This window comes from Scyliorhinus canicula, chromosome 5 (assembly GCF_902713615.1).
Source record: "Scyliorhinus canicula chromosome 5, sScyCan1.1, whole genome shotgun sequence".
NCBI lineage: Eukaryota > Metazoa > Chordata > Chondrichthyes > Carcharhiniformes > Scyliorhinidae > Scyliorhinus > Scyliorhinus canicula.
In genome coordinates, this window is record NC_052150.1 from 215,983,238 (window position 1) to 216,271,595 (window position 288,358).

Below are 288,358 nucleotides of genomic sequence, written 5' to 3' on the forward strand. Positions count from 1 at the left end.
AGAAAATCCCGCTGGCGGGCACCTCCGCCGCTGAAAACACGCAGCCGGTTGCTCAGTAAATCCTGCCCTAAGTGTGGGCTACTTAAAAGTGGATTTTGACCTGAGATGGGTTTTGCTTGAGAGGAGATAAAATATAGCAGTTAGGAGTTAGTATTCCATTGTCATTGTTTTTTTTAAATTTAGATTACCCAATTATTTTTTCCAATTTATGGGGTAATTTAGCATGGCCAATCCACCTACCCTGCACATTTTTGGGTTGTGGGGGCGAAACCCACGCAGACACGGGGAGAATGTGCAAACTCCACACAGACAGTAACCCAGAGCCGGGATCGAACCTGGGATCTCAGCGCCGTGAGGCGGTTGTGCTAACCACTAGGCCACCGTGCTGCCCTCATTGTCATTGTTAAGTACTGTTTATTACTGCCAACGAACAAGAGGAATAGTCGGGTGGCGAAGAATCAGGGGAAAATGGACGGGAATCGGGGGAAGGTAGCCGGGGGGGGGGGGGGGGGGGGGGGGGCTACGGGTTCGTTATGGGGGTTTGTTCTCATGGTTTTATGCTTATTTTTCTCTGTTGTGATAAAATTTGTTGTTGAAAACTTGAATAAAAATTATTGCAAAAAAAAAGTATTGTTTATTATTTATAAATGTAGTGTACCCAATTATTTTTTTCCAATTAAGGGGCAATTTAGCTTGTTCAATCCACCAACCTTGAACATCTTTGGGTTGTGGGAGTGAAACCCATGCAAACATGGGGAGAATGTGCAAATTCCACACGGACAGTGACCCAGAGCCAGGATCGAACCTGGGACCTCGGCACCGTGAGACTGCAGTGCTACCACTGCGCCACCTTGCTGCCCTGTTAAGTATTGTTTAACAGGTAATTGTCAAGCTATTTTCCTATATGATATTAGTTAGTTTAATCCTGTGTCGGTAATAAAGTTTAGTTTAATACATATCCCTATTTGTGTGTGGAATGACTCCTGGAGCGGAGTATCTTTTTCTTACAAATTAAAATATTGGGGTTTCTGTGCAGTATCCTAGCAACTGCTGGGGTCTGGTCTGGGATCACAATAGCAGCCAAAGTAAACACAGCAAGCTCCCACAACAATGAAGCAATGACAATCACCAAATTATGTTTCTGTTTGAGGGATAAATATTGGCCAGCAAACCTGGGATAATTCCCCTGATCATCTTCAAAGTAGAGCCATGGGATCTTTGAGGCAGCGGTTTATTATCTCATCTAAAAGACAACGTCTCTGACTGTGCAGCTCCCACTCAGTCAACCGGGACTTTGAACAAATCTATTTTTCCAAGTCTGCAGGTGGGAACTTTCTAACTTACTGTGTGAGCAACCAACCTGCAGCCACGGCTAAAGGTTAAGGACAAGAAAGCACTGCTGGCACTGCCTTGATGAGGCCAAATCGTTCCCCTTGCACCTGATTCAACTGCCCCGCCCCGCCCCCCTGCGCCTGCATTGGGCTAGTCCGTCCACCCTGCGCCTGCCCTGAGCCGGTCTGCCCCCCCCCCCCCCCCGCGTCTGCATTGGGCCAGTCCGTTCACCCTGCGCCTGATTCAACGGCTCCGCCCCCCTGCGCCTGTATTGGGCCAGTCCGTCCACCCTGCGCGTGCCCTGACCCGGTCTGTCCCCACCCCCGAATTGGGCTAGTCCGTTCCCCCTGAACCTGATTCGACTGCCCCGCCCCGCCCCGCCACCCTTCGCCTGCCCTGAGCCGGTCCGTCCTCCCTGCGCCTGCATTGGGCCAGTCCGTCCTCCCTGCTCCTGCCCTGAGCCGGTCCGTCCTCCCTGCTCCTGCCCTGGGCCAGTTCGTCCTCCCTGCGCCGGTCTGTTCCCCCCCCCCCCCCTGCATTGGGTCAGTCCGTCCTCTCTGCTCCCGCCCTGAGCCGGCTGTCCCTCCCTGCATTGGGCCAGTCCGTCCTACCTGCTCCTGCCCTGAGCCGGTCTGTCCCTCCCTGCATTGGGCCAGTCCGTCCTCCCTGCGCCTGTATTGGGCCAGTCCGTCCTCCCTGCGCCTGCATTGGGCCAGTCCGTCCTCCCTGAGCCGGTCTGGTCCCCCCCCCCTCTGCATTGGGCCAGTCCGTCCTCCCTGCTCCTGCCCTGAGCCGGTCTGTCCCTCCCTGCATTGGGCCAGTCCGTCCTCCCTGCTCCTGCCCTGAGCCGGTCTGTCCCTCCCTGCATTGGGCCAGTCCGTCCTCCCTGCTCCTGCCCTGAGCCGGACTCTCCCTCACCTTGCTGCTGCTGCTGTTGCTGCCACCAGTACAGGGCCAGGGAACAGCCGGTTGAGCCGAGTAGGGAACCGGCCAGGAAGCCCGAGCCGAAGCTGCGGCCGAATCCGCCACTCGCTGAATGCCTCAGACGTCGGAGCATCCACAGGCCTCGTCTCCCGGCCATTCCTGCCCAGCAACGACCGTATCCCAACCACCCAAATCGCTCCTCCCAAGATTGCGCCACCTGGCGGTGGGCGGACCGTACACCCCGCTCACTGCGGCTCTGCCGGAGTCGTCTCCTGGAGCCATGCCACCTAGCGGTGGGCAGACCGCTCCAGCCCTGGAGATTGCATGGGGCTGCCTCCGAGCGAGAGTAACCGCAACGTCCTCACTCCGCCTCCTCTTCCCAGTGCAGCGCCACCCAGTGCTGGGTGGACTGCGCTGCCACCCCACCGCCGCCTTCCAGTGCAGCGCCACCTAGCGATTGGCGGACCGCGCCCTCACCCCGCCGCCTCCCAGTGCAGCGCCACCTAGCCGTCTCCTCCAAGTGCAGCGCCACCCAGCGCTCGGAGGACCGCGCCCTCCCTGCCGCCTCCCAGTGCAGCGCAGACCGCTGGTTCAGGAGAGACGGTCTGTTCAGTGAACTCTTCTCTCCCAACAGGTGCTGAAAATTTTATTTGAGATTTTCAGCAACTGAGCCAGACAGCCCATTCCAAACCCCAGACTCCTGTCTAGATTAGGAAAATGTGGCACAGTGGTTAGCACTGCTGCCTCACAGCTCCATTTCAATTCCCACTCGGATGACGTGGGTTTCCTCCGGGTGCTCTGGTTTCCTCCCAAAGTCCAAAGTGCAGGTTAGGTGGGGTTACGGGAATAGGTCGAGGGAGTTGGCCTGGGTGGGGTGCTCTTTTGGAGTGTCGGTATCGACTCGATGGGCCAAATAGCCTCCTTCTGCACTGTAGGGGGTCTATAAGATACATGGGAATGCCAAGTTCCCCTCGAAGTCACTAACCATCCTGACTTGCAAGTATATCATTGTTCCTTCACTGTCGCTGCGTCAAAATCCTGGAACTCCCTCCCTGCACCACATGGTTCAAGCTGGCAGCTCACCATCACCTAATAATCTTTATTGTGACAAGTAGGCTTACAATAAGTTCATTGCAGTAATAATGTAAGAAGTCTCCAGCCACTACACACCGGCACCCGTTTGCATACACTGAGGAGGATTCAGAATGTCCAAATTACCTAACAGCACGTCTTTCAGGACTTGTGGGAGAAAACCGGAGCACCCGGAGGAAACCCACGCAGACACGGTGGGAACGTGCAGACTCCAGCCAGACAGTGACCCAAGCCGGGAATCGAACCTGCGACCCTTGTGCTATGAAGCCACAGTGCTAACCACTGTGTTATCGTGCTGACCTCGGGCAATTAGGGGTGGGATTTCACTACACAGCAACAACTATTGCATGTATCTATGCTTCACATGATCCTCCTCCTACTCTTCAATTAGCCCCATCACATGTCCTTCTCTTCCTTTCTCCCCAACATGTTCATCTGCTTTCCCTTTAACTGCTGCAATAACATGTGCCCCAACTACTCCATGTAGCAAGCTGCACGTGAACTATTCTCTGCGTGAAGGAGCTTCTGAATTCCCGATTGGATTTCTTACCTTTTATTGAAACCCTAGTTTTGGTCTCAGCTGCAAGTGAAAACATAATTTCACCTCTCTCCCATCAAACCTTTTCACAAGCTTATAAACATCAATCAGGTCACCTCTCAACTTGGAACCGAGCCTTAGCCTGTTTAATGCTTCCTGATGTATAACCCCTCACTTCTGATTTTAGTGTGGCCGATCCTCCTAGCCTGCACATCTTTGGACTGTGGGAGGAAACCGGAGCAAGCCCCCCCCCCCCCCCCCCCAGATACAGGGAGAAAGTGCAAACTCCACACAGACAGTCACCCGAGGCCAGAATTGAACCTGGGTCCTTAGAACTGTGAGGCAGTAGTGCTAACCACTGTGCCATTCCATGAGTAATATACTAAATAATTCTAAGTTTTATTAGTTGCTGTAAGGTTTACCAGCAGTAGTAAAGGTTATTGGGAGTAGCAGTGGTTTATTAATAATTAATTAATTCATAATATTGCTGAAATCCTGTGAATCTTTCCAACACCTTCCTCAGTTTCTCTACTTTTTAATATTGTCATTTGGTAACGCTGAGAGAAGACGTTTTGCCAAAGCTTGGGATCTTGCACTTATCAGAGAAATCGCAAAAATATCAACGTCAGGGGAATGAACAACCTTATGCTGTATTAGAGGGGGGTGCTGATTGGTTGGCAAGTGGACTTTGATCGGTAGAGGAATTGCCATAGAGAATGCACCAGTTGATGACGACTGACAGTTAACTACCGAGCATTGTTTGAAATTTAAACCAGGCGGCCATTGTTTGTTGGTGTTAGAGGGATTGAATGTTTGAGATGCCTACGAGGCATGGTCAGCCTTTAATAGATTTAGAAACACAAGAGAACATTTTATGGAGGGATATGTTGGTTCTTAACGCCCTTGCTTACCAGCATTGGAATTGGGGGGGTACCCGAAAGATGTGCTGTGGGAATCCCTCCCAGAAGTGTCCAGGTAAAGGTTTACGGGGCAATTATCCAGATGCACTAATTTCCCCTGGACAATTTCACTGTACTGGGAACCATCTTACAAAGCGATTTAAATCACTGACAATTTTACCCTCGTAGTTACACCGAAAGATTTAGTAGAAATAGAAGCACTTCTAACTTCAGTGTAAGTATCTTCATCACACTGACAGTGTCCCGCACGGGACATCCACACATCCCTTGATTAAACAACACCAGGGTATTCCCCCACACCCCCACCCACAGGGGACTCTTCACTTCACCTCTCCCACCAACCTGCGGGTCTGACTCTAAGTCCCGCTATGCCATGATTTTACCCACCTCGACTCGGACACCCCCGAACCAACCCCCATCCTAATTTGCCCCTCGATGTGGACCTGACCCCTGCACCGCATGGAGAGGCCCCAGTCCCCCAACAGTTTGTCAATCCATGAAACTGTGAGGAAAGGATACTTCACCCCAGCAGTGATGACCCTGACCAATAGGTATCTTTTATGTTAAATCAAACTGTAATTTATTTAAACACAGAATTAACTGCATTAACATCAAAGAAAACAGCTTTATAATTATCAGATAAAGAGTTAAAACCCAAAGGGTGGAGAGAGGCCATTCGGCCCATCGATTCTGCACCGACCCTCTGAAAGAACACCCTACCCAGGCCCACTCCCCCACCCTATCCCTGTAACCCTGCCTATCTTGCACATCACTGGACACAAAGGGACGATTTTAGTGTGGCCGATCCTCCGAGCCTGCACATCTTTGGACTGTGGGAGGAAACCGGAGCAAACCCGCACTGACACAGGGAGAAAATGCAAACTCCACACAGACAGTCACCCGAGGCTGGAATTGAACCCGGGTCCTTGGAACTGTGAGGCAGCAGTGCTAACCACCGTACCATCCCATGAGCAATATACTAAGTAATTCTAAGGTTTATTAGTTGCTGTAAGGTTTACCAGCAGTAGTAAAGGTTATTGGGAGTAGCAGTGTTTAGTAATAATTAATTAATTAATAATATTGCTGAAAAAATACTATTTGTGTTGAAGCTGTTCATCTTGCGCCTGTTGGAACTTTTGCGAGAATACTATGCAAGGGAACCAACAAAAGGAACACAATTGAATTTCAGTGTCTGTGTGATGCGAGGTATGTAGGCCATATGCCCTAAAGACTGGCAGGTTGGATCAAACAGGATGTCCCTTGACCAGACCCAACCAGCCCATGGTTGCAAAACTCAAACCAGAGTCCAGCATTAGATGTGATTCCATGACTGAACAGCATTCGCTAAATAATCCTCAGTGTGCTAAGAAATATGCTGACAACCATTTTAAGATAGTCAGTCGGGCTCGCAATGTGGCACATTTGCATGTACCAGAAGCTACATACATTAGTAAACAGGACCTTGGTCTTTGCTGGCAGAAAGAACATTTACACACATTGCATCTGTTTCAGTTAAAGAAAGTGACAGCCATCTGTTGGTACATTCCTCAGGGCATTGCCCTGACCAGAGTCAAGCTGCCTGGTTTACATTTGAAACAATGCTTGGCAGTTAACTGTCAGTCACCATCAACCAGTGCACTATTCATGGCAGTGCCTCTACCAATCAGAGACCACTTGCCAACTAATCAGCACATTCTTCCTATACAGTATAAAGTTGCTGCTTTCCCGAACATAGTATTCTTTCAAATGTCGTGATGTGTGTATGATGAAAAGCGTGGGACACAAAATGTATTTTTCAGCAATACTCAAGTTCAGCACAACAAAATGACTAGAACTAATAATAAAGATGCCAAGGCAGGTAATGTGTTTCAACTGCAGAATGTGGGTGGTCCAGGACAAACATGGGGGAAAGCTCATAGAACTTACAGTTCAGAAGGATGCCATTCGGCCCATCGAGTCTGCACCAGCATCTGGAAAGAGCACCCCATTTAAGACCACACCTCCACCCTAACCCCGTAACCCCACCCAACCTTTTCAGACACTAAGGGCAATTTAGCTTAGCCAATCCACCTAATCTGTACATCTTTGGACTGTGGCAGGAAACCGGAGCACCCGGAGGAAACCCACAATGAACTCTGAGAACGTGCAGACGCCGCACAGACAATGACCCAAACCGGGAATTGAACCTGGGACCCTGGAGCTGTGAAGCAACAGTACTAACCACTGTGCTACCGTGCCACCCAAGTCACCTGGACACTTTGCGTCTTAAGGCACACCCCTTAGAATAGAATCTTCTGATTTGGTCAGTCGCTGGAGAGTGTCACTGTGAGTGCGGCAGAATATAGAAATAGAGGAACCTCAGCCTTTGCAACCGTCCAACAGGTTTGAGGTTCTTGCAGGCTGCATAGAGCAAAATGGTGGCTGCAGGTTGGATGAGTAAACTGGCTGTTGTTTTGAGCTAGAAGCGTACTTACAGTGCGAGGGGGGTGGATCCTTTGCATCTGGTCCACCAGTGACATAGGTTGAACTTGGAGAGAGATTCTGCTGAGGGAGTATGATCCGGAGGGGGATTGACAGGGGGGATATGGAGAGGATGTTTCCTCTTGGGAGAACCTAGAACTAGCGATCACCGTCTTAAATGAACAACTCCAATTTATAAACAGAGATGAGAACTTTTTTATCTGAGGGTTGAGAGTCTCAGGAACGCTCTTCCTCAAAAGGCATTGGAAGCAGTTTTTGAATATTTTTAAGGCAGAGCTGGGGAGATTCTTGATTAACAAGGGGGGGGGGGGGGGGTGAAAGATTATCGGGGGCGAGGCAAGAATGTGGGGCTAGAATGTGGGGCTGAAGTTACGATCAGATCAGCCATGACCTTATTGAATGGTGCAGCAGGCTCGAGGGGCCGAGTGACCTCCTCCTGTTCCCAATTCATACATGCAGTTAGTTCCAAATTCAAAAGCAGAGCTTTAAAAGGTAACAATCTCTGGATTACTGCATGTGCCACAAGCACGGTGACAAAGGGTTAATCAGATTAGAGTTAAATGCATGGCTCAAAGATTGGGGTGGGAGAAATTGGTCTGGAGTTGTGGGCACTAGCACCAATACCGCGGTGTGAGAGCTGTAGTGTTGATGTGCTCTTCACCTGAACCGTACTGGGATCAGTGTTGTAGTGAAACGCATTAGCGAGGGTGTTAAACTAAATAATGTGGGCAAGGGATCAAGTTTGAGAAGATGCGATAAATGAAGTTGAAAAGACAAAGCAAAAGAGCAAGGTAGGAATAAGGGAAATGATGATCAGAGCATGGCAGGAAGGGGCAGCACAAATATAAATAAATATGATCTGATAGCCATTGTAGAGACATGACTGTAGGATGACAAGGACTGGGACCTAAACATTCAAGGATACACAACATTTAGGAAGGACAGGAATCTAGGAAAAGATGGAGGGCTAACTGTATTAGATTTAGCTTGACATTGGTATAATAGAGATATGACCTTAGTTCTGAACATTGAGATGTAGAAGCAGTTTGGGTAGAGTTGGGAAATAGTGATGGTAAGAAGTCACTTGTGGGAGTGGTTTATGGGTTCCCCAACCGTAATCACACTGTAGGCTGCAATATGCAGGAAGATGTGAGAACGGTACGGCAATATTCAGGGGTCATTTTAATCAACTTGTAGATTGGACAAATCAGATTGGTAAATGTAGCCTGGATGAGTTCGTAAGTGTTTTCAGGACCATTAAACAAAGGAGCAGCACGTGCTAGCACCAAAGAGAGTGTAGAGGCTATACTTGATCTGGTAATGCGGGTGAGACTAGATTAATTAATGACCCCACAGTGAAGTGTCCCTAGGTAGCAGCGATCATAATATGATTTGAGTTTCAAATTCAGCTCGAGGGAGAGAGGAGTGGGTCAAAGACTAGTGATTTAAACTTGAGTAAGGGCAATTATGAGGGTATGGAGACAAAGCTAGCAAAAGTGAACTGAGAAATTAGGTCAAAGATTAGGTCAGTAGACATGCAGTGGCAGATAATCAGTAAGATATATCAGAATACTCAGAAAAGGTGCATTCCAGTGAGAAAGAGAAGGGAAGGGCACACCATTGACGCCTAACTAAGGAAGCTAAAGATAGAATTGAATTGAAAGATAAGGTGTCTAATTTCACAAATATGAGTGGCAGGTCAGAAGATTGGCCCAGAGGTAGAGTGGAAAATTAATCATGAAAAATAAGGAAGTGGCAAATGAATTGAACAGATATTTTGCATCAGGCTTCACTGAAGAGGATATAAAGAACATCCCAGATTTAATTACTAATCAGAAGATGAAAGGGAGGAACTTAAACCCAATACAATCACCAGGGAAAGGGTACTGAGAGAATTATGACCTAAAGTTGACAAGTTCCCAGGTTGTGATGGATTTCAGCCGAGAATCTTAAAAGTGACTGAGGTAGTAGAAGCAATGGCTTCAGTTTTCTAAAATTCACTATATTCTAGTAAGGTCACATCAGATTGGACAACAGTGAGTGTAACATGTCTGTTGAAGAAAGGAAGGGGGCCGATATTTGTTGGAGGGAAAATGCTGGAATCGTATCATTGAAGAGGTTGGAGTGGGGCACCTAGAAAACTCAATGCAATCAAGCAGAGTCAACATGGCTTTGTGAAAAGGAAATCACGTTTGACTAATTTATTGGAGGTTTCAGAAGAAGTAAAAAGCAAATGGATAAAACGGAAACTGTGGATGTGGTGTATTTAAACTTCCAGGTGGCATTTGGCAAAGTGCTGGACAAAATAAGAGCTCATGGTGTGGGGGTTAATACATTAGCAAGGGGGATTGATTAGGTAAAAGGAAGCAATAAGTAGGGGTAAATGGGTTTCTTTCTGAAGGACAAGATGTGACCAATGGCACAATGATGGAACCTCAACTATTTACAGTTTAAATCAATAACCTGGGAGACGGGAACACATCTGCTGGTGACACAAAGACCGAGTAAGTTGTGAAGAGGACATTCAGAGTCTGCAAAGGGACATCGATAGGTTGAGTAGGCAAAATTCTGGCAGGTGATAATGTGGGGAAATGGAAAATTCTCGACTTTGGCGGAATGAATAGAGAAGCAGTCATAGAGCCAGAGGTCTACAGCAAAGTAAAGGTCCTTTGGCCCATCACATCCGCGCCGGTCAATAACAACCACCAAAGTATTTTTATCCCATTTTCCAGCATAGCCCTGTGTGCCCTGGGATCAAAGTGCACATCTAAATACATCTTAAATGTGATGAGGGTCTCTGCCTCCACCACCCTTTCAGGCAGCAAGTTCCAAACTCCCACCACCCTCGGGTTTTTCCTCACATGCCCTCCATTCGTGCTGCCCATTACCTTAAAATAATGCCCCCTGGTCATTGCTCCATCCAAGAGGAAAACTTTCTTCCTGTCTACTCTATCTATGCCCGTCATAATTTTATACATCGCAATCATGTCCCCCCCCTCAGTCTCCACTGCTCCAAGGGAAAAAAAATCCCAGTCTATCCAATCGCTCTTCATAGCTAACTCTCTCCAGCCCAGGCAACATCCTGGTAAATCCCCTCTGCACCCTTTCCAGTGCTGTCACATCCATTCTATAATGTGGATTCCAGAACTGCGCACAATACTGTGTGGCCTAACCAACATTTTATACAGTTCCAGCATAATCTCCCGGCTCTGAAACTCTATACCTTAGCTAATAAAGGCACGTATATCATATTCCTTAACCATGTATGTACCTGCCCTACTACCTTAAGGAACCAAGGTCCCTCTGATCATCAATGCTTCCCAGGATCCTGCCATTTATCCCCTTGCCTTGTTTGTCCTGCCCCAGTGCATCACCTCAGACTCATACAGATTGAATTCCATTTGCCACTGATCAGCCCATCTGACCAGCCCGTCTATACCTCCTGTAATCTAAGGCTATCCTCCTCACTATTTACCACCCACCAATTTTCGTCTCAGCCACAAACTTATTCATCAACCCACCTACGTTCATGTCTGAATTATTTATATAAACCAGCAAGAGCCCCCAACACCGATTCCTGCAGGACCCCACTGGACACAGGCTTCCAGACAGAAACACACACCTCGACCATCACCCTCTGTTTCCTGCCACTCAGCCAATTCTGGATACAATTTGTCAGATCCCATGGGCTCTTACCTTTGTTATCAGTCTCCCATGTGAGACCTTATCAAAGGCCTCGCTGAAGTCCAAGTCGACTGTGTCAAATGCATTGCCCTCACCTACACAGCTGGTAATCTCTTCGAAAATTCAATCAAGTTGGTCAGACATGACCTCCCCTCAACAAAACCATGCTGACTGTTCTTGGTTAATCCCTGCCTCTCCAAATGCAGATTAATTCAGTCTCTCCGAAGTCCTTCCAATAGTTTCCCCACCGCTGAGTTTAGATAATAATATACTAATCACTTATTGTCACAAGTAGGCTTCAAAAAAGTTACTGTGAAAAGCCCCTAGTCGCCACATTCCGGCACCTGTTCAGGGAGGCCGGTACGGGAATGACCGGTCTGTAGTTTCCTGGTTCATCCCTTCCTCCCTTATGGAGAGAAATTTCAGATATCGAGATACAGAGGGATCAGGGTTCCCCGGTACACGACTCATTAAAAAAAGTGTGCAAGGACAGCAAGTGGTTAGGAAGGGGAGGGGAGTCTCAGTTATTGCAATGGAAACAGGAGTGCAGTAATAGGGCTGTTTTACTACAGTTGTACAGGGCATTGGAGACCACAACTGGCACACTCTGTATCATTCTGGTCTCATTATTAAAGGGTATAAATGGGTTAGGAAGCAGTTCCAAGAAGGTTCATGTGAATGATACCTGGGATGGAGAAGGTGGTGGTGGTGGGGTGGCATGGCGGTTACCTTACGAGGAACAGTTAAGACAGGTTGGGCTTGATCCATTGGAGTTTCGAAGACTCCGAGATGATGTAATTGAAACAGTCAAGATCCTGAAAAGATTCGGCAGGGTGAATGCTAAAAAGATGCGACCTCTTGTGAGAGAAACTGGAACTTGGGGAGGGGGGGGGGGGGTGGAAAGCAGTGCATAGTTTAAAAATAAGGGGTCTCTCATTAAAGATGGAGATAAGAATTTCATTCTCTCGGAGAATTGCGAACCTTTGAAACTCTCTTCCCCAAAAGCGCGGCGGAGGCAGCGTCAGTGAGTGCTTTGAAGACAGAGGTAGATGGATGTTTGACCAACAAGGGAGTCAAAGGTTATAGGGAGTAGGTAGAACGTGGAGTTGAGGCCCTGGTCTGATCAGCCAGGACCTTGATGGATGGTGGTACAGGTCAGACGGGCTGAATGGCCGACTCTGGCTCTTGAGTCGTATGCCTCTCCAAACTATTATTTCGGGCCTGGGGAATAATACCCGTCCCGTGTGTGGGAACGTAGCCCAAGAACCCCACAGCCGTTTCAAAGTAACCGCCAACAACACATATTTCTACCCAGTGAAAAAAAAGGAGTCCACAACTTGTATTTTTTTTAATTGTTTATTTTCATATACAAAAAGATAAAGTTGAAATAATCCTTTCTAGTTTTTCCTACTATTGTGGTGTTGCTGCTTTACACGGAGAGGGCGGGGGGGGGGGGGGGGGGGGGGGGGGGGGGGGGGGAGATGGGGTAGGGATTGGGGTTTGGGGAGGGGGTAATACTACATTCAAATTGGTTTATTCTGGCACCCAGTCCAGAAACTGGAACAGCAACACCCCAACATAGCATCTAGTCAAAAGTTTTGATACTCATTTCTAAAATTACCACAGTAAAAAGAGCAATGATCACTGCAAATTGTATGAAGTATGTTACAATGACAGTTAAGTGTTCTGCCTAAAATGTAGTCCTTTCAGAACTGCAATTCATTGGATGGACAGTTTCAGGGCGTTTAACAGTTTTAAAAAAAAAATCAACATACTTGTCTTTTTCCAATTCAAAGGGGTTACATCAAAAGAGCCTAACTCTCCGTTTTTTTTTTGTCCAGTTTTTCTTTTTTTTTTAAAGTATAATTTCTGTTAAATCAGTAGTACAAGCTATCACTGCCCTACAATTTCAACTACAATAGTCAATTATAACCTACACAATGTTTTTTTTTTACAGCTCGCATCCTGGTAAAAGGAACAGTACTTTTAAGTTTGGCCCAAAGATCAAGAAACCTTTCAAAATCTTTTCCAGCATCAGTTCTCGGATCGTTGCAAGAAATTCCTCCTTTAAAAAAATGGTTCAGATCGCAAGACTATTTCTTAATTCCTTCATCCCAAGTCATTTTCCTTTCCATATACACTTTTTTTTTTTGAAAAGAAAATCCAAGTTCATCGTCGTCTTACCATTTGCTCTGGTAAATAAATAATTACTAAAAACAGACTTAAATATCGTAAATCAAAACAAAAAACAAATTTAAAATGCAAAGTAAAAATAAAAAGCTCCACGGCGTTCTTTTTCCTTGAGAGTTTTGACAATGGCATTGTGTGGAATCATGGCAATAGCATCAAGAGATTCACCAGCTACACGACTAAGTCAGAAATACCAAAAGAGTTTTATGTCACAGCATTTAAAGTCTGATTTGCAAAACAAGGCCAAGAAAAGGTTATTGGCATCAGTCCTGCCCCATTTGGAGCAGCTAATACTATTTGTAACAGTAGAGTTCTTACTTCACAGAACCAATGCAGGCTTTGTCCCAGAACACTGGCTGAACATAATCGTTAATCATTTTACTGTTGACACTTGCTCAAAATACTGAAAGGTTCTCCAGGTAGCAACTTAAGAGACAGCACTAATTAGCTCTTGGCAAAACCACACAGCATTTATAATCCTTCAATCGTGTATGTTTTAAGCATGTGGCAAAGTTGCCTCCAGATTGACCTCTTCTGAAAGGGGTGATGAGTAACAGCAAAGGATAGAGAACGACCCAACGCTGCAGTTAGGTATAGGTTTTTCTTACCGTTTGTCTTTCTTAAGAAAAAAAAGAACGATGGCGATACAGCAATCTTAGAAGTTCCAAGAATTTTAATCCCAATTTTTTTTTTTTTTTAAACTTGTAAATTTAAATTTATTTGCACTGGCAGTGAGGTGACGCAGAGTCATTTGAGAAGCGAGGAAGCCATATATAAAACCAATTAGGCCGACTTGGCTGAGGAAGTGAATCTTGGCTTTTGACTAATAACCCCAGGGTTAGAAATCAGTTGGTTGCTATGGGCCCCATCCAGGCATTACCGTGCCATATAGGCTCCAGGAGAGCCCAGACTGGGGACTAAAAGCGGAGGCTGCTTGAATGTGATATATGCCATGAAAAAGATGAAACTAAAAGGACTGGAAAATTTAAGTTTAATGGTGCTGCAGCCTTGAAATAATTCACCTTTAAAAATAACCAAATAATTTACCACTGCACTCTATCACTATCAAAATATCTTGGTCCGCATTACCTCTACACGCATGCACACATCACGCGCATGCACGCACCATGTGCACACATGCACACACCACAATCATGCACGCACCACATGCACACACACACGCACACCATGCACACTCACACACCACGCATGACACAAGCATGCATGCACCATGACGCACACCATATGCAACACGCACATCACAAGCACACGCGCACATCACGTGCACACGCACCCACACCCCACACACAATCCCACACACCACACCCACAATCAATTTAAAAACATTGTTCCCAAGGCAGAAACATCCGATGCATTAAAGGAGCTTCACTGACTGGAACAAAGCAGGAACATTTCTAAGAAATTTTTCCAATTAATAGTGAGAGGAAGGGGGTTCCTCGAGTACTTGGTCCCAGCAATGCAGGAAGCACCAATCACAATTACAACCCAGAGAGAGTCCATAAGATATTAGACATATGAGTATCACCCGTGAAGACAGTCTGACTGATGGGCGGCTCTCTGGTTTATAGTATCCTTACCTGATGGATATGTTAATTTACCCTGGGGCTTCCTGTTCGGCTGCCCTGCCGAGTTCTAGTCTACGGGCCAATTGTGACTTCAAATCAGGTGCTTTGCAAAACCCGCACAGACACATTTAGTGGCAATAATTGGGCTTCCCAGGACAAAACTGGGCTCTGTCTGCTGTGAATGCACCCCCCCCCCCCCCCCCCCCCAGATCCATCCCGGGTTCCTTCTCCAGTAATCGGAGGGGCAGTTGTTTTGGAAAGAGGGAGAATTCTCTAATCGCAGCTGGACTACCAGTTCTCTGCAGAGGTCTTATTCCGGAGCCGGGCTGACGGATCTCGGCCGGTGTATTTTGCCTATATGAGTGGGCCGGCGCCCTGGTCATCGGTTTCTGGTGCTATGTTGGCACTGGGTGGCCTCCCCTTTGTCTCAGTCCTGGCTGCCAATTCTCTTAGGCTCCCCACTCACATCAGATCCCTGGGGCTGTGGCTGTCAGCGCTGCCAACTCTCCTCCCTCTGCACCTAATCACTTATTCACACAACTTTGGGGGCGGCTGACTTGGCCTTTCGCTTGCAACTCTTGCCGCTTTGTGCCTTTCGTTCTATATTCCATGTCACCGTTTGCTTTTGCACTTCAGGCTGAGGCACCGAATCGCGTTGACCTGTGCTGCGGAGATAAGACTGTTAAAGCACATTTAGGGCCTACAGCTGTGTGGTTCTCCAGTGATCCTCCCAAAAGCAGTTTCCCATTAATAAGACAAGGCTACAACCCCCCTGCCCCCAAAAAAAACATTGGAAACAAATACACAACGAGGAAACACGTTTTGCCATCACTGCCATCAAAATAAACACTTTCAACACAATGCCATTTCAGAGCTTAGCAAAGCTCTTGGTACTTTTTTTTGTTTTGATGCTGGACCTGTGAGAAAAGATTTTTCAATCCCTGGGGAGTGTTTTTTTTTTCCACAAGTGAATATCCAGAGAGGTTCTCGTTTTGTGTACATCTGCGGTATCAAGGATTTCCAGCTAGCAACACTGTTTAATGAGGTTTGAGGTCATTGGTTCCTGAACTACCTGGATCACAAAAAAAACTGCATCCAGACAAAGAAAAACACTAATGGCTGACCAACGAGCAGAAGGGAAGGAACAAAGAATAGAGCTAAAATATTCGGGTTTCAGCTCAAACAGAACCCACGCTAAAACACACACAGCAGTTGCCTGCCACACAAAATAAAGGAAGAAAATAAAGGAAAGGCACAACTTCGGATTACTTTTCACCTTTCCGTCAGTTCTAAGTGTTGGTATGTGGAGAACGCCAACTTAAATTACCGCAGAGCTGAGTGTTTTCTTCCAAGGCTGCAGTCTGAGCAGGGATCGTCCCGAACACTTTGCCTACAGTGCAGTCCCTTTGTGAAAGAGGCCGAGCTACATGATCTGATGGGTAACGATCGGTACAACCCAGCGCTAATCGTGAACAATTAGCATCATCCAAACTTTGCTCTGCCTGGCCTCGCTAGATCAGCTTGGAATACTAATGCTCAGTCTTATTAGCACAGGGGACCAGTTAGATGATGTTGCTTGTGAATGAGCTCTTGCCTGAGGTTGGCACATGTCTATACCTGCAGCTGAAGGCTCTGATCAACAAAAGAAAGTTGTATTGTACAAGACACAAACCAGCCTCATTCCACTGATAGACCATGACCAGTGCGAACATGTACCCTGCCCACTGACCCACTGCAGGTGAAGCAGTGACCGTGGGCAGATCAGCAGAGCCCTGTTCACGGAGCCTGTGCTGGGATAAAATGAAATACCAGCCAAATGCTAACTTAGCTCTGCGACTGTCAAATTCAACCACTGGGTCATCAATGCGCAAGTTATTTTCCAAAAGCAGGTGAAGATACTGGTCATGGCTTGATGGCATGAAACTAGAGGCAATTAAACTGGTTCCAAGAGTGTGAAAACTACAGTCTTTGAAATAAAAATATCTTGGGACCTGTGGCCCAATTGGAGATGGGATGTGTGAGTCCAGTGATGGGAGCAGTGAATGTGGAAGGGAAAGGTACACGATTAGGACACATCTTCCAACTCGCCCTCAACTCTGGAAAAGACAGAAATCACCCGCATCTTCTAACATACATTCACTTAGTGTTAATTATGCGTGTACCTATCAAAACGGAATAAATGAGAGGGCTTTGTGACAACCCAAAGCTACCAGAGGTCTTTGCCACAGCCTCCCCCTAAACCCCAGACAAAATTAGCCACCACCCCCCACTTCGGTCTGTCGGATTGGATTTATGGCTCGAGCAGCAGTTCTGGACAGCGGCCTTCCCGCGTTACGGGCAGAGCGTGAGTGGGTAGTTCCACGGAGGTGGCTGGGCCACCACACCGGAACACGCGTGTGCACACACACACATTGCCCTCCCGCACCGTTAAAGGACAGGTCCTGGCCTTCTACTTAACAAGTAACTTGGTAAAACTGGAAATATGTGATTTGTGGGTTCACATCCAAATCCGCCGTTGCACATTTTTTTTGCGCTGGCGCAATGACATTTAAAACATTGAAATCTATTTGGGGGGGGGGGGGGAAGAAAAGAGACTCAACAGGCAGTAGGCTGCTAAACACCATTTGAAACGTGTTTTTGTAGCTTCCTTTTGTAGCCGAATATGATGTTTCTTCCCCCCCCACGGGTTTAAATGATTAAAAAAAGGAACACAGTCCTTTCCAAAGGAGATCATCAGGAACTGACGGGTTAAAATACAAAAACTCCGACCCCGTTGCTAGTCCTGCTCCAGGTGTCAGCTTCAAATGTTTTTTAAAATCGTTACAAGAGCAGAGTGGCACAAAGTTGATTGACTGAAATGGCTGGCAACATAAATAAAACACATTTCACAGTTCAGGTACCCCCAGGAGTCAATACTATTAATGATGGACAGGGATACTTAAAGGAGTCGAATCCTGCCACATCTCTGTTTTGGCAGTCCAAGCATGGGTGGGAGTTTGAGATGTTGGAACTAACCTGGGTTTGCCTTTAATGCGATAATGTCTTTCTTATGACTTGGGACTTGGGTGCGTTCTCCCTGATTCCCCCCACCCAAGGTTAACCATGGACCACATTCTTCTCAGCTCTCTCTCTCTCGCTGGCCTGGGCCCCAATTCAGGCTTGGGGCCTGGAAAAAAACAAAACAAAACAGGCTTCAGCCGTCACGCAGCTCTCCGAATCTTGTCATGGGCCACTGTTCTTTCTACGTCGAAATACAGCAAAGGCGAGACCGTGAATATTTACAGTACCATACAGTGACCACAGAGAATAGGACAAAAACAAAAGAGCACAAGACTCCTGAAAACACCAGCCAGACAGGTAAAGCTGGTTTCCAATTCCTCCAAAAAGCTGCAAGACATGACTAACAATTTTTGCCAGTTTTCAACATTGTACCGAATCTCCACTTTTGTGGAGAAGTGAAATAGAGATCCTAAATGGAAGAATCAAAAATAGAACCCCGAACCAGCAAGATGCAACTGTTGTACCACCAGATGTCCGAAGAGGTAGACCGCTTTCAATTGAAACAAATAAAACATCATCTTAGTCTTTTGGTGGTGTGAGTTGAGTAACAGGTTGCAATTAAGTCAATCACATTCCAATGCACAGCACGGAGAGGTTTTTAAAAAAAAAATGTTATAAAAACATTGATTTTCAACATGGTTTTTGTGACATTCCTAAATGGCATCGTTTGCAAGTTGTGATTCTTCACGGTAAGTGCCATTTCAATATCACACAAGCTTTGGGCAATTCAGCACCTGTTTCTGAGGGAGCACAGTCGTCACTTGACTCAGCAAAGCTACTGGACAAATCAGGTCTGGTTTTCCTACAAGAGTTAAGTCTGAAGAGCTTGGGCCAATTGTTCCCCCCCCCCCCCCCCCACTTTGAGTCTTATCGCCTGTTCCCGTCTGCCTCCTATTATATTTCATACAATGCTGTCTTGATGCTCAAGCCAATGAGTAACATGTGCCAGAAGTTAGCTGGTGATGCAATGTAGTGCTGGCTGTTTGGCAGAACATTCAGACTCTGGCATCTTCCTGCAATTGGGGTTGCAAATAGACACAACACCAATTTCCACAAGGGAGGTCCTCCACGTTACTTCAAATCCGACTCCAACATTTCTCAATGGGAAAATACTCCCTTATGAGATTGCAGCAGCAGAGCCGGTGAACAATATAGCGCGGAGCACCTATCCGAGAGAAATCCAGGCCTTGTTGTGATCCTCAACTTGCCTTTATTTGTAACGTTCGATCCAAAGATTCTGCGCTCCCACAAAGCCAAGCAGAGGATATACAAGACCAGGATGTCTGCACGATCCACCCAGCAACTGGCTGTTGATGTTCCGCCAAAATCCAACAAAACAAACATCAGAAAACTGAGCAGATACAAGGAAATAAAGTTTGAAACAAAAACCAGCAGAAGTTTGCAAATCTCGATGCGCATGGGGAAGGTGCGAGTCAAGATTTTGCCACTGGAATTTGCAATTTTTGGTGCAACGACATCTGATGCACGTGAGATTTTTTTTCTCCCATTTGGAATCGTCCTACCATGTTCACTGAAACCGATACAGCTTTGTATCCTGCAGCCTACCTCACGTCCTTAAAACAGATTCTCTTTCAGACAACCGTCGCCACATTTAATTGAGAGAAAATCTTAAACGCGCCCAAGCGAATAGTCTCAACATGTGTATGACCAGGCTTTACGCAGAGATTTGAACATCACGTTTCCAATACAAGGCCCAGTGCTGCTGCCAAATGCAGGTGCGATAACGATCATTCAGAATAGATCAAGTTTGCAATCAGGGTCGAGAGGGGAGGCCAAACACATCGGAGCCAACGTCTACGGCCTCAGGAATCCCCGAGCTATCAGAATTGACTGTTCAATGATGTTTACTGATACTCAAAAGGCACCAGAACGCAAAGAAGTCTCCCCGGACAGCCAGCGGGTAATTTTAGCCAACTGCACTGAGCTAACCCAGCTCGTCTACATTTACCCGACTGTGTTATCAGGTGAAGGAGAGCAGCACGGACTAGATCTGTCAAAAGAGGAACAAAGCTCTCTCAAGAAGCCTAGGAATACACCTGGTGGTGTCCAAATTGCCAGGCACAAAAACCACAAGACTTCACAATCTTAAAGCTACACAGTCGTTAGGGTGCATGGTCCAAAAACCAGCACTTAATACTTAGAATGTAGACTTTAACCTTCCCTCTGCCACTAAATGCAATCAATACACCGCCAGAGTAGGGAAGAGGAAACAGATTCAATTTCAAGAGGGAATAGGGCCATCAAGGAGCTAGCTCAAATGTGATGGGCCAAACTGCCTCACCCTGTGCCACAAGGTTCTACACATTAAAAATGTTTGGTGTCTGCTTCAGATTTTAACAGCCGATAAACTAAACCCACTCGTTTTCCTTGTTGGAAAATTACATGACGGGGCTATATTTCAATCTGCATACACCAATTTTAGAATTTGTGTTAAAACGAATTGTGCAAAGAATGGGCTGGAAGTACATGCACGGAATGGGAAATAAAGGCTGCAGTTTTCACCATCATTTCAACAGTGCTCACCTCCCAGCAGATAAACAACTTGTCTTTTCTTTTAATAAAACAGCTTGTGTATTGGCATTTTTGTGAACATCTAGCACACTCTCATCGAACCAATTTTTAAAATAAATCACACACTAGTCTCACGCTGCTAATCGCCCTGTTTGTTGACAATATGGCACCTGGGGCTGGGGGGGGCAGACTTCAAATTAAAAAAGGAGAGAGAGAGAGAGAGAGAGAGAAAAGAAGAGAGAGATAGACTGACTTAGAGAGCTTCTGAAAAGGAAGATTTTTTTCCAAGCTTGTGTTCAGAAGGCAACTGCTGTACGACAAAGTTTAGCTGCGAGTGTTTTGGTTTTTTAAAAAAAGGGAGAAATCAAATCCACCACAGGAGTGAAATATTCACAAGAATTAGCAGAGTTACAAAAAAAAAATAGAAGGCTGGGAAGAAATACAAGGAGATGCTAGCACATAAACTGAGACAGATAATGCCCAAGTACCTTATTATAGCCAATATTTGACAACTGCATACAGTTATTTACAACGGTGCTGTACAAGGTAAATGGTAGCACTTCCTAAGAATTTGGAACTTATTAAACTCCCTTGTCATAAAAGCCACCTTACATTAAAATAGCACTACATCCAACACAACTAACAAATATATAATAAAATCATACAGGTAGAAACAAATCTGAGGTATTTCTGGTTTTTGAGGTGGTCTGTGGTCATGAAATCTTTTTTTTTCTTTCTCTTGTTAAAACCTCGGAAGCCATGTGTTTATGCGTTTGTATTTTTTTTTTACGCTGTCGCGCGCGTTTTCACTTTCTGAGCAATGCAAAAATTAAAAACTCGTGTTGAAAGAGCAGCATTAGGAACATTCACTCACTAAACTGCTTATGGCGTACGCAAATGTGGCCATAAAATATGCACCTCTTTTAAGACAAAATAAAGAATTTTTTTTTTTTGTGTGGTCGTGGATGATGACGTAGCCCCCCCTCGCCTCAAATAAACAACCCCCCACCCTCCCCCCCCCCCCCAATTTACTGGTTACCTGAGAAATACTTACGTCGCTACTTTATCTTTTGTTTTTGTCCAAATGCTGCTAAGTTTGTTAACTCCTTCCTCCCAGTTACTCTCTTCCCATCATAAAACCACCCGGTGAAGAGATCACTCCAGCTTCTCCCTCCGTGTGTGCGTGCGTGCGTGTGTGTGTGTATGTGTATACTGTGACACCCGTTCAATCCGTGAAAGACATGTTTACCATGAAGCACTCACTGTCATAATGTAGTTCCCTTGAGGAAGGTAAATCGCGTGTAACAGTCTAAAAAGTTTCCTCCTATAATTGCAGCATCTTATCCCCCCTCCCACCCCAACCCGCAGCCCCCCCCCCCCCTCCCCCCTCCCCCACTTTTTGTTGGTTTTTTTTTTTGCAGGTGATACAGGTTTCATATCTGTGTGTCTGTTTAAAAAAAAACACGTCACAAACATGCTGTCGAGATGACAGGAAAGCCACAAAATGAGTGGGGAAAGTAACTCACGGCTAAAATGGACTCGAGTTCTGAGGTACCTGCACCTGGTATTTCTTTTCCGCTGCATTCACTAGTCGGCACCTGAATGCTTTTATACTGAGATGTTCATTGATTACAGTAGAGTAATGTGCTGGTAAATTGTTCCGAATCCGAAAGAAGAACAAAACAAAAAGTCAGGTTAAAATAGCAGCTGTGTTGCTTCAGTGGTTCGATTTCCACCCAGTCTGGGAAAAGACACAGATTCTTTTTTTTTCATATATATATTGTTTTTCTCTTCTCTCTTCTGGTTTTCGCCCTCAGATGCTGGACTCTTTGGGTGGCAGGTCCACATTCGTGACTGCTGTCACCATTGTCACCAGGCAGTCAGAGGTAGTGCCATTGATAAGTCTGCGGATCTGCGAGATACGCTCCACGACACAGCCAGCCGAGAGACGGGCCTCGGCATCGTGGTCCCAGCATTCTTCGATCGTCTCACAAAACAGCGCCAAACCCTGAAGGGAAAGTTGTGAAAAAACACAGCGCTCGTTTAGGAATCATACAGAGCGACTGAGCGCCAGAGGTGGTCATTCAGCCCATCCCTGCCAGTGCCAGATCAATTAGCCGCACTCCCCTGGGCCCTGCAACTATTTTCCCTTTTACGAATTACTATTCAACCCACGTCTCCACCCTGTCAGACAATGCGTTCCAATTCTTCCCAACTGACCAAGTGAAAACAATACATTACCTTCATTTCACCCCCGGCTCATTCGCCAATTATCTTACAGGTGGTCAAAAACCGCTGTGGTGTCTTCTGAACCCGTGTTCTCTGAATTACCCGTCTAAGCCTCTCTATTACAAGGAACAGGCTCGAAGGGCCAAATGGCCTCCTCCTGCTCCTATTTTCTATGTAAGTACTGGCCCAGGGCTTTCCAAGTTCTGACAATTACTTGTTTTTTTGATAAACAATTTTAATGAGGTTTTTTTTTGGCATTGTAAACAGTAAACCCCCCCGCCCCGCCGACCACTAATTCTCCGCAAAGAAGTCAATGAATGGTTGCCACCTCCGGGCGAACCCTAACAACGACCCTCTCAAGGCGAACTTGATTTTCTCCAAGCCCAGGAAACTCGCCATGTCTGACAGCCAGGCTTCCGAGTTCGGGGGCTTTGACTCCCTCCAAGCCAGGAGTATCCGTCTCCAGGCTACCAGGGAAGCAAAGGCCAAAACGTCGGCCTCTTTCTCCCCCCTGGACTTCCGGGGCCTCTGAAACCCCAAAAATCGCCACCTCCAGACCCATTGCCACCCTCGTGTTCAATACTCCAAACATGACGTCCTCGAACCCCTGCCAGTATCTCCTAAGTTTTGGACAAGCCCAAAACATGTGGACATGGTCTGCCGGTCCTCTCATACACTTTACACCCCTGTCCTCTACACCGAAGAATCTGCTCATCTGGGACACTGTCATGTGGGCCCGGTGGACGACCTTAAACTGAATCAGGCTGAGCCTGGCACATGTTGCAGTCCCATTCACCCTGCTCAGCGTGTCTGCCCACAGGCCTTCCCAAATCTCCCCTCCCAACTCCTCCTCCCATTTATGCCTCAGTTCCTCAGTCTGCGTCTCCTCCGCCCCAATGAGCTCCTTGTAAATATCCTCAACATGCTCAAAACATTTAGTCAGATTAAATTTGAGTTTTGGTGGATTGGCCGTGCTAAATTGTCCCCGAGTGTCCATAGGTTAAGTGGGGTTACGGGGATAGGGTCGGGAAGTGGGCCTAGGTAGGGTGCTCTTTCAGAGGGTTGGTGCAGACTTGATGGACCGAATGGCCTCCTTCTGCACTGTAAGGGTTCTATGGTGTGATGAGCTATCTGCTGGGCCTTGTGCTTAGGGTTTGGTTTTGCTGGGGCCGCTCTTGACTTTTGAGTGGAGAGGCTGAGCTCGACTCTGGGACCTGTGCACACAAACCCAGGCTGACATATCAGTGTGCTATTAAGCACGGTTAGGGGCGATGCCTTTCCGATGAGACACTGACACCATGTTGTGTCTTACAGATTGGGTGAACGTAAAAGGATCACATGGCCCTTTTATGTACTTTTGGAAGCTTTTGTTATCCTTTTTGATGTTTTGCACTAGCTTTCTTTTGTAATTTACCTTAGCTCTTTTGTTTATGTTTGAATGTTTCCCAATCTTCCAGCTTACCACTGGCCTTTGCAACATAGTATAACTTAATTTTTGTCTTTATATTGTCCTTAACCTCCTTGCTTAGACATGGATGTCTTTTTACCCCATCTTACCATCTTTCTTCCTCTCTGGAATATATTTTAGTTGAGAGGAATTGAGTATCTCCTTAAACAACTGCCACTGCTCATCAGCTGTCCGACCTTTTAGCCTTCCTGTCCAGTCTATATGGGCCAAATCTGTCCTCGTGCCTATGTAATTTTTTTTGTTTAATTCCAGAACACTAGTGTGGGACTCCACTTTCTCACCCCAAACTGCATTTTGAATTCTACCATATTATAGTCACTACTTCCTAGTGGATCCTTAATTATGAGGTCATTAATTAATTCCTCCTCATTACACAATACCAAATCGAGAGTAGCCTCCTCCCTGGTTGGTTCCCCAACATATTGCTCCAAGAAAACATCTCTAACAGATTTAATAAACTCTCCCTCGAGGCTACCCTTGCCAATTTGATTAATCTAGTCGATGTGCATATTAAAATCGCCCCTGATTATTGCTGTACCTTTCTTACAAGCCCCCAGTATTTCCTGGTTTATATTGTGCCCCACTGCGTAACTACAGTTTGGAGACCTACAGGTTACTCCTACCAAGGACTTCTTCCCGTTGCTATTTCTTATTCCTACCCAGACTGATTCTACATCTTGATCTCCAGTACTTATATCGTTTTTCATTATAGCACTAATCCCTTTCTTCTCCAGCAAAGCGACACCTCCTCCTTTTCCTTTCAGCCTATACAAAATATTGCGTACCCTTGGATATTCAATTCCCAGACCTGGTCTCCTTGTAACCATGTCTCAGTAATTGCCACAAAATCATATCCTTGTGTCTCTATTTGCATCTTTAACTCATTAATTTTGTTCTGAATGCTTTGTGCATTTAAATACAATGCTTTTGAATGTTTTCTATTGTCAAGTTACCCTACTCTTTTATAATTCCTTGGTGCAAAAGAACTTTCACCTATTTTTTTTCTGGTAACCATCCACCACATCGCTAACCTGCACTCCTCAGAATTTACAGAATCATAGAATTTACAGTGCAGAAGGAGGCCATTCGGCCAATCGAATCTGCACAGGCCCTTGGAAAGAGCACCCCACTTTATCCCACACCTCCACCCTATCCCCGTAACCTCACCTAACCATTTTGGACACAAACGGCAATTTTTTTTATCATGGTCAATCCACCTAACCTGCACATCTTTGGACTGTGGGAGGAAACCGGAGCACCCGGAGGAAACCCACGCGGACACAGGGAGAATGTGCAGACTCCGCACAGGCAATGATCCAAGCCGGCAATCGAACCCAGGACCCTGGCGCTGTAAAGCAACTGTGCTAACTACTGTCCTACCTCCTTTAATTTGGGTTTTCTAATTTTCCCTGCAACTGATGGGGGCAGAGTTCTTGTGAGCGGGACCCGGTAGGGAGGAGGCTGCTGAGATGAGGGCGGGCGGGACCCTGTGGGCAGGTGCAGGTCGAATGTGGAAAGAGTTGGATTTTTGGCCAAACATCGGGGATTGTCTATTACCTGAGACAGAGTATTAGTTGAGTTTATGCAGTATACTAATCATTATCAGGCAGGCAATCAGGCAATAAAGGGCTGTGGATACGCACCGGATGCTTATACCAGCATTCTTTCAGGACAGGCCGTAACTTTTTGTGGACAACCACATCTTGCAGATCCTCCAGTGTCGGGTGTTGACCAATCTCTTCTTCAAATGGCAAAATGTATTCATCAACAGGTCCTGTACAAACAGAGAGGCAAGAAACATGACTTCACTTTGACCGGTCACTTTTTTCATATTACATTACTGCACTATTCACTTAGAATAGAAAAGCAGAATCTAATTTTTAGAAAGGCGTCCAACTTGTCAACATTCTGTCATGCGAGAGTACCCTTTAAGAAATGGGTGATTAAGAAATGTACCTTTAAGAAATGAGGCTGCTCATGTTACTGGAGTGATGTCAGAGTGTGGGTGGAGCTGAGCCCTACTTCTGCTTTTTCAGTTTCAGTTTGAGAAAGCTTGGGTGTGTCGGTGTTTTTCAGTGAGCTGAATCTGAAGGTAAAAGTGAGCTGCACTACTGTTATCTCTGCCATCCAAAGACTATCTATTGATCATTTGGTGAATTCAGAAGAATTATAAATGTTTTCAGTCTTGAATGTAAACCCTAATGTGCTCCTGTTTGAAGGTCTGTTAAGTCTTTTGGATGTTAAAAGGACAGCATCCAGATTACTTTAGTGTTGTATTCTTTGGGGGGGGGGGGGGGGGGGGGGCGTATTTGAATTAATGGTTGCTAAGATATTCACTGTTTGTTTTAAAAAGGTTAAGTTGAGTTCATAGAATAAACATTGTTTTGTTTTAAAAACCACTGGTCCATTTTCTGCTGTACCATACCTGTAGAGTGAGCCGTGTGCTCCCCATACCACAATCTATTAAAAGTTGTGGGTCAGGTGAACTCCATGATACACTTTGGGTTTCTCTCCAAACCCTGACCCATAACAATTCATATTTAAAGAAACCTGAGCGCACTCGTACAATAAACAGGGGAAAGCGAACATGCAGGTACAGCAAGCAATTAGGCAGGCAAATGGCATGTTGGTATTCACTGCAAGTGATTTGAAACAGGAGAATAAAAGATGTTTTGCTCCAACTGTAGAGGGATTTGATTGGATCACAGCTGGATTAGTGGGTGCAGTTTTGTTCTCCATATTTGAGGAAGGGTAAACTTGCATTGGAGGCTGTGCAGAGAAGGTTCACTAAATTGGACCATGGGGGTGACAGGGTTGTTTGAGAAGAGACTGGGTCAATTAAGTCTATGTACTCTGGAGTTCAGACATGCATTTGTACAGCACAAACCCAGGAGATTCCAAAGAAAGGCACAGCTAATTAAAAGTGTGGTCACTGTTGTAATGTAGGAAATTTGTGCACAGTAAGTTCCTGCAAACAGCAAATGTGATCATGAGCAGATAATCTCTTTTCATGACACTGATTAAAGGGCAAATATTGGCCCTGCTCATTTTCAGAAGAATGCTGCAGCACCTTTTCCGTCTCAGTTGGGATCTCGTTTCAACCTCTCCTCTGTAAGGAGACATCTCCGACAGTACAGCACTCCCTCCATACTGCACTGGGAGTGTCGGCCTGGACGGCGTGCTTAAGTCTCTGAAGTGAGACTTGAACTGCTGACCTCTGCGATTCAGAAGTGGGTGCATCAAATGATTTGTAAGAATTGAATCGAGAACATATGGGCTGGTTTAGCACAATGGGCTAAACAGCTGACTTGTAATGCAGAACAAGGCCAGCAGCGCGGGTTCAATTCCCGTACCGGCCTCCCCGAACAGGCGCCAGAATGTGGCAACTAGGGGCTTTTCACAGTAACTTCATTGAAGCCTACTTGTGACAATAGCGATTATTATTTAAATGAAGTAATGGAGTTAACACTTGCCGTCAGCTGCAGTACACCGCATAATCAGCTCCCACAGCACCAGCCCCATGGCATACATGTCTATCCTGAGGAAGGCATCACGCTGGAAGTTAATTGCCCCCTCCAGGACCTCGGGGGCCATGTATCTTCGTGTCCCGACCTGCGGAGAAACAAAATTCCCCCTTTAACAAAGGTGTGGTATTTGTCAAGGTGTTACAAAGCTCCCTTTCTACAAAGTGACCGATGCTTCTGCTTGATCCACTGTTTCAGTCAGCGCCAATACGTTAACGTCAGAGTTAATGGAGGGCATGGCCAGTGGCTGGGACAGCTCCACCATCCCAACACTGGCCAGTGGCTGGGACAGCTCCACCATCCCGACACTGGTCAGTGGCTGGGACAGCTCCACCATCCCGACACTGGCCAGTGGCTGGGACAGCTCCACCATCCCGACACTGGCCAGTGGCTGGGACAGCTCCACCATCCCGACACTGGTCAGTGGCTGGGACAGCTCCACCATCCCGACACTGGCCAGTGGCTGGGACAGCTCCACCATCCCGACACTGGTCAGTGGCTGGGACAGCTCCACCATCCCGACACTGGCCAGTGGCTGGGACAGCTCCACCATCCCGACACTGGCCAGTGGCTGGGACAGCTCCACCATCCCAACACTGGCCAGTGGCTGGGACAGCTCCACCATCCCGACACTGGCCAGTGGCTGGGACAGCTCCACCATCCCGACACTGGCCAGTGGCTGGGACAGCTCCACCATCCCAACACTGGCCAGTGGCTGGGACAGCTCCACCATCCCAACACTGGCCAGTGGCTGGGACAGCTCCACCATCCCAACACTGGCCAGTGGCTGGGACAGCTCCACCATCCCAACACTGGCCAGTGGCTGGGACAGCTCCACCATCCCAACACTGGCCAGTGGCTGGGACAGCTCCACCATCCCAGGTTGTCATTCATGGTAGAGACAATCTTAGAAACATAGACATTTTACGGCACAGCTGGAGGCCATTGAACCCGTCAACCCTGAGGCAGTTGGAATATAATTATTCAGCCTGATCCCACCTTCCAGCTCCCCGGACGCCTCAAGCGCATCGCCAAAAATTATTATTTTTTTTTTCAAAAAAGGCGATGAGTGTTTCTGCCACTCCCACCCTTTCAGGTAGTGATTTCCAGAATCCTATCACCCTCTGGATGAAAAACATTCCTCTAATCCCTTCTAAGGGAAATAAGTCTTTCTTACCCACCCTATCTAGGCCGCTCATGAACCTCAGTTAAATCTTCCCTCAGCCTCCTCTGTTCCATAGCACACCAACTCCCAACCCATCCAATCCTTCCTGTCCCCTGACTGGCAACATCCTTGTAAATCTCCTCCGTACCCTCTCTGGTGCAGTCATTTCCTTTGCAGTTCCAGCATAACCTCTCACAGACAGTATCACAGCTAATAAAGGAACATACCCCATTTGCCTTCTTAACCACTTTATCCACTTGTGCTGCCACCTTCAGGGATCTGTGGATATGCCACTGTTCCCCATGCACTCAAGTGTCCCACTGGTTATTGAGTATTCTCTTGCATTACCTCACACTTCTCCGGATTGAAATCCCTTTGCCACTTTTGTGCCCAGTCCATTGATATCTTCCCACAGTCTACCTCATCGAGCACACGACCAACTTTCATATCACCTGCAAACCTCTGAATCATGCTCCCTACAGTCAAGTCTAAACACATCCCACAACAAGCAAGGAGGTCAGGAATGAGCCCTGCTGAACCTCACTGGGAATGGCCTTCCAGGCTCACCAGACACCCACTGATCGTGACCCTTTTGCTTCCCGTCACTTTTCAATCCAGCCGGCACTACCCTCAATATCTGTCCTCGTCACCTCCTCGATCAATTCAATAAAGTGAAGACGTAACAAGGGAGGTCCGGACAAGCGTCAGGTCAGTGGTGCCAATATCATCTCCGAGGACAGCAATACCACTTTCGCCCAGGCACCTTCCAACCAGAGAATGATCAGGAAAAGGAATCCTCCATTTTCCTCTACTTTGGCTCAACTGCTCAGGACAGTGTGTCACTCCAGCTGCTCCACTCGGCAAGATCAATTAACTCGGCAAAGTCGACCCCCTGCAAAGTTCAAAACACGCTTATTTTGTTCCCCGGGGACTAACAAAGCACTGAACGAAGGGTTTCACCTCAAACTTACTGGGAGGTAACTCTGGTCAGAATTCTCTGACCATTGGCTGACGGCACCTTTCTCTGGACCCGCCGTGAGTGCGTCTCTGCCCGTGGGTTTCCTGGCTTTGGGAATTCCCATCGACAGCGGTGGAAGCAGAAAATCCCGCCTCCAGTGAACGGCTGGGGAGCCGGAGAATCCCACCCGATGTCTTTCAAACTCCTCAGTCAGCGGTTCGCCCCCCTGCCTCGTGCTAACGCTGCATCTTGCTTTCCACTCACCAAACCCTTTGGCTTGCCACCCAGCTTTCCGTAATCATTGTGTGTTAGGTTCTGCACAACATAATTTTAAACTTGTATTGCGTAGACTCAGCTACACGAGCCGAGATTGAACACCATTGTGACGAGACTCCTTCGTGCCTGAACGCGTAGCTTACGCCAGACGTGCAGAATTTAGATATATTTATAGTCTCCTCCAGTCGCATGTTACCGTAAAAGGTCACGCAAAGCAGCAGTGCCGTGAGCAAAGCACTCGAGCAACAAACGTGGGAGTCTGCCACACACTCTTGAACGGTTAGGAAGAGCCTGCCACACGGCTCAACTCTGCAACTGCAAACAGACATGGACAGGGTGTGGACGTGGTGCAGACACCACCGTTCAGTGCTGCTGAGTGACCAGCGTTTTAAGAAGCTGCAGCCAGTAGATATCAGACAAGGCAGTCCCCGATTGGCTTTGGTACAAAGCATTTCACCCTCCACTGTTTCCACATGGAGGATTTTAGTGGGCTGGCGTGAACTACCTGGCATCTACACCCCGTCTCCTCCAGCATATATCATGGGTTCCTTGACTGGCTGGAATTCCCCACTTCTTTCATAGCACAGTTTGTGTTTTTATTTTCCTGAGGCAGATGGATGAGATCTTGTCGTCAGACCCAAGGGTTTTCATCGCTGCTTCCAGATCACAGACAGGCGCTTTTCTCTTTGCACTACAGGGACACCCGGATTTCCATTATACAGCAGCGAAGGTATTAATCACAATGACACTGCACCTATTCACCAGACTCACAATGGGGGTCTCAAACAATGCGTGTATTCCATCACAAACCATCAACATGATGAATTTAGTGTGAGGGGGTGGAGTTAATATGACCACCATATGGTAGATGGAAAACTATCCTCCCTATTCAGTGAGAGTCAGCAAAGACACAAAGGACGAGGGGGGAAATTATTCAAAATTAAAGATTCTGATGGCAATGGACAATCATCAATCGCCCGCTCAGTGATTCACTGTTGCTACTCTATTTATCTTTGTGACGATTTAATGCCTTGATTTGTTTTGGTCTTTCTGTCCTTACTAACATGGCTTTGCTCCACAAGTAACTAGTAAAAGGTTTGACGTCCAGGGCTGAAGAATAATTTCACTGCTGACCGTCGATCATTTTAACTACTGAATTCATCTCCAACTGGATGACCAGAACAAAGGAACCTTGCTCCAGTTGTGCAGGGTTTTGCTGAGGCCACTCCTGGAATACGGTGTGCAGTTTCGTCTCCACATTTAAGGAAGGATATAGTCACATCGGTGGCGCGGTACAGCAAAGGTTCACTAAATTGGTCCCTGGGTTGAGCGGATTGTTCAATGATGAGTCTGGGAAAACTGGGCTTATATTCTGTGGAGGTTTGAAGAGAGGCGATCTCACTGATATTTACATGATTCCAAAGAGGCTCGGCAGGGTGAACACAGAGATTGTCTTCACTGGTCTGCAATGCGGGGACAGAGTGTCAGGATAAGAGGTCAATCATTCCAGGCAGCACGGTAGCATAGTGGTTAGCACTGTTGCTTCACAGCTCCAGGGTCCCAGGTTCGATTCCTGGCTTGGGTCACTGACTGTGCAGAGTCTGCACGTTCTCCCCGTGTCTGCGTGGGTTTCCTCCGGGTGCTCCGGTTTCCTCCCACAATCCATAGATGTGCAGGTTAGGTGGATTAGCCATGATAAATTGCCCTTAGTGTCCAAAAGGGTTAGGTGGAGTTACTGGGATGGGGTGAAGGTGTAGGCTTACGTAGGGTGCTCTTTACAAGAGCGGGCACAGACTCGATGGGCTGAATGGCCTCCTTCTGCACTGTAGATTCTATGATTTAAGACAGATGAGATGCAATTACTTCAATCAAAGGATTGTGAATCTTTGGAATTCTCCATCCCAGAGGTTTGGGGATGCTCCATCGTTGAACAGATTTAAGGCATAGAGAGGCAGATATTTTGACCTCAGGGGATTAAGAGATATGGGGAGAGGGTGGTTAAAGGTCACATTGAGTGGCGGAGAGGACTCTAACGGGCTGCGTGATCTACTCCTGCTCTTTAGTCCATCTCCCCTCCAGTATTTGCATTACCTGCCCGTGCGTGTCTCCAGGAGGCTTTCCGGGTTCAAATCTGACAGCCAGCCCGAAGTCGGCTATGCACACCGACAGGTCCATCTTCAGCAGCACGTTCTTGCTTTTAAAATCCCTGCCAACAAAAGAGGAAGAGACAGGGTTAAAGGTGATTCTACTCGCTCCTCACAGCACACGCATAATCCCACACAAACGCAGGAACCCACACAAACGCAGGAACCCACACAAACGCAGGATCCCACACAAACGCAGGATCCCACACAAACGCAGGAACCCACACAAACGCAGGAACCCACACAAACGCAGGAACCCACACAAACGCAGGAACCCACACAAACGCAGGAACCCACACAAACGCAGGAACCCACACAAACGCAGGAACCCACACAAACGCAGGAACCCACACAAAGGTCTACGGAAGATGAATCAGACACCAGAACCTGAGGGGGTAGGGGGGAATCAGGAGTAGGCCATGCAATCCCTCAGATCTGCCCCCTACGGTTCAGTAAGATCATTTAAAAAGACAACCTCATTCATTTAGAGCCTTTCATGATCAATGACGTTTTTACAGCCAAAGCGCAGTCACTGTTGGATTGTAGGAAACGCAGCAGTCAATTTGTGCACAGCAAGATCCGACACAAAGCAGCACAATCATGACCAGATAAACTGTTTGGTGATGTTTGAGCGATAAACATTGCCCACGACATTAGGTATAAATGCCCCTGCTATTCTTCCATGGTGTGCGAAAACAGGATTGCATTGCTAATCACCATGAGGGAGTCAATGGACACCGAAGAGGCATCAGGTCAGAAACAAGTCTGCACTATTCCGGATTCAAGTCCAACGAATCAAAAGACAGATGCAGGAGTTCCTTGAATTCAATTGAAAATAATGGAACTGATTGATTAAACGGAAAGATTACCTACTCAAAAACCTAGCTAGCAGCAGTCAATGTGGACTCAGGCCAGGCTCCTTGATTTCTTTGAGGAAGTTACAAAACCAAGGTGTCTTGGCCAGGGTTTACAAGCTATTTTAAAGGAAATTCAGGAAGGCATTTGTTAAAGTTCCACATGAAAGACTGTCAAATTCAAAGCTGTGGGGTTTCAGGGTAAAACTTGGATATGGATACTAAATTTGACAAAAACGTCGAAAGCAACTAACTTGGAGGAGCTAAGGGCAGCACGGTGGCGCAGTGGGTTAGCACTGCGGCCTCACGGCGCTGAGGTCCCAGGTTCGATCCCGGCTCTGGGTCACTGTCTGTGTGGAGTTTGCACATTCTCCCCGTGTCTGCGTGGATTTCGCCCCCACAACCCAAAAATGTGCAAGCTAGGTGGATTGACCACACTAAATTGCCTCTTAATTGGAGAAAAAAACTTAACCGGATGGTTAGGATAATAGTAACTGAAGTCCAAAAGGTTGGAGGGCTCTATTGACTTGCACGCAGAAACTCAGGAGAAATGACCAAATTTACAGATGATTTGAAGCCTGCAGGAAACAACGCAGAAGTGACAAGCTGAGCAGAACAAGGTGGGAGTAGGCAGAATAATAGGAATGGGTGATTCAGCCCCTCAAACCTATTCCACCATTGAAATAGATCGTGACTTAATGCCATCGACCCACTTAGTTTTTGTCCCTTAATACTTGACAAAATCCTATCAAACATTTAGTTTTGAAATTTTCCATTCACCACCACCCACTCGCATCTCATGCTGCCCCCCCCCCCCCCCACCCCCCGCCCCATATAAAACCAATCAGCATAATGCAGGGATGCTGTTCTAACACAAGTGAAGCATGAGTTTGGTAGCTAATTCGCCCAAACTCCCTTCCAGCAATTAAGGGGGCTGCAACATACATACTCGTGGAGGCCTTGGAGTCAGGTTTTGTCTGAAAAATTTCTGAAATGTGCTCAAACACTTCCCACCACCTCGGACTGGTGCAATTACAGTTCAGGCCCTGTGCTAAACTGTACTGGGCTTCTCAATCACAGCGGATTATCAACATGCCATTGATAAAGAGCATGACCTAAAGCATGGCTAAGAAAGCCCCCCCACCCAAATAGATGAGAAGAGCAAGGAATGCCCTCCCATGGTGAGAGCTTTTCATTCTGCTGGCCGTGGCATCAGTTGCAAGGTCTGTTGCAGATAATGGGGCAGATGGACACTTTGACTCCCTTGGACAAAGTCAAGAATTTTCATCTGAATCTACACTGCTTCAAATAAGCTGCTTCTTATCCCCAATACCCTCAACCCCACCTCTCTCTGTCCTATCCTCATTTCTATTACCCTATCGACCAGTCTGAGGCAATTAAAAAGATCTTGGGACACGCTCCTTCAGATGCAGGAAGCTCCCCCCTGCTCCCCGAATATAGATAATAGCAACTTAGTGACACAGACTTGCTGAACCTTTAGTAAGCTCAGAGAAATGGGAACCAGATGCAGTTCGATATTAAAAACCTCCCTCGTTTTTCATCGCCCAGACAGTCTTCCTGCAGGAACTAACGGATGGGGGGAAATACAAAATTCAGCGCTCAGAACTCGCGTGATCAAGAATAATTCAGCGCTCAAAAGCCACCTATCGGAGGGGTGGCACATTGGAACAGGAGTAGGCTATTCACCCCTCAAAAGCTGTCCCACCATTTAATGAGATCGTAGCTGATCTTTGACCTCACTCCATACACTTGCCTTTGGCCCATATCCCTGAATATCTTTGTTTGACAAAAATCTATCTATCTCAGATTTAAAATTAACTGATCTGGCTTCAACTGCTGTTTCCGGGAGTGAGTTCCAAACCTCTACCATCCTTTGAACCAAGCTCTTCCTAACATCTCTCCTCAATGGTCTAGTCCTAATCTTCAGACTATACCCCCATTAGTTTTACAATCTCCAACCAGTGGAAATAGTTTATCTTTATCTGCCCTGTCTTTCCCTGTTAATATCTTGAATACTTTGATCAGATCACCCAACCTTCTAAGTTCTAGCGAAAACAGGTCTAATTTGAGTAATGTCTCCTTTTAACTCAACCCTTGTAATCCAGGTATTATTTTTGTAAACCTACGTTGCAATCCCTCCAAGGCCAAAATATCCTTCCTATGGTGTGGTGCCCAGAACTGCTCACAGTGACTCCGAGTGGGGTTTATCCAGGGTTTTGTAAAGCTGTAGCATAACCCCCGTGTCTTTATACTCCAATCCTCTAATGAAATGAAATGAAAATGAAAATCGCTTGTCACGCGTAGGCTTCAAATTAAGTTACTGTGAAAAGCCCCTAGTCGCCACATTCCGGCACCTGTCCGGGGAGGCTCTAGCTACAACGGCCAGCATTCCATTAGCCTTCTTGATTATTTTCTGCAGTTATTTGGTGGCATTATCTGGGCACCTTAGCCCACAAGTCTCTTTGGGCATCCACTGTACCTAACCTCTTTCCATTTAGAAATTATTCTGCTCTATCCTTTTTGGCCCAAAATGGATAACCTCACACTCGTTTACATTGAATTCCATCTGCCACAATTTTACCCATTCACCTAGCCTGGCAATATCTCCTTGCAATTTTATGCTGTCATCTAGGCTGCCTACAATGCCACCTAACCTTCTATCCTCAGCAAATGTGGATATATGGCTTTCTATACCACCATCCAAGACATTAATGAATAATGTGAATAATTGAGGCCCCAACACAGATCCCTGTGGTACACCACTAGTCACCTTCTGCCAATTAGAGTACTTACCCATTATTCCCATTCTCTGTCGCCTACCAGTCAACCAATATCCTAACCATGTCAATAATTTGCCCTCAACCTAAGGGTTTTCACCTTAGTTAACAGTCTCTTTTGTGGAACTTTATAAAATGCCTTCTGGAAGTCTGTATAAACATCATCCACAAACATTCCCCTGTCCACTACTACCTTAGTCACCTCTTCAAAAAATTGAATAAGATTATGCATGGCCTTCCCTTCACGAATCCATGCTGGCTCTCCCTGATCGACCGACATTTTCCAAGGTATTCAGTTACCCCACCCCTAATTATAGACCCCAGCAACTTCCCCACCACAGGTAGGTATGATCACAGCTTTATACACAACAGGTTTTGTTTGATACCCCGTTTCCTCCACAGTCTCTCATGAACTAAGTGGCAGGACAGCGTTTTGGGACATCCCGAGATTGTGAAAGGTGCTCTTTAAGTACTACGCCTTCATTCCTAAGCTCCATATCATTTTCTATTGGGCTATGTCCCTGTCTTCAGCACATTCTTCAACTACTGCATCCAGCCGTCTCCTGGATAGTTAAATGCAAATCCTTTCTTTGAACACCAGCTGCTTTGCCTCCCCGAGTTGGCATGCCCTAGTTATATGATAAAGGACTGCGAAATGTCACTTTTCAATCCACAATTTTCTAATTTTAAATAAAAAGCCACGCAACCCACCCCCTGGTCCAATGAACCCTCGGCCGCTGTGGACCATTTGGCTCAGCTTTTGGCCCTTTGTAGCTTTACTTACTGCATACCATTAATCATTGTGCAATTCAGAGCACATTTCAACTTTAACTGACTGTTCAGAGTTTACGCACACATAAAGCAGGTGATTTGAGGGGACTTTTGCAATAGGAAGTTTTGTACTTTTATGAAAAATGCAACTCATGATTATCCTGAAAATGCTTCTTTCCTTTGCACTTGGCGATGTTTCATTTCCAAGGCCAGAGACAAAGGGAGACAGCTTGGGCATGGCTATGATACAATCACTTTAACCATCTAACTAACCCCACTCGCTCATAGTCAGGTAGGTCTCCAGTGTTATCACAGTGTGATTAAGAGGGGGGAGAGGTTGGGCTGTAAAGCAATAGAGGACACTAGGGAGGGCGGTGTTAAGATGGAACATCAGAAGTTGCAAGTGTTAGTGTCCAAATTACCCGCCAAGCAACATGCACAAAAACAAAACAAACATAGATAGGTGGGGCAGCACGGTGGCGCAGTGGTTAGCACTGCTGCCTCACAGCGCCGAGGACCAGGTTTGAATTCCAGGCTCTGGGTCACTGTCTGGGTGCAGTTTGCACATTCTCCCCGTGTCTGCGTGGGTCTCAGCCCCACAACCCAAAAATGTGCAGGGTAGGTGAATTGGCCATGTTAAATTGCCCCTTAATTGGAAAAAAAGAATTGGGTACTTTAAATTTAAAATTTTTTAAAAAGATGCATAAAAAATAGGAGTAAGCCATTCGGCCCCTCGAGTCTGCTTCATTATGAAGATGGCTGATCATCAAGTTCAATACCCTGATCCCACCTTCTCCCCATGTCCCTTGATTCCTTTAGCCCCAAGAGCTATATCTAATTCCTTCTTGAAATTACACAACGTTTTGGCCTCAACTGTGGTAGTGAATTCCACTGATTCACCACTCTCTGGGTGAAGAAATTTCTCCTCACCTCAGTCTTAAAAGGTTTACCCCTTATCCTCAAACTATAACCCCTAGTTCTGGACTTCCCCCACCATCGGGAACATTCTTTCTGAATCTACCCCATCTAATCATGTTAGAATTTTGTATGTTTCTACGAGACACACTGTTCTAAACTCTAATGAATATAATCCTAACTAAGTTCGTCTCTCCTCATATGACATCCCAGGAATCAGCCTGGTAAACCTTCGCTGCATTCCCTCCATAGCAGGAACATCCTTCCTCAGATAAGGACACCAAAACTGCACTCAATACTCCAGGTGTGGCCTCACCAATTCAGTAAAACATCTCTATTCCTATACTCAAATCCGCTCGCTATGAAGACCAAAATACCATTTGCCTTCTTTGCTGCCTGCTGTACCTGCGTGCTTACTTTCAGTGACTGATGCATGAGGACACCAAGGTCTCGCTGAGTATCCACCTCTCTCAATTTACACCCCAATAATAATCTGCCTTCCTATTTTTGCGACCAAAGACCTCACATTTATCCACATGATACTGCACTTGCCATACATATGCCCACTCACTCAGCCTATCCAAATCCTGCTGGAACATCTCTGCATCCTCCTCACAGCTCACCCTCCCACCCAACTTTGTATCATCTGCAAATTTGGAAATACTACAATTAGTTCAGTCGTCCAAATCATTCATATATAATGGGAACAGTTGATTGATTGATATTTGTCACATGTAACGAAATACTGTGAAAAGTATTTTTCTGCAGCCGAGGAACGTACACAGTACATAGTAGACAAAAGAATAATCAACGGAGTACATTGACAAATGGTATATCAATAAGTTGGGGTCCTAGTACAGATCTCTTCGGCACCCCATTAGTCACCCCCTGCCAATTGGAAAAAGGCACATTTATTCCAACTTTTTGCTTCCTGTCTGCTAACCAGCTTCCTCTCCATCTCAAGACATTAACTTTACGTATTAATCTGCTATGGGAGACCTTGTCGAAGGTATTCTGAATATCCAAATAAACCACATCGACTGGGTCTCCCTGGTCAACTCTACCAGCGACATCTTCAACAAATTCTAGTAGATTTATCAATCCATGCTGTCGGATTATACCACTGCTTTCCAATATGAAACCCTTGATAATGGACTCCAGCAACTTCCCTACCACCGTCGTTATGTTAACCGGTCTATAGTCCCCTGTTTTCTCTCTACCTCTCTTTTTGAATAGCGGGGTTACATGAACTCCTTGCTCGGACTCTCACAGGGAAAAGGTCATCGTGCTTTCAGAACCAATAAGCAGAATTTCCACTTCCTGCTTTTGCTGGGGATTCTTCACTTTCTTTCATCTTTGAGGTGGAATCTGAAATTAGATATTTCTGCATTGCCCTGCACAAACTTGGCAGGAGGGGGGAAAAAAACAAGTATGTGCCTGCACGGCTAGGGTGCGTAATAATCAGAGAGGTACGAAAGAAAGAGAGAAATACTGCATCATCTCTAAAGACAGTGGAAAACTCTGCAGGCTGGGCCTCAATGTCAGGGGAAACAAAAGACATGGGGAACATTTCTCGTATTACAGTATCTGCTTCAGAACCATGCAAAGAAAGGGTCTGTAGCCCTCGCCAACCATGAGCCCAGAGTTCCCCATCGAAGATGGTTTCTGCTGCGTATTTGTTCTCAATTCAGAAATCCGGGAACGTCAGAAAACTTGGGGGGGGGGGGGGGGGATAGAGAAATGGGGGGTTGGAGACCATCTGGCCCATTGAGCCTCTCCCACACTTTTAGATGACCCTTTCCCACAATGGCACATGCCCTTCTATATCGGAGAGGCAAACCATCCCCCCCCCCCCCAATAAAATCCAAAATAAGGGGTAAACAATCTTTTCCAACCCCCTCAGGCTATTGAAAATCTCAAATCTTCCTGGTTAAAAGTAGATGATGTTAGAAACAGAGAACACATCATTCGAAAGGGAACAAAATAGGTCAGAGATCTGGTCCCAGGAAAGTCCTGCTGAAAGGCCGTGACCAAAACGGTGTTTAACTTTTCTCCGTAGGCAGATGCAGAAAAGCTGAACTCCATTTTGTTTCGATGCTACAAGGATGAGGCGACAAAGATTTAAAGGTTCTGGAAAAAAAAGAGTTACATGGGAGGATGTGAGAAAGAACTTTTTTTTTAAAACAATGCAGCGAGCGGTAGTGACCCGGAACTCGCTGTCTAATGTCACCACCATCCCAGATGACCATGGGCTGCTTTCCCCTTTGGAGGGGGGGGGGGGAATCGAGGATCGATCAGACCGCCGGTGATTTAACCTGAGGGTCACCACACCTCAGGAGAGGGGCGAGGCCGAGGAGGTGGGGCTTTCACCGTCTCCGAAGGTGATAGAAGCGGAGAAGATGAATGAGTGAATGAATTAGGTGGGCACTTAGGGAAATAAACTTGCAGGGCTATGCGGGTAAGAGTGGAGGATGGGACTGACTGGATGCTGAATGGAAAGCAGGCATAGACTCAATGGCCTCCTGCTGTGCCATAATAACTCTTCGGTGGCAATGACTCTCGGTACTAGCAATTTTTTTATATTCCAAATTCCCAGCAATCTTTTCCCCTCTAAAATCCTACTTTTCCTTAACAAAATATACAATTTCTGGAGATCCTGGGTCAGTTCCTCTAGACACATGACATAACATCCTGACCCAAAATGGTGAGAAAGAAGCTCAAAGGAAAGTTTTTTAAAATTCATAGTCCGGGCTTGGGCGTCGGTAGCTCGGCCCGCATTTATTAACCATCCCTAGTTGCCCATAGCAGCTGCCTTCTTGTGAAGGAGTGGCAGTAAACCTCCAAGTCGGGGCGGTGAGTGACTTATTGGAGGGGAACCTCCAGGTGGTGGGCTTCCCAGGTATCTGCTGTCCTTTGTCTTTCTGGATGGGAAGTGGTCATGGGTTTGGAAGGGGCTGTTGAAGGAACCTTGGTGAGGTTCCGCAGAGCATCCGAGGTCGAATGACCCTTTGGAAAAAAAGACACAGCCACTGTTGTAACAGTGCAGGCAAAACGTTCACTGCAGGCACTCAATGGCAAAGTGATAACCTCCAGATCATCAGTTTTATCATGGTGTTCATCGAGGGCTAAATATGGACAGGATACCAAGGAAAATTCTTTTGTCCTCAAATAGTGCCAAGCAATCTTTTATCACCTCCCCATCACCTCCACCCCACCTCCTACCTGCAGCCTCTAAGAAAATAGAACTCATCCACAAAGGGGGGAGGGGGGAAGAGAGAGAGAGAGAGAGATAGAGAGAGAGAGAACCACAGCACACAGGTGGATACGTGGCGTAAATAACCAAGACTGTCCCACCCACGTGTACATCCAAGGGCTTGTGGTTTTAGGGAGAATGCCCTCCTGCCCGAACGGCAAATGCAACTTCGGAACATGGTGCCAGAGACTGGGATCTGCAATTACAATAAAATACCTCCAGGGGGCAGCATTTCACTGTCAAAAAAAAACATTTTCTCTATTGCCCATTTAACTGGTAAAGACGTTTCGCTCAGAGTTTCTGCAGGAATATGGATAAAATTGCAAAATTCGATCTCACAAAATTACCAGCCACAACTACTTCCCCATTTCACAATGATAGAATGTTACTTATTTACAAGTAAGCCTTTGGAATGATCATAGAATTTACAGTGCAGAAGGAGACCGTTCAGCCCTCGAGTCTGCACCGGCCCTTGGAAAGAGCACCCTACTTAAGCCCTTGCTATTCCCATAACCCAGTAACCCCACCTAGCCTTTTGGACACTAGGGGGCAGTTGAGCACAGCCAATCCACCTAACCTGCGCATCTTCGGACTGTGGGAGGAAACCGGAGCAGATACGGGGAGAACGTGCAGACTCCACACAGACAGACAATGCAATGTGATAAACCAGCTCCCCGTGTCATATAAACCTCAAATTGGACTCCCCAAAATACTGAGAACACCAATGACACAAACACAGAATTGCTGATTCCGTCAATCAGTCAGTCATCATGTAACAGTGACCCTGATAACCAGATGTTCAGATTTTTAAGATAAAGATAGATAGTTTTTTGAAGAATAAAGGGATTGAGGGTTATGGTGTTCGGGCCGGAAAGTGGAGCCGAGTCCACAAAAGATCAACCATGATCTCATTGAATGGCGGAGCAGGCTCGAGGGGCCAGATGGCCGACTCCTGCTCCTAGTTCTTATGTTGCTGACAGATATCTTCCCAAATCCATAGTTGGTGGTGGTGGTGGTGGTGGTGGTGGTGGTTTGGGGGGTGGGGGGGGGGGGGGGGGGGGGGTACGCAAGTGGTAAAGCGATGAGGGGAGAAAAGCAAACCCGAAGGTGGCAGAGTCCACTCCTCAGGGATTCAAATACTGAATAGTCGACAGTATTCCTTTTTCGCAATAGTGCAGCCAAAGAATTGTGCGGCTGGATTTTATCAGCCGCCTGGCGGCAAACTGAGCGGCAGGGTAGCACAGTCTGCACGTTTTCCCCGTGTCTGCGTGGGTTTCCTCCGGGTGCTCCGGTTTCTTCCCACAAATCCCAAAAGACATGCTTGTTGGTTGAATTGGACATTCCGAATTCTCCCTCGGTGTACCCGAACAGAGTGTAAGCCTACTTGTGACACGAATAAAGATTATTATTGATTATGATATTTTACCAGTGTCAGGACAGGCCCTTGACATCTTCTCGCCACCACAGGATATTCCCAACTCAATGTTGGGAATCGCTGTGCCGTAACCACCTACCGGCCGGAGACAGGCAGCCACTTAAATCAATTACTTGGACAGTTATCGGTAACCTACCGCCCCCGCCGATATTTTACCAGTGTCAGGACAGGCCCTCGCCTTCTGTGTAGACGGCTGGGTAAAACCTTGGTGGTGGGAGCGGCAGGTAGAATTCCTTAATGGCCACTCCATCACCTCCAGAGGGTGCCCCCTCCCTCCCCTCACGTTGACAACAGCCTCCCGTGGCTTCAATGCTGCCACTAAATGGTTCACCCCTCCGGTTTCTGGGGCTGCCTGCTTGGCCGCCGCACGCTCCGGAAAAACAAACCTGCTCGGTTTCTGACGAGGCCTCAATCTGGTGGCTCCCTGCAGTCTCAGCGATGGCCACCTCCAATGGTGGCGCTGCCGAGCTGCCGGTCACTGATTGGGCCAGCAGCTCTGGCAGACGTGTCCCTGTCCTCAATCGGACGGCATCCCTGGCGGCAACTGCTCTTCGACTGTCTGCTGTTAAAATGCCACTCGGGGTTCTGTTGCCTGCCCGCGCGGACCTTGGGACCCACTTTCGGTTCCGGTATTGGGACGTCCCACCAGTTGGGCAATTCCACCCACAGAGTCATTGCGGCACAGCCATTCAGCCCTTCGAGATTTTATATACGCGAGATTGTGCACATTTCTTGATATCCTCCCCCCACACACAAGCGTCAGAAATCTCAAGACTGTGTGACAGGTTAATATTAGATCACGCCGTCAATTGGCGACAGGTTACCTGATATTTTTACTTGTTGTCAACCTCCTGCCGAGCTGGACCATGAAAGAGAGTCTTGCAAATAATAGACTGACAATAGTAAAACAAATTCCCTTTGAAACCAGAGAGACCCGATCTGTGTCCGTCCGTCCCCCCCCCCCCCCCCCCCCCCACCCGCAGCAGTTCACACACTCAGGGTACTGGGCAAAACGCTCTTCCCAAGTTCCTCTTGTTTAATGTTTCCATGCCACTGATTCTCTCAGAATAGATACAACAAACTGAAAATAGTTTTCATCATCTAATTTTTTCTTTAAGACAAACGGTGCATTGAGAATAAAAACAGACATTACCACAGTCCCAGAGGCTCCTCTTCCCCTTTGAGAGCCGACTGGTGGGTGATTTAACCGGACGGTCACTACACCTCACACGAGGGACAACCCCCGCGCTGTTGGTGTCGCTCTGCATCACAAACCAGCCGTCCAGCCAACTGACCCCATGTTAGTAATATCTAGTTCATGGTTCATATGTTTTAGAAAATAACCTTCTTAAAATAATATGACCTGTTTTTGAAGTACATAACCTTTTATGAAGAATACAACCTTTTTTGGAATATAACTGTAAGACACAAAGTATACAAGTAAAGCGGAGGAAGTGCATAAGACATGTGTATGTACATGCAGACTTGAATCTAAGCTAACGGTGCTCGTTTTATTTTTGTTAAGAAAAGGTCTTTTATATTCAGTAAAGTTTGCTTTGGTTTAACGTTGGTTAACATTAAGTTTTCAGATTTCTCTTTAAACGTTAACGGTCCCTGACCAGATCTTACCAACTGGTCGAGGTGAATAGTTTGGATGTATTTAAGAGGAAGCGAGGTACGCACATGATTAAGAAAGTGATCAAAGGATTTTATCAATAGTTAGGTGAAGAGGAGTGAGTTTGAGGTGCACCTCGCAAATGCTTCATTGACCAACTGAAAGGACAGGTCTCGCTGGCTGACACTGACTAATGGCTGTGGGGGCAGGAGGCCGCTGCCCAGAGACAGCTGGAAGGTGGGGGGGGGGGGGCCAGGAAAGCAACTTTGAAACAAACAGATGCGAGGCTGCTGAAGAAAGGCCCCGGCAAGTGAAGGTGCTCGTTCATACCAGAGCAGGACGTCCTGCGCTCCGAACTGTTCCAAAAGCTTGCATTCCCCCCACCCACCCCCCTCCCCTTTCATCACCAATGACCGTGCCAACTATCACACAGTCTTCCCGTGGTCTTCAGCTGCAAAAAACATGCCCTCGTCATCCTGAATTGGTTCAGTCATTGGTTTGCTATTTAACAAGTACAGCATTCTCTTGGATGATAGAAATCTGGATTTATTTCCTTTGAAAGGTGATGGGGTCAATTGGAGTTTTCACGGTCATGATCGCGAAGATTTTTGTTGGGTATGGGGAGATATGGAGTAAGGGAGCTAAATGCGCACAAAGCAGCCATGTTCAAAGTGAATGGCTTGAGGGGCTATATGCCCACTCCTGTCCTGATATTGCCACGACGTTTAAAGAAAAAAAGTGCAGAGGTTGCTACACTTCTTGCCTTCCCTTGCTGCATTTAACCACAGGGTTTTTCACCTAACTGGCCATTGCTTGTAAGTCCCAACTCCCCCCCTCAAACTAAAATTCAGGCTAGTTTACCAGGTGGGCCGCATTCCATCCTCACCTGTTACCCACAAGGGTCCAAATTTAAAAAATAATGATTTAGTCTTTATCGGAGATCTGGCTGCGCACAATTTAGCTGCTGCCTTTCCTATATTAGAACAATGGCTACATTTCAAAAGTACCTCAGTGGCTGTCAAGACGTACAGTGTCATGAAAGGAGCTGCACAAAAGCAAGTCTTTCATTACTGAGGAGTTAAATCCCGGCATTGCCCGACAACTGGATCTATAAAATGACAATAGCCCCCTCCCCCCAGTACCTGTGGGCGATTGCAGGCTTCGGCCCCTCTCCTTTACATCGGGGAATGTCTTCGTGAAGAAAAGCCAACCCGCAAGACATGGTCTCCGCGATGTGACCAAGTTCATTCCAGCTGATCACATTTCCCTTCAGATAATCAGACAGCGAGCCCTGTGTTCAGAAAAAAACCAAGACGAGGTTAGCGGATTCGGGTATGGCCCATCGCTGCGCCGGAAGTGCAACTTACTGGAAAAATGTGGAATGGTTCAGCCCTTGTTTATTTATCTTCCCTACTTTTCTCCCTCAAGCTTAGGACAGGACAAATACTCTGGGGTTCCGGTTTCTGGTTGGAGTTTGATGACACCTGTTACCGGTTCACAAGAGCAGACGGCAGGAGAGGGAAGAGTCAGACTCGCCTACCGGATTTTTACATTTTCACCCTCGTTTTCAAATCCACTCCCCACGGCCTTGCCATCTCTGTAACCTCCTCCAGTCCCATAACCGTCAGAGGTCATCGGCACTCCTCGGATTCTGGCCTCTGACACAACAACCTGTTGAAGACGATCAGCCGAGTTTGTAATGTGGCTCGTTTGCACTTGAGTTCATGACGCAAAAATGGGCGGAGTTGTAAATAGCAAGGGGGAAGGCCTTACATGACAGATCAATAAAGACGGGCTGGTTAGTTGGGCAGAACAATGGGAAATGGAATTGTACCCTGAAAAGTGAGGGGTGATGGATTTTGGGGAGGACTAACAAACCGAGGGACTACACAATGAACGGCAGAACGCTAGCAAAGACAGAGGATCGGAGGATCCTCGGGGGCATGTCCATAGATTCCTGAAGGCTGCGGGACTGCTAGATCTGGGCGGCATGCTAGCACAGTGGTTAGCACAGTTGCTTCACAGCTCCAGGGTCCCAGGTTCGATTCCCGGCTTGGTGCACTGTCCGTGCGGAGCCTGCACGTTCTCCCCGTATCTGCGTGGGTTTCCTCCGGGTGCTCCGGTTTCCTCCCACTGTCCGAGACAGAGAGAGAGAGAGAGAGAGAGAGAGAGAGAGAGAGAGAGAGGGAGATGGAAAGGATTAGGGAGGGAATTCCAAACTTGGGGCTTAGGCAGCTGCAGGCTTTGTGAGAAATGGTGGGAAAGATTGAGGATGCGCAAGAGGCCAGGATTGGAGGAGCGCAGACATCCTGGGCAGCTGCAGGACTGGGGGACATTTGGAAACAGGGACCGGATTTCTATTTTACTTATTTGTTTGAAAGTATTTTTTTCCAAAAATCTCCAATAGTTTTACAATTTTGAACAACTTCATAAAACACCCCCAACCTACCAAACCCCCCCCCCCCCCCCCCCACAACAGTCAACGGTAACCAACTCCTGAAAATGCATGATAAACACACCCAACAATTGGAGAACGCAAATTTCACCTTTTCCAGGGTCAAAAACCTCAGCAGGCCCCCCGCCAAGCCGAGGCACAGGGTGGAGAAGCTGACCTCCACCCCAACAGGATGAGCCATCAGCGAGGCGAAGGTAAAACACCAGCCTGCCGCTCCAACACTCCGAATATGGCTTCTATGGATCGGGCTCCATGTCCACATGTAAAACCCCCGAGATGGTGCTGAACACCGTCCTCCAAAACCTTCCAGCTTTGGGCAGGACCAAAACATATGTACATGATTTACAGGGCCCCTCCCACACTGCCCACAGACATCCTCCACCCCCTCCAACAGCTGACTCATTCTAAACTCTGTGAGGTGCGTCCCGTACTTCACCTTCAGCTGTGTCAACCCCAGCCTCGCGCACAATGTCGAGGCATTAACCTCTGCAGCACCTCACACCACAAACCCTCCTCCAGCGCCACGCCCAACCTTTCCTCCCACTTTGTCTTAACCCTCCACCCCCCCACCCACCCCCCTTGACAGCACCACCTCCAACAACGAGGAGGCAGGCGCTATCGGAGGAAGGTCTTGTTCAGCTTCCTCTCCAAGTCCTCCACCTGCATATACCTAAAACCTTTACCCTTGCCTGCCCAAACCTCTCGCCCAGCTCCCCCAAACTCGCAAAATCTCACTCCCAGAAAAAGATCCTTCACTGGCTTAATCCCCCTATCTTCCCATCCCGGGAACCCTCACTAAATACTTCCTTGGGGCCATCGGGAGCGGCGCCGTTGCCAGCACCTGCAACCCGACCCCCTACAAGAGCCTGCCTCCAGGGCAGCACGGCGGTGAGCACTGCTGCCTCACGGCGCCGAGGGCTCAGGTTCGATCCCGGCTCTGGGTCACTGTCCGTGTGGAGTTTGCACAATCTCCCTGTGTTTGAGTGGGTTTCGCACCCACAACCCAAAGATGTGCAGGCGAGGTGGACTGGACATGCTAAATTGCCCCTTAATTGGAAAAAATGAATTGGGTACACTACATTTATAAATTTTTTTACAAAGAGCCTGCCTCCATCTTCACCCACAAAGTCTACCCCCCTCCGCTGCCCTTTCTGCTCCATCCCCGAACCTTAGAGGTGGGAATTTTAGAATGAGGTGCTGCCAGCCTGGCAGTCAGTGTGAACACGGAGGTCGGGAGGTGAATCACGCCCAGTCTAATGCCTGCAACGTCCTTACCCGCTCATGAAAGGAGGAGATAAGCCAGAGCTCCATTTCGAGGTTCGATCCACGTTTTTCAGATCCGATGTAGCGGAGCACATTCTCATGCTTCATTCCGGGAGTGGTGTAAATATCCCGTTCATTCTGCCAGGATAGCTTGTCCTTTCAAAAATAAAAACACAGAAAACAATAAGTGCTTCAAATAACACAGAAATTAGTCAATAATCTATTCCTGCTACAAGAGTAGCATAAAGGTTCGCTGTCTTCAGTGGAGGATCCTGACCTCGCCCTCCTCTCTCTCTCTCTCACTCCTCGCTGTCCTGGGGCAGCTGGCTTGTGGTTCCCCGTCACCGAAACTCACCCAGCTGGTCACGGTCTTGTCCACGTGAGGCAGACGGGTCATTCGGAGAGCCGGTGTAGACACGGCAGGCCAAATGGCCTCATTGTGCCCCTCAGCAATTCCTCGATTGGGTGTTGTCAAGCTTCCTAATAGAGGCAGCAGGGTAGCAGGGGCAGCAGGGTAGCATGGTGGTTAGCATAAATGCTTCACAGCTCCAGGGTCCCAGGTTCGATTCCCGGCTGGGTCACTGTCTGTGTGGAGTCTGCACGTCCTCCCCCTGTGTGCGTGGGTTTCCTCCGGGTGCTCCGGTTTCCTCCCACAGTCCAAAGATGTGCGGGTTAGGTGGATTGGCCATGCTAAATTGCCCGTAGTGTCCTAATAAAAGTAAGGTTAAGGGGGGGGTTGTTGGGTTACGGGTATAGGGTGGATACGTGGGTTGAGTAGGGTGATCATGGCTCGGCACAACATTGAGGGCCGAAGGGCCTGTTCTGTGCTGTACTGTTCTATGTTCTATGTTCTAGATGGCATTGCCATCCGGGCGCAGCCCAGTCCTCACTGTAAATTCTATGATTCCCCACCGGGCACTCATTTCGTGCTACAGCACCCAGTGACGGCTGATTTTCTCCCTCCCGCGCACAGGGTCACCGAGACTAATTTCAATCCCGCCTTCTGCTCCCAACAGGAACATCAGCAGGTACAACATGGAGTGATGGTCAAAAGTGACATCTTCCTACTTCGTGCGCGGCTCTGGATCCCGTCAGGGGCGGAAACAGTCACCGTTCGCACAAGTGGAGATTTGTTTTTTTTTTGAATGATACATTGCAAACAAAACACTCAAGAGGCTGAATAAACATGACCACCTCTGCAATACCACAACTCACGGTTAGTGAGATCAGAAAGTGCACAGGCCACATCGTCTGGCAGTACAGCTCAGTCTGACTGCTCAGGGCCACTGTTTAAAAATAAGGGGACACCTGTTTAAGACAGAGATTGGGCAAAATACTCTCTCAGAGGTTCGAGTGTCTTTGGGCCTCCCTTCCTCAAAAGGCGGTGGAAGCAGAGCCATTTTTTTTTTTTTTAAACGGCAGAGGGACATAGATTCTTTGTAAGAGAGGGGGGTGGGGTGAAAGGTTATCAAGAGTAGGTGGGAACGTGGGGTTGAGGTTACAATCAGGTGAGCCATGATCGTATTGAATGGAGGAGCAGGCTGGAGGGGCCTAGTGGTCTACTCCTAATTCTACGCTCGTGTTCAGCTCAGCGAGCCACACAATGCAGGGAACTCCGACAGAATTTGTTCCATTACTAGTGCCACTGTCACCTCTCATGAATAACCAGAGTCCCACAAGGTTATTTCAATGTCCCAGACTGGTTTCTATTTTCTCCTTTCTCCATGCCCCTTCACGATGCACGGCAGCAACTCCCCAGGACTCCTCAGACAGCACCTTCCAAACCTTTCACCTCTGCTACCTAGAAGGACAAGGGCAGTGGATGCATGGAACACCACCACTTACAAGTTTCCCCTCCAGAGAAGATGGTGTGGTGCTATCACTGGACTGGTGACCCAGAGACCCAGGCAAACCCTCTGTGGGCATAGGTTCAAATCCACTGCTGGTGGAATTTGAATTGAATGAATAAATCTGGAGTATTCAGCCCGTCTCAGTAATGCTGACCATGACGTGTATCAGATTGTGGCAAAAAACCCATCCGGTTCACTCATGTCCTTTAGGGAAGGAAATCTGCCACCCTTACCCGGTCTGGCCTAGATGTGACTCCAGACCCACAGCAATGTGGTTGACTCTTAACTGCCCTCTGAAATGGCCGAGCAAACCACTCAGTTCACGCATTGCTGCCTACGGCGCTGAGGACCTGGGTTTGAATCCCGGCAATGGGTCACTGTCCGTGTGGAGTTTGCACATTCTCCTCCTGTCTGCGTGGGTTTCACCCCCACAACCCAAAGATGTGCAGGATAGGTAGATTGGCCACTCTAAATTGCCCCTTAATTGGAAAAAATAATTGGGTACTCTAAATTTATTTTTTTTAAAACACTCTGTTCATGGGCAATTAGGGACGGGCAACAAATGCCGTCCCAGCCGGCGACGCCCACATCCTATGAAAGAGTCAAGAAAGCCATGCTCCATCCCGGCTTGGAACATTTATCGCTATTCCTTAACTGGGGCTGGGTCAGAACACAGAAACTTTCTTTCCAACAGAAGGGTGGGTGGTCAGAAAACAAATGGCCTGCCGAGGTTCAAGAAGGCAGCTGACTACCACCTTCCTTCTCAATGGAAATTTTGGACGAGTAATAAATGCCGGCCGAACCAATGTAAAGTGAATAAATAAATTTAAAAATACACAAAATCTCCATGTTGCAAACTTCAAGCTTTTCACCTCGGCTCTTCTCCACACAAGGACAGAAGAATCGGCCATGTGACCTTTGAACCTGCTCCACCATTCAATGGCTGATCTTCAACTCCATTTTCCTGTCCACTCCCCATATCCCTCAATTCCCTGAGACGCCAAAAATCTGCCCATCGCAGCCTTAAATATATTCAACGATGGAGCATCCAAAACCTTCCGGGATCAGAATTCCAGAGATTCAAATTCCTTTGAATGAAGCGATTCTCCCTCGCTTCCGTTCTAAATGATCGGCCCGCCCTCCCTTATCCCGAGGCAGTGCCTCGTGTTTTAGATTCCCCGGACAGCGGAAACAATCTCTCAGCGTTCACCCTACCTAGTCCCCTCAGAATCTGGAGGCTTTCAATGAGATCACCTCCGATTCTTCTAAACTCCAGAGAATATAGGCCCAATTTGCTCATCCGCTCAACATAGGGCAGCACCCTCATCCCAGGGACACATTGAATGAAGCTTTGTTGTGCAACCTCCAATGCAAGTGTACCCTTTCTTACATGTGGAGACCCAAGCTGCAGTGCTATTACAACAGATCAACAATAATAGGGCAGCACGTTGGCGCAGTGATTAGCACTGCTGCCTCACGGCGCTGAGGTCCCAGGTTCAATCCTGGCTCCGGGTCCGTGTGGAGTTTGCACATTCTCCCCGTGTTTGCGTGGGTTTCGCCCCCACAACCTAAAGATGTGCAGGGTAGGTGGATTGGCCACCCTAAATTGCCCCTTAATTGGAGAAAATGAATTGGGTACACTAAATTAATTAAAAAGACAACACCCAGCCCAAATTTCCGTACAATTTATTGGTTAAATTGTGGTTGATCGGAATCAATAACAGGCTTAAAGCTTCAGTGCTTGTGTGGACCGTAGCAGTATTGTGCCTGCAAAGACAGCACTGAATTCCAATCTACCAAAACACATCTAATTTACTTTCATATGGCACGTTTCTGAGCTGAAGTAGAAAGTGTTCTCCTAACCTCTGGGCAAAGGAAACCTGAAGAAGCGAATTAGAACGGAGACAGTGAAAAGGGTCCTCCCAAGTTTCTGGATGTGGAACCACTTTAGCAAATAATGTTTTGCTGTCGTTCACACTGTTCTGTTTTTTTGGATGTGTCTAATTGCTGATCTAACCATTAAAGTTGCTGTCGTATGAAGGTTTGGAGGCTGGCTGTTGGATTGGTTGATGTAGAAAACCTGGCACGATTTGTCCATCTCTCAGCAAAGTGGCTTTGAGTTGACTGAAATCCAATTGCATCCACATTATTCTGTACCAAAGTACTCTGCACACTCAGCCCAATTTTCTCTTTTTTAGTCAACAACCTTCCACCGGTCATCGAGAAAACCAAACCTTCTGGAAAGTCACCTGGGCGTCGGTAAATTTTTCAACCCTTCCACCCAGCAATATGCATGAGCTGGTTACAAAATCTACTAAATCATCTCTCTCCCTTTCAAAGAATCTTCCATTATGTATTCATCAACTGAATACCAAATGCTAATCCCTGTGCTGGTCTGAATTTTATGCTCAACCCCACATTCCCGCCTACGCCCGATAACCTTCTCCCCCACCCCACCCCTGCTCATTTTTCTGTCTTTGTTTAAGAATCTATCTAGCTCTGCTTTAAAAAATTCAAAGGCTCTGCCTCAACCCCTTTTTGAGGAAGAGAGTTCCAGAGTCTCACTGTCCTCGGAGAAAATCCTTTCCCTCATCTCAATCAGGTCCATCTCTTACTCTTCCAAACTCCAGCGGCTACAAGTCAAGCCTGTCCCACCTTCCCTCATAAAGACAACCCTTCCATTCCAGGTATTAGTCTGGTAATCCTTCTCTGTACTGCTTCCAATGCATTTTATATCCGTCCTTGATGAAGAAAACCAATTCTGTACACAATACACCAGATGGGTGGTCTCACCAAAGCCCTGTACAACTGAAGCATAACCGTCTTACTCTTGCAATCAATTTCCCATGCAATAAATTAAAGCATTTGAGTGTGGCACAATGGCTAGCACTGCTGCCTCACAGCTCCAGGGACCCAGGTTCAATTCCGGCCTCGGGTGACTGTGTGCAGTTTGCACTTTCTCCTCGTGTCTGCATGGGTTTCCTCCCAGTCCAAAGATGTGCAGGTTAGGTGGATTGGCCATGTTAAATTGCTCCCCGGACAGGCGCCGGAATGTGGCGACTAGGGGCTTTTCACAGTAACTTCATTGAAGCCTACTCGTGACAATAAGCGATTTTCATTTCATTTTCAAAAGGTTAGGTGAGGTTACTGGGTTACGGGGATAGGGTGGAGGTGAAGAAAAAAAAAGAAGAAAAAAAAAAAGAAAAATCGCTTATTGTCACGAGTAGGCTTCAAATGAAGTTACTGTGAAAAGCCCCTAGTCGCCACATTCCGGCACCTCTTCGGGGAGGCTGGTACGGGAATTGAACCGTGCTGCTAACCTGCCTTGGTCAGCTTTAAAAGCCAGCGATTTAGCCCAGTGTGCTATACCAGCCCAGGTGTGGGCTTAAGTAGGGTGTTCTTTCCAAGAGCCGGTGCAGGCTCGATGGGCCGAATGGCCTCCTTCTGCACATTCAGCCCAATTTTACCTTTTTTAGTCAACAACCTTCCACTGGCCATCACTGTAAATTCTATGATTAGCTTCCCTCATTACTTACTGTACCTGCCTACCAACCATTTATGATTCATGCACTTGGGCTCCTTTTTCCAAATCCTTGCTACCTTGCCCACCCAGATGAAGGATGAAATCAATCTCTCCACCCCCACAAAAAACTCCTTCGGTAGAAACACCAGCAAACACACGGAATAGGAACAGAAACCTCGGTAGAATATTTATCTTCACCGATTGGACTCGGCTTGCCAAAGACAGAGGGCGGCTAACCCACCTCTGTAGACGGGTAGGCTGATACTGCCAGGGTGCCAGGCTGCAGGCTAATACTGCCAGGGTGCCAGGCTGATACTGCCAGGGTGCCAGGCTGCAGGCTGATACTGCCAGGGTGCCAGGCTGATACTGCCAGGGTGCCCGGCTGATACTGCCAGGGTGCCAGGCTGATACTGCCAGGGTGCCAGGCTGATACTGCCAGGGTGCCAGGCTGATACTGCCAGGGTGCCCGGCTGATACTGCCAGGGTGCCAGGCTGATACTGCCAGGGTGCCAGGCTGATACTGCCAGGGTGCCCGGCTGATACTGCCAGGGTGCCAGGCTGATACTGCCAGGGTGCCAGGCTGATACTGCCAGGGTGCCCGGCTGATACTGCCAGGGTGTCCAGGTGACACCAGCGGAACCAGGGCACCACCCTGCCCAAACGGCATGCGGCTGGGGGCCTCCGATCTCCTGGGAGACTCCCACAAGTGCAGTTCCATCTCGTCCCCGTTTGTGGGGACCAGAAGCTGAACGGCGCTCGCCCGAGGTCTGTGAGGCAAAGGGGATGGACCCCAAAGACTCAGGTGCCTCGGGAATCTGCACATTGCTGCCTCGCTCCAATATGCAGATTTGCCAAAAAGTGATCCGGCCCACAATGAGTGGGATTTACATCGCAACATCTGGTGGGATCGCGTTAGATCTCGCGAGACATTGCGAGCCAGGTAGATCCCAGAAGCGGGGTCTCCCGGCTTTTATTGGCCATACTGCGCCGCGGCGAGTTGCTTTTCCGGCGTAGCGTGGCCATAGGATCGCTCCCCAAGTCCCTAAGGCAGCGTTAGGCAATCTAGGCTAGTGAGTGGGCTGCTCTCTTAATTCCCCACGTCCCCAAAAATCTGTCTATCCCTGCCCAAGATGTATTCAACCCTCTAGTGGAGAGAATTCCAAAGATTCACAACACTTCAAGTGAAGAAATTTCTCCTCATCGCAGTCCTAAATATTTGGCCCTTTATCCTGAGGCACTGCCCCCATGGTCAATATTCCCCAGCCCAGGAAACAATTTCTCCGTATCTCCTCTGTCGAGCTATTCGGAATCTTGAATGGTTCAATGATATCACCTTTCATTCTTCTAAACTCCATGGAATATAGAGCCAATTTATCCAGCCCCTCGGCATAGGACAACCTTCTCATCCTAGGGACCAATTTAGTGAACCTTCGCTGTACCCCCTCTAATGCAAATATACCCTTTCTTAATATGGAGATGGACACCGCACATTGTATTCGTGGTGTGGTCTTATCAAAGCCCTGTACAATTATAACAAGACTTCTTTGTTCTTTTCCTCCATGCCCCTTGTGCCAACCTACCACTTGCCTTCACAGGGCAGCAGGGTAGCATAGTGGTTAGCACTGTGGCTTCATAGTGTCAGGGTCCCAGTTTCAATTGCCCTCTGGGTCACTGTCTGTGCGGAGTCTGCACGTTCTCCTCCGGGTCCTCTGGTTTCCTCCCACAGTCCAAAGACGTGCAGGGGTAGGTGGATTGGACATGCTAAAATTGCCCTAAAGTGTCCAAAAAGGTTAGATGGGGTTATTGGGTTACGGGGGATAGATTGGAAGTGAGGGCTTAAAGTGGGTTGGTGCAGACTCGATGGGCCAAATGGCCTCCTTCTGCACTGAATGTTCTATGTTCAAAGCAATAATTACTTGCTGCAGTTGAATGCTAACTTTGTGTTCCTTGTAGGGCAGCATGGTAGCATGGTGGTTAGCATAAATGCTTCACAGCTCCAGGGTCCCAGGTTCGATTCCCGGCTTGGGTCACTGTCTGTGTGGAGTCTGCACGTCCTCCCCGTGTGTGCGTGGGTTTCCTCCGGGTGCTCCGGTTTCCTCCCACAGTCCAAAGATGTGCGGGTTAGGTGGATTGGCCATGCTAAATTGCCCGTAGTGTCCTAAAAAGTAAGGTTAAGGGGAGGGTTGTTGGGTTATGGGTATAGGGTGGATACGTGGGTTTGAGTAGGGTGATCATTCCTCGGCACAACATCGAGGGCCGAAGGGCCTGTTCTGTGCTGTTCTATGTTCTAAGACTAAGTCTCATCCAGTTCAAACTTGTACACAGGCCCACATGACGGTATCCAGGATGAATCGGTCTTTCCAGGGGTGCAGGATAGGCATGGGCATTGTGCAGGGAGGCCGACATACATGTCCACATATTTTGGGCATGTCCAAGGTTTTTTTTTGGAGTGGGATGGGGGGGGGGATGGAAGAGAGAGAGAGAGAGAGAGAGAGAGAGAGAGAGAGAGAGAGAGAGAGAGAGGGTTTGGGTAGGATATAACATCGAAGAGTTTGGGGGTAACAGCAGCTCCAAGTCCGGAGGTGGCAATATTTGGGAGTGTCGGAGGATCTGAGAGTGCAGGTGGGGGAGATAGGCTGACGAGTTGGCCTTCGCCTCCCTGATTGCCCGCAGCTGGAGTTTGTTTGTGCTGGGGTATTGGCAGAGTTCCTGCACTTAGAGAAAATCAAGTTCGCCTCTCGAGGTGCAGAGGAGGGAGTTCACCTCGAGGTGCAAGCTGCTCATTGACTTCTTTAAGGAGTATTGAGTCTTCATCAATGAGAGGGGGGGTCATTTTCTGTTTGGGTTAAAAGTAAACAAATGGGAGGTTGGCAAAGGGGTGGCAGCGGGTACGGAGGGAGTTTTTTTAGGTGGTGAGTAAGGACATTGTGCCTGTTTGCTGTTGCTGGGGTTGCTCATCTCCTTTGTTGTATATATTTGAAAATGTCTCCAATAAAATGTATACATATATTTTTTAATTCCTGCATTCATCACAATGTAAATGGAGAAGAATGACTATAAGGACGTACTGGCGCTGGAGGGTGTGCAGAGGAGATTCACTAGGTTAATCCCAGAGTTGAGGGGGTTGGATTACGAGGAGATGTTGAGTAGACTGGGACTGTACTCATTGGAATTTAGAAGGATGCGGGGGGGGGGGGGGGGGGGGGGGGGGGATCTTATAAAAGCATATAAAATTATGAAGGGAATAGATAGGATAGATGCGGGCAGGTTGTTTCCACTGGTGGGTGAAAGCAGAACTAGGGGGCATAGCCTCAAAATAAGGGGAAGTAGATTCAGGACTGAGTTTAGGAGGAACTTCTTCCCCCAAAGGGTTGTAGAATCTATGGAATTCCTTACCCAGTGAAGCAGTTGAGGCTTCTTCATTAAATATTTTCAAGATCAAGATGGATATTTTTTTGATGAATAAAGGGTTATGGTGTTCGGGCAGAAAAGTGGAGCTGAGTCCACAAAAGATCAGCCATGATCTCATTGAATGGTGGAGCAGGCTCGAAGGGCCTGGTGGCCTACTCCTGCTCCTAGTTCTTCTAATATTACATTTGAGGTGAATGATAATTACATCAGGATTAATGGAATGTATTGTTGGCAATGTTGTCGTCTTATTTTGAAATCTGGCATGCCACATTCCGGCGCCTGTCCGTAACAGCCTCCCCGAACAGGCGCCGGAATGTGGCGACTAGGGGCTTTTCACAGTAACTTCATTGAAGCCTACTCGTGACAATAAGCGATTTTCATTTTCTTTTCATTGAGAGATGCGTGTGTGGTGGTCTGTTCCAGGCGAACTCAGTCACACACTGGAGAGTTTTTAGTTTTCTATTTGTTCATCAAGTATTCACACCCACCATGGTTTGTGCCCATGGGAGTACGAGTTTTCATGCGAGCTTTATGAGAGAACTGGTCTTTAAGCCAGAACTGGTCTCTTGTTGGGTTTTCACAAAACGTTTGTCTCCTTGTGGACGCGGTTCAGCCTCTGAAGCTTCCTCGCGGTTGCGCGGCACTGTCGAAGGATAAGTGCAAGGATCCAAAAAAGCTGGTGTGACTTTGAGCAGTACTGGAGTGGATTATCGAAGTCCTGGTGCCTGAGAAGGCCTGCATTTTCCTCGATTTGCTGAACTTCCCGGAGGGGGAAAACGGTAGCACAATGGTTAGCACAGTTGCTTCACAGCTCCAGGGTCCCAAGTTCGATTCCTGGCTTGGGTCACTGTCTGTGCTGAGTCTGCATGTTCTCCCGTGTCTGCGTATGTTTCCTCTGGGTGCTCCGGTTTCCTCCCACAGTCCAAAGATATGCAGGTTAGATGGATTGGCCATGCTAAAATTGCCCTTAGTGTTCAAAAAAGGTTGGATGGGGTTACTGAGATAGGGTGGAGGTGTGGGCTTAGGTAGGGTGCGCTTTCCAAGGGCCGGTGTAGACTTGATGGGCCGAATGGTCTCCTTCTGAACTGAAAATTCTATGATTCTGAGATTCTAGGGTTGTGCGCTGTGGTGAATGGATATGGGGAGCAATGTGTGACAGGATGGATAGGTAAGCAAGCACAGCCCAAGAGCCAATACGAGGTCAGCAAGAACAGTGATGATAGAGGAACGGGACTTGCTGCAAGTTGAGACTTGAGCAGTAGGGTTTTGCAAGACCTCAAGTTTACAGGGGGCCAACCAGGGCTGTATTGGAATAGTCAAGTCTAGGAGCATAAATTAAAGTTGTAAGATGTTCAAGCCAGTTCTGGCAAGGGGTTTTGAACCACATGGTGATCAACTAAAGGGACGACAATGGCACCTTTGTCTCAATAAATCGCTTTGAAAGTAAAAGCACGGTACAAAAGATTTGCCAAACTCTTACCTGAACAGGGAAGATTTTTACAGCCACGTAGTCGTTCATTAGCCGCGCCTTCCAGACACAACCGAACCTCCCTCTGGCTTTTATCTCGAGTAACTGGAGAGGCTTCAGGCCTTCCAGGGGTGACGGAGAGGGCAGACTTGTGTCCTGTACAAAATACAATTCGGGCAAGAGTGGTCACACACACACACACACACACTCCAGTGGGAAACTTTAAATTATGATGTATCAAAGTTTCTAACATTATAATTGAGGGAATACATAGAAAAGAGGGCAAGGGACAGAAATAGATGGAAACAGGTATGTGCGGGACTGCACAAGAGAGAAACAGATAATCTGAAGAGGCAGAGAAAGAAAGCAAGTTATTAGACTAACCCCATCAGAAAGCAGCTTCGTTCCAGCAAAGAGTGTGTGGTCTTTTCTCTTCAGATGCTGACTCCCCCATGTATTTCCAGCACATTATATTTTTCATATAGGGAGCCACCATTTGGCCCGTCATGCTCAGCAATGATCTCGCTTCACTTGGATCTAACGATATTTTCTTTCCTCGTACCCCCACAACCCACCCCCGTCCTTGTCAAATAGATCCCTTTTTAAACATTGCTGTAGTCTCAGCCTCAGCAGCCATAGCGCTACAATAGTTTTCCACGAGGAAAAAATAATTCTTCCAAATTACCCAGAGTCTAATCCTGACTTTCTCAGCTGAGCGCGTAGCAGCTGGCGTGGGGCAGGCGCGCACAGCTGAGGAGAGAGAGATAGAGAGAGATAGAGATAGAGATAGAGATAGAGAGAGAGAGAGAGCAGCAAGGTAGCACAGGGATTAATAATCATAATTTTTATTACTGTCACAAGTAGGCTTACATTAACACTGCAATGAGGTTACTGTGAAAATCCCCTAGTCGCCACATTCCGGCGCCTGTTCGGGTACACAGAGGGAGAATTCAGAATGTCCAATTCACCTAACAGCACGTCTTTCGGGACTTGTGGGAGGAAACTGGAGCACCCGGAGGAAACCCACACAGACATGGGGGAGAATGTGCAGACTCCACACAGACAACGACCCAAGCCAGGAATCGAACATGGGACCCTGGAGCTGTGAAGCCACAGTGCTAACCACTGTGCTACCATGTCGCCCTGACAGATGAAATGTCAAAATCCACCTGCCCTCTTGGGCAGATGTACGCAACCATTTTGAGGCAAGTGGGGATAAATTACTTCACGTCTTGAATCCGTGGAATACCCCAGAGCGCAGTGGATGCCGGAATACTGAACAAATTTGGGGAGAGGTAGATCAGTTTTTAATTAGTAGCGATATAGATTGATTGGTTTTTAATTAGTAGCGGGATGAAGGGCTATGGGGAGCAGGCAGGAAGGTGGAGACCAGGCCATGAGGAGGTCAGCCATGATCGTATTGAATGGCGGGGAGGGCTCGGGGGCTGAATTGCTCACACCTCTTTGGGCCAGGCTGTGGGAGTGAGCGGAGCTACGTCTTCTTTCTTTTGTCTGTTTTCACAACCAGGACAGATGAAGCATTAAACCACGACCTATTCAATTTGAGTGGGGACGGAAGATTCTGTGACAGGACTCCAGGGGGCCTGGTCAAGACACCTTCCTTCACAACAAAAAAAAATCAACAGACCATCCAGATATCCCCTCGCTGCTCATGGGATCTTGCTCTGTGCAACCACGTATAACAACATAACCACAGTCACAGAATGTTTTGGGGGGGGGGGGGGGGGGGGTCATCTTTTCACCATTTAAAGCTGCTGCCTACAGGTCACAGACGGCGAGGGTTACTAACCTCATTCATGTCCACATGTCCGTATGGAGGCTTACGATGGCGGTACATCCAAAAGGCCAGCAGGATGATCATGGACAGGCCAGTGATGGGAAGCAGGGCATACACCAGAATGTTCAGCAGCGAAGGAGTTGGAGGCGGTGGCTCAAACACAACTGGGTGGGGAAAATGGAACTTGAGAAAATAAAATTCAGCATGTGCGTCACCCCCCGCTACACACACAAGTGCATGCGCGCACAAACAAACACGCACGTGAGCAACAGACATTAGATTTAGCACAAGCCCACGCATTCTGCACACACGAAGGTTGACAACGAGCAATCATTGGGCAGGTATTGCAGGTCATAGAGCTTGCTTCCTTCTTGGCAAGTGGCAGATAGACAGGGCACCAGTGGTTGAAAGTCTGTCAGAATTCCCCCCCCCCCAACCCCAACTTACATCCTGGGTGCTGAAACCCCTGTACATTAGCACTCCCTGTTCTTAACCAGGGCAATGATGGATGTATACAGCAAGGATCAAGCATTTCCTCGTCACACCATGGGTTTCCTTCACTCAACAAAAGAGGTCATGATAGGTGGGAACTAGAAGTGATTTGACAAAGAATTTGAAGACACAAGACAAGGGGAGTGTTAATGATAAGTGTTAAAGACTAAAGGAAGTACAGATAGTGGCGTAAAGGTAAGAGATGTTAACAGCAGAACAAGGGTGTGTGTGTGCTCTGCGTAAGTGACAGATGGCCCTGTGGGGGCAGGGAGAATGCACAGCCTAAAGTTGTTGAATTCAGGCTTAAGTTCAGGAAGCTGTACTGTGCCTGATCGGAAGATGAGGTGCTGTTTCTTCAGTTTGTGTTGGGCTTCACTGGAACACTGCACTAGGCCAAGGATGGACATGTGGGCAGGAGAGCAAGATGCTGAGTTGAAATGGCAAGTAACAGGGGTCATGCTTGCAGATGGGAGACAGGGAGAGGGGTGGGGGGTGTTCAGCAAGCGGTCACCCAGTCGGTGTTTAGTCTCCCCAATGCACAGGAGGCCGCATTGGGAGCAGCGAATACAACAGGCCAGATTGAAGGAGGTGGAAGTTAAATGCTGCTTCACCTGAACGGAGTGTTTGGGGCCTTGGACAGTGAAGGAGGAGGTTGTCATGGGGCAAGTGTTGCACCTTCTGCAATTGCATGGGAAGGTGCCATGGGAAGTGGATGTGGCATTGGGGGCGATGGAGGAGTGGATCAGGGTGTCACAGAGGGAGTGATGGGGTAATATACTAGGTAAGGCAAAAGATTTTGCAGAAACACAGATCCAGGAAGATCAGTGGTCACGAAGCCATGTCGGGTCAGCGTCTGGGATGCAGAATATTACAGCACAAGAGGAGGCCATTCAGCCCATTGTGCTCATTCCAGCTCCAGTTAGCTCCACTGCCCCGACCCTTGCCCTGTGATCTGCTCCCTCTCTTGATATCTTGCTGACAAGGGTGGAGTTGACCCAAACGCCTTTGGGATCTGTAGAAGAGGTAAAGAAGGGTCACAACGCCGCAGAACAGGAAAAAAGATTGCAGAGATTGGCTGGTCTTCAAGTGTATGGTACTGGAATGCCTAAAAGTGAAGGTAATGAAAATAGCCAAAGAAATAAAAGTGCTGCATAGCAAGGTGATAACTCACACACAAATAGATAATCAAATTACAGAGATTCCAGCCGACATCAGGAAAATGGAGGAGTACGAGATTCCTCTTCTTGTTAAATTGAAACTGGACTTCTTTCTGACAAGCGAGCAGGACAGACTTGTTGTGATCAGCCTTTAATGGATGGCAACGTGACATCACTAGAAAGGAAGTTATTCATATGATCCAGTTCAGTTTCACTGTGGCCGCTGAGCAGAACACAGCACACACAGCCCTGCTGCTGAGGTTTTCAAACTTTCTATCCATGTGTACATGTCCTTATGTGGTCAGTCCAAATAAATTAACCCACAACATGCTTAGCCAATCCCTTATGCGTGATTTGTGCCTTTACATCATTATAAACAAAGACGAGAGAAAATATTTTCTCTCAGAGAGGGCCGTGATTCTTTGGAATTCTCTTCCTGAAAAGGTGATAGAAGCAGAGTCTTTGAATATTTTTAAGGCAGAGGTGAATAGATCCTTGGTAAGCAAGCGGGTGATAGGTTATCGGGGATCGGGGGGGGGGGGCAGGATGCTGATTTGAGGTTACTACAAGATCAGCCATGATCTTACTAAATGACAGAGCTGACTCTTGCCCCTAGTTCGTAGGTTTATATGTAAAAACACAACATGGTGGCAGCGGCGGGATCTGAACACGCGCCATTGACATGACTAGAGACACACAACCGAGAGTACAAACGGGAAGCAGCCTGCAATGATGGAAAATCCTGCCAGCCTCAGAACGAACAAGAAGTAGGTGAACAGACACTAAATGATTAGACACCTCTGACTTTTCAGAAGGTCAGAGAAAACCAAAGAGAATCTTGAGCTCGTTGAAGTAAAGCAGATCCCACAGATGGATGAGTGGAGGCTGGTTTTGTTTTGTATTGGACCAAGCAAGCAGCAGATCCTCTGAATGCCGGCTTCTGTAGGTTCAGCTAATGCCACTGGCTCAACTTCCACAGACCCAGGCTGCACCAAGGCGAGCAACTGAGAAAACCCAGCTCAAGAATAAAACGGGATGTCTTCTCATCCACTGGCCTTGGCAGATTGAGTTTGGCATTGCCGACTGCCCAGGGCCTCTGCCTTGGAAGCAGCGCTCGTGAGATATACGAAGACATCACTTCAAAGCACCAGTTTCCTTTTCCTCTTTCCAAGTTTTGATTCTGACCTCACTCACAGTGGGAGTTGTGATTAAAGGTCAGGGATCCGAAAGTGGTAACTTGCTTCTTTCTCCACGAATGCTACCGGCATTTTCTGTTCTCATTTGGGACTTGGAGATGGGGTGGTGGAGCGGTGGGGAGGGGGGTAACAAAATGAAGAGCCCTCGGTGTAACACCTGATGTCCATCTTCCTCCTTGAAGATCCATAACTTCACTGTGAAAGAAAATAGCAGCAACGCAGCTTAAAGGCTCCTTCTGAACGCCGGGTACGACCCAGGTAAATGTAGATAGCGATATTTGGATTCCGACTGCGAACGCCTGGTCCTGGGGACACACACATATACACACATATACACACACACGCACAGACTCACGCACAGACTCACGCACAGACTCACGCACAGACTCACGCACAGACTCACGTACAGACTCACGTACAGACTCACGTACAGACTCACCTTCTGGCACAGACTCTGGGAAGTGGAAAAACCTGTCGTTACAGTAGTTCCCCTCGCAGCAGCAGAAAAATACCTGAGGGTTCTCCTCCGTGGCTACACACTCCACTCTGTCAGGGGAGAGCAAACAGAAGTAAATAACGCATCAATCACAGGCTGAGCTGATCCCATCACCCCCTAATGGTGCAGGCATAAAGCCCAGTACACCACGGTGAGTAATATGTCAAACAAAAGACCACCGATGACTTCAAGGTTCATTAGACATTTAATATGTTGTAGCACACTGAACCTAGAATTCTGATGAACGATTTAATTACTTTGCACCATGAGTACACACGCTGAAGTGAACCTGTATTCAATTGATGTTAACCCTTGGGAGCCCAGTTCCTGTGGCTCCTTGTAACTTGACTTTTATCTCCACAAATTCATTCCCCTTCCATCTCCCCCACCGGCAGTAACGCGTGCATTGGGAAAATTGACCCCCCCCCCCCCCCCCCCCCCCCCCCTGTTATCGAGCACTGCTGCATCAGACAGCGGGGTCAGCAGGCGCTTTTTCTTCAATTCACTTGTAGTTCAGTCTCAAGGACGGGATGGTCCAGTTTCCTTCTTCCGAATACCTAGTTACCATTTGGCTGCCGGGTGACGCCATACATGGGAAACCAGTGCACGTACATCACTCTCCCATTACAGATGTGCCTACGTGTAAAAGTACCCCGAGGAGGTCGAGCTGAGCTCAATTTACGCTGCCCTGACAACGTGACTCAGCACGAACACATCCTGCTGCAGGGAATGTCCACGCTTCGGTCTTCAAGGGTCACACAAGCATTGTACGGTAATGCAAGAAATAGGAGCAAGTGGGAGGCCATTCAGCACAGAGGGCCTAATACTCCATTCAACAACATTATTATTAATGTGACTCCACTTTCCTGCCTGTCCTCCCAAAATCCTCGACTCCCTTGCCGATCAAAAACCTGTCTAACTCAGCCTCGAGTCTAGTCAATGACACGGCCTCCACCATTAGCTCGGGATGTGAATTCCAAAGCTGAACAATCATCTGGGAGAATAAATTTGTCCTTATCTCCACCTTAAATGGGAGACTCCTTCTTCCGGAGCTGTGCGCCCTGGTTCTAGATCCATCTCAGAAGGGAAACATCCTCTCAGCCTTCAGCCTGTCAAGCCCCCTCAGGACCGTCGATCATGTTGAAATGGTCTGGGAACAGTGTCCTGCACTCAGCATCGCAGTGAAGCAGTCTGGGAACAGTGTCCTGCAGTCAGCAACCCAGTGAAGCAGCCTGGGAACAGTGTCCTGCAGTCAGCATCACAGTGAAGCAGCCTGGGAACAGTGTCCTGCGGTCAGCATCACAATGAAGCAGCCTGGGAATGGTGTTCTGCAGTCAGCATCACAGTGAAGCAGTCTGGGAACAGTTTCCTGCAGTCAGTATCACAATGAAGCAGCCTGGGAATGGTGTTCTGCAGTCAGCATCACAGTGAAGCAGTCTGGGACAGTGTCCTGCAGTCAGCATCACAATGAAGCAGCCTGGGAATGGTGTTTTGCAGTCAGCATCACAGTGAAGCAGTCTGGGACAGTGTCCTGCAGTCAGCATCACAATGAAGCAGCCTGGGAATGGTGTTCTGCAGTCAGCATCACAGTGAAGCAGTCTGGGAACAGTGTCCTGCAGTCAGTGTCACAGTGAAACAGTCTGGGAACAGTGTCCTGCAGTCAGCATCACAGTGAAGCAGTCTGTGAACAGTGTCCTGCAGTCAGCATAGCAGTGAAGCAGCCTGGGAACAGTGTCCTGCAGTCAGCATCACAATGAAGCAGCCTGGGAACAGTGTCCTGCAGTCAGTATCACAGTGAAGCAACCTGGGAACAGTGTCCTACAGTCAGCATCACAATGAAGCAGCCTGGGAACAGTGTCCTGCAGTCAGCATCACAGTGAAGCAGCCTGGGAACAGTGTCCTGCAGTCAGCATCACAGTGAAGCAGTCTGGGAACAGTGTCCTGCAGTCAGCATCACAGTGAAGCAGTCTGGGAACAGTGTCCTGCGGTCAGCATCACAATGAAGCAGCCTGGGAACAGTGTCCTGCAGTCAGCATCACAGTGAAGCAGTCTGGGAACAGTGTCCTGCGGTCAGCATCACAATGAAGCAGCCTGGGAATGGTGTTTTGCAGTCAGCATCACAATGAAGCAGCCTGGGAACAGTGTCCTGCAGTCAGTATCACAGTGAAGCAACCTGGGAACAGCGTCCTGCAGTCAGCATCACAATGAAGCAGCCTGGGAACAGTGTCCTGCAGTCAGCATCACAGTGAAGCAGCCTGGGAACAGTGTCCTGCAGTCAGCATCACAGTGAAGCAGTCTGGGAACAGTGTCCTGCGGTCAGCATCACAATGAAGCAGCCTGGGAATGGTGTTCTGCAGTCAGCATCACAGTGAAGCAGTCTGGGAACAGTTTCCTGCAGTCAGTATCACAATGAAGCAGCCTGGGAATGGTGTTCTGCAGTCAGCATCACAGTGAAGCAGTCTGGGACAGTGTCCTGCAGTCAGCATCACAATGATGCAGCCTGGGAATGGTGTTCTGCAGTCAGCATCACAGTGAAGCAGTCTGGAAACAGTGTCCTGCAGTCAGTGTCACAGTGAAACAGTCTGGGAACAGTGTCCTGCAGTCAGCATCACAGTGAAGCAGTCTGGGAACAGTGTCCTGCAGTCAGCATAGCAGTGAAGCAGCCTGGGAACAGTGTCCTGCAGTCAGCATCACAATGAAGCAGCCTGGGAACAGTGTCCTGCAGTCAGCATCACAATGAAGTAGCCTGGGAACAGTGTCCTGCAGTCAGCATCACAGTGAAGCAGCCTGGGAACAGTGTCCTGCAGTCAGCATCACAGTGAAGCTGTCTGGGAACAGTGTCTGCAGTCAGCATCACAGTGAAATGGTTTGGGGACAGTGCCCTGCACAGTGAAGCAGTCTGGGAACAGTGTCCCACAGTCAGCATCACAGTGAAGCAGTCTGGGAACAGTGTCCTGCAGTCAGCATCACAGTGAAATGGTCTGGGAACAGTGTCCCGCAGTCAGCATCGCAGTGAAGCAGCCTGGGAACAGTGTCTGCAGTCAGCATCAGAGTGAAATGATTTGGGGACAGTGCCCTGCACAGTGAAGCAGTCTGGGAACAGTGTCCCACAGTCAGCGTTGCAGTGAAGCAGTCTGGGGACAGTGTCCTGCAGTCAGCATCACAGTGAAGCAGTCTGGGAACAGTGTTCTGCAGTCAGCATCGCAGTGAAGCAGTCTGGGAACAGTGTTCTGCAGTCAGCATCGCAGTGAAGCAGTCCGAGATTAGTGCCCTGCAGTCAACATCACATAAGTAAAAAAAGGGATAAGGTCCTAAAAGCAGAATATAGGAAGTTAGGAAGCAAGTTGAAAGGTAGGCCTACCAGTACCATGCGCTAATCAGAACAGAAATAGAAGGAAATATCAGATGAATAGATGGTATGAAGGTTTCAAATTCCTGGGACATTGAGATGGGGAATGATGTCCTCAGGGGAGTATTTGCTAGTGGCTGCGGAGGGTTTGAACTAAAATAACAGGAGGATGGAAAGCAATGCAAGGAATCGGGGGAGGGGAAAGAGAATCAAGGACAAGAACCAAAGACAGAAAGGGGAATGAGAAAAGTGATAGGCAGAAACATTAAGGGCCGGAATCAAACAGGGCCTCAGTGAAAAATAATGGGAACTGGACAAGGAATGTTTAAAAAGTCATGCCTCAAGGCTTTGTGCCTTAAAGCACAGAGTCTCTGCAATAAAGTGGATGAATTAATCATGCAAACAGGTATGATATAGTCGGGATTACAGAGATATGGCTACAGGGTGACCAGGGATGGGAACTGAACATCCAGGGTTTTTCAGTATTTAGGGAGGACAGACAAGAAGGAAAAGGCAGTGTGGTTGCTTTGCTGGTTAATGAGGAAATGAATGTAATAGTGAGGAAGGATATAAGCTCTGACAATGTAGGACCTATGGGTAGAGCTGAGAAACACCAAGGGGCAAAAAACGTTAGTGGGGGTTGCATATAACAACATAAGAACAAGGAGCAGGACTAGGCCATCTGGCCCTTCGATCCTGATCAGCCATTCAATAAGATCACGGCTGATCTTTTGTGGACTCAGCTAAACTTTCCCACCTGAACACCATAACCCTTTATTCCTTTATTCTTCAAAAAACTATCTATCTTTATCTTGAAAACATTTAATGAAGTAGCCTCAACTACTTTGCTGGGCAGGAATTCAATAGATTCACAACCCTTTATAATTTTATGTTTCTATGAGATCCCCCCACATCCTTCTAAATTCCGAGTACAGTCCCAGTCTACTCAACCTCTCCTCGTAATCCAACCCCCACAACTCTGGCATTAACCTAGTGAATCTCCTCTGCACACCCTCCAGTGCCAGTACGTCCTTTCTCAGATAAGGAGACCAAAACTGAACACAATACTCCAGGTGTGGCCTCACTAACACCTTATACAATTGCAACATAACCTCCCTAGTCTTAAACTCCATCCCTCTAGCAATGAAGGACAAAACTCCATTCGCCTTCATAATCACCTGTTGCACCTGTAAACCAACTTTTTGCGGCTCATGCACTACGACACCCAGGTCCCTCTGCACAGCAGCATGTTTTAATATTTTATCATTTAAATAATAACCCCTTTTGCTGTTATTCAGACCAAAACGGATAACCTCACATTTGTCAACATTGTGTTCCATCTTCCAGACTCCAAAGTCCCCAAACTGTAGTAATGATGTTGGGAATGGCATTAAACAGGAAATTAGAGATACAATAAAGGAGCATCTGCAATTGTGGCTGACTTTAATCTCCATATAGATTGGGAAAATCCAATTAGTCACAATGCCGTGGAGGAGGAATTCCTGGAGTGTATGCGGAATGGTTTTCTGGATCAATACATGAGGAACCAACTGGGGAATAGTCCATCCTACATTTGATATTGTGTAATGAGAATGGAATCAATGGGATTTTAGTTGTAGGAGACCCCTTGGGGATGAGCGACTATAATATGACAGAACTTTTCATCAAGATGGAGAGAGTAGTAGTTGATTCTGACACTAGGGCCATGTATCGAAATAAAGGAAACTACAATGGTATGAGGCATGAGTTGGCCATGATGGATTCAGGAACATTATTTAAAGGGATGACAGTGGACAGGCAATGGCAAACGTTCAAGGAGCGCATGGGGGAACTGCAACAATTGTTCACTCCTGTCACAAATAAAATGGGAAACGTGGTCAATCCATGGTTTACAAGGGAAATGAAAGATAGTATTCGATCCGAGGAGGATTTGACATTATGTGGAACTCAAAACTCAAGCAGATCAGCCATGATTTTATTGAATGGTGTAGCAGGCTCGAGGGGCCAAATGGCCTGCTCCTGCTCCTAAATCGTATGGTTAACTTCAACAACTCTTGATAAATCCAAGAATTAAAAACTGTTCCCATATCCACGGAAACCTGAACACCCCTCCTCTAGCAGGCTGGAATGCAAAACTATACATCACATGTTATGAGATGAGGAAGCTGTCACACGATCTGACTCTGGCTACGAGATTATATATAAACACCAGGGCACAATACTCAACTCAGGTCAACTTGACAATCCACGGCGAACAGCCTCTGGGGTCAAGCTGTCCAAGGTGTTCACTAAAAACAGGACAGGCTTAAATAAATGGGCAGCCACCAAGCAACGCCTTGATTTTAAAATTCCCATCAAATCCTTCCTCATCTCTAACCCCCCTCCAGGCCCACAACACTCTGAGCTATCTACACCCCTCTTTCTGGTGGCCTCACACTTTCTTCTGCTAGGGAGAGGCCTCGCAGAGAGACAAGAGACCCGATTAAACAACAAAAAATAAAAATAGACTGTGAAAAGGTAGGTGGAAAAAAAAAAGCCCCTGTAGTTTAAATAATTCCCACCACAATCAAACTCACTCACACCGGCTATGGGGCTGAAGGAAATACTCCCCACGCGCATGCGCCCCCACCCATCGCACTCCTTACATTTTCTCTCTGTGGTCACTCAAAGTGTGGAACATTAAAATGCGGTCACACCGAGAATACGTTTGGGAAGCAGTGCATTGGAGGCTTTATGTAGGAATGTAAGTTGGTGTTTACTCCCAAGTTCTACGGGTGCCCCTAACTGTCCCCCCGTGTTTTCAGACCGTACCTGTCGTAACAGTTAAAATCGTCCAACCAGCATCCTTTCTTGACCAGCTCAACGGAGCCGGAATTGTTCCGCCAGGAGGCGTAGCAGTGAAGGCGTTTGTCCTTCTCGCCCTCGCACTGTTCCACACCACTCTTGTTGGTCTTCTCGAGCTCCCAGTTTGCATTGTAGTAAGCGCACTCTCTGGTCTCTGCTTCTCCATGGCCGGGACCTGTGGGAGGTCACGCAAGAGGAACGTTAATAACGACAAAGGAAAGGTCACCCCCAAGTGCATGCATACAGACATGTGGTCAGGCAGAAGTGTGTGTGCGCGCGCGCGCGCGCGTGAGAAAGAGAGGAAGCAAGCGAAAAAGTGCAGTGTTAATGTTTCAGCTCGGTAACCTTTCACCTCAAACGTCAACTCTCGCTTCCCTCTCTGCAGATGCTGCCTGACCTGACGAGTGTTTTCAGCACTGTGGGTTCTTATTTTAGATTTCCAGCACCTGCAGTGTTTATTTCTGTAAAAGCGAACATCGTTTGGGCTTTGTGTGTGTGCCCCAGCCAGCCGCCACCCCCCCCCCAAAATCCCCATCCTCCAAAAAGCTTTCAGCCAAAATCGTGACGAATGGCGGGGCAGCCTTGAAGGGCCAAAAGGCCTCCACCTGCTCCTATCTTCTATGTATCTATGGAAGCTTACGAGAAAAGACAAGACAGAGGCCAACCGCAATCATCTGTTACAAAATTCCCCGCTCCTCACGAAGCTCCGCCCTCCTTCATTTCAGCGAGAGCTCTGGCAGATTTACATACAGAACATACGGATGAGGAGCAAGCGTTAAGCCATTCAGTCCCGAGCCTGTTCCACCATTCAATTAAAATGATGACTGATCTGACTGCGGCCTCAACTCCACTTTCCACCTACCCTCGATAACCTTCGACTCCCTCGTGAGTCAAGAATCTATCTACCTCGGCCTTCAACGTACTCATTGGCCCAGCCTCCACCACTAAACTGTGAAAGAGAATTCCCCAAGATTCATGACCACCCCGCCCACCCTCATTTTTAAACTGCGTCCCCATGTTCTACAGATATCTAATCTAGTTCTAACTCTTCATTGTGTCACTAACGTTCATGCTTTTTTAATATTAAAATTCAGAGGGAACAGCTACTTATCATAGAATTTACAGTGCAGAAGGAGGCCATTCGGCCCATCGAGTCTGCACCGGCTCTTGGAAAAAGCACCCTATCCAAGGTCAACACCTCCCCCTATCCCAATAACCCAGTAACCCCACCCAAAACTAAGGGCAATTTTGGACACTAAGGGCAATTTATCATGGCCAATCCACCTAACCTGCACATCTTTGGACTGTGGGAGGAAACCGGAGCACCCACTTTAAAACAATGCACCGTAATATGTTTCTCTGCTCACGTCAGTAATTAGTAACTCGAAGCAGCTCCCATTTCTTCATCACTAGTGCGGAGAATTACTGAGTATTCACGGCTCAGAAATAGGCCGTTTGGTCCTTCGAGGTTCCCACAAAGCTCCCCCCTTCCTCGGACTATCCTGTGCCCGTCCCCTCACAGGTTTGTCCAACTTCTCTGTAAATGCGTCTCTACTATTTGCCCTTGTGGCAGCGGGTTCCGCATTCTAACCATTCTCCGGATGAGAAACCTCTCCTGAATCCCTTATTCGCTTTATTGATGACTTGCTTGCATTTGTTGTACACACTTCCCCAAATGTTCCCTGTGGCCTGTAATTAAGTGATTCTCCACAATCTGAGTCATAATGGTGTGAAAAGCCTTTTATAACACTGAACTAAAAACTCAATTAAGGGGAGGCAGTGGTGTAGTGGTAATACGACTAGACTAGTAATCCAGAGGCCCAGGTTACTCCCCTGGGGTCGCAAGTGTTCCAACATTTAAGAAATCCACAAATTTCAATCGAGTCCATAAATTTAGTTTATAACTGGAATTAAAAAGCTAGTCTCAGTAACGCTGACCATGAAACCTTTGATGATTGTTGTAAAAAAAAAATACGGTTCATTAACGTCCTTAAGGGAAGGAAATCTGCCACCCTTACCCGGTCTGGCCTACATGTGACTCCAGACCCACAGCAATGTGGTTGACTCTTCACTGCCCTCTGAAATGGCCGAGCATACCACTCCGTTCAAGGGACATTGGGGATGATCCACAAATGCTGGATTTATCAACAATACTCACATCCAATGAAAGAACCAGCAAGAAGTTTAGTGGGGGGAGAACAAGGGCTGAAAAGGGAGGAGGGGGAATTGCCTACTCGCCTCGCCTGGTCTTATAGGCAGGGTGTGGATTACTGGCCACAGGATTTCCAAATCTCAACCAGCTATCGGAGGAGGTTCTGAGTGGGAGTCCGAGGCCAGGAGGTGCACAGTCGGGTGGAATCAAGAGAGAAACAAAGAGAACCACCTGTAGCAGTGTCTGTGGAGACACTTGGAGAGAACTTGCAGCAGCTTTGGGCTGGACTCGAGATCAAATTTGTAGCACGGGGTCAACCAAAAGAAACATCAATGTGGGATAAGAAGGTTCTCAAATCACATAGGATCACCAACAGTGCAAAAGGAGGCCATTCGGCCCATCGAATCTGCACCAACCCCCTGAAAGGGTACACTACCCAGGTCGATTCCTCCATCCGATCCGCGTAACCCCATATAACCCCACCTAACCTGCACATCACTGGACACTAAGTGGCAATTTAGCATAGCCTATCCACCTAACCTGCACATCTTTGGACAGTGGGCAGGAAACCGGAGCACCGAGTGGAAACCCACGCAGACACGGGGGGAACGTGCAAACTCCACACAGGCTGTCACCCAAGGCTGGAATTGAACCCGAGCCTCTGGTGCTGTGAGGCAACAGCGTTCTCTGAAACTGAGAACAAATGATCGTAAATGGACCATGGACGTTACTAGTAGAGTTAACAAGGGGGAGCCAGTGGATGTGGTATATTTGGACTTTCAGAAGACTTTTGACAAAGTCCCACATAAGAGATTAGTTTATAAAATTAAAGCACATGGGATTAGGGGCAATGGATTGAGATGGATAGAAAACTGGTTGACAGACAGGAAACAGAGTAGGAATTAACAGGCCAATTTCAAATTGGCAGGCAGTAACTAGTGCAAAGATCAGTGCTTGGACCCCAGCTAATTTAGATGAGGGAACAAAATGTAATATCTCCAAATTTGCAGATGACACCAAGTTGGGTGGGAGGGTGAGCTGTGAGGAGGATGCAGAGATCCTCCAGTGTGATTTGGACAATTTGAGCGAGTGGGCAAATGCATGGCAGATGTAGCATAATTTGGATAAATTTGGTAGCAAAAACGAGAAGGCAGACGATTATCAAAATGGCCATAAATTAGGAGGGGGGACTGTGCAACGAGACCTGGGTGTCCTTGTGCACAAATCCCTGAAGGTAAGCATGCAGGTGCAGCAGGCGGTAAAGAAGGCAAATAGTTATGTTGGCCTTCATAGCCAGGGGATTCGGGTATAGAAGCAGGGATGTCTTGCGGCAATTATACAAGGCCTTGGTGAGGCCACACCTGGAATATTTTGGCCTTGTTTTCTGAGGAAGGATGTTCGTGCTCTAGAGTACAGTGAAGGTTTACCAGACTGATACCTGGGATGTCAGGATTGATGTACGAGAAGAGATTGAATCATTTTAAGATTGTATTCACTGGAGTTAAGAATGGGGGGGGGGTCTCATCGAAACCTATAAAATTCTAACAGGACTTGACAGGGTAGATGCAGGAAGGATGTTCCCGATGGTGGGGGGGTGTCCAGAACCAGGGGTCACAGTCTGAGGATACGGGTAGACCATTTCGGACAGAGGTGAGGAGTGATGAGCCTGTGGAATTCATTACCACAGGAAGTAGTTGAGGCCAAAACTTTGTAACATTTTCACGAAGCAGTTAGATACAGCACTTAAGGCGAAGAGAAGCAAAGGGGGGAACCTGGATTAAGCTTTTGAGTTGGATGATCAGCCATGATCATAATGAATGGCAGAGCAGGCTGGAAGGGCTGAATGGCCTCTTTCTTCTCCTATTTTCGATGTTTTTAAATAATTTTATAAAGATTACAAATGAATGCTGGACATCCTATCTGATGGCTATGACGGCATTAGAGAGAGTTCAGAAACGATTGAAGAGATGGTTCCAGGGACCAGTGACTTCAGTTTCAGGGATAGATTGGCAAAATTGGGGGTTTGACACAAGGGGTCTTGACCGAGTAGATAGGGAGACTGTGTGCTCCTTAGCGGGTGGGGAGACCCAGCGGGCAGAGATTGAAGGCAGCAGGTAAGAGAACCAAAGGCAACACGTGACGTTATTCAGCGACTGGCAAGGGCTGAATTCACCGTCTGAGAGTGTGGTGGAGGCAGGGTTAGTCATAGACTTTAAACAGGAATTGGATATTTATTCAAAGAGAGAAATGTTGCAGGCACTGCAGGGAAATGGTGGGGGAGGGGAGTGCACACAGGAGAGGCTGGCAAGGACTCAGTGGGCCGAATGGCCTCCTTTTGCACTGTAACCATTCTCTGATTCCATTCATGACCCAAATTTCTCTCAGCAGCAGCAGCTTTCACAATTCAGCCAATGGCAGTGCGGTGGCGAAGAAAAGCAGCAAATGCTAGTAGTTTATTAACAGCAACTAGTAAAACATCATTGCCCAAACCTCAAAGGGATTATACTTCAAACCCCAGTCTTGATCTATTAGTGATTTGTTACTCTAATAACCAAGGCTCCCAACAAACACACTAATAACCTTGCTGCCCTAGGCACACTGACCTTCCTCAAAAGGAGTGAAACATATATAGAAGCAGGAGGCCATTCGGCATTTTGAGTCTGCTCCGCCATTCATTGATAATGGCTGATCAAGTTTGGTACCCTGATCTCTTTGGCCCCAAGAGCTATAACTAATTCCTTCTTGAAATTACACAATCGTTTAGCCTCAACTACTTTCTGTGGTAGCGGACTCCACAGATTCACCACTTTCTGGGTGAAGAAATTTCTCCTCGCCTCAGTCCTAAAAAGGTTTATGCCTCATCCTCAAACTATGACCCCAAGTTCTGGACTCCCCCGCCATCGGGAACATTCTTTCTGAATCTACCCTCTCTAATCCTGTTAAAATTTTACATGTTTCTATGAGATTTCCTCTCATTCTTCTTAACTCCAATGAAGTAGCGGCTCTATGGGCAGAGTCAAGGTGGAACTCTGATTTCCCATTCCCCCACTTTCCCAGCGTTGCCAATCAGCAAGGTGGCGAGAGGAGTCATTATGTTGGAAGTGGTCACAAAATTGTATAGCACCTTCAAAATAAATGCAAGTTCCCCTTTCAATAAGTTGAGGGTGGGAAAAAAAAAGTACAAGGGCAGTGCCGGATTTGAGAGGACCATCACTGATGCCAGCCTGAGCAATTATGCAGTCGCTCTCTGGCCTCTGAATCACAAGGTTCCAGGTTCACGTTTTACTTCAGGGCTTGAGCACAAAAATCACAGACACTGAAGTGCAGCACTGAGGGAGGGCTGCCCAGTTAGAGGTGCTCTTTTTCCAGTGTCATGGTAACATGAAGACTCGTCCACTTGCTCAGTTGGATTTTTTTTTATCCCGAGAGGAGAAAGTGGGCTTTCCCCAGTGTCCTGGCCCATATTTATCCTTCAATCAACATCCCCAAATCAGATTATCTGGAATCAATCACATCAATGTTTGTGGGAGCTTGCTGTGCACAAATTGGCTGCTGCATTTCAACAATGGCTAAAGTACTTTGAGACATCTGGCGGTTGTGTAATGTGTTACATAAATACAAACCTTCCTTCTTCCACACCACAATCTGCCTCAAGGTCCCTAAACTTTGACCTGGGGGTGGGGAGAGAATCAAGGATAGTTCAGCCAGGGTGGCTGCCCTTTGAATGTGACCCTACCCAGGCCACTGTCCTTATCACCCTGTTGTCCAGCACAGAATCCTGGGTTTGCTATCGGTACCACATCTAAAGCTCTGGAATGTTTCATAAGAACATAAGAACTAGGAGCAGGAGTAGGCCATCTGGCCCCTCGAGCCTGCTCCGCCATTCAATTAGATCATGGCTGATCTTTTGTGGACTCAGCTCCGCTTTCCGGCCCGAACACCATAACCCTTAATCCCTTTATTCTTCAAAAAACTATCTATCTTTACCTTAAAAACATGTAATGAAGGAGCCTCAACTGCTTCACCGGGCAAGGAATTCCATAGATTCACAACCCTTTGGGTGAAGAAGTTCCTCCTAAACTCAGTCCTAAATCTACTTCCCCTTATTTTGAGGCTATGTCCCCTAGTTCTGCTGTCACCCGCCAGTGGAAACAACCTGCCCGCATCTATCTACAGTCCCAGTCTACTCAACCTCTCCTCATAATCCAACCCCATCAGCTCTGGGATTAACCAAGTGAATCTCCTCTGCACACCCTCCAGCGCCAGTACTCCTTTCTCAAGTAAGGAGACCAAAACTGAACACAATACTCCAGGTGTGGCCACACTAACACCTTATACAATTGCAACATAACCTCCCTAGTCTTAAACTCCATCCCTCTAGCAATGAAGGACACAATTCCATTTGCCTTCTTAATCACCTGTTGCACTTGTAAACCAACCTTCTGTGACTCATGCACTAGCACACCCAAGTCTCTCTGAACAGCGGCATGCTTTAATATTTTATCGTTTAAATAATAATCCCGCTTGCTGTTATTCCTACCAAAATGGATAACATCACATTTGTCAACATTGTATTTCATCTGCCAGACCCGAGCCCATTCACTTAACCTATCCAAATCCCTCTGCAGACTTCCAGTATCCTCTGCACTTTTCGCTTTACCACTCATCTTAGTGTCATCTGCAAACTTGGACACATTGCCCTTGGTCCCCAACTCCAAATCATCTATGTAAATTGTGTTTCAACTGAAGACACCCAAGGTCCATGATAAGAAGGACTAAATCATAACAACGAGATTCTCCATCACGCTGGGTGCAACAGCATGGGGCATCCAGAATACTCAACTGAGATGGACAGGTCATATCTCCCACATGGATGACTACAGAATCCCAAAACCATATGCGGGAGTGTCAGGGCAAACACCACCAAGGTGGTCAACACACCCGAGAAACAAAGACCAGCTTCACAAACCTCTGTACAGCAGACCACCCCTATTGGGAAAACACTGGCCGACCGGCCCACGGAGAGACGAGCACTGAAATTCGGTTCATAGACCACCTACGACATACCGGTGACATCCAACATGCCCAGAGTGACGCCACTGCAGGAATTTCCCCAAGCTCCAACCGTGACAAGATGACCTGCCAGTTCTGGGGATACCCATGCCGATCTCACATCAGACCCGTGAGAGGACCTACAGAGCACAATTAAGTCACTTACAGCTCAGGCAGAGTCAAAAACAAGAAACCTACATCATACCAGTGGGCAGACAACGTATTGACCATGCAGCTCAGCATCTCTCGGCCAAGAAGCTGGATAAGTGGTTGCAAACCTTTTAATCTGGGAGAAGCTGGGGGAAATGGAATGTCTATGGAAATATTAAACGATCATCATAAGCCTCTTGTATTTCGCCTTGAGTCTTGCTCCAGCTTTTAAACCTGCTTTTCCCTAACTCTGGGCATATTGTTACAGTTTCCCCGCTTATGGACTCCACCACTTTGATGTGAGAAACTTGTACGGGTAAGAACTCCAACGAGGAGATAAGACAGGAGAGATTGCAGTTGTCGACTGTGTTCACTCCCTCGCTCCATATTTACGTCGAAAGTCACTATAGCAGAGGAACCGGGAAAGATGCTGGTGTAGTGGCAACATCAATGGATTAGTAATCCAGACAGCCAGGCTAGTGTTCTGGGGTCTTGGGTTCAAATCCCACCAACGTAGTTGCTGAAATTTAAATTCCATTAATTAAATCTGGGACTATGGAGCTAGTCTCAGTAATGGTGACCATGAATCCATCATTGATTTGTCACAAAATCCATCTGGTTCCCTAGTGTCCTTCCTTTAGGGAAGTGAATCTGCTGTCCTTACTGATTGGGCAGCACGGCGCCAGGGTCCCCGGTTCGATTCCCCGCTGGGTCACTGTCTGTGAGGAGTCTGCACGTTCTCCCTGTGTCCCAGTGGGTTTCTTCCGGGTGCTCCGATTTCCAAGATTTACAAGATGTTCAGGTTAGGTGGATTGGCCATGATAAATTGCCCTTAGTGTCCAAAAAAGTTAGGAGGGGTTATTGGGTTACGGGGATAGGGTGGAAGTGAGGGCTTAAGTGGGTTGTGCAGACTCAATGGGCCGAATGGCCTCCTTCTGCACTGCATGTTGTATGTTCTATGATCTTACCCGGTCTGGCCTACATGCGACTCATAGACCGACAATGTGACTGACCCTTAACTACCCTCTGATACAGCCTAGCAATTTAAGGACAATTTGGGATGGTCAACAAATGCTGACCTTGACAGCAATGCTGACATCTCATGAAGGAATAAAGTAAAAAGGGGCCTTTCAGTCCATCAAGTCAATGCACCTCGAAGCAGATTAGCCCTTCCCCTCAAACCCCCTCCGCAATGGCCTCAGTGATTTTTGCTCTATGTTCCAGTTGTTGCAAAAAGGAAAACACGGCTGTTAAATCTTTCAAAGGAACATGCACTTTCCAAATTGCCCCATTTCCACAGTAGAGGGACCCTCTCGAGCAATGAATTAGCCAGATTGATCATTCCGCAGCTCTGAGATTACCACCTCAGTGTCTGTGCCTTCAAGCCCTCCCTAGGAATTCTGTACCATTCGCTGACCACCTCTGATTTTTCTCAACTCCAAAAGGCGATTCTACACTCTCTTTCTTCATAGGGCAATCAATCCACTCGTCTCACGGATCACGCTTTCATCGCAAGGCATCTAAATTCTTCCCGAGGCAAGGACAACAAATCCATTCACCCTGGCTGTCCGCTCACCGGCATGGTGTATTGGGTTATTTGCCCGCTGGGAAATATCGTGTCCAGCATTTTAATGGTCAATTTTAAAGGACAAATTAGGTTAGCAGATCCTCAACCCCTGATAGATCAGGGTGAAGGGCTACAGGTTTTCTCGCACAGCTCTAGCAACAACGGTTCCATCAATGGCTCCAACCAGCTGAGTTTTAAATCAGACTAGTGGGCGCTGTGCACCCAAACAAAAGGCCAGACACCAAGTCTTCTGTTAAAGCCGAATGCAGTTCTCCTTCTCCATGTGCTGCGACATAAGAACATAAGAACTAGGAGCAGGAGTAGGCCATCTGGCCCCTCGAGCCTGCTCCGCCATTCAATTAGATTATGGCTGATCTTTTGTGGACTCAGCTCCGCTTTCCGGCCCGAACATCATAACCCTTAATCCCTTTATTCTTAAAAAAACTATCTATCTTTACCTTAAAAACATGTAATGAAGGAGCCTCAACTGCTTCACTGGGCAAGGAATTCCATAGATTCACAACCCTTTGGGTGAAGAAGTTCCTCCTAAACTCAGTCCTAAATCTACTTCCCCTTATTTTGAGGCTATGTCCCCTAGTTCTGCTTTCACTCGCTAGTGGAAACAACCTGCCCGCATCTATCCTATCTATTCCCTTCATAATTTTATATATTTTTATAAGACCCCCCCGCATCCTTCTAAATTCCAACGAGTACAGTCCCAGTCTACTCAACCTCTCCTCATAATCCAACCCCATCAGCTCTGGGATTAACCTAGTGAATCTCCTCTGCACACCCTCCAGTGCCAGTATGTCCTTTCTCAAGTAAGGAGACCAAAACTGAACACAATACTCCAGGTGTGGCCTCACTAACACCTTATACAATTGCAACATAACCTCCCTAGTCTTAAACTCCATCCCTCTAGCAATGAAGGACAAAACTCCATTCGCCTTCATAATCACCTGTTGCACCTGTAAACCAACTTTCTGTGACTCATGCACGAGCACACCCAAGTCTCTCTGCACAGCGGCATACTTTAATATTTTATCGTTTAAATAATAATCGTTTGCTGTTATTCCTACCAAAATGGATAACCTCACATTTGAGGTTATCCATCTCATCCTCCTTCTCAAATCTCACCCTGGCCTCAGTCCCTCTGTAATCTCCTCCAGCCCCACTGCCCTCTGAGGACATTGCATTCTCCCAATTCTGGTCGCTTGCGATTTTAATGGCTCAACATTGGTGTCAATGATTTTGGTTGCCTTGGGCCCAAGCTCTGGAATATCCTGTCTGCCTCTCCTTTAAGACACTCCTTCAAACCAACCTGTTTTTAAAAATAAATTTAGAGGGCCCAATTCATTTTTCCAATTAAGGGGCAATTTTAGCGTGGCCAATCCACCTAGCCTGCACATCTTTTGGGTTGTGGGAGTGAAACCCACGCAAAAAACGGGGGAGAATGCGCAAACTCCACACGGACAGTGACCCAGAGCCGGGATCGAACCTGGGACCTCGGCGCTGTGAGATCCGAGACAGGGGAGATACGGGCCACTGGGACACAGTCGCGGATAGGCTGTTTGACTGACAGTCAAGCATCATCCAACTGGGTAATGAGTCTTTTTACTTTCCAATAAGTGCAGGGAGACACTGAGTCATAGGGATGAAAATACTGGCTGACTAATGGCTGGATCATGGGGACAGTCCTGTGACGAAGCCTCCATGAATACATTTGATCTCAATTGGCAACCCTCAACAAGGGTAAAACCTAATATCAGCACCTTACATTTTATTGTAGAGCTCCTCATTAAAATTAGTGTCCCCCCCCCCCCCCCCCCCCCCCCACCGTATTGTTTACAAGCCTAATTTTATTTTCCATACAGTTATAGGGGAACATTGTGACATCCTGTAATCTCCTGATTATTCAGTCGCTCCGGCCGGGCTTCTTACATATGATTTATGGATGTTACCCTAACTTAATCACTGCATTTGATCTGTCTAAGCAGCCAGATATGAACTGAGCTGGGCTAGCTGAATAAAGGCCTTCAAACCAAGGTCATTCGAATCAGTGGCTGGACTGGGCTTCAGTCACAGTATGACTGACACCCAGAGTTACACGGAACGCAGTTGGGAAATAATGTACAGAAATGGAAGGTTCCAGTTAGTAAGGAGCAGAATACGGACAGGATCAGATAGAAATTCTTTGCCCTTATGTTGATTCAATGCATGTACCAAGGAGGAGCTGGAGGAGGTAAATACAGGCAGCACGGTGGCACAGTGGGTAGCACTGCTGCCTCACGGTGCCGAGGTCCCAAGTTTGATCCTGGCTCCGGATCACTGTCCGTGTGGAGTTTGCCCATTCTCCTTGTGTTTGCGTGGGTATCACAACCCAAAAATGTGCAGAGTAGGTGGATTGACCATGCTAAATTGCCCCTTAATTGGAAAAAATGAATTGGGTACTCTAAATTCTAAAAACAGAGGGCGTAAATACAATTTTTGTATGACAGTAAACTCCCTACATCTGCCATCCACGCCCCTGAGTGATTTTCTGACCTTGTCGGATCTCTGACTGGATTACTGTTTTGTCATCATTCCATGTGCTGTGATCAGAACAGGGGGGCTTTTTCGAGAGCTTGATATCATGGGACAACCATTCCCTCCCAGTTCAAATACAGGCCTCTACCTCCTGCCCGTCAGTTCCAAGCTCCCTGCGACCAACAGAAAACAAGGTACACAGCACACCAACGACCCAAGAGACCGCGACATCTGTTGAATTCAAATGGTCAACACATGCTCGGGCTCCCCCTTCAAAGTCAGTATTTATGAGGTCGCAAAACAAACTTCACCAACCGAAGGCCGCTAACCTTGAAGGACGTGCAACCTTTATATAAACTGACACTTTGTAAAGATGACTAAATGGCCTTCCCTCACTTTTACAAGGCATGCTGAACTCCATTATCGCAGTTCGGGTTACAGGGGATACGGTCTGGAAAGGCAATTACTTCACAGCCGTTTCAGCAGAAGGCGAGGTGCCAAAGCCCTTACGGAAGGGTAGGAGAGAGGAAAGGAAAGGAGGAAGAAAGTAAGCAAAAAGGAAGAATAAAAAGAAGAAAGGAAAGGAGGAAGCACAAAAAGAAACTGGCTTTTATGCAATGGCTGAAACAACCTGTTTTTGATGTTGGGATTGAAGGGTAATCATTGAACGAAGTAACAGCCCTGCTCTTCTTCAAATAGTGTTGGAACACCCTCCCCTCCAACTCCCGCACAACCCAATTCATGTTTACTTGTGCCTCTTGACGGTTGCAGCACTCCCTCAGCACTGCACCCAAGCACTCGTCAGCCTGGGGTTTGCGCTCAAGTGTCTGGGTCAGGACTCTAAATACACGACCTTTGACCCAAGAAGAAAAGGTGCTGAGCCACGAGGGGCAAAAAAGTAAAGGGAGAGGTGGCACCCAAATGCAGATGGGCACAGGAAGAAGTTCTACAACACCAGGTTAAAGTCCCAACAGGTTTGTTTGGAGTCACTAGCTTTGGGAGCACAGCTTCCATGCAGGTGGATGGGGAAAGGAAAGGAGTGAGTGAGGGAGGACCCAACCCTAGTCCGGTCAGGTTGGTCTGAAGAGTCACTGCCGCAGGCAGAATTAAAAACTTTCAAAAGTAAAATAAAGACGGTCTTTCCTGCAGCTTTTGGATGAGACAATAAACCGAGGCCCCATCAGCCCTCTTGGGTGAATGTAAAAGATCCCGTGGCACGATTCTGAAGAGGACAGAGCAGATGTCTTCCTGCTGTGCTGGTCAATTCTTCAACATCACACAAAAAGATAGGGCACCATTTCCTGGCCGTTCATGATGGTAGGATCTTGCAGTCCGCCGACGGCACATCCCCGCCATGGCTTTCGTGGCAGCGAAGGATGCATTCAACAGAAACCCCAGTGACAAAGGCGGGAGCAGAAGATCCCACTGGCTAGCCACCCTCCACCGCTGCGGAAGGGGCCGCAGAGGGGGAGGAAAAGCCCACCATGGTCTGCTCATTATCACATTTGCTGTTGGAGAGAGTTTGGGGTGTGGAGTTTGGCTGCAGCTTTTCACACTGCTCTTCAAAAAGCACTTAATTGGATGCAAAGCACTTTGGCACATCCTGTGGTCACAAAAGGTGCTATATAAATGCACATCTTTGATTCTATGGTTCCAGCTTCTTCAAGGCACCGCAGTTCAGTCCCATGAGCACAGGCTTTTTAAAAATTCATTGTGATATGGGCGTAGCTGGTTCAGCCAGCATTTATTGTCCATTCCTAGTTGCCCTTCAGGGCCACCGTCTTGAACCGCTGCGGTCCATGTGGTGTAGGTACACCCACAGTGCTGTTAGGAATGGAGTTCCAGGATTTTGACCCAGCGACAGTGAAGGAATGGCAATACCTTTCCAAGTTAGGATGGTGAGTGACTTGGGAGGGGAACTTCCAGGTGGTGGGGTTGCCAGGTGTCTGCTGTCTATGTGTTTCTAGATGGTGATGGTCGTGGGTTTGGAAAGTGCTGTCTGAGGAACCTTGGTGAGTTGCTGCAGTATCTATGGTACACACGGTTGCTACTATGTGCCAGTGGTGGAGGGAATGAATGTTTGTGGAAGGGGGAGCAATCAAGTGGGCTGCTTTGTCCTGGATGGTGTTGAGTTCCTCAAGTGTTGTTGAAGCTGCACTCATCCAGGCAAGTAGAGAGTATTCCATCACACTCCTTACTTGAGCCTTCTAGGTGGTGGACAGGCTTTGGGGAGCAGGAGGTGAGTTACTCACCTCAAGATTCCTAACCTCTGACCTGCTCTTGTAGCCACAGCATTTACATGACTAGACCAGTTTCTGGTCAATGGTCAGAGATGGTAATGCCATTTGAGTGTCAAGAGAGTTAGATCCTCTCTTGTAGGAGATGGTCATTGCCTGCCACTTGTGTCGCATGAATGTAACTTGGCAGCCCAAGCTTGGATATTGTCTAGATCAGGGGTGGGCAAACTTTTCCGTGCAAGGGCCACATTCAGAAATTCACAATTCACAAAGGGCCGCATGGTATATTAAGTAAAATAATTACTTCACCCGGTTATGATTCTGGGCGCCTCATATAGAACATAGAACAGTACAGCACAGAACAGGCCCTTCGGCCCTCGACGTTGTGCCGAGCAATGATCACCCTACTCAAGTCAACGTATCCACCCTATACCAGTAAGTAACCCAACAGCACCCCCCCCCCCCCCCCCCCCATTAACCTTAAAAAAAAAATTTTTTTTTAAATTAAAAAAAAAATTTTTTTTTTTTTTAATGACTTGGTGGGCCGCAGAAATACCTTTGGCGGGCCGCATGTGGCCCGCGGGCCGTAGTTTGCCCACCCCTGGTCTAGATCTTGCTGCATTTTCACAGAGACTGCTTCAATGAATGAGGAGACTTGTATGTTGGCTGGAGGTGGTTGGGCGTCGGACACTACCCTGAGGAACTCCTGCAGTGATACCCTGGGACTGAGATGACTGAACTCCAACAACTACAACCATCTTTCTCTGTGCCAGGTATGACTCCAACCAATGGAAAGTTTTCCCTCGATTCCCATTGACTCCTGTTAGTAGCTTCACTGGTTTGATACATCATTTTTTGGTATGTCTGGTGCTGCTCCTGCACATTTAACTGAACCAAGGTTGATCTGTTGGTGGTAATGGCAGATTGGGGGATATGCCAGGCCATGAGGATGTAGATTATGGCTAAGGTAGGGAGAGAGGTAGGGAGAGAGGCGGGGAGGTGAGAGGAGGAGAGACGAGGAGAGTGAGAAGAGAGGGAGGGAGGGAGTTAGAGGGAGAGAAGAGAGGAGAGAAGAAAGAAGGACAAGAGAGAAGGAGAAAAGAGACGGAGGGAGAGAAAGGAGAGAGAGAGGAGAGAGAGAGAGGAGACAGGGAGAAGGGGACAGAGAGAGAGGAGAGAGACAGGAGAGAGAGAGGGAGAGAGAGAGAGAGAGAAAGAGCGAGAGAGGAGATACGAGAGGAGAAGAAAGGAGAGAGAGTAGGAGAGGGAGAGGAGAGTAGGAGAGAGAGAGAGAGGAGACACTGTAGGAGAAAGGGAAGGAGTGAGACAGGGAGAGATGAGGGAGCGAGGTCCCCGGGGGGGGGGAGAGAGAGAGAGGGGTGGGGGAGTGGCGAAGAGAGAGAGGTGGGGGAGGGGATGAGACAGTGAGGTTGGGGGTGGAAGAGAGCAAGATGGGAGGGGTTGAAGAAGAGGTGGGGGGAAAAAGGGTGGTGGGTGGGGGGGGGAAGAGGGTGGTGGTGGGGAGAAGAGGGTGGTGGGGGAGGGGGAGAAGAGGGTGGTGGGGAGGAGAAGAGGGGTGGTGATGGGGGGAGAAGAGGGTGGTGGGGGGGAGAAGAGGGTGGTGGGGGAGGAGAAGAGGGTGGTGGTGGGGAGAAGAGGGTGGTGGTGGGGAGGAGAAGAGGGTGGTGGTGGGGGGGGAGAAGAGGGTGGTGGGGGAGGGGAAGAGGGTGGTGGGGGAAGAAGAAGGTGGTGGGGAGGGGAAGAGGGTGGTGGGGAGGGGGGAGAAGAGGGCGGTGGTGAGGGGGGAGAAGAGGGTGGTGGTGAGGGGGGGAGAAGAGGGTGGTGGTGGTCGGGGGGGAGAAGAGGGTGGTGGTGATGGGGGGGAGCAGAGGGTGGTGGGGGAGGGGAAGAGGGTGGTGGTGGTGGGGGAAGAAGAAGGTGGTGGGGAGGGGAAGAGGGTGGTGGGGAGGGGGGAGAAGAGGGCGGTGGTGAGGGGGGAGAAGAGGGTGGTGGTGAGGGGGGGAGAAGAGGGTGGTGGTGGTCGGGGGGGAGAAGAGGGTGGTGGTGATGGGGGGGGAGCAGAGGGTGGTGGGGGGAGAAGAGGGTGGTGGTGGGGAGGGGGGAGAAGAGGGTGGTGGTGGGGGGGGAGAAGAGGGTGGTGGTGGTGGTGGGGGGGAGAAGAGGGTGGTGGGGGGGAGAAGAGGGTGGTGGTGGGGGGGAGAGAAGAGGGTGGTGGTGAGGGGGAGAGGTGGTGGTGGGGGGGGGAGGGAAGAGGGTGGTGGTGGGGGGGGGAGAAGAGGGTGGTGGTGATGGGGGGAGCAGAGGGTGGTGGGGGGGAGAAGAGGGTGGTGGTTGGGGGGGGAGAAGAGGGTGGTGGTGGGGGGGGGGAGAGAAGAGGGTGGGAGAGGGGGGAAGAGAGGTGGGGGGAAGAGGGTGGTGGGGAGGAGAGAGGTGGGGGGGAGGGGGAGAGAGGTGCACAAACGTGCACACTGTTTAATCAAAGCGGATTTAGCAAGATGTCGAACACGGAGTAGAGTTAAGAGCTGGAGTGTCGAACTTCACCTTGAAATAAAAATAGTGCGGATGCCTGAAATCTGAAACAAGAGCATAGGAAGCTGGAAATGTCAGCAGGTGTTCCAGCATCTAGCAGCAGAGAAACAGAGTTAACGTTTCGAGTTCATAGCCTGAAAGCTACTTTCTGCTCGACGCAGCGTACATGGCAGTGTTGCAACATGATAACCATGTACTGTAGCCATAGCTGCAGGAGCAAACTGGGGAAACAATGTATCGATACAAGTGCACTTGTTGGTTTCGATGTGTAAAACAGTGGGAACTCCACAATCAGGCTACAATTTGCTGACAATGTTTAATGCTCTCCCCAATATTAGTATGTAGTTGGATGAGAAGACAGACACAATGAGTTGCAAATAGTTACTGTTTGCTCACTAATAACTGACACTAGCCGTGAAAACGAGATTTGATTTATTATTGTCACATGTATTAGTATACAGTGAAAAGTATTGTTTCTTGCATGCTGTACAAACAATGCATACCGTATATAGGGAAGGAAGAAGAGACTGCAGAATATAATGTTACAGTTATAGAAAGGTGTAGAGAAAAGATCAACTTAATACGAGGTAGGTCCATTCAAAAGTCTGATGGCAGTAGGGAAGAAGCTGTTCTTGAGTCGGTTGGTACGTGACCTCAAACTTTGGTATCTTTTTCCTGACAGAAGAAGGTGGAAGAGAGTATGTCCGGGGTGCATGGGGGGGGGGGGGGGGGGGGGGGGAAGACCAGGACAGGCTGTTGGTGATCAGAATACCTAAAAACTTGAAGCTCTCGACCCTTTCTACTTCGTTCCCATTGATGTAGACAGGGGCATGTTCTCCACTACGCTTCCTGAAGTCGATGACAATCTCCTTTGTTTTGTTGACATTGAGGGAGAGGTTATTGTTGTCACACCAGTTCACCAGATTCTCTATCTCATTCCTGTATTCTGTCTCGTCATTGTTTGAAATCCGACCCACTACGGTGGTGTCATCAGCAAATTTGAAAATCAAGTTGGAGGGGAATTTTGCCACACAGTCATAGTGTATAAGGAGTATAGTAGGGGGCTGAGGACGCAGTCTTGTGGGTCATCGGTGTTGAGGATGATCATAGAGGTGTTGTTGCCTATCCTTACTGATTGTGGCCTGTGGGTTAGAAAGTTCAGGATCCAGTCGGAGAGGGAGGAGCCGAGGCCAAGGCCACGGAGTTTGGAGATGAGTTTCGTAGGAATAATGGTGTTGAAGGCTGAGCTGTAGTCGATAAATAGGAGTCTGACACAGGTGTCTTTATTATCTAGGTGTTCCAGGGTCGAGCACAGGGCCATGGAGATGGCGTCTGCTGTGGACCTGTTGCAGCGGTAGGCAAACTGTAGTGGATCAAGGCAATCAGAGTTGATTCGTGCCATGACTAACCTTTCGAAGCACTTCATGACGATGGATGTCAGAGCCACTGGACGATAGTCTTTAAGGCACGCAGCTTGACTTTTGTTTGGTACAGGTATGATGGTCATCTTCTTGAAGCAGATAGGGACCTCAGAATGTTGTATAGAGAGATTGGATTGGATTGGATTTGTTTATTGTCACGTGTACCGAGGTACAGTGAAAAGTATTTTTCTGCAAGCAGCTCAACAGATCATTCAGTACATGGAAGAAAAGGGAATTAAACAAAATTCAAGAAAATACATAATAGGGCAACACAAGATATACAATGTAACTACATAAGATGCCTTCGAATACCCCCGCCAGCTGATCCACGCAAGACCTAAGTGCTCGTCCGGGTACCCCATCCGGGCCAGTGGCTTTCCGTGGGTTGACCTTCGAGAAGGCTGCTTTGATATCTGCAGTGGTGATCTCAGATAAACGTTCATCCGAGGCTTCTGGGGTGGAGGGTTTGCTCTCGCTGACGTCTTGTTCAAAGCGGGCATAGAATGTGTTGAGCTCATCAGGAAGGGGTGCGTTGGAGCAGACGATTTTACATGCCTTCATCTTGTAGCCGTTATGTCTTGTCGATCTTGCCGTAGACGGTGGGGATCTGTGTGGCTAGCCTGGGGCTCGAGCTTGGTCCATACTGTCTTTTGGCATCTTTGATGGATTTCTTTAGATCATATCTGGCTTTCTTGTTGAGGATAGGGTCACCTGACTTGAACACCTCAGACCTAGACTTCAGCAAGCAGTGGATATCCCTGTTCATCCAGGGTTTCCGGTTGGGATACACGAGGATTTGCTTCTTTGGCACACAGTCTTCTACACACTTACTAATGAAGAGCTCAGCGTACATCAATTTTGAGGAATTGTTGCATTTGCTCATTAATTATCGATTAAACTTTGTTTCAGGAAGTCGGGTCCAGTATAACTCATGGGTTTCTTTTTAATGATTAGATTGAAATTCCTGCAATGTTACAAACTCTCAGCAGCGCAGGAAAGCAAGTGAATTGTGGAATCACGTTCCTACAGGTCCTCGTTCGAGGAATTTAAAGTTAACATTGTAATGATATGTGTATAGGCAAGCTAGTGAAGAGTTAATTAATGCATCTGTGTAATTCAAACACTAGAGGGCACCACCATTTCTCTGTATATAAATCAGACCTCAGGGAAAGTAGTTAGTAAAGGAGAAAGCCTGAGAAGCACGAGTAGAAGATTAGATTAAAGAGAGTTAACACAAGGATATTATTAGTGACTAATAGATTATTGATTACTGCTGGACAGATTCAATATTATGTTATTATTAACTATAGCTCTGTAGTGTGTGCGAATTTCATTTAATAATCATTATCCAATAAATTAGTTTTATTTCAATCTAATGATTGGTTGATTCTTTGTCATCAACTCAATGGACCATTCTGGGACAAAAGACAAAGAACATGACATATTACCACCAAGGATAATATAACAAACATTTTTTAAAATAGGTTATTTTACTTATCCTCCCATGCCTCTTTGCTCTTTCTCAATCCAGCATTAGAAAACGTTTTCATACAGTGCGTGGTTAGAATCTGGGGTGCTCTGTCTGGTGGAGGCAGATACAATGGGGAAAACTCAGTAGCACAGTGGTTAGCACTGTGGCTTCACAGCGCCAGGGTCCCAGGTTCGATTCCCCGCTGAGTCACTGTCTGTGCGGAGTCTGCATGTTCTCCCTGTGTCTGCATGGGTTTCCTCCGGGTGCTCCGGTTTCTTTCCACAGTCCAAAGACGTGCAGGTTAGGTGGATTGGGCATGCTAAATTGCCCTCAGTGTCCAAAAAAAGGTTAGATGGGGTTATTGGGTTAGGGTGGAAATGAACGCTTAAGTGGGCCGGTGCAGACTCGATGGGCTGAATGGCCTCCTTCTGCACTGTATGTTCTATGTTCAACTCAATAAAAACCTGAAGGGAAAAATATTTCCCTCATTTAAATTTCTCTTTGCCCATAATATCCCTAATTCACGTTATTTCTTTCTGCTCCTCTCTCTATTTCTCAGTTCCCACGTCTCATTGGTTAAGGAAAATACTTTGCCTTCATTTAGCACTCCTCAAGCCCATTAGAAGTTCCAAGTGCTTCACAACCAATGAAGTACTTTTTCCAAGTGTAAATGGGTTCGAGTAGGGTGATCATGGCTCGGCACAACATTGAGGGCCAAAGGGCCTGTTCTGTGCTGTACTGTTCTATGTTCTATGTTCTATGGGTGCAATGTCGGAAATGTAGCAGCCAATCTGCAGTCAGCAAACTCCCACAATCCGCCATCTGGTAAACGGCACCTCCAAACGTGCAGCTCTCCCTCAGTGCTGTGCAAGGGCAGCCATTCTGCCCCCTCGGAGTCTATGTCAGCTCTTCACAGAGAAATCCAGGCAGTTCCATTCCTCTGCTATGTCCCCCCAGCCCCACAGGTTTATTTCCCTCAAATGCCCATCCAATTCGCTTTGAAATCAGTCATCATCTCTGCTTCCATCACCCTCGTAGGCATCAAGTTCCAGGCTATTATTACTCGCTGTGTGAACAAAGTTGTTGCTCAGTGTCACCCCGCCCCCCCCCCCCCCCCCAAACATTAAACCCATGTCCCCTAGTCCTTCAGCTTTCTTATCTAAATTAGTCATAATCTTTTTTTAAAATAAATTTAGAGTACCCAATTCATTTTTTCCAATTAAGGGGAAATTTAGCGTGGCCAATCCACCGAGCCTGCACATCTTTTGGGTTGTGGGGGCGAAACCCACGCAAACACGGGGAGAATGTGCAAACTCCACAAGGACAGTGACCCAGAGCCAGGATCGAACCTGGGACCTCGGCGCCATGAGGCCGCAGGGCTAACCCACTGCGCCACCGTGCTGCCAGCTAGTCATAATCTTGACCACCTCTATTAAATCTCTCCCGGACTCCCTTTGATCAAAGGAGGAAAACCCCAGCTTCGGCAAAATACCCTGGAATCAAACATTCTGGTAAATCTCCTCTGCACCCTCTCAAGGGCCCTCACATCCTTCCTAAAGTGTGGCGATGAGAATTGGACACAGTACTTCAGCTGGGGACAGGGCCGAGCTTTATAAAATTTCAGCAATACGTCCCTGCTTTTATACTCAATACCTCTATTTATGAGGTCCAAGCTCCCATACGCTTTGCTAACAGCTCTCTCAATATATCCTGTAACCTTCAACGTTCTAGGCACATGACACCCCCCTCCCCCTGCCAGTTCCCTCATTTACATTGCGTTTCTATATCCCTTTTGCTGAAATGTATCACCTCCTCATACCGCTGTATTAGATTTCCCCTGCCACTTTTTTGCCCGTTCTGGGAACTTGTCTACGTCCTTCTGTAGTTGATTGGTATCATCCTCACCAGCAGCCATGCCCCCACGTTGGTATCACCACAGCAAAACAAATGTCTGGCTCAGCCATTTCAGAGGGCAGTTAAAATTCAAAAGTATTGCAATGGGTCTGGAGTCACACGTCGGTCAGATTGGATAAAAATAGAAAATGTCCTCACCTGACGAACAGGTCACCCGAAGACCCGTTTCAACTGTCCAATCATAAGTTCCCCACATTATACTCAATCTGCCAACTTGTTGCCCATTCATAATTGGTCTTTATCTCTGTGCTGCCTCCTCACATTCCTGCTTAGCTTTGTATCATTCACATCAAAATTAGATACATCACTCTCCATCTCCTCATCCAAGGCATGAATATAAATTGCAAGTAGTGAGGCCCCAGCACTGATCCTTGCAATACTTCACTCATCATGACATGCCAGTTTGAGAAAGCCCCATTTATGCCCACTTTTTGCTTCCTGTTTATTAAGCTCTATCCATACGATCCTCATGAGTTCTTACCTATTAAACCTTTGTTTGACACCATATCGAATGTCTTTTGGAAATCCAGGTATACCACAATTACCCGTTCCCCTTTATCTACCAGACTAATACCAGGAATGGGCGGGCTGTCTTCTGAGGAAACGTTGGACAGGTTAGGCTTGTATCTGCTGGAGCTTACAAGGTTAAAAGGCAACTTAATTGAAACGTGTAAGATCCGGAGGGGTATTAACAGGACGATGTGGAGAGGATGTTTCTCCTTGTGGGAGAATCTTGAATGAGGGGGCGTCACTGTTTAAAAATAAGAGGGTGCCCATTTAAAATGGAGATGAAACAAACATTATTCCCCGAGGGTCGTCAATTTTCGGAATTCCCTTCCTGAAAAGTGGTGGGAGCAGAGTCTTTGAATATTTTTAAGGCAGTGGTGGATATCAAGGGGTGATCGGGTTATCAGGAATAGGTGGGGTGTGTAGATTTGAGGTTACTATCAGATCAGCCATGATCCAAATAAATGCCGGAGCAGGCTCGAGGGGACAGCTCCTTCTTTGTATATTTGTATCCTCATAAAACTTGAAATAAATATGTCAACCATAATTCCACTTTTGTAAAACCATGTTGACCCCAGGAATTCATTGAGGCCGAACTTGGCCGTTTCCAAACTCAAAAGCTGAATTTCGGATCCCAAGCCCTCTCCCACAAGGGCCATCTACTCTGACCTCCGTACTGACATCTGTCACTGCTTCAGCCGCCTTTCACTCAAACCCTGGGACGGTGAGAAAGTGGTTGTTTGCCCTGCATGAGTGATGGTACTCAGCTGCTCTGCGGCCTCAGCTTGCTCATCCCGAATGACAAAATCCTTGGGAAAGCTGGCTGGTGGGGACCTCGGGCAGGATTTCAACTATATCCTTAATCGCGGGGCAGACAGAGTGAGGGTCGCGTTGGGATCCTGTGCAGACCTGCTCTAAATGAAAACTGTAATTTCCAGCCGAATATCGATTGTGCGCTCGCTGATTAAACATGAGCAAGCACTAACCACCCCCCTCAGTCTCCCGAGCAAATGTCAAAAACTCTGGATTAACGAAGAATAAATAAGGGATGCTGACTGGGAATAAGGTGCTCAGCAGTGACAGAACGAGGGCCATTTTAAACTGATGTATTCACTTCACTCACCCTCCATCCCAATGGTCATTAAAATGCAGGCTCTGGTCTCCAGCATTACTAATACAAATGAGGTTGAATTCTTAGCTCCAGAAGGCAGGAACTATCGATCCACCCTCCCCAACACCAGGATTTCACAGGGAGCACTAAACTGACAGCCTCAGACCATATCCAAGATTCAATATATACACAATTCGCACACTCTCGCTCACTCTCCTTCTGATGGCTCTGCTGATTTCTTCACCTGATATTTTTCCCCCCTTTCACGGCTGTCGTCCGCAATCTCCGTTTTCGCTTTTATTTTGTTCACCAGACGAAGCTTACCATTAGGAAGCCGCTATGTCACACGTGATGATGGGCTCAGTTAAGTTCTGATGAAAGGTCGTCAACGGAAGACATTAAAACTCTGTTTCTCTCTCTCCCCACAGAGAATTGTCAGCTCTGCGGAGATTTTCCAGCACTTTTTCTTTCAGAGTTCCAGCAGCCACAGTAGTTTTGCTTTCAAAGATATTCGGACTGTCTTACAGTTCCGCAACGATAACACCGTAATAGCTCAGTATGCTCTACAGAAGGTGCAGTGAATGGACCTGGGTTTCTGCAGCGACTTTCACCAACTCAGCACTTAGGAAGTGTAGCCTCTGGTGTAACATTAGAAATGTGACCACCAATTGATGCACAGCAAGCTCCCACAAACAGCAATGCATTAGTAACCGGATAATCTGATTGAGATCATGGCTGAGGGGCAAATAGATATTTCAAGACATCAGAGAGAAGTGCCCACCTCCTCTATGACCTTTAATGTTAATGGTTTCGCACAGTAACCGTCTTTCAAAAGTGGATGTTCAAACTCAGAAAGGAAAACTTGAATTTGGCTGTGGTTTACACCCCGGGGACTGCAGCGGTTCAAGGTAACTCACCACCTTCTGAAGGGCAACTAGGGGTGGGCAATATATACTGGCCAAACCTGGGACGCCCACATCCCGTATATGAATTTTTTAAACGTCAAGGGAAACAACCATTTTCCCGTCACTGCTTCGCTCACAAAGGATAGTGCCTGCTTGGTTACATTCCCAAATATGTCACAGTCTCAGGATAAAGGGTTGTCCATTTATGGCTGAGAGGAGGAGAAATCTCTTCAATTGGAGGATTGTGCATCTATAGTATTCTCTACCAGAAGCCTCCGATTGCCCAGTTGTTGGACATATTCAAGGGAAATGTCAACAAACTTCAGAACAAAAAGGGAGTCAAGGGACATGGGAATAGAGCAGGGAAGTGGAGTTATGCAAGAGTTCAGTCATGGTCCTATGAATGGTGGACTATGCTCGATGGGCCAAGGGGCCTCCTCCTGCACCTAGTTCTTGCATTATGTATGTGTTGCCAGTGGTAGTTGAAGTTGCAAACAGTCTATGGATTCATTCAGAGACACTGACTGAGACTTCAAAGTATATTAGTGGGGGATTTCAGGGGTTTGACAGTGGAGCAATCACATAACACAAGTTGAACCCCTCTGTCTCTTCACAAACTCTGACCCCGACGACAAATGTTTATATAGTGCCTTCAACGTAACAAAATATCCCAAGATGCTACACCGGAGCCTTGTAAAACAAAGTTAGGACACCAAACCACAAAGGAGATATTAGGTCAGATGCCCAAACGCTTGGTCAAAAAGGTAGGTCTTAAGGAATGTCTTAAAGGATAAATGAGAGATGGAGATGTGTGCGGAGGGAATTCCAGAGCTTGGAACCCAGACACAGCCAGTGGTGGGGAAATGATCATTGGGAATGCACCGAAATTAGAGATGTGCGGATAAGTCCCAGAGTTGTGGGGTTGGAGAAGATTCAGTGAGAAAGTGGGACGGGACAATTGGAGTTGCTGCCCATAATGAATCAGCACCGAGTGCCTCTTAAGCCTGTCAGAAGATGCCGAGAGAGGCACAGAGGGAAGCTGTAGGATCACCCAGCGAGGAGTCAAAACCTGGGAAGGCAGCATCACCAACAGGCAGAACATCAACTGAACGCAATTTAACCAGACAGGCATAACCAGCCCTCCCCATTGAAACAATGATAGCTCGCCTTAGCATAAAAACAAGCCCACTGCTCCAAACCTCCTCAAAAGGTTCGCTCGCTTCCCTCTCCACAGATGCTGTCAGACCTACTGAGATTGTCCAGCATTTCTGGTTGCGGAGACAGCTTGCTTTTCTCATTCATAGGGTGTGCGAGTCACTGGCTAGACCAATATCGATTGTCCACCTGTAATTGCCCTCGAGAAGCTGCTGTTGAGCCACCTTCTAGTGAACAGACAGACAGGAAACACTGGAGTAAAACACAGAGAATTCCAATCCCAGATAGTCAATCTCAAAAGTAGCCAGAACTCTGAGCGCTCACTGGGTGCATCTTAGTCAAGGACCAAAGTTTCCAACTGTTGCCTGTGCGACCATGAATAAAATACCAATTATATTCACCACAAAAAGAGACGGAGCGCCTCGGTGAAGTCATTCACACTTCACCGATTAGACTGGTGAATAAATTAAGTGATTCACCGACAGTATTAGAGGAACAAAAAGTAGATTAGCATCTGTAAAAAGATGAAAACAGACATCAGTCTTCCTGATTGTGTGTGCATTGCGCACACAGGCAATAGCCGTACTTGTGAAAACGGATAAAAGATCACGTAATAAAAACTCAGCACATTGGCAGGAATGAACTGGGTGGGGGGGGGGGGGGGGGGGGGGGGGCTACCTTTTCTCCCGAGGTTAATCCTCAGGATGGAATAAATCAATTGACATCTTCACAAAAGCAATTACTGCGCAGGCACCTCTTAAAGATCATTAATTGATAGTCTGGTTGCTTTGCTCTCAGTGAATTAACATTCTGTTTCCAATCTATAGAGTGAGGTTGAGGCAGAATTCATGCGGTGAGGTAAGAATGAAGGAAAAGGGGCCAGAAAAGCAACATGGGAACAGGGTGGACACACACTGGTGAAAGTCACAACACAGAACTGATCCAGAGCGTCTCTCTAAGATAACAGTTAAGGAACGCAGCTGGGAGGATAAGGGAGTAAAGAAAAAGCAAATCTAAGAGCAGAGGTTGTGGTTAAATGACTAAGAGTGAATTACAAGATTACCTCTCCTAAGGAAATCTAAACAGCTGATTGGGTGAGTACAGCTCAGCAGGTACTTCCTCCTATAATTGGGTATAATTGTTAAGTTATCCTTGTCATTCATAATCTGAGAAATATTTTCTATAATAACAAAATCGATATTGTTTGATATCAAAATGATTAATTCAACGTAAAGGGGTAAGACATGGCAGGAGAGCTCCAAGCTGTGGTCTGCACAAAGGGGCACAAAGGCGTTCCCTTCAATAGAAACAAGACATCATCTTTGCCATACGCTGTGCCTTGGATTAAACTGTCAGCAGCATCTGGTTTATCTTTCAGCCTCGCTGGCCATGGATACTCTGATATAATTCCACACCAGTCACATGGCTAAACCAGGAAGATGATGGCACGACGTCTACGATCAGGCAGGAAGATGCAAGATATTTACGACCATTTAAGTTGGTACCAATGACATAGGTAGACGGAGGACTGCTAAGCGGGTACGAACAGATAGGAGCTACGTTAAAAAGCAGACCCAAAAAGGTAATAGTCTCTGGATTACTTCCTTAGCCACGAGCTAATTGGCACAGGATCAATAAGATTAAGGGGGTAAATGTGTGGCTCAAAGATTGGTGTGGGAGAAATGGGTTTGAATTCATGGGACATTGACGCCAGTACTGAGGAAGACCTGTGCCGAATGGACGGTCTTCATCTGAATCATACTGGGACCATAGTCCTAGCAAAATGTGTAACTAGGTTTTTAAACTAAATTGAGGGGGGGGGGGGGGGGGGGTCAGTTGTTGGGGAAACTAGAAAACCCAATTTAAAGGAGGAGGTAAGGTTGCAGGTTAGCAATGTGGCGGACGGTGACCAGAAACAAAAAGTGAGGGACAGAACAGGTGTCTTTATGCATCAATGAATTATAGAGGAGTAGGAAAATTTAACGTTCAAACAAATTAAAAACCTTTGTACCTAAATTCAAGTAGCATTCGCAACAAACTTAATGAGCTAACGGCGCAAATAGAAACAAAAGGTGATGACTTGGTGGGGATTACTGTGATTATTGGGGTGCCACAGGGTTCGGATGGCAAGATGTAAATAGCCCCAGCTATTTACAATCTATATTACCGACTTGGATATAGGGATAGGTTTTATAGCCAAATTCGCAGATGACGCAAAAATAGGTGGGACAGTAAGTCGCAAAGAGGAAATAAGACCCTTCTGAATGGATATAGATAGGTTAGGAGAGTGGGCCAAAATGTGGCAGATGGAGTTTAACATGGATAAATGCGAGGTGGTGTATTTTGGTCCAAGAAATAGAAAGGCAACGGATCATCAAAATGGGGAGAGACTTCAGGGTGCTCCGATACAGAGGGATCTGGGCGTTCCCGTGCATGAGTCACAGAAAGCGAGCATGCAGGTGCAGCAGATAATAAAGAAAGCAAATGGAATGTTGGCATTTACTGCTAAAGGAATAGAGTATAAAGGTAAGGAAGTGTAGTTGCAATTATACAAGGCATCGTTGAGACCACAACTGGAGTATCGTGCACAGTTATTTGAGGAAAGATGTAGTGACATTGTAGGCAGTTCAGAGGAGGTTCACTAGATTGATTCTAGAGATGAGGGGCTGGTCGTATGAGGAGAGATTGAACAGTTCAGGCCTATATGCTGCAGAGTTTAGAAGAATGAGAGGAGCTCAAATCGAGGTATACAAGATGCTAAAAGGTATGGAGAAAGTAGACATGGATCAGATGCTTCCTCTTGTGGTGCATTCTAAAACGAGAGGTCATAATCTTAGAATAAGAGGTAGCAAATTTAAAAATGATTTGAGGAGAAACTATTTCTCCCAAAGAGTTGTGAATCTCTGGAATTCGCTACCCCAGAGTGTGGTGGATGCAGGGACAGTAAGCAAATTTGAGGAGTTAGACAGATTTTTAATTGGTAATGGGTTGAAGGGTTATGGAGAATGGGCAGGACAGTGGAATTGAGGCCATGATGGGATCAGCCATGATCACACTGAAGCAATTTAGGCTGGGGGAGGCTAAATTGCTTACTCCCGCTCCAAGATCATATATTCCAGGGAGGAGATGCGCCAGTGGGGTTTTGCAATCCAGCTCTTGGTCTGCAGCACTGTGAGTAACAGATGAGGAACAAATCAGCCATGATAGAATGGCGGAGCGGACACGATGGGCCGAATGTCCTAATTGTGCTCCTATTTCTTCTAAACTTATGAACAACGCATCCTTTATGTAACTTCAGAGTGCTGCCAGAATTCCCGATAGCCCGGCACCAACATTTAGGAATGCTGGACTGGTATTGCCGAGCTCATTGGCTGGGAACAGGTTTTCCTGTATGGCTGTGGACAAGCAATAAAAACTTCAACAAAACTGACAAGCTGAAGACTGCCGTTTGCCCAGAGTAGCTGACAAGATTGAAGACCATTGTTTTGCTTGCTTCAAACTTGTCCGACTACCACCGCTCCTCTCCACCCCCAATCACTAGAACCAAAGTAGCAAACACTGCGAATGCGAATCTCACAGTCCATCGCCCCTCAGCGAAAACAATTCTCCTCGTCGCAGCCTTCAACGGAGGCCTCTAACCACCCAAGTCAGATGGTGGTAGATTTGTAACCCGGACTTGAATTTTTGAGACCGGTTGATACTGCAGAGGAGTACCAAGGGAAAGTTGCACTGGCATAGTTGCAGCCTTTCACCCAAAACATCAAATCGTTGCAGATGGAAGTGAAAGATCTCACAGCACGAGGGAACACAGTGGACATTATTTCTACCCTAACGAACAGCACCACAATCAATAACCTCACGGCCCTTTGGAGGACTTTCTTTTATGCCCTGATACTTTAAACAGCGACTCCACTTGTAAAGTAACTGCAGCAAATGCCTGACAAGACTGCCAATTTCAGCTCAACTCGGTACAACTTCCTTGGGGAGGCTACAGAGGAGATTTACCAGAACGGGTCCAAGGATGGGGCATTCGAGCTCCAAAGTTGGGTTAGAGAATCTGGAGCAAATGGGACTAACTGAAGAAAGAGAGGTGCACAAGATCATGAGCAGTTTGGATAAGGCAGACAAGGAAAATGTCTTCCTATTATGTGAAGGTACAAGAAGCAAGGGACACACAGTGGGGATGTGAGGGGAAAAAAAAAATTGCAGTGTACGCAAGAGTTCAAGTTCAATAAACTCTTAAAAAAAGGTGCTGTCAAAGCTTTTTAAACTTGCACTCATCAGGACAAAATCACAAGGACGTTGAATCTCAAAGGCAACAAAAATTTATACTGCACGAGAAGAGACATCAAGGTGAGCTCCTCCCAGTGTGATATTGTGCAGTATAAACCATTGTTGCCTTCAGAGTTTGGAATTCCCATGATTCTGCCCCAATGACTGCAAGACGCAAAGCTTCAAAAGCATCTCTTTTTCAAGCAACGTTCAAGGTCTGTCCAACTAGGTGACTAAACATCCCATGAATGAAAAGAAAAATCCAGCAGGTCTGACAGGAGAGAGAGAGAGAGAAGAGACAAGAGATAACATTTCAGGCCTGTGACCTTTCATCAGAATTGGGTTATTTGTTACCCTTGGTTGCGAACCGCTTCAAGAGAGTCCTGCTAGATACACAAAAGCATTTTTTCTCTCACTAATATCATTAAATCCAGGTTGATGCTATAGGGCAGTACTGCAGTGTGAGAGCGGAGGTCCATCAGAGGAGATAATAAATCTGCCTATTGAGGGAGATGGCACTATTCCAAGTTCAGGAGATTGACTGGCTCTCTATCTCTCTGCTGTCTGTGTGGCCCTGCCTCTGTGTTACACATTTGCTGACATAATAATGACAAAGTCATCAGTCATTAGCACGCAAACACTTTGGGACATGCTGAAAGCTTGCTTGATTTTGTCTTCATCGGCATGTGTGATGTGACGATCGATGGGTGTCGACATGGGGGCATTTGTGTCAGGCTTCATTCCTAAAGCCCCCGCCTCGGGACTGAGCTAATTTAACCATTGGTTGGGGGTGAACAATGACCAAGGAGCCAGCAGATCTCCGTGCTCAGTGGGCAGCACTGGTGCCTCGGAGACGGTCAGTTGCAGGTTCAAGACCCACTCCAGAGATTGGGAGCACAAAGTCTCGGCTGACACTCCAGTGCAGTTCTGAGGGCAGAGTGCTGCAGTGTCGGAGGTGTCGTCTTTCAGATGGAAGTTTAAAAACGGGCTGTTGTCTGCCCCCGCCCATGCTGGTAATGATCCCCTGGCACCATTTTGAAGAGAAGCAGGGATGTACGCACTCTCCAGTGACTAGACCAACACGTACCTCTCAAAGTGCGCTGCTTGCGGGAGCTTGTTGCGCTGTTTCAAAAAATAACTTTAGCTAGGAAGTGCCTTGGATCTTCTGTGACAATAAAAGGCAGTATATCAATGCAACTTCCTTCTCACTCAATTTGTCTCTCAGACAGGCCTGTGTCAAAGGCGAGATCTGTAACAATACAGCACTCCCTCAGCACTGCACTGTAATGTCAGCCGGAATTACATGCTCATGTAGCTGAAGGGAGACTTGAATACGGAACATCCCAACCCTGATACAAGGCATGACTTCAATCTGAGACACCCCCCCACCCCACCAATCCCCTCATCCCACCCCTGCATCCACCCATCCCCTTAAAAGGAAAGTTATCAAGTGTAAAGCCAACTGTGAGATTAGTGCTCGTCAGTACAGACATGGCAGCTCTGAGCGGGTGTGCGTCTCTTGCCAAACTGCAGGCTCTCCGCAGAACCACGAGCCAGTCTGCTTTAATCCCCAGGAGTCTCCAAAGCTGGTGACACGAGACAGTCACTGGAGACGCTGAGACAGAGTCTCGGCAAGGAGCCCTGTGACTTCGCACGAGTGGCAATGTTACTTACTCATTCTTCCAAAATAAACCACACAGCTTTGAAAAGCAGTGCCGCTGCCCATTAGAGATACCCATGACTTCATTCAGAATGAGCAGAGTGTCGGATGTCAGTGGGGAGCTTAGCGGCCTGGCATCATCTGACCAACAACTTGCCTTTAACATAACAAAATGACCCAAGGTACCTCGCAGGAGCATTATAAACAAAATATGGCTTTGAAGCATACAAGGAGAAATTATATAGGATGCACAGAAACTGGCCATTTGGCCCACAGTCCATGCTGCTGTTTATGCTTCACTTGAGCTTCCTCCCATTTTTCTTAATTTAAATCGATCGCAACCCCTCATTTCTTCCTCCCTCTTGAGTTTATCCAGCTTCCCCTTAAATACATCTATATTGTTCACTTCAAACACACTGTGTGGTAGCGAGTTCGACATTCTCACCTGGTTTGGCGATCATCCGATCTAAGATTGTCCATCTAAGAAACTCCGTGTCACTGGTCATGGGTTGTGTGGGTCCTTGCGTGGCTGATGAGCCCGATCCTAGAGCCGCATCTTCGACCACACACTTGGTAGGTGTTTTCGGGAGGTGAGATTGGTTCTTAGACTCTAGGTCACTGGTAATCCTTTCTCAAGCTCTTTTTCTGGGCCTCCTCCTGCCGTTGGATCTCCTCAAAGAATTGTGTCCCTTCAATCAGGAGCTTCCTCCAAGTAGGTCTCTTCTGAACAAGGGTCTCCCAGTCGTTGACATCTAGAGGTAATTTCTTGCATTTCTTGAGGTAAGCCTTCAGAATGTCTTTGAAGTGCTTCCTTTGTCCTCTTGTTCAGGAGCCTTCCCACAGCTGGGCAAGAAGGTTTGCTTTGACAGTCGGGACTCTGAAATTCTAAGTGCATGGGCAGCCCAGCAGAGTTAGTTTTGGATGGTCATGATGGTGGTGATCTTGGTTCCTTCAATGACACGGATGTTAGCACGTCTGTATTCCCAGCTGATGCAGAGAATCTGTCTCAGACAGTGTTGATGGTAACTTTCATTTCCGAATTCCCTATTGGACTTCTGGGTGACTTAACCTTTTTGACGGTCTCTAGTGATGCTCCACCCCATAACAGGAAACATTCTCTCTGCATCCACTCTATCAAAACCCTGCAGAATTTTAAACACCTCTACGAGGTCATGCTTCAGCCATGATGTGGAGATGCCGGCGTTGGACTGGGGTGAGCACAGTAAGAAGTCTTACAACACCAGGTTAAAGTCCAACAGGTTTGTTTCAAACACGAGCTTTCGGAGCACGGCTCCTTCTTCACCTGAAGAAGGAGCCGTGCTCCGAAAGCTCGTGTTTGAAACAAACCTGTTGGACTTTAACCTGGTGTTGTAAGACTTCTTACTATGCTTCAGCCTGTGCATTTCCGGAGAGCCAGCTTTTTATTCATTTCCCGATATCTATACCCACCTATTTCTGATGCCATCCCTGTAATCATCCTGGTAATCATCTCTGCACCTTCTCCAGTGCTTCGATATCCTTTTTATGATACTGGGACCAGAACTGCCCACAGTACAAAGTGTGGTCTCACCAAGGTTAGATACAGGATTCTCAGGGGGCTGGAGAGGGTAGAGGCGGAGAGGATTTTTCCTTTTGTCAGAGTGCATTGGACAAGAAGGCATAATCTCAGAGTAAAGGGTGGCCCATTTTAAACAGAGATGAGGAGGTATTTATTTTCTCAGAGCGTAGCGAATTTGTGGAATTCTTTACTGCAGAGGCTGCAGAGATTGAGTCATTATGCTCAAGGCTGAAATGGACAGAATTTTAATCAATAAGGGAATCAAGGGTTATGGGGAAAGTGGAGTTGAGGATTAACCAGTCATGATCCCATTGAATGGCGGAGCAGGCTCGATGGGCTGAATGGCCTACTTCTGCTCCATGGTCTAATGCAGGGTCAGTGGAACTTCCCTACTTGTAGAGTGGTGCGAGTTAGGACAGGAGAAACAGTTTTGAATGGCCAGATGGTACAATTTGGGAGAACAACCAGGAGTGTGTTGGAATATGTGCATCTAGGAGGTCACAACAGGAGTGAGGGCTTCAGCAGCACATGAGCTGAGACGGGGGCGGGGTCAAGCAATATTACAGAGGAAGAAATAGGTGTGTGGGGTGTATGTGCGTATGTGTGTGTGTGTGTATGTATGTGTATATATATATATATATATATATCTTTGAAATCCGCACTTTTGTTTGAGTGCCAAAGTGATGTTTCTAGTAAAGAAAAATAACATGGTGTTCATCCAAGATCCACTAGCGATGTGACGTTCTACAACTATACATATACAGGTATTCCAAAAATTCCAGAATTATATATATTATGCACAATCTAAGAGGGGAAAGAATTAATGGGAACCTGAGGAGCAAGCTTTTTACACAGAGGGTGATAGGGATATGGAATGAGCTGCTGGAGGAAGAGGAAGTGGTCGAGGCAGGGACATTGACAACATTTAGAAGGCATTTGGACAGATACATGGATAGGAAAGGTTTGGAGGGATATGAGCCAAATGGGGTCAGCTTAGATGGCCGTTTTGGTTGGCATGGACCAGTTTGGGCCGAAGGGCCGGTCTCCGTGCCGTAGGTTCGAGGAATTATTTATTAATCGCCACATCTCCTGCTAACGCAAGGTAATCATACAAGATGACCACCGATAGTTTCCTGAGCGCAGATGGATAAGACGTCATTGGCTGGTGACAGTGCTAGCAAAACCCACCTTCTGAGATAATGGGGAGGGGAAAATTAAATCACAGAAACTTTGTTTTCCCTTCCCGACTGCATAAACAGAGTTAAAATGAAACCCGAAAGACGCGGGCTGTATATATAACTGCTGTGCGTGTCAAGCCCGTTACATTGAACTGCGTTGGGAGATCAAGGGGAACACATGCCGAGTTTCCGGCTCACTTTTACATTTGTGTCAATTTTCTTTTTGGTCATTTCTTCCTGTCGGGCTGTGTGCATTCCATTTACTTTGAGTTGGTTCAACGTCTTTTTGGCTTTGATCCGGGATCTCTGTTGCGCGCAGTGACATTGCGGGTAAAACGGTACAACCAAGCATGCACTGCACTGGCAGCAAACGCGGCCTTTATTGATAGTTTCTGTCTCCAGCCCTGTTAAAACCCCACTCGAGCCTGTAAATCCAGGTCAGGAGAGAACCCATCTTCACTCTGCTGGGGACTGTAACAGATCACACGATTCTGCATACCAAGCCTCAGTGCCATGTGCCTGGTTCCTTCTCTATATCTCCTCCCCCCCCCCCCCCCCCCCCCCCCCACCCCGGACACCCAGCACTGCCCCAGATTGCATTTTAACGCCCTAACAACAACCTAGTAACACGACAGCAGCTGACAACGTTTTTTCAGGGTGCAGTTTCCCAGCTGCTTGTACACAAACACGTTTCGACTTCCTAATCACATTGAGTAATGAGCTCTGGGCACTGCAGTGCCTCAATAACGAAGTGTGCACATGGCATAGTACAGAGTTTCACAGGTCAGCTTCTATTTCCTGCTCTACACCAATTAATACGATCAGAGGGGGAGCAGTAACTGCGGCACCATTAGTAGCCTCAGCCAGCCAGAGAGAGAGAAAAGAAATCAGGCCACCTCACATACCCCATTACTATACAAACACTAACTAATTAATATAGATCCAATTTGCTATGCTCAGAGGTGCTATATTAATGCAACTCACGAGTAGAAAAATGAAGGCCGACACTGCTGCCGTACTAAGGGAGCACTGCAAAGTTGGGGGTACTGTTTTTTTGGGCGAGACATTAAACAAGGCCCAATCCACCTGCTTGGGTTGATGTAAAAGATGGAACTGAGGAGCAGGGGTAGGCAGGAACAGAGGAAGGCCAGGAACAGAGGAGCAGGGGTAGGCCATTCGACCCATCAAACCTGCTCCTCCATTCAGTACGATCGTGGACGATCTGGTTGTGATCTCATTTTCACTTTCCTGTCTGCCCCCCCCCCCCCCCCCCCCAATCAATCAGTCATCAATGTTACACACCTTCGAACAGTATTTTACCGTACTCTGCCATGGGATGTGGACGTCATTGGCACGGCCAGCATTTGTTGCCCATTCTTAATTGCCCTTGAACTGAGTGGCTTGCTGAGCCACATCAAAGGGCAGTTAAGAGTCAACTACATTGCTGGGGGTCTGGAGTCCAGGTAAGGATGGAAGATTTCCTTCCGTAAAGGACACAAGCGACCCAGATGGGTTTTGAATGACAATTAATGATAGTTTCTTGGTCACCATTACTAGCTTTCCAATTCCAGATTTTATTAATTGAATTAAAATTGGGTTTGAACCCATGACCCCACAGCATTTGTCTGATCCTCTGGATTACTTGCCCAGTGACATTACCACAATCATCCCTACCTTTCAAGGAAGGAGGAAGAGAAGGTACATTCTTCCAGGACCCATAACAAGGCCAGGAGACTCGTCTACCTTTAGCCCCATTAGCTTGCCTATCACTACCTCCTTAGTGATAACAATCGTCTCAAGGTCCTCACCTGTCATCGCCTCATTTCTATCAGTCATTGGCATGTTATTTGTGTCTTCCACTGTGAAGATCGACCCAAAAAACCTGCTCAGTTCCTCAGCCATTTCCTCATCTCCCATTATTAAATCTCCCTTCTCATCCTCTAGTCTAAAGGACCAATATTTACCTTAGCCACTCTGTTGTTTTATATATTTATAGAACCCTTTTTACCATTTGTTTTTATATTCTGAGCAAATTTACTCTCATAATCTATTACTGTTCTTTATAGCTTTTTTAGTAGCTTTCTGTTGCTCCCTAAAGATTTCCCAGTCCTCTAGTCCCTCACCAATCTTTGCCACTTTGTTTGCTTTTTCCTTCAATTTGATGCTCTCCCTTACTTCCTTAGATATCACGGTCGATTTTCCCCTCTTTCTATTGTCCTTCCTTTTTGTTGGTATAAACTTTTGCTGAGCACTGTGAAAAATCACTTGGACGGTTCTCCACTGTTCCTCAACTGTTTCACCATAAAGTCTTTGCTCCCAGTCTACCGTAGCTCATCCCATTGTAATCTCCTTTGTTTAAGCACAAAACGCTAATGTTTGATTTTACCTTCTCACCCTCCATCTGTATTTTAAGTTCCACCATATTGTGATTGGTCCTTCCGAGAGGATCCCCAACTATGAGATCATTAATCAATCCTGTCTCATTATACAGGACCAGATCTAGGACCGCTTGTTCCTTCGTATGTTCCATTACATACTTTTCTAGGAAACTATCGCGGATGCATTCTATGAACTCTTCCTCAAGGGTGCCTTGATTGACCTGGTTAACCAAATAGACACGCAGATTAAAATCCCCCATGATAACTGCTGTACCATTTCTACATGCATCAGTTATTTCTTTGTTTATTGCCCGCCACACCGTAATTTTACTATTTGGTAGCCTATAGACTACTCCTATCAGTGATTTTTTCACCTTACTATTCCTGATTTCCACCCAAATGGATTCAACCTTATCCTCCATAGCACCAATGTCATCCCTCACTATTGCCCGAATGTCATCCTCAAATAACAGAGCTACACCACCTCCCTTACCATCCACTCTGTCCTTCCGTATAGTTTGATACCCTTGGATATTTAACTCCCAGTCGTGACCACCCTTTAACCATGTTTCAGCAATGTCCACTAAATCATGGTCATTCACGATGATTTGTGCCATCAACTCATTTACCTTATTCCGAATACTTTGCTGAACTAATAGTCTAGGGACCTAGATCATAACCAGGCCCAGTTGCAAAGCTGTCTGTGCCAGACCTCATATGTTCCACTTGAACCAAGAAGAACGGTTCCCAAATGAAAGTTACAGGTCGTGGTGTGGGAAGCACTTGATGGATTTGGCTCAGTGTGTTTAAACCTATGAGTTGTTGTTTTGGGGATGGAGCGTTCTCAGAGTTTAGGAAAATAGATAATATTTGGATTGGGGAGTAATTTAAGCCTACTGTCTGGGTAACCATTATTGTAAATGCTGTTACCTTTCTTATTGTGCGTTTTTAAGTTTAATAATCATTTTGTTATTTGATTAATTTACAACAAGACTGGCCCCTTTCCTCAGTGTTTCATCTCTTTTCTCATATTTTATCCTAATCGCAACAATTCGTAGTTACGACAATTCCACGTTTCCCCATCTGAGACTTGGGGCGCCATCGCAGTGAACATCAGCGCCACACACACACACACACACACACACACACACACACACACACACACACACACACACACACACACACAGTTCAGTTAAACATGTACTTTGAACAGCCTCTGTCTACAGAACAATGCCTCAACGTGAGTCAGCTGATCACAAGTGACAACCGGCTGTTTGACCATAGACCCAACAGAGAAGGCTCACTGAGGAGCACTCTCAAAGGTTCAGGGCTCAAGTCCCGTCTCCAGAGGCTTTAAAAAAAATTAATTTACAGTACCCAATTATTTTTTTGCCCCCAATTAAGGGGCAATTTAACATGGCCAATCCACCTACCCTGCACATCTTTTAGGTTGTGGGGGTGAGACCTACGCAGACATGGGGAGAACGTGCAAACTCCACACGGACTGTGATCCGGGGCCGGGATCGAACACGGGTCCTCGCCGCCATTAGGCAGCAGTGCTAACCACTGCACCACTGTGCTGCCCTGCTCCGCCATTTAATAAGATCATGGCTGATATTATCGAAACCTCAAATCTGCACCCCACCGAGAGCCAGTGACCTGTCACCCCTCTTGATAACCAAGATTCTATCCATACCTTAAAAATATTCTTAGATGAAGAGAGTCATAGATGTTTACAGCACAGAAACAGCTTGTCCATGCCACCCAGTTTCTATCACTAAGCTAGTCCCACTTGCCCGCATTTGTCCCATATCCCTCTATACCCACACTGCCCATGTAACTGTCTTTAACGCCTCTACCACTTCCTCTGGCAGCTCGTTCCAGATGCTCACCACCCCCTGTGCAAAGAAATTTCCCCTCTGGTCTCTTTTGTATCTCTCCCTTCTCACCTTAAACCTACGCCTCTAAATTCTAGACTCCTCTACCTTTGGGAAAAGATGTTGACTATCGACCCGATCTATGCTCCTCATTATTTTATAGACCTCTATAAGATCACCCTTAAGCCTTCTATGCTCCAGGTAAAACAGTCCCAGCCTATCCAGCCTCTCCTTATAACTCAGACCTTCAGGTCCTAGCAGCATCCTCGTAAATCTGGTAGTATCCTGCTTCCAACACCTTTTCAGGAAGAGAGAGTTTCAGAGGCTCTCAACCCTCAGAAAGTTTCACCTCATCTACGGTTTAAATAGGTGACCCCTTATTTTTTTAAACAGTGACCCGCAGTTCTGGATTCTCCCACAAATCAAATAGAATCATATAGAATCCCTACAGTGCAGAAGGCGGCCATTCGGCCCATTGAGTTTGTGCTGACCCTTCGAATGAGCACTACCTCTGTTCTACCCCTCCCTATCCCTGTAATCCCGTAATCTAACTTGAACATCCCTGCACACTAAGGGATCATGGCCCATCCACCCATCTTTGGACTGCGAGAGGAAACGGAGCAGACACAGGGAGAACGTGCAAAAGCCACACAGACAGTGACCCAAGACCAGAATTGAACCCAGGTCCTTGGCATTGTGTGGCTGCCGTGGTAACCACTGGGCCACTGTGCCGCCCAAACCACCCTTTCCACATCCACCCGGTCAATACCCCTCAGGATCTTGCATGTTTCAATCACCTTGCCCCCTACTCTCCTAAACTCCAGTGGATACAAGCCTAGCCTGTCCAACCTTTCCTCATGAGACAACCCACCCATCCCAGATATTATCATCACATTGCTGTTTTGGGAGCTTGCTCTGCGCAAATTGGCTGCTGCATTTACGTTACAAAGTGAAAGTACTTCACTGGCTGAAACATGCTCTGGGACATCCGGACATCATGAAAGGCGCTATTAATGCAATTCTAACCCCCCCCCCCCCCCCCCCCCCCCTTCCCCAAAACCACATATCCCATGCTCTCTGACACAGTGTTAAGTGTCGGCAGTCTGATCGATTTTGCCCTCCTCAATGCAGGGTGATAAGAGGCCCCAAAGGGCAGTAGCATTACTGTCTCTGCAGCTCATTGGGAACAGAACAGTGATCAAAGCCAAATCCATCAAGGGGGAAACGGTACCTTTCTGCTTCATCGGGCATCAGAGTTATCTGCCAAGCTACCAAGGACTGTAATTAAATTAATCAAACAATTATGCCTTTAAACATATCAACAAATGGTGTAAAGTTCACTTTGGGGTAGAGAGCTAAAGCATTCCAACAAACTTGAAAACCAATCTTTTCTAATCAGATTGATATCAATATTTAAATAAATAGAAAAGTAAGAGATTTTGGCCGCAATGTTGTATTAAAAATCTACCAATAGTGTCACTGTGTCAGCCCTGGTACTCTCTCCTCAATCACATGGCTCTGGGTTAAGTCCCACTTCAGAACTTGGAGGCACAGTTCAAGGCTGACACACCAGCGCGGTGCTGAGGGAGTGCTGCTCTGTCAGAGATGCTGTCTTTTGGATGAGATGTTAAACCACGGCCCTGTTCGCACAGCTCGGCATGCCGTTGCCCGCACAGTGTGGCAGATGACGCTGCCCGCACAGCTGCAAACACAGTGTAGCACAGCATATTCTAACAGTACGCATGCTCGGTACTTCCTCTTCAATGCTCCTGCACTGAATTGGGGGGGTCCTCGTTTTCGCATATCACTCTGGGAAGCTGCACTACGCTGCGAAAAACAGGGCTGCCAACAGATATGGGGCAACAAACAATGAAACACTGGGTGTAAAGAGGGGCACCCGGTCTCTAGCCGCACTGGTTAGCAGCTCCATTATTGGAGCAGCAGTGCCCTTTATCACGGTGACGGGGGATCCGGCCAACAATTACATCAGTCTGCTAATTCCATCCAAGTCACACAACTCCTTGGCAGGCTTGGCACTGCGTCGCCAGCGTTCCTGCCCCCCCCATGCTGAAATGTCGTATCCACTGATCCAAGCGTAGCTGTGCAGCGGGGTCGCTGACATCAGCAGTAAGGCTATTTTTGCAAAAGGAGTAGCCCATAGTTGCATGGAAAAGAACTACCAACACTTTAACCTGTCCTCGTACATTCTTACACATCAAAGCAGCAACTCATCTACACTAGGCAACATTGCAAAATCCCAACTCATTAGCATTGGTAAAATCTCACTGCCAATGCTTCATCCTGCTTGCCTCTCTGGACACAGATCCGTTCATACAGAGATGCCTTTCACACACCAGATTCTCTGCATAGTCTTCTCAATCTCCTCTGGCCCCACGGTAAGAATTTGCTACACAGCACCCTTTCACTGCACTGCCAGCCAATTAATTGCTATTTTCTTCTGGCAAAGTACAGTCGCCGTTGCGAAAGAGAGGATGCATCAAGGAGAGGTGGCCGTGTATTGGTAATGTCACCCGACTCGTGATCCAGAGACTCAGGTTAACGCTCTGGGGATGCGGGTTCGAATCCCGCCACAGCTGGTGGTGGAATTTAAATTCAGTGAAGAAACCTGGAATTAAAAAAGCTCGTCACAGTAATAGTGACCGCGACACCAATGTCAATTGCTTAAAAGCCCATCCGGTTCACGAATGCCCTTAAGGGAAGGAAATTTGCCATCCTTATCTGGACTGGCCCAGATGTACCTCCAGAACCACAGGTGTGACTCTTAAATGCCCTCTGAAATGGCCTAGCTGGCCACAGTTGTGTCCGACATGCTACTAAAGTAAATAAAAAGGAAATAAACCCCTGGCATCGACCTAGGTTTTATTACCATTCCTTGGTATGTTCCGTCCAACTAGCAGAACAGGCTCAGCAGAGGTGGCGGCAAAGTGGTATACAGTCAGGAGTGACTTGTCCTGGGAGTCTTCAACATCGACTCTGGACCCCATGAAGTCTCATGGCACCACGTCAGAATGGGTAAGGAACCCACCTGCTGATTACCATGTCCCTCAGCAGATGAATCAGTATTCCCATGTTGAACACTCCCTGGAGGAAGCACAGAGGATAGGGAAGGACACATAATGTACTCTGGGCAAGGAACTTCAATGCCCAACACAGAGTGGCTCGGTGGCACACCTACTGGTCATTGAGTCCTAAAGAACTAGATTGGGGCCTGTGGTTAGGAAGTGAGGAGCCAATAAGAGGGAAAAACCTTGACTTCACCAATCACCAATTGTGGACAGTAGTAGTGATTAGCACAGTTGCTTCACAGCTCCAGGATCCCAGGTTCGATTTTCGGCTTGGGTCACTGTCGGCGCGGAGTTTGCACTTTCTCCCCGTGTCTGCATGGGCTTCCTCCGGGTGCTCCGGTTTCCTCCCACTGTCCAAAGATGTGCAGGTTAGGTATCCAAAACATTTAGGTGGAGTTACTGGGTTACAGGGATAGGGTGGAGGTGTGGGCTGAGGTAGGGTGCACTTTCCAAGGGCTGGTGCAGACTCGATGGGCCAAATGGCCTCCTTGTGCACTGTATATTCTATAACCTGTCGCAGATGCATCTGCCCATGACAGTATCAGTAGGAGTGACCACCACACAGTTCTTGTGGAGATGAAATCTTGTCTTCACATTGAGGATACCCTCCATCGTGTCGTGTGGCACTACCACCATGCGAAGTGGGACAGATTCAGAACAGATCCAGCAGCTCAACACTGGGCTTCTATGAGCCACTGTGGGCCATTAGCAGCAACGCAATTGTGCTCGAACACAATCTGTAACCACATGGCCTGGGAAATCTCCCCACTCTACCATTACCACCAAGCCAGAGCATCAACCCTGGTTCAATGAAGAGTGCAGGACAGCATGCCAGGAGAAACATCAGGCATACCAGAAAATGAGGTGTCGACCTGGTGAAGCTACAACACCGGACTAGCCGCGTTAAATTGCAAAAGCAGCAAGTAATCGACAGAGCTATGCAATTCCACAGCCAGCAGATCTAAGTTCTACAGCCCTGCCACATCCAGTCGTGAATAGTGGTGGACAATTAAACATCTCACTGAAGGAGGAGGCTCTACAAATATCCCCATTCTCAATGATGGAGGAGCCGGCAAAAGAGCTGATTTCCAGAGGTGAGAGTGACTGCCCTTGGCATCAAGCCAGCATTTCACTGGGTGTGACTTCAAGGAGCCCGAGCAAAACTGGAGTCAATGGAGGGGAAACCCTCCACTGGTTGGAGTCATACCTGGCACAAAGGAAGATGGTTGCGGTGGTTGGAAGCCAATCATCTCAGTCCTAGGCCATCGCAACAGGAGGTCCTCAGGGTACCTTCCTGGGCCACGTAGAGTATAAAAGATCCCATGGGACTGGTTTTGAAGAGCAGGGAGGCTCTCGCCAATCAATATGCATCACTTAAAAAGCTCCTTTATTTGGTCATTATCCCCGTTGCTGCTTCTGGAATCCCGTAGCCCAGTTTTCCACGCTGCAAACAGAGGGTACATTTCAAAAGTGCTCAACATCCCAAACAGCTTTACAGCCCCAGTTGACGAACATAACAAATAGGAGCAGGAGCTGGCTGTAGGAGCCAGAAGCCTGCTCCGCCACTTAAAACCATGGCTCTACTCTGTCCCATCTCCCTTTCCCCATACCCCCTCGACTTCCTTAGTGCCACGTAATCGACCCAGCTCGGTCCCCAACTCGCTGAGCAACTGAGCACATCCCTAGAGGTCTAGAGACCACAGCCAGATCTTATTGAATGGCAGAGCAGACTCAAAGGACCAAATACTCTGCCTACTCCTGTTCCCAAGTACCATGTCCCTGGAGAATTCCGAAGAGCCACGTCACTCCAAATGACGTCACCTGAAGAAGGAGCCGTGCTCCGAAAGCTCGTGTTTGAAACAAACCTGTTGGACTTTAACCTGGTGTTGTAAGACTTCTTACTGTACTCCAAATGAAGAAATTGCTCCTCATTTCAGTGCAAAACGGCCGACCCCTTATCCCGAGACCGTGGTCTTGACTCTCCAACGAAGGAGAAACAGCCTCTGAACATGTCCTCCTCTCAAACCATCTAAAAATTCTAGGTTCCCATGAGATCACCTCTCGTTCTTCTGAACCTCAGATAAACCGTGCACGGTACACCAGCTGCGGTCTCCCCAATTGCAGAAAGGCCCCTTAACTATTATGCCCCAATCCACTTGCAATGTTTGAGGGGAGGTGGTGGTCTAATGCAGTGTTTTTCAAACTTTTTTCCTGGGGACCCATTTTTACCAACCGGCAGACCTTCGCGGCCCACACCTTCGCGGCCGACCATTTTCTCTTACCTGGTTTGTTGCTGACAAAAATGGAGGAAATGGTTCTGGGTCCCTTTGGGCCCCCGAACTTGTAAAAAAAAAAGGCTGCGACTGTATAAAATAAAACGCGGCCAATTTTTTAAAAATCTGTTCCTGGCCATTTTGAAGGCTGCTCGCAGCCGGCATTGTTAAAAGCCGGCTGCTGTGGCTGTTGCGCGCGGATTTGCGCGATCGGGAACGCCACGACAGACGGCTCCGCGACCCTCCTGACACCCGCCCGCCCGCGACCCACCCGCAGTTTGACAATGCCTGGTCTAGAGGTAAAGTCACTGGATTTATAATCCAGAGACTCAACGGTAATGCTCTCGGGATCTGGGGTTCAAATCCCACCACAAGCAGATGGTGAAATTGCCACTAAATTAAAATCTGGAATGAACAGTCTAATGAATTTGTAAAAACCCATCTCGTCCTTACCCACCCCACATCGGACTCCAGACACAGCTCTCTTAAATGCCCTCTGAAACAGGATGGGCAACAAATGCCAGCTTTGCTAGCAACGCTCACGAGTTTTTTCTTTGATTCCATTTTGTTCTTGAGTGTCAGGTCATTCGATCATAAGGAGCGCTGCCCCAGAGTACAATCTGGGGGGGGAAGAGAACGGGACACTGGTTTCAACACCGAGTGACTCAAGAAGATAAAACGGCATGCGTTTCAGGATGCCGAGCTTGATCAAATTGCCTGTCAACGATTGGATGATCCCTTCAATAGAAACAGCGGGCAGGGATGGGGGGGGGGGGGGGGGGGGGCAGGCGGGCAGCACTGAGCCACGATGCTCACTCGGAGAGCTGGTGTAGACACGATGGGCCGAATGGACTCCCCCCTCCTGCACCGTGACCATTCGGAGATTCGGAATGCTTTACCAGCAAGATGTGGGGGAGGAGGGCCGCTGCAGGCACGTGTGGGAAAAGACGCCGCCACCTTCAGAGCCTCGAGGAGTGGGTCAGGGAGGGAGAATAAAAAAGGGCCTCAACGCAGCAGACGGTCAGCAACACAAAATTGGCCATCGCGGCAATTTAATTAAACTGCCCGTCGCCAGGCAAGCACAGAGCCCGTTCTTCCGCAGCTAAATATTATTTTGTTCCCTCCTTGAAACTGCTGACCCACGATACAGAAGCCTCATTAACTAGCTGATGAAACTCCTCAGGGCCTCTCTGCTAACTGTGCGGAGCAATCCTGGATAAACACAGCCAGCCTCCTTTCGCAGGCATCACTTTTGGCTCCAAACAGAGGCGTCTCTTTGTTTACCTGAACGCGTGCCAACCCTCAGAGGCCAAAGCTAACTGGCACCCTGCTTTACACACTGCCCACTCTGACAACTCACAAGTGTTGTTCTTGGCAGGCTCTGCACCTGGCCTGGACAGCGACTTGGGTTTTCCGCAAGACTTAATAAGGAGCCCTTAAATAAATCATCAGCCGCAGCACAGCAAAGGAAAGCAACACAGGCAGGGAAAGCGGAGGCTCACCGAGAGAAACTTTAGCAACGCCACAACAGGCAGGAGGCTGGCGAGTTCTTCCGGCACTAATTAAATCCTGGCTAAGGGCAGTTCAGCATTTCACCCGTTTTATCTGTAATTTCAGAGGCACCCACGTTTGCCCTGGCAAAGCAAACGACTTCAGGTGGGTCACCATTTACAAGGAGCCTGTTCCTCGCTGATGGGTGCTCAGCCGTCTCAAACTTTTCCGAGAGCAAACGTGAATTACTGCAAATTTCAAATCACAAAGCACATTGAAATCTGGATTTGTTAATGAACGTCGCCTAATAAGGATGTCCGACTGGATTATTGCCTTGTGGGATTTCCCCACGTGCCTGCCTGCTTGGCTGCTCTCTTCAGTGCCTTGGAGTACCGTTCCCAGCCCACCCAGTCTGGTGAAGCCTTCTCCATACTGCCTCCCTCACCCCCCCCCCCCCCCCCAATACCGCCTCCCTCGCCTCCCCCACCCGCCTCCCTCGCCTCCCCCACCCACCCCCCATTCCGCCTCCCCCACCCACCCCCCATTCCGCCTCGCCCACCCACCCCCCATTCCGCCTCCCCCACCCACCCCCCATTCCGCCTCGCCCACGCCTCCCCCACCCACCCCCCCATTACCCCCTCCCCCACCCACCCCCCCCCATTACCCCCTCCCCCACCCACCCCCCCCCCATTACCCCCTCCCCCACCCCCCCCCCCCCCCCATTACCCCCTCCCCCACCCACCCCCCCCCCCATTACCCCCTCCCCCACCCACCCCCCCCCCCATTAACCCCTCCCCCACCCACCCCCCCCATTACCCCCTCCCCCACCCACCCCCCCATTACCCCCACCCACCCCCCATTACCCCCTCCCCCACCCACCCCCCCATTACCCCCTCCCCCACCCACCCCCCCATTACCCCCTCCCCCACCCACCCCCCCATTACCCCCACCCCCACCCACCCCCCCATTACCCCCTCCCCCACCCACCCCCCCATTACCCCCCCATTACCCCCTCCCCCACCCACCCCCCCATTACCCCCCCATTACCCCCTCCCCCACCCACCCCCCCATTACCCCCATTACCCCCTCCCCCATACACAGCCCATTACCCCCTCCCTCGCCTCGCCCACTCACCCCCCCATTACCCCCTCCCTCGCCCACCCCCCCCCCACACCGCCTCCCCCGCCCACCCCCCCGCCCACCCCCCCCCATACCGCCTCCCCCGCCCACCCCCCCCATACCGCCTCCCCCGCCCACCCCCCCCCCATACCGCCTCCCCCGCCCACCCCCCCCATACCGCCTCCCCCGCCCACCCCCCACCCCCCCCATACCGCCTCCCCCGCCCACCCCCACCCCCCCATACCGTCTCCCACACCCCCCCATACCGCCTCCCCCACCCCCCCCCATACCGTCTCCCACACACCCCCATACCGCCTCCCCCATTCCCCCTCCCCCACCCCAAATTCTTTGTAGGAAATGAGGACGTGATTGCAGTGTACCTAAATCACAGTAATAATTCAAAGCATTTAAATTCCTCCCACAGTCCAAAGATGTGCAGGTTAGGTGGATTGTCCATACTAAATTGCCCCTTGGTATCCAGGAGTGTGCAGGTTAGATGGGGGTGACAGGGACAGGCTTGGGAAATGAGGCTGGCTAGTGTGCTCTTTCGGAGGGTCAATGGGCTCGATGGGCTGAATGGCCTCATTCCTCCCTGTAGGAATTCTATTTGATACTCTGAGTGATGACCGGCTGATAGATAAATATCGGCTCAGACACTGGGACCAACTCCCTTTCACCTATTAACAAAGTTTATCTTATATGAGGGCAAACAGCTCAGTGGAAAGATGGCACCCGAGGCTCCGACAGTGGGACACTGAGGGAGGAGAAGTCTAGATTTTGTCCTCGGGGGTCTTCACTTCAGTGGCCAGAGACAATCGGATGCCTGTAAATGTTGTTCAGTTCGCCTGGCCTGAGGGGTGGCCTTACCCTACCTCAAGGAACAGCCCCCACCATTAAGACTTGCAGCAAATCTTTCCACAGGCCCTGGGAGTAGTTAGTGCTCAAACTTTTGTCTCTTTCCTGAAGGCCATCTTTTATGTCATTCTCTGGCACCAGCTTCAGTCAACAAAACTAATCAGTAACTTCTTCTGGCGGAGAATTTAAAAAAAGACTCCTTCAGAAAATTAATTCACCAGATATTCAAACTTGGTAAAAAGTTTTAGAAATAAATAAATGTTGTATTCTTGCGGATACCTGGCCAGAGAGAGAGAGAGAGAGAGAAAAAGGGGGGGGGGGGGGTTGTTCTGCAATACTGGTGTGCTGCCAGGGCCAAGGGAGCGGACAGCCCTTCAGAGCTTTTCAAGGCTCCAGCCAATTATCTCTGGGTCACATCAGAGGAGCTTGGTGTACTCCAGCTACACATTTATATGTTTGTTTGTGGAATGCCTTCTGTTGCTTTGGGATAGGCTCCGGGAAATCAACTCCAGTACTACATCCTCCCAACTCAGTCTCAGGGACAACCCACATAGTGTACCCTCCAGGCAACTCTCTCACACACACACACACAAAACCAAGCCTCCCCCACCCCCACACATACCGTCATCAACCCTCCTCCACAACTGAGACACGCTTGACACTCACGATCTTTTTTAATTTAGAGTATCCAATTATATTTTTTTCCAATTAAGGGGCAATTTCACGTAGCCAATTCGCCTACCCTACATCTTTTAGGGTCATGGGGGTTGAGACCCACGCAGGCACGGGGAGAATGTGCAAATTCCACACGGACGGCGACCCGGGGCTGGAATCGAACCCCGACCCTCGGTGTGATCATAGAATTTACAGTTCAGGAGGAGGTCATTTGGCCCATCGAGTCTGCACTGGCCCTTATAAAGAGCACCCTACTTAAGCCCACACCTCATCTCCGTAACCCAGTAACCCCACCCAACCTTATTTGGGCACGAAGGGCAATTTCAGCATGGCCAATCCATCTAACCTGCACAACTTTGGACTGTGGGAGGAAACCGGAGCACCCGGAGGAAACCTACGCAGACACGGGAGTAATGTACAGACTCTGCACAGACAGTAACCCAAGCCGGGAATCGATCCTGGGACCCTGGAGCTGCGAAGCCACAGTGCTAACCACTGTGCTACCGTACCGCGCATAGCCTTATGTCTAACTTTGTGCAGTGGGGGAGGTCCTCAGGGAAGCAGCGGCATATTGTCGCTGGACTAGTAATCCAGAGACCCAGGGTAATGCTCTGGGGTCCCGGGTTCAAATCCCACCACGCCAGCTGATGAAATTTGAATTCAATAAGAAGCTGGAATTAAAAGTCTAAAAGGATGACCGTGAAACCATTTGTCGATTGTCAGAAAGGGAAGGAAATCTGCCGTCCTTACCCGGTCTGGCCTACATGTGACTCCAGACCCACAGCAACGTGTTTGACTCTTAACCTTAGGGATGGACAATAGGTGCTGGCCCAGCCAGTGACGCCTATATCCCAGGAACAAATAAAAAAGTGTGCCACAGACACAAACACCAGTTTTAATAGAAGCGAATGATCATGATCTTTCCTATCGCCAGGTCCAGGTTTTTGCTAAATGTGTGAAAATACTGTTGAAGCTTCAGACAACATGGAGGCCTTACATTCCCAAAACACAAGTCAATCACAACGCAGTTATTTCAAGTTATCAACCCAATTCCTTCAACATTTCCAAGCTAAATTTGTATTTAGACTCGAGAAGACTGTTAAATAAAACAAACAACTTGTGAAAGAAATCTGAAGAACCCTTCCAAAACAAATTTAACAACACTCATTTAAAAAAAAAAGGTGACAACAGATAAATTCAACATCCTAAGAAACAGGAGGAGTGGGCCATTCGGCCCGTAGAGCCTGCTGGCATTCAGTAAGATTACTGGCTGCTCGATTATGGCATTAACCCTGCACAAAGCTTCATCTTTTTCCACTGGGAAAATAGTTCAAAATCAACAAGCCTTTCTTCAGAAATGTGATTCAGGTTTACAAAAATACCATGCATGGTCCAGGAGGAACCAAACTCTCAAGTTAAGCTCACGGCATGTTCCACTCTTTCGTTATGATTACCAGGTCAACAATGCCAGGTCACAGTACTTGTGTGCGGCCACCGGAGGCTGCTAGAGAGCTATAAACAGTTGCCAAAGCGAGTTCAATGGTGTAAGCTCAGATCTCTCCCCCCCCCCTCCCCCACAACCGTATCCGAAGCAACCCTATTCCGCCTCACGACCAGTCAGCACTGCTTGACCTTTCAGGAGGCCCCTGGGTTTAGCATTTGCACTTTGACCTCAGTTAACCCTTTTCCCTCCACAGTTACCCACTGACTCCCAACAAAGGGAAGGGATGTTCCATTCACGACTTCACATTTACCACACAGCCAGAAAATCAGGCAGCAAAACTATTTTTTAAAAACCCTACACAAAACCCAAAGGTAAGGGGCTCCCGGAACCTCAAGACGAGAATGACTGCACCTTTAATACATATTTTCTCTCAAGGTCATTTGACCTCTTTAAAAGCAGACATTCTCCAATTAGTTGCTTTCAAGTGGGATCAGAAGGTAATATTTTTCTGTCAAGTAACTTCAAATACACAGAGGGATTCGGAGAAAGTCATTCTCTTTTATCAGGGAACATGAGAAAGATGCTCAACGTGCTAACAATCTCCTGCTGAAATGTCCCAGGTGCTACCCTCATTCAGATGCTGACTTTTGTTTCTGTATTTCATTTTTTACATCACTTGCAGCCCTTCTTTTCATTTGTACTCCGATGTGGTATCGAGGGAGTGCGGCACTACCAGAAGTGCCACCTACTGGATGAGGTATTTAAACTCATGCATCCAACCCCCGCTTGTCAAAGATTTATAGATAAGTCCTCACTCACTATCTCATCCCGCTTAAAGTCATTTCGCTATTAACAGCGTTTACTCTTTAGGACCTTGTATTTTTATTTACATCTGCACCCTGGTCCTGTCTTCCTCCCCCCACCACCCCACCTTCTGCGCTGAACGTTGAACCATCATGATCTTCTGATGCCCTGACCAACATTTCTCACTCAACCAAAAAATCAGACCAATTGATTATTCATCACATTGCTGTTTATGGAATCTTGCTATGCTCCACTTGGCTGTTATGTTTCCTTCCATCGCAGCAGTGATAACACCTGAGGATGCTAGCGGTATGATTACATTGGATATGCAACACAGAAACGGGCCATTCGGCCCCACCAGTCCGTGCTGGCATTGAGCCGCCTCCAATATTTCCTCACGGGGCTAAATCGCTGGCTTTTAAAGCAGACCAAGCAGGCCAGCAGCACGGTTCGATTCCCGTAACAGCCTCCCCGAACAGGCGCCGGAATGTGGCGACTAGGGGCTGTTCACATCTCTCGTGAGCAAGATGGCCAAAAGAGCCACATGGAGAGCCGGAGGATAAAAACGCTCCCCGTGTCTGGAAAAGGAGCAGCCTGCGATCGGTCAGGAGAAAAACCCCCCATTGTGCCCCATTCCCCAAGGCAGGTGCGGACTCTGGTTGCTGAAACAAATGTCGTTTTATTGAACATATCTGTACAAGGCAATAATTTTTTTTTTAAAGCAAGTACTACTTCAGAAAAGCGCAGAGGTTCCCCCTCTTCAGATGGCAAACCGTTTTTACAAGTGGCTGGTGAACAATGGAAAGTAGAGGGACAGATGGTGTGCGTTGAATGGGCCACTGCGCTGTCAATGGGAGGGACTAACATCTTTCATGGAAATGCCAGCTTACACTGCCTGGGAAAAGAAAAGTCTTCGCCTCAATAGCTCCTCACCAGAGAAGGTCTTGACGTCTTTTCGCGCCTTAGTAACAAGAGGGTGAAAAGAAAAAGTGCACAATTTATCAGCAGAGGAATGAAAGTTAGAAAGATCCCCCCCCCTCCCCGGCCATTCAGGCAGAGGATTCCACGATTGTGGCAGTCTTAATCCACAAGTGGCTGTCGTTGCAAACAGTAGAGGGTCTTTTTTTCTTTAGAAAAAAAAAGGGGGGGGGGGGAGGAGTTTGAAAGCAGGAATGTAAAAGGGAGACCAGAAAATGGAATTAATTAAGAGGGCCCATCCAGCTGCAGAACCTGCAAAAATGCAGACACAAACCGGTAAAACAAAAATTCTCATTCCCTGCTGGAATTCGTTATTCCGCAAGTACATGTTGAAATGAAGAGTATTTTAAAAATCTCTGTGAGGCATCTGCAAATATTTTCCCGGTCTGGTTTCAAAATTTGGCTCTTGACAGAGGGCAAACTAACAGCGAAGCATTCACTTTGTGTTGGAATTCATTTTTATTTTCGGCCTCCATGAAGCGGAGGACCATAATAATAGTAATAATCTTTATTAATGTCACAAGTCGGCCTACGTCAACACTGCAATGAAGTTACTGTGAAAATAAACTCTATTCTCAAAAAGGGATTAACGGGATATCAGCTCCCTTCCGCCCAGGAATGATCATTTGGGTACAATAATTAACTTGTATCTCTATCGCCTCTTTCACGTGGTGAACATCACAACAAGAGGGCGGCTGCGAGATTTCTGTAAGTGTGGTAGCAAAATGATCAGAAGCAAACGCACTGGAAGCTGCTACGTTTCAACTACTCAGATTCCCAGTTGCCAATAAACTTAATGAGGCTTTTTTTTCTTATTCATGAGGCATGGGTGCTGCTGGCTGGGCCAGCATTTTTTGCCCATCCTCAATTGTCCTTGAACTGAGTGGCTTGCTTGGTCATTTCAGAGGGCATTTAAGAGTAAAACCACATGGCTGTGGGTCTGGAGTCACATGTAGGCCAGACCAAGTAAGGACGGCAGATTTCCTTCCCTAAAGGGACATGCGTGACCCAGATGGGCGTTTACAAGAATACGATGGGTCACATAGTCACTATTTACTGAGACTAGCTTTTTAATTCAAGATGTTAATCAATTGACTTTTGAAAAGTTTATCAGGTGCCATGTTGGGGTTTGAACTCGGGTCTCCGATCAAGGCTTCTGGATAACAGCTATTATATTACTCTTGCTTTAGCTTGTGGGATCCTTGGACAGGGAGTTTCTGGTAGCCTTGTTTGTGATCACAAGTGATTCTGTCTCCACCGCTGTACAAAGCTCCTGCAACACACTCGGGAGCAGCAATGAAGCAAAGGAGACACGATATTTAAAAAAAACTTTTGTGCATTCAGTCTGAATCATTCCAACTGTGGTACACATCTGCAATTTAGGAGCAGGAGTAGGCCATTCAGCCCCTCAAACCTGCTCATTCAATAAGACCATGGCTGATCTGAATGTGGCCTCAACTCCATTTTTCTTCTGAGTCCCCCCCATACCCTTTGACCCCCCCCCCACCCCCGGTCATTCAAAACGTTATCTAATTCGGCCTTAAAAATATTCACTGACCCTGCTTTCTGTAGACTCAAGACCCTCAAGGAGAAAGAATTTCACCTCCGTCTTAAATGAGTAGGTCTCTTATTTTTAAACTGTGTCCCCTAGTTCTATTCTCTCTCACATGGGGAAACATCCATCCCGCATCCACCCTGTGACATCCCTCCAGATAGAATGGCGGAATCACTATAGTACAGGAGGTGGTAATTCGGCCCATCGGGTCTGCACCTGCCCTCCAAAAGAGCACCCTAGCAAGGCCCATGCACCTATGCCAGTAACGCAGTAACTCCATCTAACCTTTGCTTTTGGACATGAAGGGGCAATTTATCATGGCCAATCCACCTAACCTGCACATCTTTTGGACTGTGGGAGAAAACCGGAGCACCCGGAGGAAACCCACGCAGACACGGGGAGAATATAGAAACTCCACACAGACAGTCATCCAAGGTTCAAATTGAACCTGGGTCCCTGGCTCCGCGAGACAGCAGTGTTAACCACTGCGCCACCTCATATCATATATTTCACTGAGATCACCTCTCGTTCTTCCAAACGCCAATGGATATAGGTACGACCTGTCCAACCTTTTCTCATAAAATAACTCCCCTACCGCAGGTATCAAGTCACGTTTTCTGAACAGCTAATATTTACATCCTTGCTCAAATAAGGATGCCAAAACTGCACACACTACTCCAGATGTGATCTGACCAACACTGTACAACCACAGCAAAACCTTCCTAACTTTTACATTCCTTTAGCCTTGCAAAATAAATGGCAACATTCCATTTGCCTTCCTAATCACTTGCTGCCTGTACCGTGTCCAAAAAGGGTTAAAATTCTTGGCGGCAAGAGGATTTGGCGGTGATTCAGTTTCGGTAGCTTTTAAAGCTGCCGCCCATTTTCCTTCAGCAAGTGCAGCCACCCATCCTCTGACCGCCTCGGCAGCCTGGGATTCGCCAGTGGAGGGACCTAACGACAAGAACCGGGAGGAGGAGGAGGAGGAAGAAGATGGGAGAGACAGAGGAATGCAAATTAATTCAATTAGCATAAAAGGGCTGTGAGACTGGCCCGAGCGCCGAGCAGCACAGATGTCCTGCACAAACACAAATGTCAAGGGGATTCGCATAACTGACCTCCCAAAGCTGTCTCACGGGGCAACTAAGTTAATTGAGGCCTGACCGTATTCTGGCAAAACAAAGTGGCAGAATGGTCCACAGTCTGGAGATTTTTCTCTCTCTCTCCCTCCTTGGACAGATTGACACACACACGGGAGTTTAAAAAGTTACATTTTGGCAGTCGCGGTAGACTATGTAACTGTTTACTTTCGCGAGGAGAATTTCTCGTCTCTCTCTTTCCCCTCCCCCCACCTTCATGGGAAAGAAGCCGCTCGTATAAAATGAGGCCTTCTGTGAGCAGGACAAAGGATGAATCCACAATAGCCTTCCTCTAGGAGGTCCCCATTTCTCAATGGAGCGCCATCGCGGGCACGGAGTTCAAAATGGCTCAAAGGGTCAGCTCAGGGCAGAGGAGACTACATTCGAACGAGCAGCTAAACACCATCGACGGTGCTGTGATTAAAACCGTCAAAAGTAAGAGTCCTGCAAACGACTTCCTTTGATTTCCTTTTGCTTTATCACCAGCGGCTTCAAGGTTTCCGTGAAGATAGGCACAAAAGTTAATGAAGTATCAGTTTGTCCGTGAGCTTCTGGAAGTGAATTATTGAAGGTTGGCAAAAGTGGAAGAGAATGTTGCCCTGACCTGCCTTTGGCAGGATGCTACCACTGGCCAGATCGGGCACACTGGGATTATTACATAGGGCACCTACTAACCAATACAATACAGCACAAACCACTTCAATCGACGCTCAGAAATGAGTTGGCCACACAATGAACAATCATTCTCCCACTGATGGCTATTCCCCGCCTCCCTCACTGCTGCCCCAGAGAGAGGATCTGTCCACTTTCCCATATTATCCATCTTGGGTCTTCCTTGTCCACTTTTTCCAGGATGCACCACCTCTTGTTCCCCCCCCGCCCCCCCCCCCCCCCCAAACATTCCCCTCCTGTTCGCACCACGGGCGCGATTCTCCGAGCCCTGGGCCGGAGAATCAACGCCCTGACGCCGGCATGCAATTCTCCGAAGTGTGGATAATCAGCGGCATTTCCTCCGGCACGTTTGACACGGCGCCGGCGGTGGGCCCCTGGAATCGGCAGGGCAGCCGATTCTCCGGTCCGGATGGGCCGAGCAGAAAAAGCAGAGTCCTACCAACGCCGTTCACCCCTGGTCGCTGCCGACGGGAACTCTGCATGAAGGGTCGGGAGGGCGGCCTGTGGGGAAAAGTGCTCCTTCACTGGGGGGGGGGCCTCCAATGGGGTCTGGCCCGGGATTGGGGCCCACCGATCGGCAAGCCGGCCTCTTCTTCTCCCCCCCCCCCCCCCCCCCACGGGCCCACTTCGTTGCGCGGTCCGGCCCCTGAACCCCCACGCCATGTTACGCTGGGGCGCTGAACAAGTCCCCCAGGCCCCCATGCGCGGGTTGGCGCAGCGGCCATTTGGCGCCGGGAAGGGAGGCTGGAGCGGAGTGAACCATTCCAGCGCCGTGCTGGCCCCCTGTGGGGTACAGAATCGGTCGTCCCAGTGCCCGTTTATGGCGCGAACACTTAGTCTCTATTTTGGAGAATCACCCCCCATGTGTTCAAAACAATAATAATAATCTTTATCAGTGTCACAAGTAGGCTTTACATTAACAATGCAACCAAGTAACTGGGCAAAATCAAGTGATTTTCCAGACAGAGCGGATATCTCTGCCACAAGCAGGTTCCTCCGACTGCCACTTTCTCGAGGGCCTGCTCCTTAGTCCACTTGGCTGCCCATGACACACGTGACGTCCGAGTGAGCCCTCTCATTTCAAACCATCGTCTTCTCAACAAGGGTGATGGGGTTGAAAGGGGAACGCACCCCCCCCTCCACCCCACCCCCCCCCAATCCTGAGTGGTCCAAGTGTCTAACTTAGCAGTGAATATAAATGAAGCTGTTCATAATAAATTCTTCATTCATAATCACTGATAAATTAGACATTTAATCCACACAATATCCATGAGCAGCCCAGACAGAGTAGCTGTTTGGGGGGAGGGGGGGGGGGGTGAGAACTGTTTCCATTGGTGAGGGGTTGAGAGGCAGAGGGCCTCAATCTATAATATATATATTATCTAAACACACATCAATTGCCTGGCTACAGGGAAAAGGCCAGGGAGAGTGAGACTAGCTAAATTGTTGTTGTAGAGGGCCAGCACAGAGAAGATGGGCTGAATGGCCTCCTTCTGTGCTGTAACTATTCTACTGTAAAATGTTCATTCCTCCCCCGCCCGGTCCAATTTTCATTTGGGTTTTTAAAAATTGCACTTTATTTTTTGCAGTTTAAGAAAGACAGAATACAGGTATTCCATCGAGCCCAAACCAGTGTCAAAGCTTTTAACCATCCGCTCCTTCAAATATGTGACACTGCCTCTTAAATCAGTCAGTGGGTCATTCTCTTCTATCAGGCAAAGGTTGGCTTGTCCGGCAGCATTGATTTCAAGAGGTTATCAGTACTATACATACACGGATGGGAAGTCAATGAACTGCTTTACGGCAGCTAAGAGCTAGGCTTTCTCTGTCACTGTCAGAACAATGATAGCTTGGCTGAGTCACTGCGTCTTCAGAGTGAATCAAAAGATGTAGCATCAGGAAGCCAGTGGTGCAGAATCCATTCAGGTACAAGGCTTTAAAAGCAAGCAGTGAAAACTATACTCTGCAGGCTATATTGAGCAAATACAGCTACTTTGGACTCTGCAAAACATCCAGAGGCAGGTCAGAGAGTGCAGGAGACCTTGGTCAGTAAGTCCAGATGAAAGCAGTCAAGTTCACAGCGATTGGCGTCAAACATTTGCTAGAGTAGGGTATGGGAGTCACTCTAGCATCACTCGCCCATCTTGTGGACTTCACTGAGATGGAAGTCAACATGGTCCTCACCCACTTTAACTGTCAGATGCCACAAAATCTAACCCACCAGTGCCTTCTGCAAACAAACTGCTAATTAGTCCCCACAATCTGCCAACACACTAAGTAAACACAAAACAGTAAAAATGCAATACAAACACTTTTGTGATGTCGACTAACAAACAATTAGTTTTACTATAATCCAGTCACAGTGGCTAAATGGAAAACGCTAAAACCACGGGAGGCTGGTAACAAACGTGTGCAGTATCCAAACGCAGAGTGTGCCCTTCCCACCGCCCGCCTGCTATTTCATCAACCCCTGAAATGTAAAGTCCCTAGCACAATTCCACCTCCTCACTCGGACCGCCCACTTTCACATCGCCCCCACTCCACCCTTTCCTCCGCTCATCTCCTGCCTTGGGTTTCCTCTGGACTCGACGATTGCAAAACACTTCCAGCTTCTACGCTCCGTAAACTGGAGGTCTGAAAAGTCCTCACCGTTGTTTTCCGATCCCTCGAGGGCCTCCCCCTCCCTGTCGGTGATCTCCTTCAGCCCCACCCCGAAATATCTGCGCTCACCTAATTCAGCCTCTTGTACACCCTCCACCATTGATGGCTGTGCTGACAGCAACTTAACCTCCCTACACCTCTCCGCCTATCTACCTGCTTTACTCTTTAAAGACACACCTAAAGTTGCCTCGTGCCAAATTTTGTTTCATAATACATCCTGGAATATTTGGCTACGTTAAAAGGTATTAAACGGGCTTCCAGCAAAAGTACCTCAAAGGAATCAGACACTAAATATGCATTACGACACTGTGATCAAAACCTGTTTACAATATTCAGGGTGTGGAGATGCCGGCTGTTGAACTGGATGAGCAGAATAAAAAAGTCTTACAACACCAGATTAAAGTCCAACAAGTTTGTTTCGAATCACTAGCTTTCGGAGCACAGCTGTGCTCCGAAAGCTAGTGATTCGAAACAAACCTGTTGGATTTGAACCTGGTGTTGTAAGACTTCTTACAATATTCAGTAATATTCATTGAACATCAGAAATAGGAAAAAGGCCACTCGGCCTATCGAGCCTGCTGTGCCGTTCAATAAGTTTATGGCTAATCCAATCAGCGTCTCTTAACTCTCCTGTCCTGCTGACCCACAATAACCCTTGATTCCCATGTTGATCAAAAAATCAGTCTAACCTGGCCTTGAATATATTCAATGACTCAGCCTCCATTGCTCGCGAGGGGAGAGAATTGCAAAGATTAACAACTGAAGAAATTCCTCATCGTCTTGGTGTTAAATATGAGGCTCCTTATTCTGAAACTGTCTGCGCCCCCCCACCCCCCACCAGTTCCAAGTTTCCCCCAAGATCGAAAACGTTCTCAGTATCCGTCCTGTCAACTCCCTCAGAATGTGTATCAATAAGATCACCTCCCACTTGTCTAAACTCCAATGAATATAGGCCCAACCTTTCACCTGAAAGCAGCCCCTGCACTGAGGGAAGATGTATTTTGAACAGGAGAGACAGAAATGAGTCTCCAGCTAAAGATTTAACTAATTTGCAGTGTATAAGGAATGTGTAAAATGTAGATTGCGTGGACCATATCTCCAGAGTGTATGGTGAGTTATTGCAGCTTTCCCAGGACCCTGAAAAGTCTGTAACTCTCAGATGCAGAAACGGTGGGCAATTGGGCCCCTTTTATCAGAACAACTCCACATCGTGCACTGTGCGGAAACCAAAACTCGAGTGGGTGGGGCAGAAGAGTAACAAAACAAATGCAGATAATTAAAACTTAATAATTAAAAAAAATTATAATCTTTATTGTCACAAGTAGGCTTACATATATGGCTGGTTTAGCTCAGTGGGCTAGATAGCTGGTTTGTGATGCAGAACAAGGCCAGCAGCATAGGTTCAATTCCCGTACCAGCTTACCCGTACAGGCGCCGGAATATGGCGACTAGGTGCTTTTCACAGTAACTTCATACTTGTGACAATAAAAGGTTATTATTCTTAACACTATAATGAAGTTACTGTGAAAAGCCCCTAGTCGCCACATTCCGACACCTGTTCGGGTACACACAAGAGGGAGAATTCAGAATTCGCAGCTGCCACGGGAATTGAACTCGCCCTGCTGGCCTTGTTCTGCATCACAAACCAGCTGTCTAGCCCACGGAGCTAAATCAGTCCCGGGTTTAACCCCCAGAAGGACTGCCGCCTGTACAAATAATGCAGCTCTAGTTGACCTGGCCTGAGCCATCACTCAAAGCCCACCTCCATGCAAGGAGCTTAGGGGTCCCATTTCCACTGTGGGAACGTGAGCTCCTCCCACTGACACCGACACTCCAGCGCTGCGCCCCCTGCGTACAGCACTGGCAGAGGTGCTATCATTTAGATGAGATAGTAAACCGAGGTTTAGTCTGTCCTCTTGTGAGCACAAAAAGGATGCCAGGTTGCCACTGAAAAGGAAAGCAGAGGAGTTCTTCCCATTGTCCAGGACAATGTTTATACCTCAATCAACCTCATTAGGAAAATAAAAAACAAGCAAATTACCTGGTCATTTTCACGCAACAGTTTGTGGGAGCCTGCTGTGCACAAATTGGTTGTGTGTTTCCTACATTACAACAGTGACTACCCTTCCAAAAGTACTTTGCTGGCTGGAAAGCACTCTGAGGCATCCTGAAGTTATGGCAGGTGTCGCTTGGTCATTTCTTCATCACCTTGGGATCGCCCTGCCCGCAGCTGGATTCCTATATGAAATGCAGTGACTGTGTGGGGAAAGGCAATGGCCACAGCCATACAAAGTGACATCAACCAAGCAGCCGGCCGACCTGCTTTTCTGGTGGCCTTCTCTACAACTCGCATTCACTGGTAGCTGCATTTCTGTGTCTGGATATCGATACACAGCACGGCCACACTTCAAAAAGTACTCGACTGTTTTGAGACTCACTTTGAAGATGCTCGAAGGACAGTGGGAGAAACACAAATTTGTCACAATCTTCCAATGAAAGACAGATGACCAGGGTAAGCCTTCCCCTTTGAGGGGGAGAGCTGACTGGTGGTCATTTAACCCAAGGATCACCACATCTCAGACGAATGAATGCCGTAACCATGAGTAACCTTAGCCGGTACAGGAATTGAACCCACGCTGCTGTCCTCACTCTGCACCACGAACCAGCTGTGCAGCCAAGTGAGCTAAACTGGCCCCCAATGAAAAGACAATATGCAAACATAACCGAGAAAATTTTGGGAAGGAAAAGGAGACAAAAATAAAAAAACCCTAAGAAAATATACAAACCAAATATGAAGAGATGGCGATAAACAGAATTAGTTTGGACACACCTCAATGTCTTATGCAAGAGTGGAAGAGTGACAGGGACTTGCCAACACAACCAATCATTTTCTCCCCTAGCTCTGGGTCCCTTAGCTGGAGGTGAATCTTGGGAGTGCATCTCTTTAAAATTAATTCTGGGACATTATGCACTGTTGCCAACAGCTAGCAGCTCCCACGAGTGAATGAGCTTTTGAGTTGGTCGCGTGTGAAGTATTAATCCAGAGGGCAGAGTCATCTACATATCCCAGGGAAAAAAAAGCTCGGGTTGATTTTCTGAAAAGCTGCCCACTGGACGTAGCCACACCTGGACGTAGCCACACCGCTCTGGAACAACTGCACTAAGGTGGCCACCCAGGAGATAAAACACCTTCTCCCCCCCCCCCCCCCCCCCAAACATACCTGCCTCTCCAAACAGGTGCTGGAATGTGGCGACTAGGGGCTTTTCACAGTAACTTCATTTGAAGCCTTCTTGTGACAATAAGCGATTTTCATTTCATGTCTTCAAACAAATTAAAAAGTTGAACGCATGTAGTTGCGGAGCCTTTGTTTTCAAGGCGGAGCTAGATGGAGTTTTAATAAACAAGGGTGTGAAAGGTCATCGGACGGCGGCAGGAGGCTGCAAATCAGGTCAGCCATGATCTTAATGAATGGCGGAGCAGGCTCGATGGGCCGAGTGGCCTACTCCTGCGTTTAATTCGGATGCCAGTCTGGCATTTTAGGTTAACAGAGACCGAGAGACTTTTTAAAGTCAAGGTGACGGACATTACCCAGTGTTGGCGTGTGGGTACCATCGAATAGAAGCCCTATTCTCTCCAATAGAATAGGACTCGCCAAGCTTCTCGAACTGGCACCCTTCAAATCCGCAATTTCCATTTCTCTAATATGGAATCAGGGAGATATTAAAATAGATCCAGCAGTTTGTAACCAACTGAGGGAGGTGGTGGTGGGCAGTGGTAATTCAACTTGAGTGGTAACCAAGAGGGTCCCTGGTTCAAATCCCACCAGGGCAGCTGGCAGATATTAAATTAATAAATCTGGAATTGTTAAACTAATCTCAGTAACGGTGACCATTGAACCATCATTGATTGTTGTAAAAATCCATCGGGTTCACTCATGTCCTTCAGGGAAAGAAATCTGCCGTCCTTACGCAGTCTGGCCTACATGTGACTCCATACCCACAGCAATGTGGTTGACTCTCAACTGCCTTCTGGTTGGCTGGGCCATTTCGTTCAGCTCAAGGGATTTGGGATGGGCAACAAACGTTGGCCAAGCCAATGACACCCACACTCCAGGAAAGAATAAAGGGAAAAGAAAAGACTTGAGTGGTGTGCGAGGGAATCATTCTCTCCTGGAGATATCCTCTTTGCATACATAAATGCCTTTACCAACAAGTTAGCAAAAAACAAACAGGATGCAGCACTTTGCCAACGACAGTGGTTGACGCATCAGAGAATACTCAAGATCATTTCAATTCAGTGAAAGATAACTCACTGCAAAATTGGCACGACCCATTGAAGGAGGTATTCAATGCCAAAAATATGCATCATCAACAAAAAGGTTCCGCCAACAGACAACTGTAATCAGTAATCAAGTTTCCCCACAGGCACATACACAACCATATCGGAGAATTCATTTTAAAAACAATCTTTAATGGGGATTCCGTATTCAGCAGATAACCTCCAAAGCTAACAGGACTCTCAAGATTTCGGAGGAGGAATCTTCGGTATTGCAACAAAAATATCAGAGCTCGAGCTTACCAACCATTTGTTCGGCCAATCCTGGAGTATGCAAGTTGTGTGTGGGATCCTTATATGGCGAGAAGCAGAAATATACTGGAATGATCCAAAGAGACGCCGCACAGATCAGTGTGGGAAATACATCAATGTCACATCCTTGATCAAAGGTTAGGAATGGGAATCGCTACAGCAAAGGAGGGAGAAAAGGACAGACCAGGCTCCCAAAAAATGGAATGGATCGTTGGGAATTGTCAGAATTTAGAAATTGGCGTCCTCTACATGAGGTAGCCATTCACACAAACTACAAAGACCATTTGTTTCCAAGACCGTGCATCAACAATCTGTCTTCCCAAGGACAATCCCACAATGGAACAACCTGCCAAACGAATTAGCCACAGCTTGAAATTTCAAGGCCCATCTCTAGATTATTTTCCATTTGTAATTTTTTATCATCACCAGGGCTACAATCGTAGCACATCATGCTTGGTTTAACAAACACTAGCCATATAAACACTGAATGCTAGTCTGTGATGCCAGGACAACTAAAGCAGAAACCATCTCAATGAACAAGAGCAGCAGATACCTGGGTGCCCCACCACCTAGAGGTTTCCCCTCCAAATCCCTCACCATCCTGACTTGGAAAAATATCACCGTTCCTTCACTGTCGCTGGGTCAAAATCTTGGAACTCCCTCCCTCAGAGCGGGGGGGGGGGGGGGGGGGGGGGGGGGTAGATTTATGGCCTAGCCCGTCACTGCATTCTGTCCTTAAAGGTTACGCTCCCTGAGCCTGGATTCATCAACAGAGGAAACAGTTTCTCCATATCTATCCCATCTAATCCTTTAAACATTTTAGACCCCTCTACATACAAGGAAATACATATTTACGCAGCCTGCCCTCAGAATTTATGATACCCTGTACCTACCAATGTGCTTGGGACTTGGGAGTAATCTGGGGAGTTCCCATTGATCAGATGTAACCCTACCTCATGGAGAAACAGCATTATTCTCTTGGGGGCAGCTGGCTGCCAAAATGCAAGGAAGGTGCGGAAAAATCACACCCGAACCAGAGCTGTAAACAGACGAGGCCACCAGGACATCCCTCCTTGCGCAGGGAAAGGAGATGAACGCAGGAGTAATTAATTTCATAGTCAACAAGAAATTATTCATTCTATTATTCATGCTGCAGGTACGACATTGGGTTAGTTGATCTATGCAACCTTTACAAATGCAGACTGGGTCTATCCATTAAACATACTGGTACTGAGCATCAGTACCAAGGCATTTTAAACATAGAAAATAGGAGGATGCCATTCGGCCCTTCGAGCCTGCTCCGCCATTCATTATCATGGCTGATCATCCAACTCAATAGCCTAATCCCGCTTTTCCCCCCATATCCTTTGATTCCCCTTCACTCCAAGTGCTCTATCTAACTGCTCCTTGAAAACATACAATGCTTTGGCCTCAACTACTTTCTGTGATAACGAATCCCACAGGCTCACCACTCTTGGGTGAAGAAACTTCTCCTCACCTCTGTCCGAAATGGTCTACTCCATATCCTCAGACTGTGACCCCCTGGTTCTGGACACCTCCCCCATCATCGGGGAGATCCTTCCTGCATCCATTTTGTCTAGTCCTGTTGAAATTTTGTAGGTTTCTATGTGATCCCCCCCCCCCCCCCCCCCCCCCTTCATTCTTCTGAACTCCAGTGAATATAATCCTAACCATTTCAGTCTCAACACCCACAAGTCTTTCTGCTCAGCTATCAAACATTGCATCGTGTGCTGGTCCAATACGGGTAAATGTTCAGGCCAGTTGCTTGACCCATCGGAGTTGGAGATGGTTTCAATGCCATTCTTTAAAACACTGTAGTAATCCACGGGAGGCAGGAGTTCCGTCACCACACCAATATTTATTTACAATAACGATATTACAGGAGCAGCTACAAACAGTGCTGCTAGCAGTCCAGTCAACTTAAGACTGCTCACAAAGCCTACACAGGTGATTATATGGGCCCCCTCAATGAGCTATCATTGAGGGAGCTCATACTCCAATTGGCCAACCAATAAAGCCAATTGGAGTTCATTACAGACACTTTAAAATTCTAGCACTTTGGCCAAGCTTTGGGTCACCTGACCTAATATCTCCTGTGTGGCTCCGTGCCATAGTCTGGCAGTAATAGTCTTGGAAGTGGCTGATCCAGGGCGAGGAACAATGAAACAGGCGGAGGCTATTTAGCACTTTGAGCCTGTCTTGGCATTCACCGAGACCATGGCTGATCTGTGGCCTAACCCTGGGTATCCCACTGAACGACATAAAACCCCTCAATAGTTAGAACTCCTAGTGCAGAAGGGGACCATTCGGCCCAACGGGTCTGCACTGACCCTCTGAAAGAGCACGCCATCTCGGCCCGCCCTCCCGTCTATCCCCTAACGACACATCTGTGAACACAAAGGGGCAAATTAGCATGGCCAATCAACCTATTTGGCACATCTTTGGACTGTGGGAGGAAACCGGTGCACCCAGAGGAAACCCACACAGAACAAAAGAACAAAGAACAAAGAAAAGTACAGCACAGGAACAGGTCCTTCGGCCCACCAAGCCCGTGCCGACCATGCTGCCCATCTAAACTAAAATCTTCTGCACTTCCGGGTCCGGATCCCTCTATTCCCATCCTGTTCATGTATTTGTCAAGATGCCCCTTAAACGTCACTATCGGCTCTGCTTCCACCACCTTCTCTAGCAGCGCATTCCAGGCACCCACTACCCTCTGTGTAAAAAAAGCTGCCGCGTACATCTCCTCTAAACTTTGCCCCTCGCACCTTAAACCAATTCCCCCTAGTAATTGACCCTTCTACTCTGGGAAAAAGCCTTTGACTATCCACTCTGTCTATGCCCTTCATAATTTTGTAGACCTCTATCAGGTTGCCCCTCAACCTCCGTCATTCCAGTGAGAACAAACTGGGTTTATTCAACCACTCCTCATAGCTAATGCCCTCCATACCAGGTAACATGCTGGTGAATCTCTTCTGCACCATCTCAAAAGCCTCCACATCCTTCTGGTAGCGTGGCGACCAGAATTGAACACAATACTCCAAGTGTGGCCGAACTAAGGTTCTATACAGCTGTGACATGACTGGCCAATTTTTATAGACGCGGGGAAAACATACAAACTCCATTACATGGAATTTCTGAAATTAGCAACTGATGCACCTTCAATTGTCGGTCACCGGAAAGAGTTCCAAACTTTTGCCGCCTTTTTTGTGTAGAAATCTTTCCTCATTTGTTTTATTTTTATTATTGTCACAAATAGGCTTACATTAACACTGCAATAAAGTTACTGTGAAAATCGCCTAGTCGCCGCATTCCGGCACCTGTTCAGGTACACAAGAGGGAGAATTCAGAATGTCCAATTCACCTAACAAGCTCGTTTTCTGGGGACTTGTGGGAGGAAACTGGAGCACCCGGAGGAAACCCAAGCAGACATGGGGAGAGCGTGCAGATTCCGCACAGAGAGCGACCCAAACAGGGAATTGAATCAGGCGCTGTGAAGCAACAGTGCTAACCATTGTGCTACCGTGCTCCCATTTCACTCCTGAAAGAATGCCCCCCCCCCCCCCCCCCCCCCGAAGAGTCCTGCACTCCCCAACCACTTCCCAATAATTTGCCTCATCTGCTTCACAAGAGCCCAGGACCAGGTGCAGGCTCCAGTTGATCCAGGACAAGAGATCCAGCAACAGCACTAACTGTGCACGTGCCTGTGACCTCGCCACTCTGCTCAACCAATGATACGCGCACCAGAAAGAAAGTAGTAACTTTCATTTATATAGCACACTTCATGATCCAGGAATGTTCCAAAACCTTCCACAGCCAAATGATTTTGAAAGCTTAATCATCCGTTGTCATGCAAGAAAGCCAGTTTTCACACAGCGAATCTCCCACAAACACTGAGTGACCGGATAAACTGGTTTTACTGTTGCTGTTGAAGGCGAAGGAGGTAAATATTGTCCAGACCACTGGAGAGGATTCCCCCTCAAAAAAGTGCAGTGGGATATTTTTCACAACACTGCGCCTCGGCAAAGATGTCTCACCCGGCAGCGGCCACCTGGACCACTCTGGCCAGCGTTTGTCAGCCTTGATTGACAGAACGTTTGTTTCAGCCAATACATTCCAGTACTCGCCCTTGTATTCCAGACTCCAACCTAGTCAGTGGGCAAGAGTATCTAAATTTTCAGCCCTACTCCCTTTTGGGCCGGGTATCTGTGCATCAGGCCTTAAAGAATTAGAGATTACTGGAAAACCAAGCGACATTACTAAATCCCACGGAGCGGGCAGAATCTCAAATACTTTCCCGTCAAATATCATGCAGAGATCAGCAATTACCTTGAGCTCCTTTTATATCGCCGCTGGTTTGAGACTGTCTCTCAGGAGACTTTTGTCCATGAGCTAGTTGCCAGTGTTTACAATGCTAAGCCCAGTATCGCAGCGACGGAATCATAAATCACTAAAAAAAAAACTGAATCCAGGGTTGCCCTATCGGGATTAGAGAGCCCAAGTAGCAGACGCAGTTGGGAACTGCTCTGTCGGGAATCGCGCTAAACCATAGATTTGGGTTACAGTTCTGACTCCACTGTTACCCCTGCAGAAGCATAAAACGAGAACAGTGAATTTTGGGAATCACAACTGCCCTTCAGAGTAATAGTTAAGTTACTGGACTGGCAATCCAGAGGACTGAAATAATAATTCAGACAGAGGGAGTTCTAATCCCACCGCTTAATTCAATTAATCAGGAGATAAAAAGCTGGTATCAGTAAAAAAAAAAGAGATGCTGTAAAAACCCAACTGAACGAGAAACCGGTCATCCATTGAATCATAGAATGGTTACTGCACAGAAAGAGGCCATTCAGCCCAATATATCCATGACAGCCCTCTGAAGGAGCAACTCACTCAGTCCCACGCCCTCACCCTTTCCCCACAGCCCCAAACATTCTCGCTCTTCAGGTCGTCATACCTGGCACAAAGGAAGATGGTTGCGGTTGTTGGAGGTCAATCATCTCAGCTCCAGGACATCACAGCAGTTCTTCAGGGTAGTGTCTCAGGCCCTACCATCTTCAGCTACTTCATCAATGATCTTCCTTCCATCAGAAGGTCAGAAGTGGGGATGTCTGCAGATGACTGCACAATGTTCAGCACCATTCGCGACTCCTCAGATAATGAAGCAGTCCGTGTCTAAATGCAGCAAGACCTGGACAATATCCAAGCTTGGGCAATTTTGTGGCATTATATTTGTGCCACACAAGTGCCAGACAATGACCACCTCTATCAAGAGAGAATCTAACCATCTCCCCATGACATTCAATGGCATCACTATCGCCAACCCCCCCCCCCCAACTATCAACATTCTGGGGGCTATCATTGACCAGAAACTGAAGTGGACCAGCCAAATACGTGACTACAAGAGCAAGTCAGAGGCTAGGAATTCCGCAGGGAGTAACTCACCTCTTGACTCCCCAAAGCCTCCCACCATTTACAAGGCACAAGTCAGGAATGTGAGGGAATACTCTCTGCTTGCCTGCATGAGTGCAGTTCTAAAACCCTCAAGAAGCTAGAGTCCATCCAGGACAAATTGACACATCATCCACTCCTGTAAACATGAATTCTCTCCACCACCGATGCACAGTAGCAGCAGTGAGTACCATCTACAAGATGCACTGCAGCAAATCACCACGGCTCCTTCAACAGCACCTTCCAAAGCAGTGACTTCATAAGATGTAGGAGCAGAATTAGGCCATTCAGCCCATCGAGTCTGCTCTGCCATTCTATCATGGCTGATATGCTCCTCATCTGTTACCTACACTGTTACAGACCAAGAGCAGGATTGCAAAATCAGCCAGAGCCAAATCAGCCAATCATTCAGAGACTTCTACCGCCTAGAAGGACAAGGGCAGTCCACACATGGAAGCACCACGACCTGGAGGTTTCCCTCCAAGCCACACACCATTCTGACTTGGAAACATATTGCTGCTCCTTCACTGTCACTGGGTTGGCACTGCTGCCTCACAGGACCAGGGATCTGGGTTCAATTCCAGCCTTGGCTGACTGTCTGTGCAGAGTCTGCACCTTCTCCCAGTGTCTGCGCGGGTTTCCTCCGTGCGCTCCAGTTTCCTTCCATACTCCAAAGGTGTGCAGGTTAGGTGGACTGGCCATGATCAAGGTTAGGGGGTAAGGGCGAGGGAGTGGGCCTGGGTGGGGTGCTCTTTCGGAGGGCCGGTGCAGACCTGATGGGCCGAATGGCCTCCTTCTGCACTGTACGGATTCTATGGATAGTTGAAGGATATTCTCTGGGTCAGAATTCTGGAAAGCATCAGGGATGCCACAAGACAATATCAGGTTAAGCTAGAGTCACAGACTAATGTCACATGGGCTCTCGTCGGTTGTGGCAACGCTTAAGCAACATGACCGGCTACAAAGCGAAGCCGAGTAGAATCTCCGGCAGCAGTGCACCCCTCCCCGACGAACTCGATGCTCTGTTCAAGCAGGAAACCATCAAACCGTTGTCATTTTCCCCAGCAGCCTCGGACACACCCATACCCACCGTCACAGTTTCCGAAGTCAGATCAGCCTTCTTGAAAGTGAACCATCGGAAAGCGACGGGTCCTGACAGGGTCCCTGGTCGTGCACTCAGATCCTGCACGGACCAACTGGCGGATGTGTTCGCCAATGTCTTCAACCTCCCCCTACTCCGTTCCGAGGTTCCCACCTGCTTCAAGAAGACCACCTTCATACCGGTGCCAAAGAAGAAACAGGCAACGTGCCTCAATGACTGCCATCCTGTGGCCTTGACATCTATCATTGTGAAGTGCTTCAAGAGGTTGGTCATGAGACACATCAACTCCATACTCCCAGAACGCCTAGATCCACTGGAATTCGCACACCGCCACAACCGGTCCACAACAGACACCATCTCCCTGGCCCTACACTCATCCCTGGAGCATCTCGACAACAAGAACTCCTATATCAGACTCCTATTCATTGACCACAGCTCCACCTTCAACATCATAATCCCAGCCAAATTCATATCAAAGATCCAAAACCTAGGACTTGGCTCCTCCCTCTGCAACTGGATCCCTCGACTTCCTGACCCAAAGATCAGTAAGGACAAACAACACCACCTCCTCCATGATAGTCCTCAATACCGGGGCCCCGCAAGGCTGCGTGCTTAGCCCCCTACTATACTCCCTATACACACGTGACTGTGTGGCAAAATTTGGTTCCAAATCCATCTACATGTTTGCTGATGACACGACCGTAGTGGATCAGATCTCGAACAACGATGAGTCAGAGCACAGGATGGAGATAGAGAAACTATTGGAGTGGTGTAACGACATCAATCTCTCCCTCAATGTCAGCAAAATTAAAGAGGTGGTGATTGACTTCAGGAAGCAAAGTACTGTACAGACCCCTGTCTGCATCAATGGGGCCGAGGTGGAGATGGTTGACAGCTTCAAATTCCTAGGTGTGCACATCACCAACAATCTGTCCTGGTCCACCCTGTCGATGCTACGACCAAGAAAGCACAACAGCACCTATACTTTCTCAAGAAACTAAGGAAATTTAGCATGTCCACACTGACTCATACCAACTTTTACAGATGCATCATCGAAAGTATCCTATCTGGCTGCATCAGAGCTTGGTATGGCAACTGCTCAGCCCTAGACCATAAGAAACTACAGACAGTCATGAACACAGCCCAGTCCATCACACGAACCTGCCTCTAATCCATTGACTCTGTCTACACTTCCCGCTGCCGTGGGAAAATGGGCAGCATAATCAAAGACCCCTCCCAATCAGCATATTCACTCTTCCAATTTCTTCCATCGGGCAGGAGACACAAAAATCTGAGAACAGAACACGCACTAACAGATTCACAAACAGCTTCTTCCCCACTGTTATCATCTCCTAAATGACCCTCTTATGGACTGATCGGATTTCTTCACACATCATCTCCACGGAGTATTACTCCACTCCATATGCTTCACCCAATGCCTGTTTACATTGTGTATTTATGAATGCTTTTTTTTCATGTATGAAATGATGTGTTTGGACTGTACGCAGAATACTTTGCACTGTACCTCGGTACATAAACAAATCCAATCCAATCCAACTCCCTAACAGCACAGTGGGTGTACTTACACCACACGGACTGCAGCGGTTCATGGCAGTGGCTCACATCCACCTTAACAAGGGTAATAAATGCTGGTTTTGTTAGCGACGCCCAAAAGATAATTTTGAAACCTACCCCACCACGCACTCTGACAGTGCACTGCAAATCCTGACCACACTCTACCTTAAGAGAAAAAAAATGAAATCGCCAAGTCACCATCAGTTCTTTTGCCAATCACTTTAAATCAGTGCGCTCTAGTTCTTTACCCGCCCACCAACGGGAAGTCCCTACCCATCTACTCTGTCCAGAACCCTCAAGTGTTGAGCACAGAATCACTGCACAGTGCAGGAGGCCATTCAGCCCATCGAGTCTGCACCCACACTCCAGGAGCAACTGCATCCAATCTCTGCACCCCACCCACCACCTTTCCCAGGGTAACCAGGTTTATTTCCCCCCCCAGTTGCCCGCCCATCCTTTGCATTAAAAACCGGAGATTTCCTGTCACTTGTCCCCTCCCCTCCCTCTCTTCCCCAATGAAGGAGTTTGTTCTCTCCCTCCCCCCCCCCCCCCCACCTAGTCGGCAGATTGATCCAACGCTCCTCAGCAACAAATACATTTTAGTCGATTTTAATTAGGGCAAGTAATTGCTTGACTAAATTACTGCCACAGATGAAAACCTTTTTAAGCATCGCTCGACAGATCAATGGTTGGCTTGCGCACAATTTTATCTTCGTTGGGAGGGGAGGGGGCAAACTGCAAAAGAAACATTAAAATTTCCCTCGTTTTTACCTTCGCCCGGCATTTCAAAAAAAAAGACAAACGTGAGAAAATATTGGTAGCTTAGGGCCAGGTCTCAAATACGAAAAGCCTGTGCCAAACTACGCGCAGGCTTTGATGTGTTTAATTGGTTAAAAGAATGATAAATGCCTTTTCAAATTATTCAATTTATGTTGTTCACCAGCAGCGGTTAGCATTCATTGTTGAAGTCTCCACTTGCCCACACTCTCATCTGCGATAATAATGCTTCTCCATTTGGCAGCTAGCCAGTTGGACACGAAAAGGGGCTTCCCCTCTCCTGGCTCCCCCCCCCCCCCCCCCCCAACCCACTATTCAAAAAAAAATACTCTTACTTACACACAATGCTATTTATAGGAGCTGGCAGAGAACCAGTCAGAACGCAACTGCAAAATACATACTGTGATGGATGCAGAATCGGATATTGCACATTCACACTCGGTAGCTAAGTGACTGAGTGGGAAGGGTGGGGGAGAAATCCAAGGGAAACGTGTCAAAGAGGGGAGAAAGAGAGAAATATATAGACAGGTAGAAATGGAAGGAGAGGAGGAAGGAGACAGGGAGAAGGGGGGGGGGGGGGAGGAGCGAGAATGGGGCAGCAGAATGTAAGGCAAGAGGGAGAAATCGAGGGGAATCACTCGCCGCACTTCTACCAGTCCTCAGCCGAAGGGCAGTGTCACAACTTATTCCTTATTCGTGTAAATATTTCCATGGTCTCCCCTACCTGCCCTGCACCCACCACAAACACCCTGACATTTAGTCTCACGTAGCTTATTTTTAGCATCAGCTGCATGGGGGTGAGGGGCGGGAGGTGGGCTTCAGCAAAGGGGTTTGGAAAAGGTGCTCTCCAGGATACAAGCACCTGGCCAGAAGGCCTGGAAATGACGCAGCAAGCTGCCACACACTTCAAATCTCTTTTCCATCCTTTATCGATCCGCTATCCTGCGACTTTCACCTGTGCATGGGTGAGGGGGAAATGGAGAAAGGGGGAGTGAGCAGAAAGTTTGCCTGTGGAAGGGGGACAGAGATAAAGGGAGACACAGACCAACCAACAGGCCGAGAGAGAGAGAGAGAGAGAGAGAGAGAGTGTGAGTGAGAGAGAGTGTGTGAGTGAGTGAGTGAGATGACAACAGGCATTTGATCATCAACCCTTAGAACACAAATCTTGTGCAGGAATGCAGAAGAGACGCTCAGAAACAGTGGCCTATAAGTGACTCCAGACCCACAAGTGGTTACTCTAATCTGTCCTCTGAAATAGCTGAGCGAGACAACTCCGTTTCGGTGGCAATGGCTCACCATCACCTTCTCAAAGGCAATATATGGTAGCTTTGCCAACGATGCTCGCATCCTGTGTCATGTGAGAGTACCTTTAAGAAATGGGTGTTTTTTATAGAATAACTGTAGTGGGTGTACCTTTAAGAAATGGGTGTTTATTACTACAGTGATGTCAGAGAGTGGGTGGAGCTGGGCTGTCTGTCAGCTTTTTACTTTCGCTTTATGCTTTTTGCTGCAGGGTGGGTTTGGTTTCATTTTAGTTTTGCAGAAGCTGAAATCACAGCAGGATGTGTATGAATCTCTGCAAGCTTATGAATGTTCATTTGGGATTTTCAAAGTGGTAACTGCTCTCAATGGTGAATTTAAACCTGATCTTTGTGTTAAAAGGGTCTTTTGTCTTCTGAATGTTGTTTGGGAATTTATTAAGCATTACCTGGTGTTGTATTCTTTGGGGGTTGTATTTGAATTAATATTTGCTAAGATGTTCACTGTAGGTTTTAAAAAGGTTAACTTGAGTTCATAGAATAAACATTGTTTTGCTTTAAAAAATACTTTTCCATTTCTGCTGCACCACACCTGTAGAGTGGGCCATGTGCTCCCCATACCACAATCTATTAAAAGTTGTGGGTCAGGTGAACTCCATGCTACACTTTGGGGTTCTCTAAACCCTGGCCCATAACACCTGTCAATGAGTAAACAAAATGTGACAGGAGTCTCTGTGGGCCTACCAGTGTGATGACCCACTCCAGCACCCCCAGCTCACACCCTATGAATGGGTTCGAACAGTGAAAATCTCACTCCACGTGGTCCCACAGAGTAACACCAAAATGAGCCGAGAAGTAGCACAAATCAAACTCGCTCATGCCCGCATTGAGATAGAGGTTGCATATCAAAGAGTACTTTAGTGGAGCAGCATAAGAGCCATCTTCAAACACCCAAAACTAAAAATAAAATGTAATTTGTCATTTGTTTTTGTTAAGGCAGGGTCCCTTTAAGGAATCGCCCCCTTAATTTGCCCCTCATTTTGTTTCATTTAGTTTTCTTGGTTATTTGATTTGTACCAAATCAGCTGAAGGGGGGGGTTGTTTGGATCCCTACGTTCTTATACTTTTAATCATTGGCTGCTGTATTTCCTCCATAACCACAGTGACAAACTTCAAAAAGTGTCTCTTTGGCAGTAAGGTGCTTTGAGACACCAGTATATAAATTTAAGTCCTTATTTTCTCAAATATCTTCTGCACATGGCTCGCTGTCAAATTTTCTTTGGTTCCGTTCCTGTGAGACACCTCCAGATCGTTTTGCTTCCTGAGAACCGTGATATCAATGGGCATTGTTGTTGGTCTGCTCTTGCACAGCCTGAAGAGGGAGAACCCCAAATGCCAGCCAGTGCTGCCCAGCACTTTGTCTTTACTTCAGATCTCCAGCACCCAGAGATGTGCAGGTTAGGCGGATTGGCCGTGCTAAGTGTCAAACGGGTTAGGTGGGGTTACGGGGTTAGGGTGGGGGCGCGGGCTTAAGTAGGGTGCTCTTTCCAAGGGCTGGTGCAGACTCAATGGGCCAAATGGCCTCCTTCTGCACTGTCGGGATTCTAAAATCCTATGATCTGCAGTATTTTGGAGTCAGAATACTGACCCGGTGATCACTCGGGGATAAGAGGCTGGACATCCAGGGCTGAGATGCAGAGAATTTATTTCACTCAGTTGTGTGCCTGTGGCATTCTCCATCCCAAGAGATCGGAGTACAGTCAAGTCAGATGTTGATGGTTTTTTTTGACATCATGGGAATTTTGGGAAGATGGGGATAATGTGGTGTGGTAGGGTTAAGGTAGAAGATCAGCCAGGATTTTGTTGAATGCTGAAGTGGATTTTGAATGACCTTCCTCGGTTCCTATTCCCTACGTTCTTATACTTCTAACCATTAGCATATTAGCAAGCTTCACTGCGAAATGCAGCCCCTCCTGGCTTTATGGGAGTCAGCCTACAATTCTGCCGCAGGGGACAAGGGCACACTTTTCGTGGCAGAAGCACTGGCGAGCCGGTTCACAGACGCTGCTTCATTGCCGGGATCCAAGTTCAAAGCCAAATCATGACCAAATCTCTACACCATTCTGCTACAGTCAGATGGCTAATAAACTATTAGTTCAAGATGGAGGCTGGCTGCCAAACTTCCAGGATAACCGATTGGCCCACACAAGCTGCACTCAGTGGTGATCTCACACCAGAGGCCCAGGAGGGTAGGTGGTTAGTTGAAATTGGAAACTAAAACAATTCCGACTGACTCACTAAGGGAGATTCTTCCCTGGTTGGGGTTAAGAACCTTGCCGTGCTGTGTGAAAACATGTACACCATGGTTATATGTTGTATTACAGGACTAATGTTACAAAGCCAGAGACAAAGTTCAAAATGCACCAGGGTAGAATGATATTTGGAACAAGAGTAGAATATAAATGACATAAAGGCACCGAGATGTTAGCTTATCACTAAAACTCAGTAGATCACGGACATCCTTTCAGAGAGGTATCTTTAGCTGCTCCTCGGCTTGTTTAGCCTCCATGTATCCAGCAACAACGTGGTCAACTTAACCTCCTCCAGGGAACAATCGCTTGTGTGCTCAGACTTATTCTGTCAATCAATTTTAGATCACCTACACTTGCTCGAAACTACAGATATTCATATGCAGGAACCTGTCCTCTGCATCAAAAAGGAACACGTCCAGGCACCGAGCTTTTCTAAAAAAAAAATCAAACAACAGCATGGGGGACAATTGTTCCCTGTTGCATTGCCCATGGCAACGTCTCAACTGGAGCTGACCTGCCAACCAACCAGCACCCTTTCCTTACGCAGTATAAATTGCTGCTTCCTTTGAAATTTGGTATTCTTGCATTTGTCCAGGTGAATGCAAGACAAAAAAATGTAACAGCTTTGTCAGCGCTAACAAGAACCTCGTGGGTTGCGATGGTTCGATAGGTTGGCCCACCACTACCTCGCCAGTGCAAAGCAGAAGGCGGGCATCAATGGCAGCAGCATCTACACCTGAAAAATACATTTGGAAAAAAAAAGTCCGGGAAATTGGGAAAACAGTGCTCGTCGAAAGGCGGCATTGCAACTTGGGGGCACCTTCACTTCACACCTGGGAATGCCCAACACCAACAGTGTCGGTTCGAAGTGGAGAAAATGTTCCTCAGCAGCAATATCATTCTCCTCAAAAACTCATGAATTAATTTTTTTTTTTAAACCCTCTCGCCCGCCCAAAAATGCAAATGATGTGCAGATCAGGTGAATTGGTCTTGATCAATTGCCCTCAAGTGTCCAAAAAAGGTTGGGTGGGGTTACTGGGTTACGGTGATAGGGTGGAGGTGTGGGCTTGGGTAGGGTGCTCTTTCCAAGGGCCGGTGAAGACTCAATGGGCCAAATGGCCTCCTTCTGCACTGTAGGGATTCTATGATTCTACGACAATGGTCTAATAAGAAGCAGAATCATACATCACAATTATTGTGAAATTTCATTCATCTTCCTCCTTTCCAGGAAATGTCATTTTTGTCCAAAATCTTGTTATAATTGTCGCAACCACTTTGCCTATTGATTTATCAAAGTTACAATAACAATTTTGGATTAGCCAATGATGGGGGAAATAAAGGATCAAGTTACAGGCATGGCATTCTGTGATATAGCATTGTTCTCCCAACACCCCGATCACCCGCCACCACCTTCTTATTTCACATGATGTACATGGTCAAATTAAATATGTTATCAGAAATAGAGGTGCTTTGGTATCTTTTATAGTGTTGTGAAAACAAGGCGAGGGGTATTTTCAAATGCACAAAAGGACAGGAGTGCAGCTTTGCGAGGGAAACATTTAGGACAAAGGTCAGGCATGGATGTCTTTATGAAGTCCGTGAGCAATAGCTGGGATGGGTCACTCAAAGGTCAAAGCATCGGACTCATAAGAAACAGCTAGTTTGCTTGGCGGCATGGTGGCTAGCACTGTTGCCTCACAGCGCCAGGGACCTGGGTTCAATTCCACCTTGGGTGGCTGTGTGTGTGGAGTTAGCACTTACTCCCTGTATCTGCATGGGTTTCCACCGGGTGCTCTGATTTCCTCCGACAGTCCAAAGATATGCCAGTTAGGTGGATTGTCCATGATAAAATTACCCCTTAGCGTGCAGGTTAGGTGGAGTTATATAGTGTTAGGGCGCGGGAGTGGGCCTAGGTAGGGTGCTCCTTCAGAGGGTCAGAGACTCGATGGGTCAAATGGCCTCCTTCTGCACTGTATGGATTCTTTGACTCTTGGTAATACAGATCTTGAATTTTGTACCAAAGAGAGACATGTTACCAAAGCTTTCCATCTCACTCATCAGGACAAACACAAGAATACCAAATTTCAAACCATCAGAACAATTTATACTACAGGAGAAAAGGATGCCGATTGATTGCCAAGTTGATTCTGACTGGCCACGGCGTTGCCATGGAGTAAGCAAGAAGGAATTATAGGCTTCTAAGCTGCTGGGTAATTCTAAAAAAAGGCTCAAGCTTGAACATGTTCCTTTCGTTTTAAGAACAGGATCCTGCATGTGAATGTAGGTCACTTCTAGTGAGCCTAAAATGAGCCACGTGATGTGTTTGATCGATTATCTTCAATTGTTTGTTCGATAACTATTAACACACTCAGGATTGTTCAGCAAATGATATCCAATTGTAGATTCACATCTAACAATAGATGTTTTGTTTTGGATTTTACCAAGTGTGGGGTGGTTCAGTATGTTCTGTATTATGCCTATTACGAAGTGAAAGAATATTCAGTTTGATTCCATCAGCCAATCGCTGGGAGATATGTCCTACATAGCTGGCATTGTGCCGGCATGCAACTGAACCATCAGCACCTTTTTTCCTCCTGCAGTACAAATTGTTGTGACCCTCTGAAATTTGGCACTCTTGAGTTTGTCCTGATGGGCGCAAAATGAAAAAGGTGACATATTCCACTTTTCAGCAATATTCACAGCTATTAATATAGTGGGAAGGCGGTCACATTAATAATATAAACTCGCAGTACAGAATGAGGCCATTCAGCCCATCCTGTGTCGACCACAATGAAATCACCTCTCATCCTTCTAAGGTCCAATGAGTAGAGTTTTAACCTGTTTAATCGTTGCTCATAAGACGGTTCCTCCATACCGGGGACCATCCGAGTGAACCAGGGGCTGGTTTAGCACAGGGCTAAATAGCTGGCTTTGAAAGCAGACCAAGGCAGGCCAGCAGCATGGTTCAATTCCCGTACCAGCCTCCCCGATCAGGCGCCTGAATGTGGCGACGAGGGGCTTTTCACAGTAACTTCATTTGAAGCCTACTTTTGACAATAAGCGATTTTCATTTCATTTCATTCTTCATTGCTCTGAAGCGTTATCTGCGAACTTACTAACCATACCCCCATCCCCTGCAATCTCCTCTCTTGCCTTACACCACAGTATGTGGGTCTGGGGATTTATCCACTAAAACCACGAACACCTCCCCCTTCTCGAGGCTAATCTGTTCAATTATATCACTGCCTATCACACCCACATCTGTTTCTTCATAGTGAGCACAAGTGCAAAATACTCATTTAATACCTCACCTACATCTTCCGACGCCACACACAGATTGCCGCACTGGTCCACAATGGGCCCTACTCTTTCCCTCGTTACCCTCTTGCCTTTCATGTACTTATAAAACATCTGGCGATTTTCATTTATTTTGCCTGCCAGTGTCTCCTAATTTCTTCTTTAAAGTATCCCCCTTCACATTCGACAAAACCAATTATTCTGTGCATGAACTATGAAGGAGGCAGATGAAGTGGCGTTAAACTCAGATATTAATCACATTAGTGGAAAAAGTCTCGTGTTCAGCGGTCATGCTAACATTTGTGAAATAGATATACTCCTTTAAAACAATCATAGTGTGACAGTTTCAGCCACAGAACCCTTCCCTTTTTTTGTAAAAACCACGTCAGCCTTGGCTCCTGGGAGAGTCTTGAGTCAGCAGTTCAGGCCCCAGTCCGCAGAACTGAATACATAACCTGGCCTGGTACCTCAGTGCTGCACATCTGAAGCCTTTCCAAAGAGCCATTAAACCAAGTTTAGCAGCAGATGGACAAAGTCTCACAGCACCACTCAGAACAAAGCAAGCAAGAGTGCTCTCTACCGTGTCCTAGATGTCCCACAATTGGCAAGATCAAAAAACTGACTACTGTAACTTGTTATTGAATGGGCGGCACGGTAGCACAGTGGGTAGCACTGTCGCTTCATAGCTCCAGAGTCCCAGGTTCGATTCCCGGCTTGGGTCACTGTCTGTGCGGAGTCTGCACGTTCTCCCTGTGTCCGTGTGGGTTTCCTCCGGGTGCTCCAGTTTCCTCCCACAAGTCCCGAAAGACGTGCTGTGAGGTAATTTGGAAATTCTGAATTCTTCATCAGTGTACCCGAACAGGCGCCAGAATGTGGGGCCTCGGGGATTTTCACAGTAACTTCATTGCAGTGTTAATGTAAGCCTACTTGTGACAATAAAGATTATTATCATTAATTGCTGCTCGTGGGATCTTGCTGTGTGCAAATCAGCTGCTGAGCATTCCTATATTATAATAGTGACTACACTTCGAAAGTAGCACATTGGCTGTGAAGTGCTGCTATGGGTATACGGTGGCATTGAAAGGCGCTATATAAATGCAAGTCTTTTTGTTTCTTTCTGGTTTTGTACAATGGAATGGCTTGCTACATCATTTCAGAGGGTCAGCCAGTCTGGCGTCACAAGTAGGCCAGACCAGGTAAGGTGTGTTTATGCAGATTTCCTTTCCAGAGACTTGAAACAGATGAACATTTTTTTCTAACACAACAATCCATTTGATTCCCGGGTACCATCAATGATGCTAGCCTTATGTCCTTAATTCAGGGTAGACAGTGGTGTAGTGGTAATGTTGTTGGACTAGTAACCCGGAGAACCAGCTCTGAGGACACAAGTTCAAATCCCACCATGGCAGTCAGCGGAATTTAATTCAATTAATGAATTCCATTAACTAAATCACACACAAAAGGTGAAAACTAATCTCAGTAATGCTGACCATGAAATATTCATCAACGGTTCACTAAATATTCTTTAGTGAAAGAAATCTGCCATCCTTACCTGGTCTGGCCTACTTATGACTCCAGACCTAGAGCGATGTTGTTGATTATTAACGCCCTTCTGGCCCAGCAAGCCATTCAGTTCAAGGGCCTTGCGAGTGACGCCCAGACCCATGGAAGAATTTCAGAAAAATAATTAATTGAATTGGAATTCTCCCAGCTGCTGTGTTGGGGTTCAAACCCATGTTTGCAAAACATTAGCTCAGTCTCTGGGTCACTGGTCTAGTAACGTCACCGCTATGTTCCCATCCCCGACACGGGAGGGAGATTTAAACCCACACCGCCTTCCTTGGAAATCTGAATTTTCATTCAACATGGGATTTTGTGTACGTGTTTCACATTTTCACAAGGATCGAAAGGAAGAAACCACGCATTACTGCCCATCTTCACAAATTCTCCACCCGCAGTTACTGCAGTCAGCTGAAGCTCAGGGAGTTTGGGGGGGGGGGGGGGGGGGGGGGGGGGGGTTTAGGAGACGCAGAATCGAAAATCCTCTCCTGCAAGTGGTAACTGATAATCCGAATCCCCCGGCTAATCAGCATCAATCGCTCTGCTGTTAGCTTCAAGTGTGTAGTTTGCTGCTTTTCAGGCCCTCACGGATCACTCCTCCCCACATCTCCCGCATATTTTCTACAAGCTTCAAAGCTTTCCTTCTTCCCTGGGACATTTTAACGTGCCTGGATTTTTTTTTTTAAAAGAGGAACTGGGAGAACATTACGTAGGAAACTTAGTAAATGTATGCACAGCAAGATTCCACAAACAGCAGCGTGGTACCTTCTAACTCTGCCAAAAGCTCACCAACTGTGAAGGGCGAAACAGACGCTGCCCGAGCTTGCCGAGCGTTTCCAGCATGGTCCGATTTTACTTTACAGGAACTATTCCGCACGTTTTCAGATCGCCTCCGAAAACCAGTGAGTTCAGCTACCTCGAAGGGTTTCCTCCGGGTGCTCCAGTTTCCTCCCACAGTCCATAGATGCGCCGGTTAGGTGGAGTGTCCATGCTAAATTGCCCTTATGTGGACAAAAAGGTTAAATGGGGGTTACTGGGATAGAGTAGAGATGTGGGCTTGAGTAAGGTGCTCTTTGTAACGGCCGGTGCAGACTCGATGGTCCGAATGGCCTCCTTCTGTACTGTAAATTCTATGATTCTATGCCCGTCGGCAACGCCGACTTCCTTTCCCACCGAGGAACCAGGCAGACAGACTCGGAAAAGTGAAAGTTTATGTTTACACATCTCACCATCAGGAGGGACCAAAAATCGAAACAGGATTTACAATCACAGTTAAATTCCGGACACTAGTCTCAGACACCGCGACTCACAGTGAGGCAGGTCACCGCTTCTTGTTGGTGGCCCTCACACAGCCCAGTAACAATAAGGGCACTATGATGAGCTCTGTTCTTTGGTGGCTTGGAAAATGCGTATGAATGTGGATATCTGTTCTCTTTAGCTTCAATATTAATGACACTGGAAGACAAGGTGGCCAAATGACCGAAGATGCCGAGTATGTTGAACAAATGGAGCCAGTCTGAGATACACATGAGGCAGAGCTTGTCTCACAATTCTTGCTTCAGAAGATCATCAGATGCAGGAGCAGGAGTGGGCCAATTGGACCATCGAACCCGCTCTGCTATTCAATGAGATCCTGCGCTCCACTTTCCTGCCTGCCCACCCAAACCCGGGACTCCCCTGAAGGCCAACCTGTGAGTACATTCCGTGACCCCATCCTCCACTGCTCTCTGTGGGAGAGAATCCGCAGGCCAACAACCTTCGGAGAACACAAATTCCTCCTCATCTTCGAGGGAGGCGCCTTCTTTTGAAACCGTGCTGCCGGCTCTTGATTTCCCCCATGAGGGGAAACAACTTGTCAGCATCCACCCTTGCCAAAATCCCCCCCCCCCCCCACAAAGAATCCTATTTGTTTCAATGAGATCACCTCCCATTCTTCTAAACTCCCAATGAGCAGAGGCTCAACCATTCCTTGGAAGACACTCCCTTCATCCCAGAAATCAGCCAATTGAACCTTTCAGACCCCTCGGTACACGGGCTGTCAGGCCATTGAATTATTTGGCTATTCTCCTTTAAATGTATACCCGAAACCGTCTAACACCAAATCTAGAGTTTTGGTCAGACTAAAACTACTGGGGGGGGAAAGGGGGGGGGGACATATTACGTGTGAGATTTAAAGGCAGAACTTGATTCACGCCTTCCATGATTTCAGGGTAGGCAAAAGCACTCGACAACCAATTAAGTATTTTTTTTCCCCAAGTATAGTCACTGCTGGAAAGTAGGAAAAACCATGGCCATTTTGTACACAGCAATCTCCCACAAACAGCAACGAGATAAACATTTGCATACTCTGAATTAGAGATGTATCTGAACTACCATCGAGTAGCAGAGTCCAATCCCCTTGGACTTCCTTATTTTTGGAATTTTCAATAATCTTGCCTCACCCAACCTTCCAACACAGCCTGAGTGGGAACTTCACAGTACAACGTGGTCCCAGGGCCTTCGGGGTGGGAGGGGGGAGGGGGGGGGGGCAGTAGTCAGCAGTGAGAGTCTGTACAATACTTACCCAGAAGCTACACACAGTTTTAATTCTTTAGGGGAAAAACTACTGGGAGTCCTGGGTGCTTGGAGGAAAGGACCTGCTCTCTCTGGCCCTTCTCCAGAAAAACTGCATGAATCTACAGTGAAAACCTTGAAATGAAAGCCTAAATTGAAGGTGTGGTAGAAACAACCATCTGAAACAAAAGACTTAACTTTCTACATTCATTATTTTTACTACCTCTTCTCCCGTCTGTGTTTGTCTGTCTTGTGCGCGCGCGAGCGCATTTTATATATTAGGGCCGAGTTTAAGTGGAGGGGGGGGTTAGGAATTGGGTAATAGTTAACCTGTTGTATTTACTGCATATTTAATTGTAGTTATTGTTATCAATAAACTTAATTGCGTTTACATTTACAAACCTGGTGACTGTAATTACTGGGCAGCTAAGGGCCAAAGGCTTTGGGTGTTTTTCTTCAGATTTATTAATTTCAAGTATGTTGCGACTCCGGGTCAACGTGGGCTTGAAATTGGCCGCAGTAGCCCAAGGGGTCAGTACAGTAACTACTGATGTAACACAATCTTAATCATCTGATGTTTGTAATCTCAAAATCACCATTTTCCGATGGTTCCCAGCGTAAGTGCTTATCGGACATTTACACTTCCTGGGCAATCGCTGCGCAATCCTTACCTGGAAAACTCCAGGGGGCTCCCGAGTCCATCTTTGGCGACCCCCCATCACCAAGTAACACTGTCCTGGAGCTCAGATGTTAAGTTGCACTTCAAACATAAGTACCGGCCAGGATACCGGCAGAGCTTGCCTACTCGCTTTAATCAGGAGGGCCATGGGATCTTTTATATCCAACAAGAGGTGGTGGCACAGTGGTATTGTCACTGGACTCGTAATCCAGAGACTGAGAGTACTGCTCTGGGGTTCCAGGTTCAAATCCCACCACTGCAGATGGTGAAATTAAACTCAATAAATATCTGGTGAATGTCATAAAAGCTCATCTGGTTCACTAATGTCCTTTAGACCTTCCTTACCTGGTCTGGCCTTTATGTGACTGCAGACCCCACAGCAATGTGGCGGACTCTTAAACTGCCCCTCAAGGGCAATTAGGAATGGGCAATAAATACTGGAACAGCCTGCGATGCCCACGTCGCATGAACGAATAAAAAAAAGAAGAGGCCTCAGTCCCATCCAAAAGACGGCGCATACAATAGTGCAGCATTCCATCAGTGCTGCACTGGAGTAGCAGCCTCAACAGTGTGCTCAAACCTCGAGGAGTGGGGCTCCAACCCATCACCACAACCCGGAGCCCAGTGGGCTATGAACTGAGCCACAGCCAACATCTTTTCCACTGTTGCGTTTTGCCCAATTCCCATGGGGTCTTGTGTAGAGGGGGGGGGGGGGGGGGGGGGGGCAGCGGCACCAAAACAACTGTGACAGCCACGACGAAGCAGTTAATCCCATTGAGCAAACCAAACTGCAACTCATTCCAGACAATGTTGCTGTTGTCGGTGTACAAATTAGCTCTATAACTAACCCAGGCGCAGGATCTCACTTGAAAGGAATGAGCCGGAATATCAGCCCAAAGGTAAACTCTCATCACATTAATGTTCAGGAGGAAGAGAGCAGCCACTGACAGGACCCTGCTAGGGTGCGGACATATATAATCTTGAGCCTGTGTGGCCACAAGTAATGATTGACAATTTTGTGTTTTAAAAGTGAGTTGGGTGCCAGTTTTGTCAACTCAACAGAATGTTTTCACATCATCACCACTCAATATTTTGCAGACAGGAATTTTGCACCATTAAGCCATAAATTCCGAAGGACACAAAACCCTCGCTACTTCAGGGCCGAGTCTTTTGGAATATATATTTCAGGAGGCAGGATGCTTCAATCATTAAATATAAATATTACTCCGAAGGAATGAATAATTCTAAACATTATTCTAACTCTGCTTTGGATGAAAAATTATCCGGTTGTTTGAATTTAACTTTTAGTGAATAGCCCTTTGCACTAGCAGTGAAGAATGGCAAGGCCGAGACCTAGGCCGCGATTTTCCATTCCAGTCTCTCTCTCTCTCTCTCCCCCCCCCCCCCCCCCCCCGCTCGTCATGGCCAACGTTGCTGCCATGCAACCTGCCGCGCTGGGGAGGGGGCACCTTTGACGGGGCTGGAACATCTCACCGGCAGGAAGGGCCGGGAAACCCCCCCCCCCCCCCCCCCCCCATTCCTTCCCAACACAAGGAAATATAATTCTCTGGAAAACTGTTCCTCTCAGGCCAAGTACAGGGGGTGCCTGCACGGATCAACCCACCGGCGTGTGCGTCAGGGGGGTGTTGTTCCAGAGGGGAGCTTGGTTAGGCTTCTCCAAGAATGCATGATGCCCCACCCTATCGTTTACAGTCCAGAAAAACGGTTTCATTTACACGAGGGACAGTTGAGTTGCCAATCCTCCAAAAACTGGCCTGGTGTCTCTTTGGAATTGAAGATCAATCTCCAAAATACTGCTGTGTGCAACCCTGGAGAAAAACCATTGGGACATTAAGAAAAATTGTTCTCTTTTGCCATTTTCTTAACATTTCTCTTTACCAGATATAAACATATTGAATGTGTGGTGGGTGGGGGGAGATTAATGCATTTAGGGGTTTTTTTTTTTTGCATGGGACGTGGACGTCGCATGGTGCGCCAGCATGTATTGCCCATCCCAAATTGCCCGAGGTGGTCATTTACAAGTCAACCAAATTGCTGTGGGTCTGGAGTCACATGTTGGCCAGACCGGGTAAGGACGGCAGATTTTCTGCCCTAAAGGACATTAGTGAACCAGATGGGTTTGTACAACAATCGGCAATGGTTTCATGGTCATCGTTTTACTTTTAATTGCAGATTTTTATCGAATTCAAATTTCACCATCTGCAGTGGTGGGTTTCGAATCTGGATCCCCAGAGCATTACTCTGGGTCTCTGGTTAACTAGTCCAGTGACAATACCACTACACCACTGCCTCCCTTTAGTCACAGTTGGGAACCCAAGGGGGATTGCTCAGGAGTTCGGGACTGCACCACGACCTAGCGAAGGTCGCCAGTCTCGAGAGTTGGGGGAGACACCATTTTCCCGCTGAGACACTGGCCGATGCTTCAGCAGGGCTGATGCGGCAGGGTACTGGCAATGTCACCGGGCTACCAATCCCGAGACAAGTCTCAGTAACGACTGTCACACAAACCCATCTGGTTCGCTCGTACCCTTGCGGGCAGGAAGGCAATCTGCCGCCCTTAGCCGGTCTGTCCAATGTGTGACTCCAGACCCACAGCCATGAGGCTGAATCTGAAGTGCCCGCTGAAAAACCCACTCAGCTCAAGAGGTGGGCAACAAAGCCATGAAATATTATTAATTTTTTTTTTTAAAAAAAGGTACCGGGGCACATCACAGGACAGTGAGGAACTCCATGCAGGAAGCTGTCAAGCCTGAATAATGGCTTAGTTCATATACACGGACACACCGATAGCGCCACATGTTTCGCCAGTGATGCGGCAGGGTACTGCCGCAAGTCACAAGCCAACAAGTCACAAGCCGAAAAAGGCCTTTTGTGCAGATGGGGCGACAGCTGTAATTAAATTCAAACCAACTTTCACCTCTCACCCCCACTGCCCCCCCCCCCCCCCCCCACCCCCACCCCCATTCCAGTCAGAAAGATGGCTTTGCCCATCTGTGCAAGCCAAGTTATCTTTTCCAGCAGCAGTATAAACACATTATTAATAACCAGAGCTCTGTACACACCCATTGACAGGAATGATCATTTCAAGAAAATATTTACACAGACACTCTTTACACCCTAATTATTTGATCAGCGGGAACACGGACAATAAAAGGCGGCACTGGTGCGAGAAGTTAACGGGCATTTTCAAAATAAACCCCTGGGTTGCAACGGTGAGGAGAGAAAAAAAAAACATGCTCGGGTGTGGATGTCAGGGAGGGGGTAGGTTCACATCTCCCATCAAAAAGTTGGGAAGGAAACATTCTGCAAGACGGTGAAATATTTTCTTTGCTTTGGATCCAACAAAAATAAACAATATTGCCCTTCCCACTGAAGTGTAGATAAATAAAGCTCGATTCCTCACATTTTACACTTAGATAAATAAATCTCTGCACTTACCACGGGCGAACAGCTCGTTATCTTTACTGTCTATCTGTTTGAAATCTCTGATTTTATAGTGATGGTCGCAAGATCTACACTTCAAACTGATTTGTGACCTGCTTGCCTTACTAAGCAGCCTTCGCAAAAACTGGCACCAAAGGTTCTGACTAAATCTAAACATCGTTAAATTCAGGACTTCCTTCAGAGCGTTCCTCCAAACGTGAGTAATGGGACTCTTACAGCCACATCATTCTTTCCTGTTCAGACTCATTCAGCAGTGGCTCTTATAGGCATAAACAAAAGCAGCTGCCGGGGTAAACGGTTAGAAGAACACGTGACAGAAGATTAACTCGCAGTTTTGCCCCCCCCCCCCCCCTCCCCCCTTGTCCACTACGTTATGTGTTCAGCTCTCGTACTGTACTTGTACTAACTGTAGCTGCAGATGATCGATTAGTTTCTTTTCCTTTCAAAGTTACCTTAGGAAGAGTTCACACATTACACTCTTAGGTTCTGTAAAACACAAGGGAACTCTTATACCAGACCTCGCAAGGCATTTTACAGCCAATGAAGTACTTTCTGAAGTTAAGCTGGCGTCGTGTAGGAAACGTAGCAGCCAATTTGCACCCAGCAAGCTCCCATAACCAGATATTCTGCTATTATGTTGGGAAATTGGCCGTGACAGCAAGGATAACCCCTCAGCTACTCTTCGGGTTAGTCCAGTGAGATCTCTCGCACCCACCCGAGGGGGCAGTGGTTTAGCATCTCTGCCAAACAACAGCGCCTCCTGACAGTGTTGGCACTCCCTCGGTACTACATCAGGCGCGTTAACGTTTGACTTTCGTGCTCAAGTCCCGGAGTGGGAACCACAATGTCCTGATTCACAGGCGGGGGGTGCTACGGACTTGAGCTACAGTTGCGCCAAATGTGAAAATTGAAATCCATTCTGGTGAGCTTCACTGCTCCCAAGATGGCTTCCCCAGAAGCTCCAGAAAGTTCCCAATGAGGAACCAGCTAGCACTGGAGAGCTGAGTGCTTGCGCGCGTACTCGTCGTTTATCTATGTTAGGAGTGAAATTCTGGGCAAATTCTTGAACAGAGACATTTGTATATTTAACCAGAGGCTTCTGCAGAAGTGATCACTCTGGAAGAGAAAGTCTTAGGATTTGCAAGCATTAAATTATTAATCCGCGAGTGTCTTTAGCTGAAACTAATGGAGCTTCAGGGCCTTGAGCCAAGCACAGCAGGAGGCCAACCAAAGGTGCTGCTTAATGCGTGACAAACACACAAAAAACACGGAGTGATAGAAGCAGACCGAAGATCGGATGTGCAAAATTAAGCGCAAGAGACTTGGAGAAGGCAGGACGGTAATTTCTTCATGCAAGCGAGTCGTGTGAGGCGACAAAATTCACTTCCAGAGTTAAGGCAGGAACGAGGACCAAGATTCGAGATTAGTCCAGACAGGCAGAAGGGTTTGAAGGAATAAAGGGCAGAAGAAAGACTTGTATTTCGACAGCGCTCTTCACAGCCACTGGCCATCCCAAAGCGTTTCACAGCCAGTGAAGCACTTTTTTTGAAGTACAGTTCCCGCAATGCAGGAAACGAGTCAGCTAATTGGTGCACAGCAAGATCCCACAAGTAACAATGAAATTGTGACCGAATAATTAGTTTCTTTGCAACGTTAATTGAGGGACAGATATCGAACAGGATTTGAATCTGAAACCTTCCGATTCAGAGGCAAGGAATAGGGAAACTAGCGGGGGAGGGGGAGGTAGATAAATGCAATTGTAACTATTTTCTCACGTTGGAAGGGAAACGCGGACATCAATTGGCTGGGCCGAATGGCCTGTTTCCCTGGCTACAAATAGAGGTTATACATCCTAAAGTACTTCACAAGGGCATAAACAACCATAATCCACGACACAGTCACACAAGGAGATAGTAGGTCAGGTAAGCAGGAGCGTGTTGAACGAGGAAAACAAGGTGGAGGGGTTTAGGGGGGGGGGTGCGCCAGAGTCATAGAATCCCTACCGTGCAGAAGGAGGCCATTCGACCCATCGAGTCCGCACCGGCTCACTCCCCCGCTGCATCCCCATAACCCTGTAACCTCTCAGAACCTGGCCCACCATAACCCCGTAGCCCCACCTAATCTGCATATCTTTGGGTTGTGGAAGGAAACCCACGCAGACACGGGGAGAAAGTGCAAACTCCACACAGTCACCCAAGGCTGGAATTGCACCCAGGCCCCTGACACTGAGGCAGCAGTGCAGACCACTGTGCCACCCACAGCTCAGGACCCAGGCAGCTATAAACATGGGTAAACCTGGGTGTCCGCAATCAGCGGAGCGCAGATATCTTGGGAGGATTGTGTGGGGTGGGATGGAGATAACCAAGACGAGGAAGGTGAATCTTTTTTCCCCAATTGAGGCATTGCTGGCCCAGTACAGGTCAGGGAGCTCAGGGATAAAAGGGGTACAGAATTTGGTGCCAGTTTGGCAGCAGGGTGAGGTAGAGCTTGTAGAGGATTAATATCTAATATATTTAACGTGGGATGTAAAAAGATGGGAGGTGGGACGGAGGGCAAATATTGACTTTGCAGTTTGCAGTTCTTTGACAATTTTCAAGTAGCTATGACAAGCTAAATGGTTAAGATGCCTACAGTTGCAATCTGAACAAATTGAGGGCAGTGGATTTACTCCAATGTATCGTCCGTGTCAGATGGTGCAGCCCCGGGGTAGAACCAAGTCCAGTTACCAATCGTATGTCAGGTTACTGCTAGTTATTAAGGCTTCATGAAAAGTGCCTTTGATTAGGCAGCACGGTGGCTCAGTGGATAAAGCACTGCGGCCTCATGGCGCCGAAGTCCCAGGTTCGATCCCGACTCTACGTCACTGTCCGTGTGGAGTTTGCACATTCTCCCCGTGTTTGCGTGGGTTTCGCCCCCACAACCCAAAAGATGTGCAGGCTAGGTGGATTGGCCAGGCTAAATTGCCCCTTAATTGGAAAAAATGAATTGGGTACTCTAAAATTATATATATATTTTTTTAAGTGCCTTCTATTTGTACAGGGTTTATAGTTAATGTGCTACGTTGCTGTCAGTGAGCCAGAAAGCTCTCGAGATTCCAGACACAATAATTTAACTCGTGACATCTTAATCATAATTGGGTAGTAATTTTTTTAAATAGCATGATTGCCGAAAATCCCACTGAGCTTGACAAACACCAGTAAATCAGACCAATCTGGAGCACTGGAAATACCAGCCAAACCAAAAAACCAAATACAAGTTTGTTGCCTTGAGACCACCACTCATGCTCCTCCACCACCGCCGCCACCCCCCCCCCCCCCCCCACCCCACCTCCCACCCCCCCCCCCCCCCAACCTAACTTTCAAACTTAAAAATCACACCTCTTTTCTGTAAAACACAGCAATTCCACAAGGTGCCTTGGAACCAGGATGTACAAGCAGTTCTTCACATAGGCAAGATTTGTAGGATCTGGTTCTTAAACAACCATCTCCCCTTGTGATTCAATGGCACGACCATTGCTGAACTTCCCCCGCCCCGCCATCAACATCCCGGCTGTTACCGTTGACCAAAAGAGACTTCCTTCACTGTCGCTGGATTAAAATCTTGGAACTCCCTCCCTAACAGCACAGTGGGAGTACTGACACCACCATGGGTTTCAGCAGTTCAAAAAGGCAGCTCACTCTTCTCATGGGCAACAAATGCTGGCCTAGCCAGCAACACACACATCCCACGAACAAATTAAAAACTGAGCTTGAACAGGTCAAAGGCTGAGCCTTTTCCGCAGGAAGAAACTCGCCTTCCCAAAGCCTGTCCACCATTCACAAGACACAAGTCAGGAGTGTAATGGAATACTCTCCACTTGCCTGGATGAGTGCAGCTCCAACAACACTCAATAAGCTCGACGCCATCCAGGACAAAGCAGCCCACTTGAGTGGCCCAAAAACCACCTCCTTAAACATTCACTCCCTCCAGTACCAAAGCACAGTGGCAGCCGTGTGGACCATCTACAAGATGCACTGCAGAAACTCACCAAGGATCCTTCAGCAGCACCTCCCAAAGCTACAACCACAACCACGGAGACGCATGGGCAGCAGGTGGGGAGGCGGTGGCATAGTGGTATTGTCACTGGACTAGTAATCCAGAGACTCAGGATAATGATCTGGGGACCCGGGTTCGAATCCCACCATGGCAGGTAATAGAATTTAAACTCAATAAAATATTATAAAGTCTAACCCCATCTGGTTCACGAATGTCCTTTAGGGAAGGAAATCTGCCGTGTAGGGTCTGGCCTACACGTGACTCCAGACCCACTCCAATGTGGTTGACTCTTAACTGCCCCCTCAAGGGCAATTAGGGATGGGCAATAAATGCTGGCACACCCTGCAACGCCCGTGTCCCATGAACGAATAAAACAAAACACCAGTTTCCCTCCGAGCCACATACCATCCTGACTTGAGAAAATATTGTTATGCCTTCATGGTCACTGGGTCAAAGTCCTGGAACTCCCTCCCTAATTACTGAACCATAGAATGTTCCGGTGCAGAAAGAGGCCATTCAGCCCATCTTTCTCTTTTTGGCCAGTACAGAGAAAAACAAATTAGCCGTTCATTTTAATCCCATTTCCCAGCACCTGGTCCGTGGCCTTGCCAGTTACAGCTCTTCAGATGCAGATCCAGGTACCTTTTAAATGGGTTCAGCATTTCAGCTTCAACTGTCAACATAGGCAGCCAAGTCCAGGCGTCACCATTCTCTGGCTGAAAACAATTTGCCCTCATGTACCCTCTTAATCCTTCTAACAATCACCTTAAATATATGCTTCTCTGGTAATTGACCCCTCAGCAAGGGGGAATAGGTCTTTCCTATCTAGCCCCCTCATAATTAGGTACACCTCAATTAGCTCACCCCTTAGCCTCCTCTGTTCTAATGAAAACAACCCCAGCCCATCCCTCATAGCTGCAACTTTCAAGCCCTGGCAACAATGTGGAAAATCTCCTCCTCACACATTCCGGAGCAATTATATCCTTTCTGAAATGGGGTGAACAGAATTGTATACAGAACGTCCGTGATGAACTGTTATATATTACGTTTTATATTTGTGGCAGTGGTTCAAGAAGTCAGCTGACCACCACGACCCCAAGGGCAATTAGGGATGGGCAATAAATGCTGGTCTTGCTGGTTACTTCCACATACACTGAAATACTGAACAGAAACCTCTCTCCCACATGAAAAAAAAATGAAAATCGCTTATTGTCACGAGTAGGCTTCAATGAAGTTACTGTGAAAAGCCCCTAGTCGCCACATTCCGGCGCCTGTCCGGGGAGGCTGGTACGGGAATCGAACCGTGCTGCTGGCCTGCTTTAAAAGCCAGCGATTTAGCTGAGTGAGCTAAACCAGCCCCTTGCAATGTAGTATTCGCACCTGACAGAGCTGATGTCTCTTAATAATAATCTTTACTGTCACAAGTAGGCTTACATTAACACTGCAATGAAGTGACTGTGAAAAGCCCCTAGTCGCCACATTCCGGCGCCTGTTCGGGTACACGGAGGGAGAATTTAGAATGTCCAATTCACCTAACAGCACGTCTTTCGGGACTTGTGGGAGGAAACCATAGCGACCGGAGGAAACCCACACAGACACGGAGAACATGCAGACTCCGCACAGGCAGTTACCCAAGCCGGGAATCGAACCTGGGACCCTCGCATTGTAAAGCAACAGTGTTACCACTGTGCTACCATGCTGCAAATATGTTAATCCAAGACACCATTTGGCGGTATGGGGAGTTATCCCTCAACCTATATTACTCACAGCAGCTGATTCAGCCAGTGTTTGTGGGAGTTTGCTGTGTGTGAGAAGACACTTCAGCATGACTTGTGGCCACAAGGCGCTCTGAGATGTCCTATGATTTGTAAGACAGTATAGAAATGTTTTGTTTTGTTTAATCATGCCAAACTTAACTTGAGCCAGCACCCTTGGTAGTTTTATTAAAAACGATTTTCACAGTCGAACCCTCAAGCGTATTGACAGTCAGAGAGATCTAGATGTACAGGTCCACAGGTCACTGAAAGGGGCAACACAGGTGGAGAAGGTAGTCAAGAAGGCATACGACATGCTTGCCTTCATTGGCCGGGGCAGAGTATAAAAATTGGCAAGTCATGTTGCAGCTGTATAGAACCTTAGTTAGGCCACACTTGGAGTATAGTGTTCAATTCTGGTCGCTACACTATCAGAAGGATGTGGAGGCTTTAGAGAGGGTGCAGAAGAGATTTACCAGGATGTTGCCTGGTATGGAGGGCATTAGCTATGAGGAGAGGTTGAATAAACTCGGTTTGTTCTCACTGGAACGATGGAGGTTGAGGGGCGACCTGATAGAGGTCTACAAAATTATGAGGGGCATAGTCAGAGTGGATAGTCAGGGGCTTTTTCCCAGGGTAGAGGGGTCAATTACTGGGGGGCATAGGTTTAAGGTGCGAGGTTTAGAGATATACGAGGCAGGCTTTGTTTTTAAACACAGAGCGTAGTGGGTGTCTGGAACTCGCTGCCGGAGGAGGTGGTGGAAGCAGGGACAATAGTGACGTTTAAAGAACATCTTGACAAATACATGAATAGAATGGGAATAGAGGGATACGGGCGCCGGAGGTGCAGAAGATTTTAGTTTAGACGGGCAGCGGGTCAGCACGGGCTTGGAGGGCCGAAGGGCCTGTTCCTGTGCTGTACTTTTCTTTGTTCTTTGTCTTTGTTCAGAGTGTGAACATTGCTGGCTAGGCCAGCATTTACTGCCTATCCTTAATTGCCCTCGAGAAGGTGGTGGTGAACTGCCTTCTTGAATCATTGCCATCCGTGAGGTGTAGGTACGCCCACAATGCTGTTTTGGGAGGGAGTTTCAGGATTTTGACCCAGCGACAGTAAAGGAATGGTGATATATTTCCAAGTCACGATGGCGGGTGGCTTGGCAAGGGGCCTCGGACTGTGGCAGCCCTCTTGAATGGCACCGTCTGCAGTGTTATCCAAGGTACCACTGAGCCCCACAGTTCTCCAATGCTGCTCTTCCAATTTTGAAGCCCACAAAACTGCAGCTCGCACTGACACGGATAAATATATTCTCGCCTGTTAGGCCACTGCTATGTAAACAGGGGCAGGTTAAGAGAGAGAATGGGTGTTCCCTCAGAAGCTGCTTGCATTACACACACTGATAAAAATCCATTTTCGATAAAGGCCTCAAACTTCCAAAGAACAACAGAAAACCTTGGGTAGCTAGTGCCTCTCGACACGTGAGCAATGTGGCAGGGCGCCACATTACGCAACAGGAAAGCAAATGTTTACCAGTGATCTTTGGGCTCCATTGGTAAAATATTAATTTGATTTAAAAGCCACAAAGGAACCCTACAAGAGAGCAGTTGCCAATACATTATTTATATAGCGTGCATCAATTTAACACATTGAAAGTCTGAGCGACATCAAGCGGGAGGTGGGAGATCAATGGGCTTGTTTCGGATGGTCCAAGAACGGTTGCCCCAGGGCCATTGGTGAAGGATCGTCACAACGATTTTAGATCGAGGGCACCACAGAGATCGGAGAAAAACAGCCAATATTCTCGGGGTTCACATACGCAACCCCACTAACTCAAAAAGATCGACACCTTCAAGGCAAATCTGCCCCCTGGATTGGCACCCCACATGCCGATGCCGGCGCGCGCACATGCCGACAATCAAAGAAGAGGGCAAAGAGGCCACGATGAAATCTACAGCTTTCGAGGTCTGTTTTTCTATCCCAGAAATCCTGATCTCCCTTCCCTAGTTTCCTCGATCGCAGGATTAAGTACAACAGAGGAATCGTGGGAGTGCCTTCTGGAAAAGGAAAGCCGGAAACTCAGGACTCTTCCTGTCAAAGTTAATCTGATTGGCCTCACGGAAACTAACTTCTTTCTTTTGCGATTGCTAGTCTCAAACTAGTCAGGCGAGGCTCAACAAATGTGGGTCCAACTTGGCTTTTGGATTGGAGCACTGAACTCTTGCTCTAAGGGGTATTGGTGAGATTGTACCGAGATGGCACCTGGACAACCGTGCGCCGTTTTGACCACTGGTTCCCGAGAAGAGAATGAGCAAACTCGGTCCACGTTCCCTGGAGTTCAGATGAACGAGGGGCAACTGAAACATGAAAATTCCTGAGGGTCCCGAGGGGCGTAGCTGCAAAGCGAACGTTTCACCCGACTGCAGTACCTAGAATACGAAGTCACAGTCTCGGAATAGGGTGTCGGCCATTCAAGTGAGGCGAGGAAAAATCTCTTCACCCGAAAGGGTTGCTGACCTGTGGAACCCTCTAGGTCGCAGGACTGTAGAGAAGCTCAGTCATTGAGCATACTTTCCAGGCAAGAGGTTGTTGACACATTGAAGGGAATTAAGGGATATGAGAATAGTGCAGCGAGGTGGAGTCACAACCTTACTGAATGGTGAAGTATTTTCAAAGGGCAGAATGGCCTGCTCCAGCCTAGCAGCTGAGAAATAAGGGATGGGATCACATCAATTGAGGCAGCAGAGTACATCCTGCTCTGAACACCGCCAGTCTCCCTCACAAATTGAAACAATGCTTCAAGAAAAATAAGAGTACTTAGCAGAAGGTTCAGAATCCCCAAATTACTTTTCAATTTAAATAACTCTCTTTTGTAGCCTTTTATTAAAAAAAAGTCCAGACTGCAGCCCCCCAACCAACCTGCCCCACACCCTCCTCCCTACGAACCCGCCCCCCTACCAGCCCACCCCGCCCCCCACACCCCCTCCCCACCAACCCACTCTGATTCACCCACCTCAATCCAAAAACCTAAAATCCCTTCAACATTCCAGTGGATAATCAAACGTGGGGACGCGGGGAAGTGTAGATAATCAAAGTCCCACTACATAAACAAAGCACGGTCAATGCAAATCTCCTGCCTTAGGAATTTATCTGGAAAACGATTAGCCTGTCACAGTAAGAGGTGATGGCACAACAGCTCAATAGGAAAACAAAAGCAGGCAGGCACCTTTTATTTCACACTTGACTCGTCTTTCTCCTGAAAGCTTGAACTATATGAAATTGTGCTCGGCAGCTGCGTTCAGTTATCTCTCGGTGAAGCGCGAGTTTCTGCAGCAGCCCCATGCAAGGTGTCAAACCCAGATTTTAAAAAAAACACAGTAAAGGCCAAGCACCTAAATTATATAATTCACCCACGTATCACGACCCCGCCCCAAACCACACACAGTCCAGCTTGCACATCAGACGAGCGAGTAGCAGAACGGTCGGCCATTTAACCTGGCGTCCTGCGAGATCGTGGCCAATCTACAACCTGACTCCATGAATCCGCCTTTGTCCCACATCCCCCAATACCTTTGGATAACAGGAATCTATCAACCTCAGAGTTAAAATTAAAGATCTGGCACTGACTGGCGATGAGAGATCCAAACTACCACTAGAGTGGGAAGTGTTTTCTACATTCACTGTTAAATGGTCTGTCAGCAATGATGCTGCACGGCACCAGGGACACAGGGTCAATCCCACCCTTGGGTCACTGTCTGTGCCAAGTCTGCACGTTCTCCCCGTGTCTGCGTGGGTTTCCTCCGGGTGCTCCGGTTTCCTCCCACAATCCAAAGATGTGCAAGTTAGGTGGGGTTATGGGGACAGGGAAGAGGAGTGGGCCTAGGGAGGGAGCTGTTTCAGAGGGTCGGTGCAGACTGGATTGGCCGAGTGGTCCCCTTCTGCACTGTAGGGATTCTATGGTATTCTATGTGTCTGACTCATTAGCCTAGTTTGCCCATCACTGATATCGGCCTTTCAAAACTTCAAGATGACCCGAAGTGCTTTACAGCCAATGTAGCAGACGTCACTGCTTTGTGTTCAGGCCAATGGATACAGGGCTGCCATTTTGTATTTCCTTCTGCACAGCTCAAGAGGTTGACCTCCAACCTGTGGTGCCTTGGTAACCACCAGGCCTGGTTTTAAACCAAAGTATCTGTTAACGTCCGTTCCAATTGTTTTCAGGTAAATGGATCCTCTGATCTTCTTGACTAACAGAACACAAGTATTTCTCAGACACCACTTATTGAAGCACGCAAGACCCTGAGGGGACTCGGCAGGGTGGATGTTGAAAGTATATTTTCCCTTCTGGGAGAGACAACAATAATAATCTTTATTGTCACAAGTAGGCTGACATTAACACTGCAATGAAGCTCCTGTGGAAAGCAGAACCTGGGGACGGAGTTTAAAAATATAGGGTCTCCCATTTAAGACGGAGGAGGAAGAAGAAGAGGGTCATGAACCTTTGGAATTCTCTTCCTCAGAGAAGTCTTACAACACCAGGTTAAAGTCCAACAGGTTTGTTTCAAACACGAGCTTTCGGAGCACGGCTCCTTCTTCAGGTGAATGGCATCTCCTGACGCCGGCATCTCCACATCATGGCTTCCTCAGAGAGGCAGGGTCAATGAATATTTTTAATGATGTGGAGATGCTGGCGTTGGACTGGGGCGGGCACAGTAAGAAGTCTTACAACCAGGTTAAAGTCCAACAGGTTTGTCTGGAATCACTAGCTTTCGGAGCGCAGCTCCTTCGTCGGGTGAGTCTTTTTAAGGCAGAGGTAGCTACATTTCTGACTAACAAGGGGGTCAAAGGTCCTTGGGGTAGTTGGGATGTAGAGATATGGCCACAATCAGATCAGCCTGGATCCTATTGAATGACAGAGAAAGCTGGAGAGGCCGAATAGCCTACCCCTGCTCCTAATTCGTACATTTGTATGTTCATAAAACGCATTTTAAATGGCTTCTGAAAGAAATATGCAGCATGTGAATTAAATACAACCTCATGTCCACTTCCACTGATCTGCCATAAGCTCCATCGCTGATTTATATAATTTCATGCACAATGTACAACAAATACACTTCAAGAATCCAAAGCATCCAGGGAACGTATGTAGTCAACAGGCGGTGCAGATAGCTCTTGGGAGAGCTAACACAATGAAGATGGGCCAAACAGACTGCGGGCTGTAAAATTCTCCATTCCTATCAAATAGATGCCAGTAACTCAGTTCCCTCCCTCCAACTTGAATTTCTCATGCCGCATCAATAGTGATAGCGCGGGTGTTGAAAATGAAAATTTTAGGTTTCTACTCGACAAGCATAGGAGGAGGAAATCGGAACTATATTCTTGGATTTCCTTGAAAGTTCTCAAATCCCAATGCAGATCCACGGGTGAACAAAGATGTTCATCAAGGGGAGGTGGTGACATGGCGGTAATTTCACTGGACTGGTAAATCCAGAGACCCAGGTGAAAGCTCTGGGGACACCGGTTCAAATCCCGCCAATGGCAGCTGATGTAATTAGTAAGCCGGGCGATATAAAGCTGGTCTCGGAGACCATGACAACTATTATCGATCGTTATAAAAACCCATCTGATTCACGGGTGTTCTTTCGGGAAGGAAATCTGCCTACGTGCGACTCTGCACCCACAGCAATGTGGCTGACACTTAAGTGCCCTCTGAAATGGCCACGTAAACCACTCAGGTTAAAGGATGTGCAATGCCCACATCCGATGAAAGAGTTTAAAAAGAAGCTCAAGTATTCTTAAATATTCCAAACAGAGGGGTGGAAATTTTAGGGAATACACAGCAGTCCCCCTCCATGCCAGAATGGCATTAGGGGAATTCTAGAGTAATTGAAATTCTCGGGATGATGACCCTGGTGGTTGTATTTGGGTTGCCAAGGCTTGCGAGTGCCAACACACTATGAGGAATCCAGCACTGCCTTGCAAGGGCAGTCAGTACCACTCAATATATACGAAACATTTTAAAACATGCTCGGTAACAGCCAAACACAAACCAATAAACAGCCTTAACCTTTGGATTAGGAGATAGGAGGAGAAGGCCACGCTGCCCCTTGAGCCTGCGCCGCCATTCAATACGATCATTGGTGGCCTGACCTCACTAATGTACAAGAGAAAATGTAGCCAAAGGAAAGTTGTTGTGGAAAACACAAAGCAGAAACAGAGCAAAACCAATGGCAGCACAATGGAGAGCGACCGATTCCCATGAGAGTGGCAAACCCTCAGCACAACCTGATAAGGCACTGTGGTCAACTCCAGTATTACCAGCAAACCACTGGGCAGCCACGGGCGCACTGTCTTATATTCCTTCATGGCAACACTGTGGCACAGTGGTTAACACAGCTGCCTCACAGCGCCAGGGTCCCGGGTTCGATTCCGACCTCAGGTGACTGTGTGAAGTTTGCACGTTCTCCCCGTGTCTGCGTTGGGTTTCCTCAGGGTGCTCCGGTTTCCTCCCACAGTCCAAAGCTATGCCGGTTAGGTGGATTGGCCAAGCTGAATTACCCCTTAGTGCCCAAAAGGTTAGGTGGGGTTACGGGGATACAATGGGGGAAGTGGTGCTCTTTCAGAGGGTCAGTGCAAACTCAATGGGTCGAATTCTATTCTGTGGATGCGGCCCATTATTGACGTTTATTCTTCAACCCTATTTGCCCTGGAGAAGGTGGTAGTGAGGTGACCCTCTTTAACCACTGTGGCGTTTCAAGGTAACTAGGAAATTGGATGGACAACTGAGGGAAATAAACCTGCCATGCTACCTGCATCAGCCGCGACAACCCTGTAACCGAGCAGTTTGCTCGGCCGATTCGAAGGATAGTTAACATCCACCACATAGCTGTGGGTCAGGAGTCATGTGTAATCCCAACCAGTTAAGGATGACGGATTTCCTTCCTTAAACAAAGGACACGAGAACACCAAATGGGTTTTTACGACAATATGGCCAATCCATGCTCACTTTTACTAAAGCTTTAGCCTTTTATTTTTTTCTGGATGCTATTGAATTTACAGCTGCTCTGCTGGGATTTGATCGCATGTCTCATATGAACAGAAACAGGCTCGAGGGGCCGAGGTGCCTTACCCTGCTCCGACTACAAGTCCAGGAACATTACCACAATGCTACCATGCCCCTGAATACATTCATACTTGTAAATTTACGCACACAAACATTCTACATTCCCTTGACCATTTTACCAACAAATGCACAATGAAGTTAAAGTTCGCACACACATGTCATGCAAACGACTACAGGGATCGGGCATATGCTCAACAAGAGTCCAGTACTCATTTTTTTTTTTTGCTACTAATCAGAAATGCAATTAGCCACATCTGGATTCCCAATTAGCCACATGTGGCTCTGTGGCATTGGGCAGCAGTGGTGCATTCTGGCGCTGCGCTGCCAAGCATAGAAACTCAATGTAAAAGGAACCGAGAGGGGAAAGCAAAATCTGGAAGATTAAAATAGGCAATGAGTCTACAGGTGCTGATTTATTGAATAACACATCCGAATAAAAGTTTATTTTTTGCATCAAGACAACTCAGTAATTGGCACTGGGAAATCTAAGTGAAAGCACACCGACAGACATATGCGTGCACACACACTCTGAGTCCTCTGTAAAGGTAGTTCTGCTGAGGAACAGGAGCGAGAGTAGTGCCAGATGGTGGGGGAGGGCGAAGAGCCTTCAATGAGCTTAAACAATTGATTCATTGATTTAGAACAAACAACTTCTAATGTAGATTAATGCAACGTTATGTAAAGAGCACAGCACGTTGCCCGGGGAGATCCTTAACACCCTCATGTGGCTGGGTACCAGTGAATTACACCCAAGCGAGAATAAACCTCCCACTTAACAGATTGACCAACAGTCAGCACCTGTACAGCACCGTTAATGTGGCAAAACGTCCCAAACGCCCGTCACAAGTGCATTAGCAAACAGAATTTCATACCAAACCACGCAAGGCATTATATTAGGCGAGGGGACCGAACGTGTGATTGGTCAGGTACGTTTCGTGCACGTCTTAAAAGGACAGCAGAGAGGCAGAGAGTTGAGGGAGAGAATTCCAGAGCCCGGGACAGAGTGCAACAGGAAGCACAGCCACCAACAGCGGAGTGAGGAGGCTCAGCCATGGGCAAAGGGCCAGAATTGCAGGGGGAATTTGAAAATGATTTGCCTCGTCATCGAAGCCAACCGTGGCCTCTCTCCTCAAGTTCTGTGGAAAACAAAAGCCCCAGAGTCGAGATTGAGGTAGATGCAAGAGACGGTTAAACAAAAACAAGACACGGGTTTAAAGTGGGGACATTGCACGGGCTTGCACTGTGGTTTTACAGCACGTCCCAATGCAAAGCTCAGAACGTCACAGGGGGAAAGTGGCAACACTTGCAAACGTAAACCCAAAGGCAGCTGCACAGGACAACTAGCCAATGGCAGGCTGGGTGGTAACTCGATACCCCGCTCAACAACTGCAGAAATCATCAGACCTGCTGCTCTACTGGGAACAAGATGTGCGCTTTCAGCCTAATCATTAGAGTCTGTCGGTCTGCCAGCTTTCTTCCTCGGCAGTACCTCAGGGATAGAGGATGACTCGCTTACACTCCAGTTTGGTGGGTGGTTGATAAAAGTCCAATGCGCGACTGCAGACTTTGCCACACAGGGGGCAGATCATAGAATCTACAGTGCAGAAGGAGGCCATTCGGCCCATTGTGTTTGCACCAGCCCTCACAAAGAGCAACCTACTGAAGCCCACGTATCTACCCTATCCCCGTAACCCAGTAACCCCCATTTAACATTTTTTTGTGGACACTAAGGGCAATTTATCATGGCCAATCCACCTAACCTGCACATCTTCGGACTGTAGGAGGAAACCGGAGCACCCGGAGGAAACCCACGCTGACACGGGGAGAACGTGCAGACTCCGCACAGACAGTGACCCAAGCCGGGAATCAAACCTGGGGCCCTGGAGCTGTGAAGCGACTGTGCTAACCACTGTGCTACCGTCCCGCCCTCAGATGGTGTTTCAAGAGTCGGGTAGAGGGGTTTGTGTTGAGATTTGCGCACCCTCTCCGACACCAACAAAGTCTCTTGCCCACTCAAGGTTCAAGTATTACCACTGCTGAATTCCACCCCCGCCCCCCCCCCCCCTATCAACATCCTGGGAGGTTACCATTAACCAGAAACTGAACTGAATTAGCCAGAGCTATAGCTGCCAGAGCTGTGTAAAGGCTGAGAATTCTGCAGTGAGTAACTCACTTCATGACCCCTTCTCACAGTCTGTCCACCACCTACACGGTACAAGTCAGGAGTGTGAGAAATACTCTCCACTTGCCTGGAAGAGTGCAGCTCCAACAACTCAAGAAGCTCGACACCATCCAGGATGAAGCAGCCCGCTGCATTGTTAACCCTTCCACAAACGTTCAAACCCTCCACCGACAAACAGTGGCAGCCGTGTACACCATCTATAAGATGCTTTACAGGAACTCACCAAGGCTCCTTATGCAGCATCTTCCAAACCTCTGACCAAGTCACTCGCCACTCTGACTTGGAAATATATCACCGCTCCCTCACTGTCACTGGGTTAAAATCCTGTTTACAATTTTCCAGAGGGTTTAGTTTTAAAAATATGATTTTTGGCAATAACATTTTTTTTTAAAAAACGCATTTCCTTCACTGGTGGTCAAGCCCTGAATTAAAACACCAGAATTGCTCAGGATGACAACTTGAGACACTCAATTCAAAGTTCTTATTTGCATTTTTAACAATTCCAATAATTCAAATTCAAGAATGCAAATGGTGTAAATGCAAAGTTTTTGAGTGATCAGACAAGCTGGGGTGAGATTCTTTGAAGTTCAGACAGGGTAAATGTTGGGAGGATGTTTCCCTTCATGGCGAGTGTCGGACCAGAGGTGTACAAGTCGCAGAACAACGGGGTGCTAATTCAAGATGAAATTGAGGAAGAAATCCTTTTCTCTCCGAGTGGTGATTCTTTACCCAGGAAGCTGTGGCGGCCAAGGCCTTGAACATTTTTAAGGCCGAGATCAATAGGTTTTTGACCAGTAGGGAATTAAAAGTTATCAGAGATCTTACTAAATAGCGAAGCAGGCTCGAAGGGCTGAATGGCCTCCTCCTGCTCCTATTTCTTATGGTCTATTGGGCTTACGGACAGTAAATATCAGCCTCACCAGTGACACCCACATCCCATGAAAGAATTATTTTTAAACGGGAGATCGATTTAAACTTCATCTGTGGTGGTGAAGGTGTCATTAAAATAAAGACGACCATTCCTGAACCAAAGTATTCTAGGTTTCTGTCGTAATGGGGGCATGTGATGAATTCATACTGTATTGTAATTCACACTGTATTGTAATGTATAGCATTATATCCTTGTGGGCTCTGTCTGTGAGCCGTTGCGCAGCTCTGCCCATAGGGGGAGATGAGGAGCTTGTGCAGGACTCCACCCTTGGCTCCGCCCATGGCCCCTCCCACTACCGGAAGTATAAAGTGCTGCAGCCGTGTGAGCCTGCCCTCAGTTCTTCAAGTCGCAGGCAGGCTCAGTTGTAAGACTATTAAAACCACAGTTTACTTCCAATCGTGTTCCGTGAATTGATGGTCACATCAGGGCACAAGGAGAGAGGATTTGAATGGGGGAAGCTCCCCAAGCTTCTGAGCGCCAATGACTATCGTGATTCATTCACGTTACGTGCAGGGACCAGTCCTTTGTGAACAAAAAGGTGATGTTCAAGTCTTGCCCCTTTTTAAATTACCCAGAAGCTTATTGTCCCCGCTGCTTTCTCCATGGTGACACTTTGACCTGTCAGAGTCAACTTGCGAACCAATCAACACACTTTTCTCCTACCGTGTCAATTGTTGCCGTTGTTTGAAATTTGGCATTCTCGCCCTTTGTCCTGATGAGTACCATTCAAAAAGCTTCAGCAAGGGTTTCTCTTTTTTAGTAATATTCAAGTTCTGTAATACTGAGCAACTGATTAAAACCGGTTATACCTCTGACGTGCTCCAGCCACAGCCCTGAAGCATTAACGCCGTTCCTCTTGCCACATCTGCTGCCAGGCTCACTGACCATTTCCAACCTTTACTCTGACAAAGAGTCATCCAGACTCGTAATGTTAGTTTGTTTCTCTTTCCCTCCACTTTGGGTCACTTCAAACCAAATGTTTCTTCATGACCGAGAGAAAACCTCGGGATTCTGTCAAAGCACTTCAAATAAAATTGTTGCTAGTTCCTCGCCGTCACGCCACAGGCGGATATATCAAGGCAGAGAATAATGGTTTCAGGAGATTATAAAACTGTTGCTTAAATTAAGAGTCGTAGAGTTTTTACAGCACAGAAAGAGGCCCTTCAGCCCATCATGTCTGCACCGGCCATCAAGACCCTATCTACTCTAATCCCATTTTCCAGTACGTGGTCCATAGCCTTGTATGTTATAGAGTTTCAAGTGGTCATCTTAAATGTTGAGGGCTCCCGCCTTTACCACTCTTTCAGGCATTGTTACGGCCTCCGTTCACCATTACATGAATCTCACTCACGATTCAACGTTAGTACTTCCTCTCTGCAGCGTGGTTGCTCAATGTGATGTGTCGAGCAAAACAAGAAGTATTCTAAAAGGCAACACAACTTCGCTGTGGCTTTTCACCATTTCTCATTGTTTTTATTCATAAGGGTAGCTATGCGTTGCGACAGTTGGCAGCTTGCGTGTGAGCAAGCGACTTGGGCACATTGCTGAAAGTGAAAGCACAGTGCTGGTTTTCTGCCCTGTTCTAAAAGGGCACAATATCACACAGTGCCATTATCGCTGTTAATTAACGCCACACAATTGATCAAGTGATCTCATCCACGGTGGCAGGATGGAGTACAGTCTTGAGATACAGATACTCTTTCATGGAATCTCCCACCAACGTTGCTGCAAGGGTGCGCCACCAAGACAAATATGGTTCTTCTAGCTGTAGGCAACCACTGGTGCAGCCACTTTATTCCCATTCACCCCCAGTCCCTGACCCCCACACCTACCAATACACCCACTACCCTGAGAAGGTGGCGGCAAGTCCGCTTCTCAATTGATTGCAAGTCCTTCTGCTTACGCGCTTAAGTTAATAGTCACATGATAGTACAGAAAGCATTGCTGAAAAAAAAAGACATGCTGTTGAAGCTTTGCATCTTGGACCCATCAGGACAGATTCGCAAAAATGCCAAATCTCAAAGGAAGAACAATTTGTATCACTCAAGAAGAGAAGACCGATAGGTGGATACTTGCCAACCAATCAGCACCCTCTTCTCATGCAGTATAAATTGTTGATCCCTTTGAGAATTTGGTATTCTTGCGCGTTTGTCCTGGTGAGTCTAAGACGAAAAGTTTCAACAGCACGTGCCTTTTTTCAGCAATGCTTGTGTACTTAGATCATTCTAATGAAACGTCAACTCTGTTTCCCTTTCCGTAGATGTTGCCTGGCCTGCTGATCTTTTCCAGCAATTTTTCATTTCAGATGTCCAGCATTCTCCGTGCTTTGCTTTAGTATTTACACAGCAGCTCAAATGGGATCGATCACCTTTCACAGGCACAAAACAGGACGCCGAACCACATCACGAGATATTAGGGAAGGCGGCTAAAATTCTCAGAGGTTTTAAAAGGAGCATCTGAAATGAGAAAAGGGATATAGAGAGACGGAGAAGTCCAGGGTGGAAATTCCAGAACTTGGGGCCGAGGCAGTCGGGCTAGGGTGCAGGCGGGAGATGCAGTAACGCACAGCGGTGAGCTTTGAGAAGAGAGAGAGGGTGGGGGTGACACGAGATAAGAGAGTTTAAATCCAAAACACTGGGGGCCAAAATTAGGGCTGAAGGTAGGAGGACGGTGGAATGCACTTTACATAGAATTTACAGTGCAGAAGGAGGCAATTCGGTCCATCGAGTCTGCACCGGCTCCCGGAAAGAGCACCCTACCCAAGGTCAACACCTCCACCCTATCCCCATAACCCCACCCTACACCAAGGGCAATTTTGGACACTGAGGGCAATTTATCACGGCCAATCCACCTAACCCGCACATCTTTGGACTGTGGGAGGAAACCGGAGCACCCGGAGGAAACCCACGCACACACGGGGAGGATGTGCAGACTCCGCACAGACAGTGCCCCAAGCCACTTAGTGTGGACAAAGCAAAGCTATGGGCAAACTGGAGAATGGGTGAGAAGGAAAAGACATGTGACAAACTCTATTTAACTTTAAGAGAGCTGGTAAGACCTCTTTGTGGGGGGGCCATACCATGTGAAGATTGGAAAATAAACCAGCCCCATTTACCCATGAATAATGTAGGGCTCTCGTGGTAATGTCACGGGGCTAGTAATCAAGAGGCCACGGCTAGTGTGGGGTTCAAACCCCACCATGGCAGTTGATGGCATTTAAATTCAATTAATTAATTAATTCATAGTCATAAAACTCTGGGATTAAAAGCCAGTCTCTCCGTAATTAATCCACGCAATGATTTTTGTAGGTTCACTAATATCCTCTTAGGGAAGGAAATCTGCCGTCTTTACCCAGCCTGGCCTACATGCAACCCCCAGTCCCACAGCAATGTGTTGCCTCTTAGCTGCTCCCTGAATTGTCCTCGTAAGCCATCTTGTTCAAGGATAATTAGGAATGGGCAGCAGCTACTGGACTTGCCAGCAACACACGTCGGCCGAGAAAGATTTTTATTCTTTTTTTAAATGAAGAATCTTGCACCCTCCCTAAACTGGAGCACACCCTAACCTCTGCTGCCTGCGTCCTAACTCACACCAACCGGGACCCACTCACCCAGAAGGGATCACCCACTTAAGACAGAGATGAGGTCAAATTTCTTCTCAGAGGGTGAATCTGTGGAATTCTTTACGGCAGAAAGCTGTAGAACCTGCGTCGTTAAGTATGCTCACGGCCGAGATAGACAGATTTTGAATCAGTAAGGGAATCAAGGGTTATGGGTTAAGGTGGGAAAGTGGAGTTGAGGGTATTTGTATCAGATCAGTCATGATCTCAATGAATGGTGGAGCAGACTTGATGGGCCGAATGGCCTCCTTCTGCTCCTGCTCTCATGGAAATTTGATTTTATTAGTCCTATGCTCGCTGGTCCACACTGGTTCCCAGTCCAGCAGCAGCACCCTAGATTTTTAAAATTCTCGTTCCCGTTTCCAAACCCCTCCAGGGCTCCCCATCCCGAAAACGTTCCGAGACCTCTGCACTCCACCAATTCTGATCTCCTGGGCGTCCCCAATTTTCACTGCTTCACCAACGAAGCTTTCAGCTGCCTGACAACCAAGCCCTGGAATCTCATCCCCATTTAAAACGCTGCTTAAAACCTACTTCCTTGGCCAACGTTTCGTTGTCTGCCCTAATTTTTTTAAATAATCTTTATTGTTACAAGTGGGCTTGCATTAACACTGCAATGAAGTTACTGTGAAAATCCCCTAGTCGCCACATTCTGGCGCTTGTTCGGGTACACGGAGGGAGAATTCAGAATGTTCAATTCACCTAACAGCACGTCTTTCAGGACTTGTGGGAGGAAACCGGAGCACCCGGAGGAAACCCGCGCATACACGGGGAGAACGTGCAGACTCCACACAGACAGTGCCCCAAGCTGGGAATCGAACCTGGGACCCAGGAGCTATGAAGCAATAGTACTAACCACTGTGCTACCAGGCCGCCCCATCTCCGGATGTCAAAATGCGTGTTCCAGGGGAGCGTCTTGAGATGTTCCACCACATTAAAAGCGGCTATAGAAATGTAGGTTGTTGTTCTCGCCTTAGCCAGGATCAGTACAGCAAAAAGGAACTGAAAGAGTGAGCTTACATTCAATGAACAACTTGCATTTGCATTGCACTTTCAGCATAGTTCAACACCTCTCGGTAATATCTCTTCATTAAAACTCGTTCATATTAAAAATATTGTTAATATTAAACCGGTAACAAAATGATTTCAGACTCTGTACAACAACGAGAGGAACTCAAGCTCCCAGGCAATCAAGTTCCAAGTAAAAATCTTGAGAACATGCAAAAGAAAATTTAAGTTTTAGGTTGTGGGTGGTTTAAACTCCGTTTTAGAACAAATATCAGATTTACAACAACTATTGATATATATAACCTTTAATGTAATGAAGTGTGCCAGGGTTCTTCACACCGAGCCATGGGAGAGATTTAGGTCGGTTTTGGTCAAAGGAGTGGTTTTAAAGAGCATCCTAAAGGAGGAGAGAGAGGTAGAGTTGGGGCAAAGAGGTGTGGGGTGGTGGTGGGGGGGGGGGGGGGGGGGGCTAATCCAGAGCTTCAGGGACAACACGAGGAGATGCGTCAGGTACCTCTTACCATCTGCTTTCTGAGAGAAGACGGTCACGCCAGTTCACATGTGACAGCCAATCTCCGCCTGCTCGAGACGCGGGTATCACACCCCCATTGCTGGACGAGCTGCATGTTCTTACAGGCGATGGATGCTGCGCCAGTGCTGTACGAGGAATTGAAAGGGCGGGCTCGCGTTTATACGGGGCAAGCAGGAGCCGAGAAGGGGGGTGGGGGGGAAAACGGCACTTCTGAACGAAGCATAGGAAAGCATTCGGCTGGGAGCTGGAGAATCTTTGGCCCAGCTGGACACCACAGCATGAAGCTGCCCAGGCCTGTTTATACTCCAGTCACAGCAGGAAGATTCAGATAACAAGCTTCTTCAGTCATGTAACAGTGCGGATAACATTGGTCTCCAGGCAACAATATGACTGTACACTGATGAAGCCTGCCCCCCACCACCCCCACAAGGGTGGCTTATAGAGGGGAAAAGCCTGCCCCCCCACCACCCCCCCAAGAGTGGCTTATAGAGGGGAAAAGCCTGCCCCCCACCACCCCCACAAGGGTGGCTTATACAGGGGAAAAGAAAAGGACTTGCTTTCATACAGCTCTTTCGGGTGGCCACAGGATTCTCAAAGTGCTTCGCAGCCAATGAAATACTTTCAAAGCGTACTCACTGTTGCAAGTTAGGAAATGCAGCAGCCAATTGGTGCACAGAAAGCTCCCACAAACAGCAATGTGATAATGACCAGATAATCTGTTTTAGTGACGTTGATTGAGGGACAAACATTGGGCAGCACATTGGGGAGAACACCCCAGCTCTTCTTTGAATCGTGCCACAGGGTCTTTTCCAGATACACGAGGGGGAAAACGGGACCTCTGTTTAACATCGCCTCTGAAAGATGGCACCTCCAACGGCGCTGTCCTGATAGTGCAGCACTCCCTCAGCACTGGGAGTGTCAGCCTTGATTTCCGTGCCCAAGCCCTACAGTGGGGCTAGAACCCAGAACCTGGTTACTCAAAAGGGGAGAATGCTGCCAATTGCCTCACAGCTGCCATTCAACACCCCACTCGCAGCCTCATGGTTGCATCGGACATTTTTCACAGAATGATTACAGCAAAGACGCAGGCCATTCAGCCCCTCATTTCTGTACTGGTTCTCCAAAGAAGCGATTCACCTAGTGCCACTCCCCACCTTCTCCCGGTGACCCTGCACCCAAGGTCTGTTGGCTCGGCCAGCATTTGCTGCCCATCCCTAATTGCCCTTGAGAAGCTGCTGGTGAGCTGTCTTCTTGAAGAGCTGCAGTCCATGTGGTGTAGGTACACCCACAGTGCTGTTAGGGAGGGAGTTCCAGGAATTAGACCGAGCAACAGCGAGGGAATGGCGATATGTTTCAAAGTCAAGATGGTGAGTGATTTGGAAGGGAACTTGCAGGTGGTGGTGTTGCCAGGTATCTGCTGCCCTTGTAGACGGTAGAGGTATTGGTTTGGAAGGTGCTGCCCAAGGAGCCTTGGTGAGTTCCTGCATCTTGTAGATGGTATGCATGGCTGCTACTGTACATTGGTGGTGGAGGGATTGGATGAAGAGCCAATCAAGTATGCTGCATCGTCCTGGATGGGGTCGGGCTTCTGGAGCGTTGTTGAAGCTAGGCTCATCCAAGCAAGTGGGGAGTATTCCATCACACTCCGGCCCTGTGCCTTATAGATGTAGGACAGACAGGAGGTGAGTGACTTGCTGCAAAATTCCAAGCTTCTGACTCGCTCTTGTAACTATAGTATTTATATGGCTAGTCCAGTTGAGTTTGTGAGCAATGCTAACTGCCAGGATGTTGACAGGGGGGGGGGGGGATTCAGTGATGGTAATGCCATTGAATGTTTAGATTAGAAATTAGACATTAGCAATGGTTAGGTTAGATTCTTTCTTGTTGCAGATGGTTATTACCTGGCACTTGTGTGGTGTGAATATTACTTGCCACTTGTCAGTCCAAGCCTGGATATTGTCCACGTCTTGCTGCAATTGGACATGGACTGCTTTATTATCTGAGAAGTCAATCATCAGCGAACATTTACATTTCCGACTTTACAATGGAAGGAAGATTATTGATAAAGCAGCTGAAGGTGACTGAGCCAAGGACACTACCCTGAGTAATTCCTGCAGTGGTGCCCTAGAGCGGAGACGACTGACCTCAAGCCTCCAGCTGTGGATCTGGAGTCACATGGAGTCACAACAGGGGCTGAATTAGCACACTGGGCTAAATCGCTGGCTTTGAAAGCAGACCAAGGCAGGCCAGCAGCACGGTTCAATTCCCGTACCAGCCTCCCTGAACAGGTGCCGGAATGTGGTAACTAGGGGCTTTCTTACCCTAAAAAGGACACTTGTGAATAGATGGGTTTTTATGGCAATCAACAATGATTTTATGACTGCTATTACAGAGACTGGCTTCACAACCCGGTTTATGACTGGATCCCAATCTGCTGTGTCGGGATGTGAACCCATGTAACCGAAACACCTATGATCTGGGGACAAGGCAACACAGCCACTGGGGTAACCGTTCCCAGTTCATATGGCCCCACCTATGCCATGACTTCATCTGACAAACAAATTCATCCAGCAAAGGTTTGCATGTCACAATGGCATGGGACAGCTCAGGTGCAACACAGGTCACAATCTGGAAGGCCCTTTATCGTTGCAGGCATGAGACAGTGCTCAATGCACGGAGCCACCCTGGTGCTACCGTGCTGTCAATTCACTATCGGTGATGGAAGCTACGCTTACGCTGCCAAGAATAATAAGGACATCATGCCTGAACATCATATTCTTACACTATCTCAGCACCCAGGGTATAATACCCTCCACAGCACCCTGTTATAGTGAATATTAGTATAATACTCCCCACAGCAAACAGTTAATGGGGTACAAGTATAATACCCCCACAGCACCCAGTTAAAGGGGTACAAGTATTATACCCCCACAGCATTATAAACCTGTTGCATTTTCACAGGGCAGGGAAAGATTAACCACTTTGACAAATGACTTCCTAACTCACACCATGTCTGGTTCACCAATCACACCTGTGCTCACTGGTCTACAGCAACTCCGAATTAAGCAGCATCCCGATTTGAAAGTTCTCCTTCTCATATTTAAATCCCTCCAAGGCCTCACACTTCTCTCAACACCGCAATCCGAAGGTTCCCCAGCGGGCCGGGGACAAGTTAGTCCGTTTAGGGGCCCAGCGACACAATTTGATAAAGGAGTCACTTCAACAAAATCACCTGTTACAGTCAGACTGCAGCACGGTACCACAGTGGTTAGCACAATTGCTTCACAGCTCCAGGGTCCCAGGTTCGATTCCGGCTTGGGTCACTGTCTGTGTGGAGTCTGCACGTTCTCCCCGTGTCTGCGTGGGTTTCCTCCGGGCGCTCCGGTTTCCTCCCACAGTCCAAAGATGTGCAGGTTAGGTGGATTGGCCATTATAAATTGCCCTTAGTGTCCAAAAAGGTTAAGTGGGGGTTACTGGGTTACAGGTGGGCTTGAGTAAGGTGCTCTTTGTAAGGGCCGTTGCAGACTCGATGGGCCGAATGACTCCCTTCTGCACTGTAAATTCAATGATTGTATGAAAAAGGCTGGAGGGTTTCGCCTCCGCCACTATTTGGTTAACTTGGAAATAATACCCAAAGCATTTGACGCATTGTATCCAGTCATCCCTGGGTAATCAAAGAGAGGCATTCTGGGGCGTACAGTCTTACAACCCTAAACACAGCCGACTCCAAATCATTTAGTGAGTTCATGGATTTAGCAAAGGCTCAATGGTAACCTTAGCCATATTCCAAAGATTCAAATTTAATTTGATCACGACTTGCATCACTAAATGGAAGCACTTATCGGTGTTATGTGAAAAGCCCTTAGTCGCCACATTCCGGCACCTGTTCGGGGAGGCTGTTACGGGAATTGAACCGTGCTGCTGCCCTGCCTCGGTCTACTTTAAAAGCCAACGATTTAGCCCAGTGTGCTAAACCAGCCCCTGAATTTTAAATGAGCAGAGATAACGCTGGCCATGGGAATCACAAGAGCTGCAGAGCGCACAAAATGGTGCCGTTCACCAGCTAGGGCAGGAACCTGCAGCCAGCCATGGTGCCAAAACCACCACGATGTGGGGAATAATTTCAGCCACCAACAAAACAAAAAAGGTACAGAATAGGCAGTCAGCAAAGTAGAATGTTGGTGATGTGGAGGTGACCTCATCCTGAATCTTGCTGGTTTTGAGAAGGCGTATTGTCACAAAAGAGGACATTTGATAAAGCAGCGCAGAGCCACGTCAAGATTGCGGAGTAATCGACCAATCAAGATGTTACAAGTATGTTGGGGCCCTTGCTGTTTGCGGTTTATATAAATGATCGAGATATCAATGCAGGAGGGTTAATCAGTAAGTTGGCGGAAGATACGAAAATTGGTGGGGTGGTAAGTAGTGAGGAGAACAGCCTTCGATTACAGAAGGATATCGACGGGCTGATCAGCGGCAAGTGGAATTCAATCTGGATACGTGTGAGGTGATACTTGGGAGGACAAACAAGGCATGGGAAAACATGATAAAAAGCAGGACCCTGAGAAGCACCGAGGATCAGAGGGATCTTGGTGTGCATGTACACCAGTCTCTTAAGGTAGCAGAGCAGGTGGATACAGTGGTTAAGAAGGAATATTGTCAATTTGCCTTTATTAGCAGTGGCATAGAGTTTAAGTGCAGGGAGGTTATGCTGAAACTGCACAAAACGTTGGTTGGGCCACAGCTAGAGTATTGTGCGCAGTTCTGGAATCCACATTATAGGAGGGATGTGACAGCACTGGAAAGGGTGCAGAGGAGATTTACCAGGATGTTGCCTGGGCTGGAGAATGAAGAGAGACTGGATAGACTGAGGGAGGTCATGATTGTGATGTATAAAATTATGAAGGGCAGGAAGAGACTTTTCCTTTGGTGGAGGGATCAATGACCGAGGGAATAAATTTCAGATAAGGGGCGGCACGGGGCAGAGTGGTTAGCACTGGGACTACAGCAATGAGCTCGCGGGTTTGAATCCCGGCCCTGGGTCACTGTCTGTGCGGAGTTTGCACATTCTCCCCACATGGGTTTCACCCCCACAACCCAAAGATGTGCAGGTTAGGTGGATTGGCCACACTAAATTACCCCTTAATTGGAAGAAATATACAATTGGGTACTCTAAATTTTTATAAAAAGGATAAGGGCAGGAGGTCTAGATGGGACGTGAGGAAGAACTTTTTTTTCCCCAAAAGGATGGTGGGAGTTTGGAACTCGCTGCCTAAAAGGGTGGTAGACTCAGTGTGAAATCACACCATGGCCTGAAAGGATCCGAGGCGGAGACGTTTTCATAGAATTTACAGTACAGAAGGAGGCCTTTTGGCCCATCGAATCTGCACCGGCTCTTGGCAAGAGCACCCTACCCAAGCCCACACCTCCACCCTATCCCCATAACCCAGTAACCCCACCCAACACTAAGGGCAATTTTAGACACTAAGGGCAATTTATCATGGCCAATCCACCCGCACATCTTTGGACTGTGGGAGGAAACCGGAGCACCCGGTAGAAATCCACACAGACACGGGGAGAACGTGCAAACTCCGCACAGACAGTGACCCAAGCCGGGAATCGAACCTGGGACCCTGGAGCTGTGAAGCAATTGTGCTAATCACTATGCTACCGCGCTGCCAAGTTTTGGGAGCTAGCTACAGCCTAGGCAGCTGCTGTACAATTCTTATTAACAAATACCTTTTGTGTTCACTTACGATTGCATCTTTACAGCAGGGTGCATTGGCAAAATTACTCCAGATCTCCGCTACCCTCCAATTCTGGCCCCTCAATTACTAAGGTCCTAAAGCTCTGGAATCTCTCCCTAAACCTCACGGTGGCACAGTGATTAGCACCGATGCCTCACAGCTCCAGAGACCCGGGTTCAATTCCAGCCTCGTGTGACTGTGTGGAGTTTGTACGTTCTCCCTGTGCCTGCGTGGGTTTCCTCCGGGTGCTCCGGTTTCCACTCACAGTCCAAAGATGATAAGGGTAGGTGGATTGGCTGAGATCAATTGCCCCTTAGTGTCCAAAAGGTTAGGTGGGGTTACTGGGGATAGGGTGGAGGCTGGACCTTGGCAGGTGTTCTTTCAGAGGGTAGGTGCAGATCTTATGGGCCAAATGGCCTTCTTCTGTATTGATTCTGTAATTCTATGATAGCGCTCCCCTCTCCTTTACTGCACTCTTTAAAACTTCCAAATTTGACCAAGCTTTTGGTCACCTGCTGTTACTTGACGCCCAATCTAGTTTGACAGTGCAGATGTGAAGCACCATCGGACAAATCTTTGCTGAAAGGTGCCATATAAATGCAAGTCTTTGCTGTTGTAGAATTGGGAATCAATGATTGCACTGCGGTTCTGATTTAAACAGACTGGCTAAAACCCTTCTCTGCAACAGGCTGGAAGTCCTGGTCAGTTCACTCACTGCCAGGAACCAAAATTAAAATCCTACAAGAGGATAAAGGAAGGAGAAATAGCTCCGTAATTTAAGTGTCAAGAATCAAACAAATACACTCCTGTCACTCACTGGGGGTGGGGTGACAAAGGTAATGTTCGGTGGAGAGAGTTGCACTTCACAGGAGGTTGATTGCAGTTCAATGGCAGAGGGCCAGACAGAAGCCTCAGAAGTTAGGCCAGATCATTCACATCATGGGGAACACATTTTCACTGTTCCATTCCACACAAACAGCTGAAAATAAAAGGCACTGTGTAAAAGGAAACCAATTTACATAACTCCACGTTCAGTAAGTAATGCATTACAAGCTGGTTTTCACATTATGCACATGACCATTTTTTAAAAAGCTAATACTCGGATTTGTATTCCTTGTTACATACTTAAACAGCCAGTTCCTGTCGCATAGGTGTCAGGTTTGAAGGAAGCCAATTGGATTTTTTTTTGGTTCTGGCGACTTGGCGATCAGCATGGCTGCCTCACAGCGCCAGGGACCCGGGTTCAATTCCGGCCTCGGGTTCACTTTCTCCCAGTGTCTGCGTGGGTTTCCTCCGGGTGCTCCGGTTTCCTCCCACAGTGTCAAAAGATGTGCAGGTTAGGTGGACTGGCTGTGCTAAATTGCCCCCGAGTGTCCATATGTGCAGGATAGGCTATGAGGTTACGGGGCTAGGCCCGGGTGGACATGGGTAGAGTGCTCTTTCGAAGGGTCGGCGCAGACTCGACGGGCCGAATGGCCCCCTTCCGCACTGTAGGGATGTTATGAGGCTGTGTCGGCCAGGACTACCCATTAAAATGAGATCCTCTTGTCCCTTGAACCACAGAGACTATCAGAGAAGGAGGCGTTCAATTCTGAGACAGCTCTTTGAAGGGGCAATTCAGTCAGAAGCACTGCCCTGCTCTTGCCCCCATAGCCGAGCAAATCTTTCCCCTTCAAGTATTTCACCAATTCTCACACTGCGCCAGAATACTAGCGGGCTACAAACTCTCGAGCCGCATTGATAACGGTGTCAAGATATCCGTCACTGTTACTTTTGTAGCAAGATCATGACTGAGTGCCAGAATTCTTTTTATTCTTTCATGGGTTGTGGACATCGCTGGCTAGACCAGCATTTATTACCCACCGCTAATTGGCCTCGAGAAGGTGGTGGTGAGCCGCTTTCCTGAGCCGCTGCAGTCCATGTGGTGTAGGTGCCCCCACAGTGCTGTTAGAAAGGGAGTTCCAGAAGTTTGACCCAGTGATGGGGACGGGACGGGACGGCCTATATATTGCCAAGTCAGGATGGTGGGTGGCCTGGAGGAGAACATCGGAGCAGAGGTAGGCCAATTGGCCCCTCGGACCTGCTCCACCATTCAACCAGGTCATGGCCGATCTTCCAGCTCAACGTCACTTTCCCCGCACTATTCTCATATCGCACGATATCTTCATTATCTAGAAATTATTCATCGCAGTGTTGAACATACTCAATGAAACTCACAGGTGTTGGAGTTCCCATGCATCTGTTTGCCCTCCTCTTTCTAGGTAGGAGAGGTCGGGAGTTTGGAAAATGCTATCGAAGGAGCCTTGGCGATGTGCAGCAGTGCATCTTGTAGATGGTACTGGCCTTGAACTCCCAACCAGGAAACGGCAACTCACAAAGACAGATCGCACGTACAAAGGTGTGCATGGGAACAAGGCTGGTGTCAGGAGTGTGTGAGGGAGGGAATGCTCAGGTGTTTTCCAGGACCACTGGGAGAACAGCACACTGCGTCTGCACCGGATGCCGGCTCCCCTACTTTCCTGAAGTTCCGACAACAGGACTTCCTTTCGGAAAGTTAACTGAACGCGGTTATCTCAACAGTGCCCGTCAGCCCAGCCGCTGCTAACACCAAGAGGAACAAGAGCAGTGATGCCACAGGACTACCAATCTCTTTCGCCAAGCCAGTCACCGTCCTGAATTAAAGTAAGTAAAGTCACCATAGTCTCAGATGACCGTGGGCCCTTTGAGAGAAGGGGAGGGGGGGGGGGGGAGAGAGAGAGCGAGAGAGCGAGAGAGCGAGAGAGAGAGAAAGAGAGAAAGAGTTGGCTGGTGGTGATTTAACCTGAGGGTCACCACACCTCAGGCTAGGGGCAAGGTTGAGACAGCAGGGCCTTCATGAATAACCTCAGCCAGTACGGATTGAACCCGCGCTCTGCATCACGAACCAGCTGTCCAGCCAACTGAGCTAAACCAGCCCCCCCATTAATTATGAAATGAAATGAAATCGCTTATTGTCACGAGTAGGCTTCAAATGAAGTTACTGTGAAAAGCCCCTAGTCGCCACATTCCGGCGCCTGTTCGGGGAGGCTGTGACGGGAATCGAACCGTGCTGCTGGCTTGCCTTGGTCTGCTTTCAAAGCCAGCGATTTAGCCCTGCGAGCTAAACAGCCCCTACAATTATGTATCAAGACGAGTGTTAAACACCTAGGAGTCCCCATCTACTGGGTCAGAAACACCATTTATAAGACCCACAGAAGCTGCCAGCTAAAGAAGAGTAATAAACATTCGTTAACATCCCAATGATTTTTTTCCAGCGTTGCACACAGCAGTGTCCTGGAGATTGATCTTCAATTCCTGAAGACTCCAGGCCAATCGTGGAGGGTCGACAACACCCGCAGCACTTTCTCAGTACAACACGAGAGTGGGACTTAAACCTACAACATCAAGACTCAGGTGACAGTGCTGTGTACTCAGCTTCAGCCGACCCCCCCATGTTTCTAAGTCTTAGGCTTAAATGGAATGTCATTTCCAATATGTTTTTGGGTGCTCCTTGTAGGGCACCAACACAAGCTGCTTCCACCAATGCCGCACCAGACATTTCCGAGACCCATGGGACTTTGTAAAAGGCAGTGGAAGCAGAGTGTTTGAATATAGATAAGACAGAGCTAGATAGATTCCTGGTTAACAAGGGGGTGACAGGTTATCTGGTGTGAGGCAGGAATGTGGGGTTGAGATTACAATAGGATCAGCCATGATCAAATGGAGTGGTGGAGCAGACTCGACGGGCCGAGTGGCCTTCTGATATGTACGCAGGTTCGACTGCATGTGGCTGAGTTCCAACGGTTATGTAGCAGGGTGCCAGGGCAAAAAGTGATGGGAGAACCACAGCTTTTTTTTATATTTAGCATACCCAATTCTTTTTTTCCCCAATTAAGGAGCAATTCAGCGTGGCCAATTCACCTACCTTCACATCTTTGGGTTGTAGGGGTGAGACCCACGCAGACACAGGAAGAATGTGCAAACATGGCCCGGGGTCGGGATCGACCTCCAGGTCCTCGGCACCGTGAGGCAGCAGTGCTAACCACTGTGCCACCGTGCCGCCCCAGTACCACAGTTTTAAGTAAAGATAACACCAATTATTTCAAAATGTTAATAAGCCTGGCTAGACATGAATCCGAGTGAGGGCTGGAAACAGTAACAGCCCTGACCTCAAACTACATGAACAGTGCTGGAGAAATACAATGCAATAACAAGTGCTTCTTTGCAGAAAATCGTGCTTCTGATTAGCAAGGTTGCATGCTTACCCTACACTGAAACATGGCCATCGTTGAGCTTTGCTAACAGATGCCCTGTTCGCCACTCCAGGTGGTTCCAAAAGATGCCCTGGCCATTGAAGGTGGCCCGGGAGTTGACTTAGAATCCAGCCAACATTCATCCATCAACAGACATCATTAAAAACCGATTTCACTGGTCATGGGATCAGTGGATTAATTTCCAACTGAATCCACTGGTTATAACCAATGTCAGGAAGCTATGATGACACAACAGGTACCACACAGAGGGAGGTTCAACTTGGAATCTCTGAAATACATTACAACTCCAGTGCAGCAGGCGGTCATCACAATCCATACGTTCGGAAAACCAACCTGGCCTCCAGTTTTGGGTCCAACACAAAGAAGAATAAGGAATCCCGTAACAGCCTCCCTGAACAGGCGCCAGAATGTGGCGACTAGGGGCTTTTCACAGTAACTTCATTTGAAGCCTACTCGTGACAATAAGCGATTTTCATTTCATTTCATTTTCATTTCCTTTAGCTGACATTAAACATGCCCAGGACATTCACACCTCGAAGCCAAAGTCACTTCTTCGCTCTCAGCTGCAAGACTGGAACAAGTCAACAAGCCACTACACGAGACATGTTCTCCTCACATTGCCCATCTGCCGGTTACTTTGATGAAAGTACGATGTCCAACTGGGCTAATGGGAATGTTGTCCCAAACAGTACAAAGCAGGTAACTGCATAGTCCTCTTCATTGCAACACATTAGCATCTCTTCAACCTTTACAAATACGTCACACTACTCCTTATTGCTGACTCACTTCAAACATGGCTCTCCGGACAATGACTCGCTTCCAATATACCAGGGAGCCACTACAGTGGGTTACGGTTAGGAGCAGAACTCCCGAACGTGTATTACTGGCTCATGAAAGACACCATTGGCGGCTCGAGCATGTAACTATGCAGGAATGTAACAGACACCTCAAAGTTAGGTCACTAGACTTCAGAATTAAGCGACAGATTATTGAAACAGAGTGTTTTTGAAATAAAATGTGGCACCAATCGCTGTGGCAACTAAACCAGTCCCTCAGGTTTGGCTGCATAGATGTCACAAACACACTGCTCGGTATTCAAGGTATGCAAGGCTTCCTTCTTCAGTACCATGGTTTAAGTGCTGCGAGCTCAGGGTGATTAAAAGCTTGCAATGCCTGCCACACAACCCGAAAGGCACATTCATTTCCCCCAGAACTTTAGAAATCCATCAGAGTTTAAAGCCTCATGAATAGAATTTTTTTTTATAAAAGGTTTGTTTTGGGACAGCCTGCGTTTGAGACAGGTTGACTCTCACCACCATGCTGAACAACATCGAAACCCAAATAATAGAAGCAAATACTGTGCTTGTTTCAGATCTGCAGTAAGTGTTGGAAAATCATAGAATTTACAGTGCAGGAGGCCATTCAGCCCATCGAGCCTGCACCGACCCTTACAAAGAGCACTCTACTCAAGTCCACCTATCTACCCTATGCCCAGTAACCCCCACCTAACCTTTTTGGACACCAAGGGCAACTTAGCATGGCCAATCCACCTAACCCAGACATCTTTGGACTGTGGGAGGAAACCAGAGCACCCGGAGGAAACCCACGCAGACATGGGGAGAATGGGCATACTTCGCACAGAGAGTGACCCAAGCCGGAAATCAAACCTGGGATCCTGGAGCTGTGAAGCAACTGTGCTAACCCTTATGCTGCCATGCTGCACATAAACTCAGCAGGTCTGGCAGCATCTGTGAAGAGAGAATCAGAGTTAACCCTTGGAGCCCGGATGACTCTTTTTTCCCTCACAATTGTCCACTCCCCTGCCCCACCTGTTCCCTGTTCCTAGTCGACCTTTGACACATGGTTTACCTTCATCTCTTATACCACTATCGGCAGTCCTCGTATCCTTGATCACCACCACTTGCGTTCCCTTTGCCTTTTTGTCCATGATGCCTTGGTCAATCTCCACCTACTAAGGCTCCCCCCCGCCCCCCAATCCAGTCCCACGCTCCACGCCAACACCCCCCTCCCCCACAATAGTATAAATATGAAACAAAAACAGGAAAGACTGGACAATCTTAGCAGGTCTGACAGGATCTGCGGAGAGAGAAAGGAGCTAACGTTGAGTCTGGATGACTCTGGCAAAGCTAGAGAGAACAAAATAATTATTAGTGTCACAGGTAGGCTTACATTAACATTCCCGGCTTGGGTCACTGTCTGTGCGGAGTCTGCACGTTGTGTCCGTGTGGGTTTCCTCCGGGTGCTCCGGTTTCCTCCCACAAGTCCCGAAAGACGTGCTTGTTAGGTGAATTGGACAATCTGAATTCTCCCTCAGTGTACCTGAACAGGCACCAGAATGTGGCAACTAGGGGATTTTCACAGTAACTTCATTGTAGTGTAAGCCTATTTGTGACAATAATGAAGATTATTATTGTCCTTCTACGTGCACCCTTCCACAAAACCACCATTGAGACGCCCCCACCCCCTTGTTCCTTAACACGGGCAGATATTGGTGCTGCTGCGCTTGGGTTGGCAATGCCATTTCCGTTGGCCGGGGTATCTAAAACACGGGAGCACAGCTTCAGGAGATAGGAGGACGGTCAGTCAGGACTGAGAGGCAGGGAGAATATCAACTCAAAGGGTTGTTGGGGGGGTTTTGAATTCTCTACCCCGGGGGGTTGTGGATGCTCCCTTGTCGAATACATTCAGGACTGGGATGGATAGGTTTCTGGTCTCTCAGGGAATTCAGGGAAATGGGGTGTGGGCGGGAAAACAGAGTCGGAGCCCAAGATCAGCCATGATGGACGATGGGCCGAGTGGTCTACTCCAGCCCCTGTCTCTTGTGTATTCAGCTGCTGCTGAAGTTCCACATCTCTGAATGGTACAATCCCTTCAACATAATCTGCATGCTTTCTTTTTGCATTGATCCTTGGGGCGTGAGTTTTGTTGGCAAAGCCAGCGCCCATTATTGCCCTTGAACCGAATGGTTTGCCGGGCCATTGCAGAGGGCAATTAAGAGTCAATCACACTGCTGCAGATCTGGTGGACTTCCTCCCTGAACAGCACCAGTAAACCAGATGGGCTTCAATGGCAAATAGCATCCGCAGTATTTTGCTTTTATAATGAGTAGATGTGGGGACACAGAATGGCATGAAATGAAATGAAATGAAAATCGCTTATTGTCACAAGTAGGCTTCAAATAAAGTTACTGTGAAAAGCCCCTAGTCGCTACATTCCGGTGCCTGTTCGGGGAGGCTGGTACAGGAATTGATCCGCTGCTGGCCTGCCTTGGTCTGCTTTAAAAGCCAGCGATTTAGCCCTGTGCTAAACCAGCCCTGGCATGTAGCCCAGTTAACACCAATTCCCCTCAGACAAATCTCTTATGTACCTGCATGACTTTAAGCGCATAAAAAGCTATTTTTACCTCTGTATGTAGTTAAGTTTCTAGTTTAAACACTTCGTCACCTTTGATAATGCAAATCTGTTCAACTGACCCAGTTAGACACTCAATTAATACCTAATTTTTATGCAGAACCTGGCCTAGTGAGTGTAAATGTATTCTAAACCCAGTAAGCAGCTCTTTCGTTCTTCTTATATAATAATCATGGAAAATAAGGACACGGCAGATGAATTGAACAGATATTCTGCTTTCGCTGTACAGAATACAAATCACATCCCAGAAACAACTGTAAATCAAAAGGTGAAAGAGAGGGAGGAACTTAAAACAATTACCATCGGGGAAAGGGTATTGAGAAAATTGTTAGAACTAAAAGCTGACCAGGCCCCAGGACCCAATTGGACTTCACCTCGGGGTCTTATTGAAGAAGTGACTTCTGAAGTCGTAGATGTAGATACATTACTTCTAATTTCCCAAATCCCCTAGATCTGGAAAGGTCCCAGCAGATTGGAAAATCGCAAATGTGACTCCTCTTTTCAAAATAGGAGGGAGACAGACATCAGGAAATACAGGAATCTATTATTACAGACATTATCTCATGGCACTTGGAAAATCTCAATGCAATCAGGCAGAGGCAACATGGTTTGGCAAAAGGAAAATTACGTTTGACTAATTTAGCAAGAGTTCTTTGAGGAAGTAACGAGTGGATAAAGGGGAACCTGTGGATGTGGTGTGCTTGGATTTCCAGAAGACACCTGACAAGGGGAGGTGGTGGCATATTGCTATTGTCGCTGGACTAATAAACTAAAAACCCAGGGTAATGTTCTGGGGGGACCCGGGTTCAATAAAAATCTGAAACAATTGTCAATTGGTTCACTAATGTCCTTTAGGGAAGGAAATCTCCCAATCTAATCTACAAGTTACTCAAGATCCACAGCAATGCTGTTTACTCTTGAATGCCCAAGTAAGGGCAATTAGGGATGGGAAATAGATGCTGTGCTGAATAAAATAAAAATTGACAGTATAGGCAACATATTAGCATGGATAGAGGAGTTAGCTAGCAGGAAAGAGAAAGTACCCATTTGCAGGTTGGTAAAATGTTAGTAACGAGTGGAAGGACCTCAATCATTCACAATTCATATCAATGACCTCGATGAAGGGACTGAAAATGTGATAGCTAAATTTGATGACATCAAGTTAGGTAGGAGAGCAAGTTGTGAAGCGAACATAAGGAGTCTGCAAAGGGATAGAGATAGTGAGTGGGGCAAAGGTCGTAGTAGACGGACTATAAAGCGGGGAAATTCAAATTTGCTCAATTCGGCGGGCAAAATGGAAAAAAGGCACATTACTTAAATGGAGAGAGACAGCAAGTATTTGAGGGTCAGAGGGGTCTGGCCGTTCTGGTACACAGAATCACAAAAGGTTAGTACGGCAAGTGATTAGACAAATGGAATGTTGTTTATTGCAAGAGGAATGAAATATAAAAGTAGGGATGTTTCACTACAGTTATACAGGGTGTTGGTGAGACCATAATCTAGAGTACTGTGTGCAGTTTTAGTCTCCTTATTGAAGATATAATTGCATTAAAAGCAGCACAAATAGGTTCACTCAGCTGATTCTGAGGACAAAGGGATTGTCTAATGAGGAAAAGTTCAACTGGTTGGGTATGTATCCTTTGGAGTTAATGGGAGATAATACAATTGAAACCTACAAGATTCTTAGGTGGTTTGACAGAGTGGATGCAGAGGAGATATTTCCCCTTATGGGGGAGTCTAGAACTAAGGGAAATAGTTTCAAAATAAGTGTCTCCCATTTAGGACAGAGATGAGGAGGAATATATTTTCTCAGAGGGTCATCGATTTTTGGAATTCACTGCCCCAGTGAGTGAGTAGTGGAGGCTGGGTCACTGACCATATTCAAGGCTGAGTTTGGCAGATTTTTCTCATCCACAAGGGGAGTCGAGGGTTATGGGGAGAAGGAAGAAAAGTGGATTGGAGGCCATGATCAGATCAGCCATGGTCTATCTTATTGAATGGCAGAGCAGGCTTGAAGAGCCAAATGGCCTACTCCTGCTTTGTATGTTCTCATGCTCTTGTTGCACGAATGAGGTTCTAGGATCGCTAATAAGGAGAGCATCAATTAAGTGGACAACACACTGCATCACGCACACATGCTGCCCCTCCATCAGGCTCACAAAGGTTCATGCATCACTCGAGCTCTATGTTTACAATGGCTCCAGTGAAACGTCTGGGTCAAATTGCTGAGAAACCCCAGTATGGTGTAAAATCACTGAATTTGCAAAGGTCAGTGTCTCGGAACGCTCTTTAATAACTGTTCATACATAGAAAATCCAGGATAAAAGAGGCAGAAAATTTCTAGCCCCTCACAGGTCATGGGTGCGGTTACTCTTGGCAATGGAGCAGCCATTTTGCACATGGCAGGATTCCACCAACAGCAACCAGATCATTGCCAAGCAAATCTATTTTAAGGGATGAAAATTTCCCAGGATGCCGGGAGAACACCTTGTTTTTCTTTGAAAGAAAAGTGCTGCTGGGGTTTTTTCATGTCCACCCCACACAGGGCTGAATTCAGAATCTCGGTTCAATGCTTGATCTGTAAGACAGCACCGCCGCAGTTAGGCACTCTCTCAAAGTTATCACATTTGGCCACTATCGCAAATCCTGGAGTGTGGTTGGGGGGGGGGGGGTGTTTGGGGAGGGGGGGGGGGGGGGGGGGGGGGGGGGAGAACCTAGCCCCAGGGCCTCCTGCAGTGGGTAAATGTAGAGAACAGGTGCATAAACAGCGACAAAACAAACACCCTGCAGCTGAGTGACGGGGTGGGTTATTTCACCGCTCCACTTGGTACAGTGTTAGGTAGACCACAAGCTGATTTTGCCCAGAATGCCAGAGGGAACTGCCACTTTCCATTCAAGCAAAGGGGAGCGAGGGAGGAGCAGGGGCACGGAGAGGATAATGGAGGGGTTCACCAGAAAATCTGCTGCTGGCCACAGGGTTCCTACTAGAATGTGCGTCTGTGATTAAAGGATGAAGAAAAGATTGGGCCTACCCATAAAACAATGGCCAACTCTCCTTACTGAGAATCAGCCAACTTACATTTATATAGACACAGAAAATACCGGAAATACTCAACAGGTCACGCATCATAGAATTTACAGTGCAGAAGGAGGCCATTCGGCCCATTGAGTCTGCACCAGCTCGTCGAAAGAGCACCCTACCCGAGGTCAACACCTCCACCCCATCCCCGTAACCCCACCCAACACTAAGGGCAATTTTGGACACTAAGGGCAATTTATCATGGCCAATCCATCTAACCAGCACATCTTTGGACTGTGGGAGGAAACCGGAGCAGCCGGAGGAAACCCACGCACACACGGGAAGGATGTGCAGACTCAGCACAGACAGTGACCCAAGCCGGGAATCGAACCTGGGACCCTGGAGCAGTGAAGCAATTGTGCTATCCACAATGCTACCGTGCTGCCCACAATCATCAGAGAGGAAACAGTTAACGTTTCAGGTTAATGGCCAGGCATTAGGATTTTGCTTTCGCATTTATATAGCACCATAAAAGTAACAAATCTAAAGACGCTCGCTCAGGGGCATCAGTAAAGAACAACCATTGCATTGTCAATGTTGGGTGTAAACTACCAAATAAGCTTATTCATTTTTTAAAAAACTGTCTAACTGCTCTTCAGAATCTGAGTGGGAAGGAAAAGTTCCTTCGAATCATATTTTACTTGAAGCCTTTTGTGTTAACACATTCGCTGGCCCGGTGCTCAGTCACAAGTTGATAGCTTGCTTGCATTTCCACTTATTACTGCTTTGGCATTTTACAAGCTAATATCATGTCTGCTCTCAATCCTTATGGCAGAGAAAGCACCTCCACATAAAACTTCATGTCATATAAGCATCGCTGGCTGGGCCAGCATCTGTTGCCCATCCCTAACTGCCCCCGAACTGTAGGGCTTGCTCGGCCATTACAGAGGGCAATTAAGAATCAACCACACTGCTGTGGGTCTGGAGTCACATGTAGGCCAGGTCAGGCAAGGATGGCAGATTTCCTTCTCTAAAGAACGAGACGGATTTGATGATCGCTGTCATGGGCGAAATCATCGAGGTTAGCTTTTCAATTCCAGATTCTATGAATGGAATTAAAATTCCACCAGCTGCCACAATGGAATTGGAACCCGTAACACCAGAGCATTAGTCCGGGCCTCTGGAGCTCTTGTTCCTGGGGTTAACCTCTCCCCCCCCCCCCCCCCCCCCCCCCCTCCCAATCCTACTTCAAAGCCCCCTTTCCAATCCCAAACTCTGGGAATTAGAGTGGTCAAATAAAGTGAAAGAGTTTAATTTTCTCACCACAACATGCCAGGTCTGGGGAGGAGTCCAGCATGATTGAATGCTGGAGAAGACTCGATGGGCCAAATGGCCTAATTCAGCTCCTATGGTCTTATGGTCTTATATTCACATTAGCAAATATTTCCACAGCCCATGATGGTGATGGTGCAACAAAATAGTTGATCAAAGTTTCCAGCTTTCTGACCCCCTCCCCGCCCCAAACAATTCCTCCTTATATATATATATATATATATATAATTAAGTGGGCAGCGTAATTAGCACTGCTGCCTCAAAATGCCAGGGACCCTGGTTCAATCCTGGCGCCAGATGACTGTGTGGAATTCTCAATGTGTCTGCTCGAGTTTCCTCCTACAGTCAAAAAATGTGCGATTAGGTGAATTAGCCACGTTACATTGCCACCAAGTATCCAATGGTTGGACGGGGTTACAAGAATAGGGTGGGGGATTGGGCCGAAGTAGGGTGCTCTTTCGAAGGGTCGGTGCAGGATCAATGGGCCGAATGGCCCCCTTCTGCACTGTAGGGATTCTATGGTAAGACAACTGGGCAACGATCAATTATCCACCCTCTCTTTCAAACAGCTTTTAAGACACTACTCTCTCTCGCTAACATGCCAATTGTACACGCGTGTGTCAGTTATGGCTCAGTTGGTGGCACACTCTCCTCTGAATTACAGGATTCGGGGTTTAAGTCCCACTCCAGGGCTTGAGCACTCACTGCAGTGCTGCACTGTTGGGAGGTGAAGGTCTTTCGGATGAGACATTCAACCTAGGCTCCGTCCACCTGCTTAGTCAGAAAGATCCCGTTGCACTTATCAAAGAAGAGCGATGTCCAGTGGCCTCCAAACACCGCCACAAAAACAGAACACCGGACATTACCACATTGCTGTTCGTGTGCTAGTATGGGGATTTGCCAAGCTCCTCGTGGCCGCCATGTTTCCTACATTGCAGTCGTGAATACAATTCAGAAAGTACTTTGTGAGCTGCAACGCAACAGAGATATCTGGCAGTTGTGAAAAGAGCTGTATAAAATGCTGGTCTTTTGTTTTACAAAAGGAATTAGGGATCTGGGAATTTGCACTGTCCCAAAATTGTTATTTTGTACACCGATCAACCCACAGTCCGAACCAGAAATCCCCAACAACACAATGAAAAGAACGATATGCCCAAAAGTCTTAAAGTACTCCAGGAACAATGGCCCTCGAGCCCTAGAAAAAGCTTCCAGTTCACGCCATCCTCCAGTCGGTCACTCTTCACACTTGAAGATTCGAGAGGAGTCTGTTTCGTCTCGGTGAAGGGGTCAGCATTAGATGCTGCAGCCCGAGTTTGGACACAGCACAGAGTCGGATAACGTTCCGGCTGTGTAATATGCAGCATTAATGATAACGTTGTGCGAGCTCCAAGCCGTAGTGTAAGTGAAGGAAGTACAGTTCTGTTCTCCACAAGGAAAGGACTCCTTTTATAACTGATGTGACCCCAGGCGTGTGATTAATTCAAATGCTCCACCTCATCCTTTCATAAGAGGCTGGTTGTGTGTGTGTGTCTGGAGCACAGCTGCGACACTCAACTCTCAATTTCCACCCCCCACTTTCAGCCAAGGAGCTGCACAAAGAAAATGAAAGTTTATAAATTGGCCATTTCAAAGTTGAGGCCAAAGAGCAAAGAAAAATACAATTGGCTGAAAATTCCGCAGGTGTTAAAATATTCTCATGATTTTGCACGTCAGTGAACCCAATTCAGACTGCCGCTGTGAAGTGAATCCCATGACAGGCAGCTTCCGTACAGCTTTCAGGAGAAGCTCCCACTGTTGCCCCCTCCCAGCTTATTCCCTTCCAAGCGTTACAGGTGGACCGGTCAAAATTACAATATTTAAATCGAATAGACAGCACAGCAGCAGGCCATTCGGCCCAACTATTCTTTGTATATGCTATCCCACATGGATCACCTTCCATTCTTTCTGCCCATCTTTCCAGTCACTTTTCTCTCATGTCATCACCCAGTTTCCTTCGGTAAGCACCAACATAACTTCTCTCCCATGGCAACAGGTCCCTGGTTCCAAACATGTCCTGGGTCAGGGCATTTTCCCTAATTTCCTTATTAACGTCAATCTAGAGTTTCTGAGCCTTAGTTTTGGATTCGCCCACAAGTGATCATGGGAATCATCACAGAATTGTTACGGTGCAGAAGGAGGCCACTCGGCCCATCGTGTCTGCACCGGCTCGCCACATGAGCATCCTGGCCTAGTGCCTTTCCCGTGCCTTTTCCCCCCATGCCCCTGCACACAACTCTCAATGCCAGGGACGCGGGTTCAATTCGGCCTTAAACAACTGTCTGTGTGGAGCTTGCACGTTCTCAGTGTCTACGTGGGTTACCTCCGGGTGCTCTGGTTTCCTTTCCACACTCCAAAGATGTGGATTGGCCATGCTTAATTACCCCTTAGTGTCCAAAATGATGGGCAAAATTATTAGGTGGAGTTACAGGGATAGGGTGGGGCCATGCGCTTAGGTAGAGCGCTCTTTAAGAGGGTCAGTGCAGACTCGATGGGCTGAATGTACACCGTCTGCACAGCAGCCATCCTATGCATCTAATGCCCTCGAGTGCCTCGATTGAAGCTGCCATCACCACATGTCCAGACCGTGTATTCCAGATGCAAACCACTCGTTTTTCTAAGTTTCTTTTCTCCCATCGCATTTACAAATCAGGGGATGATTACAGCACAGAAGGCTGCCATTTGGCCCATCAGGTCTGTGCTGGTGCTCTCCAAGAGGAGCTCAGTGAGTGATACCACCCTACACCCACTGCCCTGCATTTTAATTCCTCTTCAGGTGTTTATCCAATTAATGTCGGCAAGAAATTTAACGGAGGTGGAAATATTCACCTCACATCGATTAGCTCAATCCTGACACGACTTTCTTTTCTTTCGTCTTTCATGAGATGGTGGGTGTCACTCAAGGCCAGCATTTATTGCCCACCCCTAATTGCTCTTGAACTGAATGGTTTGCTCGGCCATTTCAGAGCCCAGTTAGAGTAAACCACATTGGCTGTGGGTCTGGAGTCACATGTAGGCCAGACCGGGTAAGCACGGCAGATTTCCTTCCCTAAAAGGACATTAGTGAACCAGATGGGTCTTCAGAACAATCCATGATAGTCCCATGGTCACCGTGACTGAGATTAGCTTTTATGTTCCAGATTTATTAATTGAATCCCACAAGTTATGGGGCTGGTTTAGCACACTGGGCTAAATCGCAGGCTTTGAAAGCAGACCAAGGCAGGCCTGGAGCACGGTTCTATTCCCGTACTAGCCTCCCCGAACAGGCGCCGGAATGTGGTGACTAGGGGCTTTTCACAGTAACTTCATTTGAAGCCTACTTGCGACAATAAGCGATTTTCATTTCAAGTCCCAAAGACATGCTGTTAGGTGAATTGGACAATCTGAATTCACCCTGTGTACCCGAACAAGTGCCGGAATGTGGCGACTAGGGGCATTTCACAGTTACTTCATTGCAGTATTAATGTAAGCCTACTTGTGACAATAATAACGATAATACAGTAAAAGTACAATCCCAATTGATCCGCCCACAATCTCACGTTCAGCGGATGTTGGCCATTTCCCAGGAGTCCCCATTCCCACATGAATGCATCCCTCTGTAACCCAATATGCCTGCAAACACGTATCAAAAGCAGATTCATATGCCAAATGAAAAACAGTGAAGCAGTAGCTGTGTGTCAATTTGTTCACTTTCTTGATCCAGACCTCACAAACTGCTGGAGGTCATCCAGGTGGTTTTGTTATCCTCGTACAGCGTGGACAGAGTCTTGACATTCGTGAGGCATTCTTGAAATTCACCCCCACCCCGCCTCTTTTTTTTCCCCAGTGTCATCCATGTTGGCACAAACTTGAGTAGTGACACGTCCCTTCTCCGCTTTCCATCGTTACATGGTTCACCTTTTAAACATCAAAGCGTGGGTGGGCTGGCAAAAGACTTTACAGCCTGGTTTCATCGGCTTCAAAAATGTCTCATGGTGCATACCCGATCAAGACGTGGGTGAGATCATTTTGGAGCCAATCATTTGTCATCGTTGCCATAACCCTCACGGCTTAACCATGTGGAAGACCGTGCCATGTGCTTGGTCTTGAATGGCCTTGCCACCCATCAACGTGGGCAGACGCCACGGCTCCCATTTCTTTGACAGGGTGGCTGCCCTTTCCAGCAGGATTGGAACAGAGACGGGAATATTGGTCTGCTCGGGCTGCTTTGAATCACATTAGCTGAGCTTCTTCGGCGTTAAGAGGGGCAGCGGTCCTCACCATCCGGAGAAGGGTCATTTGGACTCGAAACGTTAACTCTGTCGCTCTCCACAAACGCTGCCAGACCTGTGGAGTGCATTTATCCAACATTTCCCAGTTCCCTAGTTTCGGATTTCCAGCATCTGCAGTATTTTGCTTTTGTTCTTCGCACCTTTTGCCTTGCTGGAGCGAGCACTTGCTTGTTGAACTGTTCCAAGATGCCTTGTGTATAAACTCAATACCTGTAGTGGAACCTCCTTCAAGGTCCACTTTACACTTTGCGACACTATTCCACTTGTATCAACTTCCACTTCCTCGCCAATCGACAAGACTTTTAACTTCCTCACGGGTTTAAGTGTACTCCCAGGTCTCGCACGTCCGTTCACATGGAGATCTCTGTCTCAAATGGCAGCTTGGCCAGCACTCCTGATTCCACACTCTTCCACGGTCTCACTCCACTCTAAGAGTTGGCACAATGGTTATAGAACAAGCAGTGACGAGCTTGGCTCATCCAGAGTTACCAGTGTAGAATTTCAGCTCAAGGGCATCATTCTACAGGATTAGCAATTCTGCCAGAGGGAATGGTTGACGACTTGAACACGTTGGGCAATTTGGACATTCTGAATTCTCCCACCGTGTACCCGAACAGGTGCCGGAATGTGGCGACTAGGGGATTTTCACAGTAACTTCATTGCAGTGTTAGTGTAAGCCTACTTGTGACACTAATAAAGATTATTTTTAACTGGAATTTTGCATCATCAGTCTTCGACCCATCGCGATTTCACTTTAATAAAACAGACAACAGTTCGAGGGAGGGGGGGTTCTCACAGCCACCGGAACAGCAACAGAAGTGTCACGCCAGACCAACGCATGGAAATTGAAGAACAGAATTTTTGCCATTGTTTTCACATCATAGAATTATTACAACACAGGAGGCAGCCACGCATCTGCATCAACTCTCCAAACGAGCCTTTCACACTCTGCCATTCTCCCACCTTCTGTCCATACCCTGAATGTTCTTCCTTTCCAGAAACATGAGGCTATTCAGTCACTCCGCCTGCTCTACCATCCACTTTGATCAAGGTTGACAGAATCATAGAAACATAGAATAGAATCTCTACAGTGCAGAAGGAGGCCATTCGGCCCATCGAGTCGGCACCAACCTGCTGAGTGAAAGAGGCCCACTCCCCATAACCCCACCTAACCTGCACATCTTTGGACTTGTGGGAGGAAACTGGAGCACCCAGAGGAAACCCACGCACACACTGGGAGGACGTACAGACTCCACACAGACAGTGACCCAAGCCGGGAATCAAACCTGGGTTCCTGGTGCTGTGAGGCAGCAGTGCTAACCACTGTGGCACCATGCCGCCCTATCTGTAGTTAACTTCATTTATCTGCATTAGCTCCATCATTACAATTCAAAATCACCAGAAAAGCTGGCCTATCAAACAGCTACAATATCCATAAGGAGAATCTGGCCACCTCAGAAATCTCAAAGCAACTCATTTCACATCACTGCTTCTCATAATAGCTCATTCAGTACATTTTAAATCCAAGTGTGGAACCTTGTCACAAACACTGGGAAGGTCTGAGATTCAAACAACCAAACTGAATCAGGGACTCAACTGGCAAGAATGACCACAACTTGAATTTATATAGCACATTTGAACATAATAAAACATCCCAATGCAGGAGAGCTGGAAGACAAAATTAGATGCCGAGCCATTAAGGTGACATTTGGGCAGATGACCTGCGCTTAGTTTGGGAGACAAGTTTGGAAAGAGTGCCTTAAAAGGAGTAGCGAGGTTGAGGAGGGGTGTGGATTCCAGAGCTTGAGGCCTCAGCAACTGAAGGTCGGCCACCAATGGTGGAGCAATTAAGAGTTAGCAAAGTACAGAAATCTCAAGGTTGTGGGCTGAAGGGTGTGGTGAATGTAATATAGATGTCTATATGTTAATTCACGCTGTCTTTGTAAGCGCAGTAGCGCTATCCTACCACTAGGGGGAGTAGCGCTGGGAGCACCCAGGAACTTGTACTGGGCTCCACCCTTGGTTCTGCCCATGACTCCTCCCCCTAGTGCAGCTGTATAAATACCCTTGTCCAGAGTCAGCCTAAGTTCACTACGAGTTCATCGACAGTGTAGTAATCCACAGGAGGCAGGAGTTCCGTCACCACACCAATATTTATTTACAATAACGATATTACAGGAGCAGCTACAAACAGTGCTGCTAGCAGTCCAGTCAACTTAAGACTGCTCACAAAGCCTACACAGGTGATTATATGGGCCCCCTCAATGAGCTATCATTGAGGGAGCTCATACTCCAATTGCCCAACCAATAAAGCCAATTGGAGTTCATTACAGACAGGTAACAGGTTGGCTCTGAAGTAAGTCGATTAAAGCCTAGATTCACATCGGAAACACGTGTCTGGTGAATTGATGGTTCCATCAAAGGGCAACTCGGGATGGGCAATAAATGATGGCCTAACCAGCGACGCCCACATCCCATCACGATTTTTTTAAATAGATTATGGAGGTAGAATGCTGGAGCCATGGAGGGATTGGAAGAGAAGGGTGAGGATTTTTAAACTCACGTGATGTTTGACCACGAATTGGTTGATAGGCAAATGGGGCTTGATGGGAGTCCATAAGACATAGGAGCAGAATTAGGCCACTTGGCCCATCAAGTCTGCTCCGCCATTCAATCATGGCTGATACTTTTCTCATCCTCATTCTCCTGCCTTCGCCCAAGAGCCCCTGATACCCTTATTGATCAAAAACCTATCCATCTCCATCTTAAGGACACTCAGGCAATTGGCCTCCACAGTTTCTGCAGCAAAGAGTTCCACAGATTCACCACCCTTTGGCTGAAGGAATTCCTCCTCATCTCTGTTTTAAAGGATCATCCCTTTAGTCTGAGATTGTGTCCTCTGCTTCTAGTTTTTCCTACGAGTGGAAACATCCTCTCCACGTCCACTCAATCCAGGCCACGCAGTATAGACGTGGGCAGCAAGATTTCTGGATGAGCTCAATAACAGCCCTGGGTTTTTTTTTTAAGGCCTATTGACAACCCAGAGTCCATTTGCAAGCTGTGGTTCCCAACCGGATGGTAAGAAAGCTGGTTGAAATTTGTAATCTAGACAGTCACTTAAATCAGAGATGATTATTATTATGTCATGGAACAGACAACCTTTTGGAGAAATACTGGGGGGGGGGGGTTAGAGAAAGAGGCGAATAGAGCAAGCAAGGCAGAAAACCATTAGCTTGAAGCATTTCAGAACTTTGCAAATGGATGCAAACACTATATGCACTTCAGAACTCCGGTAGCTACCAAACGAATCACTCCAGTTACCATCGAAAACAGGCAAACCAATCACTTCAACGTGACTCCAGCAACTAAGAACTCCTAAATCAGTCCCTTGCTTCAGGAGCAAAATGAATGGTACAGGAAGGGACAAAAGATTTAAAATTTAACAGATGGGTTGATAGTGTCATAGTATGCATCTGCAAAAAAGCTCAGCTGACTAAGGAATGTCAGCAGATCCGAGATCTATTCAAAACCCTCAATTCTCCTCACGCTTTAGAAATATTTGTTTGTGCTCAAGACGACTTTTCTATCACAGGGTCTCGGCATTGTCACCGCTCTGTGAAATAAAGAATGGGGTTTCTTTGACAGCTTTGCATGTTCGTCAGTCGTTGAGTTTGGTTCTGTTAACGATAGACAAGTGTAGTGCTCATTTTGTGTCATTACTGTCAAGAAATACAGTTACTTGATTGACAAGAGTATAATGGACCGCTTTCTGTAGTAAACAGAATGCGGAATATTAGTGTATTGTTACAATATTCTTTGATAGGTGCAATATGGGTCGGTTGGGCACTTAATGCAAAAATACCCAAAAGGAACCACTAAACACAGAGGAGAAAAAGGTAAAAGCAGTATAACAGAATAAAGATTAAGCTGTAAATTACTCCATTCAGAATGATCTGGTCTAAACCGAAACCGTTTGTGCAGCTTATTTATCATATGACAGATTAAAATGAATAGACTCAGGTCAACACGCTTCCATTTTGAACAAGTTACTTCAGTGAAACTTGAACAGCTTCCCCTTGACACATCCATAACCATCAGAATGTTATATGGTTCAATATGCACTTGCATTGCCAAACACCAGCCATGTTTGGAAGGACCGACACCCATCCAGTTACCATTACACATTAGTCAAATCATAGTGACAACACAGCAAAGCTCTCAGATGCAGCAAGCCTTTTACCTCCACTGAGAGTTAGGGGCAATTTTGATATATCACCATATTGGTGCCACGCTGCTGGAACAGAGGACTGACAATGACGGCCCACTTCCCCCTGCAAAACTCCCACTTCAGAAATGCTGACCCTTGTTTTAAGATATTCAAAGGCCAAGAACTCTGGGTTTCAAAACAAAAGCTCGCCCAACAGCAGGCGCCTCGCGCTTTTTGATTACATCTTGTGAAAGAAGTAGGAGCCTGAAAATGTGACGGGCAGCTCGTTTATAGACTCTGCATTTCAGATATTGCATCCCTCCAGTTGACACCACACGTTTTGATTCACTTCAGCGACAGAAATGGTCCAGTAGGACAATTTGAAAGAGGGATTGGCAGTAAAAGAAACATGCCCCATGCATCGAAGAAAACATCATTCGATGTTACACAGTTGGGACTAAGGGTGTTTTTTTTTAAAAAGAGAAAGCATTTGTAGTATCGGTGCTGGGGCATAGGGCAGAGGGGGGGGGGGGGGGGGGGGGGGGGGGACACATTTCAAATATTTATCATTCCAAAATCAAACAGAAGTTTATTTTAAATAAAATGCCATCACGGGTTGTTTCTAATTGCGCCCATGTGGCTGGCTGCTGAACACAGTTGAAAATAAAAGCATCATTAGGAGATCGTCCGACAAGTGAGTGTACAAGAGATTATCTCATGCAAAGTCAAGCAGAGAAATGATCTCATTCTGACAGTTTCCCCAGTCTCCAATACACATATGCCATGCACCTTGCAATAAAAACTTGGGAATTTTTCTCGATCAAAGAAAAATAAACTTGGGGGTCAAGAAGAAATCACTGAAACAAAAAGAAATGAAAATTCATTACATATTAGGTGTGTGGTAATTTTAGCCAGCAGCATTTCATTTTAACCTGCCTGAATAGCTTTGCCTTACAAAGCATTACATTCCTGGAAGCACGTTGAATGTGCAAGCAAAGAATCAAACCATTCGGCCCAACAGGGGTTTACACTCCCTCCCATCCCTCAATGCCGCAATGGGGGGGGGGGGGGCTTCTCCCCCTTTAAATAAGCTGCAAAACTGGAGTGGATAAACTCCTATCTGTTCATTAAAAAATGCATCACTCTGAGGATAGCATAGTGGCACAGTGCTTAGCACTGCTGCCTCACGGCACTGAGGACCCAGGCTCTAATCCCGGCCCTGGGTCACCGTCCGTGTGGAGTTTGCACGTTCTCCACGTGCCTGCGTGGATTTCAACCCCACAACCCAAAGATGTGCAGGGTAGGTGAATTGGCCACGCTAAATTGCCCCTTAATTGGAAAAAAATATTGGGTACTCTAAATTTATTAAACAAAATTGCATCACTCTGGAAGATTTTCCACACAGTGGGCAATAAATCATCCCCCCCCCCCCCCCCACCCCCCACCAGCACCACCACCAATATTAAGTTTTTTTATTTTTAATTAAATAATCAACAAGCCACTTGGACGCAAAGTGGAGTCAGAATTGTAACATAAATTGCTTTCAACCACCATAAAGACCACAAAGTGAGCAGATTTATCAATGGGCTGACACCAGTTGAAAAAGATAAACCTCAGAAGCTGTGGTTGATTGTAAAACCCTGCCTAGTTCACTGGTGTGTTTCTCTAGCTAGTTCACTGGTGTGTTTCCCCTAATCAGTCTATCCTCTTTGGACGTCTCCAGCCCCATTCTGTAAAGTGACTCTCAACCCCCTCTCCAAGATTAACAAGGGATCATGCCGTTGCATTCTTCACTACTTCCCAACCTTTATCTTTTTTTTTCATACTGCTGGCTCAGGAACTAAATAATGTTTTTTTTAAATATTTGAACGTTATCACATCTCACGAGCAATCCTGCAAGAAGCGGGGGGGGGGGGTGTTTAGGAAAGTATGTACAAGTAAATTAGCAAATACAAATCGAACCATTACAATACAAAGAGAGACCAGGACAACACAAGTACCCCATGCACACACACACACTGTAGACCAGTGCATTTCAGCTCATTCCCGTTACTCAGCCAGAGGATTCGGTCCCTCAAATAAAATGTTACACTGATCGGTGAACTGTATTTTTGTTTTAAAAAAGAATTAAGTTTCCAAAAACACGCGAAACAGCCCGCTTTTAAATTAGCAGTGCCTCACCCATGATGGCCACAGTGTTTCGCTACAAACCCTAAGCGAGAAACTGAAGAAGTGCACCAGTTGACCACAAGCTTCCGCAGTCAAAGAATGAATCAGATTTTTTCACTGTTACAACTCTGCTCCACCACGTGTCTAAACCTTAAAACACAATGTTTCCCTGCTCTCCACCTCCCCCACTTGGCTTTTTTTTTCCTCCTCCCATTTCGGATTCATAGTTGACACACAGCCAACCATGTGATAATTCCACCCACCCCACAACACACCCACAACGTCAACACACAAAAGGCAAAGCTAACTTAAAAGTGGACGGGAGTGGGGGATTTTACATTTTTAAATAAAATTGGGATTTGGAGCCAAGAAAAAAGGGGGAGTGGAGGAGAAAATACACGTTTACCATAAATAATTGGGGGGGGGGGGGGGGGGGGGGGGGGGAGAGAGACTTGGGTGCATATTTAATAATCCAGTCTAAATAAAACTGTGTGCAATTTCCTAGAGAGAGTTGGCTGTCGTGTGTGTGTGTGTTTGCAAATTAACACTCATCTCCGACACTATATTGCAAAATAGAAATGTTTCACATGGACGTATCGACTTCTTTGTTTCCAGTATAGCACGACACTTTCTGTTGGTAGCGCTCACCCCACCACCAGCAGCTCAAACGTGTTTGGGATCTCAGCGTTCCCCCCCCGCCACACACTCGTTAAAAGAGGGGATTTCACAATGTTTCACCTTTTTGGGTTACAAAATTACACGCGGGACCAGCAACAGCGAAAAGGAAAACGTGCCCCAATGTCTGTTTTTGCTGCGAAAAGTTGGGCATTTTGAATTTAACAAAAAAAAGAGAGGGGTTTCAAATTAATGTCTCTCGTAATCAATGGGGGAGCGGATCACACCAGAAGCCAGAGTGAGGGCAAGCCAAGCCTATCTGTTTTCACCACGTGAATCATTGTAAATGAGGTCTGTGTTCATATTTTGTGTATTGGATTGCGAACCCCCCAACCCCCCACTCGTTTGTGTCTACAATGAAGTTAAAATGTTCAGGAATATTTGGTACATCATTTTACAACTCCACCGCCCCAAATAGCTGACTCAACTTTCCCCATTACTAAATAAAAGGGATATTATCTAAATGTGTCAATAAAATGCACATTATATAGTTTTTTAAAAAAATAGAAACTCACATTTTCTCTCCAATATTTTTCCAATGGGGCAAAAACTTTACAAAAAAAAATAACCCCCCCCCCCACCCACACACACGCACAAAATACCTGCTGTGCTGATTCACCACCCCCCCCCCCCCCCCCTTTCAAAAATAAAACAAAACAAAACTTGCACACCAAATCCCCCCACTTTGCAAATCAGGCCATATGAATCATTTAGGTTTTTTTTTAAAACACACACACACAAATAGGAAAACCACAAATTACTCCACAATATTGTACAATGCAAAACTACAACTGCACTCGCACACAAAATCCCAGTCGCCTCCCGCAAAACAAACCACAAACATCTGCAATCATTTAAGAAAGGCAAAATTTAAAAAAAAAATCCCAAATCAAAGCAACACACAAGAATGCAGAATCTGAATCTCCCAGCCCTCTCTCTCATCTTCACAAAGTCTGGAGGTAAATGCCATATTGAGGACAAGAAAGAGACACACACATACACAAAAAAAAGAGGGAGGGGGGTCTCACAGCCACCAATCCTTACCTGTCGAAAAAGTTGCTAGGAGTATAAAAGTCAAGCAGCAAATAATCATATTTGAACGCACCGACGTTGGATTAATTTCCTGCGGTGGGGCATCCGTTCACCTCCACAACATTTAAAACATTTTTTCTCTCCCTCTTTCTTTTTAAAAAAAAAATAAAAAATCCTCCCTCAGTTTTTTCCCCCCCAAAAAATAATAAAAATAAAGAGCAGTGCTGGTTAAAATGACAGCGACCCAGGGCCCGTCGGTGTCCACGCTCAGTAAGTCCCAACACTCTCAGACCACAAACAAAACACAGAAAGCAGAGCAAGCGCTTATTTTTGTTGTTGGTGGAACCACCACCACCTCCTCCTCCTCCTCCTCCTCTCCTGCTCCTCCTTTGACGCTCGCGCGTGAGGTGTTTTTCTTCTCCTTCGCCTCCAAAAATAACCAGGAGATGGAATTATTTCTGCACGGTGACAAATGCAGCCGCCAGGATTTTTTTTCTCCCTTGTTTCTTTTTTTTCCCCACACACACACAACAAAAAAAAAAGTTCTGTCTTGCTCTAGTGTGGTTATGTTGTTGTTCTTGCTCAGTTAAGTCCGGTGCATCACCACAGCAGCAGCGGTAACCGTGGGGCTGGACTGGATCTGCTGGAGCGGCAGAGCTTGGCAACGATTCAACCCTCGCCGAAGATGGGGCATAATTTTTGAATGGCCGGGGCGGTGGAGGTGGATCCGCGGCGGAGGGGGAAAAAAAAAGCTGAACCCAGTCCAAAATGGCTTCTTAAAAAAAAAGCTTGTCCAGCAGTGAGCAGGGAAACCCGGATGTTTGCTTCACACACACACACAAACCGGGAGGGGGGGGGATTCAGATTAATAGCAGCACCATGTGGCAACCCATTGGCTTCAAGTGACACACACACTGGGGGAAATCTTGCTAGAAATGTATGTGTTTTTTAAAAATAAATGTACTGGAGAAAGTGAGGGGTGGGGAATAATGTAGGCATGTGTCAGCTCCATACAACTCACACACACACAGGGAGGAATCCTTCAGTGTTAAACACTAGAGAGAGGGGAGACATTACAATTCTCTTCAGAGTTTAATATCTGACCCCCTTTTTATGCCTTCCTTTAAACCCCCCCCCCCCCCTCTTTTTTTTATTCAAACGTTATAATTTTTCTAAACTCTTCCAAATGCTTTGCACACCCGTGTTGGGGGGGTCTCTTTGAAATTTGCATTCCAGCATTTTTCCGTTTGTTCGTCCAGTGGGTTTAGCTCTCAGCCCATTCTCTGCGGACGTGCCGGCTCTCTCGCTCTCCTTAAAGCGGCCGCTGCACTTTTAATGGCTGTGTGTTTGTGAGAGAGTGAATGTTAGTGACTGAAGGAGAGAGCGAATGTGTGTGTTTGAGAGCGAGTGAGTGAATGATTGTGAGAGTATGTTTGAGGGTGAGTGTGTTTCAGTCGGTGTGTGTTTGAGAGAGCGTGTGAGTGAATGTGTGTGAGTGAGTGAGTGAATGTGTGTGTGAGTGACTGAATGTGTGCGTGAGTGACTGAATGTGTGCGAGAGTGTGAATGTGTGTGTTTGAGTGAGTGAGTGAATGATTGTGAGAGTATGTTTGAGGGTGAGTGTGTTTCAGTCGGTGTGTGTTTGAGAGCGAGTGAGTGAATGTGTGTGTTAAAGTGTGTGAGTGAGTGAATGTGTGCGAGTGGGAATGTGTGTGTGAGAGTGAGTGAGTGAATGAATGAGTATGTTTGAGGGTGAGTGAGTTAATGTGAGTGTGTTTCAGTCAGTGTTTGAGAGAGCGAGTGAGTGAATGTGTGTACGAGTGACTGAATGTGTGCGAGAGTGTGAATGTGTGTATGAATGTGAGTATGTTTGAGGGTGAGTGTGTTTCAGTCGGTGTGTGTTTGAGAGAGCGAGTGAGTGAATGTGTGTGCTAATGTGTGTGCGAGTGACTGAATGTGTGCGAGAGTGTGAATGTGTGTGAGTGAATGAATGTGAGAGTATGTTTGAGGGTGAGTGTTTCAGTCGGTGTGTGAGAGAGTGAGTGAGTGAATGTGTGTGCTAAAGTGTGTGAGTGAGTGAATGTGTGTGTGAGTGAGTGAATGTGTGTGCGAGTGACTGAATGTGTGCGAGAGTGTGAATGTGTGAGTGAGTGAATGAATGTGAAAGTATGTTTGAGGGTGTTTGAAAGTATGTTTGAGGGTGAGTGAGTTAATGTGAGTGTGTTTCAGTCAGTGTGTGTTTGAGAGAGCGAGTGAGTGAATGTGTGTGCTAAAATGTGTGAGTGAATGTGTGTACTAAAGTGTGTGAGTGAATGTGTGTGTGAGTGACTGAACGTGTGCGAGAGTGTGAATGTCTGTGTGAGAGTGAGTGAGTGAATGAGTGTGCGAGAGTGAGTGAGTGAATGTGTGTACGAGAGTGAATGAGTGAATGTGTGTGCGAGAGTGAGTGAGTGAATGTATGTGAGAGTGAGTGAGTCAATGTTTGCAAGAGTGAGTGAATGCGAGAGTGTGAATGGTGTTTTTAAAATTCATTTATGGGATGTGGGCATCAATGATTAGGCAAGCATTTATTACCCATCTCTAGTTGCCCTTCAGAAGGTGGCGGTGAGCTGCCTTAAACCGCTGCAGTCCCTGAGATGTAGGTACAGCCACAGTGTTGTTAGGGAGGGAGTTCCAGGATTTTGCACCAGTGACAGTGAAGGAACGGCGATATATTGCCAAGTCAGGGTGGTGAGTGGCTGGGAGGGGAACCTCCAGGTGGTGGTGTTCCCAGATATCTGCTTCTTGTCTTTCTAGATGGGAGCAGTCGAGGGGGGAGGGGAGGGGAGGGGGAGGCGGTTTGTCTCAAGAACTTCGGTGAGTTACTGCACTGCAGCCTGTAGATGGTACACATGGCTGCCATTGTTCGTCGGTGGTGGAGGGTTTTAATGTTTGCAGAAGGGGGAACAATCAAGCAGGGCTGCTTTGTCCTGGATGGTGTTGAGCTTTTTGAGTGTTGTTGGAGCTGCACTCATCCAGGCAAGTGGAAAGTATTCCATCACACTCCTGACTTGTGCCTTGGACATGCTTTGGGGGATCAGGAGGTGAGTTATTTGCCATAGGATTCCTAGCCTTTGACCTGCTCTGGTAGCCACAGTATCAATGTGGCTAGTCCAGTTCAGTTTCTGATCAATGGTAACCCCCAGGATGTGGACTGTGTGGGGGATTCAGCGATGGTATTGCCATTGAATTTCATGGGATGATGGTTAGATCCTCTCTTGTAGGAGATGGTCATTACCTAGCACTTAAATGGGGCGAATGTAACTTGTCACTTGTCAGCCCAAGCTTGGATATTGCCCAGGTCTTGCTGCATTTGGACACTGACGGCTTCATTATCTGAGGGGTCGCGAATGGTGCTGAACATTGTGCAATCCCCTGCAAACATCCCCACTTCTGACCTTATGATGGAAGGGAGGTCATTGATGAAGCAGCTGAAGATGGTTGGGCCTGGGACACTACCTTGAGGAACTCCTGCAGTGATGTCCTGGAGCTGAGATGATTAACCTCCAACCACCTCAACCATCTTCCATTGTGCCAGGTATGACTCCAACCAGCGTAGAGCTTTCTCCGATTCCCACTGACTCCACTTTAGCTTGGGCTCCTTGATGCCATACTCAGTCAAATGCTGCCTTGATGTCAAGGGCAGTCACTCTCACCTCACCTCTGGCATTCAGCTCTTTTGCCCATGTTTGAACCATGGCTATAATGTGGTCAGGAGCTGAATGACCCTGGCAGAACCCAAACTGAGCGTACATGAGCCAGTTATTCCTGAGTAAGTGCTGCTTGATGACTCCTTCCATCACTTTACTGATGATGAAGAGTAGACTGATAGGGTGGTAATTGGCTGGGTTGGGTTTGTCCTGTTTCTTGTGTATGGGACACACCTGGGCAATTTTCCACATTGCCAGGTAGATGCCAGTGTTGTAGCTGTACTGGAACAGCTTGGCTAGGGCTGCGGCAGGTTCTGGAGCACAGGTCTTCAGTACCATTGCCGGAATATTGTCAGGGCCCAAAGCCTTTGTGGTGTCCAGTGCCTTAAACTGTTTGTTGATATCACGTGGAGTGAGTGAATGTGAGAGTGTGTTTGAGAGTGAGTGAGTGTGAGTGTGTTTGAGAGTGAGTGAATGTGAGAGTGTTTGAGAGTGAGTGAATGTGAGAGTGTGTTTGAGAGTGAGTGAGTGTAAGTGTGTTTGAGTGTGAGTGTGTTTGAGAGTGAGTGAATGTGAGAGTGTGTTTGAGAGTGTGTAAGTGTGTTTGTGAGTGAGTGAGTGTGAGTGTGTTTGAGAGTGAGTGAATGTGAGTATGTTTGAGAGTGAGTGTGTTTGAGAGTGAGTGAATGTGAGTGTGTTTCAGAGTGAGTGTGACAGTGTTTGAGAGTGAGTGAATGTGAGTGTGTTTGTGAGTGAGTGAGTGTGCTTGAGAGTGAGTGAATGTGAGTGTGTTTGAGAGTGAGTGAGTAAATGTGTGTGTTAAAGTGTGTGAGTGAGTGAATGTGTGCGAGTGGGAATGTGTGTGTGAGAGTGAGTGAGTGAATGTGAGTGTGTTTGAGAGTGAGTGTGAGAGTGTGTTTGAGAGTGCATGAATGTGAGTGTGTTTCAGAGTGAGTGAGAGTGATTGTGTTTGAGAGTGAGTGAGTGTGAGAGTGAGTTTGTTTGAGAGTGAGTGAGTATTAGTGTGTTTGAGAGTGAGTGAATGTGAGTGTGTTTGAGTGTGAGAGTGTGTTTGAGAGTGAACGTGAGAGTGTGTTTGAGAGTGAGTGAGTGTGAGAGTGTTTGAGAGTGAGTGTTAGTGTGTTTGAGAGTGAGTGTTAGTGTGTTTGAGGCTGAGAGTGTTTGAGAGTGAGTGTGTTTGAGAGTGAGTGAGTATGAGTGTGTTTGAGAGTGAGTGAGTGTGAGAGTGTGTTTGAGAGTGAGTGAATGTGAGTGTGTTTGAGTGTGAGAGTGTGTTTGAGAGTGCGTGAATGTGAGTGTGTTTCAGAGTGAGTGAGTGTGATTGTGTTTGAGAGTGAGTGAGTGTGAGAGTGAGTGTGTTTGAGAGTGAGTGAGTGTCTTTGAGAGTGAGTGAGAGTGAGTGTGTTTGAGAGTGAGAGTGTGTTTGAGAGTGAATGTGAGGGTGTGTTTGAGAGTGAGTGAGTGTGTGTTTGAGAGTGAGTGAGTGTGTGTGTTTGAGAGTGTGAGTGTGTTTGAGAGTGAATGTGAGTGTTTGAGAGTGAGTGTGAGTGTTTGAGAGTGAGTGAATGTGAGTGTGTTTGAGAGTAAATGTGAGAGTGTGTTTGAGAGTGAGTGAGTGTGAGTGTTTTTGAGAGTGAGTGAATGTGAGAGTGTGTTTGAGAGTGAGTGAATGTGAGTGTGTGTGAGAGTGAATGTGAGAGTGTGTTTGAGAGTGAATGTGAGAGTGTGTTTGAGAGTGAGTGTGAGTGTGTTTGAGAGTGAGTGAGTGTGAGTGTGTTTGAGAGTGAGTGAATGTGAGAGTGTGTTTGAGAGTGGGTGAATGTGAGAGTGTGTTTGAGAGTGAGTGAATGTGAGAGTGTGTTTGAGAGTGAGTGAGTGTGAGAGCGTGTTTGAGAGTGAATGTGAGAGTGTGTTTGAGAGTGAGTGAATGTGAGAGTGTGTTTGAGAGTGAGTGAATGTGAGAGTGTGTTTGAGAGTGAGTGAATGTGAGAGTGTGTTTGAGAGTGAGTGAGTGTGAGAGTGTGTTTGAGAGTGAGTGAATGTGGGAGTGTGTTTGAGAGTGAATGTGAGAGTGTGTTTGAGAGTGTGTTTGAGAGTGAATGTGAGAGTGTGTTTGAGAGTGAATGTGAGAGTGTGTTTGAGAGTGAGTGAGTGTGAGAATATGTTTGAGAGTGAGTGAATGTGAGTGTGTAGCAGTGAGTGCGAATGTGTGTGAGGGGGGGTATGAATTGTGTTGACCTTTTTGTGTATTGTCCAGCAATTTGCACTCTTTGGAACCTTGCAAATAAACATGACTTGAAGTAAGTAACTATATTTTTGACCAGTGACCCACAATTTCATAGAGGTGGTGGTTCTCTCTCTCTGTCTTTCCCCACGCCAGCCCTGGCAAATTAAATAGACTTTTATACTGGGGAATATTAACTGCTCACGGTGACGTTCATCTGCTTTCGGTTCTGCCACTCACTCAAGCCTGTTTCACTCTCACTGAATTCCCATTTTGCAGTTAAGCAGGAGGTTTGTCAACTCGGTGTCACACTCTGTGCTTGTTTTATTTAGATTTTATCTCCCGCCTTAAATTCCGTTTCGCTGAACATGTGGCGTGCCAAGTATTTTGAGTAGAATGCAACAGATTGCTCATCGGCAGATTTACTATTTACTGTAGATTAAGTTGGGGGAGGGAGGGGGAATACTCTCTCTCTTTATTGTATTGCGTCTCTCTCAGGCAAACCCTCACGATGGGTGCAATGGATGCTTGCTGTGCGAAGAGGCGTTTACTCCCAGGGATTTTTAATTGGATCCTTCAACCCCAAACACTGCAATTTTGCCTTTCACCCACTAGTTAGCTGGAAATGTTACACATTGCAGGATTCTCAGCTGACAACGGAGGGAGGGCTCTTACCTCCAGCAGCCCGCTCACTACCTGTGGGCAAAAAATAATTCCAAGCGGTATTTTCGAAGCCTCTGCAGGCCGTGCAGAATACATGAGATATCGAGTTGTGGAGATGACCTTGTTTTGGTCAGTACTGCAGCAGGTTCTCAAAACTGAAGCTCTGAATTGTGCTAAATTAACTATCACACCAATAAGGACAGCTTCCACTCAGTGTCACTGGTCTTTGCAGTAGATACCTTCCTGGGTCATGAAGTCCTACCCCCTGCTCGCCCTCTTTCTCACCTACAAGCAGCTGTTCCTGACTGATTTGATTTTGATTTGATTTATTTATTGTCACATGTACCGAAGTACAGTGGAAAGTATTTTTCTGCGGCCAAGGGAACGTACACAGTACGTACATAGTAGACAAAAAAAGAATGATCAACAGAGTACATTGACAAATGGTGCATCGACAAACAGTGATTGGTTACAGTGCGGAACAAGGGGCCAAACAAAGCAAATACATGAGCAAGAGCAACATAAGACATCGTGAATAGTGTTCTTACAGGGAACAGAACAGTCCGAGGGAGAGTCGTTGAGGAGACTAGTTGCTGTGGGGAAGAAGCTGTTCCTATGTCTGGATGCAGGTTTTTCAGACTTCTGTACCTTCTGCCTGATGGAAGGGCCTGGAAGAAGGCAATTCCTGGGTGGGAGGGGTCTCTGATAACGCTGCCTGCCTGAGGCAGCGGGAGGTGTAGACAGAATCGATGTGGGGGTGGCAAGCTTGTGTGATGCGTTGGGCTGAGTTCACCACACTGCAGTTTCTTACGATCTTGGGCCGAGCAGTTGCCATACCAGGCTGTGATGCAGCTGGATAGGATGCTCTCTATGGCACATCTGCAGAAGTTTGTGAGAGTCGATGCAGACATGCTGAATTTCTTTAGCTTCCGTAGGAAGTAGAGACGTTGTTGGGCTTTCTTGACTGTTGCATCAACGCAAGTGGACCAGGACAGACCATTGGTGATGGTGACCCCCAGGAACCTAAAGCTATCGACCATCTCCACTTCAGAGCCATTGATGCAGACGGGGGTGTGTGTCGTGCTGCGCTTCCTGACGTCAATGATCAGTTTCTTGGTCTTTCCGACATTTAGAGAGAGGTTGTTTTCGGTACACCATGCAGCCAAGTGATTTATCTCCCGTCCGTGGTCTGATTTGTTGTTGTTTGAAATATGACCTACCACAATCGTATCATCCGCAAACTTATAGATTGAGTTGGAGTTAAATCTTGCCACAGTTGTGTGTGTACAGGGAGTACAGTAGAGGACTGAGCACACATCCTTGCGGGGCCCCGGTATTGAGGACTATTGTGGGGGGGGTTGCTGTTGCCTATCCTGACAGATTGCAGTCTGTTGGTGAGGATGTTGGGGAGTGGACTAGCTGATAAACACAGTGTCAGGCTCCATGTGCATCCTGACACCATCCACCTAACCTCACCACCATTCCTTACAAGGCCTTCCACCGAGCCTCTGCTCTCGGCTGCTTCTCAAGTATCCAGTAGTCGACGAACAGAACTGCGAATACAAGACTGAAGCCATTTATTTGGCCCTGCCACTAACTCCGTTCCTTGGATACCAACCCCCCCCCCCCCCCCCCCCACCCCGCCTATCCACTGTCTGAGGCTGCAACGCACTTCACAAAACTCTGTCTCCTATTTGAATCTGAGCTCAGATTCTGATCTCCTATCATTCAGAACCATCAGAACTGTACATGTTGAGCATCACTGTACATACTGGAGGTGGTGGTGTAGTGGTATTGCCACTGGACTAGTAATCCAGACTCCTGGGTCATGCTCTGGGGTCATGGATTCGAATCCCACCACAGAAGTGTTCAATAAAAATGTAATGATGACCATTGTCGAATGTCATAAAACCCCATCTGTTTCACTGATGCCCATCTCGAAGGAAATCTTCCAACCTTACATGGTCTGGCCTACATGTGATTCCAGATCCACAATGGACAACCAATGTGGCTGGCTTTTAAATGCCCTGTGAAATGGCCGAGCAAGCCACTCGGTTGAAGGGCATCGGACGCAGCGACACCCATATCCCATGAATAACAATAGTATTGACAATCAGTGTTGACCATCACCACGTGTACGCATTGACCAACATTCATTCCACCAATGTTTCCATTTTATAATTTTTATCTTATTTTCAAACCCCTCCCTGAGTTCGCCCCTCCCTATCTCTGCAATCTCCTCAAGCCCCACGGACCTCTGTAAACGCCGGGCCCCCCCCCCACCGCCATCAATTTCTGGCCTATTGTGCATCCCTAATTTCACCCCAGCATTGGGTGACTTCGCCATCTAGCCCCCAAGTCCTAGAATTTCCGACGTCCCTCCACCTCTCTCCCCTTGCATTAAGACACTTCTGAAAGCTTGGCTCTTTGAGTAAGCATTTGGTCATGTGTCTCACTCTTTGGCTCAGGGACAACCTGTGGTGAATGTAACATGGTAATTCACACTGTATCTTTGTAAGCGCGGTAGCGTTATCCGACCACTAGGGGGAGTAGCTCTGGGAATGCTCAGGAGCTTGTACAGGGCTCCACCCTTGGCTCCGCCCACGACTCCTCCCCTTGTGGTGCTGTATAAATACCCTTGTCCAGAGTCAGCCTGCAGTTCACCGAGAGTTCATCAACGGGTAACAGGCTGGCTCTGTAGTAAGTAGATTAAAGCCTATATTCATATCGGAAACACGTGTCTGGTGAATTGATGGTTCCATCACAACCTTTGTTGGCTAATGCTGCTGGGCAGTGCCTTGGGATGTTTCACTCCATTAAAGGTGTTAGAGAAGTGCACGGTTGCCATTTTTTGGAAGCAGAACTGCTCACATCTCAGCGACTTGGACACCTTTTCAAGACATTTACTGTCACCTTTGTCACCTGTGGGCTGCTTTACTAGTGTTAACTGTTCAGCTGAAATGTCTCAATCATGCCTCCATCACCTCTGGACTTGACGACTCTAATGTGCCCTTGGCTGCTCTCCCACATTGTACCAACTTGAGGTCATCAAAACTCAACTACCCATGTCTTAGCTCAAATCCAGTTCCGCTAATACTCCTGTGCTCACTGAATTACATTGGCTCCTGCCCAAGCAATGTTTTGATTTTAAAATTCTCATCTTGTTTTGAAATCGCCCCATTGCCTCACCCTCTCCCCAGCTCTTGTCACCTCCTCCAGACCCACAATCCTCCAGGATACCCATGCTCCTCTAATTCTGAACTCTTGACCCTCTCCAATCACAATTTCTCCACCATTGTGGCTGTGCCTTCAATTGCCAAGGCCCCATGCTCTCAAATTCCCTCCCTGAGCCTCTCCACCTCACTTTCCTCCCTTAAGACATTCATTAAAATCAATCTCTTTGGACAAACGTTTGATCATCTGACCTAATTTCTCCTTCTGCGACTGCACGTCACATTTTGTTATAAGTTCATTATGTTAAAGGTGTTCCACAGATAGAAGTTATTCTTGTTAGCGTTGGGACCCGTACAGAATGATCAGTACTGACATCAAAGAACAAAGAACAATACAGCACAGCAACAGGCCCTTCAGCCCTCCAAGCCGGTGCTGATCACGTGTCCTATCTAGACCAACTGCCTGTATCCTTCTATATCCCGTCTGTTCATGATAAGTCTTAAAGGTCGCTAACGTATCTGCCTCAACATATTTGCCTCAGATACAAAAGTCTGAAAACACGCACGAACAGACTCAAAAACAGCTTCTTCCCCGCTGTTACCAGACACTGAAACGACCCTCTTACGGACTGACCCGATTAACACTACACCCCTGTGTGCTTCACCCGATGCCGGTGTTTATGTAGTTATATTTGGACCTTGTGTTGCCCTATTATGTTTTTTTTAAAATTTTATTTTTATGTACTTAATGATCTGTTGAGCTGCTCGCAGAAAAATACTTTTCACTGTACCTCGGTATACGTGACAATAAACAAAATCCAATCCAGTCCAACCACCTCACTTGGCTGTGCATTCCAGACCAACACCACCCTCTGCATAAAAAAAGTTTTCCCACACATCTCCACTGAACCTTTCCCCTCTCACCTTCAACTTGTGCCCCCTTGTAATTGTCATTTCTGCCCTGGGAAAAAGCCTCCACCTGTTCACCCTATCCATACCCCTAATAATTTTATAAACTTCTATCAGGTTGCCCCTCAGCCTCCATCCCACTAGAGAGAGCAATCCCAGTTTATTCAATCTCTCCTCATAGCTAATACCCTCCAAACCAGGCAACATCCTGGTAAACCTTTTCTGTACTCTCTCCAAAGCCTCCACATCCTTCTGTTGTGCAGTGACCAGAATTGGACACAGTAATCCAAATGTTGCCTAACTCAGTGTTCTTCAAAGTCGGGGGCGCAAGTCGCAGGTCGGTGTCGGGAGGGTCGCGGAGCCATTGTCCGCGGTGCTCCCGATTGCGCAAATTCCCGCGTAGCAGCCGGCTTTTCATAGCACCGGCTGCAAGCGGCCGCGAGCATGTTAAAAAAAAAAATTCGGCCGGATTGTGCATGTGCGCCGATAATCGGGCACGCATGCGCATTGCGGCTGCTATTTTGTTAAACGGTTGCAGATTTTTGTTTTACAAGTTCTGTAGTGGTTTTTATTCATTTATTTTATTCATTTAATTTTTTTCATTTATTTTATTCATTTTATTTTTTTTACAAGTTCGGGGGGTGGGGGAGTTTATTTTATAAAATTTTACAGGAAAAAAATTCAGAACTTTGGACAGATGGAAACTCCATACTTTCCGACACCGGAAGGCTTCACCTTCATCCAACAGGTTCCATTGGAGGAGCGTGTTCGAGGGCTAAAGGGACCCTAAACCATTTTCTCCAATTTTGTCAGCAGCAAATAAGGGAAGAGAAAATGGTGGGTCGCGAAGGTTGGCCGGCGTGGGTCGCGAAGGTCGGTCGGCGTGGGTCGCGAAGGTCGGCTGGGTTGGGTCGCGAAGGTTGGCCGGTTGGTAAAAATGGGTTCCCGGAAAAAAAGTTTGAAGAACACTGGCCTAACCAATGTTGTATATAATTGTAACAAAATCTTCGTGCTTTTACACTCAGTACCCCGTCCTATGAAGGCAAGCATGCCATATGCTTTCTTTACCACCATTTCCACCTGTGCTGCCACTTTTAAGGACCTGTGGACCTGAGCACCCAGATCTCTCTGTGTCTCTATGCTCCTGATGGTTCTGCCATTTAGTTTATAGCTCCCACCTGAATTGCATCTACCAAAATGCATCACCTCGCATTTGTCCGGGTTAAATTCCATCTCCCATTTCTCTGCCCAAATTTGCAGCCTATCTATATCCTGAATTCTCTGACAATTTTCAGCACTATCCGCAACTCCTGCAATTTTAGTATCATCCGCAAACTTGCTAATCAGACCAGCAATGTTTTTTTCCAAGTCATTTATATATATATTACAAATAGCAGGGGTCCCAGTGCTGATCCATGCGGAACACCACTAGTTACAGACCTCCATTCGGAAAAGCACCCTTCCACTGCTACCCTCTGTCTTCTATGGCCAAGCCAGTTCTGGATCCATCTGGACAGCACTGTGATCTGAGATCTGTGATCTGAGATCCCTGCGGCCATCAGCAGCATTAAAACGTATGAATCAGGAACAGCAGTAGGCCTTTCAGCCCCTTGAACCTGCTCTCCCATTCAATAAGATCATGGCTGATCGGATTGTAACCTCAACCCCACATTCCTGCCTCACCCCCGATAACCTTTCACCCCTCCTTATTAATCAAGATTCTATCTCGCTCTGCCTCAAAAATATTCAAAGACGCAGCACGGTGGCGCAGCGAGTAGCACTGCTGCCTCTTGGCGCCGAGGTCCCAGGTTTGATCCCGGCTCTGGGTCACTGTTCGTGTGGAGTTTGCACATTCTCCCCATGTTTGCGTGGGCTTCGTCCCCACAACCCAAAGATGTGCAGGGTAGGTGGATTGGCCACGCTAAATTGTCCCTTAATTGAAAGAAAATAATTGGGTACACTAAATTTATTTTTAAAAAATATTCAAAGACTCTGCTTCCGCTGCCTTTTGAGGAAGAGAGTTCCAGGAGGCTGGTTTAGCTCACAAGGCTAATCGCTGGCTTTGAAAGCAGACCAAGCAGGCCAGCAGCACGGTTCGATTCCCGTACCAGCCTCCCCGGACAGGCGCCGGAATGTGGCGACTAGGGGCTTTTCACAGTAACTTCATTGAAGCCTACTCGTGACAATAAGCGATTTTCATTTCAGAAACACATGACCCTTTGAAAGAAAAAAAAAATCTCCTCCTGTCTGTCAGGGTGACATGATAGCACAGTGGTTAGCATTGTTGCTTCACAGCGCCAGTGACCCGGGTTCGATTCCCGGCTTGGGTCACTGTGCAGAGTCTGCACGTTCTCCTCGTGTCTGCGTGGGTTTCCTCCGGGTGCTCCCACAAATCCCAAAAGACGTGCTTGCTAGGTGAATTGGACATTCTGGATTCTCCCTCTGTGTACCCGAATCGCCGGAGTGTGGCGACCAGGGGATTTTCACAGTAACTTTGTTGCAGTGTTAATGTAAGCCTACTTGTGATACTAATAAAGATTATTGTTATTAAATGAGTGCCCCTTTATTTTTAAACAATGACCCTAAGTTCTCGAATCTCCTCCAAGAGAAAACACCCTCACCACATCCACACTGTCAATACCCCACTGGGTCTTCCTGAGGATAATGGCTATTTCTGCCATCTGTATCTGGTGAATTACCTGGTAAGCGAGAATGGGGGACCTATATCCTGCCCGAGGATGATTGATGGGATCACAGGCCTGGCATCTCATAACTCGATTCAGCAAGGAGTCACCACCTTCACAACTGGAAGGAGAAGAGCCATGGGGTGGGTGGGAAATGGGAAGGTTGCGACTGAAACAAGCAGTTACAGGTGGTTAAAGGAGAAACGCAAGACCCCCAGCTGAGTGACTGAGTGGACCCCCAGTCTTAGTTGTGCACTTCACCAACATTGAAACTGGAGCATCAACATCCATGGTTGCAATATGTAAGTTCACGGGCAGGATTTACCGAGCGTGTTTTTGGCGTTGGAGGCGGGATTTTCTGGCCCTGCCGTCGCCAGTGGGATTTCCCGTTGGCTGCACCCCTCGTCACCGGGAAACCCGTGTGCCGTCGGTGGGATCGGAATATCCCACCGGCATGAACAGCCGGTAAATTGTCTGTTATTTATTTTTCAAAACATTTTTGTTTTCATTTTCCAATGAAGGGGCAATTTAGCATGGCCAATCCACCTACCCTGCACATCTTTGGGTTGTGGGGGTGAGACCCACGTAGACACGGGGAGAACATGCAAACTCCACACGGGCAGTGTCCCAGGGCCGGGATCGAACCCGGGTCGTCAGCGCCGTGAGGCAGCAGTGCTAACCACAGCGCCACCATGCCGACCTGGACAAACCCGGCGCTATGTACCCCGAGACTAAATGATGGCCACCGATAGAAGATTCCTCTCCGAGACTTGTCAGGAAGTTCAACTCCCAAAATAGAAAGCAGGAGGCTCGCCTGCAAGATTGTAGTCTAAACAGCTCGCTGGATTTGATGCTGCATCTTTACAGATCCCGTACCAGCCGAGGTTATTCCTGAAGGCCCCGCCTTCTCAACCCTGGCCCCTCCCCTTGAGGTGTGGTGACCCTCCGGTTAAATCACCACCAGTCAGCTCTCCCCCCCCCCTCAGAGGGGAAAGCAGCCTATGGTCATCTGGGACCATGGCAACTTTACCTTTACCTGGCCTGATCAATCACTGGTCATCCAATTGGCCGCTACGTTCGAAATACAAAAGTAGAAGCAAAATACTGGCAAAAGCCAGACCTGCTGAGTTTTTCATAACCTTCTGTTTTTATTACCTTAAAAATGCAGCTCCTTTATTTTAGCCTTTGCTGAAAATATGGGTATGACGTCTGGCATTCTCAACCCAGCAAAGCAATCAAGGGTGAGAATGATATCATTTCAATACTTCCGCTCAATTAAAAAAGTATCTTGGAATGTGCGACAGGGGCAGCAGGGTGGAGAAATGAATGAATTCAAGGAGTCCTTATCCGTCCGCCAAGAAGTCCGGGACTGGTCAGCTGAGCAGAAGAGTGGCAAATGGAACTGAACCCAGAGAAGTGGGAGGTGATGCGTTTGGGGAGGCCAAACAAGGCAAAGGAATACTTTTTTTGTCTATAAATTTAGAGTGCCCAATTTATGTTTTCCAAAAAAAGGGCAGTTTAGCATGGCCAATCCCCCTGCCCAATTTTGGGTTGTGGGGGCGGTACCTATGCAAACACGGAGAGAATGTGCAAACTCCACACGGGCAGTGACCCACAGCCGGGATCGAACCATGGACCTCAGCGCCATGAGGCAGCAGTGCTACCCACTGCGCCACCGTGCTGTCCTAGGAATACATAATAAATGGGAGGGTACCTAATAAATGGATTAGAGAGGAGTTAAGGAAAAGTTATTTTAAACGTTAGTTAAGCCACAACTTGAGTACTGTGTGCAGTTTCCGTTACCTCATTACAGAAAGGATGTAACTGCACTCGAGAGGAAACAGAGGAGATTTACAGGGATGTTTAGAAGTCTGGAACATTACAGTTATGAGGAAAGATTGGATAGACCGGATTGTTCTCCTTGGAGCAGAGGTGGCTGGTGGTAGATTCGATTGAGATGTACAAAATTGAGAGGGACCTGGATACAGTGAACAAAGAACAATATAGCACAGGAACAGGCCCTTCGGCCCTGGGTGGGAGGGGCCTAATTACTTTAGCTGAGGTGTCAGTGACGTGGACGTATACATTTAAAGTGATTGATAAAAGGATTAGAGAGGAGTTAAGGAAAAGTTATTTTCACCCAGAGGGTTGTAGAGGTGAGGAGCTCTCTGCCTGAAGGGGTAATAGAGGCAGAAACATTCGACTCATTTAAAAGGTGTCTGGATTTGCACATCACATGCCATAAACTGCAGGGATAAGGACCAACAACTGGAATTAGGCTGGGTGGCTCACTTCTCAGCTGGGGTGCAGACATGATGATGGGCCGAGTGGCCTCTTTCTGTGACATAAACGTTCGATCATTCTATTCTATGACGTTTCTGGACAAGGGTGAATGGGTTGGAGGATGGTCTCGTCTTGCAAGAGTAATGTTTTTGCCATTAAGTCGGTTTTAATGCCTTAAGTCATCTGCTGAAATCCAATGTCAAAATTCACCTGGATTGGTCAATATTGTGCAGCATCTGGGACAGCTGCAGGGGGGGGGACTGGAAGCTGCAATATGTATGCACACAATGGGAGGCATAGGGCCCAATCCAACAGCCTCGTTGCACCCGACCAAGGACACGACGAGGCCGGTAAATCTCGCGAGAAGCCCCTCGCGAGATTTACGGTACCCGTTATGCCTCGTGAGATCTAATGAGATTTCTCAATGGGAGTGATTCAGATTTGCATATTTAAATGTGCAGTTAAGCACACTTAAATATGTTCGCGCTGTCGTTACCCAAGGTGCGGGATCTAACGGTCTCGCTCGGAGACCCCACGCAGGCCCCGTTTAGCACTGGTTTCCACAACGGTACACCAGGTGAAAAGGCACTTTTGGGTGAGAGGTGGGGCTGGGGGGAGTCTCCCGGTTGATCGGGGCCCCTGGAAGTCGGGCTCGCGGCAGGGTGGTACCCTGGCACTCCTGATGCCACCCATGAACCACGGCACTGCCACATGGACACCCTGGAAGTTACACCCTGGCAGTGCCACTTAGGTACCACCCTGGTAGTGCCAGTTTTCCCAGGCTGGCACTGCCAGTTTTCCCAGGCTAACAATGCCAAAGTGCCCAGGTGACATTTTCCCCTTGCTGTGGATCGGACCCAGAGGTGCTCTGCCCTTATGAGGTAGGGTGCGGAGGTTCAAGGACCCTCGATTGATAAATTGAGGAGTTGGGGTGGGAGGGAGGGAGGCCACGGTGGGGGGTCCAGAGATCGGGGCAGCATTGCACTGGCGAGCTGAGCAAAGTGCGGCCTCAGCGCGGCATTCTTGCCAATGCCTGAAAATGAAGCAGCGTCCCGTTTAATAGCAGGGTCGTTGGCAGCGCTCTAAGTGCCAGGAAACACCCCACTAACCCACCCCAAATGGGACTTTGTTTCATTTCCGTTAAATCACACGCACAGACTCTCATAATGGCAGCCAATGTTGGACATGGGGATAGGAACCATTGGTTCCATTTATCAGTGAAAGAGATTGTGTGGTAACTGGAGGTAATATCTGCTGCTTCAGACTCATGAGCCAATACAGAACATGCATCAGCTGGTGACCATTCTGGAAATAGTGCAGAGAGCAGTTTCTGCCCTTGTCTGTATTTTCGCAGTAACGTCAATGCAGTGTTAATATACGCCTCCTTGTGACAATAATAACGATTATTATTATTTTTCTCTGCGTGCGGGTTCAGCCAAATGAAAAAAAAAAATCAAGGCTCTGAGGAAAGTGACCCCAACCTTCCAAATATCCCGATAAAGGCACTGACTGCCTTTGATCGAGCGACACCTTCAGGAGGTGACAAGCTGGCCGCATGGTTTTAGCTGCCGTGTATGCTGCCTGGCAACAGGCCCACCTGCGGCTGGGTTAATACCAGCAGCAGGAGGATGAGACCCTAAAGTGCTCATTAATTACCCACTTAAGGGACTGAATAGGTGGCAGGACGGCAGGTCGCCCATGGGCCTTCTTGCCCAGAACCTAATTCTGGTGGAGGTTGGAAGGCAGCGGGGATTCTGGTACGGCACCATCCTATGTCCATAGGTGAAGTTTAAAAGGCAGGAAGAATTTATTTTTATACAGTCGGTGCCCATTGGAGCAATAATGGGAGATGAGGAAATGGCTGAGGAACTGAACAGGTTTTTTGTGTCGATCTTCACAGTGGAAGACACAAATAACATGCCAGTGACTGATAGAAATGAGGCTATAACAGGTGAGGACCTTGAGAGGATTGTTATCACTAAGGAGTTAGTGATGGGCAAGCTAATGGGACTAAAGGTAGACAAGACTCCTGGCCCTGATGGAATGTATCCCAGAGTGCTAAAAGAGATGGCTAGGGAAATTGCAAATGCACTAGTGATAATTTACCAAAATTCACTAGACTCTGGGCTGGTCCCAGTGGATTGGAAATTAGCAAACGTGACACCACTGTTTAAAAAAGGAGGTAGGCAGAAAGCAGGAAATTATAGGCCAGTGAGCTTAACTTCGGTAGTAGGGAAGATGCTGGAATCTATCATCAAGGAAGAAATAGCGAGGCATCTGGATAGAAATTGTCCCATTGGGCAGACGCAGCATGGGTTCATAAAGGGCAGGTCGTGCCTAACTAATTTAGTGGAATTTTTTGAGGACATTACCAGTGCAGTAGAAAACGGGGAGCCAATGGATGTGGTATATCTGGTTTCCAGAAAGCCTTTGACAAGGTGCCACACAAAAGGTTGCTGCATAAGATAAAGATGCATGGCATTAAGGGTAAAGTAGTAGCATGGATAGAGGATTGGTTAATTAATAGAATGCAAAGAGTGGGGATTAATGGGTGTTTCTCTGGTTGGCAATCAGTAGCTAGTGGTGTCCCTCAGGGATCCGTGTTGGGCCCACAATTGTTCACAATTTACATAGATGATTTGGAGTAGGGGACCAAGGGCAATGTGTCCAAGTTTGCAGATGACACTAAGATGAGTGGTAAAGCGAAAAGTGCAGAAGATACTGGAAGTCTGCAGAGGGATTTGGATAGGTTAAGTGAATGGGCTAGGGTCTGGCAGATGGAGACCTGGGTGTGCTAGTGAATGAGTCACAGAAAGTTGGTTTACAGGTGCAACAGGTGATTAAGAAGGCAAATGGAATTTTGTCCTTCATTGCTAGAGGGATGGAGTTTAAGACTAGGGAGGTTATGTTGCTATAAGGTGTTAGTGAGGCCACACCTGGAGTATTGTGTTCAGTTTTGGTCTCCTTACTTGAGAAAGGATGTACTGGCACTGGAGGGTGTGCAGAGGAGATTCACTAGGTTAATCCCAGAGCTGAAGGGGTTGGATTATGAGGAGAGGTTGAGTAGACTGGGACTGTACTCATTGGAATTTAGAAGGATGAGGGGGGATCTTATAGAAACATTTAAAATTATGAAGGGAATAGATAGGATAGATGCGGGCAGGTTGTTTCCACTGGTGGGTGAAAGCAGAACTAGGGGACATAGCCTCAAAATAAGGGGAAGTAGATTTAGGACTGAGTTTAGGAGGAACTTCTTCACCCAAAGGGTTGTGAATCTATGGAATTCCTTGCCCAGTGAAGCAGTTGAGGCTCCTTCATTAAATGTTTTTAAGGTAAAGATAGATAGTTTTTTTGAAGAATAAAGGGATTAAGGGTTATGGTGTTCGGGCCGGAAAGTGGAGCTGAGTCCACAAAAGATCAGCCATGATCTCATTGAATGGCGGAGCAGGCTCAAGGGGCCAGATGGCCTACTCCTGCTCCTAGTTCTTATGTTCTTATGTTCTATGTGACGAGGATGGTGGTGACTAAGTCCATTGGAAGACAGCCTGAGAGAAAAGGGCAAGGCATAAATAAGAACATAAGAACATAAGAACTAGGAGCAGGAGTAGGCCATCTGGCCATTCGAGCCTGCTCCGCCATTCAATGAGATCATCTTTTGTGGACTCGGCTCCACCTTCCGGCCCGAACACCATAACCCTTAATCCCTTTATTCATCAAAAAACTATCTATCTTTATCTTTAAAACATTTAATGAAGGAGCCTCAACTGCTTCACTGGGCAAGCAATTCAATCATTGCCCACTCTGAGCAAACTGGGGCCTCCTGAAGCTCACATGATGCTTCGGGGAGTTGGAGAGGAACCTCCTGAAGTTTTCCGAATTGGCTGCAATTTCTTTTTGTTCTTCAAGGAGACACTAGGCAGGATTCCATTGTCCCTCCGCCGGAGCTGAATTGCACCTGGTTTGCGCTCACGCTGGGAGTGCTTCCCAATCATTAGCCATACAAATGTTTTCATGGTAAGGATTGTGAGGGATTCCCGAGGGAATCCCACTATCAAGCCGCCATTTGTGTTGCCCTATTATGTATTTTCTTTTATTTTATTTCCATGTACTAAATGATCTGTTTGATCAGCTCGCAGAACAATACTTTTTACTGTACCACGGTACACGTGACAATAAATAAATCCAATCTAATCCATTTTGAGCGGGCGTCCCAGTAGCGATGTCTCGCGGCTGGCCGTCCCCCATATCACAATTATGCACCCCCCCCCTCAGGACTTTCTGGGTCACCACCCCCCTCCCCCGAGTATGGGGGGGGGGAACCGATCAATCCCCCCACAAGAGACCCCCTAATTAAAGAGACCCCACCCAGGAGACCCATGCTTGGAACCCCCCAGAAAGAGTTCCCTGTGTAGAATCCCCCCCAGAAGGAAGACCCTCTGTCTGGAAGCTAGAGAGCAGTTCAGACAGAGGCAAGGGGGGGGGGGGGGATCACTGCTTTAAAATCACCTGAACAATACACCTACTGGCTCAGGTAGAAGAGCAGCACCTGTCAATTCCTGGAAAGGGAAAATTAATCTCCCTTCATGCTTGAGTGACTTTGAAGTAGAATGAAATGAAATGAAAAATGAAAATCGCTTATTGTCACGAGTAGGCTTCAATGAAGTTACTGTGAAAAGCCCCTAGTCGCCACATTCCGGCGCCTGTCCAGGGAGGCTGGTACGGGAATCATAGAATCTGGATATAGAATCATAGTCAGTAGTGAAACTAACAGAAAGCACTTAACACTATTTGATGTGCGCCAGGAGCTGACTACTTCAAAGCCATTCAAGGTGAAGGAAGATTTTTGTTTTTCCATAATTTTAGAGTACCCAATTCATTTTTTTCCAATTAAGGGGCAATTTAGTGTGGCCAATCCACCTAACCTGCACATCTTTGGGTTGTGGGGGCGAAACCCACGCAAACCCAGGGAGAATGTGCAAACTCCACACAGACAGTGACCCAGAGCCGGGATCGAACCTGGGACCTCGGCGCTGTGAGGCAGCAAGGCTAACCCACAGCGCCACCGTGCTGCCCTCAGGTGAAGAAAGATGAATGGAACAAAGCTGACAGCTGGGGGTGTCTTGAAGCTGTCAATCTCGGCCTAGTAAAATCAATATAAAAAGAGAACTGAATGAATAGTTTGCAGATCAAAGATCTGAGGGGGTTTAAACAGATGACTGGCTTTCTTTCTCCAGGAATTGACAGGTGCTGCTTCCTCGGTTTAAGCCAGCAGGTGCATTGCCCAGGTGAGTTTTAAAGCAGTGTTTTTTTTTTGATGTACAAATTAGGAGCAGGAGTAGGCCACTCGGCCCCTCGAGCCTGCTCCGCCGTTGAGTAATATCATGGCTGAGGTGATTGTAACCTCAATCCCACATTCCCACCTATCACTGAGAACTTTTCACACCCTTGTTAATCAAGAATCTATCCTCCTCCGCCTTTAAAATATTGAAAGACACATTTTGAGCAAGCGAGTTCCAAAGACTTACCACATTCTGAGAGAGAAAACATTCTCCTCATACCTTGCCTTAAATGAACGACCCCTTATTTTTAAACAGTTATGCCTAATTCTATATTCTGCCACAAGAGGAAACATCCTCTCCATATCCACCCTGAAATGACACCTCAGGATCTGATATGTCCCAGTCAAGTTGCTTCTCACTCTTCTAAACTCCAGCGATACAACCTAGCCTGTCCAACCATTCCTCATAAGACAACCCCCCCATTCCAGGTATTAGTCGAGCAAACCTTCACTGAACTGCTTCCGATGAATTTACATACTTTCTTAAATAAGACCATCACTGTGCACAGTACTCCAGATTCCATTAGCTTTCCTAATTACTTGCTGTACCTGTATACTTGCCATTTGTAATAATAACCTTTATCGTCACATGTAGGCTTACATTAACACTGCAATGAAGTTACTGTGAAAAGCCCCTAGTCACCACACTCCGGCGCCTGTTGGGGTACACAGAGGGAGAATTCAGAATGTCCAATTCACCTAACAAGCACTTCTTTTGGAACTTGTGGGAGGAAACAAGGGCACCCGGAGGAAACCCACGCAGACACGGGGCGAACGCGCAGACTCCGCACAGACAGTTGCCCAAGCCGGGAATCAAACCTGGGACCCTGGTGCTGTGAACTGCAGTTCTAACCACTGTGCTACCATGCTGCCCATAAAATGTTACCAAGGGGGCACTCGGATTTGAACCGGCGACCTCTTGACCTGCAGTCAAATGCTCTGCCACTGAGCTATACCCCTTTGAATTTGTGGTTGACGCACTAGCACACCCAGATCCCTCTGCATCTCAGAGCTCTGCAATCTCTCACCAAGGTCCACATTGATTATGTGTGTCCGTTCCTGGGCAAGATGTTTTTGGTGCGGGTAGATGCCTACTCAAAGTGGCTGACAGTTCAAGGGATGGGGACCATTACCTTGGCGGCCATGGTAGACGCCCTGTGCAGAGTGTTTGCCATTGATGGGCTTCCCGAGTAAATTGTTTCAGACAATGGAGTCCATTTCATCGGTGATGATTTCCAGCATTATGTGACAGCAAATGGCATACGGCACCCGAGGCTAGCACCCTGCCACCCAGGGTCAGATAGTCTGGCTGAGAGGGTCGTTCAAACTTTCAAGAATGCCATAAAAAAGAAATTCGATAAACCACTTCACAAGGGGTGGCTATTTTTCTGCTGTACAACCCAACCCCTCATTCAACCACAGGGGGTCAACACCAGCTGAGCTGCTCATGGGCCGTCGATTGGGAAACTGATTGGATCTTGTATTTCCAAAGTTGGCAGGGAGGGTGGAGGCACATTGGGCCTCCCAGAAGAGCCAGTGGGTCAGAGCAGAGGGGTGACAGGTAGTTCCGGGTCAGAGACCCAGGTTTTGGTCTGAAGGTTTGCTGCTGGGTTGGCCTTGGTTAGAAGGGCGGGTTGTGGCCCAGTCAGAGTCGGTGTCTTATGTGGTCGCTGTTACCGGGAAGACCTTCAGACAGCACTCGGTCCACCTGAGAAGCCAAGGAGAGGTGGCCCCTGATGTAGAGTCGACATGTCCAGCGAGTATTGGAAACACTCTTGTAACTAAGCCTGGCCAAGGGGAGCCAGAGCTTCCCAGTTCTGTCCAACCTGCTGTGCCTGTCGAGGCCGGTGAGCCTTGTTCACCTGCCATCAATGTGGTCCCTCCTGAGGTGGAACTGACTGTGGACCACTCGATTGCCCAAAAGAATGCCAAGCCTGTGGCTGGGCCACGAACGACACGTCTAGGAGGCCCGGAGGACTCCAGACCCATTGATCTTTTGATGGACTCTCTTGCCTTGATTGTCCTGTTAACCATTGTAACTTTTGTACATAGTTTATGGTTGTGTGTTAAGGGACTTAAGGGTGGCAGGGATGTGGTAGTGTGGCCCCATTAAAGGGGTCGGCTCCACAGACCATGTGACTGGCTCGGGGCCAATCGTGTAGGAGCGCATGAAGCCCGGCCAATGGGGAGTTTGCACGGAGCCTTGGGAGCAGGACCCAGGGCAGTGTGGACCAATAGGTGAAGTATGAAGACCTGTTGTATAGTGTTCCGTGCCTGTTATCTAACTGCCTTTGTCTTTCATCAATTTTGTTTACAACAGGAAGCCTCTAGTATGTCTCGAGCCACTACAGTAGGTTTCAATGAGATGACCTCTCATTCTTCGACACTTGAGAAAATACAAGCCCGGTTTGTCCAATCTCTTTTCATAAGAGCGTCCTGCAATCCCTGGAACACGTGTGGTGAACCTTCATAACACTCCCTCTGTGGCAATACTACTTTTTGAGGTAAGGGGACCAAAATGCACACAGTGCTCCAGGTGTGGTCAAACCAAAGCTCCTATACAATTGAAGCAAGACTTCACTACTCCTGTACTCAGACGCTCCTCCTGAATCCCTGCACAGTCCTCTGGGACCACCTCGGAGTCTAAGGAAGACTGGGAAATGATGGCCAGTGCCTCTACAATTTCCACTCTCAACTTCCCTCAGTAGCCTTGGATGCATCTCATCGATGCACCGCCAGCCTATCCAATGCCTCCTTTTTCAACATGCCGAGTGTTTCCAACTTTTATCTGTTTTCTTTAAAAGAAATTCTAAAGAGCACTGGGGCTGCTGCACAAAGCACAAAGCCTGTCGTTAGCAAAGAACGGCTGATAACAATTATGAACTCCTTCTGGCTGAAGATGTGGGGGTGGATCTGCAGCCAATAATAGAAAGAAGAACTAACTGTGCAGCAGCTCAGAACAACACGTTAGACGAAACTGAATGGGAGATGATCACTTGGCTGCTCAAGGCACAGATTTCTTAACATTTCATTTAATTTAAAGGGACATTGACGATTCCTCTGCTGTGCTCTGCCACCACCCACCCACTCCACAGATGACAGCAATAATTCAATGGTACGTGGATGTCAAATCAGTGACGTGAGTCATAGGAAGTCCGATTCTACTACTAAGTGTCCTTGTTCGTTCCTAAAGACCGCTTCGTTGCCTTGACCTTGGCTGCAGTTGAAGTTTGCAAATGGAGCTTTCTGCGTTTGAAGTCTCGCCCTCTGCGTCATTTTGTCGAATGAATTTGCGGGCCAGGAACTGTCAAGTAAAAGAAAAATCGTTGGAGAAAATAAAAGCAACAAATGAAGGACGGCAGGTCTACAGCTTTCTTGGTCACCATTTTGAACCCTCTCCCTCGCTATATTCCCTTATTAATCACTGTTAAAGAGAAGGTGTTAGAAAGCCACTTGGAGATCTTATGGCGCAATGGGTAGCCTTCCTGCCTCTGAGTCAGAAGCTGGGGGTTCAGCTCCTGACCCAGGACTCCCTTGATGGCCGAGGAAGGTGCATTTATAATGTGGTCAAACCGGATGAGTGTGTCGACCTGCAAATCCTTCCAAGCACGCCAATGTCTGGTGGGGAGAGACACCCAGGTCAGCCACACTTGATATGGGGTGGCGCCCCTCAAGCTATACGCCCCTGTTGACAGGCTAGCAACCTGTCCCAAAAATAACTTGCTATGGAAACAGAGAAAAGCCTGCATTGCACACCACTAGGTGCAGGAAGAGAATTGGAATTGGAAAGCCCAGCTGTACTTTACCGGATGAGGGTGTTGCAGGAAGTAAGGGTAGAAATTGCCGAAGCATTGACCATGTTCTTCCTATTCTCTTGCGGTACATGGGTGATGCCAGAGAAGTGGAGACTTGCAAGCATTAGACCCTTGTTTTAAAAGGAAGCAACGGCTGGCCAATCAGATTAACCTCGTTGGTGGGAAATCTTATAGAAGCAATAATTGGGATAACAGTTACTTAGACACATGTGGAGTAAACCAGGGGCTGGTTCAGCACAGTGGGCTAAACAGCTGGCTTGTAATGCAGAACAAGGCCAGCAGCGCGGGTTCAATTCCCGTACCAGCCTCCCTGAACAGGTGCCGGAATGAGGCGACTCGGGGTTTTTCACTAACTTCATTGAAGCCTACTTGTGACAATAAGCAATTATTATTATTATTACTTGAGGAAAGCCAGCATGAATTTGTTATGGGATTTGTTCACTCATATTTAACTCATTTGATTGCATTTTTCAATGAGGTAAGAGAGAGGGCTGATGCGGGTAATGTTCTTGATGTGATGTACATGGACTTCCAATAGGTGAACAAAGAACAAAGAAAAATACAGCACAGGAACAGGCCCTTCGGCCCTCCAGCCGACCATACTGCCCGTCTACACTAAAATCTTCTACATTTCCTGGGTCTGTCTCCCTCTATTCCCATCCTAGTCATGTATTTGTCAAGATGCCCTTTAAATGTCACTATCGTCCCTGCTTCCACCACCACCTCCGGCAGCGAGTTCCAGACACCCACTACCCTCTGTGACAAACTTGCCTCGTACATCTCCTCTAAACCTTGCCTCTCGCACCTTAAACCTATGCCCCCTAGTAATTGACCCCTCTACCCTGGGGAAAAGCCTCTGACTATCCATCCTGTCTATGCCCCTCATAATTTTGTAGACCTCTATCAGGTCGCCCCTCAACCTCCATTGTTCCAGTGAGAACAAACCAAGTTTATTCAACCGCTCCTCATAGCTAATGCCCTCCATACCAGGCAACATCCTGGTAAATCTCAACTGCACCTTCGCTGAAGCCTCCACATCCTCTGGTAGTGTGGCGACCAGAATTGAACACTATACTCCAAGTGTGGCCTAACTAAGGTTCTATACAGCTGCAACATGACTTGCCAATTGTTATACTCAACGCCCCGGCCAATGAAGGCAAGCATGCCATATGCCTTCTTGACTACCTTCTCCACCTGTGTTGCCCTTTTCAGTGACCTGTGGACCTGTACACAAAGATCTTTCTGACTGTCAATACTCTTGAGGGGACTACCATTCACTGTATATTCCCTACCTGCATTAGACCTTCCAACATGCAATACCTCACATTTGTCCGGATTAAACTCCATCTGCCATCTCTCCGCCCAAGTCTCCAAATGATCTAAATCCTGCTGTATCCTCTGACAGTCCTCATCGCTATCCTCAATTCCACCAACCTTTGTGTCGTCTGCAAACTTTCTAATCAGACCAGTTACACTTTCCTCCAAATCATTATACTACGAACAGCAAAGGTCCCAGCACTGACCCCTGCAGAACACCACTAGTCACAGTCCTCCAATTAGAAAAGCACCCTTCCATTGCTACTCTCTGCCTTCTATGATCTAGCCAGTTCTGTATCCACCTTGCCAGCTCACCCCTGATCCCGTGTGACTTCACCTTTTGTACAAGTCTGCCATGAGGGACCTTGTCAAAGGCCTTACTGAAGTCCATATGGACAAAATCCACTGCCCTACCTGCATCAACCATCTTTGTGACCTCTTTGAAAAATTCTATCAAGTTAGTGAACACAACTTCCCCTTCACAAAACCGTGCTGCCTCTCGCTAATACGACTATTTGCTTCCAAATGAGAGTAGATCCTGTCTCGAAGAATTCTCTCCAGTAATTTCCCTACCACTGACGCAAGGCTCACCGGCCTGTAGTTCCCTGGGTTATCCTTGCTACCCTTCTTAAACAAAGGAACAACATTGGTTATTCTCCAGTCCTCCGGGACATCACCTGAAGACAGTGAGGATCCAAAAATTTCTGTCAAGGCCTCAGTAATTTCCTCTCTAGCCTCCTTCAGTAGTCTGGGGTAGATCCCATCAGGCCCTGGGGACTTATCTACCTTAATATTTTTCAAGACACCCAACACCTCGCCTTTTTGAATCTCAATGTGACCCAGGCGATCTACACACCCTTCTCCAGACTCAACATCCACCAATTCCTTCTCTTTGATCAATACTGATGCAAAGTATTGATTTAGTACCTGGCCCATTTCCTCTGGCTCCATAAATAGATTCCCTTGCCTGTCCTTCAGTGGACCAATCCTTTCCCTGGCTACCCTCTTGCTTTTTATGTACGTGTAAAAAGCCTTGGGCTTTTCCTTAACCCTATTTGCCAATGGCATTTCGTGACCCCTTTTAGCCCTCCAGACTCCTTGCTTAAGTTTCTTTCTACTTTCCTTATATTCCACACAGGCTTTGTCTGTTCCCAGCCTTCTAGCCCTGACAAATGCCTCCTTTTTCACTTTGACGAGGCCTACAATATCTCGCGTTATCCAAGTTTCCTGAAATTTGCCGTATTTATCCTTCAACACAGGAACATGCCAGTCCTGAATTCCTTTCAACTGACATTTGAAAGCCTCCCACATGTCAGATGTTGATTTACCCTCAAACATCCGCCCCCAATCTAGGTTCTTCAGATCCCACCTAATATTGTTATAATTAGCCTTCCCCCAATTTAGCACATTCACCCTAGGACCACTCTTATCCTTGTCCACCAGCACTTTAAAACTTACTGAATTGTGGTCACTGTTCCCGAAATGCTCCCCTACTGAAACTTCTACCACCTGCCGGGCTCATTCCCCAATACCAGCTCCAGTATAGCCCCTTCCCTAGTTGGACTGTCTACATAATCTTTTAAGAAGCCCTCCTGGATGCTCCTTACAAACTCTGCCCCGTCCAATCCCCTAGCACTAAGTGAGTCCCAGTCAATATTGGGGAAGTTGAAGTCTCCCATCCCAACAACCCTGTTGCTTTTACTCCTTTCCAAAATCTGTTTGCCTATCTGCTTGTCTATTTCCCACTGGCTGTTGGGAGGCCTGTAGTAAACCCCCAACATTGTGACTACACCCTTCTTATTCCTGATCTCTACCCATACAGCCTCGTTGCCCTCTAAGGTGTTCTCCCATCATACAGCTGTGATATTCTCCCTAACCAGTAGCGCAACTCCGCCACCCCTTTTACATACCCCTCTATCCCGCCTGAAACATCTAAATCCTGGAATGTTTAGCTGCCAATCCTGTCCTTACCTCAACCAGGTCTCTGTAATGGCAACAACATCATAGTACCAAGTACTAATCCAAGATCTAAGTTCATCTGCCTTACCCGTTATACTTCTTGCATTAAAACATATGCACTTCAGGCCACCAGTCCCGCTGTTTGCAGCAACATCTCCCTGTCTGCTCTTCCGCAGAGCCATACTGGCCCTATTCCCTAGTTCTCTGTCAATGCTTTCACCTTTTGACCTATTGCTCCGGTACCCACCCCCCTGCCATACCAGTTTAAACCCTCCCGTGTGACACTAGCAAACCTCGCGGCCAGGATATTTATGCCTCTCCAGTTTAGATGCAACTCCTCCTTCTTATACAGGTCACACCTGCCCTGGAAGAGCTCCTAGTGGTCCAGATAACGGAAACCCTCCCTCCTACACCAGCTGTTTAGCCACGTGTTCAGCTGCTCTATCTTCCTATTTCTCGCCTCACTGGCACATGGCAGAGGGAGTAATCCCGAGATTACAACCCTTGAGGTCTTGTCTTAACTTTCTGCCTAGCTCCCTGAACTCCTGCTGCAGGACCTCATGCCCCTTCCTGTCTATGTCTTTAGTACCAATATGTACAACGACCTCTGCCTGTTTGCCCTCCCCCTTCAGGATGCCCGCTACCCGTTCTGAGACATCCTGAACCCTGGCACCAGGGAGGCAACATACCATCCTGGAGTCTCTTTCACATCCACGGAAGCACCTATCTGTGCCCCTGACTATAGAGTCCCTTATGACTAATGTGCTTTGACCCTCCCTGCTGAACATCAGAGCCAGCCGTGGTGCCACTGCTCTGGCTGCTGCTGTTTTCCCCTGAGAGGCTATTCCCCCCCGACAGTATCCAAAGCAGTGTACCTGTTTGAGAGGGGGACAACCACAGGGGATTCCTGCACTAACTGCCTGCCCCTTCTGGTGGTCACTCATTTCTTTGCCTGCACCTTGGGTGTGACCACGTCTCTATAACACCTATCTATGACGCTTTCCGTCACCTGCATGCTCCTAAGTGCATCCAATTGCTGCACCAACCAAACCACGCGGTCTGTGAGGAACTGCCATTGGCTACACTTACTGCAGATGTAGTCGACCGGAACGCTGGAAGCATCACGGATCTGCCACATCTCACGGTTTGAGCACTGCACCCCACTGAGTGACATTTAAGCACTAATTAATTAATTTAAAATAAACACTTGAATTATTGTTAGATTGTTTTACAATTAACTATATGGCCCTGACGCACGATGATTTTTACTGTAGAATTAAATGCTAAATACCGTTCACTGCCCTCAGGTTTAGTTACTCCACTATCTTGTTAATCAATTAGATGTTTTTGCAATTTTTTTTCAAATTTAACAGATTCCCAACAAGCCAATCAGGTCACAGCTTTACTGTGATGCCACTTAAAGCCTTCCCCCCCCCCCCCCCCCCCCCCCCAATTTGAAAAGGTAATAAAAATAAAATAAAAATCACTTACCTTCCCAGGATGCTCTCGGGTTCTCTCTCTGCAGATCAACAGTTACAGGCCAGAAGGAAGAGAACAAAACGGTCGGGAAAAAGCACCTTCTCCCACTCTGCACCAAATTACCAAGTTCCAATTCCCACTCTGGATGTGTCTCCTTCACTTACACAACGCTTACTGAGTGTGCTTTTTGTCTGTCTTTTATGCAGACCTCAGCTAACCAGGGTGACTCACACCACTTAAGCTTCAAACAGAAGAATACAATGTACATCCTTGTGCCACTAAGCAGGCCTCAGGTGACTGACAGATGACTGCCTCTCGGCAATTAGGGTGGGGGGCAGTTTCAGCCAATCAGACACTAAGCTACACACTGCACTTTTAACTGAAATACAGCAAAATTAGACTTACCACTTACCTTTCCTGATTACCTCGCTGCACCAAATTACCAAGTTCCAGCTTCCCACTCTGGCTGTGTCTCACTCAGGATGTGTCTCCTTCACCTGTGCAAAGGGTGTTTGATAAAGTCCCAAATAATTGACTGGGCAACAAAGTTGAAGTCATGGAATAAGTGGGACAGTGTCAGCATTGACAGGTAGTTGACTGAATTGCTGGAAACAGTGGGGAATGGCTCTTTTTCAGACTGGAGGAATGTATATAATGGGGTTCATCATTATTAGGACCCCTTCTTCTCTTGATCAACATTAATGACCCAGAGTTGGGTAGGTAGGGCACGATTTCAAACGTTAAGTTTAAACGAGCCTTTTTTAACAATCTTTTTAAAAGTGCCGTGTTGACTCAAGAAAACATGAGGGTGCAGCAACATTTCCATTCAAGAGTATTTCACTCCGTATCTAGATCCTAGACAAGTTATTAGAATGAATGCAGGCTTGCATTGAAAGTACTTCCGCAGTCGCAATCATCTTTAAAGATAGAAAATAATGATTCAAATTTGTATTGCGCCTTTCAAAACCGCAGGAAATCGCAAAGCAACTCACAGCCAACAATGTACTTTCAAAGTGAAGGGGCAGCTTTGACGTGGAAAGTCACCGGCCAATTTGAGCACAGCAAGATCCCACAACAGCAATGCCATAATTGCCAGACAGTGGTCAGTGATGTCGGTTGAAGGATAAGCACTTGTGAGGAGAGCCGGGAGAACTTAGCACTTCTTCAACATAGTGTCAGGGCATCAGAATGTGCATCTGAGGAGACAGAAAGTGCTTCCCTGATACGGTATTATCCAGCACCTCATTTATACACACCAACAATGAAAAATATTCTGAAAGAACTTGACAGTGACATTTTTTTTCAGTATTCGTTGATGGGACGTGCACGTCGCTGGCTATGCCAGCAATTATTGCCCACAGCAACCATATTGCTGTGTTGTAGCCAGAGGAGAATAGCGCTAACTGTGCGCTGCTGCTTGAAGCGCCAGGCGAGGAGGAATTCATGTCAAGCAAATAGGCCAGCACGCAACCCACATGCAGCCAGCCCGATTCCCGGCCCCGCTGGCGTCTGATTCGTGAGAGGTCGGGGTTCACGTTCAGAGCCTGACAGGCTGGAGCAGCTTCTAAACGCTCCGCTCAGCGCAGACCGCCATTCCAGTCAAGAAGATGGCGGCCAGAGGACCAGCCCCACAGTACCTGGATGTTGACATTGACCGAATTTTCAGGGCCATGTGTCAGGACGTCCTAGGCTCTGGGCACATTGTGCTGTCCATGGCTGAGACCCAGGACAGGAGAGCCCGGTCACAGGGTGTCATGTCCCGAGTACAGATGAACATTGCTACGGTGCTCCAGAGCTTGGCCCAGTCACAATGGGTTATGGCTGAGAGCATTGACTCTGACTGACCTTAGCCAGTCGCAGAGGGGCATGACCAGACAGTGAGGGACATGGCTCATTCACTGAGGGACCTATCGCAGTGTCAGTGTGCCATGGCTGAGGGCACCAACACCGTAGTTCAGACGAGGGCCTCCAGGACTGGCAGTGCCAAGCAGTGGTGCCACCTCTGGCGCTCACTCCAACCTCATGGAGTAGCCCCAGGGCCCGCAGGGGAGATACTGGAACACTTCAGCCCTTCCGAATCCCCCCCCCCCCTCACCTGACAAAGGCGGAGAGAACAGATTGACACGTCATCACCTGTGATACCCGAATGTCGGCCGGGCTCGGCAAGGCCAGGCTCTCCAGGGGACGATCGCCAAGGGCATCACAGGTCAGGGGGCAAGACAAGCAGCAGGCCACCTCCACTTCTGATGTGCTGTCTGGGGTAACACTTAGAAGAAGCGATTGGCCACTAAAGAGTAGAAAGATACTTAAATTGGCCCGGGTGTAGTAAAGAGTAGATGGTAAGTGTAAATATTCACCATTAAACACTTTTGCTTCACCAGTCTGATCTGCCTCCAACCTCTGTCTTATGGGTGGTCACACACAAACCACCCAATCATGGAGTGGCAGCCCTCCCTATTGATGAAGGGCACCCCATGTCAAATCGGTGTTCGGAAGGCAATTGCATACAATTGATCACCCCCCTGGTCCTGGGGCATGCCAGTGATGGCAGCAAATCCTTATGACCGGGCATCCTGTTGGATCTGGTCCAGATTGGAGGTGATGTAGTTTGATGCCCAGCGCATAGGGCATCCGTGATAGTGTGGATGCCCTGGAATGACCCAGAAGCATAAAAGCTCCAGGTGACGGTCACCTTGATGGCCACCAGGAGCAGGTGATTTCCTCCAAACCCCTGCCATGCCACCATCTGGCACAAGTGGTGCACAGTCCCCCTGGTGAATCGGAGCCTGTGGCGGCACACGCGGTCCGGCAGCTCCTCGAAGACAGGTGCCAACGGTATAGACGTGCCGCCTTTGCACCTCCTCGACCTGGTGGATGGCCATAACTTGAGTCTCACTGGCAGGCCCCATCTCTTCTGGGGCAGGCTCCTCTGGTGCAGGGTCTTCCCTGACCTGGCCCCGGCCCTCCAGCCTCCGTGCAGCCACAACGGCTGCATGTTGATAGTGAGCATCATTGGTTGTAGTCTGAAATCCATGTCTCTGTGGGAGGAAGGGGAGAGACTCAGAATACCAGCAAGATGGAGATTCCCTTGACCATCCTATGCTGCCAGGGTGCATGGTAACCCTAAATTATACTGCCCCCCCCCCTACCATGGCCCCTTTGAGATGATGTAGTCCGCACTGCATCCTAATGAGTGGCAATGGGCCTGTGATGTGGGGAGCCTCTATCCTCATCCCCCATTCCTATCAACAGGAATACCGGTGACTGCTGCAACCAGTGTTAGTGACAGGCTCTGTGTCCCCTGTCCTGTTTCCCCCAGTACGCTCTCCTGTGGGTCTCCTCACTGGGTGGGCCTTGTGCTTACCCGCCAGTAGAGTGACAACTGGTTTTGTGGTGGCGATGATCATATTATGCAGCTGTGGCACAGTGGTATTGCCACTGGACTAGCAATCCAGAAATCCAGGGAAATGTCCTGGGGTCCCGGCTTCCAATCTCACCGTGGCAGACGGTGAAATTTGAATTCAATAAAAACCTGGAATTAAAAGTCTAATGATGACCATGAAACCATTGTCGATCGTCGTAAAAACCCATCGGGTTCACTAATGTCCTTTCGGGAAGAAAATCTGCCGTCCTTACCCTATCTGGCCTACATGTGACTCCAGACCCACACAGCAATGAAGTTGACTCTTGGCTGCCCCCCACTGGCCTAGCAAGCCACTCAGTTCAAGGGCAATTAGGGATGGGCAACAAATGCTGGCCCAGCCCAGTGATGCACACATCCCAAGAACGAATTTTTAAAACAGCCAATCATCTCTCAGCTAAGAGCCTGGTGTGTGGGCAGGTCATACAGGTGGGGGTGAGTGAGGGATGTGTGTGTTTGCTGGGACCTTAGCTGGGACCTTAACGGCCATGGCACATGGGCCCTGCTTGTCAATACTTGCACCAACTAAAGCCCACGTGACCCTCGGCTGAGAGGGCTGGAGCATCATGGGTGGAGGGGTGGGGTGGCGAGGAATTTCAACAGGTCAAGCATGAGACTCATCACCACCTTCTTGAAGGACAAACAAAAGATTGGCCAGACATGTCACCATTGCTAATTATGCCACCATCCCAAGAATGGTTTATCTTAAAGACAGCAAGATTGCCAACTTCATGGCACTTCAGTTTCACTGATCTTAGTACAACGTCCGCGGGAATAATTTATAATAAAACTTGGGATTATCTCAGCCCTTGCATGGCCAGCTGACGTCGCAGAGCACTTTACAGCCAATGAAATACTATCTGAAGTGTGGTCACTGTAAATTAGCCAATCTGGAAACAGCTGCTCCCAGGAACAGCAGTGCGATAATGAGAAGTTAAATCTTTTTTTTGTGATGTTGACTGAAGGATAAATATTGACCAGGACACCAGGGGTAGCTCGTCTTCAAAACAGTGCCACGGGATCCTCTACATCCAGCTGAGTATGTGGATAGGGCCTTGGTTTAAAGTTTCATCTAAAAGACAATACCTCTAACGGTGTGACGCTCTTTCTTTTCCTTTACTCTTTCATGGGATGTGGGCGTCGTCGGCTCGGCCAACATTTGTTGCCCAGTCCTAATTGCCCTTGAACTGAGCGATTTGCTGGGCCATTTCAGAGGGTAGTTAAGAGTCAACTCCATTGATGTGGGTCTGGAGTCACGTGTAGGCCAGACCGGGTTAGAATGGCAGATTTCCTTCCTGCCCAAAGGGTTTTCATGACGACGGTTTTGTGGTCACCAAAACAGAGACTTTCCATTCCAGGTTTATTTTTCATTAATTGTGTTTAAATCCCACCAGCTGCGGAGTTGGGAATGGAGATCAATTGGGGAGTATGGAGTCAAGCACTGCGGAGGGTAAACGGGACCTCCTCTTGTGCAAGGATGAGCCTGATATAGTTTAAGGTGGTTCACAGGGTGCATATGACTCGGGCGAGAATGTGTGGGTTCTTCCAGGGGGTAGCAGATGAGTGTGAGAGGTGTGGGCCAGGGCCAGCGAATCACGCGCGCATGTTTTGGGGTTGCGAAAAATTGGGAAGATTGTGGGCGGGACTGTTCGTGGTCTTAGCCAGGATAGTGGAGGAGGGAGTGGACCCGGACCCTTTGGTGGCGATATTTGAGGTTTCACAGAAGCCGGAGCTCATGGAGAGGAGGAAGGCCAATGTCTTGGCCTTCGCCTCTCTGATTGCATGGCGGCGAATTTTTCTGGAGGGGTGGTTGGCATCGCCACCGGGGGTAGCAGCATAGTTGAGTGACCTGTATGACTTCCTGCGGTTAGAGAAGATAAACTATGAGTTAAGGGTCTCAGCAGGGGAGTTTGAGAAAAGGTGGGGGATGTTTGTGACCGTGTTTGAAGAGCTGTTCGTCGCAGGAGGGTGGTTGGAGGTGGGGGGGGGGGGGGGGGGGGGGGGGATGGGTGATGGGGAGAGGCGGGTGGAAAAAGGAGACAAATATGTACAAACTGTATAGTTGATTGTTGGGAAGAATGTTTCCCGGGGTGTTTAATTGCTGTTACCTACTTTGATACAAGTTTGAATAAAATGTGTTTAAAATTTTTTTTTTTTTAATCCCACCAGCTGCCACGGTGGGCTTCATGCCTCCCTGGAACATTAGTCAGGGCCTCTGGATTACTAGGCCAGTGACATTATCACCACACCACCGTCTCCCCTGTATCGCCTGAGGTGTGGTGATCCTCAGGTTAATTCACCACCAGTCAGCTCTCCCCCTCAAAGGGGAAAGCAGCCTATGGTCATCGGGGACTGTGGCGACTTTACCTTTGCCTCACGTGGTGGGACTTGACCGTCGAACATTCTGCCTTCGAGGCAACTGAACCACAGCAGCCACACACAGTATAATCATCCTTCGGGAAGGTGTGGGGTGGGGAAGAGGGGTCGGAGAGGAGGGGTGAGAATGGTGGAAGATTTCCGGAATATAACGTCTTGACCAAAATGGAAAAGCAAACACAAAACACCATAATTCTGACCACAAAAACATTGTGCCTCCTACAGCTTTACCTTGCTTCCATTTTCCTGAGAAACAGGTGGTGTTGTTTTCAATCAAACTTACGATATGCTCATCGAGAAGCTGGATCATAGAATGTTACAGCAGAGACAGCTGGCCTATCCTCCCTGAGCTGGATCGTGGAAAGGGTTATCCAATTAGTCCCTCTCCCCTGCTTTGTCCCCATATTTCTATTTTTCAGTTACTAATTCAACTTCCTTTTGGAAGTTCCTATTGAATCTTCTTCCACTGCCTTTCAGACAACACATTCCAGACAATAGTTCGCTGCCGAGAAAGGAAAGTTCTCCTCCCCTTGGCTTTGATTTTTTTTGCCCAACTTCTTGAATCTATGTCCACTGTTCAGCAAACAGGAGGTTTATTGGAGCTGGAGATTTATCCTGACCAAACACTTCATGATGGTGAACATCTCAATTGACTATCCCCTTAACTTTGGCTGCATCTGTAGGGAGAGAAAAGAGCTAACGTTTCGAGTCCGATGAGTCTTTGACAAAGAGTCATCGGACTCGAAACGTTAGCTCTTTTCTCTCCCTACAGATTCTGCCAGACTTGCTGATTTTCCAGCATTTTCCCTTTCATTTCAGATTCCGGCATCTGCAGTAATTTGTTTTTATCCCCTTAACTTTCTCTGCTCTAGTGTTACACAAACTATGTGCAATTTGTGCTTTTATTTTTTTTGGAATAAGTGTGGAATTCATCTCTGAACAATGCACTCCTCGCTGACATGGACCTGGGCATGTATCAGTGTTCCTTTCTTGTTGCAGAGTCAAAATTCACGACTTCCTTGACCTTGTTGTGGGAAATTCCGCTCATCTCTCTCACTGAGGGACGTTGCAAGAGAGGGCAAGTCTTGTTGAAGGAAACTTGATAAATAGCAGCACCTTTTCCTGCTGACCTTGCACAGGGGCTACAACTGGCAAGATAGTGGCCGAGTGCTAATCTCACCGGGCCAGTAATACAGAGACTGAGGCTAATACCCTTAGTTGGGGGGGGGGGGGGGGGGGGGGGGGGGGGGTCCAATCCCACCATGTCATCAGGTGGATCTTGAATTCAAACTATAAATGCATTTAATTAATTAAAGCTGGAATTCAAAGCTAGTCTCAGCGTAGTGACCATGAAACTATCATTGACTGTTTGTAAAAATCCATCCGACTCACTAATAGGGGCGGGTTTAGCACAGTGGGCTAAACAGCTGGCTTGTAATGCAGCACAAGGCCAGCAGCGCGGGTCCAATTCCCGTACCGGCCTCCCCGAACAGGCGCCGGAATGTGGGGACTAGGGGCTTTTCACAGTAACTTAATTGAAGCCTACTTGTGACAATAAACAATTATTATTATTATTATTATTAATGCCCTTCAGGGATGGAAATCTGCCGTCCTTACCCGGTCCTGGCCTACAGGTGACTTCAGATCCACAGCAATGTGGTTGACTCTTAACTCAGTTGTGCCAAACCATTTAGAAATGTTGAAGCAGGTGGGTGGAAGAAGGACCTTCCCAAGGGCAATTAGGGTGACGTGGGTTGACCTCGCCGGCGACTTCCACATCCCAGGAAAGGATTAAAAAAATAAAATACCCACGTGGTGGAAGGGGTCCAGTTTCAAGGATGCTGACCAAGGACTCCACTTGAACAGTGTCAAATGGTGTGAGCAGCGATGACAGAATCCCTTCCACTGCTGCCAACGTGCATTGACAGCTGGGTGAAGTAGTTTTAGTTTGTCCTGACCTTAGTTCACCCCCCCCCCCCCCCCCCACCACGTCCCATCAGCCACAAAGACACTGAAGCTGTTGAGCTGGCAAAAACCTGACGTGGCTTCAGATTTCCTGTCCCCTGCAGCTCACGAGTACCTGGAGGAACAGACAAAACCTGTGCCGAACTCAGCCATCCCAACGCAGCCAATCCCACGGCCTAGTTTGCATAGTGTCTGACTCGTGTGCTTGGTACCAGGCTAACCATTTTGCAGCTTGTAGATCAGTGCAATGGCTTTCATCAGACCTGCTCTCTGAAGGTTATTCTGCAGTGTGTTCAGATTACTCACCCGGATCAAAGCTGGCTTCAGTCCAAACTGCTGACTCCCTTCAGATCAGAGCCAGTGGCGACAAATGAAGTGCGCTAAGGGCCAACAGCTTCCAGGCAGTCGCAAGCCAGCACCAGCAAGGCTCAGGGGAGTTTAGCCATTGCAATGTCTTTTCCGATATCAGAATTGAGGGAGTCATGGAATCCTGGCTTAATTAACAACAGCACCCGTTATTTATATCGCCCCTTCCAAGCCACTTCACAGGAGCATTGCAGACCGTGGCAATTTGCCATGTAAGGTGATATTAGGGCACTTGACCAGACGTTTGGTCAATGAGATATGTTTCAAGGAGCATCATTGAGGAGGGAATAGAGGTGGAGGGGTGGAGGGCCTGAGCATCAATGGCCTGGCCACTACTGATGGAACAATTACAATTCTGGAACTCAACTCTTGAGAGTAATACAGCTTATAGCTAAAGGAGTGTATCGTTCGGAATTTTTAAACTATTCATTTACAGGATGTGGGCATCACTGGCTAGGTCAATAATTTATTATCAAATTGAAATGAAAATCGCTTATTGTCACGAGTAGGCTTCAATGAAGTTACTGTGAAAAGCCCCTAGTCGCCACATTCCGGCGCCTGTTCGGGGAGGCTGGTATGGGAATCGAACCGTGCTGCTGGCCTGCCTTGGTCTGCTTTCAAAGCCAGCAATTTAGCCCAGTGAGCTAAACCAGCCCCTATTATCCATCCCTAGTTGCGTTTGAGAAGTTGGTGGTGAGTTGCCTTCTTGACCTCTGCAGGCAATGTGGTGTAGGTACTCCCACTGTGCTGTTAGGGATGGAGTTCCAGGTTTTTGACCCAGCGACAGTGGAGGACGGTGACAATAAGCGATTATTATATTATTATTATATATTTCCAAGCCAGGGTATTGAGTGACTTGGAGGGGAACCTCCAGATGGTAAGGTTCCCAGGTATCTGCTGCTCTTGTCCAAGAAGGTAGTGGTCATGGGTTTGGAAGTTGCTGCCTCAGGAACCTTGGTTCCTTCAGGGCATTTTGTAGATGGTACACACGGCTGCCACTGGTTTTCGGTGGTGGAGAGTTTGAAGGTTTGTGGAAGGGGTACCATCAAGCGGACTGCTTTGTCCTGGAAGGTGTTGAGCTTCTTGAGTGTTGTTGGAGCTGCATTCATTCAGCCAAGTGGAGAGTATTCCATTACACTCCTGAACTGTGCTTTGTAGATGGTGGACAGGCTTTGGGGAGGAGGGGGGGGGGGGGGGGGGGGGGGGGAAGGTGCAGAGAATCAGGAGTTGAATTACTCACTACAGGATTCCCAGCCTCTGACCTGCTCTGGTAGTCACAGTATTATGTGGCTAGTCTAGTTCAGTTTCTGCTCAATAGTAACCAACAGGATGTTGATGCCATTGAATGTCAAGGGGCGATGGTTAGATCCTCACTTGTCAGAGATGGTTATTGCATGGCACTTGTGTGGCGGGAATGTAACTTGTCACTTGTAAGCCCAAGCCTCGATATTGTCCAGGCTTTGCTGCAGTTAGATATGGACTGCTTCATTATCTGAGGAGTGGCAAATGACGCTGAGCATTGTGCAGGCATCCGCAAACATCCCCACTTCTGACCTTATGAGTGGAAGGGATCCTGTCATTGATGAAACAGCTGAAGATGTTTTGGCTGAGGACACTAACCTGAGGAACTCCTGCAGTGATGTACTGGGGCTGAGATGATAGACCTCCAAATACCACAACCATCTTCCTTTGTGCCAGGTATGACTCCAACCATCGGAGAGTTTCCCCCTGATTCCCATTGACTCCAGTTTAGCTAGGTCTCCTTGATGCCAGACTCAATCAAATGCTGCCTTGATGTCAAGGGCAGTCACTCTCACCTCACCTCTAGCATTCAGCTCTTTTGCCCATGTTTGCACCAAGGCTGTGATGAGGTCAGGAGCTGAGTGACCCTGGCGGAATTCAGACTGAGGGTCCGTGAGCAGGCTATTTCTGAATAAATGCTGCTTGATAGCACTGTTGCTGACCCCCTCATCACTTTCCTGATGATTGAGAACAGACTGATGGGTGATAATTAGCTGGGTTGGATTTGTCCTGTTTCTTGTGCACAGGACACACCTGGCCAATCTTCCACATTGCTGGGTAGATGCCAGTGTTGTAGCTGTACTGGGACAGCTTGGCTAGGGATGCGGCAAGTTTTGGAGCATAAGTCTTCAGTACTATTGCCGGAATATTGCCAGGGCCCAAAGCCTTTGCAGTATTCAGTGCCTTCAGCCATTTCTTCATATCACGTGGAGTGAATCGTATTGGCTGAAGACTGACATCTGTGAGACTGGGGGCCTCCGGAGGAGACCGAGATGGACCATCCACTCGGCACTTCTGGCTGAAGGTGGTTGCGAATGCCTCAGCCTTGGCTTTTGCACAGATGTGCTGGGCTCCTCCATCATTGAGGATGGGGATATTTGTGGAGCCTCCTCCTCTGGTGAGTTGTTTAATTGTCCACCACCATTCATGGCTGGATGTGGCAGGACTTCGGAGCTTAGGTCTGATGCGTTGGTTGTGGGATTGCTTAGCTCTGTCTATTACTTGCTGCTTATGCTGTTTGACACACAAGTTGTCCTGTGTTGTAGCTTCACCAGGCTGACACCTCATTTTTTTATATGCCTGGTGTTGTTCCCGGCATCTCTCCTGCACTCTACATTGAACCAGGGTTGATCCCCTGGCTTGGTGGTAATGGTAGAGGGGGGGATATGCTGGACCATGAGGTACAGATTGTGGTTGAATACAATTCTGCTGCTTCTGATGGCCCACAGCGCCTCATGGATGCCCAGTCTTGAGTTGTTAGATCTGTTCGAAGTCTGTCCCATTTAGCACGGTGGTGGTGGTGACACACAACACAATGGAAAGTATCCTCAATGTGAAGATAGGACTTTGTCTCCACAAGGACTGGGCGCTGGTCACTTCTACCGATACTGTCAGGGACAGATCCATCTGCAGCAGGCAGATTGGTGGTTATTCTACGATTAATAATCCGCAATGCAGAAGAAAATACATCAAAATTGTGGCTTTATAGTCCTTGTGTGAGAAAGAAATAAAAGACGTGCACTATTTACAAATAAGGGGCTGGATTCTCCGTAGGCCTTCGTAACGCGGGTTGCCTGCGAAAAAAATCGGTGCGCATGACTCCGGCGTCCGGGCCTTCTTTTAAGCTGGCAATCTCCGGTCCCGGAAGGGCCAGCAGCTGACTGACGCGATACGCGTCAGTTTCACTAGCTGCGGAAGTGGTGAGACCCGGCGTTTTTTGGAGGAGGAGGAGGAGAGAGACAGACCCGGCATTTTGGGGGGGGGGGTGTGAGACCCGGCATTTTGGGGGTGAGACCCGGCATTTTGGGGGGGGGGGTGAGACCCGGCATTTTGGGGGGGGGGTGAGACCCGGCATTTTGGGGGGGGGGGGTGAGACCCGGCATTTTGGGGGGGGGGGGTGAGACCCGGCATTTTGGGGGGGGGGTGAGACCCGGCATTTTGGGGGGGGGTGTGAGACCCGGCATTTTGGGGGGGGGGGTGAGACCCGGCATTTTGGGGGGGGGGGTGAGACCCGGCATTTTGGGGGGGGGGTGAGACCCGGCATTTGGGGGGGGGGTGTGAGACCCGGCATTGGGGGGGGTGAGACCCGGCATTGGGGGGGGGGTGTGAGACCCGGCATTGGGGGGGGGGGGGGTGAGACCCGGCATTGGGGGGGGGGGTGTGAGACCCGGCATTGGGGGGGGGTGAGACCCGGCATTGGGGGGGGGGGGGGGGTGAGACCCGGCATTGGGGGGGGTGTGAGACCCGGCATGGGGGGGGGGTGTGAGACCCGGCATGGGGGGGGGGGGTGAGACCCGGCATTGGGGGGGGGTGTGAGACCCGGCATTGGGGGGGGGTGTGAGACCCGGCATTGGGGGGGGGTGTGAGACCCGGCATGGGGGGGGGGGGGGGTGAGACCCGGCATTGGGGGGGGGGTGAGACCCGGGATTGGGGGGGGGGTGTGAGACCCGGCATTGGGGGGGGGTGTGAGACCCGGCATGGGGGGGGGGGGTGTGAGACCCGGCATTGGGGGGGGGGGGTGTGAGACCCGGCATTGGGGGGGGGTGTGAGACCCGGCATTGGGGGGGGGGGGGTGTGAGACCCGGCATTGGGGGGGGGGTGTGGGACCCGGCATTGGGGGGGGGGGGTGTGAGACCCGGCATTGGGGGGGGGGGGTGTGAGACCCGGCATTGGGGGGGGGTGTGAGACACGGCATTGGGGGGGGGGGTGTGAGACCCGGCATTGGGGGGGGGGGGGTGTGAGACCCGGCATTGGGGGGGGGTGTGAGACCCGGCATTGGGGGAGGGGGGTGTGAGACCCGGCATTGGGGGGGGGGTGTGAGACCCGACATTGGGGGGGAGGGGGGTGTGAGACCCGGCATTGGGGGGGGGGGGGGTTGCGGCAAAGGGGGGGGGGTTGCGGCAAAGGGGGGGGGGGTTTGGGGCAGCGGCGGTCAGAGAGGGGGGGCGACGGATGCCTGGGGCCAACGCACCGTCGCCCCCCCCTCTGCACGCAGCTGCCCCTACCCCAACCCCCTCCCCTCACCACCCCTACCCCCTTCACCACCCCTACCCCCTTCACCACCCCTACCCCACTCCAATGCCGCACCCCCCCCCACCCCCCACTAACGCCGCACCCCCCCCCACTAACGGAGGAAGGAAGGGGGGGAGGAGGAAGGAGGGGGGGGGAGGAGGAAGGAGGGGGGGGAGGAGGAAGGAGGGGGGGGGAGGAGGAAGGGGGGGGGAGGAGGAAGGGGGGGAGGAGGAAGGGGGGGAGGAAGGAAGGGGGGTGACGGAGGAAGGAAGGGGGGGATGGAGGAAGGAAGGGGGGGACAGAGGAAGGAAGGGGGGGGACGGAGGAAGGAAGGGGGGGAGGAGGAAGGAGGGGGGAGGAGGAAGGAGGGGGGAGGAGGAGGAGAGAGGGGGGGGTGTGGGTACCGGCCTTCAGAGGGAGGGGGACGGGGTGTGGGTACCGGCGTTGAGGGGGGGGGGGGGGGGACCCGGCGTTGAGGGGGGGGGGGTTGCGGCATTGCGAGAGATGGGGGGCGGCGTTGGAGGGGGGTAGGGGTGGTGGGGAGGGGGGTAGCGGCGTTGGAGGGAGGTAGGGGTGGTGAGGGGGGGGTGGTTGGGGTAGGGGGCAGCGGCGTACAGAGGGGGGGGCGACGGTGCGTTGGCCCCGGGCATCCGTCACCCCCCCTCTCTGCCCGCCGCTGCCCCCAAACCCCCCCGATGCCGCAACCCCCCGATGGCCGCAACCCACTCCCCCGATGCCGCAACCCACTCCCCCGATGCCGCAACCCCCCGATGGCCGCAACCCACCCCCCCCCGATGCCGCAACCCCCCGATGGCCGCAACCCACCCCCCCGATGCCGCAACCCACTCTCCCGATGCCGCAACCCACTCCCCCGATGCCGCAACCCACCCCCACCCCCCCCCCGATGCCGCAACCCACCCCCCCCCCGATGCCGCAACCCACCCCCAACACTGAACGGCGTCAACCATCATCAATGGCTGACGCCGTTTTAAATCAACTGTGATTTTCGCCGACGTGACCCGTGGCCACGTCGGCGGGACTTCGGCCCATCCGGGCCGGAGATTTAAGGTCAGTGCAAAAAAAATGAAATCCCGCCGGCGCCAGCTGTTTTCACAGGCTGCCGGCGGGATTTGCACAACGCCGGTTTTTTACCGGCGGGAGAATTCGAAAACCTGCGGGAGCGGAAATAACGCCGCTTCCCGCCAATTCTCCGACCCTGCGTGGGGTCGGAGAATTTTGCCCAAGGAGTCACCCATTTAAGGCAAACCTTTTCTGTCAGAGGTTGGCGAGTCTCTGGAACTTTCTTCCACAAAGGGCACTGGAAGCAGAGTTTTGGAATGTTTTTAAGGCCGAGGTTGATAGGTTCTTAATAACAAGGGGGTGAAAGGTTATCGGGGAAGGCGGGAGGTGACAATCAGATCAGCTCTGATCATGTTGCTGGCAGAGCAGGCTCATAGAGATAAATAGCCTGCCCCTAATTTACATCTTCATACAGCATCTTTCACAACTACTGAATGTTTCAAAGTGCTTCGTAGACATTGCTTTTGAAGTGTAACTACTGTTGCAATGCAGGGAATGTGGAGCTATTTTACCAGCAAAGCCCCATAAACAGCAATGTGATAAAGTCCAGATAGGTTGATATTGCGGTGTTCAGTGAGGGATAAATATTGGCCAGGACACCGAGGAGAATCATCGAACATACAGTGCAGAAGGAAGCCAATTGGCCCATCGAGCCTGCACTGGCCCTTTGAAAGAGCACCCTACCTCAGCCCTCGCCTCCACCCTATCCCCGTAACACTAAGGGCCAATTGATCATGGCCAATCCACCTAACCTGCACATCTTTGGACTGTGGGAGGAAACCGGAGCGCCCGGAGGAAACCCACGCAGACACGGGGAGAACGTGCAGACTCCGCACAGTCACCCAAGGCAGGAATTGAACCTGGGACCCTGGAGCTGTGAGGCAGCAGTGGTAACCACTGTGGCACCGTGCCGTACCTGCTCTTCTTCCAGATAGTGCCATGGGGGTCTTTTCTACCCACCTGAAAGATGGCACCTCTGACAGTGCAGCACACCCTCAGCCTGGAGTTACGCACTGAACCCCTAGAGCCAAATTTGAGTCTGGAACATTGGGGGAGAGAGAGAATGCTCCCAACTGAGTCACGGCAGTACCACGTCGGGCTCCTGACCCCATCCCAGTTTTTGGGGACTTTAACACCTCCACCCCATAACCCCACCCCACCTAACGGCAGTTAGAATTCTGCGGTAGACAGCAAGGGTAGGAAAGTTAAACTAAATCTTTACAAATCACAGGTTTAGGCCCCAATTCGAGTATTGTCTGGAACACCTCACTTTGGAAAGGATGTCGGAGGGTGCGGAGGGGATTTATGCGAATGGTAACAGGAGATCGAAGAAGCCGATATTATTCTCAAGTACAGAGAAGGTTAAGGGGAAATTTAATCGAGCTGTCCACAATTGTGCACTGCCTGAAAGGGAAATGGATGAGGAATTAATAGTAACTTTCAAAAGGAAATTGGATAAGTACCTGAGAAAGAAAGGTTTGCAGAGCACTGGGGACGGGCTGGATAGCTCTTTCAATAAACTGTCCCCATGGGGAGCCTCTTGCAGTGATGAATCTATAGAGAAGGGTAGATTGACCGCCAATTGACCTGAGACTCTGTCTAAGAGGACTCGGCTCTTAATTGACACAAAATAGCATATGTATCAAAACCTGTGGCTTTGAAAGACCATGCACTGTGGTGGCAGAATACCTCCATGTACTTGGCCTGGTACACATGGCAGTCTGTCTAAAATGCTGCATTCCCCGACTAACCACCAGCAACATTGAGAGACGTTGTTTCTATATGACTATAAAAGCTAGTAAATCTAGTTATCCGAGTTGCCAACTCAATTGAGGAGCAGATTGTAGTGAGCAATTGCTATTATGTTTTGACACTCGCACTGACCTCTTGTGCAATCTTCATCTTCAGCGAGATATTTTGTGTGGGTTTTCCTGCTGCAGTTTCACCTTGGCAATCCTATTCTGGCTATTTATTCCCCCGTGATAGTTCCCCGCAGCCTATAAGCCTTAAACTTTAATGTCGATTGATTTTTGTTTCAGCAATGATGGTCAAGGTTAGTCAACTGTCATGGCGATTTTTATAAAACCAATTCTAACTTGACTCAGTTCTGACATTCCACATTGTTACTGACTTACTGCTGCTTCAGGTCATTGGTCAAGTGGCCGTTATGGTGTAAAGCTGAACCGTCGCAATTTACTTTTGATTTAAACCCTTCAAGGTACATGCTGGCGCAAAATTAAAACCTTGGAAAAGAAAACGAATCAGGCCAGCGCACAATTAGGGCAAACGACAGCCATCCCCTTCCATCGTACGCTTTCCTTCTCCAGTGCCCACCTGTAAGACATCGAAGGCTTTGAAGAAGCGGGAAGCACCGAGTCACTTACCGCAGCAAATTACTGGCCCTGCGCAGGATTAATCGACAATAACCACAAATAGTTACTGCCTCAATTCAATCTGAAATGCCTTAATGCCCAACGGTTCAAAAATTGGGTTTAGCTCTCTGATTTTCCCATAACTCAACTTTATGGCATTTGAATGAGGCAAAGTCTATTTTGTAATCAGCTTAATGTGCACATCTAAATGAGGCCCAATTAGAATAATTCATTAACACGCTTTCACTTAGGTGTGTAATGATTATATGCTACAGACTCGAAAGATGGGCCTTAAAACGGTGAGTTACACAGGAGGATCGTGAGAGGAAACATTTCAAATTTAACAAAATAATTCATTATTTGCTGGCATTCCCTGGAGTATTTAATTCTCTGGATTTTGCGCCTTCCGAATTCATAGGCTGGAAAGAACTCCTCTCGAGCAACCACCTCTTTCCACTTCAGCAGCTGATACATGCTTTGGTAACAATAAAACAAACATGCCTTTCTGCACGATTGCCAGAGCATTTAATTTTGAATGCTAACTGCGCTGTTTTAAATGTTTGTGTTAAGCTCCATGATGTTTTTTGGTGTTTTCTGGGGCCCAATGGGCAGCATTGTCACCTTGAAGCTGGGGTATGTGGATTCACAATACCCACCCCCTTTGTACTTTAGGGACTTGAGAACACATACCTCAACTCACGCTGCAGTGTCGTACTGAGGGACTGATGCACTGCTGGAGGCGGTGTCTTCCTGATATGATGCCAAAGTGCTCGCTCAGATGGATGTCGAAAAATTCCATGACAGGATGTTGAAAGAAAGGCCGGCCAGTACCTCAGCCTCAACTCACGTACAGGACGGCACGGTGGCACGGTGGTTGGCACTGCAGCACCAGGGACCCGGGTTTGATTCCGACCTTCGTGTGAAGTTTGCACATTCTCCCCTTCACTGTGTGGGTTTCCTCCGGGTGCTCCGCTTTCCTCCCACAGTCCAAAGATGCGCAGGTTAGGTGGATTGGCCATGATCGGCGAGTGGGCTTCCAGGGATAGGGCGGAGGATCGGGCCTAGGTAGGGTGCGCTTTTGGACGGTCGGTGCTGACTCAATAGGCCAAATGGCCTCTTTCTGCACTGTAGGGATTCTATGGATGATCTGACCATTATCTCAATGCTGTCGGTTGGAGTTCTGTCTGTGCAAATTGACAGTGGCTCTGCCTATGTTGCAATAGTGGCTCCATTTCACAAAAAAAAACAAGTACTTCGCCAGCTGCAAAGATCTGACCGTAAGACACTGACCAAAATATTCTGGCCCTTCCCATTGGTGGGATCTTCCCATCCCACCAATGGTGACCACCCCCCCCCCCCCCCCTGCTCTCCTTGGTGCATTCCCCCCCTGCTCTCCTTGGTGCATTCCCCCCCTCTCTCCTTGGTACATTCCCCAGGCAGCAGGGGTTGTGGGGTAAGTAAATCCCCACAGAGCGGAAAATCGCGATGGAGGGCGGCCTCTGCCACGGGAACATATGTCGTGGGGCGGGGGGAGTGGGGGGTGCAGAGAAGGAACATTAACCCCCCCAGGCTACATATACCCTTGAGATAACACACAGAGTTAAACTTTTTGTGTGCCCAAAGCTTTTCCTCAATATTTTAGTCTCATTTGATAACGGTATCTATCTATCTCTGACTGCCTTATGCTGATGCTACTTACAATTGTTTTTTGTTCTATATAAATATTAATTTCCCATTATGCCTACAACTCATTACAACTTATTATCCTTTTGTGTTATGCAAAAGCCAAGGTGTTTTCATTTTCACGGAGTAATTTGATCACATTGTACAGGCCCTTGCCTTAAAGAGCCAGCCATGTATTCATCATTTATCCTTTCCCAGCAGGCAACGCTTTAGTGCAAAGGAACTGGCACCAGACAAGCCGCCTCCTGCATTCATACATTTCAGAAATGATAACCCAGGGGGTCAAAATAAACATGAGCGTTGCCGGTGCCAACGATAACAACAACAACTTGTGCTTACATAGCTTTCCTCTGAAGTAATAAACCATCCCAAGGTGCCTCACAGAGGAGCCTTATAAAATTAAATAGTGTCACACAGTCACACAGGACAGAAGAGGCCCTTCAGCCCATCGAGTCTGCTCTGACTAAGCAACGCTAGCTCTATACCAATCCCATTTTCTAGCACTTGATCCATAGCCTTGAATGTTATGATATTTCAGATGCTCATCGATGTACTTCTTAAAGATTGGGAGGGTTCCAGCCTCTGCTACCCTCCTAGGCAGTGCATCCCAGACTCTGGATGAAGGCTTTTTTCCCTCAAATCCCCGCTAAACCTCCTTCCCCTCACCTTAAAATTGTGCACCCTCATTATTGACCCTTCGACTAAGGGGAACAGCTGCTCCCTCTCCACCCTGTCCATGCCCCTCATAATCTTATCCACCTCAATCAAGTTCCCCCTCGGTCTTCTCTACTCTAACGAAAACAACTCAAGCCTATCGATCCTTTCTTCATAGCTCAGGTGCTCCATTCTAGGCAACATCCTGGTGAACCTCCTCTGCACCCTCTCTAGTGCAATCACGTTCTTCCTATAGTGAGGTGGCCGGAACTGCACACACTACTCCAGCTGTGGCCTAACCAAAGTTTTGTACATCTCCAACATAACCTCCCTGCTCTTATAATTTATGCCACATCTGATAACAGCAAGTGTCCCGTTTGCCTTCTTAACGGCCCTATTAACCTGTCCCGCCGTTTTCAGGGATCTGAGTACAAGTTTCCCAAGATCCCTCTGTTCCTCTGATCTTCCTAGTGTCCTGCCATTCTCTGAATACTCCCTTGTCATATTACTTCTTCCAAACTGCATCACCTCACACGTCTCAGGGTTAAATTCCATCTGCGACTAATCTGCCCATCTAACCAACCCGTCTATATCTTCCTGCAACCTCCGACCTTCTTCCTCACTATTAACCGCCCTGTCAATATTCATGTCATCCACAGACTTACTTATCACCCCCCTCACATTCTTATTGTGGTAGTATGACTAGAGGTATTACGGTAACTAGCAATGCCGAGACACCATTGGTGGAGAAGGCTCGCTGCTCATTGGCCCAATGGTATGTAACACTAGTCACCCATTGGCTAGAGCTGTAAGGTAGCTCCGCCCTGTAAGGCGGGGTATAAGAGCCCGTGTGCTCCCCACAGCTTCCTTTCTGTACCTGAGCTGCTGGGGAAACATCTTGTCTATTAAAGCCTTCAGTTTCGGACTACAACTTCGCTTCTGTGGTCAATTGATAGTGCATCGCTTATCTATTTTGTTTATATATGTATCACAACCAATAAGGGACCTAGTACTGATCCCTGTGGTAAACCACTGGACACCGGCCTCCACTCACAGAAAGCCTGGATTCCATGTCTTTTACCTTCTTTATCAATCTCCCACGTGGGACCTTGTCAAAGGCTTTGTTGAGATTCATAGCAACAACATCAACTCCACTACCCTCATCCAGACATTATATTGCCTCTCAAAAAATTCAATCAAATTTGTCCTCCCTCTGCCAAAGCCATGCTGACTATGCCTGATTATACCATGGGCGGAATTCTCCGCAAGGCCCGACACCGTCGTGAAACACGGAAAGGTTCATGACGGCGTCGGAAGCCTCTCCCAGCCCCCTATTCTCCCCTCCCTGGGGGGATAGGAGGGCCGTACCGGGAAACTTGGCCGCCAGGCCTTGTCCCTGGCTTCAAGGCCCGGTGCGCCAAGAATGACGCGGCGGCGGCGCCTAATGACGTCAGCCGCGCATGCGCGGGTTGGACAACTCAAACCCGCACGTGCGCGGTTGCCGTCTTTCCCCTCAGCCCCCCCGCAAGACGTGGCGGCTTGATCTTGCGGGGCAGCGGAGGGGAAAGAGTGCGTCCCCTTGAGACGGCGGCCCGACGATCGGTGGGCACAATTGCGGGCCCGTGCCCTCCCGAGCACAGTCGTGGTGCTTGATCCCCGATCCGCCCCCCACAGGCCCCACACTTACCTGGCGCGCCATGTTCACGACGGCAGCGACCAGGTGTGGTTGACGTCATCGTGAACAGGTCGGGAATGGCAGGCTGCTCGGCCCATCCGCGCCGGAGAATCGCCGGTCACTGTGAAAAACAGCGGCCCGCATTTCTCCGAGCGGCGTGTCGCGAAACCGGACACGCCATTTTGGGGGGGGGGGTGGGAGAATAGCGGGAGGTGCGGGAGCGGACCTCCTGCTATTCTCCCACCCATCGTGGTTGCGGAGAATCGCGCCCCTTGCCTCTCCAAGCGGAGATTAATTTTCTCCTGCGGAATTTTATCCAAACGTTTCCCTACCACTGATGGAGGGGTGGTACGGTTACACAGTGGTTAGCAGCGCTGCCTCACAGCACCTGGGCCCGGGTTTGATTTCGACTTCGGGTGGCTGTCTATGTGAAGTTTGCACGTTCTCCCCGTGTCTGCGTGGGTTTCCTCCCACAGTCCAAAGATGTGCTGGTTAGGTAGCTTGGCCATGCCAAATTGCCCCTCGATGGGGTTACGGGGATAGGGTGAGGGATTGGACCAGAGGCTCTTTCAGAGGGTCAGAGCAGACTCAATGGGCCAAATGGCCTCCTTCAGCACTGCAGGGATTCAATGTGAACCACTGGTTTGTAATTCCCTGGTTTATCTCTCCCACCCTTTAGCTGCTCCCTAGTCCTCTGGCACCTCCCCTGTGACCAGAGAGAGATTAAAGGTTTGGGTCCGAGCCCCTGTAATTTTCTCCCTTGATTCCCACAGCAGCCTGAGTTACATCTCATCTGGACCTGGGCGTTTGTCCATTTTTAAGCCCACTAAATAACCCAATACTTCTTCACTGTTAAACTATTCAAGAAACTCGCAGTCCCTCTCCCCAAACTCTGTACCTACATCCTCCTTCTCCTGAGTGATGGCAGATGTGAAGTACTCGTTTAACACCCTACCAATGTCCTCCGACTCCACGCGCAGATTGTCCTCTTGGCCCCTCATGGGCCCTCGTCTTTCCCTGGTTATCCTCTTCTCCGAAATGACTTATAGAGGCTGGGATTCTCCAATCCCGCGCCTGGTCGGAGAATCGCTTGGGGGGGGGGTGCGAGAATCGCGACACACCGCTCCAACGCCAGCCCGCTGATTCTCTGGCGGCGATTTTCCGGCGCCCACAGGATCGCCGCCATGCCAGTGGGGGGGCAGATGAAAGCGGCCTCCCCCGGTGATTCTCCGCACCTCGACGGGCCCGCCAAGTTCGGCCGAGTCCCGTTTCATCCCACCCGGCGGGACCTCGGAGCTCTGGCTGCGGGAGCCGTCGTGGTTGGGGGGGGGGGGGGGGTAAGAACCAACTCCGTGAAGGGCCTCCATGGTGGCCTGGCCTGCGATCGGGCCCTACCGATCGGCGAGCGGGCTAGTTCCGTGGGGGACCTATGTTCCTCTGCGCCGGGCCCCTGTGGGCTCCGCCATATTGATTTTTGCAGAACGCCTTTTCCCTTTTCTGTAACAAACTTAACTCATACTGTGCTGTGATCACTATCACTAAAATACCCCCCACTGTCACCTTGAATACCTGTCCGGTTTCGTTCCTCGGAAATTGGATCCAGTTCTACACCGTTCCATGTTGAACCTGCTACGTATTGATGTAAAAAGCTCTCCTAAACACATTTCAAGAAATCTGGCAGCATACCTCCTGCCCCACCAGAGGTGCAAACACCCTGACCACTGCTACACGAGCATCAAAGGTGCCTACCGCTCAATTCCCCGACCACACTTTGGCAAATCCGACCACAAGTCGGTATTCCTACTTCCGGCTTACAAACAGCAACTCAAGTGTGCTGAGCCAGTCAGGGAAACGGTGCAGTGCTGGTCCCAGGAATCTGAGGGCCCTCTCGGCGATAGCTTGGAGACTGTGGACTGGTTCATATTCAAGGCAGTGGCAGCTAACCTGGACAGCAACCACCGTCACAGACTTCATCAGCAAGTGTGTCGAGGACTGTGTACCAAATAAGACAATACGGGTGTTCCCCAATCGGAAACCCTGGCTCAACCAAAGGGGTGACTCCCTGCTGAAGTTCAGGACGGTGGCGTTCAAGTCTGAAGACCCTGACCTATATAAGAAATCCAGGTACAACATACGGAAAGCCACCGTGGATACCAAAAGACAATACCACATCAAACTAGTGTCCCAGGCCAACGACACAAACCCAAGATGTCTATGGCAGGGCTGACATGAGATCACAAATACAAAGCAAGGCCAGGCGGAATCTCTGGGGCTGGAGCATCCCACCCCGATGAACTGAGCACGTTCTATGCCCGCTTTGAGCAGTCAGCCAATACATCAGTGCCACCCATCCAAACAGCCCTGGGCACACCCATACCCACTATTACAGCCTCGGAGGTAAGAGCTGCCTTCTTGAAAGTAAACCCACGGAAAGTGAAGGGCCCCGATGGAGTCCCTGGGCGAGCACAGCTGGCGAGTGAATTTGCAGATATCTTCAACACCTCACTCCTCCGCTCTGAGGTCCCTACCTGCTTCAGGAAGTCCACTCACATTGATGCAACAGTCAAGATAGCCCAACAACGTCTTTAATTCCTACGGAAGCTGAAGAAATTCAGCATGTCTGCATCGACTCTCACAAACATCTACAGATGTGCCATAGAGAGCATCCTATCCGGCTGCATCACAGCCTGGTATGCCAACTGCTCGGCACACCATCACAAGAAACTACAGAGTGAAGTGAATTTAGCCCAACGCATCACACAAGCTTGCCACCCTCCCGTTGATTCTGTCTACACCTCCCGCTGCCTCAGGCAGGCAGACAGCACTGTCAGAGACCCCTCACACCCAGGCTTTGCCCTGTTCCAGACCCTTCCATCAGGCAGAAGATACAGAAGACCTGCGCATCCAGACATAGGATCAGCTTCTTCCCCACAGTTACTGGACTCCTCAACGACTCCCCCTCGGACTGATCTGTTCCCTGGAAGAACACTATTCATAACGCCCTATGCTGCTCTTGTTTGGCCTTCTTCCACACTGTAACCAATCACATTTTATTGATGCACCACTGTCAATGTAATCTGTCGATTATTCTTTTGTCTACTACGTACGTACAGTGTACATTCCCTTGGCTGCAGAAAAATGCTTTCCACTGTACTTTGGTACATGTGACAATAAATATCAATCAATCAATCAACATGTTACACTATAATTATCCCAATTAATATTAGGGAAGTTGAAATCCCTGAAAATAATTCCCCATTACTATTATGTTTACACATTTCAGTGAATTGTCTACATATCTTCTCCACTATTGCCTGCTGACTGTTTGAGGTTCTATAATATACTCCCAGTAATGTGACTGCCCCCCTTGTTATTCCCACACTCTACTGACAAAGCCTGATTTGAGGACCCTTCCAAGATATGGGGTGAGATCTTCCGGCTGTTCACGCTGGTTGGATCTCCCAGTCTCGCCGACGGTTCATGCCTGCCGTGGATTTCCCGATGGGATGGAGTGGATCTGGTGGGAAATCCCATCGACAGCAATGGTCCAGAGGGTCCTGTCACTGGTCAACAGTGGGCCACCTCCCGCTGCCAACAAACATGCCACGGGGAGACCAGAGAATTTCACCCATTATCCCTCCTTCCTGTAGTAACTTACTCCTTAATTAATAATGCAAAACAACCCGCTGAAAGCATCCTATGTGACTGTGTCACAGCCTGGTATGGCAACTGCTTGGCCCATGATCATAAGAAACTTCAGAGAGTCGTGAACACAGCCCAGTCCATCACACGAACCTGCTTCCCATCCATTGATTCCATCTACACCTCCCGCTGCCTGGGGAAAGCGGGCAGCATAATCAAAGACCCCTCCCACCCGACTTACAACCTCTTCCATCGGGCAGGAGATACAGGGACAGGATTCTCTGATCCCGATGGCGAAATTGCTTTCGTCAATTGGCCAGTGAATCCTAGTTTACGACCAAACCGGGGTGGGGGGTGCTGCTTTTGCGATGCTCCGACCCCTCCAAAGTGGCGTATCGACGACCTCAGGACGTTGCCTGAGGCCCATCCCCGATACTCCGCCCCCGACCGGCCGAGTTCCCGACGGTGTTGGTCGCGTGTGGTCCCGTACCAGCCTCCCCGAACAGGCGCCAGAATGTGGCGACTAGGGGCTTTTCACAGTAACTTCATTTGAAGCCTACTTGTGACAATAAGTGATTTTCATTTATAATTTCATTTTCATCCGTCGGGAACTTGGCGTGGTGGCTGCGGACTCGGTCCAGCGCTGCCACAGTACGGGGGAGGGCCAATCCGCGGGCAGGGGGGACTTTGTCAGGGGCTGGGGGCACAGTTGGGGGTGGTCCGGGGTTCGCGAGCCGGCAGCAGTGGGGGCACTATTTAGCAGGCCGGGTCCGCGGGTGTCCAGCGCCATGTTGCATTGCCCAGCCGTTGCAGGCTGCCGCCGTGCACATGCACGACCACGGACCGGCAATTCTCTGGCAGTATTGGCAGCTAGAGCTGGGTGCTCTACACTGCTCAGCTGCTAGTCCCCAGCCACATGGAGATCGGTGGCCGTTTTACCCCGAATGTTCGGTCGTAAAACGCTACCGTTCCCACGCCGATGTGGGGACATAGCCTCAAATTCGGAGAATCCAGCCCGAGAAGTCTGAGAACACGCACTAACAGACTCAAAAATAGCTTCTTCCCCGCTGTTACTAGACTCCTAAATGACCCTCTTGTCGACTGACCTGATCTCGTCACACATTTCTCTACTGAATAGTACTACACTCTTGTATGCTTCACCCGATGTCTGCGTCTATGTATTTATATTGTGTGTTTATCATACATCCTGTGTTTTCTCATGTATGGAACGATCTGCCTGGACTGTACGCAGAACAAATCTTTTCACTGAACCTCATGACAATAAATCCAATGAAATCTTTCACACCCTCCCCCGTCTCGCCTGAAGATCCTATACCCTGGAATGTTGAGTTGTCAGTCCTGCCCCTCCCTCAACCACAATCTCACAATTCCACATGGCAGAGGAGACAAGGGGAACATGTTCTGCTGCTCTTCAGGTACATGTAGAATCTTTGACACCGACTCAAACATGCTGAATGGCACCTCTCTTTGACAGTACATAATGCAGCACTTCCTCAGTAGCAAGAGTGCATCAAGTATTGTGGTAGTCACCACTGTTGTATTATATTGTATATACTGGTATTACGGTCAAGCCCCTGTGCTACAGGTATGGGGGTAGATCCCTGTCTGCAGGCTCCGCCTACTAGGCAGAGTATAAATGTGTGTGCTCTCCGAACAGCAGCCATTTCGCCAGCTGCTGTAGGAGGCCACACATCAGTTTTGGTCTCCTTACCTGAGAAATTACGTACTGGCACTGGAGGGTGTGCAGAGGAGATTCACTAGGTTAATCCCAGAGTTGAAGGGGTTGGATTACGAGGAGAGGTTGAGTAGACTGGGACTGTACTCGTTGGAATTTAAAAGGAGGAGGGGGGATCTTATAGAAAAATATAAAATTATGAAGGGAATTGATTGGATAGATGCGGGCAGGTTGTTTCCACTGGCGAGTGAAAGCAGAACTAGGGGGCATAGACTCAAAATAAGGGGAAGTAGATTTAGGACTGAGCTTAGGAGGAATTTCTTCACCCAAATGGTTGTGAATCTATGGAATTCCTTACCCAGTGATGCAGTAGAGGCTCCTTCAATAAATGTTTTTAAGGTAAAGATAGATAGTTTTTTGAAGAATAAAGGGATTAAGGGTTATGGTGTTCGGGCCGGAAGGTGGAGCTGAGTCCACAAAAGATCAGCCATGATCTCATTGAATGGCAGAGCAGGCTCAAGGGGCCAGATGGCCTACTCCTGCTCCTAGTTCTTATGTTCTTATGTTCTTATCTCTGTGTAATAAAGCCTCGATTACTCTCAACTCTCGTCTCGTCGTAATTGATAGTGCATCAAGTATGTGTGGGGTTTGTGCCTGCAAAATTCTGAGCCAATTGTGATTGCAGCACTTGAGCCAAACTGGCACGTTAAACAACCCTAAAATCCTCTTTTCTGAGGTGAAGTTGACCGTGTTAATCACCGGGGGTGTTTGGTCGCATTCTGGTGGGTAAGTGGGTGACCGCTGAGGTCAATCGGCACCCGGCAAGTTCCACTGCAAATAGGGCTGGATGCTGCAGACGATTGAGTTTTGCTGGCTCAGGATTTTTCCCCGTGTTTTTACTTCCTCTGCTTCTGATGTACACTCGCTTTTGAAGGGGGCCGCGCCATTTTGTATTTGGTTGTGCCAGATGCAGCAATGCAGGGACATGCAGTCCATGTCAAAAAACTCTCAAGTGAAGCCTTCAGTGTCCCTGTAGCCCGCCTTAACAGCACACCAGGCACAGGGGCTGTTTAGCACAGGGGCTGTTTAGCACAGGGGCTAAATCGCTGGCTTTGAAAACAGACCAAGCAGGCCAGCAGCACGGTTCGATTCCCGTAACAGCCTCCCCGAACAGGTGCCGGAATGTGGCGACTTGGGGCTTTTCACAGTAAATTCATTTGAAGCCGACTCGTGACAATAAGCGATTTTCATTTCATTTCAAGCTCTGTGGAGAAGATTCGCTTTGCTAAGCGAGTGTCAGACAGTCTGGTTACACTGCCACCCAGCTCAGTCCTGACTGTCTCAATATGGCTGCTTGGCAATGCCCGTTCAGGTGAGCACCCCAGTGTCTGGTACTTTGCCTGTCCTGTCCCCCATCTGATCTCCAGCAGCTTCCACGGGCAGCTCGAGTGAAGGTGGCCACAAAGACCACAAAGCACCCAAAGAGGCCATTCAACCCATCCGGCCTGCGTGCCTCTTTGAGAGAGCTGTCCATTTTAGTCCTGCACTTCAGCTTTCTCCCCGTGGCCCTACAAATCCATCCAGTTGCCCATTAAAACTTCCAGATGTTACTCGTTGTAGCGTCACGAGGTAACTGAACACTTACGAAGCCAACTAAAAGTCAGTCAGGGCATAGCAACTGGGTACCTGGAATGAGAAGGAGCTAAAAGCCGAACACGGAAACTATGGGCGCTTATTTTAGTTTCACAAATGAAGGAATTAAAAGGAAGCAAGACGAAAGGCTTTGGTGTTTGGCAACAGGAGTGGCCGCACAGTTCCGTGCTTCATTCTCACACCGTTAACATCTCGCGTTGGAGAATAGGAGCGAACTTTACAAACCCACCTGTTTCTTGCATCTACGGAATGATGAGAAAAACAACAGAGCTTTTCACAAAGTATTTTTTTTTGCCCATTCACCACCAGCAGGCGGTCATTGCAGAGATATGGGCTGGAATGTACTGGTCGTCCTTAGTCGCCTCGCCTTCAGAGCTTGGTGCTGAGCTGCCTTCTTGACCCGATGCACAGGTAGGGGGGGATGGGAGTGGCTCGACTACGTCAGAAGGCAGTTGCGAGTCAACCAACTTTTTATTATTCCTTCAAGTTCTCCAGGTGCCCACGGCATTATGTTGGTCCAGGCCCAACCCAATTCACCGCAGTCCTCTCATCGGTGAATCCGAATCAAGTGAAATGAGAGATATTTGCGATGGGCGAGAAGAATACTTTAGATAAGTTAATTAAGATAAAGGGAGATAAAGTGCCAAGGCCTGATAGGATACATTTCAGAAATGAGGAAGGAAACTGTAAAAGGGCTTTTCCAGGGCAGAGAACTGGGAGGGTGGCCAATGTAGCCGCCATTTTTAAAAAGAAGAGACGGCTAATCAAGATGAATCACATGACACTCAACCTGGCACCAACATTTTCAGGCACGATTTCCCTGCAGGCTCTGGGGCATGGTGACCAGACACAAATAGGCATCAGAAACCAGCATTATGCAGGGAACAGTCACCTGACTGCAATTTTCTCTGAATTAGCCAATGGGCACACCCTCTAATCAAAGATGGCGATGGGGTGGGGGGAGGCTCTGGAGGCTGGAGAGCCAGTAAGAGATCCTTCGGTCTCCTCAAGACGGAGAAGCCCTCTCTTCAACTTAAAAAAATGTAAAATAAATAAATAGACCGGGCAGCCCGGGCCACTCTTTATTTTTGGGGGGTGGGAGGGGAACCCCTCCACAGGGTGACCTGCAGCTGGAGCCAGGCAGGAAACCAAGGCCTGAAAGCCTGCCTGGAGTACTGGTCCCCTGGAAGGTCTGCTTCAAGGGAAAATTCCAGTCGGCCTCCAGCATTAGGCCTTTGACAGTTAGGTCAGCCAGCTGCCTGTCACTGGTGGACGGGTAGCCATATTCCTCCTCCACCTCATATCACAGGAGGCTCCCAGCCTCCCCCACTTCATATCACAGGAAAAATGGCCCAGCGGTGAGATGGAGTGGGAACTGGCGCTGGTGGCTGGCAGTGTGAAATTCCATGTCAAAGCCAGCTCCTCCTATGAGGGCCTAAAAATCCAGACCATGGATTCTTAACGAAGGACGAAATTGCCACATAGGAAGAGACTTGAAGGATATTGATACTTCAGAGAGGGGGCAAAGCAGACTGCCTGAGAAAGATTGGTACAGCAGTTAGTTTGTTAGAAGTTTGCAGATTACAGGGGTAATTATAATAGGAGTATTTAAATTTATGGAAGATTGGTGTCAGGCTCATCGGACTTGAGAGCTTCCAGCAGTCGGGATGTCAACAGTGAGGGGCTGTGGGCGGAAGGTTCAATGTATCAGGGTTTGGGGCAGAATGATGATACTGTAGATATATTTTTCAGGGTTAGTTCAAGCCAAATTATCATGGGATTCCAGATTGGTAGTGGATGAAGGAAAATGGAAGGATGTAGAAAGGAAGTGGGTAAATATGATGAGGATAATTTGTTCGCATGGAGTGTCAAAGTGAATATAAACTCGGCCTACAGTCCTATTTCTGTTACTTCTATAATATTTCTATGAGTTTTCTGCTGACAGTCTCAAAGATAATTCCCCTCAAATTTAATTGGTCGTGGGCGGCATGTTAGCACTGCTGCCTCACGGCGCTGAGGACCCGGGTTCGATCCCGGCCCTGGGTCACTGTCCATGTGGACATTCTCCCTGTGTCTGCATAGGTCTCACACCCACAACCCAAAGATGTGCAGGGTAGGTGGATTGGCCACGCTAAATTGCCCCTTAATTGGAAAAAAGAATCGGGTAGTCTAAATTTATATGACAAAAAATTTAGTTTGGATGCAGTTAACTAGAACGAATAAGACTGATAAACAGATAATGGTCTGAATTGAAATTTGATTACATGAACACGGCAAGAGACACATTGATAAATGTTACTGCAATTTTTAAAATTGCATATCCACAGGGAAATGATAACGGAGCAAACTTTACTCCACTGAATTTTATTTATCTATTCAAAGCACCATAATCTAACCACTGTCCGATCACGTCAAGAGCACAAACACCTGCAGGGAACACAAGAACATAACAAAGTCCATTACAAATAACCTATAATGAAATGAAAAAATGAAAATCGATTATTGTCACGAGTAGGCTTGAATGAAGAGCCCCTAGTCGCCACATTCCGGCACCTGTCCGGCGAGGCTGGTACGGGAATCGAACCGTGCTGCTGGCCTGCTTGGTCTGCTTTCAAAGCCAGCAATTTAGCCAAGTGAGCTAAACCAGCCCCTATAAGTACAAACATAGAAAATATGATCAGGAGGAGGACATCCTGCCTTTCCAGCCTGCTCTGCCATTCATTATGATCATGGCTGATTGTGGTAAACTACTGATGCACCTATATTAGGTGATGTATGGTAGGACCTGTACTACAGGTACGTCGGTAGTCCCTGCCTGCTGGCTCCGCCCAGTAGGCAGAGTATAAATGTGCGTGTCCTCCATGCTGCAGCCATTTCGCCAGCTGCTGTGGGAGGCCACACATCTTAGAGCAATAAAGCCTCAGTTGTATCCAACTCTCGTCTTTGTGCAATTGATCATGCATCAATTTATTGCTCTAAGATTTTCAGAAGATGGACCTCCGTATCAAACCGGATCACCTGCAGCTGGATCCGCAATCAAGTGACGCCAAAAAGGACTTTCAGCACTGCCTAGCTTGTTTCGAATCGTACATCAACTTGGCGCCAAGCCCTGTTCCGGAGGCTCAGAAAATACAGATACTGTACTCAAGGTTGAGCTCCAACGTCTTTCCGCTGATCCAGGACGCGCCAAACTACGCTGAAGCCATGACGCTACTTAAAGAAAATTACGGGGACTTCCAGTTGTGGCGATACGGAGCTACGCCGCACGTTCAACTGCTCCCGCTATTTTCAGATTTTAGGGTCCTTTTTAGGGCCCGTAACGGCACTGGACGGACTTTTCCCGGTGTGGGAAGACATCGGCAACGCTTCTCTGCCGGTGGATGGACTGGACTAGGAGCGGGTCGGTTAGAAAATCGGCACTGGAGCAGAGAAAGGTGCGAGGGAGGAAGACCAAGATGGCGGCGGGCTGGGAACCGGCAGCGTGGCAGCAGTGGGCGCAGGAGCAGCTCCATCGCTGCTTCAGGGAGCTGAAAGCTGAGCTGCTGGAACCGCTAAAGGCCTCACTTGACAAGCTCACGGCGACCCAGATGGCCCAGGGGGCAGAGATCCGCGAGGTCTGGCAAAAGGCCTCAGAGAATGAGGGCGAAATCCTAGGCCTGGCGGTGAAGGTGGTGCACAAGGCGCTCCACAAGAAATGGCAGGCGAGGCTGGAGGGAATGGAGAACCGCTCGCGGCGGAAGAATTTGCAGATCCTGGGGGGGCTGGAGGGATCAGACTTGGGGGGCCTACATGGTCATGATGCTGAACTCGCTAATGGGAGCGGGGTCCTTCCAAGGGCCCTTGGAGCTAGAGGGGGTCCATCGAGTGTTGGTGAGAAAGCCCAAGCCTAACGAGCCGCCAAGGGCGGTGCAGGAGCGGTTTCACCGGTTCGTCGACCGAGAATGTGTGCTGAGGTGGGCCAAGAAGGAGAGGAGCAGCAGGTGGGATAATGCAGAGGTCCGAATTTACCAGGACTGGAGTGCGGAGATGGCGAAAAAGAGGGCCGGTTACAACCGGTCGAAAGCAGTGCTGCACAAGAGAGGGGTGAAGTTTGGCCTGTTACAGCCGGCGTGCCTTTGGGTCACTTATAAGGACCGCCAGTATTACTTTGACTCTCCGGAAGAGGCCTGGGCCTTTGTCCAGGCAGAGAAGCTGGACTCAGACTGAGGATTGAGGGGGGTCGGGGACTGTTGTACAGTGTTTTGGGGGTTTTTTTCTTCCTTGTTCCTTTGTTCTGTTTTTCTTTTTGGGGAAGTTTGGGGGATGTTTTGTAGTCCCGTTGGACGGGTTCCGGGAAAGGGAGTAGGTGTTGGGTTGGGAGGGGTTGAAGGTTGGGGAAGGTTGACGGGGCCTCGGGGGAGGGAAGGGTGGCCCGGGCCGGGGCGGGGGAGTTTGGGCCTGGGAAGGGAACTGCGGCAGTGGGGGTGGGGCCGGCCGAGCGGGGTGGCGCGGGCTTTTTCTTCCCGTGTTTTGGGTTGAGGGGCGGGGCTTAAGTTGGAGCCGGAACGGGAGGGGATTGTGCCGGTCGGGGTGGGAAAGGTGGTAGTGTTACACCGGGGAGGGGGTCGTTGGGAGGGGGGGGGAGCAGCCGGGGTCAGCAGGAGTCAGCTGACTTACGGGAGTACAATGAGAGGGGCAACACACCTAGGGGTGGCCCTAGCTGGGGGGGGGGGGGGGGGGGGGGGTGGGAGTGGGGGGGGGTACCGGGTTGCTGCTGGAAGGGCCGAAGGGGAACTGAAGGTATTAGGAGGGGTCGGGACGAAGATCTGCCACTGTGGGGAACGGGCCGTGCGGGGACTGCGGGCACGTGGTTGGCCGAGGAAGATTTATGGCTGACCGCCGGGGAGGGAGGGTGAATAGCCCCCCCGATTCGGCTGGTCACATGGAATGTAAGGAGGCTGAATGGGCCGGTCAAGCGGGCCCGGGTGGTCGCACATCTGAAGGGGCTGAGGGCGGATGTGGCTCTGCTCCAGGAGACGCACCTTAGGGTGGCGGATCAGGTAAGGTTGAGAAAGGGGTGGGTTGGGCAAGTGTTCCACTCGGGGTTAGATGCGAAGAACCGGGGGGGTGGTGATTTTGGTGGGGAAGAAAGTGTCATTTGTGGCGTTGAGTGTGGTGGCGGACAGTTGTGGCAGATGTGATGGTAAGCGGTAGGCTCCAGGGAGAGCGGGTGGTGCTGGTTAATGTGCCCCAAACTGGGACGATGCGGGCTTTATGCAGCGCATGCTGGGCCGGATTCCAGACTTTGAGGCGGGGGTCTTGATAATGGGAGGAGATTTCAATATAGTGCTGGACCCAGCACTGGATCGTTCCAGGTCCAGGACGGGTAAGAGGCTGGCGGCGGCCACAGTGCTGAGGGGGTTCATGGACCAGGTGGGAGGGGTGGATCGTTGGAGGTTTATGAGGCCGGGGGTCAGGGAGTTTTCATTCTTCTCCCACGTCCACAAGGCTTACTCCCGGATTGACTTTTTTGTCTTCAGCAGGGCGTTGATTCAGAGGGTGGTAGGCGCAGAATATTCGGCGATAGCCATCTCAGATCACGCCCCGCATTGGGTGGATCTGGAGCTGGGGGAGGGGAGGGACCAATGCCCGATGTGGAGGTTGGGCTGCTGTCGGATGAGGAGGTATGCGGGCAGGTCCGGAGGTGCATAGAGGGGTATTTGGAAACTAATGATAATGGGGCGGTGCAGGTAGGGGTGGTCTGGGAGGCGCTGAAGGCGGTGGTTAGGGGGGAGCTGATTTCCATCAGGGTGCATAGGGAGAGGGGGGAGAAAAGGGAGAGGGAGAAGTTGGTGGAAGAAATGGTGAGGGTGGATAGGAGGTACGCGGAGGGCCCGGAAGGGCTATTGAGGAAGCGTCGCAGTCTCCAAGCGGAGTTTGATATTTTGACCACCAGGAAAGCGGAGGCGCAGTGGAGGAGGGCGCAAGGGGCGGTATACGAATACGGGGAGAAGGTGAGTCGGATGTTGGCGCACCAGCTCCGGAAGCGGGAGGCTGCGAGGAAGATAGGGGGAGTTAGGGATGGAGGAGGGAGTCTGGTGCGAAGTGCGAGGGGCATTAACGGAGTGTTCGGGACCTTCTATGAGGAGTTATACCGGTCAGTGCCCCCAGTGGAGGAGGGAGGAATGGACCGCCTTTTGAGAAAGCTGGAGTTCCCAAGGGTGGAGGAGGAGCAGGTGAAGGGTCTGGGGGCGCCAGTCGAGCTGGAGGAGCTGGTTAAGGCGATGGGGAGTATGCAGTCAGGGAAGGCACCGGGGCCCAATGGGTTCCCGGTTGAATTTTATAAGACATTTTCAGACTTGCTGGGCCTGCTGCTAGTGAGGACCTTGAATGAGGCGAGGGAAGGGGGGCTTTGCCCCCGATGATGTCCAGGACGTTGATTTCATTGATTCTGAAGTGGGATAAGGACCCCCTTCAGTGTGGATCATATAGGCCGATTTCGCTCCTCAATGTGGATGCGAAACTGCTGGCCAAGATATTGGCCAGGAGGGTAGAGGACGTGGTGCTGCAGGTAATACACGAGGATCAAACGGGTTTTGTGAAGGGGAGGCAGATGAACGTTAATGTGCGGAGGCTTCTCAATGTTATAATGATGCCGCCGGTGGACGGGGAGGCGGAGATAGTGGCGTCGATGGGTGCGGAGAAGGCCTTTGACAGCGTGGAGTGGGGATATCTTTGGGAGGTTTTGAAGAGGTTCGGGTTTGGTGAGGGATTTATTAGGTGGGTACAGCTGGTGTATGATGCCCCGGTGGCGAGTGTGGTTACGAATGGGAGGAGGTCTGAGAATTTTCGATTGTACCGGGGGACGAGGCAGGGGTGCCCCCTGTCTCCCCTGCTGTTTGCGTTGGCGATCGAACCCCTGGCCATGGCGCTGAGGGGGTCGAGGAACTGGAGGGGGATAGTGCGGGGGGGGGGGGGGGGGGGGGGGGGAGAGATATAAGCTCAACGTGGGGATGGGTGAGCTGTTCATGGTGCATTCGGGGGACCAGGAGAGAGGGATTGGGGAACTGCCGCTGAAAAGGGCGGAGAGGAGCTTCAGATACCTGGGGGTCCAAATAGCCAGGAGCTGGGGGCCCTGCACTGGCTCAACTTTACGAAGCTGGTGGAGCAGATGGAGGAGGAGTTTAGGGGGTGGGATGTGTTGCCAATCTGCCTAGCGGGCAGGGTCCAGTCGGTCAAAATGACGGTGCTCCCAAGGTTTCTGTTCCTCTTCCAGTGCCTCCCTATCATGATCCCGAAGGCTTTCTTCAGGAGGGTTAATAGGAGTATTACGGGGTTTGTGTGGGCGCAGAAGGCCCCGAGGGTGAGGAGGGTGTTCCTGGAGTGGGGTAGGGATGTGGGGGGGTTGGTGTTGCCCAACCTAAGCGGGTACTACTGGGCCACAAACGTGGCGATGATACGTAGGTGGGTGATGGAGGGGGCTGCATGGAAGAGGATGGAGGCGGCGTCCTGTGTGGTTGCGAGCCTAGAGGCGTTGGTGACGGCGCCGTTGCCGCTCCCCCCAGCAAGATATACTACGAGTCTAATGGTGGCGGCTACCCTAAACATTTTGGGGGCAGTGGAGGCGGCATCGGGGGGAGGTGAAGGCTTCAGTTTGGTCCCCGATACGGGGGAACCACCGGTTTGTACCAGGGAGGATGGATGGTGGGTTTTTGAGCTGGCACAGGGCAGGTATCAGGCGGATGGGGACCTCTTTCTCGATGGGGAGTTTGCGACCTTAGAGGAGTTGGAGGGGAGGTGGGGTCTCCCCCCAGGGAATACCTTCAGGTATATGCAGATTAGGGCGTTTGTTAGGCGGCAGGTGGCGGCACTGTTGCTGCCAAGGGGGGTTCAGGACAGGGTGCTCTCGGGAACATGGGTCGGTGAGGGGAGGATTTCAGGGCACATGCCCTGGGGAAGGTGAATTCCTCCTCCTCTTGCGCGAGGCTTAGTTTAATCCAACTAAAAGGTGCTGCACAGGGCGCATATGACTGGGACAAGGCTGAGCCGGTTCTTTGGGGGAGAGGACAGGTGTGTCAGGTGTTCGGGGAGTCCAGCAAACCACACCCACATGTTTTGGGTGTGCCCTGCGTTGGAGGGCTTTTGGAGGGGCGTCGCGGAGACGCTGTCAAGGGTGGTTGTTTCCAGGGTGGAGCCGGGCTGGGGGCTTGCAATTTTCGGGGTAGCATCGGGGCCGGGAGTGCAGGAGGAGAAAGAGGCCGGTATTCTGGCCTTTGCGTCCCTGGTAGCCCGGCGCAGGATCCTTTTGCCCTAAGGGGGTCGGTGCAAGGGTTCTTCCGGCGGTGTCAGCCGTTTCTAGACTTCCTGGCGGAGCATTAGGGGGCGGTCAATCTCAGCAGCAACCCGGGGGGGGGGGGGGGGGGGCTGGCCCGGGGGGGGGGGGGGGGGGGGGGGGTGTTCCTTGTTCGTTACAGGGAATGTGTATTTGGTTTCATGTTTGTTATTTTTGTTAATTTATTGCTTTTGTATTTGGGGGGGGTTACTGTTTTTTCTCTTGTCTTCTGTTTTGTTGGTTAAAATTTGATGAAAACTTGAATAAAAATTATTTAAAAAAAAAGAAAATTATGCCCAGAAGACAAACACGCTGTTCGCCAGGCATGTACTCGCCACTCGCTCTCAACTCCCTGGTGAGTCCATGGAAGACTTCTGGCGGGCCCTAATCCCACTGGTCCGGGACTGTGACTGTCAGGCTGTTACGGCCGCTGAACACTCTAACCTCCTAATGCGGGATGTGTTTGTTACGGGGATTGGGTCGGACCTCATACGCCTGCGACTTTTAGAAGGGGCCACGCTCGATCTCGCAGAGACAAGGAAACTAGCGATCTCTATGACGGTCGCCTCACGCAACATTCAGGCCTGCACCACAAGCCGCGCGGCCCACCCCTCCTACGCATCGTGGACCCCACAGACGGCCGCCCCAGCGGGGGCCTCACCCAGCCAATAAGACTGCGCCACGCGCCAGCCAGCGAACCCCAGGGGTCCCCGATGTTACTTCTGCGGCCGGCAGAAACACCCCCGCCAACGCTGCCCGGCCCACGCTGCCCTTTGTAAGGCTTGCAGTAAGAAGGGGCACTTCGCTGCGGTGTGCCAGGCCCGTGCAGTCGCCGCTATCGCCTCCCACGCCCCTCGTTTACAGACAATGGGTGCTACCATCTTCACCTCCCCGGACCACGTGTGGCCAGTGGGCGCCGCCATCTTCTCCCCCTCAGACCACGTGTGGTCAGTGGGCGCCGCCATCTTCTCCCCCTCAGACCAAGTGCAGCCAGTGGGCGCCGCCATTGTCCCTCCACGCGACACGTGCGGCCCATGGGCGCCGCCATCTTCCTCAACCCCCGCCACGTGCGGCCCATGGACGCCGCCATTTCCCGTACCAGCCTCCCCGGACAGGCACCGGAATGTGGTGCCTAGGGGCTTTTCACAGTAACTTCATTGAAGCCTACTCGTGACAATAAGCGATTTTCATTTTTCATTTCATTTTCATTTCATTTCATTTCATTTTGTCCTCCCCAAGACCTTCAGGCGCCGCCATCTTGTCTCCCCCACGGCACACGGGCACCACCAGCGTTCCAGGACCCGTGCCCCCCGGGCACCCCATTATTCGACACCAGTGATGACCAACCACAACGCGCCTCAGTAACCATCGACCAGTCTTGTCCGCACAACCCGGCCACCGCATCAACCAGCGTTAAGATCGACAGACACGTGACCTCTTGCCTGCCGGACTCCGGGAGCACTGAAAGCTTCATCCGCCCGGATACGGTAAGGCACTGCTCCCTCGCGGTACAACCCGCCAACCAAAGAATCTCCCTGGCCTCCGGATTACATTCCGTGGCCATCTGGAGGTACTGTACAGTCACACTCACGATCCAGGGCGTAGAATTCAGAGGCTTCCGCCTCTACGTCCTCCCTAATCTCTGCGCTACCCTACTACTCGGCCTGGACTTCCAGTGTAACCTCCAGAGCCTAACCCTGAAATTCGGCGGACCCTACCATCCCTTACTATCTGCGGCCTCGCAACCCTAAAGGTCGACCCACCCTCCCTATTCGCAAACTTAACCCTGGATTGCAAACCCATCAGCACCAGGAGCAGACGGTACAGCACGCAGGACAGGACCTTCATCAGGTCCGAGGTCCAGCGGCTGCTTCGGGAAGGCATCATCGAGGCCAACAACAACCCCTGGAGAGCCCAAGTGGTAGTGGTTAAAACTGGGGAGAAACACAGAACGGTCGTGGACTACAGCCGGACCATCAATCGGTACACGCAGCTCAACGCGTACCCCCTCCCACGCATATCTGATATGGTCAATCAGATTGCACAGTACCGGGTCTTCTCAATGGTAGACCTCAAATCCGCCTGCCACCAGCTCCCCATTCGTAAGTCGGACCGTCCATACACTGCCTTCGAGGTAGACGGCCGCCTCTATCACTTCCTCAGGGTTCCCTTCGGCGTCACCAACGGGGTCTCGGTCTACCAAAGGGAGATGGACTGAATGGTCGACCGGTACGGTTTGTGGGCCACATTCCCGTACCTAGACAACGTCACCATCTGCGGCCATGATCAGCAGGACCACAACGCCAACCTTGCCAAATTTCTCCACACCGCCACTCTCCTAAACCTCACCTACAACAAGGAGAAGTGCGTGTTTAGTACAAACCGCTTAGACATCCTCGGCTACGTGGTCTAGAATGGAGTTCTGGGACCCGAACCCGACCGCATGCGCCCCCACATGGAGCTCCCCCTCCCCCACTGCCCCAAGGCTCTCAAACGCTGCCTGGGGTTCTTTTCATACCACAGTGGGTCCCAAACTATTCGGACAAGGCCCACCCACTTATACAGTCCACCCATTTTCCCCTGACGGCCGAGGCTCAACAGGCCTTCGCCTGTATCAGAGCCTATATTCCCAAGGCCGGGATGCATGCAGTAGATGAGACACTGCCCTTTCAAGTGGAAAGCGACGCATCAGACGTCGCCCTAGCCGCCACCCTCAATCAGGCTGGGAGACCCATGGCATTCTTTTCCCGCACCCTTCATGCCTCAGAAATTCGACACCTATCGATTGAAAAAGAGGCCCAAGCCATCGTTGAAGCTGTGCGGCATTGGAGGCATTACCTGGCCGGCAGGAGATTCACTCTCCTCACTGACCCACGATCGGTCGCCTTCATGTTCAATAACACGCAGCGGGGCAAGATCAAGAATGATAAGATCTTGAGGTGAAGAATCGAGCTCTCCACCTACGATTAAGGGATTTTGTATCGCCCCGGGAAACTCATCGAGCCCCCAGACGCCCTATCCCGAGGTTCATGGGCCAGCGCACAAGCAGACCGACTCCGGGCCCTGCACGACAGCCTTTGACACCCGGGAGTCACACGGTTGTACCATTTCATAAAGGCCCCCAATCTGCCCTACTCCGTCGAGGAAGTACGGACAATCACCAGGGACTGCCAGGTCTGTGCAGAGTGCAAACCGCACTGCTACCGGCCGGACCGTGCGCGCCTGGTGAAGGCCTCCCGCCCCTTTGAACGCCTCAGCGTGGATTTCAAAGAGCCCCTCCCCTCCACCAACCATAACACGTATTTTCTCAGTGTGGTCGATGAGTACTCCAGGTTCCCCTTCGCCATCCCATGGAAAGAGCACCCTCCCCAAGGACAACACCTCCACCCTATCCCCGTAACCCAGTAACCCCACCCAACACTAAGGGTAATTTTGGACACTAAGGGCAATTTAGCATGGCCAATCCACCTAACCTGCACATCTTTGGACTGTGGGAGGAAACCGGAGCACCCGGAGGAAACCCATGCAGACACAGGGAGGGCGTGCAGACTCCACACAGACAGTGACCCAAGCCGGAATCAAACCTGGGACCCTGGAGCTGTGAAGCAATTGTGCTATCCACAATGCTACCGTGCTGCCCGTACACACACACACCCCTCCGGCCCGGCGCCACCCTCCTCTCCCCCCGGCGCTCCCAGCAGCAAACTCCCCGGGACCATCCGTCCTCCCCCTTCCCACGCCCGAGGATGAAGAGGATTTTGGCTCGCTTCCGGTGTCACCGAAGACCAGACCAGCATTGGCATCGCCGCCAACACTGCGTCGCTCCCAGCGGCACATCAAGGCCCCGGGCCGGTTAAATCTCCAACTGGTCCACTGGACTTCAAAAGACATTTTTTTTTCTCTCAAATATTGTAAATGTAAAATTTAATTGTTGTATATAGTTCTCCACCACTCCCGTCAGACTCAATTTTAACAGGGGGTGAATGTGGTAAACCACTGTTGCACCTATATTAGGTGATGTATGGTAGGACCTGTACTACAGGTACGTTGGTACTCCCTGCCTGCTGGCTCTGCCCAGTAGGCGAAGTATAAATGTGCGTGTCCTCCATGCAGCAGCCATTTAGCCTGCTGCTGTGGGAGGCCACACATAGAACATAGAACATAGAACAGTACAGCACAGAACAGGCCCTTCGGCCCTCGATGTTGTGCCGAGCAATGATCACCCTACTCAAACCCACGTATCCACCCTATACCCGTAACCCAACATCTTAGAGCAATAAAGCCTTAGTTGTATCCAACTCTCGTCTTTGTGCAATTGATCGTGCGTCACTGATCGTTCAACTTGTTCCCACTTCTCCCTATATCCTTTGATCCCTTTAATCCCAAGAACTATATCCAACTCCTTCTTGAAAACAATGTATTCTGTGGTAACTAATTCTACAGGTTGGCCACTCTTTGGTTAAAGAGATTTAGAACCATACATAGAAAATAGAAGCAGGAGGAGGCCATTCGGCCCTTCGAGCCTGCTCCCATATTCATTGTGATCATGGCTGATCGTTATGGTTCAATATCCTGGTCCCACCTTTCCCCCTGTATCCCTGATTCCTTTGGCCCCAAGAGCTAAATCTAATTCCTTCCTGAAATTACACAATGTTTTGGCCTCAACTACTTTCTGTGATAGTGAATTCCACAGATTCACCACTCTCTGGGTGAAGAAATTTCTCCTCACCTCAGTCCTAAAAGATTTACCCCTTATCCTCAAACTATGACCCCTAGTTCTGGACTCCCCCACCATCGGGAACGTTCTTTCTGAATCTACCCTGTCTAATCCTGTTAGAATTTTATAAGTTTCTATGTGATCCCCTCTCAATCTTCTAAACTCCAATGAATATAATCCTAACCGAGTTAGTTTCTCCTCATATGACAGTCTCGCCATCCCAGTAATCAGCCTGGTAAACCTTCGCTGCTCTCCCTCCACAGCAAGAACATCCTTCCTCAGATAAGGACACCAAAATTGCACCAACTCCAGGTCTGGCCTCACCAATGTCTGATACAATTGTAGTAAAACATCTCTATTCCTACACTCAAATCCTCTCGCTATGAAGCCAACATACCATTTGCCTCCTTTACTGCCTGCTGTACCAGCATGCTTACTTTCAGCGACTGATGCACAAAGACTCCAAGGTCTCACTGTGTATCCACCTCTCTCAATTTACACCCAGTCAAATCATAATCTGCTTCCCTATTTTTGCTACCGAAGTGGATTATCTCACATTTATCCATCAAATTTACAGTGCAGAAGGAGGCCATTCGGCCATCGAGTCTGCACGGGCCATTGGGAAGAGCACTCTACTCAGGGTCGGCTCAAGGCACCGGCAACTCGGGCAGTCGCCCGGGGCGCCATGTGCTAGGGGGCGCCAGAGACTCGGGTCCCGCGCATGCGCAGTTGGGCCGGTGCCAACCAGCGCATGCGCGGTGGCCGCCCTCCCCCAGGGAAGCCCCCCCCGGGTCCGCCCCCCCACCCGGTCCGCTCCCCCCGCCCACCCCCCTCGGGTCCGCCCCCCCTCGGGTCCGCCCCCCCCCGCCCCCGCCCCCCCCCTCGGGTCCGCCCCACCCACCCCCCCCTCGGCCCCGCCACCCCCCCCCCACCCCCTCCCCCCTCGGCCCCGCCCCGCCCCCCTCGGCTCCCCCCCGCCCCCCCCAAGGGCGCCGAAGTTCATCTTGCCCGGGGCGCCAGCAACCCTAGGGCCGGCGCTGACCCTACTTAAGCCCACCTCCACCCTACCCCCGTAATCTAGTAACCCACTGTGGTGGTATGGATATGAGCACTGCCATTGGTGCAGAGCACTGGCTTCCCATTGGCTCTGGCTGGTCATGTGTCTCTTGTCCGATTGGTTGGGACTAGTCATGTGACTGCTCTCCAATTGGTCGAGAGACAATTAGGCCCCGCCTCCGAGGCGGGGTATAAGTACCCAGAGTTCCCGGCGGTCAATCATTCTCTAGTCGACCACAGGGCTAACAACTAGCTGATTAAAGCCACAGTTCGGATCCTAAATGTGTCTTGAATCGAATTGATGGTACATCACCCACCTAACAGGTTTTTTCCGACATGGGCAATTTAGCGTAGGCAATCCACCTAACCTGCACATCTTTGGATGTGCACATTATGCTGCATCTGTCCACTCACTCAGCATGAAGCATCTCTGCATCCTAAAGAACAAAGAACAAGGATCAAAATAGCACAGGAACAGGCCTATCGGCCCCCCAAGCCTGCACCAATCACGTGTCCTATCTAGACCAACCGCCTGTATCCTTCTATACCCTGTTTGTTCATGTGCCTATCCAGATAAGTTTTAAAGGTCGCTAACGTATCTGCCTCAATCACCTCACTTGGCAGTGCATCCAGGCCACCACCACCCTCTGTGTAAAACACTTCCCCCACACATCTCCTCTGAACCTTTCCCCTCTCACTTTGAACTTGTGCCCCCTTGTAATTGTCATTTCCGCCCTGGGAAAAAGCCTCCACCTGTTCACCCTATCTATACCCCTAATAATTTTATAAACTTCTATCAGGTTGCCCCTCAGCCTCCATCTCTCTAGAGAGAGCAATCCCAGTTTATTCAATCTCTCCTCATAGCTAATACCCTCCATCCCAGGCAACATCCTGGTAAACCGTTTCTGTACTCTCTCCAAAGCCTCCACGTCCTTCTGGTAGTGCGGTGACCAGAATTGAACACGGTATTCCAAATGTGGCCTAACCAACATTCTATATAATTGTAACATAATTTTCGAGCTTTTACACTCAATACCCCGTCCTATGAAGGCAAGCATGCCATATGCTTTATTTACCATTGTTTCCACCTGTGCTGCCACTTTTAAGGATCTGTGGACCTGCAAGTCCAGATCTCTCTGTGTCTCTATGCTCCTGATGGTTCTGCCATTTATTTTATAGCTCCCACTTGAATTGGATCTACCAAAATGCATCACCTCACATTTGTCCGGATTAAATTCCATCTCCCATTTCTCCACCCAACTTTGCATCATCTGAAAATTTGGAGATATTACATTTAGTTCCGTTGTCCAAATCATTAATATGTAATGTGAAATATGGAATCCGAGCACAGATCCCTGCAGTGCCTCATTAGTCACTGCCACTCAGAAAAAGATGCATTTATTCCAACTTTTTGCTTCCTGTTTGTTAACCAGCTTTCTATCCATCTCAAGACACTATCTGAAATCCAATGCACTTTAACTTTACATAGTAATCTGCTATGTGACGCTTTGTCAAAACACTTCTGAAAGTCTAAATAAACCACATCCACCGGTTCTCCCTGGTCAGTTCTATGAGCTCCACCTTCAAAGAATTCTAGTAGATTTGTGAAGCATAATTTCCCTTTCGTAAATCCATGTTGACTTTGTCTGATTATCCACTGCTTACCAAATGCGGTACTATGAAATCCTTGATAATGGACTATAGCAACTTCCTTACTACCAATGTTAGGCTCGCTGGTCTATAGCTGTTTTCTCTCTGCCTCCCTTTTTGAATAGCAGGCTGACATTAGCTACCCTCCAATCAGTAGGAATTGCAGACTGGCTAATTCTCCCCATTTCTGTCCTAATAGTCTATCCCTTACCTGTGACTGTGACCTTTGACCCCGGTTCTGGACACCCCGGCAAATCCTGTTTGAATTTCATACGTTTCTATGGGAACGTCCCGTCCCGTCCCCCGGGTCGTTCTTCTAAACTGCACCTGTAACACAGAACTAAAGAAGATAGGTATACAATATTGAGGAAAAATATTGGGCGCTATTCACCTGTCCGGGGACTAAGTTCCCACACCTGCGGGAAAACCAGCGCGAATCACTCCGGCGTCAACAGCCCCCGAAATTGCGGAATTCTCCGCACTTCCGGGGACTAGCTGGACGGCAGAGTGGTTGGCGCTACGCTAACTGGCGCCGAAGGGACTGCGCGGGTTAGCGCATGCGCTGAAGGGTCGGTGTGATCTCGCGCATGTGCAGAACTGCCGGCATTGTTTCGCGCATGCGCAGACCAGCCAGCATATTCTGGCGCATGTTCAGGGGGCTGTCATCTCCGCGTCGGCCATGTTGGAGCCCTACAGGGGCCGGCACGGAAGGAAGGAGTGTCCCCACGTCACAGGCCCGCCCGCAGATCGGTGGGCCCCGATCGCAAGCCAGGCCCCCGTGGGGACTACCCCTGGGGTCAGATCCCTGCACCAGCTGACTTACCTGCCAGCTCCCGCCATGTGGGACCATGTCGAATCCACGCTGGCCAGAAACGGATGGCTGTTCGGCCCATCAGGGCCTGGAGAATTGCCGGGGGGGGGCGTCTACTGCACCGTCCTAGCACAAAGGGCAACAGTCCGTTTGCGTTGCCAATTACTTGCACGCTACCGTTTTGTGATTCATGTGTAAGGACACCCAGATCCTTCTGTACTCCAGAATACTACTCTCCACTTAAATATACTTTAAACATCCCAGCCTGAGTTTGGCCTTCCTGTGCACCGTTCACTACAAAATCAAAGGAATACATCCCATCCCCCGCCAAAGATAAATTCCATAATCAAATAACGGCAAACTAGCTTTGCCAATCACTCCAAAGGTGGCCCCATCTGTTTAATTCTCATGTGCCGGTTTACATGGAGCAGAGGTACATTGGCTTGTGAGTTCATTATACCTTGTAAAATCAGCGCAAAACACAATTTGCGGCACTGATATAATATGAGTCACGGATTACGGTCCATATGTAGTGAAGGTTATTCATGTAGGCCCCACATTCTCAACCTTGCCTGAGGTATGGTAACTCTCAGGTTAAACCACCGCCAGTCAGCGGTCACCCCATTAAGGGGAAAGCTCAAATGGTCATCTGGGACTATGGCAACTTTACCTTTTTTTTCAGATTAGGAAACCTCCTAATTCCACCAAAGTTACCTGGTCGAGGTACAAAGCAGATTTCACCTCTCCAACTCAAGGTTCAATTTTAATTCCTGTTAGGCGGATTGGCCATGATAAAGTGGCCCCTCAGTGTCCAGGGATGTGTAGGTTAGATGGGGTTACGGGCCAGGGCGTGGGCCCAGCCGGGGTGCTCTTTCAGAGGGCTGCTGCAGAGCCGATGGGCCGCATGCCCTCCTCCTGTGCTGTGGGGATTGTATGGGATTCTACGGTCTCCCAACTGAGTCCGTGATTAGTTATCTACAGGGCGGCATGGTAGCACAGTGGTTAGCACTGTTGCTTCACAGCGCCAGGGTCCCAGGTTCAATTCCGGGCTTGGGTCACTGTCTGTGTGGAGTCTGCACGTTCTCCCCGTGTCTGCGTGGGTTTCCTCCGGGTGCTCCGGTTTCCTCCCACAGTCCAAAGCTGTGCTTGTTAGGTGAATTGGACATTCTGAATTCTCCCTCTGTGTACCCCAACAGGCACCGGAATGTGGCAACAAGGGGATTTTCCACAGTAACTTCATTGCAGTGTTAATATAAGCCTACTTGTGACACTAATAAAGGTTATTATTATTATTATTTTGTGACACAGCATCCCTGCCTCTGGGCCTGATGCTTGGGGCTCGGGCCAGTTCATAATGCGGGGAAAACAGGTTGAGTATCAACCTGCAAAATCCTTCCAACCCTCCAGTGTCTGGCGGTAAGAGCAGGAAAGACTCCTGGCCAGCCATGTGGCCCTCAAGCTATAAGTCTCTGGCCACAGAAAAGTGACCCGTTCCAGCAATAACCAGTTGTGGAAACTGATGTCCCAGATGGTACACAGAAAGCCTGCATTGTTTCTATGACGTGTGGATAGGATGGGCAAACCCCCTCCACCCCCCTCCCCCCTCCCGGGGCTAGGGCTCTTGATAGGATTTTGTTCGCCAAGAGATAAGGAGTGGAGATAAGATGAGCCATGGTCTAATTGGCGGAACAGGCTCGAGGGGCTGAATGGCCGACAGCGCGTCTGCTGACAACATGGTTCAGCCACTCCACCCAGATACAATCGGCCCAGTCACCCGAGGAGAGCTGGGGCGGCCGGCAGGTTGCCTGTGACAAACCAATGTAATCCATTGTTAACAGTTCACTAACTGAGCAATTGCGAAGATGAATTACTTAAAGTCCAATAAAACATTTTCCAAAGGAGTTCACTGGCATTCATAAACAGTCCACACTCAATCTACTCATTGTTGGCACTGTTTCAGCTCCCCTTTAAGCTCCTGCAAGCGGGTTGGTGGCTTTGAATTCCTTGTGAAGTCGTGCAAGTGGAAGGTACCGCGACACAAAGTTTGCGGTGCTATGGAAATGCCGGAATCTCATTTTTCAGTCCTTTGCACTGTTTCCCAAGAAACCCAAGCAACAAGAAAACAAGCTTGCCAGGGTAGTGTGGAGATCTAAACAGCATAGTGCTATCAGTAGGAAGTAATGTCAAAATGAAGAACCTGTTCCCTTGTGTGCCCCATCCTTTAATACTTAATAGATTGCGAACAAGACCACCAGTTTACAGAGACTGAATAAGTCAAATTCCATTTTTATTACATGGGTTTTTTTTTTAAACCAATGCCCTGGATTTTGCGCTTCACTCAGTATTTCTCCCCGAGAATGTAAAGCCCACAACCGTGCTTGTAGTATGTGAGGGAGCTGTTCCATCCCCTGGATCAGCAGTTTCTGCTCCAACTCAAATCCCGCTGTTTGCTTTTGATGTGGATTTCCAGGGTTTTTACCAGCGGTTGCACTTGCTCGTCCCCCCCCCCCCCCCCCCTCCACTCTCTCTGTCAACTGGTGTTCTTCCAGTTGCTACCTGCTACCTCCCCCTTTCCCCGATCTTCAGCCTCTCCGAATGCCCCTCCTCCATCCCTCCATGTGCAAATGCAGAGGCTCGACTGTGGACTGCCGGACCTGACACTGGCTGGTCTGGCTGGGGTGGGGGGTGTGTGTGTGGGTAGCCATGTAAAATGGCCACCTGCAAAGGATGATGGGAATTGTGGTCAATTTGGGACACAGAGAGATACACAGCCTCTGTGTATTGCGCAAAGAAACCAGACTTGGTTGAAACTTGTATCCATTAAGAATCGATCACCATTTCCCCCAGGACAAGAGTTTGAATCAAGGTGTTACAACAGTAGCAGACTAACCGGCGCCACCCCCCCCTTATTTGGAAAGGCCTACGTGCCTGGGACAATGGTAGCTGGGACCCGCCCAGCCATCGAGGTATCCGCCCCCGAATTGGCTGAGATCGATGAGGGTGATTGAAAACCTTACCGATCCATTGGACCTGGAGTAAGGATCCTCCAAAAGGACGCGAAAGAGACGAAGGATAAAAAGCCCTGTGCACTAGAGATCTGTCTCTTAGCGCGACCAACTGCAGCAGAACAACCAAGTTCAAGGACCCGTGACCATTCCTGAAGGATGAGCCCAGCTAAGACGAACCAAACAACTTCCAACTGACCACATGGACCTGGATAAAGGCCTTATCTCGCACAGTGCCGGTCACTCGAAGTTAAATAAAGGTCATCTTAGTCGTTAGGTGTAGTTTAGTATGGAGCCACGTGTGTTATTGCATTGAGATACAGGTCCTGTGTTATTAATAAACTGTGGTTTTGAGCTAACATACTGATTGTATGGCCATTTGGTCAATATAAGAAACAGCTTGTGGTTCACATAAAGGGTAAGAAAAGGCAACGGGGGGGGGAGTTGGGGGGGGGGAGTTGGGGGGGGATGGAGATGACCCCACCATGGGACCGGGGCAGTGTCCAGTCATGGACCGCCATTGCCAAGGCCTGCAAGGCATCCATCTTGCTGCGCACACCACTGGCCCCCCAGGTTCTGCAGAGTGACACCAGCCGTATAGGTGCTCCGACCCCCACACCCCAGCCTACACGCTCCCATCCCACCAACCCCGCAGCCCAGCTCCCACCCTCCGCCCCACCACCTCCGCACTCCACCCTCCGCCATAACATCCTTCCCAACCGGCTGCAGGTGGGCATCAAGTGGCCCGCCCAAGGGCAACACCCCAGACTGGCGGACTGGCAAGGGTAGCACCAGCCGGCGGTACTGCTGTAGCAGGGATGTGCGCCAGGGCCAGAGGCCTCCTCGGTGCCGGGCACTGACGGGGCCAGGGGCATGGGGATGGGGGGGGTGAGGCATGCGGGGTCAGAGTCTGTCGTGCCAATTGGAGCCATCATGTAGCTTGGTGGATCTGGTTGGGCATTGGAGGACGCACCATGCTAAATGAAATGAAATTAAATGAAATGAAAATCGCTTATTGTCACGAGTAGGCTTCAATGAAGTTACTGTGAAAAGCCCCTAGTCGCCACATTCCGGCGCCTTTCCGGGGGGGCTGGTACGGGAATGTGAGCCTTTCACCCCCTGTGTTTTTTTTAATTGCCTTTTCTTACCCTTTCACCCCCTGCCGACAATGGATATTGGAATACAACTAGCAATGGTGGCCTTCCTCCTAGTCAGCAAAGTCCTGTATGATACACTGAGGCTGTACGAGCTGCCACTGCTGGAGAAGGAGGAAGCTGCAGAAGCAGAGCCTGCCCCAGAGGAACAGGAAGCAGCCGGTGAGAATGGAAAGCTGGATGCCAACAGGCCTACAAAGAGAAGGAGGATGTGCAAAGGAGGCGCCGCATGAGGCTTCTGTGTACAGATAGCGCCTTTCATTCAAGGATTTTTATTCATATGTAAGAAGTAAGAGGGTGGCCAGGGAAAGTATTGGACAACTTAAGGACAGTGGGGGCAATCTATGTGTTGAGCCAGAGGAAATGGGCGAGGTACTAAATGAGTACTTTGCATTAATGTTCACCAAAGAAAGGGACGTTGTGGATGATGATTCTTGGGGAGGGTGTGTAGACAGTCTGGATCATGTTAACATCGAAAGGGAGGAGGTATTGGATCATTTAAAAGAAATTAAGGTAGATAAGTCTCCTGGGCCGGATGGGATTTACCCCAGAATACTGAGGGAAGCAAGGGAGGAAATTGTTGGGGCCTTGACTAACATCTTTGTATCATCATTGGCTACAAGTGAGATCCCAGAGGACTGGAGAATAGCTAATGTGGTACCGCTGTTTAAGAAGGTAGCAGGAATAATCCAGGGATAATCTAGGAAACTATAGATCGATGAGTCTCAAACCGGTAGTAGATACATTATTGGAGATAATTCTCAGGGACAGGATTTATACCCATTTTGAAACAAGTGGAGTCATAAGGAATAGACAGCATGGTTTTGTGAAGGGGAGGTGGTGCCTCACTAACTTGATCAAGCTTTTTGAGGAGGTGACAAAGACGATTGATGAGGGGAGGGTGCTGGATGTTGTTTACATGGACTTCAGTAAAGCCTTTGACAAGGTCCCTCATGGCAGACTGGTACAAAAGGTGAAGTGACACGGGATCAGAGGTGAGGTGGTAAGATGGATACAGAACTGGCTCGGTCACAGAAGGCAGAGGATAGCAGTAGACGGGTGTTTTTCTGAATGGGAGGTTGTGACTAGTGGTGTTCCATAGGGATCTCTGCTGGGGCCTCTGTTGTTTGTAATGCACATAAATGATTTGGAGGAAAATGTAGCCGGTCTGATTAGTAAGTTCGCAAATGACACCATCCGGTTGGTGGAGTGGCAGATAGTGTTGAGGATTGTCAGAAGATACTGCAGGTTGGAGACTTGGCCAGAAAAATGGGAAATGGAATTTAATCTGCACAAATGTGAGGTCTAACATAGAGGGGAATATACCGGAAATAGCAAAACTCTTAGGAATATAGAAAGTCAGAGAGATTTGAACATGTAAGTCCACAGATTTTTGAAGGTGGCAACACAAGTGGACAAGGTAGTCAAGAAAGCATACGGAATGCTTGCCTTCATTTGATGGGGCATCAAGTATAAAAACTGGCAAGTCATGCTGCTGTTGTATAGAACCTTGGTAAGGCCGCACTTGGAATATTGCGCACAATTCTGGTCACCACACTACCAGAGGGAGGTGGAGGCTTTGGAGAGTTTGCAGAGGAAGTTGACCAGGATGTTGCCTGGTCTGAAGGGTGTTAGCTATATGGAGAGGCTAAATACTGTAGACTCGGACTGTTTTCATTAGAAAGACGGAGATTGAGGGGTGACCTGATAGAGGGCTATATGATTATGAGGGGCATGGATAGAGTGGATGGGCAGGCACTCTTTCCCAGGGTGGAGGGGTCAGTCACCGGGGGCATAGGTTTAAGGTCCGTGGGGCAAAGTTTAGAGAAGATGTGCGAGGTAGGGTTTTTACGCAGAGGGTGGTGAGTGCCTGGAAAGTGTTGCCAGGGGAGGTTGTGGAAGCAGATACATTAACGGAAATTCAAAAGGCATCTTGACAAACACATGGATAGGATGGGTATGGAGGGATACGGCACATCAGGGGCTGTTTAGCACAGGGCTAAATAGCTGGCTTTGAAAGCAGACCAAGGCAGGACAGCAGCACGGTTCGATTCCCGTAACAGTCTCCCCGAACAGGTGCCGGATTGTGGCGACTAGGGGCTTTTCACAGTAACTTCATTTGAAGCCTACTCGGGACAATAAGCGATTTTCGTTTCATTTCATTTCACAAGAAAGTGCTGAGGGTTTTGGCAAAGGTGGGTATCATGACCGGTACAGGCTTGGAGGGCCGAAGGGCCTGTTGCTGTGCTGTATTGTTCTTTATTCTTTGGCCTGCCGGATCGGGCACGCCGTTGAAGACTGCAGCTGAGCAGGGGACTGTGCAACATATCTGCCAGATCATGGCGCACCCGGCACTGTGCGGGAATGGGGGAGGTCACCTGCTCCTGGTGGCCGTCAATGTGACGGTCACCCTGAATGACCAGGCAACGGGGTCCTTCCAGGCGCTGAGTGGGGACCTGTCTGGAATCTCACAGAGCTCGGTGCACAGGTGCATGCACGCCCAGTCGACACAATACATCCATTTCAATGTGGACCTAGCCCACCAGGATGTCCGGGCAGAGGGGTTCGCTGCCTATGCCGAGATGCCCCAAGTCCAGGGAGTGATCGACTGGTGCATATCCCCCCCCCCAACGAGCACCTGCAGATAACGTGCCAATCTTCACAAAGCGAAAATGGTTCCGATCGCTGAACGTGCAGCAGGTGTGTGACCATGAGCTGGGCATCATGCACATCTGCGCCCGATACCCAGACACTGTGCACGATGCCTTCATACTGGCACACTCGACAGTTCCTTGCCTCTTTGAGGCATGGGGGGGGGGGGGGGGGCTGTGCTCCACAGGGGTTAGCCCCTGATGATGCCTATCCAGAGACCTGTTAATACGACGCTCATGCCCTGATCAGGAGTGCGATTGGGCGGTGCTTTGGTATCCTGAAGGTGCATTTCAGATGCCTGAACTGCCCTGGAGAGTCCCTCCAGTATGGCTTCAGTTCAGCTAGTCGCAGGCAGGCTCAGTTGTAAGTCAATTAAAGCCACAGTTTACTTCTACTCGTGTCCTTGAGTAAATTGATGGTCACATCACTGGTTAGGCCCAGCATTTATTGCCCATCCCTAGTTGCCCTTCAGAAGCTGGTGGTGAGCTGCCTTCTTGAACCGCTGCAGTCCCCGAGGTGTAGGTACACCCACGGTGCTGTTAGGGAGGGAGTTCCAGAATGTTGCCCGAGCCACAGTGAAGGAACGGCGATATGTTTCCAAGTCGGGGTGGTGGGTGACTTGGAGGGGAACCGCCAGGTGGTGGGGTTCCCAGGTATCTGCTGCTCTTGTCCTTCTAGATGGTAGTGGTCGTGGGTTTGGAAGGTGCTGTCTAAGGAACCTTGGTGAGTTGCTGCAGTGCATCTTGTAGATGGTACACATGGCTGCCACTGTTAGTCGGTGGAAGGTGTGAATGTTTGTGGAAGGGGGAACAATCAAGTGGGGCTACTTTGTCCTGGATGGTGTTGAGCTTTTTGAGTGTTGATGGAGCTGCACTCATCCAGTGGAGAGTATTCCATCACACTCCTGACTTGGGCCTTGTAGATGGTGGACAGTCTTTGGGGGGGTCAGGAGGTGAGTTACCCACCGTACAAGTCCTAGTCCTTGTTCAGAAAATCTAGATGGAGACAACACAGCAGCATAGTGGTGAGCACTGTTGTTTCACAGCGCCAGGGTCCCAGGTTTGATTCCCGGCTTGGGTCACTGTCTATGTGGAATCTGCTCGTTCTCCCCGTGTCTGCATGTGTTTCCTCCGGGTGCTCCGGTTTCCTCCCACAAGTCCCGAAAGACGTGCTTGTTAGGTAATTTGGACATTCTGAAATTTCCCTCTGTGTACCCGAACAGGCGCCGGAATGTGGTGACTAGGGGCTTTGCACAGTAATTTCATTGCAGTGTTAATGTAAGCCTACTTGTGACAATAAAGATTATTATATTTTAAATAATCAGTCTGGGTGGAGCTAAGAAGCAACAAGGGGTGTAAAACATGAATGGGAGTTGGCTGTAGGCCTCCAAACAGTCGTGGTAAGGTAGGGGATGGTATTGAACAGGAGTTGCATGCAACAAGAGTGCTACAGTAATCATGGGTGATTATAATCTACATGTAGACCAGTATATGTAGGTCAACTAGCAATAATACTGAGGCGAAGGAGTTCCTGCAGTATGTGTGAGATGATTTTTTTGGGACCAATACATTGAGGAACCAGCTAGGGAACATGCTATCTTAGATTTGGTATTGTGCACTGAGAAGGGGTTAATCAATAATTTGTTTTTAATGAATAACTTTGCTGTACGTGGGTCCTTTCAGGAAGAGTGACTACTACATGATAGAAAGTGCAGCAGCCCAATCCAAAACTAGGGTCTGAAACCTAAAAAAAAGAAAACTACAAAGGTATGAGGCATGAGTTGCCTGCAATAGATTGGGGAACTTCATCAAAAGGCATGAAGGTAATCGGGAATAGCAAATATTTAAGGAACAAATGTCTGCTTTGCAACAGATCCTTTTTGTGGCACAAAAATATAACAAGAAAAGTAGCCCAACCAAGCTTTACAAAAAAATTAAGGATATTATTAGATCCAAAGAGGAGTGCATGGTCGCACAGTGGTTAGCACTGCTGCCTCACAGCGCCAGTCTTGGGTCACTGTCCATGCAGAGTCTGCACGTTCTCCCCGTGTCTGCGTGGGTTTCCTCCGGGTGCTCCGGTTTTCTCCCACAGTCCAAAGATGTGCAGGTTAGGTAGATTGGCCATAATCAGTTGTCCCTTAGTGTCCAAAAATGTGTAGGTTATGTGGGGTTACGGACATAGGGTGGGGAAGTGGGCTTGGTAGGGTGGTCCTTCAGAGGGTCAGCACAGACTTGATGGGCTGAATGGCCTCCTTCTGCACTGTAGGGATTCTATTCTATTCTATGTCTATAGAGAATTGCAAGAAAAAGTAGCAGACCCGAGTGTTCTGAGCAGCGTAGAATTCAGCGTGGGAGACAGAGACTGATTAAGAGGGGAAAAATAGAGCATAAGAGTAAATTTGCAAGGAACATAAAAGAGGATATAAAAGCTTCTCTCAGGATGCAAAAAGTAAAAGATTAGTGAAGATAAATGTAGGTCCCTTACTGTCCAAAACAGGTGAATGTGTAACAGAGAACAAGTGATGGCGGAGCAATTAAATAACTGCTTTAGTTTTCTCTTCCAGAATAACTAATAACTTCCCAAAAATGTTAAGGAACTAAGGGTCTAGTGGGAAGGAGGAATTGAAGGGAATTAATATTAGTAAAATAATAGTGCTGGAGAAATTAATGGGACTGAAATCCAATAAATATCTAGGGCCTGACGTCTACATCCCAGGGGATTGACAGAGGTGGCCCTAGAATTAATGGATGCATTTGGTGTCATCTTCCAAAACCCTGTCGGTTCTGGAACAGTCCCGGCAGATTGGAGGGTGGTAAATGTAACCCCACTATTTAAATAATGAGGGAGGGAGAAAACAGAGTATT

At 48.3% G+C, this 288,358-nt stretch overlaps 2 protein-coding genes across 4 annotated transcripts in view; both read right to left on the bottom strand.

The window, feature by feature from the left end:
- The window catches only part of LOC119966570 (nuclease EXOG, mitochondrial-like), a 16,655-nt gene extending 14,086 nt beyond the window's left edge, over positions 1-2,569 (bottom strand). The window contains exon 1 of the mRNA XM_038798483.1: positions 2,251-2,569. Within this exon, the coding sequence (XP_038654411.1) occupies positions 2,251-2,413 (163 nt within the window). The 5' untranslated portion in view covers positions 2,414-2,569. The remainder of the gene's footprint in view (positions 1-2,250) is intronic.
- A 19,158-nt stretch (positions 2,570-21,727) lies between these two features.
- On the bottom strand, positions 21,728-206,258 carry acvr2ba (activin A receptor type 2Ba). Of its 3 annotated transcripts, none has more exons than XM_038798486.1 (11): positions 205,482-206,258; positions 69,014-69,221; positions 62,797-62,903; positions 59,525-59,676; positions 57,727-57,870; positions 47,475-47,618; positions 44,887-45,035; positions 32,051-32,165; positions 27,510-27,648; positions 25,680-25,810; positions 21,728-22,347 (listed from the first exon to the last, which is right to left on the bottom strand). In XM_038798486.1, the coding sequence occupies exons 1-11, from the start codon at positions 205,528-205,530 to the stop codon at positions 22,153-22,155; spliced, it is 1,533 nt and encodes a 510-aa protein (XP_038654414.1). In that variant the 5' UTR covers positions 205,531-206,258; the 3' UTR covers positions 21,728-22,152. The 3 variants fall into 3 exon arrangements, with proteins under 3 accessions (XP_038654414.1, XP_038654415.1, XP_038654413.1); XM_038798487.1 differs by lacking the exon at positions 205,482-206,258 and adding an exon at positions 203,775-203,904; XM_038798485.1 differs by lacking the exon at positions 205,482-206,258 and adding an exon at positions 154,073-154,298.
- Between the last annotated feature and the right edge of the window lie 82,100 nt (positions 206,259-288,358).

What these genes read in the sequence shown, in the direction of transcription:
- acvr2ba (XM_038798485.1), bottom strand. Translation starts at nt 154,235, where the DNA reads ATGTTTAGATTTAGTCAGAACCTTTGGTGCCAGTTTTTGCGAAGGCTG. An exon ending in TAACGAGCTGTTCGCCCGTG is followed by an intron (nt 69,222 to 154,072) that starts GTAAGTGCAGAG and finishes GACCTCCCACAG; the next exon opens with GTCCCGGCCATGGAGAAGCA. An exon ending in CTGGAGACACGCACGGGCAG is followed by an intron (nt 27,649 to 32,050) that starts GTAATGCAAATA and finishes GTTTCTCCGCAG; the next exon opens with GTCGGGACACGAAGATACAT.